At 42.9% G+C, this 231,761-nt stretch overlaps 1 protein-coding gene across 2 annotated transcripts; it reads left to right on the top strand.

Moving 5' to 3' along the window:
• The first annotated feature begins 59,268 nt into the window (after positions 1-59,268).
• Positions 59,269-226,215, top strand: Mcu (mitochondrial calcium uniporter). 2 transcript variants are annotated; one of them, XM_036168456.1, is made up of 8 exons: positions 59,269-59,456; positions 186,210-186,279; positions 207,514-207,684; positions 208,739-208,843; positions 216,993-217,153; positions 218,960-219,163; positions 222,249-222,365; positions 224,367-226,215. In XM_036168456.1, the coding sequence occupies exons 1-8, from the start codon at positions 59,310-59,312 to the stop codon at positions 224,442-224,444; spliced, it is 1,053 nt and encodes a 350-aa protein (XP_036024349.1). In that variant the 5' UTR covers positions 59,269-59,309; the 3' UTR covers positions 224,445-226,215. The 2 variants fall into 2 exon arrangements, with proteins under 2 accessions (XP_036024349.1, XP_036024350.1); XM_036168457.1 differs by lacking the exon at positions 59,269-59,456 and adding an exon at positions 178,989-179,040.
• The last annotated feature ends 5,546 nt before the right edge of the window (positions 226,216-231,761 follow it).

Here is a 231,761-nt window from a genome sequence, read left to right as displayed (position 1 = left end):
TAAAAAGAACAAAACAGAAAAGCCCGGGGTGAATGAAGATAAGGAAAGGTAGGAAATAATTGCACAGTCAAATTTCTTTTTGTGTAGTAAGCAGTCAGTGTCTTCTGTTGAAAACTGACAAATGAAGTCTTGTTTTTAGCCAGAACAGTCAACTTGACACCGTCTGGGCTCCTCTGAGGAGTCCCAATTAAGGTACTGCCCAGATCGGATTGGCTGGTGGGCACTGGGCGTGTCTTGGGGGAGGGGCTTGTCATGATAGTTGCTGTAGGAGGGCCCATGCCCCTGCAGGTGGTGCCATTCTCTGGGCGGATGGTCCTAGGCTGAGGGGACCTAGAAAAGAAAGTTAGCTGAGGGGAAGCCTGTGAGGGAGCCAACAAGCAGTATTCCTCCACGGTTTCTGCTTCAAGCCCCTGCCCCGGCTTCCCTCAACGATGGACTGTGACCTGGAAGTGTAAGCCTTTCTGCCTCTGATTTATCCACTATTTATTTCCACCAGTTGCTTTGGGTCAGTGTTTTATCACAGTAAGAAAAATCAAACTGGAACTTGAATATAAATCGAATCTCTTTATTATTTTTAATTATTTATTTTATTTCATGTGCATTGGTGTTTGCCTGTATATATGTCTGTGTGAGGGTGTCAGGAAACCAGACAGTTGTGAGCTGCCTGTGGGTGCTGGGAATTGAACCTGGGTCCTCTGGAAGAGCAGCCAGTGCTCTTAACCACTGAGCCATTTCTCCAGCCCCGAGTCTCTTTATTTTATGCCTTGTAGTACTGTTTAAAAACTTTTAGCCATGTATATTAATTTTATAATTAAAATTAAAATATATCTTAATATTTATTGTGAAATCTCAACCTCACTTTTTTAAATTTAAAAATTGATTCGTTTGTGTGTGTCTCTCTCCGTGCAGGTCATATGCATTTGGGTACTGGCAGCCGCCAGAAGAGGCTGTCAGAACCCTTGTAGCTGGAGTTCCAGTGGTTCTGAGTCTCCTGTGGGTGCTGGGAACTGAGCTTGGGTCTTCTGGAAGATCAAAAGCATTCTTTTGTTTTTTGGTTTTTTTTTTTGGTTTTTCGAGACAGGGTTTCTCTGTGTAGCTTTGCGCCTTTTCTGGAACTCACTTGGTAGCCCAGGCTGGCCTCGAACTCACAGAGATCCGCCTGCCTCTGCCTCCCGAGTGCTGGGATTAAAGGCGTGCGCCACCACCGCCCGGCCTCAAAAGCATTCTTAACCACCAAGCAATCTCTCTAGTCTTGCAACCTCAGGTTTTTAAAAATGTATGTGCATGTGTGTGTGTTTATATGCATGGGGGTGCCTGAGAATGCCAGGTGTCAAGATTTCCTGGAGCTGGAGTAACAGACAGTTTTATGAGCTGCTTGACATGGATCCTGGGAACTGAACTCTTGACTCGGAGAAGAACAGCGAGGGCTCTTAATGCCTGAGCAAGAATGGGCAAGGCACGATGATGCACATGTGAAGGTAAGAGGAATACTTTGGTTGCGCCTCTTCTACCGCGCGAGTCCCAGCGATCTAACTCAGCTCATCAGGCTTGGCAGCAGGCACCTTTCCCTACTGAGTCCTATCACTGCTCCTCAACCTCATTTTGTTTAATATGACTTTGCTAAAGCTCCGTAGTTTGAGCTTCCACTCTCCGTGGCTACACTGTGTCAGGAAGACAGCTTTCCAGGGGATACGGCTGCCGTTTAATTGCTGCTGAGAAGAAAGCCTTTGCTAGACGGGGCCGCTTTATTCATTCCTCTTTGCCATAAAGCTGAAATAAGTGGACTCTCGCTATCACATGGCGGTGAGCAGAGAGAAAAACAGAGGAAATGGAGATGGTTTGACAGCCCTTTGTCAAGAAATACTCATCACTTGGAAACGAGATATTTATGGCTCAGTAGTTAACAGCTGTCTGCTTTTGCAGAGGACCCGGGTTCAGGTCCCAGCACCCACAAGATAATTCACGCTCACTTGTAACCCCAGTGCCAGGGGATCTGATACCTTCTTCTGGCCTCCAAGGGCACCAGACACCCATGTGCACATACTGACATGCTGACAAAATACTCTCATATAAAGGAAAATACATAAATCCTAAAAAGAAATAAGCCGAGCTAGAGATGGTGGCACATGCCTTATCTTTAATCTCAGCGAGTTCTGAGGCCAACCTGATCTACATAGTGAATTCCAGGCTGGCCAATCAAGGCGACATAGTGAGACCTTGACCCAAAAAAAAAAAAAAAAAAAAAAAAAAAAAAAAAAAAGCCTTAAAATGAGGTCGTGGGGTTTGAAGGAGAAACTATAATGCTAATATTTGCTAGGTAGAGGGAGAGAACATTTTAACATATAAGGTGCTTAATGTGTCTAATGTTTGTTTTATTTTTGTAAAATTTCCTTTTGATGTAGTCTGGCTAGCATCCTGGGTATCCATAAACAGATTTTCCAAACATCTGGATGGGAATTTAAGCTTAGCGAAGTATGACACATCCATAAGGTATATCACAACACGGGCCCTCCTGTGATTAGGAGGTATTGCTGAAACATCTTGTGTTCCTTTATGTCTTTTATGTAACTTGCCAGTTAAGCATCCCTTATATTTATGAATAGTTGTGTTGAGCTGAAGGGAGGATGCTTTAGCACTGGGCTGTCCTCATTGGGGGTTCCCTGATTAGCGAATCTCAAGACATACAAGAGCCCAGAAGTTAATGTGGTAGAGTAGGAAAATGCAGAGTAAGACAGGGAAGGCAGACAACCAATAGAAGGTGTGGAGATGTGGTAGGTGTTGTAAGCCCTGTGGCCAGGCAGCCTTGGTGGGTTTGAGCCAAGGGGAGAAGACAGCCACGCCAGGCAGATGCCGTAGCAGTGGCTTAGCGTGGTGGAAAGTTACACCGTGCAGACAGGGAACCATCGTGGAAAGTTTTATTATTAAAGAAGGAGGGGAGAGGGAAGAGAGAGAGAGAGAGAGAGAGAGAGAGAGAGAGAGAGAGAGAGCTAGAGAAAGACAGAGACAGAGAGAGACACACATACAGAGAGAGGGAAAGAGAGAAAAGCAGAGGTGCACACAGCCTCATGGAAGGAGAAGAGAGAAGGGGAAGGGGTTTTCTCTTAAGGGGACTTTATGTAAGGTGACATCAGGATGCTGGGCAGGTCCCCAAGAGGTGGACCAGAATGCTAATAGCAGCATTCATAGACAAGACCAAAGTGCTCAGCAGCTTTCAGAGGGGTTATACATTTAATTTTATTTGAAAAATTAATGTATCGGGTTTTTTTTTTCACCCAAATTGGTTGAATGAGGTCTATACCCGTTCAGCCTCAACATCTAACTCCATACGATACTTGTTTCTATTCTAGCTCCTTTATGAACCTGTCTCAGTTTTAGGTGTACCTTTCTTGGTCAATCGCACATCCAAGGAAACTATTTGTAGTGTAATTCTTTTTGAACTTTCAGATCAAGTTTTCCTAACACATTTTCACATTATGAAATACAGCAAACACATAGAAAATTGTGTAATGGACACTTATAATTCTACCATGCAGACTTTCCCATCTCTGCTTTTTTTTTTTTTTTGTTTGTTTTTTTTGTTTTTTTTTTTTAAATACTAGACACAATGTTCTAGATAACTGAAAACCCCATCTCTTCATCTTTTCCCATTTTGTCTTATGGATTGCTATTCCCTTGAAGGTGCTATATGCTCTTTGCTCTTTATTTTTAAACTTCTAGCTCACATGCATCCATTAAGAACACAGTATTTTTTTTAAGCCAATATACCTGGTATAACGGTGCACATTTTAATTGCTTGTGTGTGTACATGTGTGCACAGGTGCTCATGCACATGCATGTGCATGCATGTGGAGGCTGGAGGGCTGCTGCAGATATCATCCACCTCCTTTGAGACAGCCTCTTATTAACCTGGACTCACAGACTGACTCACTTGTCAGCAAGTCCCTGGGATGCTCCTTTCTCTGCCTCCCTAGCTCTGGAATTTCAGATGTGTGGCATCAGCCCCAGGCATTTCATATGGGTCGCCGAGCTCAAACTCAGGTCTTCAGGCTTGGAAGACAAGCGCTTTACTCACCCAGCTACCCCTGACCAAATGCCTGCATGTTTTAACTTTTGCTTTAAAAATAAGGCATTATAAAGATTTATCTTGCCACATGGAGTGGTGCATGCCCATAATCCCAGGACTAGGGAGGCAGAGGCAGGAGGCTCACCACAAGTTCAAGGCTGGTCTGGTATATGTAGTAAGTTCTAGGCTAGCTAGGGCTATGTGGTCAGACTCTGTCTCCTGACAGTGATAGCTCAGTGGTATAGTGTTTACCTAGCATGCATGAAGCCCTGGGTTCAGTCCTCAGTACTGCAAATAAGTAATCTGTATTACATTTAGACCTGTATGGATGAAATGTTGTATGAAATGAATGGCAGTGACCGTATTCTCCTTATATAGTGTTTCTAATATTTAAACTCTTAAAAATGATGCAATGCTCACTTTTCTCTAGAATGTCAACACAGAAGCGGTTTATCTTTTTATATAGTTTATAATAATTCAGGATAGAAGGTTGTAGGTAGATGCAATGTAGTTGGGATTTATTGTTATGTATGCTGACCTAGGGGGCCTCATTTATCTTGTTTTTTAACATATGGGGAAAAAACTGAGACTTTTCCATATTAAGTTGAGACACTACAGACAGATATGTGTGTAGGAGATAAGACTGTCTTTTTAAAGACCACAGTGCCATTTTCACACATAATAAATTGATGTTCTTTCTTTGTGTTCCTTAATCCCTCATTCATGCTGAGTTTTTCCCAAATACCATTTTACAGTTGATCATTTCAAATCATGGCTCAGATGAGATCGATATGTCTCGTTGGTTGATAGATGACTTCAGTCTATTACTCCCCTTTCCCACCTCTGTCTCTCATTTAGGAAACCAAATCATTTGTAAAAGCCGCCGCATCCAGGTTCTATGGATAGAGCCACTGTGCACACGGAAGTATGAACTAGCTCAACCTTTTTGTCACGAGTGCTTTTTAAGTGGCTCGTGTGTACTTCCTGTTTAGTTACTGTGGGGGACACCAACAGGTAACACCTTTTATCAACAGACCTTATTTTATGCTGGGAATGTACGGTGGTAAAGCCCTTGTCTAATGTGGTCAAGTCATTGTGTTTACTCCCTAGCATGCATTCCTAAAAGTAATAGACTTCAGTTTTTTGATTTTTCAGAAAAAAAAATGAGCAGATAATACAGAGTTCCTGAATTACCAGGTCTTTCCTTCTCTATGACTAACATGTAGTATTAGTGTGGCATATTTGTTACAATCAATTACTGATCCATTATTATTCATTAAAGTCCACAGTTTCTTCAGTTGGTTTTATGAAATGTCTTTTTCTATTCCAAGGTATCCACCAAAATACCACAATTGTGTCACTTTGAATGGTATTAATTCTGACCAGTGGGTTCAAGTATTTTCAGGCAGATGGGCCTTTATAAAGTTCTCCATCAAAATCTTAATGTTGGGTTTTTTTTTTAAGCATCTATTGGTAGTACTGCCCTATGTGCATTATTTCATTAGGAGTTGCAAAGCCATGCTTCTTAAAAACCATTTCTTCTGCTGCAATTCTCAGCTAGAATTATCCGACACTGAATTTTCTGGTTTTCAGCTGTGTGCTTAGTGTGAAATAGTGTACAAGTCATCTTGCACAGATTTGAATGGTTCTCGGTGCTAATGATCCTATTATACATTGTGGTCAGTAGGAGAAATCCAATTTGTTTTACCTTTTAAAACCTTTTCCCGTAGCAGTACAAAGAAAAAAAAAATCTCATGTTGCCAGTCAAAAGATGAGGCGTTCCTCTGTGATATTGTGAAATAAGCATTTGGTTTTTGCCCCATTTCCTGATTTATTGCTCCTAAAATCCCTTAGAATTTCCTGGGCAACTGGAGTATTTTCTGCTATTATGTGCTATTATGATGTCAGACAGCTGAAAGCCAAAGGCAATTTCAGGATGGACTTTGATTACAGGAAAGTCTGTATCTTGATTAGGATGTTGGGACTTTTAACCACACCCTGTTAGTACCCAGGAAGAGAAGGGTAAGGGTTAAAGGCCAAGTTGATCACCAATCATTAATTATTTAAGCCGTCATATCTATGTAATAAAGGCTCCATAGACTCTTGAAAGGGAAACTTGGAGAGCTTTTAGATAGGCCAAGGAGTGGTTCCTTGAGGGTAATACATCCAGACAGGAAGTTCCCTTCCCCTCCCCTACATCTCTCATCTATGTCATCTGAAATACCCTTTACGAGAAATCAAGAACTGTAACTCAAGATTCACTGAGTCCCGTGAAACGCTCAAGAATTTAGATGAGCCCATGGGGTAGTGTAGGAGCCCTGATTTATGGCTAATTGGTCAAAAGCACAGGCAAGGAGCCAGGTGCAGTGGTGGATGCGTGCAGTCTCAGTGCTTGAAGGTGAAGGCAAGAGGATCAGGGAGGAGTTCAAAGCCATCTTCAGCTATGTCATGAGTTCAAGTCCAGCCCAACTTACATGAAACTCTGTCTCTAAAATCATGCGTGGTAAATAGCTCAAGGCTTGCAACCGGCATAGGAAGGGGAATTGAGCCTCTTAACCTGTGGGATCAGGTGTTATTTCTAAGCAGATAGTTTCAGGGCTGAATGAAATGAGAAGACGTTTAACTGCTGTCAGGTGAGAATTGTTCTGTGATGGTGGTGAAGGCAAAACCGTATATTGGGGTCACAGAAGTATCCTGTTGACTGTGCTGTTGTGAGATCAGTGTAAGGGAAACTCGTGTGTGTGTGTGTGTGTGTGTGTGTGTGTGTTGTATTCATGGTGTGGGTCTATTAGTCCCACGTAGAGCCCAGAGGTTGACACATCAGACTTTTTTTTTTTTTCAAGACAGAGTTTCTCTGTGTAGCTTTGCACCTTTCCTGGAAACTCGCTATGGAGACCAGGCTGGCCTCGAACCGCCTGCCTCTGCCTCCTGAGTGCTGGGATTACAGGCATGCACCACCACCCAGGGCCTTGTGCTTGCCAGGCAAGCGCTCTACGCTAAATCCCCAACCCCAGACTGTCTTTCTTAATCGCTCCTCCACATTATTTTTTTCCGAGGCAGGGTCTCTCTCTGAACCCAGAACTCCCAGAATAGCTAGGTTGGCTAACCACAAAGTGCCAAGATCAGTCTGTCTCTATCCTCCAGTGCTAGGGACACAGGCACACTGTCATCCACACACAAGTAGATGCTGGGGATCTGAACTCAGGTCCGCATGCCTGCCCAGTAAGCACATCATTCATGGATCTTTCCACCCCTGAGTTTTGTTTTCTACATAGTCTCCTTTTAGGAAATATGGGCCATGTATGCAGACTGCTCCAAACCATATTGTTGAAAGGCAAATTATGTTTTGAAAGGCCAATTAGTAAATTCCTTACCAAAGAAGGCTATTTGAATATTGTCATGTGAGCCAACACATTCCAAGCTCTTAACTGACATTAGCAAGCAGTCTTCACAGACTTTTAAAAGGTAAGTTACAATAAATCATTTGCATGATGTAATAGCAAGTGCTATAATAGTTTATAGCCAAGAAACCAAGAGCCAGGCAGTTCAAGGAAGTAGCCTGAGGGAGCCAAGTAATATAAATATGTTATATTAAAGAGAATTTCTGATATGAATATAAGAGAAAACAACCCTTTTCACAAACACAGAAGTGCATCCCAGCAGTTTTTCTTCTCACAAGTACAACCCATGTTTGAAGAGCAAATAGAACTTTCTAGTGGTGGTGGTGGTGGTATTGGTGGTGGTGGTGATATTTGTATAAACCATAGTCAGAAGAGAATATTTCTGAGATTTCCTAAGTTTAATTTCAAGATCCAGAGGACGAAGGGAAGGGAAAATGAGGAAAGTTTAAGCCAACATAATTCTAGTCACATTTCTGAATATATATTAAACCTAACTCAAGATCCCCAGTGGCCGAGTCTTTAGATTCCACCCATCCAAAAAGCAACAAATTTTCCTTAATGACGGCTCTCATCCAGTACAGTTTCTACAGAGGCTTCCTTGCTTACTCTACTTTGAATATCCTGCTCTATTTTGACTGAACTTTAAAGATAAGAGAAGTTGGGCATGGTAGCTTATGCCTGTAATCCTATTTTGGAGACTGAGGCAGATGGATCTCTGAGAAAGAGTTCAAGGCTAGCCTGGCCCATAGTGTTAAGTCCCTGTTTTTAAAACCTAAATAAATAACTCAGTGCAGGTAGGTTGGAAGTTTTTTGTGATAATAGGCTTCATGATAACAAGACATCTGAGTTGGCTGTCCAAATGACCTCTAATAGACTTCACGTTATATTATCATTTCATTTCCATGTTAAACAACACACTGGCCAATGCCATTAATGAGGGTTGAGAGATGCTCCAACCCTTGAGTATAGCAATCAGTCATTAGGAGTCATTTTAATACCATGCTCATTTAGAAGAATAATATTAGTTTATTCCCTAGGACCTAGGATCTACCTAGCTACAGGTTCTTAGCCCCATTAACAGTGCCAGGTATAGTTTCTATATCGTGGAGTTGGCCTTAGATTCAATCAGAAAGCTGTTACCGCCATAACACTCACACCATTATTGCACCAATGAATATGTCTTTGTTATTGTAGCTTGTGGGGATCATATCAAAGGTAAAACTGATGATTACTTTTCTCCTTGTGTAGAGTATATAGCATCTACCATGAAAGCTATCCAGTAAGGATGAAGCTTCCAAGCAAGTACTAGCTTTCTTTTTCCAAGGTTTGTGACTCAAGTATGTGGTTTTCAGCAATAGGGTCTTACTGCCATGTTCTGGAAGATAACCAAGGGTATTGGCAAAAGCCTGTAATGGTTGGTGGTCTGTGAGACACTAGCCAACCAGTCAGAAAGAGATGACTCAATAAACTTTTATTTTAGAGTTAAGTTGCTCTCAAGAGTTTTGATTTAATAATAGAAAAGAGTAAATGTGTAGCAACAAGTCAAAAAACTTGTTTCCAGTACAGTAACCTCTTGGGATCTACTTAATAAAATATTCCCCAATTTAGTGCCTAGTTTGTTCACAAATACCAATACCTCAATTGTTTAGAAAGTAAGAAATATGACCCAAAGTTTTAAATAGACATACAGGATGGCATTCTTGGCTAGAAAAAAAAAAATGATGCTGAGTTTGGAATCCAGGTTTTGACACATGCTGGGCAAGTGCTCTACCACTGAGTCACACATCCAGCCCAACCTTGAATCTCTTGCTGCTCAGAGCCATGGTATTTGACATTGTTTGGGCCTTACTATATGGATAATAAGCAGGCATAGAAAAATAAAGAGGCTACAGGTGTATTTGAGTTGTATCCCCAACCAGCATCGTTAAATTTGTATGTTGAAACCTTAATATCCAATATAGTGGCATTCAGAGATGGGGCCTTTGGGAGGTGATTCAGTTTAAATGAGGTCTTGAGGGTGGTGTCCTGGTGTAACTGGTACCCTCACAAAATGAGACATCACAGCACAAGCATGCTCTTCCTTTTTCTACCCCAGAAACCTTCCATCTGTAAGCCTGAAAGTCCCCACCAGAACCTGACAATGGCGACACCTATTTCTTAGACCTCCAAGCCTCCCAAACTGTGAAAAATATACTTCTGTTGGTCAAGCCAGCTCGTCAGCAGTATTTGTTACGGCAGCCCAAGGTAACCAACACAGACTAACTCTCACCCTTACTTCCATAGTAGTAATAGCTAGTTAGTACTTGAATGAAAAGCCGAACATGTGTGTTTTGTTATTTAATCTTCATAAAAATCCTAGGAATTGTATGTTATCATTTTAAACCAATACATAATATTTGTGCAAATTTAAGAGACACAGCATAAATTAATGCATGTTTATAAAGTGTGATCATCAAGTCAGGGCAATTAGCATTTTCATCGCTTCAAATATTTATCATTCCTGTGTGAACTTTAGACTTGCGGTTAATTTGGAGGAGTTATTGTATTCTAAGTTGTGGTAGATTATAGTTACTCTGCAGTGCGGTAGAGCAGTAGAGCCAGTTCCTCTTCTTTCACTGTGTTTTTACTTGAAGTCTTTATTGAGACAAGTCCCATAACTCAGGCTGCCCTTGGGCTTACTGCTCAGCTGAGGATGGTCTTGAACTCCTGATCCTCCCGGCCTTCACCTCCCAAGGCATGGGGTTGCAGGTGTGCACCACCATGCCTGGCTTTCTCTTACTGAATTTCAATACCCAAACTCCCCACATCACACTATATTCCCCTGTCTCCCATGACCACTGTCCACTTTCTTCTGTGAGAATGATTTGTTTTCTGGTTTCTGTCATGAGTGAGAATATGCAATAATTGCATTCTGTGCCTGCTTGTTTCACTTAAAATGATGTCTTGTAATACCATCCATTTTTGTTAAAAATTACAGGATTTGGGGCCAATGAGGTGGTTCTGTTGGTAAAGGCACTTGCCATTAAGATTGGCTGATGACTTAAGTTCATTCCCTAGGACCTGAAACCCAGTGCACATGTAAACATATAACACAACACACATATACACCAACACCCACACAGTAATAAAAACAAATAATAAATAAAAATTACAAGAGTTCATTCTTTTTATACTTTTTATACTATATTCACTGAGTATATGTTATCACATTTCTTTTTTTCTTTGTTTGTTTGTTTGTTTGTTTGTTTGTTTGTTTTTAGAGACGGAGTTTTTCTATGTAGTCTTGGCTGCCCTGGAACTATCTCTGTAGACCAGGCTGGCTTCAAACTCACAGAGATCCGCCTGCCTCTGCCTCCTGAGCGCTGGGATTAAAGGCGTGCACCACCACGACCTACATGGCTCATTTCTTTTACTCACAGATGGATGGACACTTTGCTTGATTCCACATCTTAGCTATTGTAAATGGTGCTGCAATATGGGAAAGTAGGTATCATTAATGTTCTTTCATAGCTGAAGGAATCAAAGTTTGGTGTCTTAGCCTTGAGTACCATAGCCAGTAAATGACTTTATTAATTACCTCTCTATGATAGTGATAAAATACCACGACGAAGGGTGTATGAGGAACAAAGCTGGGAAGCCATGGCACCAGGCAGGCATGACAGCTGGGTTGGCAAGCTGAGAGCTCACATCTTAACTTAAGCAGGAAGCTGAGAGAGCCTGGGGAAAGGCGTATGGCTTTGAAACCTCAAAGACTGCCACCAGTGATATAATTTTTTCAGCAAGGCCGCCTCTCCTAAGTCTTTCCAAACAGTGGCACCAAATAGGGACCAATTATTCAAACATCTGAGCCTTGGGGAGATATTCTTATTCAAACCACCCCAGTGATGGACTCAGCTCTTAGGAGACCAGACTTTTGTTTTCATTGTGCTGAAGCAATCACTACTGACATCTAGGCACCTCTAAAACTATCATTCCTGTCTGCCTCTTTAAACTGGCAGCTAAGTAGAAGCCCAAATTGGACACAAAGCCCATTCCTATGTGAGTGATCCAACAAATTAGGGCAAATTTATATAAAGATTGCTACTCAGCAATAAAATGTGCAGCAGCGTAGACTAATGCCAGAAATTACAATGCGGAGTGGGAAACAGAAACAGAGGCAGGAGAGCAGAACCAGGCATGGCACCTCACACCTGTAACTCAGCACCCCAGAGACCAAGGCAGGAATGGACGGTCAGAAGTTCAAGGCCAATGTCTTAGTTTCTTTCCTAGTTTTCCTAATAAAATACTCTTAAAAAGCAACTTAGTGGGCAAAGGGTTGATTTCAGCTCACAGCAGCGTATCACAGCAGGATGGTCAAGGCAGGAGCTTGAAGTTGCTGTCACAGCCACAATCAGGATCAAAGTGAGAAATGCCTATGCTCTGCTCTGCTCCATTTCTCATTTGCATAGTTCAGGATCCCAGCCAGGGAATGAAGCCACCCACAGTGGGTGTCTCTTCACACCTCCACTAACCTAATCAAGAAAATTCCTCGTAGGCATGCCTAGGAAACCCATTTCTTAGCTGATTCTAGATTCTATCAAGTTCATAATTAACACTAACTGTTGAAGCTAGCCTGGGCTATGTAGTTCAAGGCCAGCAGTCTGAGCTAAAGCAAGACCCTGTCTTCAAAAACAAAACAAAAATGTAAGAAAAATCATACATCCCATCTGGCCTATTTATATGAAAACCTAGAAAAAATGCAATGTGCTGTGTAGTGACTGAGAGTGAGTTACTGGTTGGCTGGGATATGACCAGATGGAGGGTTTACAAAGTGGTACAAAGAAACTTGGAACAGATGGAAATATTATGCTGATTGTGGCCATGGATGCTTGCGTCGAAAGTGATCCACTTACAGACTTTCCTCGCATGCAGTCTGATATGTCAATACATCAGTTAAAAGGGCTGGGGATATAACCTGGTGGTGGAGCACTTGCTGGGCTAGCATGCATAAAGCCCTGGGTTTAATCCTTATCATCGGTGGTAGAAAGAAAGAGGAAGGGCGGGGTTAGTGGGGGGAGAGAGAGAAGAAAGATAGCTGAGGGGGAATTCAAATTAAATAAAAAAAAATTCAACTATCTTAATTTCCTTTAGAATGATCAGGGATTCTTTCAAAGAGTGGCCATATTTTCTATAACTTGAGAGCCCATTTATCTATCTATCTATCCATCTAATGATTTTTTAAATTTTATTTTATGTGCATTGGTGTTTTGCCTGCATGTATGTCTATGTGAGGGCATCAGATCCCCTGAAACTGGAGTTACAGACAATAGTGAGCTGTCCTGTAGGTGCTGAGAATTGAACCTGGGTCCTCTGGAAGAGCAGCCAGTGCTCTGAACCTCTGAGCCATCTCTCCAGCCCTCCCTTCCCAAGCCCATTTAATTAGGTCAGTTTTATGATTTCTTTATTTTGACAGTAAGTGTTTTTCATGACTCTGGCACCTTTATTTTTAAATTTGGACACTTTACAGAAAGCTGAGGTGAGTGCTATAATTCACTCTCAGTAAGTGGCCTGCTTGTCTCGACACCTTTGCAGGATTCCTAAGAGGAACAAACCCTTCTCTTTTTCTCAGGCATTTGGATTTACAACAAGAAAACAGAGGGTTAGTTACAGACTTCTTTAACTCCAGAAACTGTTACAAAGTTACACCACGCTAAAGCGGGCTGGTGCCTCAAAGCCAAATCTTGCACATGGAGGCTCCTCCAGGAGGACCCTTCCTTCCACCTTCTCCAGGCAGCTCTCCACATCTGAACTGTTCTGTCCCCTTTCCTTATTGTTTTAGTTATTTTTAAAGCTTGCTGCGCCCAGAATATCTTCAGTATGCCCCACCAGACACACTTCAACCTTCTCCACAGCGCTTCCTGTTCCTGGATGCTTGGCCTGTGGGGAATGTATCAGCAGAATGAGGTCAGTGTATTTATTCTCCTCAGCCCCTTACCTAGACGGTGGCTCCAGGCAGTTGTAGCCCTCGACCAAGGCTCTTTCAAGACGGCTCATTCTTGAACCACCACTTTCCTCTCACGGATTCCCCCAGCCTTTCATCTATACGGTGGTAACACCTTCCTTCCTGCCCATAGTGGGTTTCTGCAGACTCTCATGTCCCCCCTACACCCAGCCACATATTTGTAATTACTTCCATTCAATTTACCTCAATTTCCACATGTCATATATTTTTTCTTAGGACCCTCAGTTAGATGATGCTCCTAACTTAATCAATCCATTGTAACATGAAATGATCATAAATTTAAAAAGTGAGTTTATCGTTGCTAGTGAGCCAAATATCATAGGTTAGTCTACCTTACATTTACTCAGAATTGCACTAGCCTAGAATGGAGAGAAATATCTACCACAAAGACTATTTTATAGTAAAGTATTGAACAGTTCATGTAACTTATTGACTACTACAGTGACAATAAAAATTAGATTGCTTGTGTGGGTATGCATTTATAACATGATGAAATAAAATTAATCACTCCAAGTAGTTTCTTCGTTTGTTTTGGTGGTGCCAGGCATGAACCCAGAGCCTCACACAGGTTGGGAATGCAGTCTGCCACTGAAGGGCACCCCCAGGTGTTGTCTGTTGTATTTGTTTTCATAGTTTATGCTTCAGATCCAACATTGACTCAACAAGGTTTCGTGTCTGCTCTATAACCTGATAATCTGGGTTGGCCATTTCCAATCTCAGTGTGAAAAAGCCTCATGAATCAGGTCATTCTGAAAGAGGGGAATAACACAGTACAATACATAGACTGCCCTGCCCTGAGCAGCTATGAGTAAGATGACTTCTCATAGAAAGTATTTTAAATATGGTAGGTACAGCAACTGACATAAAAATGTAAAGATGAATAAAATAGTTTGGCCCTTTTAACCAAGCAAGTAAGTGATAATATGAGAATATGCATCCTCCCATGACCTAAATAGATTTAAGCTTGCTTGTCCTCATCATTCTTATATTTTTGGTTGTGAGCCTAGCTTTTAATGGTTGAGCCATCTCTCCAGCCCGTCCTCATCATTCTTGATGACCCTAAGAAAGTCAACACTTGAGGCTGACTAAAACCATTGGCAGCTAGCCTCAGTTAGCCGGACTATCAGACAGAAGTTAACACAGGTCTTGGAGCCCAGTAAGTTTGTTGTTTGTTTGTTTTGTTTTTGAGACTGGTTGTTTCTGTCCATGTGACAGCTCTGGATGTCCTGAAACTTGCTTTGCTTTGGCCTCAGACTTGCTGACCCACCTGCCTCTGCCTCCTGAGTGCTGGGATTAAAGGCAAACGGCACCACTGCTTGGAGTAAATTTGTGTCAGACCCTAAAGTTGTATGTTCTTTTCTTTGCTGTGCTAAATGTCTAATTCCCTATCTGTACATTTCTGTTACATCTACCTATAAAGTTGTTATGCAGACTAATGAGAAATACCTAAGGCATCAAAGAGGAGATGCTGAGTATAACCGGTGTAGATGAATTTCTAAACAGTCTTATTAAATAAGAAACACAGAGCCAAATACAGAGTTAATAGCCAAAGAGATCAGAGCAATAGCTACAACTACCTTATCTTACCAGCAGCAGTAGCTTCCCCAGAGAGAGAGAGCTTCTTCCTGCCTGACTTGTGTTTTTTATTGTCTTTCTGTTCTGCCTTCTCATTGGCTCTAAACCCAACCGCATGTCATCCTCTTCACTGCCTGTCTATACAGACCTCCAGGTCTCTATGGTTGGTACTGGGATTAAAGTTTCATGAAACCAAGCTTGGCTGTGTCCTTGACCACACACAGAGACTCTGCCTGCCAAGTGATCGGATTAAGGGTGTGGGCTACCACCACCTGACTTACTTTTGGCTAGCTGACCTCTGATCTCCAGGCAACTTTATTTATTAACATACAAATCACATTTCAGCACAAATAAAATATCACCATAAACCAGGTAGATGGTGTGATCTTGGCTTGCTTGTTTTAGTTAAGCACTTAAAGCACAAGCTTTCCAGTTAGCTGAGCATGGTGATACATGCCTGTATTCCAGCACTCTGGACCCTGGAGCAGGGAGTGAGTTTGAGGCCAGGCTGGGCAACATAGTGAGAATCTGTCTCAAAAACAAACAAACAAATGTAAACCACAATTTAGAAAACCAGTTTAGCATAGTTTAATTTAAAAAGTGAGTGATAAGGGTGATTTTAAGAGGTAAGAAAAAAGCTACTTCTTGCTTCTTCTTCCGGCTTGCTCCGCTGAGTGGCATGTCCCTAAGATCTTCTAACTATTCCAAGGTCAGCAGTATCAAATTCTTTATTCAATCCACACCGCGGGTTATTTTAAATGCATGCCAGAACTATCCTCTAATCAGCACACATCTGAGATCGATCTTGTTCTGACACACAGATCCTGTGTGCTCACGGCACGCTTCTCCCTGGACGCTCAGGATTGACCAGTCTGTAAATTTTACCTTGACTGCTGGTTCGAATTCTGCTTTCCACCCCAAGGCCTGGAAACTTGAACCCTAGCCTGGGCGTCTGGGGGGAGGAGGAGGACTGTTTAGTCTGACCCAGTCTTTTTATCCCCAGGTGACAGTGGGGGGCTTACTCACTCTTAGCAGGACCTAAGCCAGATTCCACTTTACTTGCCTCAGAAGGTTTGAGGCAGGAGGAGTGTAAATTTGAGGCCAGCCTCAAATACAGAGAGAGTGGAACTCTATCTCAAAAACATACAAAACCAAACCAAACCCAAAGCCTGGTGTGGTCATGCATGCTCACAATCCTAGCACTCAAGAGGCTGAGACAGGAGAATTAGACATTTGAGCACTGAGCTACATGGCAAGAATTTGTCTCATAAAAATAAAACAAACATGCATCAAAAACCAAAATGATCTAGAAAGTTCCTCCTATTCTTATTTGATAGGGTCAGCCTGACAAACAGGTCCTCTACAAGGTAACAGACGTTTAGGAACACAGTGGTGCACATCTGAGATCCCAGCACTCAGGGGCAAAAGCAGAAGGATTTTTGAGTTTTAAGTCTGCCTCTATGACATAGCAAGTTCCAGGCCAGACCAAAAAAACAAAACAGAGCCAAAAAGTAGGAGGCCAGTAAGATGGCTCAGCAGGTAAGCAAAGTGCTTGTTGCCAAGCCTGACAACCTGAGTTTGATTCCAGAATCTGTGGGGTGGAAGGAAGGAACAGATGCCTGCAGATTGTTTCCTGACATCTACACTGTGGCACATCTGCCTGGTGCACACATACACACACACTCATGCACATGGTGGCATACATGTGCATGCACATACATATGCACACATAAACATATATACACACTGTGGTACATATACATGTGCCCACACATGCTCACTGTGGCACATATGCACATGCATATGTGCACACGCGTGCACACTGGCACACATGTGTGTACACAAATATACACATTAACACATGTATACTATGGCACATACATGTGCATGCACATACACACACTTGCACATTGCTACACATGCATGTACCCACGTGCACACACACACACACACACACAAATTGTAAAACAAAACAAAAACAAAGCCAAATTCCTGCAGTTTGTAGTCATTCCTCAGCATACTGTGTGTATTTTTCCTGGTAAATGAGGAAAAAAGTCAATCTGATTTTCTTTTTAGAAAGGCATGCTGTGGAGGTTAGACTTGGGAATGTGCCAACTTGTCGAAGAGAGTCCTATGCTTGATCCCCCCATTAGATCTCACGTTAGTTCCATCCATGTAAAACTGAACCCTAGGACTTGGACTGAGGCTGTTCTCATCGTGGTGGCCCTGCCAGAGGTCAGGGAACCACAGGAAGTGACCACTATCCTTCTCAAGGCTGGCCATACACGTCTATGTGTAACCTCTCCCTTCACACCCGGGGGCAGCGGCAACAACTTTTTCTGTGTTGAGTCCTGAATTGCTTCACTATCATTGGCGGTTCCCCTACAGCTCATAAATGGTCTCTCCTCAAGTCATCCTATTTTGAGTATGCCATCTGTTTCCTGTCGGTATCCTTGACTAATAGAAGCAGTTATTATGTACGAGTGCTGAGCCTCAGTCAGCAGAGGGACTCTTTCTGGGGACTCCACAGCAGCAGGTTTCACGTCACCTTGGGGTCAGGCCTGTCAACCCATCTGAATGTGTGTGAGTTTCTGGTCACTAGTCACAGTTAAGAGAATGAACCGTGCCTGCAAATGTGTCTGTGTACACTGTATAATGGGGACTCGGGGAGATCCTTGGTGCAGGAACCATTTTCGATGTGCTCAGCTGTCTCGTTTCTTCTGCAAATTTTTATTAAGAACTTAAGTACATTAGCACAGCAAGGCTCACCGCAGCGCTGTCCACAACGGCAAAGTTGCAGAACTGGCCTGGGTGATCAACAGACGAGGAACGGATAGAGAAAGTGAGGTGCGGATACACAAGGGAGATTTTTATCCACAAAGAATAAAGTTATGTCATCTGCAAGGAAACAAGTAAAACTAGATATAATGATAGTAAATAGATGAAGCCAATATCAGAAAGACAAATACTGCATGTTTTCTTTCATTTGTGGGCCCTATACCTTATAGATGCATGGAAAAAAAATATATATATATAGAAAGAGACAGAGAGAGAAGGAGGGAGAGAGAGGACATGAAAGTAGAAATGAAACTCTGAGACCAAAAGGGAGCAGTGGGAGAGAGGACGAAGGATAAGGAAGAGGCAACTAAGTGGGGGATGATAACTAATGTACTTATATACATGTGTGAGCATGGCCTTATGGGGAATGTTGTTGAGTATACTGTATACTGGTGTGAACATGGTCTTGTGGGGGATGTTGCTGAGTATACTGTATAATTGTGTGAGCATGGCCTTATGAAGGATGTTGTCTGAGTGTACTATATACATGTGTAAGCATGGCCTTGTGGGGGATGTTGTCTGAGTATACTGTATACTTGTGTGAGCATGGTCTTGTGGGAGATGTTATCTGAGTGTACTGTATACTCCTGTGAGCATGGTCTTGTGGGGGGTGTTATCTGAGTGTACTATATACTTGTGTGAGCATGGTCTTATGGGGGATGTTGTTTAATGTACTATATACACGTGTGAGCATGGCCTTATGGGGGATATTGTCTAATGTACTATATATACGTGTGAGCATGCCTTATGGGGAATGTTGTCTGAGTGTACTGTATACTCCTGTGAGCATGGTCTTGTGGGGGGTGTTGTTTAATGTACTGTATACTGGTGTGAACATGGTCTTGTGGGGGATGTTGCTGAGTATACTGTATAATTGTGTGAGCATGGCCTTATGAAGGATGTTGTCTGAGTGTACTATATACTTGTGTGAGCATGGTCTTATGGGGGATGTTGTTTAATGTACTATATACACGTGTGAGCATGGCCTTGTGGGGGATGTTGTCTGAGTATACTGTATACTTGTGTGAGCATGGCCTTATGGGGGGTGTTGTTTAATGTACTGTATACTCGTGTGAGCATGGCCTTGTGGGGGATGTTGTCTGAGTATACTGTATACTTGTGTGAGCATGGCCTTATGGGGGTTATTGTCTAATGTACTATATACTCGTGTGAACATGGCATTATATAACCTAGTATAACAAAATTTTTACAAATGAAAAAATACCTAGGGCTGAAAATATTTTAGCTCCCTGTTGCTATGCTCTGGGCATAGTATTATATCCTGGCAGGGGCCAGGGGAGGGGCTGATACACAGACAGGGAGAAGATGAATGGACCAGTTGCTCATAAACAATGACCACAAAATATAAAAAGACATTTGCAGAGGTTTTTTTGAGAAGGGCCATGAGAACACTGGGAAGAAATTATTAAATAACAAAGTTGGCTGGGCAGCGGTAGTGCACGCCTTTAATGTCAGCACTCAGGAGGCAGAACCAGGCGGATCTCTGTGAGTTCGAGGCCAGTCTGGTCTACAAAGAGAGATCCAGGACAGGCCAAAACTACACAGAGAAACCCTGTCTCGAAAAACAAAAACAAAACAAAAAACTTAAAACAAAAAAAATAACGAAGTTGTTAAAATTATTAGTCAGGTATAACAACACAGTTATAATAGAATAATTAGGTGATGGGCTTAAAAATTACCTCCTATAAGTCCTTCCTGGCAGGTCTCCCAAAGGGCGTATTCTACCTAAGTGAAAAACTAAACCAGGAAACAGTTGCGGGGAATGGGAGAGATAACCTGGAAGGAATATAAAGCAATCTCCAGGAAGTTGGTGAAGGCACATCCCAGGGCACCAGGAGACCCAGAGAGAACCAAACAGAAACAGTAGAGGGGTCCAGAAGAAATGCCATTAGAAGGATGTTGTGTATCTCAGTGGAGTGCTTGCTAAGAAACGCCCTTAGGAGACCAAAAATAAGTAAGCAAGCCAGGCATGGTGGCGCACGCCTTTGATCCCAGCACTGTGAGTTTGAAGCCAGCCTGATCTACAAAATGAGTTCTAGGACAGTTAGGGCTGTTACACAGAGAAAAACCTGTCTCAAAAAACAGGGGGGAAGGAAAAACAAACAAACAAAATCTAAACATATTGTGTGAAGGAAGAATATTCCCTTAATCACTAAACTTATGGCAATTAACAAAATGTCCTCTAAAAGTATAGAAATTGTGTTCCTATCTGGGAGACTCCACAAATTATAGATACTATAGGTGAGAGCAGAGATATGTAATAATGGTAATAAAAAGTTAAAGATACAAACTGAAAACACTCAATGTACTGACTAAATGCATTCATAAGAAGAGTCACTTTGAATGTGGGTCACTCACTGCAGTGTCTAGAGATCCATAAATGTCGGAGATGGATTCTGACTGCAGAAAAAAATGGTACCCTGTATTTATTTATTTCTATCACTTCACCCATCTGTCTGTCCCTCTGTCTGTCTATTTGTTTTCAGACAGAATCCCATGTTGTCCAGACTGGCCTTAAACTCACTACGCAGCCAGCGCTGATCCTCAACTGATCGATCCTCCTGTCTCCACCTCCCAGATGCTGGGATGGCAGGCATGCACCAACCACACCTAGAGTACTCTGTGGTTTGCTTTGAGACAAGGAGACAGGATCTTGCTAGGTAGCCCTAGATGGCCTGATATTCACTATGGAGCCCAAGCTGGTCTTGAACTTGTAGTAATGCCCCAGCCTCAGCCTCCAGAGTGCAGGGATTACTGGCACATATTATCAGGCTGGAAACGTGCTGTTTAGCAGATAAATTTCATATTAGGGAGATGGCCAAGAATTCTTTGGGATATTTACAAATTCCCCTTCACTAATCCTACCATGCTCACCAGCAACCTCATCATTCTTTTCTTTTTCTTTTTTATTAAGAGATTTTTTCTATTCATTTTACATACCAACTTGCTTTCAACTCCACAATTCCCACAAGAAGATAAAAGACAAATATAGGTTATGAGTGTAGAACCCCCAGCAGCTCTATATTTTCCATTGTCAAATAACCCAGAATTTCTATTTCCTTTTGTTTGTTTGTTTGTTTTTGTCTTAAATGGCCCTCAACTCATGACCTTCCTGTTTGAGTACTAGGATCATAGGCATACACCACCCCCATCCCCTGGCATTCTAATTTTATATGTTCACAGTGTCGGTAGTCTAGGTCAATGTCAGCGGACACTCTGAGAGTCTGAGTACCGTTTTATGGCTGACATTTCAGGCTTCTGAGCCTGCAAGAATGACAGCCAGTCTGAATTCATTGAGGTGGGGCCCACTGGGAGAAATCCGTCAATCATCTTTCATTTGACGATGTCCTGACCTTTCTCTCTAGACCACTTCTTGAATTCCTTCACTTGTAAAGAGAGATTTTAATTGTAATGCAAGACATAGACCACTGTTCTTGAACCGACCTGATTTAAGTTGTTGTTTTTTTTTTTTTTTTTTTTTTTTAGGGGCGGGGGTTTGAGACAGGGTTTCTCTGTGTAGCTTTTTGCCTGTCCTGGAACTCACTTGGTAGACCAGGCTGGCCTCAAACTCACAGATATCCGCTTGGCTCTACCTCCCGAGGGCTGGGATTAAAGGCACGCACCACCACCACGCGGCCAATTTAAAAGTTTTTAGACTTATTTATTTTTATTTTATGTCTGTGTTTTGCCTGTAGATATATATGTGCACCACATGCATGCCTGGTGCCTGTGGAGGTTAGAAGAGAACATGGGACCCCTGGGACTGGAGTTATGGATGATTGTGAACCACCATGTCCTGAAACTGGGTCCTTTGCAAGAGCAGCAAGTGCTCTTAAATGCTGAGCCCGCTCTCCAGCTCCAATCTGAGTTTTGAAAACTCAAGAGTAAGTAAAATTCTCTAGGATTGAGGCAGAAGATGAAGACAGATCTCTTTTTGAGTTCTCACAAATGCACTAGTTTGACATCTGCTGAATCCCTGCTTCTACCCATATAATCATAAGGTTAACACCACTGGTCTAGTTCTTATAATGTCTTTTTTTATCTTTCCTTCTTTTTTTGGGGGGTAGTGGTACAAGGGGAGGGTCTCACTGTGTAGCCCTGACTGGCCTTGGACTTGCTATAATATAGACCAGTCTAGCTTCCAAGTCACAGAGCTCTGCCTGTCTCTGCCTCCCAAGTGCTGGGATTAAAGGCAAGTGGCCCCCTCACCCCCACGTGCAGGCTTAGTTGCAAGTTCTTCTAAACCTTACTGTCACAAACCAAGGTGAATTCCAGTGGTAGATTAGCATCAAGTTTGCTTTTCCATCTTTTGCGCTCCTTAGGGTGGGGGGGCCTTGCCATTAGAAGGGTAATTAATGGGTCCTCAGCATTAGCAGTCCTTGGAACCTTACAAGAACTACAGCACCTCAGGCCCCGCCTCCCTCTGTCTGTCTGAATTAGTCTGCAAATGCTTTGGAAAATTTGAGAAGCAATGATCTGGGACTTGTTTTTCAAGCTGCAGTTGCAACCCATTAGAGTGGGTCATGAAATCAATGTCGTGGGACTACTGTATTTTAAATACCAAAGAACAGAAAGCATCAGCATTCATTGCATGGGAAAGAACAAGTGCATTGTGAAATCCTTGTATTAGCTATAAATATGCTTATGTTTCGTCAACCATGATGTAACATGAGTCCTGCTCAAAATTTTTGAAAGCTTCTGGTCTTAGAACAGTGTTTCTCAAAATACTATCAACATTGGAAATGCAGATGTTAGAAGAGTGTGTCTCAAAATGTCATGTGCATTCCCAAAAACATTGAAAACTTAGGCTGACACTGAGAAAGGAACAGGCATTTGTCTGTATCCTTGCAAACAAATGCTAGCGTTTCTGAACACTGATGACTGACAGTTATCTCAGAAGTTATCATGCATCATAACAAATGAGAAGGCTTTCAATCCAGAATTTTAATTCAGTAGGTCCAGAGTGGTACCCAAGGATTTCAATTCTAATCAGCTCCCAGGTGATGCTGACAATGGTCTAGTGATATCACATTACAACCATGAGGTGACTGGAATCAGGTATTTCGAGAGGAATTCCTTTTCTTATTTATGTCAAAACCCATCACTCTAGTAAACATTCTACTTAATTTCTGTATCCATTATCTGCTACGACCCAAGTGGGTCCTCCAAAGTCCACGTGTCTCCGTGCAACAGTCTTCACAGGTCAGACCTTTAATCCCCCTGGGATGGATTCCTCCTTATCACATCAGTGGTTCCTAATGACAATGCCATGCTTGTGAAGATCAAGTTCACCTCCCTCTGAGAATTCAGCCAGTGGCTACATTCCTTTTGCCATTTTTTACTTTCTCCAGAATGCACCTTCAACAGCTACCAGATGATCCTTGAACTTTACCTGATACTCTTGACCAGCTCAAATTAGAGTGTGGCCCTTGGGTGGCAGATCCCTTCTCACTTAAGAGCTTGTTAGAAATGCTCATCTTCCCAGCATCACCCCAGTCTGAATCTCCAGAGGGAGTGTGCCCTGCCAGTCTCTCCCGGTAGTTCTTAGAATATCATGAAGGGTGAGAAGCTCTATTTGGGATCACTCCCAGTTACTCGGGGGCCAGGTTAAACTGCGGTGTCTGCTTTGCACAGCCGTGGCTCAGTACGCCACTGGAGAAGCTAGCAGCAGATTCCTCTCTGGTAGTGTAGCCGTGGGTTTCCCAACACCATGACTACCGCAGGAAATACATCCCTTCAGGATTGGTAAAAAACTACCCATACGTTACTCATTAGAAATGCCCTGCATGTCTCTTTTCAGAAACTACCAGCACAAGGTGTACTGCTGAGGCTTAAGTAGCAAGTTCCCCGCCCCCCAGATTTGGTGATTTAAAAAAAAAAAAACAAAACAACTTTGTAATATGTGTGAGGAAATGATGCATTATAGAAGTAAACACATTCATGACGAGATTATGAATGGTGGCATTTAAACTAGGAAAGGGTTTTAAAATACAGAGGTTGGATGGAGAGACCTACTATGTGTGTGTATGTATGTTGTGTGTATGCATATGTATATTAACTCATTCTATTTGATGCAATGTAAAAGAGTCGCTATCGCCTAACAAACTTCATTTCTAAAATATTTCCTAACTCAACACACACATGCACGTGAACACTGGCATGCATGCATCACACATATGCTCGGCACATACACACACACCAAAACCATTTTTTCAGTTTCCTAAGACTCAGTCACTTGCCCGTCATATGACTGAAACAACCACCCCCAGTGCAGGCTCTCGGTGCAATGCATGGCGTATCCTCTTCACACTAACAAAGTTCAAGACAGCCTGCACATGGATGTGCATCTGTTGCATTTCAGAAGGAGAAAAAAAAAAAACAACAGCTTAAAACAAAACAAAAAAGACCAGGCAATGGTGGTACATGCCTTTAATCCAAGCATGGAAGGCAGAAGCAGGTGGATCTCCATGAATTCGAGGCCAGCCTGATCTACAGAGTGAGTTTCAGGACAGCCAGGATAGCACAGAGAAACTCTGTCTGAAAAACAAACAAACAAACAAACAAACAAACAAACAAACAAAGAAAAAACCCAAAATAGTAATAATAATAAAAGATTTATTTATTTGTGTATATTTATGAGTGCTCTATTTGCATGTATGTCTGCATGACAGAAGAGGGCCTCAGATCCCACTATAGATGGTTGTGAGCCATCATGTGGTTGCTGGGAATTGAACTCAGGACCTCACCTCTTAACCACTGAGCCATCTCTCCATCCCTGAAAAGACAGCTTTTTACAACCTGTGACTTGGTTTTGTATTTGTAAAGAGGAGTGACCAGTCTTGACAATAGTTTTTCTTAGTTACCATAGTCGACGTCAATGTTTGCTTTCCGTACTCAGCTAGAGGACTGTAATCCCAGAGTTTGATCTTTTTATTTGAGAGAGAAAGAGAGTGTCATTCTGTATCCTTGGCTGGACTTGGAGCTCACTGTGTAGCCCAAGCTGGACTTGAACTCACAGCACTCCTCCTGCCTCAGCCTTCTGAATGCTGGGGTTACAGATGTGGCCATCGTCTCAGGTTTTGTGCAGTGTTAGGAACTGAACTCAAGAGTATGTGCAAGTAGACAAGACCTGATTCTCAAGATACTAGCCCCATCCTGAGTCCCGATGACTCCATCAATTCTTAATTGCTTCCAAATATTGCCACTTTTCAACATACGAAGTTTCTTTTTTCCAGTAACAAAGAATCTGCACTTCCTTAGTTCTTTTTAAAGTTCAACACAAAGCAACAGGTTCCATGAAGGCATCATCAGGCATTTGTGTCATTATACTTTGTTCCTCTTTGTCCCTGTCCCCTGCTCCCATCCCCTGCCAACGTATGAATTTACAAGGGAGAAAAAAGATTCAGACATAGCACCCCCAAAACTTCGACTTACCCAGTTCTCTACATGTTGGTTCTCTTTCATTGTCCTTGGATATATCTTGATTCTTATGAGCAAACTCACACTTTATAATAATTATATAATAGTTATGATAAACATTCTTGGTTACAAGGAACTTTATGTTTTGGATAAGAATAGTCTCTTTGGAGCTACCAGCCTGATTTTGTTCTTTCATATGTATGTATATGTGTATGTGGTGGAAGTATGTGTATGTGAATCCAGGTACCTATGGAGGCCAGAAGAGAGAATCTTGTTATCTGGAGCTGCAGACTGTAGTGAGCTGCCTGATGGGGTGCTGGTCATCTTCAAGAGCAGTGCATGCTCTTAACCACTGTTTAGTCATTTTAAGACAGGGTCCAGCCATGTAGTTCAGGCTGGCCTGGAATTTACTATGTAGTCCTGGCTAGCTTTGAACTCATAAACCTGACTTAGTCTCCTGAGTGCTGGGGTTGTGCATGTGCATGCGTGCGTGCGTGCGTGTGTGTGCGTGCGTGTGTGCGTGTGTGTGTGTGTGTGTGTGTGTGTGTGTGTGTGTGTGACTACATGGGCTTCTCTATATTTTTTACCACTCCGTTGGTTGATTCTATTGAATGATGGTGTCCATCTTTCCAGGAGGGAGCTATAGTCCTTGTCTTGGGATTATCCTTAGAAGAGTTTGAGGGTTTTGTGGTTGTTATTTGTTTGTTTCTGGTGTTGGGGATTGGAACCCAGGGCCTCACACAAGTTAAGTGTGGGAGCTACCACTGAACTAAGCAACATCCCCTGCCCCTGAGGTAGTTTTCCAAAATCTTTTTTTTTTTTTTTTTTTTTTTTTGGTGCAAATGCTGGGAATTGCCCAAGGACTCAAACATGCTTAGTATGCACTAAGTTGATTCTTAGCCAACTGTGAATCTGCAACTTGAATTAAAAACAGGATGAACAGTCCAGAGGAAAGTGTTTACCATCAAATAACTCCGGCTTCTTCCTTTACCTCAACAATAACCTGATTTGGGGATTGGACAAAAGCTAAACATCTAGCTGCCATTGCTGGACTCACTGGGAAGGATTTAATAAATTCAAAGAAACAGAACATCGGAATATATTTCAAAGACACCCAAGAGTCTTAAATTAGGATAACTCTTGAAGCTGATGACATTTCAGGGTCTTTTCTTATGTGGGACCTGATTTATTGTAGGCATTTATGTTTTTTCATTTAAAATATGAGCTAGACATTTGCACAGTGACAGACAGCTACCCTGCAGTGTGGCTCAGGAAAGCATGGGAGGTCAGAAATGTTGATGTTAGCTTGACACAATACAAACTTCAACACAACTGTTCACACAATAAATCTAGTACTGGAAGATTGTGTATTTTTTTGTAGCGTTTCTAAAAAAATTTATTAATTCAAATTTACTTGGAAATCTCAGGATGGCAAATTCACATGTGCTATTAAACTTACTACCTTCCTAACACTTTTATTTTTTGATTAATTACCTAGCATACTCTCATCAAATACTTGTTCACGAGTGAAAAGACTGAATTAATGAGTGAGGAAGAGAAAATGGTAGACAGAAAGAAAAGAATACAGATGTTAGATCACTTTGTTTTGAGATGAGGTCTCATGTAGCCCAGGCTAGCCTAAAACTCACTATGTAGCTGAGGCTGGCCTTGAGCTCAGCCTCCTGAGTATTGAGATTACAGGCACGTGCCCCCATGCCCAATTCTACCCCTATTTTAAAAGTGGGTAAGTGGTAAGAATTTAAGTGATTTGCTGAAGAAATTCAGGTCAACACAAACTGCCTACAGCCAAGGCTTCCAGACTCAGAGTCTCCACCTCCCTCCCTCCCTCCCTGCACCTGCCTGGGTCTTCTTTTTTAAGCAGTTATTAAATCTAGCCACATATTAAAATCATCACATTAAGTATTTATTGTGTGTGTGTGGAGGCTTTGACCTATGGTGGGCACATGCTGAGCACATACCCTGAGCTGCACCCCACTCTCTGTCCAATGCTTTTTTTTTCTTTTTCCTTTTTTGAGACAGGGTTTCTCTGCATAGTTTTGGTGCCTGTCTTGGATCTCACTCTGTAGCCCAGGCTGGCCTCGAACTCACAGAGTTCCGCCTGGCTCTGCCTCCCAAGTGCTGGGATTAAAGGCGTGCACCACGACCCCCAGGCTTGTCCAATGCTTCTTAAAGCAATGTGCAACCCCCACCTGTCTTAGCTACTTTTCTACTGCTGTGACAAGACACCATGGACAAGGCAACTTAGAAAAGGAAGCATTTAGATTGGGCCTTACAGTTTTAGGGAGTTAGAGTCCATGATGGTGGAGCAAAGGCATGATGGCAGGAACAGCTGAGAGCTCACGTCTTGATTCACGAGTTGTGGGCAGAGACACTGAAAACAGCCTGAATCTTCTGAAACCTCAAAGTCCACCCCCAGTGACACGCCTCCTTTAACAAGGCCACGCCTCCTAATCCTTCCCACACAGTTCCACCACCTGTGACCAAGTAGTCACACAGATGAGCCTATGGACCCATTCTCATTCAGACCACCCTCCTCCTGCACTCCCATGCCAGGTGTTGTGTATTGTTGTACTGTAATTCTTCTCTGTAGCCAACTGGGAGTCACCAGGTTTGGGGATCATATTGTTACGGTTTTGAAAAGATGTATTTTATTTTGAATTGAGTATGTATGTGTGTGCACACATGTGCAGAGTCCAGAAGAGGGCATTGGCTTCCCTGGCACTGGCAGTTGGGAACCACCAACTCGGGTGCTAGGGACTGAACTTGGGTCTTCTGCAAAAGCAGGACCCACTCCTAACCACTGAATCTTCTCACCGACACCCTGCTATGTTTCTTGAGCCTGGGCTGGCATCACGTTTATGATCCTCCTGTCTCAGGTTCCCAAGTGCTTGCATTACAGGTTACTCCACCATGTGTCACCACCCCCCCCACACACACAGTGCTGCCTTGCACCTGCTAGACAAGCTCTTTGTTGAGCTACATCCCCAAATATATATTGTCAGTCCTATGATCCTAGTGATTAAAAATAGCGTAAAGATCCACTAACCAAAATTTGCTCTAGCGCCTCTCTCTAAGATTTGAAACTCCACGTTAAGTATTTGCTGTGCCAAGGGCAAACACCAAGACACAAGTGAGTATCTATATGGCTTCATCTACTGGCCTGGGAGGTTCATTCAGTGCTGAGCCAACGTGAAAAAAAAAATTTTTTTTTTTGCTTGAAATTAAATATACACCAGGAGATTAGTTTTCCTTCTGTCACGGAAGGGGCAGGTTAAGGAACACAGGTTAGAGCTCAAGGATGCTGCAGAGTGCCTTGGGGTGTGTCTTCATAATGCAGCTTTCTGCAGACACCAGGCACACGAGCCTGTGATCTCTTCATTTGCTCTCTTCATGAATAGTATCTTAATAGGGCGCTCACAGACAAGTGGAACCAGTGGCGTGAAAGCGGAGTTGCGTTTTATTGAAGAAATTATTTATCATGATTCTTGTGTGTGTGGTGGAGTGGAGGCATACACCTGTGGAGGCCAGAAGACAACTTTATGGGGCCAGCTCTCTCCTTCCGCCTCCTCTATCTTTATGTGGGTTTCAGGGGTCAAGGTCAGGGGGTTGCATTCGCCTGGCAATCACCTTTACCCTTGCAGTCTTTCTTTGTATTGCTTTCCCAGCGTGTGTGTATGTACATGTGTGTATCAGGGGTGGGTGTGCTCGCCTGTGCATGTGCCTACAGAGGCCAGAGACAGGATTAGACATCTTGACCTCGGCTTTTCTCTACCTTAGTTTTGAAACAGGGTCTTTCATTGACTCTGCAGTTTACCATTTTGGCGAAACCCTGAGATCTACCTGTCTCTGTCCACCCGGAGTCTGGGTTACAGGCACTGGCTGTCATGTCCAACTTTTTAGATGGATGGTGGGGGTCCTAACTCAGGTCCCCAAGCTTGCTCAGCAAGCATTTTACTCATGGAGCCATCTCTCCAGCCCTTGGATTTTCTTTAGTTTCAAGAAAATTTCTAGCCAGAGGGCAATTTTAGATTCACCTGGTAGATTTGTTTCTGATGTTTGGTCATGTGAGATCCATAGGTTATTTTGTCTGCTCCTCAACCCAGCAGGATGTGTGCACCTGGGCACAGAGGAGACAGCTGAGAAATATTTGTTGAATGAATACATTCTGTAGTTTGGATATTGAATGGTGCCTTCCAGTTTCCAAATGCTGAAAATCCCAATGTGAACACATTTTAAAATTCATTATTCTTGGCTGGGTGGTGGTGGTGCACATCTTTAATCTTAGCACTCAGGAGGCAGAGTCAGGTGGATGTCTATGAGATCAAGGCCAGCCTGGTCTACAGAATGAGTTCCAGGACAGCCAAGGCTACACAGAGAACCTTGTCTCGAAAGACCAAAAAGGAAAAAACTCATTATTCTTACTATGAAACTCTATATAATGACTACTGTTTATCTATTGTTTCAGTGTTTTAGCATCTTTCCCTCTTCTTCAGATGATAATGCATTAGCATTTTTTCATTATAGCAGAATATCTCAGAAAATGAAATTATGTATAAGAAAGGTTTATTTGGGCTCATAGTTTGGAGATCCTGAGTCTATGACTATTAGATTTCTAAAGTGGCATAATGTTAGATTGTCAAAGGCAGTTCCCAGAGACAGGAGGCAGAAAGAGACCAGACTGATGTCAGCAGACAAGACTGTTTATTTTGATTAGCAAGAGGCAGACACAGCAAGAAAGAAGTGTCTGCCAAACGAGGAAGGAGTTCTTAAGAGTTTATATAGGGAAATTGGAGAGCTATGTGCGACCTTGCAATTTCTCCTGGAGTTGTGTGTCCATGGCCATTTTATCTTTAAAATGCCTTTCTCGGGATATCAGGATGCAGATCATATTGGGCAGCTGAGTTTGGCAATGGCAGTGTCAGGGAAGGGGCTGGAATTCCAACACAGGTCTGTCAGTTTGCTCAAGGTTTGTTCTAATAATGATCAGGTGACTTAGTTGCACATTATGGCTGGAGCAAATAACAGGGAAAAATTGCTCATCTGTACTCAAAAAATGCATGAGAGAGAGAGAGAGAGAGAGAGAGAGAGAGAGAGAGAGAGAGAGAGAGAGAGAGAGTCACTTTCCTTTAAGGGCATGCCCCAAGACTAAGATCTCCACAAGTTCCAACTATTACAGACTTTGCTTCCTCCCAGGACAGCCCCACTCTGCGGTCCTTTGAGTGACATTCAAGATCCAAATTACAGCAGAAACCAACTCAGTAGATTCTTTCTTTTCCATGACCACAGTGCCCGAGACCTGTCCCATCAGAAAGTTCCGTCCTCTGCCGGCTCCCTCTCACGTCTAACAGTATTATGGGGTCCTGATTGAAGACAATTTACTCTGGCTTTCCTGCCGGAGCTAATAAAGAAGATTGTCTCTATTTATTTGCCAGAGTTAAACATGGGTATAATTTTATTAGAATCTGGAGCCTGATGTTGTCAACTTTCCTATAATGAAGCTAGAATCTGTGTTTAGTAGCCAGGCTATCAGAGTGAAGCAGAATTCAGATACGAGAGAGAGGGAGAGGGAGAGAGGGGGAGAGGATTTTTCTCATTTAACTCACTTATTCTTTTAAATAATTTCACATGTATTATTTTTTGTGAGGGTGTTTTGATGGGTGTGCATGGGTGTGTGAATACTGGGACAAGTATGTGGAGGTCAGAGGGCAACTTTCAGGAGTCAGCTCTTTTCTATGTAGGTTCTAAGGATCAAACTCACATTCCCAGGCATGATAATAAATGCCTTTACCTGCTTAGCCATTTCTCTGACACCTCATTTATTATTATCTTACTTAAATATAATTTTGTCTGATTGTGAAAGTAATCAGAATTCATTGTAACAAAAAATCAGAAAATACAAAGGTTATCTTGAATTCAATGCCCAGATGCTAGCATTTCGATATATATCCACCAATGCATACACATAAAAACTATGTATTTTTTTCCTCCCTTACTTCAAACAAAAGTAATAATTCTTTTTGTAGTCCCCTTCCCCTTTAAAATATCTTTCCATGTTGCCATGGTTTGGATAGCGTCTCCTGTGGCGCTGTTGGGGTGTTGCAGAACATGTATGTGGGGGCGGGGGAGATGTGAGGAGAGCTGTAGATTGTAAGATGTGTGCCCTCCAAGCACCTTCCTTCTCTCTGTCACTAGCCCATAAGAAACTGACCGGTTCTGCTCTGCCTTGTGCTCCCAACATGGTGCTCACTACAGGCTCCAAACCACCACCAACCAGGGATGGGCAGAAACATCTGCATCTGTGAGCCAAGATGGAGACGAACATCTCCTCTTTGTAAGTTGATTGTCTAGGTCTTTGTGACAGTGACAGAAAACTGGCCAACACATGTCAGTGAGCACAGACTTACAGCATTGTTTTTAAAGGCTAGTATTCCATTTATACATTTACTTAACCACTCCCGCCGTTTCCAACAGTTCTTCAATGCTCTTGACTGATTTCTAAAAAGGCAATAAATCCTAACATTGACTGACTTCTTAATGCCTTCCTCCAGGAGTTCCTAACTCTAAATCTTCCCTGCACATTTTTAAGCCTTTAAATATTTGTAGGAAGGAGGAGCCAGACTTTTATACTATCAAAAAGAGAGAATGGGATGTCTTTCTTATAAAATTTGGAACTTGATAATTTCACGTCCCCATCATGTTTGGTGAATTTCTGCAGTGGTTTCCAAACTCACTAAGATCAGTGTGGCGTAAGCGCCTCTGGTGTGATGTTTTAGGGATGACTGTACTAGTTTTGAATGGCAACCAAGTCTGTAATTACCAGGGTGTGGCTCCCCAGTCACAGGAGCAAATAGAGTTCCACCCAAGTCACCGTTGATGCTTCACTAAGACAACAAGGCAAAGCAACAGGAAATCAAGTAACAGAGGGGTCTAGAAATGTACTCATCTTAAGCAAACATGACAGTCCAAAATGGGAATATAATGCTTTATCAGTGAGAGAGTGATTATAAAAAGCAAGAGGAAAAAATGGAATTCGTATCTTGGGAGGCTTGAGGGTTCTATGATAAAATGTCTTTGGTGGGGTCATGGTCTTAGTTAGGGGTTACTACTACTGTAATGAAACACCATGACCAAAAGCAGCGTGGGGAAGAAAGGGTTTATTTCGCTTGTAGGATCATATAACAAACAATTCATCATCAAAAACAGTGAGGGCAGGAACCTGGAGGCAGGAGCTGATGCAGAGGCCATGGAGCGGGGATCTTTATTGGCTTGCTCCTCATGACTTTCTCAGCCTGCTTTCTTATAGAACCCAGGACCACCAGTCTGAGCCCTTCCCCCATCAATCATTAAGAAAATGTCCTGCACCCAGACGTTAGGGAGACATTTTCTTAATAGAAGTTCCCTCCTTCCAGATACTGCTAGCTTGTATCAAGTTTACATAAAACTAGCCAGCACTATCATTTTGGAAATAAATGTAGGAATCTTGGCATGGTGACTCATGCCTGTAGTCTTGGGACTTGGGAGGCTGAGGCAGGAGAATTGCTGTGAACTGGAGGATAGTCTAGACTACAAAGTGAGATCCGTGCCAGTCTGAGCAACAAGGAGACATTCATAGACTGGAACCTCTAAGGCTGTGAGCTGAAATAAACAGTTAAAACTGCCCTTTAGGGGTTCCACTCACCTACTGTGCTTCCCTTCCAGGGACAGATTGCTACCCTGTTGTTACTGGGTAGGTAGGTCCCAGCTGGGAGCGTTAGAGCCTTTGTTCCATAATAGACTCCCACATTGTGAAGAACAATTATGAGTGAGACACCACACCTTTGCCATAGGATTCTGGGGGAAATACTTGAAATAAAAATTTTCTATTTTTTTTTTTCATGCCCGGTAGTGACAAAAAAAAAAAAAAAAGTCTACTTTTCATCTGAGACTCATATATGCTCATATATGAAAGAGGTGCTAGTTGTGATGTCCACAACCCCATCTGAAAGCCTGGAAACTTTTGTGTATGTTACAGCAGAAAGTTTTGCTTTCTGCCAAGAAATATTTGCCATAAAACGTAGAGGCTTTCAATTTTTGAAATATTTTTTTTAAAGGAAAAAAAAATCTTTTCCTTCAAGGTTCAAAGTGACTCTTAGGCAAATTAATGTATGTGAAAAATAACTTCAGTGGGACAATAGGCACAGGGGGCCGTATTGTCAATTTGTCCACAGTGCATGGCTTCAATTCTGAGAACGTTATAAAAGGTTTATTGCAAGATCTATAGCAGACTCAAGGGCACATTAAATTTCCGTTTTCAATCACTCTGGCTTTACATTCTTTATATTTATTTGCTTCAAAGAGAAATCTTTCTTTTTCCAAATCATCAAAAAGCTTTCCCAGGGAGAACTTTGTATAGATGTTTTGCTACTTTTAAATCTTAAAAAACAAATCCTCCATCAGGCTCAGAGACTTTGGCAGTGTCTCAGACAGCACTGCAGAACTCAGCAGCTTGAGTCAACTCCATGGACCTTTCCCTTACTGTTCACCTAATTAGTAATTGTTAGTGTAAGTGGCAACATTGGAGGAGTAGACATGGTCCTGTTAAAGGACAAAGGACGGTAATTAATGTCAACAACTTTGAACTAAGTACAATCATTCTAAAAATTGATCTGGGAGAACAAGATGCAAATAATGGAGGAGATTGTTTTTCCATTTCTTTATTTATTGCATGGGGTGCTTGTCTATGCCACGGGGCACATGTGGAGATCAGAGGACAACCTTCAGGAGTTCTTTCTTTCCACCATGTGGGATCTGGGGATTGAATTCGGGTCATCAGGCTTAGCAGCAAGCATCTTCACCTGTAGAGCCACCTCACTAGCTCAAAAGATCTTTTCAATTACTAAGAAAGTCTACACTGAATATAATAGTCTACTAAAACTATTATGTGGTTGGCATTTCCTTTGGGCTACCAACCAGCTCCCGAATAAAGACATAGAGACTTATTATTAATTATGACTGATCAGCCTTAAGTTAGGTTTGTTCCAATAGCTCTTTTAATTTAATTTAACCTGTTTCTAGTCATCTATGTTTTATCTCAAGGCTTTTTGCCTTTCTTTCATTCTGTATGACCTACTTTCCTGCTTCTTCCATGGCTGGCTGGCTGGCCTCTGGCATCTCTTTTTCTCCCCCACAGCCCCCTAGCCTAAATTCTTCCTCCTACTTACTCTCCCTGCCTGGAAGTCCTGCCTGTACTTCCTCCCTCTCTATTGGCCATTCAGTTTTTTATTAGACCAATTAGGTGTCTTAGGCAGGCAAGGTAAAACAGCAACACACCTTTACATAGTTAAACAAATATTCTGCAACATAAACAAATGCAACACAACTTTACATATTAAACAAATGCAACACATCATTGCATAGTTAAACAAATATTCTGTAACACTATTACATTAAAACAAAAGTACAAATAAAAAGCTAATACAGAGTAGAAATAGTACCACTATATATACAAATGCTAAATGTAGTACAATAAGGAAAGGAAGAACCATTCCAAAACTCTTATCCATTTAGGCCAGGTATGCATATAACTCCAGTACTCAGGAGGCTGAGGCAGGAGGATCCTGAGTTCAAGGCTAACTTGGGCCACATAGGGAGTTCCATACCAGCCTAGGGTACATCATAAGACCCTGTCTCAAAAATTAAACAAAGCACAATGCTTTTCAATTTGTAAAAAAGGATCTTAGATCATTCCATCATACTATAGAACAAAATTAATCTCAGCTGAATTAAAGAATAGGTATTAAGTAATGGAAAAATCAGAAGAAAATAGAGTTGACTATGCAGCAAGCCTCTTGAAGGTGATTTTTTTTCTTATACTTAGAAGCAAAGAAAATAAAATAAAGCTCCAAAACAAAACAAAGCAAAAAACCTCCAAGGAAAATAAAAGCAGATTTTTGTAAAGGCACCAAATCAGTAAGCAACTATGACTGATCACAATAGGCTCACCAACTCTTGATGAATACAAAGTCAGAAACAAGCATGGCCAAGAAAAAAAGGCATGGAGGAAGATTTGCTAGTGGTAGCAGGTAAGGAGAGCACATATGCTGTTTTAAAGCAATGCCCTCCTCAAACAAAAGAAGCATGAGGATTTTGTTCTGGGAGCCGAAACAAGCTCATTATCGAGGAAGACATAATCCTGAACAGTCTCAATTTAAGGTCATAGTTGAAGAAGGGAAGTTTTCTTGTCATGTTTTGCTCTGGGTCATGAATATTTGTTCCAGAGGTTAAAATGGTGGACAGGAACACTTGGTGCATGCACAGCTTACGTCAAAAACAGATGACAAACAGGAATGCCTTTGGGCATGTCTGAGTCACTGTTCTATTGCTGTGGAGAGACGCCATGACCAAGGCAACTCTTCGAAAGCATTTAAGTGGGAGGCTTGCTATAGTTTTAGATGTTTAGCCCGTTATCATCATGGAAGGAAGCATGGCATCATGCATGGTGCTGGAGCAGCAGCTGAGAGCTTTGCATCGATTGTGATCGACAGGAAAATACCAAAACACTGGTGCTTCAAAACCAAAAGCGAGCCAGCGAGCAAGGATGGAAGATAGAGAATGCATATGTCCAAGTAAAATGGGAAAAGTGTAGTTTTAGGAACATGTAGGAGTCAGTCAAGTGGGAAAACTTGGAGAAAATTGGACATTAAGGATGTATTTTTTCTCATCCACGTTCTTTCAACTTTTCTTTGTTTTAATCACCATGCTTGTAGGCGATACACATATTTTGTATATTTTTTGAGACATAGTCTCTCCATATAGGCCAGACTGGCTTTGAACTATCTTGTTTCAGCCTCCCATTTGCTAGAATCACAGCATATTGAGTGATATACATTTTTCAAAAAATGGGTCTCATGTAGCCCAGGGTGGCCTCAAACTCACTATGTAGCTGAAGATGACCTTGAACTTCTGATCATCCAAGTGTTAAGATTGTAGATGTGCCCACCACCCTAGTGTATATGATGCTGAGGATTGAACCTATGGCGTCATGCATGCTAGACAAGCACTCGATCAATGGAGCTACATCCTCAACTCAGATATGCATATTTTCAATCCTGCCTAGCAGTAAAATACCAGAGCACTAAAAGCTGTGCTTCCCATCGCTGTTCACTGGGCCATGGCCAGGATGTTAAGACTTCCAGTTTCTTCACACTCCAACAGAATGACTCATTCATTCCGTTTGCCTCAGTAACTCATCACTATTCTCCAGATCCCAGCTGCCTTCCTTGTAACATAAAAACAATAAACTGCACTGCTTCTCTAGCTATGTCACAGGAGTCATCGATGCCTTTAGACCTTAGATGTCTCTGTTTAAAGAGGCCTAGCATGAACGTCTCACTGGCATCAATAGCCAGCTTCTCATCTTCATCACAGTACCAAATGTACCAAGAAGCCATCCAAAGCTGCTAATCTACCCACAGCCGGCAATTTGGTCCAGGTGTAATTGAAGGTAGATGCTCATCCCTCTTAGCAATTCCTAGTTTGATTGGTATGTAGGGCATTTAGCTGTGTGTAATTCCTCGAAGGTCCTACTTGGGTTTCTTTAGTTTCCAACCCTTGCTATCTAGCAGGGAAGATCCCTTATAACCACACAGTAATACTCTGGTTATCCCTGTGCCTATTTACAAAACATGGACAGTTTGTCCATGCTCCACCCCTGCCTCAAGCTTACCATTTCTCGATTGTGTCCTAAGAACTTAACTCATGGCCAATTTAAAGCTCTGACATCATCGCTCACTGGCTTTTAGTTTTAAAGCTTCAGTCTTTTTTTTTTTTTTCCTATGATGTCCAAAGTTCAGTAAAACTTCATATCGAGCATAATTACTTGGTTTAAACATTATTTTTATTGCTCCAGAAATCAACACATTGTTGGAAGGAGAGGCATTAGGGATCACCATTATTGTGGTAAGTACTCTACCATATAAGTACATACATGCAAGTTGCCTCAAAAGCCTAGACAGAGCCAGGTGGTGGTGGTGGTGGTGGTGGCGGCAGCGCACGCCTTTAATCCCAGCACTCAGGAGGCAGAGGCAGGCGGATCTCTGTGACTTTAAGGCCAGCCTGGTCTACAGATCAAGACAGCCAGGGCTACAACAGTGAAACTCTGTCTTGAAAAACCAAGGTGGGTGGTGGGGAGCCTAGACAATAATGAAATTTAGGGAATAAGCAATGAGTTTTCACCTCTGTTTTTAATATACTTTCCCACCTGTAAATCCATATTATTTAATTTTTTTTTCCGGGGCAGGGTTTCTCTGTGTAGCTTTTCGTCTTTCCTGGAACTCACTCTGTAGTCCAGGCTGGCCTTGAACTCACAGAGATCCTCCTGGCTCTGCCTCCCAAGTGCTGGGATTAAAGGCTTGCGCTGCCGCCACCACCGCCCGGCCATATGATGTAATTCTTAAGAAATATTAAGTGTGTTACATACCTTACAATATCCTGGCTCTTGAACAAGCCATCTGTAGCACACCGCTGGTTTTAAATTTACCTCAGAGTCTGGAAAAAACCCTTAGTTTGGAAGCTGACACGTCATTCTTGTATCTAAAGCAACTCTTGACCCAAATACACAGACACTGATTTGGATGAGGTTATCAGCACACACGAAGACTGCAATGTGTCTGGCATTGTGCCAGGCATTATGCCTCAAGCAACATTAAGAATCTTCCCACTTCCTTCCCCGTTTCAATAAAAAGCATCTCCCTTTTCTAGGTTTTCAGGCCAGAATTCTTGGTTGTCATCTTTGCCTACCCCTTCCTCTCACCTCATTTCATATTGCCACACCCTGATGGCTCCACTTCCAAACACCATCCAGGTGCCCATTCCCTCTCTTCTACCAGCCATCACGAGCAGCCTGTGAGAGCTACCGTTCTTTCCTTCTGAGAATACTGCAATCCGTGCCCACAGGGTCTCGCTCACACCCTTGCACCACGAATGTAGACTCAGAAAGCAGAAGTCCAGGAGCCCTTTCAAGCTGTTTGTTGTGCTTTTCTTCTGCTCAGTCTTTTCTGACAGTCTCTTACCTCACTCCAAGATAAACTGCCTTTAATCCCAGCACTCGGGAGGCAGAGGCAGGCGGATCTCTGTGAGTTCGAGGCCAGCCTGGTCTCTACAAAGCGAGTTCCAGGAAAGGTGCAAAGCTACACAGAGAAACCCTGTCTTGAAAAACAAAAACCAAAAACAAAAACAAAAAAATAACAACAACGAAAAAGAAAAAGAAAAAAGAAAAACTAGAGTGCTCACGTGGTCCAGGGACCCAACATTACCGACATGCCTCCTTACTTTCCTGACAGCACATACTGCTCAAACATGTGTGCACGCGGCCTTCTTGGTCCCTGCTGGGAAACTTCGTACTCTGTCTAGTCTTCTTCAGAGACCTTCGGGACCCTTTCCCTCCTGCTTGGCTTTTGTTTATTTCCCCCCCCCCCCCAACTCTGAGGATGGAACTCAAAGCTAGCGAAGCATTCTACCAACTGAGTCAGCCTGCACTCCCCATTTATTACCGTCTTCCCAGAGAACATTTTCCTCCGTAGGCTTTAAAACTCTGCATCCACTTAATACCCACAGACTTCTACACTTGGATTTTTTTCCCTTTTTTTTTCTCCTTCTTTTTATTTACTCTTTGTGTCTTTCACATCCTGCATCTCCATCCAATTCATTTCCTGTCCATTTCCTGTATCCACCCTCTTCCCTTGCAACCTCCCCCCCCCTCAAATAAAATGAAATAAAATTTAAGAGAAAAAAGAAAAAAATACAAGGGGGAAAATCAGTCTGGTCACAGAAGCTGTAGTGTGACACAGTGAGTCATACAGTTTCCCTTTTATCCATATACTTGCAAGTGTTCATTGCAGAGTCACTGGTCTGGTTCAAGGCCTCTGGTTTCTGCTACACTATCACTGCTGGGCCCTCACTGGGACTCCCTTGGTCATCCTGCTGTTGCCCTGTGTCTTGGAGATCCTGCAGCTGTGGATCTGTAGGACTGGTCCCTTCACGTGCTCCAGCAGATCACAGATGGGGTGGACGCTGCGGGCGGAGGGGGGAGCAACACATAATCCTGGCTCTGGGCTGGGTAGTTGCAAGGTTGGCCAGCCTGCCAGCTTTCCCTTGTCCTCACCACCTGGCTGAGCTCTTCTGCATTGTCCTGTCCAGTTCACCCCTTGCAGCAACGAGCAAGGGGCGGGGCCAGTTCTCCTGCTTTGGAGTCCTCAGGGTGAGATCTCTCACACCTACACCTTCAGGGTCTACTGTGTTGCCCAGGTGTGGCCTAGGTGCCACTCTCCGGAGTGCTGCAGCTGATGAGGGGCAGGGCCTGCTCTCCCGCTCTTGTGACCTCGGGGCCACCTCTCCCACCTGCCTCAGGGGTTGATGGGCAGGGGTGGGATGGGGTGGTGGTAGTGGTGGGCATCTCTCCCCTGCCCATCCTACCACGTGACAGATGAGTAATGGGGACAGCTCTCCCATTCTCCTAACTTCAGGCCTGGCTCACCCACACCTCTGCCAATGGGGTTGGCTGTATTGTGCTGCCCTCTCAAGGTGCAGGGCCTGTCCACTTGAATTTTCTACCTAGACTTATTTCTATTAACTTACTGTGTGTTTTGCCCATTAATTGTCTACTCTCACCCTCACTCCCACTAGAATGTAAGCTACACAAAGCCAATAACAGCCTTTGTCTGTATTATTCACTAAGGGTTCTCCAGTGTTTAGGATATTCTCTGGTGTATTAGGTACCTAGCATATATATATATTTTTTTGAATGAAGGAATAAAAAAGTCATCAAAGAGTTTGAAAGCTGATCATGGGTACATTTGTAACCAGCATAGCTATATTTCCGGGTTTGGGACTCTGGTCTCCTGGTTACTAATCCCCAACATTGTTGCCAGGCATCTTCAGTTCTGACACACTGAGAAAGATTCCTGGCAGTTCTCGGCCCAGCCCTGGATCATCGGTCTTCCTTGGCTGGGATTTTTGTGGTTTAGATTACTTTTCAGAAACACCATTTTGTGTCTGTGTCTGAGCTTGGAATCCTTTTCCTTTTTTGAGAGAGAGAGTGAGAGGACCTCATTATATTAGACCAGGCAGGCCTTTAGGTCATGATCCCTGCGCATCAGCCTCCCAAGTGTTGGAATTACAAGTACGCACCACCATGTCTGGCTGCTGCTGTTGCTGCTCCTCCTCCTCCTCTTTCTTTTCTTCTATTTTTGTTTCCTTTTTGCTTTTAGGGCCCCTTATACATGTTAAGCTCTACCATCAAACAACATTCCTGAGTTTGATAGTACTCTTATGTGACAAAACACATTGTCATTACAATCACTAAAAATTAAAATGGAAACCAAGTGTGATAGCATATATAAAGATACAGTCCCAGCATTTGGCAGGCAGAGGCAGATTAATCACAAGTTCAAGATTAGCCTGTGCTACATAGCAAGAGCAAGGTTAGCCTGGGCTATGCAGTAAGATCCTGTCTCAAAATAAACAACCCAAAACTTAAAATTTGTGGTGGTGTGATCTGTAGTCACAGCTACTTGGGAGGCCAGTGCAGGAAGAATGCTTGAGTCCAGTTTGAGGCCAGCCTGGATAACATAAAAAGCTGTCATATTTTTAAAAATTAAAATGTTTTATTATAAGGATAACAATTCTTTCAGCCATTGCATAGCAGATTACTTATCTGTCAAGCCTTCTGCTATCTATATAAGATAAATGGAATTCCTACAAAGTTCAGGTTACACACACACACACACACACACACACACACACACACACACACAATTAAGCAGATTTAGAGGCAGCCTGTCAGCTATTGTTGGATCTCAAGATCCCTGGCTACCTACACACCTTTATTTAGCACTTTGCAAAAATCCTGTCATAGCTAGGATCAACTAAGTGGTATCTTCAGCTGTCAGCTAAGGTGTTTGCTGTCTAGACCACACAGTATAGACACTTGGAATTCTAAGCTGCCTCCCATTAGAAACAATGACGTGAATGAGAAGAATTTTCAACCACCAATGACCCTGTGGAATGATTTGGTTTCTTTAAGCATATACCCCTGAATTATTTTCTGCAGATGCTCTGTGAAGAATAGGAATATAAATGGTGATCTTTTCCAAATAGAATTGCTTCGGCCAAAACTGGGAGACCACTAAGTATCTAAAAATGCTAATAGAAATAATAAAAATGACATTTCTCTTTACATAACAGCATTCTAGAGAGGTTTAAAAGAAATCTGTTATAGAATTGATACTATTTCCCTGATCATCACTGTGTATCTGTGAGGCAACTGAGGGGAAACAGAATCAAACGCTTCTTTTATGATGCTGGAGATAGGACTCAGGTTCTCATAGAGGCTGGGCAAGGTGCTCTACCACTCAGCTTCACGCCCCTCTCAAGCAAATAATCTACCATGTTTTCTCTATAATTGTATCTCTACAGACATGTCACATTAGTCAATGTTTCATGAGAGACATATGAGCATGTTAGCTGCCAAAATTTCTGTTGCATCCCCTTATTCACTGCTTACAGTTTTTATGAAATCGTTCTGTATTGCTAGAAAAACAGAGTCTAAGTAATGATAGAAGATGAGGAGGAAAGCGGTGCTCAAGAACTAGAGTTAGACCCAAAAACAAAGTCTAAAGCTCCTTACCCTTTGTACATTGATCCTGCCATTAGGCTGCAGGATGACATCACTGCATTTCACAAAAATGCCGTCAGCCTAAAGCTATAAGAATCTATCTAATATTAGTTCAGTTAATGTTTCATTATAGGCTGGCAGAATGATTCAGTTTTTTTTTGTTTTGTTTTTTGTTTTTTAACTTACCTAAAGAAAATCTGAAATTGAAATTCTTTATGAACATTGTCGTTTCGTCTCTTTCAATATTTATTTGTGTAATATAAAAGGATCTTGGTTAGCTGAACTCACCAGGAATCAAGGGAAGAGAAAGACTCGAGAAGTTAGCACAATCACCTTTTTGCTTAGAGGTGTGAATCAGCAAGCTGGAAAGCTCAGCGCCTCGGTGGGTTGAATAGTCGGATGTGCCAGTCTCAGAGGTAATATGGTCCATTCCAAGTTCTTAAAATAGACCAGGGGAAGAGGAAAAATAGAAGAGAACGGGGTGTGGGCATTTATTGTTTTACATTTAAGACATCTGTGGCCAGCCCTGTAAGTGCGGATGCTGAGACCAGTCAAAATTCCGAAACCAAGGGGCCTCCCACCAAATGAAAAGCCCGACAGATACAACACAGAGTTGTTCTCATGACATCAGTTGACGCATGGTCCCTCCCAGGCATTCATGCACCTTCAGAGGTGTGAGCATCTTGCCCTGCTGAAAAGGGATATAAAGCTCATGCAGACTTTCTTAGTCATAATTTTTTTTTCAAGAGATGGTGCCTCAAATTTGTAATCCCAGCGTTAGAAAGGCAGAGGCAGGAGGATTGCTATGAGTCTGAGGCCTTCCTACGCTTCATAATAAGTTCTACATTAGCCTAAGCCAAAAAGTGAGATCCTGTGGGGGGTCACCGCAGCATGAGGAACTGTGTTAAAGGGTCTCAGCATTAGGAAAGTTGAAAACCATTCTTTTAACGAAAAGCTAGGCCCCAAATGAATAGAGTTAATTTCTTTGTATTTTTTCTTCTGATAACACATTCACAGGTGAAGAAACCTTTTTAATACAGCATCCATGCTTCTAATTAAGCTAATATATTTTAGGATGCCACACAGTTTGGTGTTCTTTCATCCTCTCCCTCTCTCTCTTCCTTCCTCTCCCCTCCTGTAGACGGATTTTCTTTGGGCCACCAGCTCTCTCTCTCTCTCTCTCTCTCTCTCTCTCTCTCTCTCTCTCTCTCTCTCTCTCTCTCTCTCTCTCTCTCTCTCTCTCTCTCTCTCTCTCTCTCTCACACACACACACACACACACACACACACACACAAAAACCCACAGAGATTTATTATTAACTATGAAAGCTTGGCCGATAGCTTAGACTTGTTATTAACTAGCTCTTATAACTTAAACTAATCCATTTTTATCAATCTACTTTTTGTCTTGTGGCTTTATTTCTTTTACTCTGTACTGCCCATGCTGCCTCCTCTGTTGGTCTGGCGACTCCTGGCATCTCCCTCCACTCAGGCTTCTTCTTCCCACCGTTCTTGCTGCCTCAAAAATCCTGCCTGGCTCTTGGCCCTTTAGCGTTTTTATGAAGCCATGTGACGTGTATTCATACAGTGTAAAGAATATTTCACAACACCCTCCCTCTTCCTTTTCAACAGTGGCTCTCCACCTGTGGGTCATGACCCCTTTGAGGGTCAAATGAGCCTTTCACAGGGGTCACATATCAGATATTCAGCATATCAGATATTTACATTATGATTCATAACAGTATCAAAATTGCGATTATGAAGTAGCAATGAAAATAATTTAATGGTTGTTGGTGGGAGGTCACCACAACACGAGGAACTATATTAAAGGGTCACAGCATCAGGAAAGTTAAGAGCCACTGCCTTACCACAACCTGGAGAGTTGAATTTCTCTTTTTACAGATTATGTGACCTAAGATCTTTTTGCAGATTGTGAGCCTAAGATCTCACAGATTGTAGTCTAGATCTAGGCCCAGATTCTAGGTCTAAAATCACTTCCAACACTCTTTATGGTGTGTGTGTGTGTGTGTGTGTGTGTGTGTGTGTGTGTATGTGTCACAAGAGGCTATGGTGTGTGTGTCACAGGAGACCAGGGTGTGTGTGTCACAAGAGGCTATGGTGTGTGTGTCACAAGAGACCAGGGTGTGTGTGTCACAAGAGACCAAGGTATGTGTGTCACAAGAGGCTATGGTGTGTGTGTCACAGGAGACCAGGGTGTGTGTGTCACAAGAGGCTATGGTGTGTGTGTCACAAGAGACCAGGGTGTGTGTGTCACAAGAGACCAAGGTATGTGTGTCACAAGAGGCTATGGTGTGTGTGTCACAGGAGACCAGGGTGTGTGTGTGTGTCACAAGAGGCTATGGTGTGTGTGTCACAAGAGACCAGGGTGTGTGTGTGTGTCACAAGAGGCTATGGTGTGTGTGTCACAGGAAACCAGGGTGTGTGTGTCACAAGAGGCTATGGTGTGTGTGTCACAAGAGACCAGGTGTGTGTGTCACAAGAGGCTATGGTGTGTGTCACTAAAGGCTATGGTGTGTGTGTCACAAGAGACCAGGTGTGTGTGTCACAAGAGGCTATGGTGTGTGTGTCACAAGAGACCAGGTGTGTGTGTCACAAGAGGCTATGGTGTGTGTGTCACAAGAGACCAGGGTGTGTGTGTCACAAGAGGCTATGGTGTGTGTGTCACAGGAGACCAGGGTGTGTGTGTGTGTGTCACAAGAGGCTATGGTGTGTGTGTCACAAGAGGCTATCTTGAGTGTGTCACAAGAGGCTATGGTGAGTGTGTCACAAGAGGCTATCTTGAGTGTGTCACAAGAGGCTATCTTGAGTGTGTCACAAGAGGCTATCTTGAGTGTGTCACAAGAGGCTTTGGAACTATTTCTTTTTCGCTTTGAGGGAAGTTTCTAGGTAAACTTTAGACTTCCTTTTGTTATTGTTGTTTGTTTGCTTGGGGCAGGGTTTCATTCTACAGTGAGGCTGACCTGGAACTCCCTATATAGCTGAAGCTGGCCTTGAATTTATAGCAATCCTCCTGCCTCAGCCTCTCGAGTGCTGGGTTCACAGGCAGGAACTGCCACACTGTACTTAGATTTCTTTTGAAGAAACAGACGAAGGGATGGTTTTGTTGTGTATCTATTTCCCTCACACATTTCTTCAGCAGCTTATATGCTTAAGGCAGTAGATTATTAGTCTTTTGATGGCAGTAAAGGGCAAACACATTTCTTCAAGTGTCTAGATACTATGTTCTTGTTTGGTTGAAGTTCAGCAATAAGTTGCACATAATGGTTGCCAGCAGAATCCTAAAGTTAGAACTGTGAGCTGACTATGCTTTATATCAATAATATCCTGTACTTCCCAACATAAGGAGGAAGATGCACGTGAACAAACTGAACTACAACTTTATAAAGATGTATTTTTTTAATGTATAGGAGTGTTTGTCTACGTGCATGTATGTGTGTGTAGCACATACAGTTGTACCAGTTGTGTCTGGTGCCCTCAGAGGCCAGAAGAGGGCATTGGATCCCCTCAAACTGGAACTGAAAACCTCCATGTGAGTGCTAGGGACCGAACACAACTCCTTTGCAAGTGTTCTTAACCACTGAGCCAACTCTCCAGCCCTAGGCTGCAACTTTGGATGTTAGTGAAGCCTATTGCTCTCACAGGATAGATGTTTATTATTATTAGTAGTAGTAGTATGTGAAAGCGTGCACACACATGCCATGTGCACATGTGTGTGTGGGGGGGGTCAAAGGACACCTTTCAGGAATCAGTTCTTTCCAATGTGGCTTCTGGGAACCAAACCTGATCCCCTGCAAGTTCAGTACACATTCTCACCTCATCATCAGCCATCTCTCAAGCCCCAGAGATATCATTTTCACCTGTTCATTCCTCTGGAGCCTCTGTGGGCTCAGGGTGGTTACCTCTGAGCTACTAGTATAAGGCTCTACACTCTAGCGTCTACAGAGTCAAGTCCAGGTTCACCGTGCAGCCTTCGGTGTCTGCCTGCATCCATGGATGGACTCTATTACTTAACAGTCAACAAACCTCTAGCAAATCACTCCTCAGTGCTTTATTTTTCTCATCAGTTAAAAAAAAAAATGGAGTCTGGTAGGGTAGTTTCCTCAGAGGAAAACTGTGAGGATTAAGCAAGATGTTATAATGTAATATTCACCTGACACACAGGGCAACACCTTGCTAATTGCTGGCCCCCAGTATTATCTTATCATTAACAGTGTTTCTTTCAGAGTTTAGAAAAATCACTTACCTATTTTGTGGTGTTGGAGATCAAACCCAGGGCCTTACATCTGCTGAGTAAGTACTCTGCCACACACCCTTCCTTGGCTTAGAAAACTTCTTTAAATTACAGATTTAACATTCTCACGACCTTGTCAAAGGGTCTGTTTCCATATGCTGCCTGCCAGATGGCCCACTTACAAGTGAAACACCAACCTTACATTTGATAAATTAGATCAGTGAAGGTCAATGTCTCATAGTAAAGCATAGGGGTTACCATAAATAAGAATATGGAACTATAAAGAAAAGGGAGAGGGAGGAAGAAGGAGAGAGACAGAGAACTCACAGGCCTTGGGAAGCACTTTTCTCTGAAGGGGGTGTGGTAGGGTGAGCCAGCACAGACAAAAGACCTCTTTTGATGCAGTCTGGACTTAGTTCTTTGTCTCTCAGAGTGAGCTCTTAGACATGTGTGCATCAGGGAAAGGATTTCAGCTCCTATGACCCTGATTTTTCTCACCTGTACAGTTGGGATGGTGATGTCTCATGCACTGAGGTTCCTGTGATTCCAGAGACTGTACAGAGTGGCCCTCAGTGAGCTACAGGCTACAGCCAGGCACTGAGTATGACCCTATCTCTTCTCTTCCTCTTTGACGGTCTTGGGACAAGAAGAGTGACCCTGGGCAGGGATTGGTGGCATATGCCTTTATTTTATTTGTAAAATTTTATTATTTTATGTGTATGAATATTTTGCTTGCATTTGTGCCTGGTTGCCCACCAAGGTCAGAAGACAGTATCAGAACCCCTGGAACTGGAGTTCCGGATAGTTGTGAGCCCCCATGTGGGTGCTGGGAGTTGAGCCTGGGTCCACTAAAAGGGTAACAAATGTTGCTTAACCGCTAGGCCAACTCTCCAGCTCTGGGACACACCTTTCACCCCAGCACTTAGGAGGCAGAGGTAGACATATTTCTGTTAGTTTGAGGCCAGTCAGAGCTAAATAGCAGATGCTCTCAAAATGAAAAACAAAACAAAACAAACAAATAGACAACAACAATACCAACAAAAACAGCAGCAAGAGTAAGCTTGGCAAGCAGGGCAGTCCATCATGATGGTCCTTTGGCTCAGAAGGGGACAGAAGAAGAAGAAATCTGTGTCCCATTCTGCAAGGTGCATGGAGGTGCTCCCTTATCCCCTGTTTCTCACCTACTCTTTCTTCCTTTCCATTCTTTCTGCCTTCCCAGGGTATTCCATGACTTCTTACAGCAGTGGCCCCTCCCCACCCTCCCAACCCTCCCCCTTCATCCCACACCATCTGATCCCACCAGGACAGTCTCAATAAAGGCACTCCTTAGGGACTTTCCCAGCAGAAAAGTGCTGATTCCATAAATAAAGTCCAGCAACAGTATTGGCAAGATTTCATTTAGTTAGACAGTTAGTCCATTGCTATTTTAACAGGGACTTCCCGTGCTCCAGACCAAAGGAGCAAACTATGTCAGCAAACCTTCCATGTCAAGACAGAGCTAATGCAGAGAAGTGGCTTGAAAAGACAGGGGCCTTTCCAGCCCAGCATATAGCACCTGCCTGTGTGCAGTCGGAAGGGGCCCTGAATACAGATCAGGAAGTGGAAGCCATAAGCATTTATTGCCTGAGTGACCCATCCTTCCAGGGCCACCGTGGCCACTCCGTTTGGAGTCAACAAGAACTTTGGACCCTACTCCAGTGCTCATCTGAAGGACTAGGATGTGGGAGGGGCAGATTTTGTGGTGTAGGGAAAGAGACAGGAACCGTGGCTTTCAGTCCTGCCCTTCCATTAAGCAGCCTTGTGGCCCACAGAAAGGCAGTTGTGTGCTCGGGCCTCAGTGAGTTCTCTGTGGCCAGAGAGCCCGAATGAGAGAACCTTTGAAGTCTTTTCCAGCTCAAACCTTCTATGTTGAGTTTTCCCTCCACTGTAAACTGAAATGTCCTGGGGAGCAAACAGGCTAGGATTGTGGGTGTAGCTCAGTGGGAGAGCATGTGCTTAGCATGTAAAGCAGCGGGTTCATTCCCAGGCACCGAAAAGAAGAGTATACTGCTATACTGTAGTGTGAAGAGAATTATATTGGACTGACTACGGAGAGCATGGCTTCCAGAAAGGCAGCCTGTGTTACCAATGTGGCAGCCAGGGACCTTGAGTTTGGATACTTAGTTACCTCAGTTTCTCCATCCTGAAAGAGGAATACTTGCATTCTAATGCTGGTGAGGGTGAACGAGCCAAGCCGGATATAAGCACAGAGTGCACTGTCTGTGTCCACCCAGTCTAGTTTTTTGTTTTGTTAGTTTGTTGGTTTGTTTGTTTGTTTTTTTTTTTTTTCGAGACAGGGTTTCTCTGTAGCTTTGGACCCTGTCTTGCACTAGCTCTGTAGACCAGGCTGGCCTCGAACTCACAGAGATCTGCCTGCCTCTGCCTCCCGAGTGCTGGGATTACAGGCGTGCGCCGCTGCTGCCGCCGCCGCCGCCACCACCACCACCACCCAGCCAGTCTAGTTTTCTTACTAAATTAATCCTTGTTTCTAGACAAAACATCCATGGCAGAGGGTGGTAGTGGTGGTGGTGGTGAGGAGATTCAATCAAATGACAGGTGCATTGTTTACAAGGTACTTATTACTCATATCTGTTTTTAAAGCCAATATGTGAAGTTGTACAGGTCCCATGCTCAGGAGTACTTAGTATACCCAAATTAGATGTTTTGGGTGTTCTCTCTCTCTCTCTCTCTCTCTCTCTCTCTCTCTCTCTCTCTCTCTCGTGTGTATGTGTTTATTTGTTTTTTAAGAGAAAGAACATGAAGTTGGGTGGGTAAGGAGGTGGGAGAGGATCTGGGAGGAGTTGGGAGAGGGGAAAGATTATGATCAAAATATATTATATGAAATTTTTAAAAATGAATAAAAACATTTTAAAAAGTTGTATAATTTTAATCTCAAAATCCTTACCTCTACAGTCCACTCCCAGTAACACGAGCCTGGCACACTCCCAGTCAGTTTATGCAGCGCTGGAAATGGTACCCAAGGCCTCCAACATCCTAGGTAAGTACTCAACAAGCTGAGCCATGCCCCTGCCTAGCTATAAATAGCTTGTCATTGAAGAGATAGAAAGAATACTAAAGGATGCTGCCATAACTACTAGAGATAGTCAGGACTCCTAAGTCCGAGCAAACAAAGGAAATCTACTGGAATTATTAAAACCCAGAAAAGGGGGCCCCCGTTAATTCTTTATATCCTATCACCTCTGTTCAATTGATTCACATAATCTGTTTTCTGGTGTCAGTGGCTGTACCAATGTGTAACTCCTGCTGACATATGAACATTGTAATTACTCCAGGTTCTTGCCAAAACTTAGCATCTTCTCTATCTCTCTCATCTGAACCTTTTTGGTGGGCTTGAAGTGCTCCTGCACTGTGGTGTTAGTTTGTTTCTAATTGGTTGGTAATGAAGTCAAATGACCTTCCTGTTGTTCTCTGGGTAGTTAGAAGTCGTCTGTTGTAAACTATCTATCAAGATTCTTGCCCATTTTTCTTCCTGATTTGCAAGAATTCTTTGTGTGTTTTGGCCAGCTGCTCTTTGGAATCCATCATCCCAATGCTCTTAATGGTGCTTAAGCAACCTTAGTAGTTCAAAATGTACTGCTTTTGAGTAAATGGCCCCAGGAACAGAATTACTATGTGTTGTTATTGTAATACCACAACAAACAAAAAGGTTTATTAGCATTCCTGTTTTCCCTTTTGTGAGAGGATGGGAATGTGTGTGTGTGTGTGTGTGTGTGTGTGTGTGTGTGTGTGTGTGTGTGTGTGTGTGTGTCTAGGTCAACCATGGGTCCTGTTCCTCAGGGCGACAAGAGTTTCTCAACTGACCTGGAATTTGATGATTCAGCTAGGCTAAATCAGCAAGCCCAGGGCTCCTCTTGTCTCTGCCTCTCTTCATTCACCCCGGGAAGGCTGTGATTATAAGTGTGCACCGCCATGCTCATATTTTTAAAAACATGGGTTCTGGGTATCAACCAGATGTCCTAATGCTTACCTGAAAAGCATTTCACCCTCTGAGCTATCTCATTTGGCTGAAGACCCCTGATTCAACTTCAGGAAGTTTTTTGTTTTTTGTTTTCCCCCAAGACAGGGTTTCTCTGTGTAGTTTTGGTGCCTGTCCTGGACCTTGCTCTGTAGACCAGGCTGGCTTCAAACTCACAGAGATCTACCTGATTTGGCTTCCTGAGTGCTAGAATAAAGGTGCATGCCACTCCCCCACCCCCCCCACTCCCCTACTACCTGACTTCAGAAGGACATTTTAAGAAAGCAAGATATGAAAAAAAAATCATATGGTGCTTTTTGTTGAGGTTTAAGTTTTAAGAGGCACAGTCTTTGTACAGCTCATGTTGGCTTAGAAATCACCATGTAGCTGGGCAGATCTTGAACTCTCAAGTTCAGGGACTCAAGGTAGGTGCCATCACATCAGCCACTATGTCTTATCATTTTCTGAGTCTCCATTTTAGTTTGTCTTCTGAATGGTAGAATAGTTAAAAGTTATTTTAATAGGGCCGGGCAGTGGTGGCACACACCTTTAATCCCAGCACTCGAGAGGCAGAGCCAGGAGGATCTCTGTGAGTTCGAGGCCAGCCTGGGCTACAGAGTGAGATCCAGGAAAGGCACCAAAACTACACAGAGAAACTGTCTTGAAACCTGCCCCCCCCCAAAAAAAAGTTATTTTAATAGAATTGAACTCTGTTAATATAAAACTAACAGCGAAACAAAACAACAGTGAACACACCAAGCAAAGGAAAAAAAAACTGTAATTTTTTTTAATGTCTTGAGTAATGTTGGATGGGGTGATGATTACATTAATAGTATGCTTTAAATTTATGCTGTGTTAATGCTCAAAGACCATTCTAGAGATTTTTCCATTCTCCTCTCTCTCTCTCTCTCTCTCTCTCTCTCTCTCTCTCTCTCAACAAGGAAGCTTTTAGTTTATTAGCTCTCTCCTTATAAATTGGCACCATCACAGCTGATCAAGTCACTGCAGAATCTCCACTCCCTTCACGGTAGCCTGTCTCCGCTCGCTTTCCGCCAACGCCAACACCACAGACCTTCCTCCTGTGCGTGCTTTCCTGTCTCTGTTTCTGGAGGTCTTCTTCTTGTCATAAATACTAGGTCCCAAAGAGACCCGGGACAAGGCTCACTCAGTACCGGTGGCTCCTCCCACACTTCTCACCCCGCCCCCACTCTAAACCTCTGCTGGGCTTCCCTCCCCCAGCTTCGGATTCCTATATAACCCTACCTTTTCTGCCCTGTGCTCTCTTGGCCTCTTCCTTCTCTCTCTCTCTCTCTCTCTCTCTCTCTCTCTCTCTCTCTCTCTCTCTCTCTCTGCCGCTCTTGGCTTCTGGTCCCTTCTCTTGCCCTGTCTCCTTTCTCTCTTCTTTCTCTCTCTGTCTCTGTCCTTTTCTCCCCCTCTCTCTCTCCTCCCTCTGTTCCCCCTCTCCTCCCATGGTCTGAACTCCCGCTCACATCTACAAGAAAAACCCTTCTCCTCAACCACACCTTGGAGCAGGCACAGCCTCATTTTCACGCACTAAAGGCCATGTCTTGCAAGTCTGTGTTTAGCCTCACTGTCCTTTGCATACTCCAAAGAATCATAGTTTATGTGGAAACCAGTTGTCTTGCCATGACCAAAAGAGGCTTCTGAGTCTGAATGCAAAGATGACACCTGGAGTGGTTTGATACATTTCGGCTAGCATTTCCTGAATTTCTGTCTTTGCTACTGTCGCCTTCCCAGGGTGAAGGACATCAATGACCACTCGTTTCCTCTGAAGCAGATGGCCAGTCATGAACTTCCTGGTCATTCATGATCACAGGGGTCCCCAAGCTGCCAAGGAGGAAAAGAATGAGATTTTTTTTTTTCATTCTTTTCAATGATGGATAAATGCTAGGTGGGAAAACTGGTTCAATTTCAAATTAAGGCTTAGGAGAGTTCAAGGACTATCTCAGGAAAATAAATACTTGGTATAAGGAATGAAAAATCTGTGTCCATGCCACTTCCCTATCATGTGAGCATTCAGTTGACTGCCTGGCTGGCGGGATGATGGATGATGGATGCAGCTTTCTAAGTCTTTCCCCTCCTCTCGTCTCCAAACTCTGAATTACTCGTAATTCCTCTCTGAGCCTCCTTCCAAATTTTAGGTGATTTTGCTCCCACATTTTGGCAGCTAAGAATGCCTCTTAAAGTACTTAATTAAGAATGATTTGTTAATGATTAGTATCTCTTTGAATAATTTCCTTCCTCTTTAATTCCTTTTAACTGTGAATAGTTTCTAGAGGTCAGTGTTTTTGTTCCTTAGGCTAGGTTTTTTTTTTTTTTTAATTAATTCTCTTTTTTTGTCTTTTAATAAATATGATCCCTTCTATTATCCTTTCCAAATCAGCAGTGGTTGCCGTAAGTGACGGCTGGGAGACAAGATGCCAAGGACAGTGGCTAAATTTAAAGAGCTGCCTTTGCACCTGTTGTTCAGCAATGCCCGAGCTCCCACCCACAACTTCCTCTACCTCCTGCTTCCCACCAGCTGCCCAGAGCCTTCCTGGTTCCCCTTGGAAATCAGATCAGATAATGACAGTATATCTTCTATCAAAAGTGAGGAGCAATCTAGTAGTTTGACAGTAACTTAGTTTAGATTCAGAGGAGCTGAAATTTGGGCCAAACTCAGCATAATATTAAAGATGTATCTCACCTTGAGGTAGGCAGATTCATGTGGCTAGGAACCAGCCCAAGAAGGTTCTTCTAGAATGCTCTGCTTTGTACAATTCTTTTAGATATTACCATCGGAGGTGTCTATAAATTCAAATGTGAAGAGCAGACAGTTGAAGGGACAGTTGACATTATCTGGAATTAGCTTCAGTTGACTTGCCAGATTGGCAGGTCCTAACCTGGAAGAGCACTGTACATAGGACAAACACAGTGACGTAAGTAATTCTGTGACAGAATACACTTAGAATTGTGAGGGTACTCAACTGTGAGCCAAGTTATCCTGATCAAACAGGTCTAGTGAGAGCCGGGTGTAGTGACTCCTATCAACAATGCTAGTTAAGTGTGTGGTTATCCTGGGCTACGTTAGACCCTGTGTCAAGCAAACCAAAAGGCCTAATGATGATTGCAGAATGTTATCACACTATCAGACCAGCTCAGATGCAGTACCAGCAACCAGGATGGAAAGTCAACAGTAAATTAGGGGAGCTTGCAGAAAGGATACTTATGTTCTACTTAGGCATAGAAATAGCACAGGCGGCTGCAGGGACAGCAGAAGTAACAAGGTGGAGGCAGCTGTTTTGAGGCGAGTTCAGGGTATGGGGAAGAGATCTCTGGAGAAGGGACTGTTAAGCAAGGGAGCCATTTCACCGTTAGGAATTCTGTTATAGGTCAGTCCGGTCTTTTTTATTACTCTTGATGGTGCTGGGTTTCATAAACATGTGAGCCGAATTCCTGCATACTTAGGAGGTGTGCTATATTTAAGTACAAAATTAAGGACTTGGATCACTCCAGATAGAGACAAAAGACTTCCTAGATCCAAAAGTCTGGCAAATATCAAAGACTCAGGAGGCCACAAGTCAACCCAACACAGAAAGATAGCTTAAAAATTTGCTGCTGGTCTCTTGGATCGTGAGAAACACAAAAAGGCAATCCTACCCGACTAAGACCTGCCCTTCTCAACTCAGTGTTTTCTTGGGGTTCTGCACACGAAGGAAAAGATTGCATAGTGCATGTTCCCGACAGAAAATAGTAGAGCACAGGGTCACTGAGTTATAAAATATGGAGTCAGTCGTCCTTTGGAAATCAGGGCATGCACCTCCCGATAACAGGTGTTTTTAGAGGGATGTGTAAATCTGTTTCTGACCTGGAGAGGGTCTGTGTTAGAGTTGGGGCAAGTGGGAGTATTGGAGGAAGTAGGGAGAGAAAAATAACAACAAGAACAACAAGGAGAACATGGGTGTGTGTGTGTGTGTGTGTGTGTGTGTGTGTGTGTGTAAATGAAGTGGAAATGGATACACAGAGGAAAAGATTGAACATATTACAATATATAATACTTATATAGAGATGTATGGAGGAGATGCTTTAAGAGTCATTGAGTCTTTCTCAACTATGCCGAGTAGAAATGTTTACTATGCAGATGAGCTGCCAGAGGAAGATTATGGAAAGGGGGAGCTCACAGGAACAGAGAGTGAAGCAAAAATAAAGAGCAAATAGGGCTGGGCTGTGGCTGCCTCTAAATATCGGAAGGCTACACCCTTTCCTTTTGTCCTTCTTTTAAACGTCCTCTTTCCTGTTCACTCAGATAATAATTTACATCATCAGGCAATCAGGAAACACAGCCCCCAAAGCTCCGAGGAGATTCCTTTCATGCCTGCTGGCTCGCATGGGTGTGTGCGTGCTTCACCTGTCCACCCTACCTGTTCTGGAACCCTTAGGTAAATATTCCGTTGGGTTGAGTCATGGCTGGAAGCTGACTGCAGTGTGCATTTTAGTAGGGAAACTGGTTAAAGTTTCCTGCACCAGGAAATATGCTCTGATTAGTTTTAGCTTTAAAAAAAAAAAAAAAAAGCAACCTGTTTTTAAAGGTTGGCATTGAAACAGTTGTGCAACCATGTGTTTTAATGACCATGTTCTTAAATTATAAAATTAATATGCAAGTGGGAACGATCTAAACTACTCAAAAGAGCAGGTGTCCCTCAAAACTTCCCTGAGGCAATGTGTTTTCATGATTATTCCTTTAGAATCACCTGAATTATATAACATATAATTTTACATATAATTCATTATATATAATTCATTATATTACATAATATATAATATAAATAATATAATATATAAATAAATATTACACACACACACACACACACACACACACACACACACACACACACACACACACACATTCTTTTTTGTTTTTTTGAGGCAGGATTTTGGAGCCTGTCCTGGAACTCACTCTATAGACCAGACTGGCCTTAAACTCACAGAGATCCACCTGTCTCTGCCTCTTGAGTGCTGGGCTTAAAGGCATGTGCCACCACCGCCTGGCTTATATGTATATATTTTTTAAGACAGGGTCTTACTGTGTCATCCTGGTCAGTTTGGAATCAGGACAGGTTACAGGTAGAACCAGGCTGGCCTTGAACTCACAGAGATCCTCCTGCCTCTGCCTCAAGTGCTGGCATTAAAGGTACATTGCCACCATGTGCAGTCCTGTATATGTAGTTTAAAAATGTTTTGCATATTTATTGTTATTATTATTTGTGTGTGCATGTGTGCATGCCACAGAGCATGAATGGAGGTCATATGACAACTTTTGAGAGTTAGTTCTTTCACTGTCTTTTGTGGGTTCCAGACCAAGCTCAGGTTGTCAGGCTTGTACCACAAGCATCTTTGCCTGCCGAGCCATTTCACTGGCTCCTGTATTATAGATATAATTCTTAAAATGATCATGTATACTGTAGTGTCTATAGTTTTATATTTTATATATGATTTCAGCCAAGCCAAAAGTCTGAGAAGTGCTATGTTCTCTCTCTCTCTCTCTCTCTCTCTCTCTCTCTCTCTCTCTCTCTTTCTTTTTGAGGCAGGGACACATGTAGCCCAGTCTGGCTTCAAACTCCAGATCTTAATGCCTCTACTTCACAAGCACTGAGATTATAGGTATGGACCACTATGCCCAGCTCACTTCTAATAAGTAATAAGCACATCATTTCTTGGTCTTTTGACTAAGATAAAGTGAAGTACACATAGGACAATTCTTTTTGTTTGTTGTTTATTTTTTGTATTTGAAATAGGTAAAATAGGGTTTTGTCTATGTAGCCCAGGTTGGCTTTAAACTTGGTAATCTTCCTGCCTGAGCTTTCCCAGGGTTGGATTATGGGAACAGGCAATATATATATATATATATATATATATATATATATATATATATATATATATATATATATATATTTTATTTTTTTTTGAGATAGTTTTTTACTCGGTAGCCTAGTCTGGTCCTGAACTTGTGATCCTTCTGCCTCCACCTCTCAAGTGCTGGGAAACAGGTGTGTGCCACTGTGCTTGACTCATGGATAGTTACTTTTGTAAGTGGTTGATTAATATTTTGTTAAGAGATTAATGTCTAATATACTTGACTGATTCTTCATTGGAAAATACTGAGGTCATCTTTGACGTCTTGCAAAGTGTGTGTGTCCTTCTTTATAAATATATCACCTCTAGAATGATCAGTGAGCTCCCCCCCGGGTTCTTTGGTATGAGGATTCCCTTCTGATGAGGTTAGTCAGCCTGACCAACCAGCTCACGTAGTCTTTTGCCGCTGTGGGAAGATTTATTTTGCTTTTTCCTGGGAGAAGATAACAGGGAGTTGTTTAGTGCTATTGCTAGACCTATATTATACGGACCTGGTTGAGTCGGTAGACCCTCTGACTATGCAGCTTGACTTAGGGCATCAACGATGTAGTTTTCAAGGATATAAGAGGATGCAGTTTGGAAAATAGATTTGGAACTCTTGGCAATGTCTGTAGCTTAAGATTTGGACATTAAAAAGAGTGTGGCTGAGTGTGGTGGCATATGCTTTAAATCCCAGCACTTGGGAGGCAGAGGCAGGTGAATCTCTGTGAGTTTGGGGCCAGCCTGGTCTACAAAGTGAGTTCCAGGACAGCCGAAGGTATTACACAAAAGAAACCCTGTCTCAAAAGACAAACAAACAAACAAACAAACAAACAAATAAAAGGAGTATGACGTTTTTCCATTTTATTTTAGTTGTTTCTGTCTTTCCCCAAAACATCTAGCTTTGTAACCCAGGTTGGCCTCATACTCACAGTAGTCTTCCTGCCTCAGCTTCCCCAGTTATGTGATTACAGGTGTATGCTACCATGCCAGGCTTAATCTGGTTCATTTTTCAGTGCCCAGAACTAAATCTTAGTACTGCAGGATAGATATTTAACTTCCAGACTTGGAAAAAACAGCAGCAAGGCAATTCCAGTAAGAGTTCCCAAAATGTGACATAGAGATGCAGACGGAACCCTCTTGGCACACCCCCAGGTTTGGCAAAGGAAAAACAAAAAGAAAATAACAATTAAAATCCATGGTGAGTGGACTAAAAAGGCCCAGAGGAGTGGGAGAGGAAGGGAAATGTGCAGTATGGATAAATACATGACATGCTGTTGGGATAAATATAGACGGGCAGAAGCCAATTGTGAATGAAGACGTTCCAGCAACGGCCTGAATTCCACATGGCGGGCTGGCTATTCCATGCAGCTGTTGAGCTGGAGTGCATTCCCCGGCTCCCTGGCTCCATGCGTTGGGAAATGGAGCTCTTCTGGGTGAGTGAGCAGCATGGCCATCTCACCTGGAGAAATCCATCAGCCTACGGTTATGGGCCTAAGAATTAACCCAGAATCTTCACTTCATTGTTTGGCCAAGAAAGCAATTTTAGTCAGACTTGAAAAAATATTATTAGAACAAGTAATACAACTTTTAAAAATTTCATATAAGGCTATATAAACTACAAGAATACTTACTAGAATTAAAAAAAAAAAATGTTTCCCCACCCCCAAGATTTTATAAGGAGCTGAAAGAATCGAGCGGCTCATAAGAACAGCTAGGAAGTCTTCTAAGAAAATCTAGGACCCCTCGCTGTGGACTTGTTCCTTGTGCAGTGGTTCTCAACCTTCCTAATGCTGTTACCCTCTTGTACAGTTCCTCATGTTGTGGGGACCCCCCCCACACACACACCATAAAAGCATTTCTGTTGCTATTTCATAACGGTGATTTTGCTACTGTTATGAACCGTTATGTAAATATCTGTGTTTTCTGATGGTCTTAGGCAACCCCTGAGAAAAGGACATTTGACCCTTTAGAGGGGTCACGACCCACAGGTTGAGAACCCAGTCCCTGTGGCAAGCCAAAGTGAATGAATGAGTGTCAGCCTAAGGCAGGCATGATGGGTAGTGCCTGTAATCATAGCACTCGGGAAGCTGAGGCAGGATGATTGGGAATTGAAGCCCAAGCCTGAGTTACATAGTGAGACTTCATCTCAAACAAAACTCAGAAGAAGAAACCAACACAAGAAGAGTTATACATACTCCTTGCTGGGTGTGTGATGGTATCTGCCTACCATCCCAGTACTGGGGATGGTGCGGTCCGAGGTGAGTTTGAGGTCATCCTGGGCTATGTAGTGTATTGCAGGCCAGCCTGGGCTGAGCACAATGAGATACCCCCCCTCCCCCTTGCAAAAGTTACTCTGAAGTGCATTCTAATTGCTGTTTTAGCAAAACGATGAAACTTGATTCATCTCTACATGGTTTTATTACTTGCCAACTTTTTCTGTTTTTGAAGTTATTTAATGAAGGAACCCAAGGTCAAGTATGGTAACGAACAGCGTTGCTTTTCGACAGGAATGCCAATGTTACAAAGGTGCTGTGAAAAAGAACTGTATGTTTCGAATGTGGGTAGAGTTCTGTTCACTCAGCCCAGGGGCAGGTACTCATCCTGGAACTTCGAAGCTACAATCATTATACCTTACATTATGTTACACAGCACTGTCATTGGGTTTCTTTATGATTCAGGGTTAGTTTCGTCATATCCAGATGCTATCCGTTATGGCTGCTAACTTTAGGCATGTGGTCGAGAGTTGTAGCAACCTACTTAATTATGATCAATTGGGTGCTTGTGTGGACAACTTAGAACACTCAGAACTCAACTCCGAACAAGCTTTGCCCAGATATCTATTCCCCTAGTCCCCAGTGTCACTATGCTTGGAAAAGATTAGCCAGATCGAACTTGCCATCTCTCACTGCTCCATTCCAAGAGAGGTCTGCTCGAGTGCCAAAGACCAGTTCCCTAGAATTTGCCCGTAAGGTAACTCTGCAAGTGACAGACAGCCCGAAGCCGGGGTTCTGCCGCTTTTTGATTGGGCTTCGAACAAAGCCCCGCCTCAGAGACTTCACTCCGGGCTGCGGTTGGCCGGCTGCGGCTGAGTGGCGGGTCTTGGCCACGCCCCGGCCGTCCGCTGCGCTGCCTGGGCCAGCGCCGTTTCCAGTTGAGAGATGGCGGCCGCCGCAGGTAGATCGCTCCTGCTGCTGCTCTGCTCCCGGGGCGGCGGCGGGGGCGCCGGCGGCTGCGGGGCGCTGACTGCCGGCTGCTTTCCCGGGCTGGCCGTCAGCCGCCACCGGCAGCACCAGCAGCACCGGACGGTGAGCGAGCGCGGCTCCGGGGAGGGCGGGGCGGCGTGGGGAGCCGCGGGCAGGCCGGGGCGCCCGGCGACTTCCCTCAACTCGCGGTCGCCCCGGGGTGGCGGGCCACCGAGCCGCCGTGTCCTTCAGCGCCTGCGGCGGCGGCTGGGAAGGCAGGGCGGGCGAGCGGGCGGGAGGCAGAAGAGGAGGAGGAGGAGGAGGGGCGACAGCAGGGATGTTCCCGCAGGACTAGGGACGCCAGGGCGGGGAAGGCACGGGACTTGAACCTCTCCCTGACCCGCCTCTGGGCTCGGTCCCTCCCTCCGCCGTTCCTGACAGCTTTGCTCCAGTGCTCCCGAACTGAGCCGGGTGCGAGTTCTCCCCTTCTCCCCTCCACTGGGCGGCTTGGGGCGTCCTGAGTTGCCGCGGCTGCCGGTGTGTCAGGAGGGTGGCAGTGCCATGCTGCTAGGAACTGTCCCCCGGAGAGCGCCCCAGGACCCCAGGAGGCTGCTGCTGCCTCGCCCTCTCTCGGCCCCCTAGGAACGCGCAGGAAGGGAAATCAAACTTTATCCCTCTCGGAGTCCCTGCATATGTGTGTGTGTTCCGGGAACCAGTTTCCTCGAGGTGGATGCTGCATTGCTTCAGAAGGCAAGCGCGATCCCCTCGGGGTCCTTAAAAGGTCCTGGTGATCCCGTCGGAGGGCTGGCTTTCACCGCTACACTCGTGCCCAAAGGCAGGGCAGCAGGCACAAGAGAGGCAGGCAGCATGGCAAGTTGTACACAGTGGCAGAGATTTGGTAGTTCTGTTAACCAGTTCTTGCTGGGGTTCATTGCCTGGCAAAGAAAAGGAGGAAAGGAATTGCCTCGTGTGTGTGTGTGTGTGTGTGTGTGTGTGTGTGTGTGTGTGTGTGTGTGTGTGTGTAGTGGTGGGGGGCACGGGAGCTTGGCATGGAGTTTTTCACCTAACAAGTCAGCAGGTTCTCTTCCTTTGGACTTTTCGAGGCCCATATGTGTTGGTCTCTGGCCAACTCTGAGAGAGCAAGTGTAGGTGAACTTGTATAGTGTGGTGATGGGAGACTCACTGCCCAGGAGAGAGAGAGTGGTGCCTTCGGCCCATGTATCATGACCTGTCTTGTTCTGATTCCCTCTCTCTGAAGAGGGAAGGGCTGGAGGTTTGCAGAGAGGATACCCCTAGACATAGGATAACATAAGACTGTGGCAAAGCGCTATGAAAAGAACCCAGGCTCTGCAAATGCAAGATAGTATTGCTATTATTAGCCATAGTTACGGACCTGATCATGCTTCTTGTGAGAAAATTGTACTTTTTCGTATTTGGCATACTGGCATTGCTTTGCTGAATTTTTTGGGTGAGAGCCGGGTTTTTCTATAGTTCAATTCTGATTTGCATGTTTCATAGCCTCTAGTTATGTTATCCAAAAGATATAAAGGCCATCCCAAAATCAGATGGCATTCTTTTCTTTCTGAACTATTAGAAGACTTCCCGAGTTATCTTTTTCTTGGAATGAGGCATCCTCTGGTTTTGCAGTTTGTTTTTAATACTATTTGGGTGTGGTACTCGTGTGGTGTTTGACAATTTGTGCCTCATGAATTTTCTGCCATGCAAATGCACCAGTCTGTGAGTGTCTTCCTTGTAGGGCTACTTCATGACAACGTTCTTCTGTGCTATTCTGGGGTGGGTAAAAGTGGTGTGCTGAATTTGTAACTGAAAGCACAATTATAAATGAAGTGTTATTTTTGAAGGGCAGAAGTGTTGTCATGGGAATGGTGACTTGTAAATGCACTTAGGATCCTAAGCTTTGAAAAGAGATGAACCTGATGATTTAAATATGGAGAAGCAGATTTTGAATGTTTGTCCAATTGCTCGAAAACCCATCTGATTTTCTATGATTTCTCACGTGACATTCTATTTGAACGATGTCTCTTAGGGATTTAACTCTTGATTTTTTCAAGCCTGAAATTTGAGGCCCAGAAAGGAGAGAGACTTGGCCAAGAGAACATACACAGCTGGTAAGACTCCTCCTACCAGCAACCTTTTGTGTGTTCTTTTTATCGTATAATAGACCACAGTTGCCTTTACATATCTCTCCTTTTGCTTATCAAATTAATTAATGGTCTGCCCGGACATTCTGTGTATTTCAAAGCCACAGGAGTAGGAACTTTTAAGTGGATATGATTTTGAGGCACATAGAGTAGGTGAATGTGGAACAAACAACTTGTCCCAACAATAGGTGTCCTTACAATGGTCCTACCCCGTGAGACACTGGGGTTGAGTGGAGGCATCCCGTGTATGCAGCAGATGGCAGTCTGCATCGAACCTGATCACAAGCCCAATGTGTGTCACTTTTATTCAGCAGTAGTAGGGACAGAAAATCAGAGCCAAGGGTCATAGCTAATAATAACTTTTTTTTTCTTCCAGCTTGGCTCATCTGTTTTGTTTGTTTGTTTGTTTGAAACAGGGTCTCACTATGTAGCTGAGACCAAATGACCTCTCCTTTTTCTGTTTCCTCTCTCCCTGATATTGGGATTATAGGCATGTGCCACCATGCTCAGCCAAGCCAAGAGTCATTGTTTTAAAATGAGTCTAAAACAAATAGAACTTTAATAAAATGGTAACTATGTTTGCACAGTTATAAACATAACTGTTCACCACCCCCCATTAAAATATATTTCACCCTCCTCCCCAAGACACAGTGTTTGAAATCAAGTCTTACTTTGTTTCCCAGGCAGTCCTTTAACTCCTAGCCTTAAGAGATCCTCCTACTTCAGTTTCCTACCTAGCTGAGGCTACCCATTGTGTACCCATGCAATCTGACTGTAGAACATCTTTCAATGGGATAAACAGGAGCACATACATTTGCACCATGTAGTGTGATTTTTTTTTCCTTGTGTAAAGAGCCTGCTATTGTTGCCCAACTCAGGAGCACCTACAGCGAATATAAACTGTTGGTTGCATACCTTCTTCCTGTGTGACTAGCGAAGGTGGCTGCTATTTCCAAAGACGCTCTTTTGAGGGGAACTGCCTTTCGCTGTGAGCTGTGCAGTTCCTTTGCTAAGTCAAACTGCTTCATCTCTGACTGTAACAGCCTGAGTGCCGGCAGTTCCTGGTGGTCAGCATGTGTGCCAAGTTACAAAATCGTAAGCAGGCGTTACACTGTTACAATTTGTGGGCCCCCTTCTCCACACTACAGTTTCTTAGCAGTAATACTGTTGCAGTTTACCTAAGGCTACTTTGCTTGCTACATAGTCCCCCTTCCTGGGCAGGGGTGGGGTAGGGGGTGGGGTAGGTAGGTGGGTGGGTGGGTGGGTGGGTTGGGCAGTATGTAGCCCAGGCTGGCCTCAAGCTACCCAATGCAGTCAGTCCAAGCTGGTCTTGAACTTCCAGTGATCTGCCTTCATGGGATTATAGGCCTGTATGAGAATGCTAGGCTTAAACCCTACTTCTCTGAGTTTCTCCTGGTCGGAGTCTGTCTTTCCTTTGCTGGATCCATGCACAAAACTCTATTATAATTAAGCCAACTCCAGCGCTGTCCCCAAATGTCCCATCCATACCTACCATTAAACAGGTCTTGTGGCTGAATTTCAGCTGTAACTATCCCGTGCATTCCTCTTATGTCTACGGTTCATCTCAGGCTGGAGACTGACATTCCAGTCCTTTCAAGTCCCTCACTTCATAAATCTAATGAAACAGAGGGGTGACTTGTGAGGTTATATTTGTGACAAATGAGAAATTAGAGATTGAGATCATGGATATGGGTTCAAGAAATCTTAGTTTAAGGCTGGGTGGTGGTGGCGGCACATGCCTTTAATCCCAGCACTTGGGAGGTAGAGGCAGGAGGATCTCTGAGTTTGAGGCCAGCCTGGGCTACAGAGTGAGATCCAGGACAGCCAGAGCTGCACAGAGAAACCAAAAAGGCTTAGTTTATATATTTACTTTGGTGATCCCGGTCTCTTATTTTTTTCCATCCTCTAATCTGAATCCTGATAGAATTTACTGTTATCAACACACAGATTGACAGTGCACTCTGCACGTTTTACTGGCGGACTTGCTATCTCGCCAGGGAGATAAGGCCGGGATGTGTATCTTACTGTTCCTCCCCTTTCACTTTTGAGCCTGTTGTCAAGGAAGCCAAATCTGAAAAATTGCTGTAAGCTTGGTGAGGCCAGCGACGCTTTGATTGTATGTTACATTTTTTTGTGATGGATTGGTGGCAAGAGTCGGCACTACCAAGTTAGCGCTATTTGTGGTCATTAGCTTTCTATTCCTAATCAGTTAAAGTACGATAATTACCTGGATTCTTAGGAATACCTACTGCAGTCAGATTCCAAATGTGTTGTTTTTTTATTCTACTGTAGTATTAGAAGTATTGAGGGTCCTGAATAAATTGGTTTAGAATACACTTGTTTTGTTTTCAAGGAGGTAGACATCCTTTTATTCATCTTTAAAATCTTACTTATTTTGAATCCCATAAAGTATTATGAGTGAATGAACTTGGATTTATTCAACAGATTCTGATTATTTGATTTTTTAAAAAGATTTATTTATTATGTACACAGCATGTATGACCAGAAGAGGGCACCAGATCTCATTACAGATGGCTGTGAGCCACCATGTGGTTGCTGGGAATTGAACTCAGGACCTCTGGAAGAGCAGTCAGTGCTCTTAACCTCTGAGCCATCTCTCCAGCCCCCTTATTTGATTTTTTTTTAAGGCTCTGGGGACTTTATTATATGTTCTATGAAACTCTTCATAGGAGGAAAAAAAAAAGTCTAAATAAGTAGATAATGCAGCATCAAAGATGATGTAGTCAAAGACAATCCATTGATAACCAAACCGTTTTTCGTCTTTTTGGGGCTGCACCTGCCTCCTGTTAGGTCTTCTGCAATGTGATGTCATCATGTGAATAACCACTGGGATTAAGGTCAAGATTATATTTTAATATTTCAGGATATCTGCTCAGTATTTGAACCTTTTTTCTTAATTGGACTGATTAAACTAGGGCTCATGGATATATTAGAATTACGCATTATTAGAAAAATTATAACTATTGTATACAAATAATTCTAGAATAGAACTCTGAAGCCCTTAGAGCAGTGGTTCTCAACCTGTGGGTCACGACCCCATCTGTGTGTGTGTGTGAGGGGGCAGAGTCAAATGACCCTTTCACAGGAAACACCTAAGACCATTGGAAAATACAGATATTTATATTACAATTCCCAACAGTAGCAAAATTGCAGTTCTGAAGTAGCAACAAAAATAATTTTATGGTGGGGAGGGGGGCCACCACATCATGAACAACTGTTTTAAAGGATCACAGCATTAGGAAGGTTGAGAACCCCTGCCTTAGAGGAAGCAGGTGTGTGTGAGAGAGAATATGGTTTTTTTTTTGTTGTTGTTGTTGTTGTTGTTTTTCATAGTATCTGTGAATGCAGTGGTGAGAAAACCTGAACATTTCTTCATTCTCCAGTCTAGGTGTTTTCCTACTAAATTACATGGTTATGTATTTTGCTTTAAACTATTAGCACTGGTTTTAAAAGGTGAATGGGGAAAAAAGGTAATTGAGGTAGAATTCTTAGGATAAGTACATAACTTGTGACTCAGTCTTGAACAAGCGCTGTCTGATGTAGATCAAGCTTGACAACAAACGCTTAAAATCCACCTGCCAGGGCTGCGGAGATGCTCCGTGATTAAGAATGCTTACTGCTCTGGCAGAGGACCAGAGTTCGGCTCCCGGCACCCACATCAGGGAGCCGACAACCTCCTGTACCTCCGGCTCAGGGCTGTCTGATGCCTCTGGCTGTCTGTGTGAGCATCTGCACTCAAATGCATGGATCCATAGACAGAGTGAAGTTCCAGGACAGGCTCCAAAGCTACACAGAGAAGCCCTGTCTCGAAAAACCAACAAAAATCCAATAAAAATAAATCTTTAAAAAGTTATCTTCTGCAGTTTGAAAACAAAGTAGGGAATAAACCATCTATTTCTATGCGCTTTGTTAAATGCTTGCAGTGAGACGGCTGTGTAAAAATGAAGGTTGATGTCAAGCAAATTAATTTTAATAAGTTTAGTGAGCTATTGGCCCATAAACAGTATACAGCCTTGAATCTTTTATAGCCATAGAAGCATAACTTGGTAAATTCCATCACCAGCTGGATCTAACAACTTGCTAAAGCGAGCCTTGCCCTAATGCAGTTCTGCAGGAACCAGATAACAGGACATCTCAATGTCTCTTACAAATAATGACTTTTTCTAAAGGTTGTTTTTGGTGACAGTAAAAGTATTAGTACATAAGGACGTGTGGTAACCTTCTTTGCACCATTCCTAACGTTTTCTGTTTTTGCATGTTTTCTGCTATGTATCGTCCATTTGGTTGTTTGAGGAATGAATACATATGACAACCTCCAGGGAGGTGCAGGGGCGGACAGACAGACAGCAGCTCACAGTCCTATTTTAATGGGTAACGAAATTCTTGAGTTATCATGCCTCCTAAGACAGGGCTGTGTCGTGCTTCTTGTCTATTGTGAGTGATGTTACTGGGCGTTTCGATATTAATGTCTGCTTTAAACTTTGATGCAGAGGAGATTAAAGTGACTGATAAATTGTCAAATAGCAATAGAGCCAATGAGTTAGCTTGTACTAGCCGACCTCTGCAGTGTAGACAGATCTGAGATCTTGGGGCATCCGTAGCGTCCTTGAATCCCCACCATTTACCCCGTGAGAGGCATTATTCCCCTGGTTTTGTAGATTTGGACACTGAGGATGGGCTTACTTGTTTTTAAGGACTGTTTTAAGGCACAGGAACTATTTCAGTGCTAGCAGTGGACTGGAGAAAGACTTGGCTTTGAGCTGACGCTAATTCTGCCTTCTCCTTGTCTCCAGCTGCTCTCACCTCTTCCTTAAGTGTTTGCTGCCGTTTCCCTCCTAAGAGACCTCAAGGTCCTTCCTACTGTCTTCAGTCCTCAAGTCTTTCCCCATGTTCCCTTCAGGCGCTAGCTGACTGACTGGGGGTCTGAGTCAGGTGTTTGCCTGCTAGGGATCTCCAGATTTAATCTGGAATGCTGAATAGTCCCGGTCCATGTGGTAAGTGTTGAGTATTGCTTCCGTACTGGATAGTTCTGTAACGTTTCTAGCGGACTCTGTGACACAATGCTCCACCGACAAAGGTTAAATTACCCAGAATCACTTGGAAATGATGTATAGAATTCCCTTGTGAGCCACTGTGCTGAGGAAGACCGCCATCTTTGGTGGGTCCACCAAGAGTGCGTAGTCTCACCAGGGAACCAAGTACAAGGAGTGTGACGGGTTGTGTTGCTTTTCAAATGTAGTCAGTCTTTCCTTCTTTCCTTTCCTGTTATTTTTTCTTTCGAGACAGAGTCTCTCTGTGTCGCCCTGGCTGTCCTGGAACTCACCATTTAGACCAGGCTGGCTTTGAACTCACAGAGATCGGCCTGCGTCTGTCTCCGGGGTGGGTGCTGGGATTAAAGACGGGGGCACAATGCCTGGCGCTCTTTGCTTATGGAAGTTGAGTGGGAGCACGGCGAGCTACCGGTTGGAACTGGGAAGGCTTCGCTGAGGTGGCCTCACAGGAGCTAAAACGTGAAGCAATGCATGTGGGACCGGAAAGCGTGGTTGGTGTTTCAGGAGCATGGAGATGTGATGTGGCAGTATGGCAGTACGAGGGAGTTTGTTACAATCATGATATGGATAAGATCAGTTATGGAGGGCAATAGTGGTGATACCAATAATAATATTTGTGAGTTTCACCAAGTGCTTTATAGTAGTGATCTCCCTCAATTTTTGAGTTACCCCAAGACATAAGTATGGTTACTTTTCTCACTTTACAGATAGCGATATTGAGTTACCTCTTACTGGTTACGTGACTTGTCCAGGATCACAGTTGACAACACTTGTCTAGGACCACACACTAGCAACACATAGCTGGCGCATCATCTCAGAGAGCAGGGCGGCAGCCTCTGTCCCTTAACCACCTCGCTATGGGGGAGAGATCAGGCTAAGATAGTGAAATGACTTGCAAAGAAGCTGAAAGTTTATCCTCTACAGCAGCGGCCATTTGTGGACGCAACACCATCGTGGAACTGTGTGTTGTATAACGAATAACCCATTGTGTGTATATGTGTACGCCGGCGTCCAGGTTAAACTGAAGAAAAATACTTAGGAAACAGTAATTTAGCTTTGTCTGAGGTACACATAGTTTCTTTTCTGATTAAGAAGTACTCCTAGGGACTCCTTCAAGTTGATTTTGCCACCGAAAGAAGCCACAGTTTGAAAAACAAACAAAACCCCAAAGCAAACCATTGCTTGGTGCTGAAGAGATAAAGTAGGACATCACTTGATCAAGTTCATGCTTTTACGTGGATCATGCTGGTCAGTGTAAGGGCAGATAGAGAGGATGAGACCTCAGAGGTAGAGGGCAGTGGGGGGCCAACCAGTTCAGTGGATCGGGAAGAGATGGCTGGACTAGGACATTAGCTAGAGATAGTGTACACAGGACAGAGAGGTAAGTAGGGAGCAGAGCGCTTTCATAAGTAAAATTGATAGCTACGTCCGTTTGCCAAGCTCCAAGCCAGCACCGGCTTGAGGCAGTTTAATTCAAGGCCTGACTGTATTCCTCAGGCACAAAAATTATTTCTTGATCTTTGAGATTTCCCCTTTTATATGCTTATTAAATATGCTTCTTTGTGTGCTGCTAATTTTGTATTAAAATGTGTTGTGCTTTTAGTATTTCAAGCTACCTTTACATTTGTATATCAAATCAGATGCCTACCTTCCCGTGTGCCTGCCTCCCCTCCCTTCGCCATAGAATGAGGAGATTTTCTCAGCAGTATTGAGAAGGCACACACAGCATGAGGAGCACTCTGCAAAGCCCTGAACAAAGGCTGCGTACTCTGTGTTTTACTCTCCCCAAAGCTCTGCTGGCAGCCCTTTGTATTAATGCTCATCAGAGGAGGACTTTTGAGTCATTTTCTCTGACTTAGTTCTTTCTAGCTTTCCTTTTGTTGTTACATATATGTTGATACAGCGCTCTTAAGGTTTTTAATGGCCTTAAGTTTTGATTCCCTTAAGGGTCTATTGAACGTTGTGTGATAGCAGTCTCAGCATTTTATCTTCTCCTTTAATTTTTTTTTCTTGAATGGCAAATAAAAATCATACCTATACCTGTTGAAGGGGAACTGTTATGGGATGTTTTGGTTTGTGTACACAACATGTGATGTTCAAATAAGTAAACATACCTGTCTCCTTAAACATTTGTGTACACATTGGGAGACCATTCAGATTCTGCACATGGCTGTCTAGTGTCTCTGTGCAATAGAATGCCATTTCTCCTTAAGTAGGCATTCCTAAGCATGAGTGTTTTTCTTAGTAAAATTTTACCCATCTTCCTTTCTACGTTAGAAATGTAAATACAGGGGATTCCTGGTTCTTCCACTGCCCTCATTGGTCATGGAACTAAAATGAAACAAATAATCTGGAGTTGTTTATTTAGAGAACATAGACTCTCTGGTCTTCTGCGAATGTGAGCATCGATTTCCTTGGTAACTGTGAGGGTCTTGCAGAGACATTGCAGCATCTCTTCAGAAGAGGCTGTGCTGTGATGCCGCCGCTGGGACTTGAAATCTTCAGAGAAAGGATGGCTGTACCATCAGGCTATTGTTAGTTTGCTGAGATACTTAAATGAAGAGGTGATAAAAATGTGTGTATATATGTGTGTTTTCCACTAAAATTAAAGTAATTGAAGGTGCCATGTGGTATAATAGTCCGAAGTGTGAATTCTCTTTTCCATGAACTTGCGTCTGATCTTGGACAAGACATTTAACCTCTTTGGTCTTTTTTGGTCAGTTAAGTAAGACTACTCAATCAAGTGAACCTTAAGAGCTTCTTTGCTTATTATTTGTGTGTATTTGTGTGTGTGTGTGTGTGTGTGTGTGTATTTGTCTGGGTGTGTGTGTGAGAGAGAGATGGACATGCATGCTGGGATTAAGTTATAACTGTATCTAGTTGCATATTTTTTAAAGATTTTATTATTTTTATATATGTGTATGTCTATGTGAGTGTATGCCACCTGTGTATGGGTGCCCATGGAGGCCAGAAGACAGCGTCAGACCCCCTGGAGCTGGAATTACAGGTGGTTGTGAGCCTTCCGAAGCGGGTGCCGGGACCCCACTGGTCCTCTGCAAGATCAGTATGCACCACTCCCTCCTAAGCTCTTGCTGAGCCATCTCTCTTGCCTCATATTTTATTTTTATAACTCTTACAAGTAACCTTTGTTTCACTGTGTGACTTCATTAAAGTTGAACATCCAGGTTTCATTCTAATAATGAAGTCAGGAGCTTGAAGTAAGACAAACAGCCCTCTAGTTCCTCATCAGGACGGTTCCACAATTTCATCTGTTATCTTGGTCAACAATTTACCTGTAGTCATCCCCCTTAGAGAGTCATTTATGACTGTAGATGTAGTTTCATCTTTCTCCTTTGTGGTTGCCATTGGCGGCCTCCTCCTCCTCCTCCTCCTCCTCATCCTCATCCTCATCCTCATCCTCCTCCTTTTTGATCCAAACTGTTGAGAGAATAGCAGAAGAGGTACAGATGTGTTGGGGAGCCAAGGGTTGGAACATTGGGAGAAGGCATAAGCAGTCAAAGTTGGAGTGCAGTGATAGGATTGTACTAGTAAATTAATTCTAAATTGTGACATGCTATCCTGAAACAAAATGTTTCTATTTTTCTTTGTAGTTACATTAGTGGAAAGTGTAGCGGGAAGACCTTGGGAAGTGTCATGATAGTCATGTAGTGATAGCAATCATAGCATTGGTGGGCAACTAGATTCCCATGGCGTCTTCCAGTTCCATGAACAGAGCCAGAGTACAGTGTCGAGAGCCTAGATAGTCGATCACCTTTGGATGAGTGAGTCAGTGAGTTGAACAATCCCAGAGACTACTGTCTAAATCCTTTAGCTCCAGGGGAAGTGCGGCTATAGATCATCTTGTTCTCTGCCAGGACATTCCAGTGATTGAGTGACCTCTGATTCAACAGCGAATAATCTAAAGGAGTTTGCATGATGCTGAATCAGGCAGGGCTGTATAAAGGCTGTGCAGCAGTCACAGCAAGAAGAGGGTCTGGAACTCCTAGGTTAAGAGCAATTTTAAAAATTGGTGCAACCGGGCAGCCGTGATGAATACCTCTAATCCCAACACTCCAGAGGCAGAGGCAGGCAGATCTCGGTGAGTTTGAGGCCAGCCTGGTCTACATATCGATTTCCAAGACAGCCAGGGCTACACAGAGAAACACTATCTTGAAACAAACAAACAGTTGGTAAGTAGGGTGTGATAGAGTATTTGCTTAGCATGTGTGAGACCTTTGAGCTCTCTCCCCAGGATGACATAAAAAAGGAGAGAGAGAGTAGCACAGAAGTCGCTGCCTGGCCTGTGTTGGTGGAAGCTGGGCAGTGCTAGGTTCTGCAGAAGACAGGAGGGAAGTATTTGAAGAGTCACCGCCGGCTCCATGTTCCTTCGCTACGTACATTCCAAAGGTGGCAGAGTTTTGCAGGTGTTTGTTTGGGAGTTAACCTTCGGAATCTCCATTCTGCCCCCACCATTGGCACATCTTTGCACTGCCAGGACCCTGCTAGCTGCCATGGAGCAGGATGTGGCGAGTGGCCAACTGTGATACCCCCCCCCCCTTTTTTTTATTTTAAAACAGAATCCCAATAGCAGGATACTTTAAAGAGGTATATTTACAGATAGGCTGAATATAGTGGGAACAGTAGAAACCTAATGAGGACATTAAAGCTACAAAGGATTTTCACTTTCTTCCTCCTCCTCCTCCTCCTCCTCCTCCTCCTCCTCCTCCTCTTCTTCTTCACAGAAAAAAACCAATAGATCATGGTGGCCTGTTTTGGTCGGTCATTTTTCTCCTGCTCCTCTTTCATTGATATATAAGTGCTGGTGATGGAAGGGAACTTTTTTTTTTAAGGTTTATTTATTATGTATACAGTATCCTGCCTGTATGTGTCCCTGCAGGCCAGAAGAGGGCGCCAGATCTAATTGCAGGTGGTTGTGAGCCACCATGTGGTTGCTGGGAATCAAACTCAGGACCTCTGGAAGAGCAGTTGGTGCTCTTAACCGCTGAGCCATCTCTCCAGCCCAAGGAAGGAAACTTTTATGTACAGAGAATTTTCTGGTCAGAAGTGACTGCTTTAAAAAAAAAAAAAAATCCAAGGGTGTATATTCACATGCCTAATGTTTTCATTTTATCTTTAAATCCCAAAGACAGTAAAATCTTAAGTTTTCAGGTCTGTACTCTGATCTAAGTCTTAAAACAAGATGTTTTCTAAGTGCAGCTGAGGTGGTAAGGTGGAATGTCAGTGTAACACATTACAGAATTTTGGAATATTGATTTATTTAATGCAGAGCTGAACAGTGCTTTCTTTAATTTTAATATCTTATTCTGCATTGGTCTTTGATGCAGAATGAATTATAATTCTCAGCATGGCCAAATACCACAAAGTTGGGTGAGCTTGAAATATGTAATGGCTTTCTCTTTAATGATGGCTAGAGCTTGTAGTAGCAAAGGAGGAGAATGAAAGGGAACTATAATCGTTTTTTCTTTTCTTTGTTTTTTTCTTTTTCTTTTTGCCTAAGATGAGTATTTTGGTAAGATTAGATGCAGTGATGGGCTGAAGCCCTGAGTTATAGGTCAAAAGGTCACATCGCAGCCAGCAGCAGAAAATCACAGGAGAAAGAAGGAAGAAAGACAGGCTAGCTCACCAAAGAGCTCACTTGAAAAGGCCTGTCACGAGAAGGAATTTTCTAGGGGTACCCATCAAAAGGGGATTCCATCATGCTCAGTCAATCCCCTAAGAACCCCCCCCCCCTCAGTCCTGTTTCCTGTTTCTGTCCTAGAAGGAACATTCTCTGGATGGTGTTTTCCATCCATGGTTAACCTTTTGCTGTATATGTGCACGTCCTGAAACTTCGCATAGTCTTGCAAATGTGCTTTAAAACTATTTAGAAATAATTACATAAAACCATATTTAGGAGGTTTTATGCTGTGTATCTTTCTCCAGCTTATTCTCTTTGCATAACACTTTAAAAACGTTTAGCTGAGGGTCAGCAGGATGATTCAATGGGTAAGGGCGCCAGTCACCAATCCTGATCACGTGAGTTCAATCCACAGGACCCACTTGGAGGAGGGAGAGAACCAGTCCCTTAAGGTTGTCCGCTGACCTCTACCTGCACAGCCCCCTCCCCCCCCAAATATACAAAATAAAAATATGTTTAGTTAATGCGCTGTCTGGTTCACTCATTTTAATTATTTATTTTATGTGTGTGAGTATTTTGTCTTCATGTCTGTGTGCCATGTGCATGTCTTGGGACCCTTGGAGGCTCAAAGAAAGCATCTGGTCTCCTGGAACAGATGGTTGTGAGCCAAGATGTAGTGCTGGGAATCAAACCCCGCTCCTCCGGAAGATCACCTAGTGTTGCTAACTGCTGAGCCATCTCTTCGGCCCCCAGTTCATTCGGTTTTTTTAAGTGCCCTGTAGCATTTCTGTCACTGATCCACATAGATGATCATTTCCCCGTTAACCGGACTATCTCTTTCATTGACAGCTGTGAGGGACAGGAATCTCTGACACCATTTTGAAAGTCAGACTGGGAATGCTGTTTTGCTGCTGGAGCAAAGCTGATCTCCTTTTTTGGTGTGCGGTGTCCTCATTTCTCATATTCTGGGGAAAGCCCTCTGCGCTTCCCCCAGAGGAGGTGGGAGGAGTTGTCTCATCACACAGACGAACACGTCTTGTACAAAGTGCAGAGAAGCATCTGCTGTGGCAGCGAGCTCACGAGGGACTGGGCTGCTGTGGGAGAGCCTGCTTTCCTCCAGTGGAGTCTGCAGGTTCTTCCAGGGCAGAGAGGCTGTGGCTAGAAACCTGTTGGCATCAACTTGTTGTTCCTCTGTGTTTGGGATGACCTGTAGTGGGTAGACAATGCTTTATTTTGTAAAAGGATATAATGTCTTTTATGGTAAAAAAGACTTATTAAATTGTGACATGGCTTTATGGAGGAAGATGAAGACATACACATTCTCAAAAGGACAAGAGGGAGTCTCTTTTGAGATTGGCGATGTGAAATTAATATTTGTTTTCATAATCCACCTTAGGCACTAGTCCGTGTAGATTCTTTACAGTTTTTGTCTTAAGGAACAATCTCGGATACTTTCTTACCCTTTTAGTTTCATGCTTTTGTCTTCCATTTGCAAAATCCTGGCTCACAGTTTGAGCGTTTTTACAGAGTCCACAGTGTGGAGCTTCCTTCAGGCTGCCCCTCCAGATGATTTTCTGTGCAGGGCATTCACCAGAAATGCTGAGGCAGCAGGGAAACACTAATCAATGGGACGCTTTCCAGGGATGGTCGCTAAGGCAAACACAGCCAAAAATCAAGAAGAAATTGTTACTTAGGCACTCAAGATGTAGTCTGGCCAGATCTGCTATTAACAGTGAGTAGCCAATTGTAATTAAACGAATTGAGACCTGGGCAATTTGAACCACCAGATTGTCTGTTAAAAAGAGTGAGCAGTTTTAATGCATCTTAGAATTAAGGGTCGTGAAGGGTGGAAATGGTATAAATTCAGCACTCATGTGAAATCCTCACTAAATAAATACATACATTTCAAAAGCAACAGAAGGGTCATGCAAGAATAGTTGTTTGACACAAACTTAATTTAGAATGAAAAAATTGTATTTGCCTTCTGAAGAATATGCCAGTTCCAGAGGCTCAGGGATGCCTGAGCTCAGCAGCCTGTGTGTTTCTTCCATGATCTGAGAACGGGTACTGAATGGACTGCTGGTCAAGGAAGAGATCTGTCTGTCTATCTGTCTGTCTAGTTTTTCTTTTCAGGAATGATTAGTTGGAAGGAGGAGAATGACTGGCGGAAGGATTGTTTTGTGTTCTACTGTCACTGCTTTGCTGATAAACACACGTTAAAGAACCCAGGTATAGCCCAAGTGTGGGGAGAGGAATTCCTGATAAGTAAAGAGTCCTGCCAGTACTGCTCTTGGTTTTCGGGAATCTCCAGTCACCCACCCCTGCTCCAGAGAGTTTTGTGGCTAGGCCAATGACCTGCATCTGTTTTTCCAAATTTACTTATTCACCTTATGTGTGTGGGTGTTTTGTCTGTATGTGTGTCTATGCATCACACGCATGCCTGGTGCCCTGCAGAGGCCAGAAGAGTGTACCAGATCCCCTGGGACTGAAGTTCCAGATAAGCCACCATGCGAATGCTGAGAATTGAACCCAGGTCTTCCGGAAAAGCGACCCATGCTCTTAACCGCTGAGCCATCGCTCCAGCCCTGTGTTTTCAAGTATACCAGCATTTTTGAGTTTTATGAGTAAACCTGGCTTCTCTGAGGTATTTGTTGTTAGAATCCACTTTCATTAGAAACACACATTTCTTCACAGAGTTCTCTGTTTTATCCTTATATTCCGAAGCACAGAATAGAGTGAAAAGGAGTCTCCATCCTTGCAAGGGTTTCTGAAAGTATTAGTTTGGGAATCATTGCCACAGATTCCTGACTCTTCCAGCTGTGTGAGTTTTCCATGTGGTAATAGAGGAATTACTACTTTATTTCTCTGAAAGGTTTTTCCTAATCCATCTGGACTTACTCCAGGAGTACTCTCAGGAGGTCTTTGTGGACTCTTGGCATTATAGGCTGAAGTAGCCATGCTAGCCGGTCCAGGGCCTTCACGGTTGACATTGACCTTACTTTTCTCTGTTCTCTAGGTCTTTCATGGCCATCCCTTCAGTGGCTGGCAAGACCTCACGCTCCATGTTCCATGCCAGTGACATCTTAGCCGCTGGAGTGTGGAACTGGCCTCTGGGAGCTAAGTAAGAGCCTGTTTCACTATTTGCCATGGTTTTTGCGTACTTGGCAAAGCCACGTAGAGAAACTTCCTCCGATGAGTTTTTAAAAAGGCACTTGCTTGATCTCGGTGGGCCAGCTCCGCTCCAGCCCGCTACCAAACACCTGCCCGCTAACACGGGGCTGAGCTTAGTGAGGCGATCATTCCGGTTTTGCTAGGATAGACACTAAAGGAAGATGGAACTGAACTTGGCCCCCACATTCACTCTAGTGAGCAGCTCTTGTCTCATCCCCAAATAAATAAGAATGGTCAGGTCAAATAGTAATTACTCTAGCTATCTGCAAACGTAGTGGTTTATGGATGACCAAGAGTCTGCAGGTCTAAAGCAGCTGGGTTGCATAAAAACCCAATAGGTCTTCCAGGAAAGCCAGTGACCTTGGCATTTATCCTAATTACTTCACGTGTAGAAGGAATAACGGTTGACATTAATCAGGCCTGGGTTTCTGTGTTTATCGCTAAAGTTGCTAAAAACCTGGCATTTTGCTTTTGCAGGTCATCGTGTAAATTTTGCCTCTATAAATTAACACATCCCGTTCTGTCATAACAACCATGTAAGGGAGAGTGTTTTCCTGCTCTGTCTTTAGGTATTGGTGATGTGACCAGTTCACGCAGGGGAAACTTGAACATTCACAGGTATGTGAAGATCCTGATTCATAAGCATTTTCTCCCTGCAAACAAAACAGTTTGTTTTAGTGAGAACTTGTGATGTAATTTTACAAAAATCTGTCTGTCCAGTTGCTTTTCCTGCCCCACTGTGACTCTAGGAAGGAGACTGGCAAACTATAGCCTGTACTGCTGCTTGTTTTTATAAATAAAGTTTTATCTAAACACAGATCCATTCATTTCTGTCTGTATCTCCCTCTGTATAACAACAGAGTTCTTGTTGAGTTGTTACCACAGAGACTATATGAGGCCATAAAGCTTAACATATTTATTATTTGGCTTTTTAATAAGAAGCTTGTCAACTCCAGCTGTAGGAGAACCAAACTTTAAATACATAAAGTTGCTAGACCCACAACTGATTTCAGAGCTTCTAAGGGGCAAACCAAGAAAGCCTAGCCGTCTATTATGTCAAAGTCCTGCTGACCAGCAAGAGAGTATTCGCAGTACATGGAGTGGTGTGATGACTTTATCTTTGGAGGGAGATCTTCTGAGACAGGGTCTCCCGTAGCTCAGGCTGGCCTTGAACACTATGTAGCTGAGGATGACTTTGAACTTTTGATCCTCCTGCCTTTACATCCTGAGACATCACACCTGGGTTATGTAGTATTAGGGATGGCACCCACAGCTTTGTGCATGCCAGGCAAGTGCTCCTCCACCTGAGCTCATGTAGTAGTGTGGTTTCTAATACAAAGATAAGGAAACGAAAAACTACCACGGAAATCCAACTTTATCTTTTCATTGTCCAGATGTTTAGAAACTCATGTAGCGTCTTGGTCGGACCGCCACTGCTCTAAGTTGCAACATTGATGCTCTATTGTAGCACACTGAATAAGTTACTTTACTTCTTAGTAACAGTGGCACTTGACTAGTTTGTTCCTAACTTTTAGCAACACCAACTCTGAAGAACCCCGACACTTGAGTTACTTCTGTTAAGTATCCTCTGCTACAGTCGCTCCTGAAACTCCCATAAAGTAAATGCCGTCCCAAGACCAGGTGGGTCAGCTCTCCGACTTCAGTATGCTCCTCCTGCTGAGAGTACCTTTGAAGTTACACCCTCCTCTGCTCTACCCACCGAAGGGAGTCAGCACCTTTTCTGAATCATTAGTCTAACTCACATTTACTACAAAGGCTTTGAAGATTTTCTTCCCCAAACGTTCTCCAGCCACTTACCTAAGTTGAATACATGCAGACCCTATGGTGTGTCAGTTCCGCTCTTGGATTTACGCATAATAGAATTGTGTGCACATAGTCACCAAAGCAAATGGACAGAAATGTTCATGCCAAAGGATAAACCACACAGGAATTTTCCAAGTGGTTATCAATAGTAGCATAGATAAGTTGTGACATAAATGCCCAAGAAAACATTAGTGCTTTGAATAAACTGAAGCTATGTGTAAAAAGAAAGAAAGAAAAGGCATCTTACACATATACTGTTGAGTGAAGGGAACTGCTCACCAATATTATACAGTTTTATTTGCATTAGTTTCAAAAGTAGGTCAACTAATGTGTGTGTCAAAACACAGGAGGTCGATTACCCTGGGGGGGTTGGAGCAGCATTTCTATGACCGTGAAGGAGCTCCTGGGATGCTAGCAGTGTTCTGTGCGTCCTGTAGGTACTGGCTCCACAGGTGTGTCACCCTGTAAAGGACAATGAAGGGTATAGACTTTCCACGTGTGTGACGTTCTTCCAAGGAAAAGTGAACACTGTTTAAAAAGCATTAACCATTCCAACAGTACCTCCAAATTCACTGCAGATACTTGAGGGACATGTGGAGCGCAAACCGAATGACTTGCCCTTACAGCTTAGAATAAATGGGGCTGTGGTGGGTGCATCTGTATGGCTGGAGTCCATGCAATCTTATTTCCTCTTTGTATCAGAAGACAAAGCCTTTGTTTTCTCTCTTAACTCTTCCCAGGTTTGGGGGGCCCTCGGAGGAGAGCATCTTTTCGTCTTGATCTGTGTTAAGTCAGGTCACCAAGTCACAGTGCTCCTCAGCTCTTTAACACTAAAGGCTGCTAAGCCAAGTTGTCACTTGGGTCCATTAGTACATTTGTGTGGTGGTGAGCTCCCCTTCCCACTGACTGCCCTAGTTAGATGGCGAACGAGCGTGAGTCCTGCCTCTCAGCATACACACCTGTTCCTTTGACTTCACCACCTCCCTCCACACCTAACCAGAACGCCGAGCCCTCTCCACAAACGGAGCTGCTTTGTGACTTTTCTTATTGCTTCCACTGGCTTTCCAAGTTATTTGAGTTGAAATTAATCTTGGCCTTCACTTTTCCTAATAATCCTTTTAAACTGTGGTGAAATAGGGGCTGGGAGGATGGCTCAGCACCGGCTGCTCTTGCAGAGGACCCCAGTTCAGTTCCCAGCGCCTACATGGTAGCTTACAACTGTCCGTAACTCTATTCCAGGGGATCTGGTGCCCTCTGCTGACTGCTGTCGGCACCAGCCATGCAGATGGTGCACACACATAGATGCAGGCCAAAGCTCTCATCCACCTGAGTAAATTTAAAAAGAAGAAATGGTGGGAAGATACGTATAACATGGAGTTAGCATTTGCACTTCTTTTAAAAGTGTCTAGGTCCTAGATGGACTTTGCTTTCTCCACCTCGACCTTGCCTCTTGCGCTTCCTAGCAGCACCTCCTCCTTGTTTAGATTCTCCTCATGCATCTGACTTTTACTGCATAGGTCCCAACTTCAGTGTTTCCTCTGTAATTCATCCATTTTATGGCTTCCCACAGACTGGCCTCCCTAAAACTGCAGTGGTGGCCCTGGGGTAGATTCCTTCACATTACTCGCCATGCACATGGCCCTGGGGTTCCATCTTTAGCACCATAAATATAAGTAAGCAAATGAACCCGTTGAACCTTACTGCCTCATTTTTCCTCACGAAACTTTGGCTTGCTGTTGCCTATAAAACTTAATACACATTCCCCATAGCCTGAAGTTCATGGCCTTCTATAATTGAATTCCAATCTATTTTCAGCTTTAATGATAATAGTTTTGATAAGTAGTGACTAATTAGCAATTTTTACAGTAATAATTTTATTACTATGTTTTTATTCTTGGGAGTCTTTTGAAGTAGGTACTAGATTTCCATTATTGAGGAAAATGGTCAGGAGGTTTCTGGTAATTTGTCCAGGCTAGGGAATGAAGGAATTAGGAGTTCAAATACATGTTCACATAGTTCACTGTTGTAAAGTCTGTCTCCCTGTGCCCTGCCTCCTACCTTAAAAGAAAAAAGGTATCACTGTGCTGCCTACGCTGGCCACAAACTCCCCATGCTCTCTCTCAGCTGGGTTTATATGTGCATTGATTGCACCCAGCTCCTCCCCCAGTTCTGAATGCCTTGATAGGGCACTCCCTAGTACTAACTGCACCCCCCTTTCTTTATCCCTCTCTCTTTGCAGATCTACTGCCTAGTTTTTTTCTTTCTTCTTTCCAGCTCTCACTTTCCATCCTTCATAGCATAGTCTCAGTCCCGGAGGGCTAATAGTTTCTTCCTCTCATCTCTAGCTGACAGAATGCTCATTATATTAATTAATACTCATATATTATTACTCATTTATTAGTACTAATATACCAAACACTCATGGATATTTGTATTTTCATATTACTGTTATATTTGGTGCTCAAATATCGTGAGCTTGCATTGTTTTGAGTTTTTGGTTGTTGTTTCTGTTGTCTGTCTTGGGTGGATGAAGACGTTTTCATGTATATTTAAACATGATGGAGAGAGGCACTCAGAAAAGAAAAGCCGGAAGCACACAGCCAAGAGTGGGCACGGGCTTCTCAAGAGAGCCACCAAAGTGATTTTTATCCTATGTTGGGATCCAACACTGACCTTGTGCATGCCAGCAAGCGCTCATGGTGATATATTGTGTACTTTAACAAAATTTGCCTGAAGATCAGAGAACAGGACATGCCACTAGATTAAACATAGATGTCATGCAATGGTGGCACACACACCTCTAATCCTAGCACTCGGGAGGCAAAGACCCGTCTGGATCTCTGTGAGTTCAAGGCCACCCTGGACTACATGAGATTGAATCGGTCTGGGAGAGAAACAGATCCAGGCAGTGGTGGCATACACCTTTAATCCAAGCACTTGAGATTTCATGCCTTGCTACAGTACCAGGGAAGCACACACGCCTTTAATCCCAGCACTAAGATGGTTGGGCTGAGAAAGGTATATAAGGCGTAAGAAGACAGGAACTAATGGCTTCTTTCAGCCAGAGGCTTTTCAGCTGGAGCCTTTTGAGTGAGGACTCAGAGGATTTAGTCAGAGGATTTGTGGAGCTAGTGAGGTAAGACGTGGCAGCGGCTTGTTCCTTTGTCTCTCTGATCTTCAGGCAAATTTTATTAGGGTATACAACATATCACCACACTCCACCATGGAGCCTCATGCCCAGCCCTTGTGTCTTACTACGTGAACAATTGAACCTAGATTTTAGGTTGTAATCTCTTTAGGAAAGGGCTTGGCTTTGTAGAGTTCCTTGATATTCTCTGCAGGACCTTGTTGTATGAAAGCTGTTCAATAAATGAATTTAAATGATAAGAAAACCCTCCATGGCTAAAGATATAGGATGGGCATCTGTGCTGGTTAATAGTAATTGTCAGTGATTGGATTGACATTTGCCTTCCTTAGTAAAGTCTATTTCTGGATGTGTCTGTGAGGGTATGTCTAAGACAACTGGCAGGTTGGACGTCAGTTAAGGGACAAAGGCCTGGCTGGAATGTGGACAGCACCAGCTAATGAGCTGGGAATTGAGTAAGGGAGGTTGGAAGCCTCTTGCACAGCCATGCTTTCCCATGTCACGGTGAGGTGAGCAGCCTCCTCTACCGCACACCCTGCTGCCCTGACGTCCTGATCACAGGCTCAAAGTGATGGAGAGCTTGTGAACCACAAACTGAACCTCTGAAACCAAGATTCAGAGTAAATCATAACTCTTTTACTGTTTTTCTCAGCTCTTAGTCACCATGACAAGTGTCAGACCAACACCACAACACCTAAGACTTGTTCTTGTTTGAACTTAAGACTTTTGTTCTTGTTTGAACTTCTTGAAGTACTTTGACTAGTGGTCTTAATTTAGAACTCAGAAGGAAATGTTAAGGTTAGAATTAGAGACTTGTTTAAAAGTTATTTAAAATTTTATTTTATGTGTGTGAATTTTTTGTCTACATGTATGTCTATGCACCACGTGCTTGCTTGGTGCCCAGAGGGGTCAGAAGAAGGCATCAGATCTGGGACTGGAGTTAGAGATGATCGTGAGCCACCATGTGGGTGCTGGGAATGGAACCGGGGTCCTCTGGAAGAGCAGCCAGTGTTGTTAACTGCTGAGCCAGCTCTTGAGCCCCAATACTTGTTTTTTGAGCTAGGTTTCTCCTTAAGGTGCTCAGGCTAGCTTTGAAGGCCTAGGCTCAAGCAATCCTCCTGCTCTAGTCTCCCTAGAGACTGGGTATACAGGCTCATGCTGCTGCTGGGCCTGGCTAGCGATAGCTACTGATGCTTTGTGGATGGGAAGCCTGGTAAGCATCGCCACATGCTGATTCAGAACAGAGCTGTTCTCTGAACGCAGAGGTTAACTGCCTCTCACTGTCCCATAGCCGGCACTCTGGGTCAGGCTACTAACACATCCCACCTAGATTGTTTTACAACTGCCACATTAGTGGCCCTGCTTTCGTCCCTTCTTTCTGGTGGTGCAAACTCAGTGTGACAACGCCAGGCAAAAGGTCTTCTTGATCTTCCTGTATCTTCTGGTCTTAGTCATAGTAGAAGGCCCAGGTGGCCTAGAAGTGGTCACGATAAGCCAGCTCCCCAGGGAGAGCCTCTGACTTGCATCTCTTGCCTCCTTGCCCGATATAACTCCTCCCACACTGGTTAACTGGAGTTACAGAAACGTGTGACAGTCTGCTCCCCGGCACCACTGCTGAACATTTGGCTCCCGTCCTACTCCCATCTGCCGCCTTTCTTGCTCTGTTCCTGCAATCCAGACTGACCCCTTTCCGTTCCTCAAAAATGTTAGGCGCGCACCTGCCTCCCGGTTCTTCCCATTTGCACTTTTGTTTGATTGGAATGCTGGTTCGTATTTCTAGCGTCCACATAAGAAACCGGGGGTGGTGGGGGATCCTATAGTCCCCAGTGCTGGGGAGCAGAGACAAGGAGATTCCCAGGGCTGCCTGGCCAGCCAGTCTTGCTGAGCTAGGTTCAGTGACAGGTGGTCTGAAAAAATAAGGTGGAGAATGACAGAGGGCAGTATTTAATGTTGGCTTCTGGCCTCATACACATGCAAACACATGTGCACATATACACATACAGAGACACACAGATATTAAAATAGTTTGTCTTCTCATAACTAGTTGCTGCCTTATTTTTGATTTTTTCTTGATTGATTGATACACACACACACACACACACACACACACACACACACACACACACAAAGCATGATGCATGTATGGGAGATAAGTAATAATCTACACTATCCCCTTTGAACAATGAATTCCCTTGCATTGCACATACATTACGCATCTTCTGCTGATACTCACCTTGCCAAGGAGATAACAGTGTGGATTCATCATTGTTCACGGTGAATTTTAGAATGTGTTCCTAAAAAGAAAGTCATGCGAGTTGTATCTGATCAGATCTTTTCAACACCACGTGTCACCAGCGTTTGGATCTGTGACTTACGTGAAAAAGGCGTGTCAATATAAATCAAAATTGTATTTCTTGCAGGGGTCATTGCTGCTGCCTCCTCTTCCTCCTTCTTCCTCTTCTTCCTCAGCCTCTGCTGGGGATAAATCCCAGGACTTTAGCCATGCTAGGCCGGCAGTCATTTCTGAGTTGCACGGAGCCTTATGGTGTGGCTTTATATTTAGCTGATCTTGTACTAATTTTTGTTTCTCATTTTTGTAGTAGGCTACTCAGTCCATTTCTTTACATACTTTTTTCTAATGAGATAAGTAGGAGTGTGGTATGTATATATATATACACACACACACACACACATACACATATATACACACATACATATATACATATATACATATACATACATACATACAGATATACATACATACATATATACACACACACATACCTATCACTAAGAGTTTTTATAAAGGTCTCTTCTGGTTCATTTAAGATCAGAAAATTATTACATAGTTATGAGATTTGCTTTTTTTTTTTTTTTTTTTTTTTAGACAGGGTCTCCTAGTAACCTCAGCTAACTTTTAAATTTGTTATGTATCTGAGAAGGACTTTGAACCTCTGGTCCTCCTGCCTCTATCTCTCAAATGTTGGTATTTTGGAGGTGAGCTACCATACCATAACACTTGGGATTGAACCGAGGATGTCATGAATGGCAAGCCGGCTCTTCACTAATTTAGATACACCTCCAGCCCAGATTTGCTGTACTTCTAAAAGAATCTATCTAAAAAGCTCTATTATAAAACTGACCATCTCTTTGTTTTCAGCATAGCTGTATGATTCTAACACAAAATCTCATCCAAGGCTCTTAGTTTAATACTTGGAAGCAGTGCAAGATTTTAATAGATTTGAAGATAAATGGAGCCGGGAAATTTTAATACTTGAGTTTGTAGATAGGGTTTGAGAAACAAAGGCCATTTTGGTAATGGATTTTTATTTTTAAATTGGATATTTGCTTGGTTGCAAGAGGATTAATTATAAGACTCTCCTTCCCTTATAGTCTCTCAGCTTGAACAGATAAATATAGAGCACCAGTGTTTGGAGAGGGAACTCTGGAGAAAATGTGTGGGTAGCTGTTGTAGTTTTACACAGAAGATAACATCTCGAATAAAGAACAGATGAAAATACTCATTGAGGATTAGTGTTCTTAAGACATCATCCAATGCAGCATTCCCAGGCCTCGAATTTAGAGCCATTCAGAATCTTGCTCATTTTGTGTGCCTGATGATACACTCACTGAGCTCAGCGCTTGTTTCCCTAATCAAATGTTTCTCCATGTTTGCTACATTCACTCCTGGTGCCAACTGTTCCTCATCCTTTGGAAGTCATGGATCTCCCTTTCCCCCCCCCCCCCCCCATTAAAGACTATCTTTTCAATGTTCTACATATGTATTTTCTTCTTCGTAAAGCCCCGGTGACTTCTCTGGTCCACATTGATTCTAATTTTTAGGGTTCGACTCCTGTAGCACTGATACTTTGAATTTCTTTCAAGTGGGTCATGAGTATTTGCATTGTTGTAGAAAGGTTTTGGGGTGTGTGTGTGTGTGTGTGTGTGTGTGTGTGTGTGTGTGTTCCCTTGAGGGCCTCGTGTATGTAAAGCACTGTTCTAAATACTGGGCTTATGGAAATGAGCAGCATACACACTATCTCTGTCTTCATGAAGCATACAGGCAGAGACAGCCAATAACTAATAAACCCTTCATCACTTGTACTACATGAAAAAAAAATGTGTGAAGGATGGATCAGAGTTCTTAGTTGTAAATGGCAGAACCCACTCTACTAAGGCTAACCAGGAAAAAGATATTTTAAAAAGTGTATTAGGTAATTCACAGAAACCAGAGAATCAGTCTTGGCATACACTTAGCCAGGAACAATGCCAAAGTTCTACCACTGTGCTAAAATCATTGGCGATCCCACTGCTTTTGCTTTAGGAACAAGTGTTAGGTCTTGCCTTGTCTTTGGTAAGTATGATCGTAGCCACGAGGACCTCTGCCATTTTCATTTCTGAAAGAAAGCTGATGCCACTCTGAAATAGGCAGAATGGATTCCACTTGGCCATCCTCATGGTATCATTTGCTTCCTAACAGAAGGACCACATGGATGTGTTTGACTGGCAGAACATAGCCACATATCTGCTACTTGTCTGCAGAGAGAAGCTGGGAAAGTCAGTTTTTGATTTTTGTCACAGGAGGCAAGCCTTCTAAGATGAGAATTTCCCCCTAACAAAAAGACTGTTTAAAAGTACTAAGTAGTTAAAAACCAAGGGGACTTTTATGTTGTAGAGAGTAATTAGAAGATCAATTTAGATTTGAGTAGTTACAGAAGGGCTCACTAGGGCTTGCTATTAAACTGGTGCTTTCATGACAGGGAGAAGTCCTTGGGAGGTCACAGGTGAGCAGAATTCCAGCAGAGAGAACAAGTGAAAAGTCCTTGGCCTGCAACTTGGGGCAACTGGAGGTGGCCTGGATATTGTATAGGCTTCCAATGGGAGGAAAAGCTGGTTGGCTGATGTGGTTGGAGTTTATAAACGAGAAGAAGTATGTTATGAAGTAACCTGGGAGAGATGTTTTTAATAAAAGTTTAAGGTGTCTTACCTAATCTCCTTTTCCTCTTCTGAGATGTCCTGTAGAGAAGGGGGATGTAACTATGTGTGAATACAAGGAAGGCACGTCTGTGTAACTGAAACTCTAGGAGCTGTTAGCTGTCATGTGACTAAGGTTATCCATGTGCTGTTCAGGAGGAGAATAGTACGAGGGATCTAGCAAAGACAGGAAATATTAGAATGACCGTGTCTAGTTCAGGGGATGAGGCTTCTGTTTTGATGTCAGTGTCCCGTTCTGGTGGGCCTTGAAACAAATTACCTCTTTCTTCTCTGTGCCTTGCTAGCCTTGAAGATCATGGTTACAGTTACTTGCTAGATCTCCTGACCGCTTCAGTATAACCAAGCCTGCAGTCTCAAAGGTGAGCTGGGAGTCTTGCCGGCTTGCGTTATGAACTGGGTGTGATGGTGCGTGCCTTTAACTCCCAGCACTGGGGAGGTGGGGACAGGAGGAGTGAGAGTTCAAGACTAGCCTGAAGATATACCTCAGTGGTAGATCACTTCCCAAGCATGTGTGAGACCCTGGGTTCGATCCCCAGCACCACCAGCATGGACAAAGGAATATGGCATTATATAGTGAAGTGATAGGAAACTGCCTTTATAATAGAAAGCGATCATACAAGTGAGATGAATCTGCCTTTTCATGTGTGTGTGTGTGTGTGTGTGTACCTGTGTGTGTGCGTACCTGCCTTGGTGTATATGTGGAGGTCAGAATACAGCCTGTGAGAGTTGGTTCTCTCCTGCTATTATTATTGCCCATATTGTCAGCCCTGTCAGGGTGGCAAGCACCTTTACCCGCTGAGCTACTGTGCCAACTGGAATTTGCCTTTGGAATCCAGAATCTCAACACTCTGAATAAAGTAGACCCTGTTTCCTGCTGAGTCTTTTCCATTTGTAAAACTTGGCTCCTAAAGTGAGAACACAATCCAGATTTATCTAGTACTCTCATACTTCAGAATGGCATTTGGACTTTAGGTGAGTGAACAGAAGTGTGGGAGGTTATACTCCGTTACTCCACCTCACACCACTGCTGTTCTGAGTGAGCTAATCCTTTGTGGCCAGACACCTCTCCTATGCAACTGCATCCTTGGCCCCTACCCAGCAGGTGCAGGTAGCATGCCCCCTCTCAGCTGTGATAATCCAGAATAGCTTTGGGCATTGCCAGAGACCATTTCTGTTTGAAGTCTGTTGCTCTATTTCTCTTTGGCTGTCTTTTAAAACTGATTTGTGGTTTTTGATGCCTGGTGACCATACCCCAAGAAAGTTTTGTCTTGGTAACAAGGTCTCAATATGTGCCCAGGATGGCCTTGAACCCTTGGGATGAAGCTGTTGAAGCTGTTGAAGCTGTCTTGCAACCTCAGCCTCCTAGGTAGCTGAGATTGTACGTGTGCACCCTCACACTTTTCTCCAGGAAACATACAAGTTTTAAAATGAGAAGACAACACTCTATTCGTGTCATGTGTATACCATTTAGATTGTTTCCAGTCCTGCTTCTGTAAAATCAAATAAGACAGTGGGTGTGGGGGGTGATGTGGGTACTGTGGCTCATTCCGGAACAACCGTTGAGATTCCTCCATCCTACAGCCGCAGAATGGTTTTTCCATTTCACCCTTCCCTCAAGTGTGAGCTCTGATTAGGTGAGCCAGTTATTTTGAGGTTGATGGACACAGCCTATTAAAGGGTCATAGAAAAGCAGCACAAAGACATCCGGTTGCATTCGGCATAGTCAGCATCAGTATTCTCTCACAAATACTGGTGTCACTTCTCTGCCTTTGTGTGAACTGAGTCTTAGAACCTTCAGTTATGCATGATGGCACAACAGCATTTTGTAACTGACCAACCTCCTATACAATAAGGGTTACATAACGTTATAAGGACATTGCACTCATTGGTAACTTAGTTTGAGTTGATATTTGCACAAGGATGGACTTGCCTAATAATGCATTTGGAATGTCTTTCCATCTTTATTGCCAGGCATGACTCTTTGGAGTTTTTATTTGTTTGCTTTGAGATTTACCATACACACACACACACACACACACACACACACACACACACACACACATATATATAATACATATACACATATAATATATATACACACACATACACATACATATTTTGTTTATGCATTATCTCTTGATGGCTATTTGGGTGTTTTTTTCAATATAAGAATTTTATTTCAAAATAAGAATTTTAACTCTAAGTATTCTTTTGCTTTTTTTTCTTTTTTTTTTTTTTTTTTTTGAGATAGGGTTTTTCTGTGTAATTTTTTGGTCTTGGATCTTGCTCTGTAGACCAGGCTGGTCTTGAACTCACAGAGATCCTCCTGGCTCTGCCTCCTGAGTGCGGCAACTCTATGTATTCTTGTCAGTGAACACTGTGAAATGGCTATTGGAAGGCTCCTACTGTTCTGTGGCAAAGGAGGATACTCTGTCTCCCTTTCTCTCTAACAGCAGCTTTATTGGGGACTAATTTGCATAGGGTAAAATTTACACATGTAAAATATGTAACTCAGTGGTTTTAAAGATACACAGAGTTCTCTAACATCATCATTTTTTTTTAGTTCCAGGAAACTTTCAGTAGTCAATCTCTAGTATCTCTTATACCCAGATGCTGGTAAAATCCCACTTTTCTTATTTATTTTTCAGTTTTTGAAAATTTATTTTATCTGTGTGTGTGTGTGTGTGTGTGTGTGTTGGTGTTGAGGAAGTCAGAAGAGGACATCAAATCCTTTGGAGCTAGAGTTATATGAGCTATTGGACACGGGTCCTTTGGAATAGCAGTGTTTTTAACCAGGGAGCCATCTCTCCAGCTCATTTTTCTCATTTTTATGGATCTTCTCTGAATACTTCTTTGAATGGACTCATATAGTATATGCTTTTTGTAATTGGTCTCTTTCACTTAACCATGCTTTTAGGATTGATTTGTTTGAACAGAATGCATTAGCCCGCCCTTCTTGCTTATTAATCATCTCATCGTATGAATATACATATTTTGTTTATGCATTCATCTCTTCATGGCTGTTTGCATGTTTTTTCATTTTTCGTTTGTTTGGTATGAATAATGTTGCTGAGCACATACATGTGCAATTGTTTTGTAGACATGTGTTTTCACTTCTCTAGGAGTGGGATTGCTGAGTCACAGGATTGCTCTGTGCATAGCTTTGCGGAAAACTTCTGAACTGTTTTCCAAAGTGTCTGAACCGTTTTTTAAAATTCTCCAGCACAGTATGAGGGTTCTAGCACCTACCCTTGTCTTTGTTTTAGACCTCCTGGCAAATATCAAGTGGTGTCTCACTGGCTTTTTCGTTTATTTGTTTGTGCTGGGGGTTGTTGAATCCGGTCTTTTGTTGTTGTTGTTGTTTGGAGACAATGTTTCTCTGTACAGCTCTGGCTGTCCTGGAACCCACTCTGTGACCAGGCTGGTCTTGAACTTACAGACAGCCACCTGCCTTGCCTACTGAGTGCTGGGACTAAAGGCATGCGCCCACCACCACTGGGAGGAATCCAGCTCTTTGTATTTGTTAATAAGCATTTCTTCCCCCACTTAGCTACTCTTCCAGGTCTTCAGTGTGGATTTGATTTGCATTTCCGTAATGACCATGTTGAACATACTTTCATGTGCTTATTAGCTATTTGTAGCTAATGAAAAATGTTTAAAAATTTAGCCCATTTTTTAAAAGTATTTTTTGAGATGTATTTATTTTATGTGTGTGGCTGCTTTTGTCTGTGTACAACATGTACGCAGTACTAGAAGGAGGTTTCAGATTCCCCTGGCACTGAGTTACAATGGTTGGCACACACAGTTGTAAGATGCCATGTGGGTGCTAGGAATTGAATCCAGGTCCTCTGGAAGAACAGTCTTCACACTGCGCCATCTCTCCAGCCCCCCCAAATTTAGCCCATTTTTTAAAATTTAGTTACTTTGTATTTATTGTTAGGTTATAAGAATAAGGGTCTTTTTCCAAAAATCTTACTTCATTATGAATCTAGCGCTCATTCATTTATTTGAATCGATAACTTACAGCATCTCTTTACAAAGAAGGCAGTTATGTTCTTTCAGTGCCATTCAGAGCTTTTGGATGCTATCACCCAGAGATTGCCATAATTAAAACAGTTGAAATGGAGATTATTGATGTGCAAAGACGGACAAGTGGGAGACACCGAAAGCTCTGGTAATAGAGAGCAGGCATGATAAGATCTGGTGAGCTGAATTTTAACCCGTGGGGTTCCCATGGAGTCTGATATTTGAGGGCTGTTGTTTTCTGGCATGCTCCTCAAGCACAGCGCCTTAGCAGGCACACACAGAACACATCTGTCTAGTATGGCAAGGTCTTGTATGTGCTACCTGGACTGCATGCTTGTTTTCCTTCCCTCATTAGGAATGTGGATGTTTAAAGAACTCATAACTAGTTTAACTAGATCCCGAAGGTGATTTACATCTCTAGCATATGCTTCATCCCTTGTCGGCAAAGGGAGGCTGATTAACTTGATTAAATTATGGGAGAGAGCAACTGTGAGATCAGAGTAGCCATTTTGGGTGCCTTTTCTACACCCATTTTATCAAGTGGCCTTAATCTGGGTGTCATCTTTCAATAAGAGCTTTTGTGTCTATTCATATGAAATGGAGAAAGGACATAAGCAGAAGAGCTGTAAGAGGTGGGGAGGGATGGAGGAGAGGGCTGGAAAGAGGACAGACTCTGGTCCAGACTGGGTTTCAAGTCGTAGCCCTGCCATTTCTGCTTTGAGTGACCTTGGCCACTCGGTGTTCATCTCTGGGAAGTTCGTCTTCTCACGTGTAGAACGCAATGGGTACAGTCTGTCTTGTTAGATTGTAAAGTGAGGCAGTGAGTGAAGAGCCTTTGGGCTAGGACTTGGCATGGCCAGGCTTGTGTGATACCAAACTTGATGATACCATCATTTAAGAATGTTTCAAAATGATGTATTTTTTTGGGAAAGAGTCAGAAAATCTTACATTGTTTAAATTGGATCATGTCAATCTCAACAAGCCTTTCTGGTAATTTAATTTTATAAAATGCACATAAAGCAAGTCTGGATTTCTTTTTTGAAGGACTTTTTTATTATGATAAAATATGCTTGTTTAAGGAGATTCAAGACATTACTTTTAAAGCTACACTTCACAGGGCTGGGGAGATGGCTGTCAGGGACGAGCTTGCTGTGTAAGCGTGAGGACCGGAGTCCATGTTCCCATTATTCATGTGCTGTCCTTTTCTTTTCTTTTTTTTTTTTCCGGTTTTTCGAGACAGGGTTTCTCTGTAGCTTTGGAGGCTGTCCTGGACTAGCTCTGTAGACCAGGCTGGCCTCGAACTCACAGAGATCCACCTGCCTCTGCCTCCCGAGTGCTGGGATTACAGGTGTGCGCCGCCACCACCACCTGGCTGTGCTGTCCTTTTTTAAATGGTTGCTGCTGTTAATCCACAGCTGTATGAATCAGCAACTGCAGCTCCATGGCTACCAGTTAGGCTGCAACCGGAGGGAAATCTGTTCCCTTGGCTCTAACTCTTGCAAAGCTATGAAGGGAACTTAATTAAACCTCTATCTCTCTAAAGAACTCAAGATTCAAAGGTTCAGGTGGAATTCTGCTCTTCAGAGAGGCTGAACAGCAAGTTGCTCACCTCTTCTCCTTGCTGGAGTCCTCCAAGAAGCCCCCCAGCTTCTCCTCGCCCCTCCTTATGAACCCTTAATCACCTGGCTCCTCCCTACCACTTCCTGTCAGCTAGTTGCTGACTCAGCCTCCTGACCGTAGGTGAATTTTATTTAATCAAACACATCTTTGCATCATTAAACAAACGTTCCAGAGCATAAACAAAAGTAACACACCTTGAAATAATATTCTCTATCATTCGTGTAATAAGCTAGTCACTGCTGTAATCCCTGTGCTGGGCAAGCAGGGCAGAGATGGGCACAGCTTGGCCAGCCATTCACATCAGAACTCCAGCTTCAATGAGAGACTCTGCCTCAAAAAAAAAAAAAAAAAAAAAAAAAAGAGAGAGAAATGTAAGAAAGATGGAGAGCAGTAAAGGATGTAATCCAGTGTCAACTTCTGACCCCTACATGAGCATGCATGTGCACGTGTACCTGTACATGTGTACAGACACAAACACATACACATGAACACACTACACATGCAAATGAAAAAATAAATTGGGGTGGACTTGGTGGCATACACATTTTATTCCAGCACTTGAGAGACAGAGGCAGTAGGATCTCTGAATTTGAGGTCAACCTGGTCTCCACAGCAAGCTCCAGGACAGTCAGGACTACTTAGAGAGACCTTGTCTCAAAATACAATAAAAACAAAATAATCAAGTAAAGAATTGTATCTGTTTCTTTGATGCTGGGGATTGAATTTTGAGCCTTGTTCATGCAAGACAAGTACTGTACCACTGTACCACAGCCCAAGGCCCTCCTTTTTTTTATGTTACTGTTATGTTTTTATTTATGTTACTATTAGCCTAGCACATGACCCACATATTTCTAATGGCAATGTTGTGCTTCATTTTTAGGTATTATACTATTAACTAAGCTATTTTTGAGAAATTTGAAAATTTAAAGTTAATGTATTCAATATCAAACCAAGATTTTAATAATTTCCTTTATAAACAAGACTTGCACTCTTAGACCTAAGTGAAGAATTTTAATAAAAGGATGGAGATGTCTAATGAGGGGAAGTTGTAGTTTTAGTAACCATGGTAACAATAGTACATGAGAAATAGTAGCAGTGGGTGAGATAGTACAATTTGCCATCTTTTATTCACTATTTTTAATAATTTTGTTTGTTTTGGGGGTAGGGTCTGTATGTAGTTTTGGCTGTCTTGGAACTCTGTGTAGACCAGGCTGACCTCAAACTCACAGAGATCTGCCCGCTTTTGCCTCTGAGTGATGGGATTAAAGGCGTTCTCCACCATGCCTGGCTTAATAATTTTTTTTAAGTTAAAAGTTTTGAGAAAATTGTAGATTTATTTAACAGTAAGAAATACTGTAGAGTGATCTCCTGTGCTCTTACCCATCTTCTTCCAATGGCAACATTTGCCAAATCCTAGTATTATGTCACAACCAGACAGGTCAATTATATTAGTGTAGATACTCTAGTTGTGACAGCTTATACACTTTTATTTGTCCTCATCTGGGTGTGTATTTAGATACAGGCCCATGTTTATCCTAGGTGAGGTCCCTGCTTCCAGCACCATGGCCAAGATATAGAACAGTGTTGGGAATGGCGCCCAGGGGAATGCTTGCCTGGCATGCCACAAGGCCTGGGTTCAAATACAGGGTGGGAATGAGGAGGAGCAAAAAGATACAGAACCAGTTTGTCACCTGAAGCCTCCTGCCTGGGTCATTCTGTAACCACACCAGTTTCTTTCCAACTCAGACCCTTGGCAATAGCAAATCTCTTCTTCATTTTTACAGATTTGTCATTTTAACAACGCTATATAAATAGAGTCGCACGGTACATAACCTGCGAGATTACCTTCTTTCACTCAGCACGGTAACCTTGTGACTCATCCAAATTGTTGTCTATACCAGTAAGTTATTTCATTATACAGTTATTGTGGTAAAATACATGCAGTCTACATGCAGAAGTATACAGTTCAGTGCTAAGAAATTCACCATCACCACTATCTGTTCCCAAAATGTTCCCAGCATCCTCAATAAAAACTCCACTAGTCAAAAACTCCCTCCCCCTTCACCTCTTGGTAACCTTTACTTTCCATCTTTACGAATTTGCCTAGTCTTCTGGCCTATTTTTATAAAGCATAATGTGTTCAAGACCCATGGATACTGTATCATGTATCAAACTTTTATTCCCTTTTATAACCGGTAGTGTTTTGCTTTGCAGCATTTTTACTAATAACATGGATAGAATATTAATGATTTGCTTGGCAAATCCATACATGACAATGGAGTTGGCAGGGATATTAAAGTTTTCAATTTTCCAAATAGAGATTGAAAATAGTTATTGGATAGACTGAGTTCATCAAGCTGTGGGAATCACTGATGTAAAATTCCGTATGTGTTTCTCACACAGTAGTGTAACTGTAAATGAATGCGATGTAATTCAGTTGCAACATGAGAAATACCTGATAATCTTCCATGACGATGAGGCTACAGTCTGACTTGGACTCTATTAACAGAAGCTTAGTGTAACTGACCATGTGATCCAAACACTGCACTGTGTCTGTGGCTGGGTACCACCTTATTTTAAGGGTAACTATTTAAAGTGTGTGTATTTAAAATAAAAAACAGGATAATTTTATGGGAAGGTAGTAACCACTCACTATTAGATCCCAAGCTGGTATGAGGGTAGAGCTCTGCCTTGATGCAGGTCCTTGTTACATGATTTATATGAGCAGACTATGATGGGCATTTGGAGGTACATTGTTAGAATATTTTAGCACCAGAGGGGCTTGAATCTGCATAATACCTTGTGAATCCTACACATTTGAGAGTTTATAATAATAGAACACCACACAGTGTTGAGTTTGAAGTGTTCATAGTTAATGGGACTGCCAAAGACTCATTTTCTGTTCTGTATGTCTCTATGTAATTTTAGCGTTTATAGTGAATATATATTACTCTATAAAAAGCGGCTGTAAAGCAGGACTCTTGTTTTGCAAATAAATGATAATATTTTAAAAACAGCAACAACACAAATAATTTAGGTCTGAGGATGCGGCTGAGTTGACAGTATTTGCCTAGCTTGGGGCTCAGGGCCCAGCCTTGCATAAACTGGGCGTGGTGTTGCATGCTTATAATCCCAGCAGGAAATGAGATAGGGAAATCAGAAGTTCAAGGTTATCCTCAGCTGTATAGTAAGCCTGGGCTGCATGAGATTCTGTCTCAAAATATCTCCTGTGCACCACCAAGAAACACACAGCCTGTTTCCTAGTGTAAAATACAACAGCAAAACCTTAGTAAGTAAATAGAAATCTTTTTAGTTTGTATCAGCCTTTCCATATGCTCTGGCCCAGAAAACAGTATGCTAAGGTTTCTCTGATTGCCTCATGTCTTTCTCCTGTGTCTTCTCCTCCCTCAGTTATCCCAAGACAAACCAGAAACTAGAATTCATTCCTCTTCCCCAAGGGAGGTCACAGAAACCCGAACTCTTTCTTCCAAAGCCAGCCATAAAACCTAGAAGAAGTATTACCCTAATCTCCCTTCCCAGCTGTCCTACAGCTAGCTGTAAAGGTACTGTCTGACCCACCTTCTCTGATAGCAGGTCATAAGACTGATTCACAGGGGTCTCATAGGAGCCCTGGAAGGGGGAAGTGCTAGGCAGAGAGGAAGCAGCTGGACCAGCCTTGGCCAATAGCATTCCATCATACCTTTTCTTCTAGTCAGAATTCTGCATGGCTGTCTGCGCTTCATCAAACCTAAGCCTAAAAAATGTGGTCTTCTCATTTGGTCTCTGGTTCTTCAGTTCTGTAAAATTATGATCGAATAACATGTGTTCTGCCGTTTTCCTGTTGGCCTGTCTTCGAAGAATCAGCCGCCACCCTTTGTGATGGGCAGGAAGAACCATCTTTTCTGTGCCTACACACGCTTTCAGACCTGTGTGTGCACAGGGAGGTCAGACTTGGCTCTGCGGGTTTTTCTTTTGCCTTTGGCTCATTTAGAGCCCGAGAAAGTCGGGCTTTGGCAGCTCATTCTGTTCACTCGGAGTTACCTTCAGCCTCCGGGTTTGGATTATTAAGTAACTAAATAGGATATCCTGACTAATTTTTGTGATTCATTTCCTCCCCAACTGTGGCTGCCGAGAAGGGCTGTAATGTCAGAGGCTGCTAGTTCTGAAAGGAAGCGAGGGTGGGAGAAAATGGTTCTTTCTCTTGTGAAAATATTTCCTGCTAACACAGACATCTCTTGCTTCCCTCAGATGGCTTCTGTTACACCCGGCAGAGACCAAGGGTTGGTCCTTTGTGCTTACTGAGAAAGCAGGACTCTGACCCACTCTTGCCTTCTGGGATGTTTAGGGAAAGTGTTGCTAAGATACTCCAGTCAATAGGTTGTAAACGAAACCCCAAGCCACACCTCCTTCCTCCGCTGTTAATCTTAGTAAATGTTAGGTTAGGATTTGGGTTATTTAAATGGTGAGGGCTTCTTAATTTCAGTTAAAAAAAAATTTTAGGGGGCGGGGTGTTCTATCCATTTATTGACTCAGAATTTGAAAACTTCAGGCAAGCAGCAGATTGGAGTGAATATCACCAAAACCCCACAATGTGGCCAGGAGCTTTGAGTATATATAGCTCTTTTTAAAAATCATCATTAGCAGATTTTCCTGTCTGTTTAAAAGGTACAGTGTTTCTGCTTTCACTGTACAAGCACAAGCTGGGCAAGTAGACCGAAGATACTGCCACCCTCTGGAAAGTTATCCTGGATTGTAGATTTATAATTGACTTTTTCTGTTTTAGACAGGGTATCATAACATAGCCCAGGCTGACTTTGAACTCTCAATTCTCTTTGCCTTCTGAAGCTCTGGGATAACAGGGCTGTGCTGACATGCTTGGCTTCTTAAATTAGATTTTTAAGTGATACATAAAAACATCAAAGCAGCGAGTGAGGAGGGGCGTATGGGAGAAATGTGGTAATTAAATTATAATCTGAAAAAAAAAAAAAGAGACACCCCACATCAAAGCCGTGCAGCCAGGCTCTCATATACTTTTAAAATCTGCACTATTTTGTCAGCGAAGAGACTTTTTAACATGTCCTTTTGCCTTTGGTTGTTAGTCCAGACATTTAGGCAGTCCCAACAGTAAATAGTGTCGGGCATTGCTGCTTGATGCCAGCATTAAGTTGTTTGACGTCTGATACGCTGTGGTAGGAGGAGACATTGTTCTGTTGGTTTTCAATCAAAATGCTTTTTCCTGGGCTGATCATTTTCAATATTTGTAAAGTTCCTGCAAAGAACTGTTTATTTGAAAGACATTCTTCCAGCTTTTTTTTTTTAAAGTCTTGTTAGTAAAGTGTGTAGGGTATATCATTTGTGCAACTTCAGCTCTAAATGGCCATAAAGGTTTTTCTAGAATATATCTCTTTATTTGTTTCTCTAAAAACCTCTGAAACTTCTCAGTTATTACCATGGGAGCGGTTGATGATGTTGCAGTTGTAAATGACTTGAGTCCTTTGGTGTCCTGACATATGTGTGTGTTGGCAGTTGGGGTGGGTGGGGACTGATGCTCACAGTTGAATGCAGGCCTCGGATTTGCTAAGTCCCTTCTCTACCACTAACTACATTCCCAACTGTTTTTTTTTTTTTTTTTAATAGCAGCTGCTTGAGCTCTGCTTCATGTGTCTTACAATTCACCCCCTTTAAATACCGTTTGACCAAATGCTAACAGAACAGTTTCTCCTGGCACATCATGTCAAATGCCAAGCAGCTTTCTGTTGGCATCAAGTTATCTAAGATCAGCCATTACTCAATTGCTTAAGTTATGTTTTTAGTGTGATAACAGAAGGAGGATCACCACTGGGGATGTCAGATCATTATTATCACACAGGAAAGAAACCCCGTGATCATTAGTAGTTATTGCCTACCACACTAGCCCATCCCTGTCATCACGCATCTCCTTTCTGTGACTGTGTGCTCTCCTGCTCTGGGACTATTAGAAAACATTCCTACTATCTAATTACAACTGTGTAATCCCTTGATCAAATCTCCTCCCCCTTCCGGAGATATTCTTTTAAAATCCCTCTTAATGCTCTATTCACGTAACTGACATCTCCCCACTCCATTACTCCCACTAACCACCCAGCCCTCTGCTAACCACCATCCTACTTTTTACTTCTTTCTACAAGACCATGCAGGATTTGTCTTTCTGTGCCTTATTACTTTGCTTGACATATTTTCCAGGTTCATCCACAGTTAAGATTTTGTTCTTTTTTTTCTTTTCTATGACTAGACAGTATCACATGGTATATGCACTGTACATTTTTTTTTAAACCTAGTCATCTGTTGATGGATAGTTAGGTTTCCAGCCATTGTGAATAATGTTTGCAATAAATACAGGCATACAGCTGTATTTATTGCATTTCCTTTGGATATGATCACGTGTTCACAAATGTCCTTAAAACAAACAAACAAAAACCCCACAAGAAAACAAAGAATCAGAAATGTAACAGTATGAATTCTTTTAGAGCAACCCAGGAACAAAGGTGGTAATATAGAGCAGAAACTTCATTTCAAAAAGCACTTATTGAAAGCTAATATTCTGTATTTCTCTGTAAAAGGCTCACTGTTAGTCCTTGGTCTCAGAGTCCAGACACCAAGCCCAGCCTGAACTCTTCATCCTCCTGCCGTAGCCTCCTGAGTGGTGGGATTACAGATGTGCACCACCATGTCTAGGTATGGTGTTCAAAATTTAAACCTTAGAGAGAAGGAATAAAGGTAACAGCCTGTAGCCACACAGCATCCTATGTGAGTTCTTGGGAAGGGCAGCTGCCAATGTTGCCCCTTTTTGTCTTCCTGGCTTTGACCTGATGTCTGCACCAGGGCAGCAGGGTACTATCATGCCCGTGGTTACTCTGTGTTGTTCAGTTCTGGAAAGTCTGTCTTCCTGCCCCACTTTATCTAAAACAGTTGTACAAACCAGAAGAACAGGACTGTCCTAACTTTTGTTCACAGGACAAGCTAAGCCCTGCAGGTCGGCTGCACATTGCCTTGTTACACCCGATGGTCATAGCCTGGAGCCAGCAGTGGCTGACGGGCCTGCTAGTGGGTGCAGTTGTCTATGCCTCTGGGTCTCTGAGGCTTCATTAAAAGAATAAGAAAGCCCAGACTAGAACTGGGGCAGAATTATCGTTGTTATAAACGATCGGAAAAGCTGTCTCACTGTTGGTGGACTAACGCTTGTAATTATAAAATAATTTATTTCAGCTAAGTGGTAAAGAAAGCAGAGGAAACGGGTAATGAACGAAGGCCTGGGGGGCACTGAGAAATTCCTCCCACTTTCCCCTCCTTCATTATAAGTCCAGCAAATAGAGGTTAACCTCCAGGGAGTATGGAGGATAGCTGGGTGGTGGAGTGCTTGCCTGGCATGCCTGAGGCCCTGGGTTCCAGCTCAGCACCGCAGACAGGAAAGCCAGGTGGCGAGGGATACAGGCTGTTGGGGATAGTGAGGGCAGTGTGCAAGCTGACCCGCAGACCTCAGCTCCTACAGTGACCAAATACTAGAAGGGTCGCTTCCCTTTGGTTTGTGCTATCGTTTTACATAACGGTGGGTAGGAGGACAGAGACTTGCCTGGAAGTCTGTGGTAAGCAGAGAAAAATGGATCCGTAACTGTCTTGAAAGGGGAAATGGGTGCTGCCCGATAGTCACGTTCTCGTTGCCCTTGCTCTTATCTCTGTGGTGACTGCCTGGGTGGTGCACACACATGAACACACAGCTAATTGTGATCAAACGACTGAAGGAGAGGCTGTGCAGGTGTTATTTTTCTGTAACTTTTTTTTTTTCTTTTTTGGTCTTTAGTGACCGGTTGACTGTTGACCAAAAAATAAACAAAAAAATGTCAAATGACCAGTAGACACTGCAGAGATGTTTATATTCAAATGTAAGGCAGGCCTCTTTGTGCCTTTGGTGCATAAATGAATATCCTCTACATGGATTTTTCCTCTAATGAGTATGTAGTATCCTTCCCTCCTTCTGGGTAGTTTGGTTTGAAGTCTGTTTTGTCAGATATTAAAATAACTATACCTACTTGCTTCTTGGGTCCTTTTGTTTGGAGAATCTTTTTCCATCCTTTTACACTGAGGTGATGTTTACCCTTAATGGTGAGGTATGTTTCTTGGATGCAGCAGGAAGATGGATCCTGTTTTCTCATCTGGTCTATTAGTCTGTGTCTTTTTATTGGGGAATTAGGACCATTGATATTGAGAGCTGTTAATGAGCAGTGTTTATTGATTCCTGTTATTTTATTGTTATGGTATATGGCTCCTCTTGCCTTTTGAGGTATTGTTCTGAGATTGTTTATTCTTTTTGTTTTCTTGGGTGTAGTTAACTTCTTCAGACTGAAGTTGTCCTCTAGTGCCTTCTGTAGAGCTGGAATGGTAGATAGAAATTGCTTAAATTTGGTTTTATCATAGAATGATTTCCCTTTTCTGTCCATTGTGATGGTTAGTTTTGCTGGCTATAGTAGTCTGGGCTGGCCTCTGTGGTCTCTGAGATTTGTAGAGTATCCGCATCCAGACCCTTCTGGCTTCTAGAGTCTCCATCAGAAACTCAGGTGTTATTCTAGCAGATTTGTCTTTATATGTGACTTGGTCTTTTTCCCTTGTAGCTTTTAATATTCTTTCTTTGTTCTGTACATTTAGTGTTTTGATTATTGTGTCACTGGGATTTTTTTTTTCTGTTCCTATCTGGTATTCTGTATGCTTAATAGACACCTCCTTCTTTATTTGGGGGAATTTTTCTTCTATGATTTTGTTTAAAAAGTTTTCTGTGCTTTTGATCTGAGTTTCCTTCCTCCCTCCTTATTCATAGATTTGGTCTTTTCATAGTGTCCAGATTTCCTGGATATTGTGTTGGGTTTTTACTTTTTAGATTTAACATTTTCATTTCTTCTACCTGGTCTTCAGCATCTGAGATTCTCTCTCTCTTATGCGTCTTGTACTGTTGTTGAAGCTTACCTCTGAGGTATTGGTTTGACATCCCAAGTTGTTTTTTTTTTTTAATCTCCAGTTTTATCTCACTTTGGGTTTTCTTTAGCCATCCTATTTCTTTGTTAAATTCTATTTTCCTGCCTTGAAATGTTTTCATCATTTTATTCAACTTCAATTTATATTTTCATAGTTATCATTACGGCATTTATTCATATGCTTTTTAAGGTCCCTGGATACATTCAGTAACTGCTATTTTGAAGCCCTCATCTTGTGCTTCACCTAAGTTGCATTTCTCAGGGCCTGTTAGAGTCGGGTTACTGGCATCTGAAGGAGACACAGTATTTGGCTATTTGTTTGTGTTTTTGTGCTGGGATCTAGGCATCTGTAGTTATAGTGTTTGAAGTATTTCTTGGTATAGATAGCTGGCCTTGTTTTTGCTGGTCGGCTGTTCTTTGCCCACTCTAGATCCTAGGCTGTTGGGTCCCTGGTAGAGAGTTCTTCTGAGGCTTGGTGGGTGCCACATAGGAAAGGAGATGGGCTAGAAGGGAAGGCTGAGAGGGTCAGAGGGAAAGAGCTAAAGGGACCCTGGGTCAGCACTGGGGAAGAGAGGGAGGTGGGGGGAGGGGCTCCTGCAGGCTGGCTGCAGCAGGACTAAGTCTGGAGACATAGGAATGGAATTTAGCATTTTAACAACCTCCTGGAGCAGTCCATCTCTTTATGAAATAGAAAATCATTTTGCATTAAAAGAATGCTGCCTCTCATTCTCCCACCATCTGGCTTCTTGCCCCAGTGGGTTTTGCTGTGCGTGTGGGTCTGTGGTTAAGCAGCCCCTTCCCTTTGAAAGCGCGTGTGGAGTGTGGTGTTGGGCAGTGAGGAAGATTAAGCTGTCTGCTGTCCTTCCACTTCCACCCATTCAGAGATCATCTGCTGACCAGTAAGATGCCTCTGTGGGAAGGCTGAAGCCCCGAGTTCAGTCCCTAGAGCCTGTGTGAAGGTGGAGAGAGGGAACCCATGACACAAGTTGTCCCCTGACCTCCATGTGTGCGCTGTGACTTGCGGCCCTCCCCTCCCCTTGCTGGAATAACTGTTTCTTGCGTACTGTTCAATGGTCAGCCCAGAGTGCCTGCTCCCTTCTCATTGTGAGCTTTCTTCTGTTGTCCCAAGAGAACAAGTTCCTTCCCCTGTCTGTGAGTGAGGCAGCGAAATGGTAGAATATCTTCTTAGAAATGTTTTCCCAAGTCAAACATCTTATTAACCAGTCTTGAGCAATGGTGATGGGGGTGGGAGTGGGGATGACAGGGTGTACCATATTGAGATTGATCCTTGGGTTGGGGATTTAGCTCAGTGGTAGAGTGCTTGCCTAGCAAGCACAAGGCCCTGGGTTCGAGCCTCAGCTTAAAAAAAAAAAAAAAAAGCGAGATTGATCCTTGAGCTACCAACTTACCTTTTTTCCCTTTTTTTTTTTTTTTTTTTTGAGATGGCTGCTCATTAAGTTGTCTAGGTTAGTCTTGCTGTGTAGTCTGAGTAGCTGGGATTTCAAACCTGGGAAAATGGTGAGTTTAATTTGCAGGAGTTCAGTTCCCTCCTTCTATCATATGGGTTGCAGAGATCAATTTCAAGTCACCAGGCTTGGTGGCAGGTGTCTTTACCCACTGATCTATCTTATCAGCGTTTATTTAAAACTTCATTTCATTTCTTCCATTTTTGCTTCACAAAGTGGTAGAACCTTGGTGTGTGTCACACCCTTGGATATCAGACTTTCAGTACCATCAGTTTTGAAGCGATCTTTGAAAAACTGATCGTAAAGATGGAAATATGTGTGCTTGCACAGGCAAGCAGGTGCCCTCAGAGGCCGGATGAGGGTGTCAGATCCTCTGGAGTTACAGGTGAAGAGCCACCTGATGTGAGTGCTGGGAATCAAACTCAGATCCTTTGCAAGAGAAACATACACTTTGACCTACTGAGCCATCTCTCCAGCCCCCAGTCACTTAAACAAAACAAAACAAAAAACCCAAACTCCTCAACCATTAAATAAAGCTAAAAATGAGTACTTCTCTTATTACCACACCTCTCTTGTGTTTGTTGAGTGCTTGGTTGTTCACGGACCAGATTGTCTGAACAATCATACCTGGTAGCATTTATGTTGGATTCAGTGAAGGGTAAGTCGGGTTGATGTTCCGCCCCCAGATTTTCATGCATGGAGGTATGCTAGTAATGAAGAATCATTAGAATGTCTGTTTGTTTGAAGTGGGGTTCTAGTCCATTGCCCAGGCTGTCTTTAACTCCTGGACTCAAGTGACCCTCCTTCTTTGGCCTCCCAAGGAGCTTGGACTTTCTGGTGCATTCTGCCATCACTATGTCCTTCTACAGAGTCATTAATCTTAAAAGAATCTGCTGTTCTCAAGCAGGGTGTAGATTATAGACAAATTACACCAGAGGAGACAGAAAGCTTCTGAGATCCAGGTAGGAGAGTCTGTTTCCTGAAGAGGGCAGTTTTCTCTTTGTATAACCACTGAGGTGCCCCCACCCCACATATAAAGCTGTAAACACCTCTAGGGATTTAAGTCAAGGTAGTCAGAGATTGGGGGACATGAAGCCCTGTATTGGGTTTAGGTGTCCAGTGGGTGTATTTCAGATTGTATATGCATACATATGTGTGACGCTTGACCTCTGCATTGCAATGCCCCATGATTAGCTATTTAGGTGAGGGATTTTAGAGTACCTTTCATACAGCCGTCTTTATGAAGGGGACGTGGTAATTTTATGATAATTAATTCCTGTATCAATTCAGCAAATACTTTAGTATCTATTGTATGTCAGCTATTGCTTCAATTATCAGAAGCATTTTTGTTCTTGAATTGTTCACTTAAGGTGGGTGCTAGTTATGTCTCTATCTCTAGAGTCTTGCAATGTAATCTTTATTATGTAAATAAATGTTAGACTTTGGACTTAAAATAAGTGGATAAAACTTCAATCTAAATTCATTTTGCATTGTTACCTGGAGTTGAAGACACTTTCATCTGAAGAATGGCCGTGAAGGAATCCTGAATGATTTAGGATTGCACGATGGAATTTGAGACTAATTAGGCCTGAAAATCACCTTAGCTCTGTGTAGCAACTTTCCTTCTACTTGCGTTAGTGCCTGATGGACTCTGATTCTGGGAGGCTGAGCAATGGACTGTGTTATGGTACACTATTGAGAGCTTGCAGGTTTCCCAGACATCCAGCCATTTGGTATTTGTAGATGTAGCTGTAGCTTCGGGTCTTCATTTCTCCTCCAGGATTGTGCATGTCCATGCATGCACGCACACGCACACACACACACACACACACACACACACACACACACACACACACTCCTCACTGTGTGTTACCCAAGCTGTCCTCCAAGTCTAATGCTCCTGCTGGGATCATAGGCATGTGTTCCCACTCCTGGTTCAAACCACTTTTTATTATAGGAAACATTTTCTCTTGACTTCATTTTTTCCATCCTAGATCCGAAGCAGCATTTTAAAAAAGAGCAAGAGAAGGACAGAGAAGAAAGAAGGTATTTGGTTGGTTGCCCCTCAGAGGACTTCAGCAGGAATAGCTCCTGCTAAGAACAGACTAAGCGCGGCCTTGAACAGTGGCTCGTTTCTTTCTTTGTTTTTTTCTTTTTTTCTTTTCTTTTTTTGCCAATAATTTCCTTAAATATAGAAGGGTTTGGAGAAGAGAAGAAAATGAGTTTTTAGAACAGAACAGCAAGGGAGGGCTGATGTCATTTTGCCATCTAGTTCCTTTAGTTCAAGAATTAGGCAGACATTTTGGCTAAGCAGTCACAGCTTTGGCACAGAACAGCAGCTCTGGGGTTCTTTGCAGAGTTAGGATCATTCTCCTTTCTCAGAATCCTGGGGCTCCATCAGTTTTTTCTGAGGGTCACAGACTTCTTACTGCCTGACTGGTGTCTGCATTTGTTGGAAAACATCACAGGAATGCTTAGGTAGGCTTCTTGTAGCTGACAACCAACCTTCTTGTCACCCACTGAGATTTCATACTTCCTTTCTACCTTGAGTGTTAATGCAAAGAATTGCCCTTTGAAAAATGACCTTTCATATCAATTCTTTTCATATAGGATGAGATGGACACAGGAGGATTTTTTTTAACCTATTTGTAAAACTGGAAGGCACATGAATATACTAGCACACAAGGGATCCAGCACTGGGAGCTGAAGCTGGAGGATGGATAGAAGCTTGAGCCATCTGGTCTACCCAGCAAGTTTCAGGCCAGACAGAGCCAGAGTGAGACCTTGTCTCAGTAAACCAACCCATCAACCAACCAAACCAAGCAATCTAAACCAAACCCAAAGCAAATAATAATAAAAGCATGCAGGCCAGTAATGTGGAGCGCATTCACATGGCAATAGTCCATCATCATCGCATTCCCAGAACTGCTCTGTCGTCACACTGATAGCTCTTCTTTAAAAAAAAAAAATTATTAATTCCTTGAGAATTTCATACATTCCTGCAATGTATTTTGAGCACATTCACCCCTTACTCTACCCCTTAACTCTTCCAAGATCCACCCCCTCCCAGCTTTACGTCCTCCTTTTGAAATTATTTATTTTTTATAACCTACCAAGTCCAATTAATGCTGCTCATGTGTGCATGGTGTGGGGCCATCAAGGTTGACCTACCAGGGGCCATGCTCTTGAAGAAAACTGACTCTCCCTTCCTTAGCAGCCATCACCTGTCAGTAGCTCTTCCACTGGAGATCGGGGCTCACAAGGCCCTCCTCCCTCCATGTTGCAATGGTGCCTGGCTGGGTCTTGTGCAGGCAACCATAACTGCTGTGAGTTCATGAGTGAAGTGACCCTGTGTGTCCGAAAGACACCATTTTATGTTAGTCTTCCCTGACCTCTGGCTCCCACAGTCTTGCCTCTCTCTTTTTTGTCATGTCTCCTGGGTCTTGTGGGGAGGGTGTGTGGCATAGATACTCCATTTATGGTTCAGTATTCCTTGGTGTATTATTACTTTTTTGTTGTGATGGAAATAGTACCCAAGGAAAGCATTTTAAAGAAGGCAAGTTTACTTTGTGTTTCAGTTTGGGGGTGCAGTCCATCATTGTGGGAGGAAGCCCTGGAGACAGGCAGGTGAGGCAACTGCTTACATCGCATGCAGAGATAGTCAGGGAGCAGAGGAGTAAATGCTGATGCTCCGTAAACAATCTTACTTTTACTCCACCCCGGGACCTAGTCCATGAGATAGTGCCACCCACATTCAGGCTGCGTCTTCCCTCTTCAGTAAAATCTTTCTGGAAACACCCAGACATGTGTTTCCATGGTGATTCTAAACCCTGCCAAGTTGAAAATCAAGATTTGATGTAGGGCATCCTGCTTGGTTGTACCTATATTCTCTTTCCTTGAACCCAGTTTTTCTCCACGGTCTGGTAGTGATAGATAGACTTCCTTCCTCTCATCCATCCACTCAGCAAATGTTTGTGGGATGCCTGCTGTGTTTACAGGAAGGCCTGGAATCTGCAGTGATAACATGGGGCCAGTACCAGTCACACTGGCCTGGTTGTAGTTTTTCAAACACCAGAAGGAAGAAGCCTCAATAAAGTGTTTGAATTGTGTCATAAAGGGAAACAAATAGGTGATTAGAAGTTTCCAGTGATACCACAAATTCAGAGAAAAGATCCCCCCCCCCCCATTGCTTAAGAAAACAAAACAAAGCTTTTATACTAACATTCCTGGATACTTAAAGTACCAAGGAAACATAAATGTTACTGGTGTCTATAGAAATATCTCCCTTTCAGACTGGCCAAATCCATCTCTACATAGATACAAAATCTAAATTGTCTGTAGGAGCACTGTCTGTCCTAAGCATTCTGTGAGAGGTCCATTATTCTAAGGCTCCTATTAGTGCTAAAATATGTATCAAGACTTAGCATGTGCTACGTATTGTCGGTTGGTCAGTGGTGGGTTGCATATACGATAGTGGTTCCATAAACCTGCATTTGGTAATGTCACTGCATCTCAGTCTGCGTAAGTGCTCTGTGTGTTTGCACAAAGTGAAGTCAGTTCTCTCCTTCCAGCCTGGGGGGGGGGGGGGGGGCGCTGGGGAGCAAACTGAGGTTGTCGGGCTTGTTAGCAGATAACCTGTCTTGGTTGCCGTGACAAAAACACCATGACCAAGGTAACTTATAAAAGACAGCATTTAATTTGGGGCCTTGAGGTTTTGGAGGATGAGTCCGTTTATGACCGTCATGGCGGACAGCATAGCAGCACACAGTCAGGCGTGGTGCTGGAACAGTAGCTGGAAGCGTACATCTTGGTCTGCAAACATGAGGCAGAGAGATCTAACTGGAAATAGTGCTGGCTTTTGAAAGCCTGTCTCCAGCGACATAGCTTCAACAAGACTGCACTGCCTAATGCTTCCCAAACAGTTCTACCAACTGGGGACCAAGCATTCCAACGTAGGAGCCTGTGGGGGCCGTGCTCATTCAAGCCACACAGTACCCTTACCCTCTGAGCCATCTTGCCAGCTCTTGAGCTGCCCTTGTGTTTATGGCTTTTTCCTCACCCGATTTTAAAGCCAAGGTTCAAGGCGATGTTTGGTTTATGGCATGTCTCATATTTAAAGAATACTCTGGCAAATGATTTAATGCGTGTTAAGTGAAAGAATTTCTCCGTCAAATGCGGTAAGAGCACATTAGCAGTAGACATTCTGTATTACGTCCAGTGGCAGCCCTGCACGTCTGTTTGGCCATGACATAGACAGCCTGTCTTTGACAGAATGTTTTGCTAGATGTCTGGCATTTCCTTCCCAGGCACTGCCGCTTGAGTCACGTGAGTCTGGGCTTGGCTTTAATGGAGGTCAGTTTATATGTCATTTGTGGAGTTGCCAAGTAAAAACCAAAGTTTCACAAAGTTGATTTCTTACCGTTTCTTAGGCGATGAACGTTTTGTGTCTTAGGCTCTGTTGCACAGCGTTCTGACACAGGTAGTGTTTTCATTTATGAATTCCATATGCTTTGGTAGCTCTACAGGCTTTTTTTAATGTATTAAATGGAGGTCATATTTCTTGTTCCTGGTTCCTCATTTATGCCCTTGCATAAGGAGTAGTGTCTCATGCCTAAAATGTTCTTCAACAAGCCAGAGTAGCAAGGATTGCCAAACAGATACTATTACCGAGGATCATTCTATCAACAATGCACACTTGCAGCCATTTCCAAATCCTGGTTACTTTTTGATTGAACCATTTGTGCTTATTGCCTCTGTGATAATAGTGCTGTAATAAGATTCTAGAGGAATAAAAAAAAAAAAAAAGACACAGTGAATAAGGCTTTGCATTTGTAAAATGTTTCCATCCTCGCAAACAGTGCAGTAAAGTAAAGCTGGGCATGATGATGTATAGCTTACTTGGGAAGCTGAACTAGGAGGATCTGTTGTTTGAGGCCAGCTTGTCAACATAGTTCCCCTAAAAAACAAATCATAAAGTGCATTAAAGTTTTGTGTTTATTTGTATGGCATGTCAACTTGTTCCATATATAAATGACCTTACAATGAGAAAAATCTTTTTTTTTTTTTTTTAGGTGCAGTATCTCAGAGAAAACCTGAGGGGTTAAATGCTATGTTAAGTCCCTAGCACTATTTAGAGTGGCTGGGAGTACAGGTCTTCCCAGTGGTAGGCCAGCCCAGGCTTCCCTACTGAGCCAGCGCCAGCTATTTAGTGACAGGTCCCGATTTGAATCCAAAGCTTTTTGGTGGTCAAGTGATTCTTAAATGGACAAAAGAGTCCACAGTAAATGTAAGAATGTGCCCTATGCCTCCGTGCTAGGAAGATTCAGACATTGATAAAGCCAAGAGAACGTTTTTAACATAATAGTCCATCCACAAATGCATAGTTCACTTTCTGCTGTTGGAAATAAATGTGAATAGCTATTCAAATCCAAATCTGTGCACACATCTGGAAGGCCCAGAGAGCTTAAGGGAATGCAAGAGTTGACACAGGTCTTAGCTGTTTGGGTCCTGCCTGCTGCTGGGTCACAGTGAGCTCCATTCATTTACACAGCCCGGGGCCTATTCAATCTTCGGGTCTGCGGGCTTGTGGTAAATGTGTGTTTCTTGCAGCTGATTTATGGCTGCTATGAGACCGTCAGCTTGGAATTTATGGCAACAGAAGTTTTAAATATCCCAAACATTGCAGTATGGACAGAAGGAGCTCTTTCTTAAAAGGGGGTAGGGCCAGACATCTATTCTGAGGTCGGAATGAATCAACAGTCAGGTTCTGAAGAAAGCCGCATCTAGAGAAAATGGATGGAGGCCACTCTGTGCAAGTCTGGTGGTTTGTGCGTCCCTGGGACTATAAAGCGATTGTCTCGTCTGCTGGGAGGCTCTGGTTCTTTCTTTCCCTGGACTGAGACCCCATAGGCTTGTTTCCAGCCTTTCCAGCAAGATCATTTTTCTTTCACCATATAAAATGATCCAAGAGAGGACTAGGGGTATGTAACTCACCAGGAAAGCACGTGCCAACATGCATGAGGTTCTGGATTCCATCCCCGGATTGAAAAAGAAAGCAGCAGAATGACACATGAGCATGATTGTCTCCCTTAAAATAAGATGTACCCAGACAAGAATATGTGATGTGAAAATTCTAAATGAGCTGTTGGCAGCTGGCAGCAGCATTATTATTTTAACATCCATTATATATGCATTTATTTCAGGTTTATATATATAGTGTTTTGCCTGCCAGTTGCATGGTGCCCGTGGAGGAGGTCAGATCTCCTGGAACTGGAGTTACAGATGGTTATCAGCCACCATGTGCAGGCTGAGAATCAAACCCCAGTCTGCTGCAGAAGGAGCGGAACATGATCTCAACTACTAAGCCATCTCTGCAGCCCTGCACATAACATTTATCAACTGCTAGGTTCTAAGAACATTTTGTGTTTACTAATTATCACACTGTAGGCCATGGTATGTAAAAATGCTTGCCCACTCTCAGTAAGTTTAATTCAATGGCCTTGGAATGCCTTTGGGCGCTTGGTTTGATTTCTTTCTACAGTGCTAACCCAGTATCCAACCAAGGTCTCTGTGCATGGTGGGAAAATACTCTGCCACCTAGCTGCATTCCTAGCTATGAAAAAAAAAAAAAAAAAAAACAACTTGGTGACATGGATGGATGGTGGCTTGGCTAGTTTTATGTCAACTTGACACAAGCTATAGTCATCTGAGACGAGGAAACATCAATTGAGAAAATACCTCCAGCTGGAGAGATGGCTCAGTGGTTAAGAGCACTGGTTATTCTTCCACAGGACCTGGGTTCAATACCCAGCACCCACATGGCGGCATCTTACAACTATCCATAATTCCAGTTCTAGGGGAACTAAATACCTTCATACCAATGCACATAAAATAAAGTTAAATAAATTAAGAAAAAAAAAAAAAAAAGGAGCCGGGTAGTGGCAGCGGTGGTGGCACACGCTTTTAATCCCAGCACTTGGAAGGCAGAGCCAGGTGGATCTCTGTGAGTTTGAGGCCAGCCTGGTCTACAGAGTGAGATCCAGGACAGGCACCAAAACTACACAGAGAAACCCTGTCTCAAAAAAATAAAAAAGAAAAAAAAAAGAAAAAGAAAAAAAAGAGAAAATGTCTCCATAAAATGGGACTGTAGGCAAGCCTATTGGGCATTTTCTTAATCAGTGAATGATGGGGGAGGGTCTAGACCATTGTGGGTGGTGCCATCCTGGACTGGTGGTCCTGGGTTCTATAAGAAAGCAGACTAAACAAGCCATGAGGAGCAAGCCAACAAACAGCACCTTCTTATGGCCTCTGCATCAGCTCCTGTCTCCAGGTTCCTGCCCTGTTGGAGTTCCTGTCCTGACTTCCTTCAGTGATGAAAAGCAATACTGCAGTGTAAGCCGAATAAACCCTTTCCTCCCCAGGTTACTTTTGGTCATGGTGTTTCGTCTTAGCAGTGGTAACTAACCCTAAGACAGATGGTGTTCGTTCTAGCAGATTGTGACACGTTATTTATTGTATACTTATTAAGTGCTTGGCACTGTCATGAACTCTAACTTGCATCATTTGATGCAACCCTCAAAAACCACACTAAGGCAAGCACTGTTTTTAACCATACTTTGCAGATTGAGGAAACTGAGGTCTGGAATGGTTAAGTAACTCACCATCGGTTACAAAGGCCATGCAGCAAGCAGGCAGAGTCACCCGTCACTAGGAACCGGTTTTGTTTGAACTGGAAGAAGGTTCCCCCTTTGGCAAGCCACTGAGGAGGCTGACTTCCTTTTGCTGTCCCTTCTTCTAGCACGAGAGCCCCCCCTTTCTCCAGGGTGTCGCATTCAGGGCGAAACTGCGTGGCTCCAGCCGATGGTCTTAAAGCCAGGGTCCATGCAGGTCTCACTCCAGGGCTGTATTTTTACTTAGTGAATGTTCAATGAATGGAGAGTGGGGAGTTCAATGTGAGTCCTTCTGAACGTAATCTCCTCATGCTCTTTTGCATGGTGCATACGGGTCAGATTACAAATGCCATCGGAGCCCTGTGTTATCCTTTCCTACGCTCTGTGTCTGTGCAGGTCATTTCATTTTGTTTTCGTATTTGTTTGTTTTTGACGGTGATGCTAAAGTCCTTAGGGCTTAATAGTAGGGTGAACAATTGTGTTCTTCGCTAACTGTGGCTCAACAGCTGTCTATGTTCTTGGTTTTACCTTCTACTTAGCTGTGTAACTTTGACTAAGTTAGGGAGTGTTGCCTAGTGTGGTTAAGAGAATAAACTTCACTCCCTGGGACTGGATTATAGCTGTGAGCCTAGGCAGTTACTTGGTGTCTTTCAGCCTGCTGTATGTTAAAGGAGGCATCATAGTTCTGTCCCAGTGAATCGTGTATCTAAAACACTGCTTGATGAAAAGCCCATTTTTCTATTTGACCCTTAGAAAAATGTGGCTCTTAGGATAGCAATTACTACATTAGTGTTATTAACCTCCAATCATTATGAGTTTATGTACACAGCCTATAACAAAAGGCAGTTTGAATTTCTGAAATGCAAAGGTCATCTATACCCTAGGGAAGTATTTCTTGCAACATGTGTGCATGAACCCATGTTTGCACCCAACAAGAGTTTGCAAAGCTTACATCAGAGTGTCCCTGGTTGAAGGACAGTCCGTCCACTGGAACCAGTTCTTTATCTTTATCCTTTGGCAGTACAGGGGCCTGCACATGCTATGTAAATGATCTACCACTGAGTTATCTCCCTAGTTCTGTGAAACCAATTCCTAGACGAGGCTGCCACAACCATATGGTGTTTTCCGTTCATTGAGGAGATAGTGTTTGTTTGCTGTCGTACGTCAGTCTATGTTTGGATGGTTAGTATTCAAAGAGCTGCATTTTCAACACATTGCTCCAGGTTATAGCCACTAACAATTATTTACACATCAAATTTTCCTTGTGGGTCCTCAGTCCATTCGAAGAGCTTCTGTGGAGAAGCAGCAGGTACTTCATTGGATGAACAGGAGTCTTGTGGAGGCTTTCCTACCACAGTTGCTGCTTCTGTGCTCAAAGGCAGGATCCCTTCCGTGCTGTTCCTAAAGTACTCCTGTCATAGTCGGAGCCACCCCGTCCGAGACTTGTTGATTTGAATGCACACTGGTAAAGCTAGCATGGTACCCAAGTGGCTCTGGCCATCTCCTTCATCCTCTGATCTTCCATGCCTTTGTATTTTCTTTCTTTCTTTTCTTCAATCCTTGTACTCAGGTTAGCATGTGCCTCGAAAAGTCAGAGTTTTGATTTCAATCCTTGATCTAAAAGTTTTGCTTTTTTTTGAAAGAACCATATGAAAGCAAGGTAACCGTATGAAAAAGCAAATTATCACATCAAGTAAGTGGTTTTTATTAGGGTCTCGCCAGGAAGAGAATCCATTTTTGGCATTTACAGCAGAAGGGAATTGCTATAGGAAAATTCTAACACAGGCTCTGAAGGAGCCAAGTAGGATGCGGTGAGGTATGGTAGAGGTTAGCAGCAGGAAGTCGCCCCCTTCACCTCTTCCAGCTGGAGACACACAGGAAGGCACAATGTTATTGCACAGTAAGTCCAGATATTTCAGGAAGGAAAGAAGTTATTGAATTGGGTAAGGACAATTCCCCCCACTACCTCCCCCCCAAGTACAGAAAACTCTGTAAAAATTGCTATTTTTGAATATAAGTTCGGCACATTTTAGTTGAGGTGCCAGCCTGCATGTCGCTGCTGAAGCATAAAAGTAGGGAGGAAAATACACATAAAAGTTAGAATAACGACACAGTGCTCTGTCTTCTCTCCCTCTCCTCCCTCTCCCTTTCTCTCCCTCTCCCTCTCTCCCTCCCTCCCTCCGTTTCTCTCTCTCTCTCTCTCTCTCTCTCTCTCTCTCTCTCTCCTGCGCCTGAAAAGAATTTATGCCTTGTTCATAAAAGCAGTACAAAGACATCATTTGAAAAGATTTAGTAATGCCTAGCAAATGCAAACCGGTGTTTTCCCTGGTAAAGCAGCACCCTCTTTCCCCTTGGGAATATTCCTTAAGGAGACTCTCTTCATGCCGTGTCCACAGACGTGGCCGTCCACCAGCCCACAAAGAGATGACACACAAAGTCGCTGCTACCTGGTGAAACTGAACCATCTTTGTGAAAGCCACCTATTCCAGTCGGTCTGTGGCTGGGTGAGGCTCACTGACTGATAAGCGCTGGCCGAGAAATAGGCTGGCAGCTTTGTTATGAGCACCCGTGGCTTCTCCTGTGTTGGCTTGCTTGCTTGAACACTGCAAAGGAAGTGATGCTCGGCTTTCAAAGCTCCCTGTTTTCTTGGCCTTGAGAAATGGTTTTTCTTGGAGGAACGAGCAAGTTGAGACAGAACCTCACTTTGTAGCCCAAGCTGGCCTTGGTCTCAGCAATTCTTCCTCTCTCTTCACTTCCTACTGTTAGTACAGGCACCGGCTACCATACTTGACTTGATTCTTACTGATTCTTATGCTTGTTTTGTTTTTCGAGACAGGGTCTCTCTGTGTAGCCCTGGCTGTCCGGGAACTTGCTCTGTAGACCAGGCTGGCCTTGAACTAGTAGATCCGACTCCCAAATGCTGGGATCAGAGGAATGCACCACCACTGGTGATTCTCACTGCTTTGACACCCTTTTCCATAATAATATTTAAACTTTCTACGGAAATCAGAGTTTTAAGGTAGATTAAGAAATCATGTGAGAGATGACAGTGATAAATAATACATTTAGAAAAAGTGTTTTATTTTGTTTTGTTTTAAATGCAACATTTAATAGAATGAGCTTCCGGGGCTCCAAATCTGTAGCCTTGTGCACGCTCGGTTGTTCCCTATCAGGTATGTTTCTGTCTGCTTCCCAAGTCTGCATGTAGGATAATAGTTCTGCTCATCTTCGCAACTTAGCATGAAGTTTTAATGATCTTGCACATTGTTGCCTTAAAACAAAACAAAAACCAAAGAGACAAACAAAAAAGCTCAGCACAGAGATGAGATGATGCTCTGCTGTGGGCTGAAGGTCTCTACCCTCCTTGGGTTTCGCAATGAAGCTCTAATCTTCATTGTAGCTGTTGGCAGACAAGACTTGTAAGTAGTTGATAAAGGTTAAAAGAGACCCTAAGAGTGAGGCCTGCATGATAGACCTGGTGTCTTTTCACAGAAAGACACACAAGAGCTCCTTCAGCCCAAAAGGACATGGCTGGAAGGCAGCTGTCTGTCTGTCTGTCAGCTGAGAGCCTGCTGAGCCCTGACCTGAGACAATTAATTAGCCTCCAGAGGAGTAAGAAAACCTATTCCTGTTGTTTAATCCGCCACTCCATGATGTTTTGTTACTGCATCCTAAGACACTTTTAGTACTTCATTAAGTTAAAATCCTAAAAAGCTTTGACATCCTTCTTTAAGAAATGGCTCTCAGAAGACAGCATGCAATGATGCTTAGAAGACACGCTTTAAGAGAAGGACTATGCAATGAGACTTGTTGAGTGAAGCCGCTGTTTTAGATGCTTGTGTGTGTGTGTGTGTGTGTGTGTGTGTGTGTGTGTGTGTGTACTAGGAGTCAATCCCAGGGCCTCGTCTGTGCATGCGAAGTGTACACCTTATCATTGATGCATAGCTCCTCCCCCATGTTCTAGATGGATTTTTGCAATTCAGACCTCACAAAAAAGTCTAGACAACAGACATTTCTATCCAGCTTTGGAGATAAGGCCCCCAAGGCTTAGCCAGGCCCCCAAGGCTTAGCCCAACTTTCATAGATGGTATGCAATAGGGCTAAGGTTCAGGCATAGACCTTTAAGCACTTTTTAATTATGCTCCGTTTCTTTCTATTCATCTACTGGTGAATGCCGGGCAGAAGACAAAGATCATTGCCAATTTAGGATGCTAGAATTAGGGAAGGATTTTAGGCTTCAGTTAATCCAACTTTCTTGTCTTACACATGAGAGAAGGCTCGATACGAGAGAGTTAATGAACTCACTTAAGATGACCTAGTAATTAGTGATGTGTGAAGATCAATACCACTAATGTTTTGTAGTTCAAATTTAAACCTGTTTAAACGCTAACTATTAATAATGAGAAACATCAGAAGTTGTTGGACAGAGGTGAGAGCATGGGGTTATTCCCGCTCTGTCCTTGGATGGTTTGCTGAAGTGAATGGACAGTGGATCATGAATAGCAGGGAAAGCATACCAATGTACTAATGTATGTGAGGCTTATCCACATTACCATATTACCTAATAATCCAATGAGATTAGAAATCTGCATAGCCTATTTGTAAGGAAGAAGGAGGTGGGGAGTGTGGGCAGTCTGAGGGGAGCTATAGATGGTTTTCAGGGGATTCGAAAGGCTAAAGAACAGCCTGGTTTGTAAAGGATTCTATGTGGAGGCTAAATGCCAGAAGCGGATGTCAAAGTCACACTTGACATGATGATGATCCTCTCTCATGATAAACAAGTAATCTTCTCTGCCTGGTGGATCCCGAGGAGAGGGTTGAAGACCGTTGTACCTTTTTTTTTACCCCCTCTTGGATCTAACCTTTAGGTTGATATGTGTTGGGTGAGCTTTTCTTGGTGCTATATAAACAAATGTCTGTTCACCCCAGAAAGGGCACCAGTGACAGACCAATGGCAAATTCTGCCCAAGTCCAACCAGTGACTCGGTTGAACTTGTTCCTGGTGTCCAAAGTCTGGGCTGTGTATTTCTAGGCTTAGGGCCTCTTATTCGAAGAGGTGAAATAATGTCTCACATAGAGTGCAAAAGTAGCAGTGAAATTTTGTTCAAAGAGAAGCAATTATAGATTAGAGGGGAATACACTGTCAAGAGCAACAGCAGACCACATGAGCTAACATACTCAAGGGCTGCATTGTCTGGGGCTTCTTTTCATGGGACTATAATTAGGAGCAGTTTGGTTCCTAGGGACATAGTTTGGGTGATTCTCTATTGATAGATTGTATTATATAACCGTTTCTCTACTGTGAATGCCCTTTCCCATAATGCATCCGACTTTAATCACATGCGTGCCCAATCATGCATGGGCATGAGACAGTAAATGTGGGATTTTTCCTAAAACTTCCCTCATAGGGCACAGTTTACTTATTGCTCATGTACCCCAAACTAGTTTGGGCTAGACTGACCTTCCTGTTTTCATAACTGACTATAACTAGTCTGTCTCAAATCTGGTGTTCATATAGGAAAGAGAAACTTACCGCTTTGTTTAAAGAGGGGCATATTTACATTACCTACAGGTAAGGCCCTTGGGCTACCAAATGCAGGGTTAGAGAAGAAGTGTGTGCCTAACCCTAACCAAGTGGAGTCACTGAACTATTTCTGACGCTTGCCAGCTCCAAGCTTACTTGCAGGAGTGTGGATGACTGGATCACTGGAAAGTCCCACCCAGCATAGATAGGACTTCCTTAAAGTTACACAGAGCCCTCTCTCGGTTAACCTTCCATATACTGTGATCCAAGACTGCACGAAGCCGAGCAGAATTATGTATAATGTTGTGGGGGGAGGAGAGGGAAGCGGGAGGGAGGGAGTAGCGGGAGTCTTGGGTGAAGTTCTGATGACCCTCCCCATACCTTCTTTCTGGGGGGAAACATCAACAGGCCTGGTAATCACAGCTGCTCTGATTAATATGGCAGGACCAGGAAGAAGGAATTCCACACTCCTGGAATTTCTGAGAAAAGTCTCTTCTTGTACCTGCTGGTCTCCAAGGGTTTTTCATGTAAAGCAATCAGCATATCAGGGCATCCTTTCCTGGGTTGACTTTCCCTAACGGGCTCCAAGTTCAATGGAGTCTAAAGTTAGAACCTCTCTGTGTCCTAAAGAATGGGAGAGGTAGTTGACGGGAAAGACATCCAGGACAGGCATGGCTTACAGACCTGTCTTCGTCTTGGAAAATGCATGGTACTAAGAAAGTGGAGCCATTTATGGCCAGAATACCTTGTCTCACTTTGTAACACAGCACCACTTTTTGGTTTGTTTTATGTTGGTTTACTGTCAGGGATTGAACTCGGCCCCTTACACATGCTGTGCAAATGCTCTATCGCAGAGCTACATCCCCAGGGCACTTTGGATATTATAGAGTAACTGTTGTCATTGACCCTGCAAGTTCTTTGTCGACTGGGAAGGCTGGCTTTTCCCCAAATCCATTTTTGGTTAGGTGAAAAGGTATGTAACTGTTGGTTTGTGCAATTTACTTTTTACTAATGAGCCATCTTTAGAATTCCCAGCTCTATTACTTATAAACTGTGTAAATTAATCTGAAGCAGGATACTAATGCTTCTGAATCTCCATTCTTCCCAGTGCAATTTAAGGGGTAGTAACTATATAGAATCAACCTCACAAGTCGTTACAGGTTCTTTAATGCGTGTATAGACTTAATTAGCAGAGCAATGGGCACATGGTGTACCCTTCCACACACACACCCAGCTGGGAATTGATACAATGTGAACCATAGTTATTGACGCTGCCTATAAAAACAGGGAAACAATGTCAATTTTAGAGAGTTATCAGGTGGCATGACTTCTGAATTAATTGGTTTTATTTGATGCTTAGGAGACGTAAGCTCAAAGCCCTGTGGATTAATAAGGTAGTTCTTGCTGTTTCTTACAAGTAACAGAACTCAAAATATGTTCCTGTGACAATGTGTGATATCAACACATATCTGATATGAAGCAAGAGAATGCAGATTTAATTTTTTTTTTACATTTACTTATTTAATTTTTGTGGGGGTGAGGGTGATTACACACACATGTGCCACAGCACACATATGGAGGTCAGGGGAAAATTTGAGAGACTCAGTTCTCTCCTTCCCACGTGAGTCCCAGGAATCAAGCTCTGTGGCAGGAACCTTTACCTGCTCAGCCATGCCACTAGTCTGAGAATGTGGGTTTGGTTTTGTTTTGGTTTTTAACTATTTCCATAGACACACTGGGTCGAAGTGAGAACCTGCCCGGATAACAAAAGGGGGACAAGTCAGAAGTGGACCAGCACCAATATGTGTTTCTAGGATGGCTGACTATTGAGAGAAATTCACGTTGCTGATTTTGAAGAGAAAACATTTTAATCACAGTGATAGCATCTTTGGAGTTAAAACAGGAGCTGGTATCAGTTCTGAAGTCCTGCTGAGCTCTGTACAAAGGAACTATGCTGTCCCGAGACTGATTTTATGTAAGGTCACATTTGTCCTCAGAGCAATAGGATGTGTTAGCTAGAGAGGAGCCAGCAATGGTGTGACTGTCCCCAAGTGTAAGAAGCTTGGTTTGTTTAAACAGAATCTCATGTACCCCAGGCTGGCCTCCAACTCACTTAGTAGCCAAGGATGACCTTGATCCTTTTGCCTCTACCACCTAGGTGCTTGATTACAGGCATGCACCACTATGCCCAGGTTATAAAGTGCTGGGCATGGAACCCAGGGCTCTGTGCATGCTAGGCAAGCACTCTGCCAACTAACCCAACCCTTGTGACCTTTTCTGTCTGTTTCTGTTTATGCCCGTGTAACAAATCATCATAGGCATAGTGGCTTAACAACACATTTATTATCTTGCAGGTCTGTAGGGCAGAAGCTTGCCTGGGATCTTATCAGACCAAAAAGAAAGAGTCAGTCTGGCAATGTTCTCTGCCCACTCTTTAGGACAGATATTTCTTTTGCCTTTTCTGATTTCTATATGATACTGTGTTTACTGGCCTGGGCGCCCTTAAACACTAAAGAGGAGGGCCAGCTTCTCTCAGGCTGCCAGCTCTCTGATTCTCTATAACTGAGAAAGGTTTTCTGGTTTTATGTGGTTAGATTAAATTGAATCCATCCTGGATGAGGATGTATCAGTGTTTGTAGTCTCTTACCGCAAACAGGATAGCATGGTCACAGGCTTTGAAGATTGGGGATGTGGACACATTTGAGAGCCTTTATTTTGTTTAGCACACCAAGGAAACAAGGGAAATGTTGGTACCACTTAATTTAGGGGGCTAAAGATACTTTTAGGAGGAGATGAGTTGAACCTTGAATTGTATGAAGAGGTAGAGCAAAGGCTGCTGGATTGATAGACCAAGATCAGTGTAGGACAAACATTTGAGTTCAGGCGACTCTATGAGCATATGTGAAAGTGTGCACAGAATGGCATACATTTGTCTATTTTCTTGCTCATTTCCTATTTGTGTATTATAGGCGTGTGCCACTCTACTTGACTCTAAGTTTATGTTCTGAGGAACTGGAAAGAAGTTCAGTATGTAATGATGTGGTGGAGTCGAGACAGAGAAATGGAAACAGAGGTTCGCTTGTGGTTGGGCTCTATGTCTGAGTCTCTGTTCATCCTATGGACAAATAGTTGTGTGACACTGAAGTGTGAAACTGGGGAGTGACGTGATCAGATTTCACTTTGGATAGTGGGAGAACAAGGCTGGAGGCAGAGTGTAAATGCTGTTACCATTCAGGTGTCTTTATAAATAATTCATTTGATTGTGTTCTTGGCTTGGGTTGCTGGGCTGTACCAAGTGCAGTAGGAGAGTGCAGGAAAGTTTGATGCATATGATATATTCTCGTTTACACACACCCAAAGAAAGCTCTACATACAGACGCTAACATACATTCTTTATCTTCTCTTTAAAATGTAGCGTGTAAGGACATCTAGGTTGAACTGTGAGATTTTTCTATTCTGAAATAAAAGCTTTTTCCCTTTGGCATCCACACCCCCCTGTTGAGTGACCACATAGTTTACTTTTCCCCTGGCCTGTGGCTTTCAGCCCTACTCAATGATTTAAGGAATCAGGGCACTATGGAGATCTGCTTCAATTTGCTCTCTCTCCCTTTGTTGGGCGGTGGTGGTTGAGCCAGTTTCTGGCTTGCCAAGGAGTCCATTATTCAGGGTAATGGACAGTATGATTTGGGCTGCTGAAGTACATCATACTTGAAGGTAACAACAACCACCAAGTGAGGGGAAATGGGTGCTGGTGTGGAGTGGAATGGCATGGAGGCATGCTAATTTCCCCTATAGTTACACAGCATTTTAACCCATTGTTTCACAGCTAATACAACACAAGATGTGGTTTGTTTGTGCACATATTTTCTATTTTCTAGCCCAACTAAGAGTTTTTACATGCTCTGGCTTCACTTTGGGATATGCAAAGGTGGCTATACCTTGTCTGTCTGTCTGTCTTTACTTTTTCTTTTTATTAAGATATTATACTTTTATTTTCTTTGTTTGTTTAATTATTTAATTTTACATCCTGACCACAGTTTCCCCTCCTTTTTCTCCTCCCATTCCCTTTCTCCCTGACACCCCACCACTACCATCTCCTCCCCTGTTTCTATTCTGAAAGGGGCAGGCTTCTCGTGGGTACCAGCAAAGCATGGCATGTCAAGTTGCAGTCAGACTAAGCACCTCTCCTTGTATTCAGGCTGGACAAGGCAATCCAGTATGAGGAATAGGTTCCCAAGACCCAGCCAAAGCATTAGGGACAGCCCTGCTCCCCTTGTTAGGAACACAATGGTGTTTCATTAGGAATTTTCTACAGTGAGAATACAGGTCAATTGAATTAAAGAGTTGTGTTCTCCTGAAAAGATTGGGAGTTTGCTTTGAATATTCCCAAGTGAGATATGAGCCCCTGTCTATGAACAGAAACTAAGAAATCTAATTGCCACAAAGGTCTAAGGAGGTTTGATGTGATTCTTTGACCATATGAAAAGAACGAGGTTTATCAGGGAGATGGTCTGTTTCTGTAACATTAATTCACTGTTTATAAGAAAAAGCTGTTACATAGATTTCTTAATAATCACAAATTGGAAGAAAGGAAAAATGTGATGATTGGTAAGGTTTCATTACATTCAGAACAAGGTTTTTGGGGTTTTTTTAAAGTTGTTTTTTTTTTTTTTTAATTATGTGTGTATCTGTGTGGTTATATATACATGTGAGTGCAGGTGCCCATAGAGTCCAGAAGAGGGTACTGGATCCCCTGCAGCTGGGATTTGTGTATCGCCATGGGTGCTGGGAACTGAACTTTGGTCCTCTGCAGAGCGATGTGCCCTCAGACCAAGTGTCTTAGTGGAAACATTGTGTTTTACCCTGCACCCCCATCTACAAGAACTCGGCCATTGAAGGCATAGTAAATTTATGAATGTTTAGAGATAGAATAATTAACATAATTCCGTCTATAAAATGTCACAAAATCTGCCAATTTGTTTCATTGGAGGTTCTATAGAAATAGGAGGTAATGAAAGAGATTAATGTATAGGAGAGAGAGAGTCATCAGCTTTTTGTTCTGTTATGCCACCAGCCCCTGTAAACTTGTTATTTCCTGGGATGTGTCTTTTCCTTCAAAGATGAATTTTTTAAAATACCTGTTGCATAAGCTATTAAGGCCTTATCTCTATTAATAGAAAGGAATCCCTTTTCTCACCACGTTTACAGTTCTTTTAAAACTGCCCAGAGTAAACAGAACTCATCCCGCTCTTACTGTTTCTTGAAGTTTATACTTAATGAAGGACAATGAATAGAAGGTTGGAAACCTAAAATTCCTTTTATAGACTGTTTCCCTTTGTCCTTTTATATTTTGTAGAAAAAGTGTGGCAAGACTAGATTTCTTCTAGTCTCATTAAATCTAACCTTGGCCATTCAGTTTGTGTTAGAAGCTCTTAGTGAAATCAGGGCTTGCTGCATTCCCTTAGGTGACCTCTTTTTTTTTTTTTTTTGTATGTGGAGCTGAGGATCGAACTCAGGGCCTTACGCTTGCTAGGCAATTGCTCTACCACTGAGCTAAATCCCCAACCCTTAGGTGACCTCTTATACTGCAGTGTAGGGAGGAATATGCGAAGTTTTTGTTTATTTTCTACATTTAGATATTGGGGTAATTATTATTATTAGATAATAATTAGATTATTGAGATAACTAGCAGACTATGCTGTGGGACTGGACGGACTCACAGAAACTGTCTAGCTCTAGGAACTATTTTCAGTTTTATGTTTAAATAATTTAAAAATAATTCTTTTCTTATATGGACTTTAAGAATATTGCAGACTCTTACAATTAGGGTATTGATACTGAATATGAGATCATAGTCTATTTTCTGATATTTCTGTTTCTCTTTAAAATTGGTCCTTATTTGCTATTTGATCCTACATTTTAGATATTTATTACTCTGTTATAATTAGAAACCAGATTTAATACTCGATGGGTCTTCAAAGGAACTTAAAAGATTAACAATTATTTCTTTCTGATTCAATGTCAGATGTGGTGATATGTGCCTATAATCTTAGCATTTGGGAGGTAGAGGGAGGGGAGGTCAGGAGTTCAAGTCCAGCCTCTGCTACATAGTTATAGGTCAGACCGGATTATTTGAGACCCTGTCTCAAAGACCCCCCCAAAGAAATGAATGGATAAATAAATAAATGATATTGGTAACAAAATAAAATCCATTAAACACCTTCCCCCCAACTATTTGGTCTGAAAGTTACAATCCAGTGAAGCTGTTTTTATAGGAAAGATTTCATGGAACCTGGTTTTGATTTTGTATCTTTTGATTCATTTAAAATCATCTTTATTGAGGTATAATTTACCATGTAATGAACCAAACCTGTTTTGCATGTACAAGTAACAAATTTGACAAGTGTACATATCCATGTAATCACCACCAGAATCAAATAGATGAGCGTTCCCACAGCCCCAGAAGGTCCCTCATAGCCTTTGCAATCAGCTTCCACTGGCCGCTGTCTGTCGGTAGAGATTAGTTTTAGAGTCTCTGTATAAAAGTATTATTTCGAGCCAGGATGGTTTTATATCCTTTTATTATCTTAATGGATTACTCTGGTTTATGATTTTAAGGTTCCCACTATCCACGGCCCTTCTGTTGTGGGCAATGATGTTATCTCTGAGGCTGCCTTTGGAAAGCATTACCTACAATCCACTGTTAAGCCTGGCACAGAGACAACAGGCTCAGCCCTCGCCCAGGACTGGGGGATCCTTGCTTTTGCAAATGGAGTTCAGGAAGAATTGGAAGGGCCTGGGAATATTTTGATTTGGCCATACCTGTGAGTTTTGATATTAAATTGGTTCAGCTCTCCTGTCTTCGTCTTATTAGGTGCTGGTGAATTTAAAAGGGAATACGTGAATAGACAGAGGTTCGTTTCAGTTTGGAGAGATTGAACTAGCTGTTTCGTCCTCATCCTCTCAGGTCCTTGGCTTTTCATTTAGGTAGATGTTACATGGTCAGATCAACTTCAAACAATAATCTCTAAGGGAACCTAGAAAGTGTCAAGATTCTTAAAATGACTCACACCAACCAGCTCTTTGGAGCGAAGCATTTCCAAGAAGTAAAAGGAGAATTGAAAAATAAAGACCACTTAACTTTGAACTAGAGAAGAAAGGCAAAAAATAAAATTTAATAAAATTAAAGTCACATCTATTTACATTTTTTTCCTGCGTCGAATTACCATGGGATCTTCGATCTCTGAAGTCTTTGAATGCTCTTGGGTAAAATTACCTCACTATAAAGTTAATTTCATTTCATATATGAGGCAGCGTTTTGCTGTGTAGCCCAGGATGACCTTGAACTCCTTATGTAGCTCCCAGGGGTAGGGGGCTGACCTCAGTGTGATCCTCCTGCCTCAGCCTCTGAGTGCTCAGATCATAAGTGTGCCCCACCATGCTCGGCACTGTTTCTTAACTAATTACCGTTTCTTGTCCAGGTTGTAAGATGGTTATATATTCTTTCAAAAAACAAAGTCTCAGTTACTAACACTAAGATCCTGAAGTGTTCTGGTAATTTGCTACTTTTTTTTTTTTAAGTTTTATACTAGCTCAATGAATTTGGGGGTTACTTCTCATGTTAGAATCTTGCAAATTAGAAGCGGTCTTAACACTGTGCCATCACACCCCTTTTGTGATATTGTGTATGCTGTGTTAAGGTACTGTACACAGTGATTGCCATACAGGCCCAGACTGTTGCATGGAGTTAGGGCACAGGGAGGAGTTTCAGTTTCTTCAGCAAGGAGAGGAGTCTACTTACATTTCATTACCAGCATTTCAGAGCCCTTTTGGGGTCAAGGTTTTGAAAAGAGCTTGTTTCGTTAATTAAGTACAAGAGTGAGGCCCGGAGGGCTACAAGAGAGGTGACAGACAGCCTTTGACAGTGCAAGTCCCTTGGGGCTGTCCTTCCTCTGCTGCAGAAGCCACCCTGCCTGGCAGACGCAGTGACATCAGCTCTGAGGCAGACAAACAGGCCTGGAGGTCTCTTAGGTAGCACTTCTTCCCTGGGTCATTGCCAACACATGTACCATCCTTCTATAAAGCAATAAGAAAAATTATCATTAAAACATCATATACGCATCATGAAATTTTTAGCATTGTGCTTATTAAAAATAAGCCAGATTAAAAATGATATATCCAGGGGCTAGTGATAGCTGAGCAGTTAGGAGTTCTCTCTGTTCTTGTTGACAGTTGGGCTATGGTTCCTAGCATCCACATCATGGCATATAACTGTCTGTAACTCCAGTTCCAGGGGATACAGTGCTCTTTTCTGGCCTTCTTGAGCACCAGACACACACATGGTACACTTACATACATGTAGGCAAAACACTCATACACATCTTTTTAAAAAGATTTATTTTCATTTTATCTATATGTATGTGCTTGTGTAAACAGATGCCGTGTGCGTAGGTATCTTAGAAGCCAAAGAGAGCTTTGGGTCCCCCGGAATTAAAGGTGGTTGTAAGTCACCTGGTGTGGATGCTGGGACGTATGTAATACATGTCTTCAGCTCCCAAATGAACAAATCTTTACACCAGTGGAAGAACCCGGTTTAGCAGGCATGAGGTCAGTTGAGTTCAGTCTCAACACTGCACCAAAACAAACAAAATTCGTTTACCCTCTCTTAGATACACACAGGGCAGGAAAATACAAATGAAATACATTGGTTTCTTTGACCCTAAAAACCTCATCAGATTCTGAGTCCAGGTCTAAGGCTCTTTTTTTTTTTTTAATGAAAAGTTCGGCTGCTTGTGTTTCTCCATACAGCATGATCTGTTGTCTTCAGAAAATATGCTGCTATGCCAAGAGCTTTGTTGTAAGCTGCTGACACGTGTCCTGTGATGCTGACATGTGTTCTGCACTTTTTGATGCTGGCATGTTCTTGATCCCAGTGTCAGGGGGCATGTCCAGAGAACAAACAAGGCTGCATTTCCTGCTAAAAGGAACAGTGCGTGACTTGCTGAAGGAAATGAAAGGGTTGTAGTTGACCAGTTCTCCAGAAAGAACAGAGCCACGGTCCCGCTCTCACAGGCATTGATTGACAGCTGTCACAAGTGCTCCCTGGTGTCAGAGTCTTTTCCTGAATGTACACGTGCTTGATTTTAAAGATGAGAAGATGTTGGTAGGGAAAAGATCTTGATAATGTTCATTGACCTATTTTTTAGTACCATGTTGATTTTAACAGCTCCATTGAGATGTAAGCACAATCCATACAATTCACCCATTTAAAGTACAATTTAATATAGCCACTGAGTTTTATAGCCATCACTACAGTTGGTTTTAAAACATTTCAGTGACTCCGTAAAGAAGCCTTGTACCTGTTAGTGGTCACCTCACATATTCCTCCAATCCTTCTACCACTGGGCCGCCACTAATGTAATTCCTGCTTGTGGGTTTACCCACTCTGGAGACTTCTACAGCAGAATTGGGGACAAGCTGATCTTCAAGTGGAAGTTGAGGCTGTTAATTTGAGACATTTTTTGAGATCGGCATTACAAGGTGTTTTCCAATTTCCATTTGATTTCTGGTTTGCTCTGCCTGCTGTTAGGAATGTGCTAATTCCTACACAGTTGAGGACTTCCCAGAGTTCCTTCTGTGTAATTTCCAGTTCTGTTCCATGGTGCTCAGAGAGCACACTGAGGGTGAGTCCGCTTCTCACCCTACTGACCCTGCTCTTCAAGCACTTAATTTATTTTCTTTCTAATGCTTGAGTCTGGGGCTCTCAGTGTATGTTACCTTACTAAGATATACTTCAGATTTATAGTAACTTAATCCAAATGAAGTATTGAAACACTATTATTACTTAGTTCTGATTCCGTCTCCCTCTTTGTGTTTAGAATATACAGCGTAGTTCTGTATGTTGCACACTTAATGCATATAAACCTAATTTTATAGGTGTTGACCTTTTATAAAACTGTTATAGTTTCAGACCTTTTAAGGAAGCAGAGAGGACAGAGGCCTTCCAGTTCTTTCCCTGTAGTGCTTTGTTTCTGTTTGTTCTTTAGTCTCTGTACTCTTCCAGCCCAGTCTCTTCCCATCCGTATATTATTCCACTTGCTAATTCTGTCCTGTTTTAGTTGATACATGTGATTTAATCCTCTCTAATGCATTTTTAATTTTAGACATTGTACTTCTTAACTCCACACTTAATTTTTTATTTTGAGGTATAGTGTCCTGTAGCCTAGGCCAGACTCAAACTGTCTATGTAGCCAGAAAGGGCCTTGAACTCCAGATTCTTCTGTGTCTGGCTCCCCAATGCTAGGATTAAAGATGTGCGGCACTGTACCCAGCCAGAACTTCCATTTTAAACAGTAGTTTCCAAATTTTACAGTCTGTTGGATAAGAAAGTCGTCATAGCTTCTGTTCCTCTTCCCTTTGGGAGTGTCACTGAGGAGGAAGCTCCCCAGCCCCCACCTCTCCTCCCTCTCCCAAGCATTGCTTCTTTCCATTCTTTGAACGTATTTATATCATTGCTTGGAGTGTTTTCTTGTTAAGTTCGCCATCTGGGCTCTCTCAAAGGTAGTTTCCCTTGCTTGCTTTTCCTCCTGCTTTGGGTTAATACTTTCCCTGTTTATTTTTTGTTGAAAGCCTGCTGTGTGGCTAACAGGGTGGCAAAGGAGGATATAGGTTCCACTCTTGGCCTCCTCACTCCGCTGGCTGTTGCTGTTTGCTTATGTGTTCAGTGTCCTGTTCAGTGGCAGGATCCTTTCGGGGACGCCCCTTGTGTGTAGCCACTGATGTCCTGGGCATGCCAGTCACCCTGGGATGGAGGTGATTTCAGCAGGGCATGCTTTTGGCTGTCACTTTCCTGGTTCTGTCTCTTAGGCTGCTTGCTCTATAGGTTGCACACCCATGTAGAAAGAAGCCTCCTAGTGGTCAACCAGTTGCTTGGTTGTTATGAATGGGATCTGTGGGATTAATTCTGCCACTTTCATGTGGTTCAGTTTGGCTTCGCTGCAGGAATTTCAGGCCAGCCTGTGAAGCTTGTTCTAAGTTTTAGCTCTTTCTTTCTTGTTTCTCTTTAGTCAAGTTCTAGTAGTTCATCAGTGGCCTGTAACTCTAATAATGCTTTCCCCATGCAAATCCCTTATTTTGTATAGTCCCGCCATGCTTAATTTTCTCCACTCGGTTTTCCTCATTGCAAAGAGACTTGGCACTCCTCTTATTAGGGTCTGCTTTCCCTGGCTCCACACCCCTGCCCCTGCTCTGAAACCGGAGGGGAGGGTGACACCCTGAGAAGCACCTCTATTCAGCCTTCTGGGCCTCGTTCATTGTCCAGTATTCACCTCATGGATAAGCTGGTGGGTGCAAGGACAGCTGGGCTTCAGTATCATTGTCCTGCCTGCCCAGTAGACGTCTGTCTTAGTAGTCTGTCTAGAAGAAGGACACTCCAGATGTTTCGGCAACTCTTGCCTGTTGTCACAAGTTCAACAACACTGTGAGGGAGTATGAGAAATATGGGTGGCCTGTCCCTCTTGAGAAGATACCATGGTCATCCACTGGAATTGTGGGGGAAAGATGCCCTGTTGTATGGACTTGGCAGAGTGGAGTTTATGTCATGCTGAACTGGACGGCAGGGACCAGACAAGGAGCAGGCTGTGGCTCAGATATTATAGATTTCTGGTGTTCTTGGAGAGATTTAGGAGATTTTCTTGAATATTTTTTCATTTGCTTGCTATATGCTTTTAGGACAACTTCCAGACTTCAAATGACTGTGGCTACTTTTCCATTACAGTTGTTTGATAGAGTAGATGGTTTACAGGGTGTCCCATATCGCCATTCTAGAACTCATTACTTATCTTCCCAACTTACTTCATGCTTTCGAATTACTGTTTTTATATTTTGAGTTTTTAATTAGCACATATTAATTACACGTAGAATTGGGTTTCATTATGACCTTTCCATGAACTCCTACTGCCCTCTCTTTTTTTCATTTTTTTTATTTAAAACATTTGTCAAACATTTTGATCATGTTTCCCCCTCCTCCAGGCCCTCCCAGAACCTTCTCACCTCCCTGCTCACCCAACCTCATCATGTCTTCATGTTTTCTCCCCCTCCTCCCAAATGAAAACCAATTAAGATATAAAAAAAAAAAAAAAAAAGCCAAGGCAAAGCTGCTGTCTCCTCTTCCCTCCCACTATTCTCCATCTCCTTCCCAACCAGCCCCTCTATCCTCACGCCCTTTGCTGTATGTGTGTGAACCCATGAGGTTAACTGAGGATGCTTACAGGAACATGGGTGAAGGGTTATTTATGTGAGCACGGAAACCTTACTGGTAGCTACCATATGAAAGAGCTGCCCCCCCCAAACCATCAACTGCCTATAAATGGGTGGCCCCCACCCCATGACAAGTAGTGAAATGCAGAGTGTCTCAGCCTTTTACGGAGTAAAAACTACTGTCTTACCTGTAAGTGTTGAGATGGCACTCTCTTTTTGCCTCTCCCACAAGAGTGTATAGCAACACAAAAATCATGTAAAATGGAGAAAGTCTCAATAATACTATGTTTAATTAACATAATTAAATATTATATTTAAGTTTTAAAATTAATTTTATTATGTTTATTTAAAGTCTTTTTAATATGTTAGGCATTGGTGAAAAATACATATAGCAAATAACCAGATAGCAATAATTGTTCACGGTTTCTTACTCTGTTTTAATAATTGAAAATACAGGAAGTATATGAACCACTTATCCTCAGGCCTCAATACATGTGGAATGAAGAAGCTTGAGGATTCAGGTCATCTGCAATTAGCATCAATCAAGAAGGTTCCCCTTTGCTGCTACTACTTTTTATCAGATAGAAAAGGCTGTTAGGCATAAGCCATGGGAAGGAAGGTGAACCCCAGCTTCTCACCCTTGGAGCTTCTATAGCAGTGTGTGGATACTTGCTGAGTCTCAAGCCTTTGCTGCTCTTAAAGTACTGCCAACTACTTTCTCCAAGACACCAAAGCAACCAAACGGTAGGATGGATGCACTGCTTTCTTTATAGATAAGTCTTTTTCTTTCTTTGGTTTTCCCAATTCTCATGGCAGAAAATAAATGAAAAAAAAAAAAAAAACTTGGAATTTGAATATCTGAAATCTGTGTGGTGATTGATAAGTATTTTGAATACCCGGTCGTGGGTTTCTCCACTGATGCAGTAAGCCAGAGCAAACCGAATTAATAAGATCAGGTTTAATCTGAGCCAAGCACTCCTGGGTGATCTCTGGGGAAGAGGAGAAATCACAGGGCAGGTCTGTGGATCAGAGCTTAAATACCCTGTAGGCTCTGTCTTGAGCAGCTCCAGGGAGGAGCTGCAGCTTGGTGGGCTTTCTGAGGGGCAGGATTTGGAGGGAGGGGTACTGAGGTGGAGCTTCCAATGGAACATTGATGATCAAAACCATTTTAATTTTCCAGCCACTGTGAGCTGAACAGTGGGTTCCCCAAAGATGCTCAGGTCTTGATCCCCAGAACCTATGGGTGTTAACTTTAGCCACAGGACCCAGGTCTTTCCTATGGACATTACTTGCTATAGCATAAGGCTTTGGTCTTTGTGTTGATCTGCTCCAGACTGAAGCTTTCTATGGGCTCTTAGGTCCAAATTATTTTATACCAAGACATCACCCTGGACATTCTCAGAGTTTTAGGAGCTGTGTGCCAGAAAGCAGGGACAAAGAACAAATGTATGTTCTTTTTGTGATTTGTTTTTGCTGGCACCGGGGACCAAACCCTGGGCTATGTATTTGCCCTGCACTTAGCACTCTACCACGGAGCTAAATCTCCAGGTCTGCAAGTATGTCTCTTATATTCTCATACCACCCTGAAAAAATAAATATAAGCGAGGGCGCAGGTTTATAAGAAAAATGCTCTTCTGTGTGAAATCCCCCGTTTGAAGAGGGCAGAGAAGAATATGCTCTTTGCTAAGGATTCACTCTGAGAAATGCTGAGACTTCAGTCCTGCCTTGGCCCACTTAACGAAAAGAAAATCAGTTAGGGCCATTTCTCCCCCTTCTCAGCATGCAAGACTTGCCTAGTCATTATGTAGATGAGGATTTGTTACCTGGTGGGAGCTAAAGGTGTGAGGTAGTTTGAAATAAACCACAGGGTAAGCATGAGGGTGGTCTCCAATCTCCTGTTTGCTCTGCCTACTTCCTTTTATTCCTTAGAGGCCCAGTGATATTTAATTTGCGTTGGTGTTCGAAGGTCAAGATGTGGGGAGTGCAGCTTCATATTTGTCTGGTTCTGTGTGCCCCTATATTGGTTGAAATATTAAGGCCACTCCACGTAGTTAAAAGGGAGGTTTATTTTGTAGGATAACTTACAAGTGAAGGAATAGGTTACAGGGTCTGGGAAAGGTAAAGCGCAGTTCAGTGGTGTTCTCTGGAGAACTCTGCTTGATCTACCTCCAGCATCCAGGATCCAGGAACCAAGAGAGCCTGTGCATCCGGATCTCAGGTCTTAAGCACTCCTGTCTTGGCCCCTCCTCAGAGGCGTGACAGTTACCAGAAGCCTCAATGGGGGTAGTATTTCTAGGACAAAGCTGGAACAGCTACCCACTACACCCCCAAGTCTCCTTTCTCAGGGAGTCTTGTTCTACTGTGGACATGCACTTGCATGGTGGAAGAGTAGTTTAGAATTGGTCTTAGGAAACTTTCAAATGTTATCTTGTTAAGGTTTCTTGTATTCACAAATTAGATTTCTCTTTCAGCTGTGATGTGTTGAGCCTGTACCTTGCACAGCTAGGTGAGTACTCTACTGGAGTGACAACCTTAGTCCCTGGACTTTCTTTATATAGTTGAAAACAGTAAAGCAATGATACCCACTGGGAAAAACATGGAGGAAATGTCTTCTGAATAGGAGTAATTCACTTTCTTCAAAGTTCATTTTCCAGTTGCTAATGACTCTTAGAATTGTATGCTTTTTAGTTTTTAATATTTTCAGAGACAAAAAGACAAATTAATGTACCCTAAAACTAATATAGGACATACTAACAAAAGATCATTTACCAACCCAAAGAATTTAGACATTTAAAACATAATAATCAATAATACAATATATAAATAATAACAAATAAGGAGCACCATAGAAAACTTTGAACTGACTGAGTTCATATGCTAAAATAGATAAAACTTTAGAAAGAAAAGTAGGAAAATTAGAAGACAACTTCATGAGGTCCAGTAACCAAAGGAGGCTCAAAAGTAATAGGAACTCCAGAAAACACAGGAATTCCAGAAAATACAGGAAAAAAGAAATGGAGAAGATGGTATCAAACACGTGAAGAAAACTTTCTGTAACCTAAGACAGATTGCAAAACCGAGATGGTCCACCAAGTGCCAAGCACAAGACTCAAATGAAAGAATACCTTTGTGAGATTTTATAAAACAGATAAAATGATACCAAAGATTAAAAACCAGAGCTTCCATGTCAGTGCAACGTAGTAGGCATTGGAGAGGTGACCTCTAAATTTTGAAGGAAAGCGCACCTCTATACCAACTCAGGATTGCACATTAGGTAAGTCAGCTACTTCCCACCCCCAAATACATTTTAATCTAGGATTCTATGCTCAGCCAGTCTCTGGGATAAGGATATTATGTGGCTTTTCCATGGGACATGTTAATAAATTCATTACTGATGGGACACCAAAAACAGACTAAAGAAATAATTCTACTCAAGTCTAGCTTGGTAAACCAGTGAGTTTATTTAGATAACTTACAGGAGTATGGGTGATGGGTTAATTACAGCAGCATGGATATCCAAAAGGTATCTACATCAGCATAAGGCCCACCCACTATAGGTGAGAACTCAAGGAAGCTGTAACTCTGAAGCTCCCTGCAGGACTTATAGACAGCTAAGCTTGTTAGAGTTTCCTCTTTTTAGTGGCCTGAACTACATAGTGAGTTCCAGGCCAGCCAGCAGATAAACCAGGTGTGGTAGCACACCATGCCTCTAATCTCAGCACTTTAGGTGGAGGCTTATGTAATTTAGGGGGCAGGGCCTTGTGAGACTAAGTTTCAGGAACTTCCTGAGACTTGTTAGTTGTTTTGCTTCCTGAATCTGGAAAGTTTTTGTTTGTTTGTTTGTTTGGTTTTTGTGGTTGTTGTTTTCTTTTCTCTTTCTGATTCTTAATTGAACTTTCCTCCAGGATGGAATGTTTCAATTAGGAGGAAATTGTTATACAAGGAAGGGTAAAAAGATTATAGACATGTACAGCCTACCATTTTCCTCTTAAGCACTTGTTTTCAGAAAGCTGTTGGTGCTACAAAACTGGGAATGTACATGTAGAAGGAAATGGTCTTGGGAACTAGGACCTTATAGGGGAAGGAAACTCAAGATTTTGGCATTCTCAAGAGCAGTCCATAAAGAAGAAGTTCAAAAAGGTTCTGGAGATTTTTCTTGAAGAAGGATTGGTAGATATTTGGATGTATGAGAGATTTCTGTAAGTAGAAGAAGGGTTGGAATTGGATTGATGGCTTACATGTAAACTAAACCAAATGTTGCAGAAACTAGTTGTGCAGGAAAGAAAGCCAATGACAGTTCACTACGTAGGTAAGCTGCAATCGCCTTTACATACTGTGATGCAAACAAAATTACAGCATAGCTAGTGAGGTACCTAGAGAGGGGATGTGTACATGTGCATGAGAGCTAACTTAGTTCCTTATAGTAAAAAGTCAGCAGATAAGCCAGGTGTGGTGGCCCGCACCTATAATCGCAGCACTTGAGATAGAGGCAGGAGGATTACCACAAGTTTGTGGCTATCCTGCATTACATACTGAGTGCCAGGCCAGCCAGGGATACATAGAAAAAAAACAAGTCAGTAAATAGTACACACAGTCAAAATGCCAAAAAGCAAAATGGTATTAGAGATGTAAAACATACACCAAAACCATCAACTCAAAGTGATTCCTCGGCACAGCAAAAATAAGCCCCAATAATTACCTGTTAGCTTGACAGGTTACATGATGCTGTATGTGAATATTCAGTCAATGAAGGTGAAAAATGAAAGAGAATAAGTCAGTATATAAATACCTATGCTATGTTTAGAATGTAGCTTGGTGGTAGAACATTTGCTTAGCATGCACAAGGCCCTTGGTCCCACCTGAGCACTGCGGGAACCTCTCTAAACACAGCGAGGACTATTACATACCTGTTAATAAATGAGTTTTAGTCCTATGGTGTCTCTGTGACTAAAATAACTACAGAGTGGATGAAAGAGGTGTTATGCACGCTGAACACTGCCAGACACAGATACCGAGAGCAAGAAAGCCCCAAAGGTTACACGTTCTTTCATGTTCATAGATCAGAAGATTACTGTTAAGGTGACAATACTTCAGGTCATTCTGCATATTCAACATGACTGCTATCAGCATTCCCACTCCATCTTTGCACACACTGATAACTGTTATTAAAACTCACGTGAGAATAGCTAAAAGAATCTTGAGAGAGAACGAAGTTTGAGAACTCGTGCTTCTGATTTTCAAAACTTACTAGGAGGTAGAATTGATAGAAACAACACGGAACTAGCATAAAGATGAACAGCCAAATAGAGACGAGGACCCAGAAATGAATCAGCACATCCGTGGTCATTGTCTTCTTTCCTTTTGGGTGCTGGAGTCTGAATGAGGACTTAGGGGACACTCAACACACACTTAACCACTACACTACAACCACAGCCCACGATGATTGATTTTTGATGAGGGTGCCAAGATGAATCAGTGGTAGAAGGAATAGGTTTTTTTTTTTTTTTTTTTTTTTTTTTTTGAAGGAATTATGTTAAGGCAGTTAATTGTATATAACCCATAAAAGACCAATTCTCATACCACAGAGAAAATATGACTCAAAATGAATTAAAGGTCTAAATGTTTAGCAATTATAACTCTTAGTTGGAAAAATGGGTCCAAATCTTTCAGGGATTGTACCCTCCTCCCCCTCTTTTTCCGTCTATTCTTCATGACCTGAAATTAGTTACATGATCTTTTGGCTGTAACATCAGAGCCATGAGGGGAGAGAGAGAGAGAGAGAGAGAGAGAGAGAGAGAGAGAGAGAGAGAGAGAAAGTAACTAGACTTCATCAAAATAATGTTATCAACACTGGGTATGGTGATGCTTGCCTTTAATCCCAGCACTTGGGAGGCAATGGCATCCTGATTTCTAAGACTTTGAGGCCAGCCTGGTCTACATAGTGAGTTCCAGACCAGCCAGGGCTACCTAGTGAGCCTCTGTCTGAAAATAAATGAACAATAATAATACCATCAAAATTAAAATTAAAAGCAGACCCCAAAATGGGAGAAATGCTTATGTGTCCTGTATGTGATCAAGGACTTGCACTTAAAATATTTATTTTTAGAACTCTCACAATTCAATAATAAAAATATAACAACTCCATTTAAAAATAGGAATGATTTGAATGACATTTCTCCAGAGGAGACATACAAATAAATGGCCAGTTATCAAGTGAAGAGATGCTCACCATCGATAGTCATTTAGGAAACGAAAATGAAAAATACAGTAAGATTCCTCTTCATACTCACTAGGATGGCTGTATTGATAGTAAAAGATAAAAAATAACAAGTGTTGGTCAGGATGTGAGAAGACTGGAACCCTCCACTGCTGTTGGGCGTGTAAAGTGGTGTGACTTAGTCCACAAAACAGTCTAACAGTTCCTCAGAATGTTTAATGTGCATTTCACTTTTGACTTAGCAGTTTTACTTCTAGATGTCTACACAAAAGAAATAAAAGCATATGTCCACACATAAACATGTGCATCTGTTCATAGCAGCAGCATTCAGAATAGCCCCAAAGTGGAAAAAAACCAACTGGTCCATTAGCTGACTATGGAATGTGGTTGAGCTATACAGCATAGTCATCTTCACCCACAAGAAGAGAGAAATCATGTCAAGTGCTGCAATGTGAGTGACCCTTGAGGACAAGCTAATTGTCCAATTGCATTTGTATGACGAGTCCAGAATAGGTGGATTCATAGAGACAGAAAGTAGATTAGTGGTTACCAGAAGCCAGAGAAAACAGAAAAGATGAGTGCGTACTAATGAGTATGGGATTTCTCTTTGCAGTAATAAAAACCCTCTGAAATGGCATAGTGGTTATGGTTATATAAATACAGATGTAGCAAAACCACTGACGTGTATACTTTAAAATGTGACTTTTATGAAATATAGATTACATATCAAATGTATGTTTGCAAAGTCTCAGGGAGAAGAAAGTGGGAAATTGAATCTGCCAGCTCTTGTGATGTTTGTCTAGTATAGATTTATGTGTGAGTCTGGGTCAGTGTGTGTCTGTGTGTGCATGTGAGTCTGGCGTGAATGAGTTAGGAAGAGAGTGGGCAAGATCCTGTTGTCATAACTTGTTAAATACACTTTCCATAATCTTGTGCGTGGAGCAGGAGCATTGGAGCTACGTGATGAGACCACACACATTTATTGTGCTTCGTCCGCTAAGTGTCCCATTATCCGGAAAGGTCTAGGAGAGACTTGGAATAGCATTGCCTGGATTCTGCTATGTCCACTGCATCCTGGTTGCCCTCCCTGTAAATATCCTCCATACACTCACAGAGTTATTATGAGAGTCAAATCAAATTTTAGACGGGCCCCGTGGAGATGGCTAAACTGGTAAAGGCAGTTGCCAGGCTAATCTGCTGGTCTGAGTTTAGTCCCATAAAAGGGGAGGAAGAAGCTGCTCCATGGACTTGTCCTTTTCTGACCTCCATGCTTGGATGCTGCAGGGGAGTCCACACACTCATGCCGTGTGCATGTGCACACTATCACTACTACTACCACTAAACTTTTTAAATTAAGAAACACATTTTTAGATGGGAAAAGAAGCCTTAAAGGATTAAGCACAGCCTATAACTATAACACAAATACTTGAAATACAGGATGGGGTTTTCTGATATGTAGAGACAGTAACTGGTTAATATTTATTTGGAGATTTTTTTTTTTTTTTTTTATTAAAGAAGTGGAGTACTGGGGTGGGAGGAATGAGATGGAATTGTGGGGAACTCAGAGAGGAAGGATTTTCATGCAGGGCCTGGGCTCCTGTTACTAGCGATCAGGAGAATTTGGAATTAAACTTGTCAGGTTAGGGAGTCTGGGGAGAAGAACTTGTCAAGGTGGAGGCATCTTGAAGCCACCAGGGACCTCTTTGTTTAGATATGGAAACTAATCGCGTTTCAGCCTGGCTGCAGACATTCGGAATTTCCCAATGGCTTATTTTGCCTCTGACTGCTTTTTGGATACAACTCCTCCGTTTCTTAGGTTTTAAATGAACCACTGTGGAGTTAACATCTACTTAAGCTTTGTTGGATAATAGGTGGTGTGGATTCCCCCCAAAACAAAACAATCAGTGCCAGAGATCATCTACTTACCCCATTTTTGGGGCTAAAACCAACCTTTGGGACTCAGGTCTTGGATGGCCCTATAGCTGTACATAGGCAGATTTGTTTTCCTAGGATTCGAAGACTTCACCCAAGAACAAGCTCATTCCCAACATTCCTTAGAGAAATAGGAACATGCTTTCATGTCAGTTCACACACACACACACACACACACACACACACACACACACACACACCGATTTCCTGGGTGGCTGTGATACATTTATGGTCTTTTCAGATCAGCCATAAGGATAATGATCCTGGAGTCGGTTTAATGTCAAGCTCTCTATAGAAGATCCCAACAGAGCAAAGGCTGGCTTAGCTCCATCATCGGGCAATAGCCGCAGGGGAAGGAAGCACCCTCCCATCTTCATCAGATATCTGGGATCCCTTCCATGAGAGAAACTCTGACTGCTGCCAGGACTCTGCAGACTGCTTTCTCACTCCAGAGTTCCTGGATCAAGAGTCTCTGCATTGTGTTCCGGAATCTTCCATCACTATTGCTGATTAGGAAAAGAAGAAGAAAAAAAAAAAAGCCAGCCACTCTTCGGGAATGAGGAACACAGAATGGCAGTAGATGACGTGGGGTGCTCATGTAGTATGGGGTGCTTAGATGTGTCCATACATCCCTACCTTCACAGTGCTTCCTTTCCTCATGCCCTCTTGTTGCTTTGCCTTTACAGATCCTACCTAGCCCAGCTCTCTTAAGGCTGAAGTGGGAGGATTGGGCCAGCTTTGGCAACAGGAATTCTTTGCCTCAAAAACAAACGAACCAAAAAAACCTTTTCTATGGAGTTCATTTTAATTTTTGTTTGTTTGTTTTTTTTCTCTTCATCTGAATGTGCATTTAGCTGTTTCTCTTTACTAGGATTTTAATTTCTTCTGTATGGGTTAGCTCTCAAGCTAGGGAACAGCAGAGGTTACCCTGAGTAGTACAGCTGGCTATCCTTGAACTTAGCGCAGAACTAGCCAAAGAATTGAGCCTGGCGATGTCTACAGTCTGCAGTTCTGTGGGGCGTGTGAAGGGAGTTCCCAGTCATCAAAAGGGAAACAGTAACTCAAATGACTTGAAGTTTTGCAGAATGCACTTTAAGCATAATCGATACCTACCTTAAGTACTTCATTAAATTGTCTGATTGAAGCCACTGCATCACACATCCTCCATGCCGGCTAGAAATATAATTGTGTAGACCGCTTTCAAATTGAACCTTATCATCACTCCATATGGGTATACTGTCTGCTTAGATTTCTAGTCCGTTTTTTTTTTTTTTTTCCTGTGGGAAAAGTACTGTCCAGTTAAACCCTACAGGGTAAAGAGAGATGTGGAGGAGGATTGTTGTAAAGTGTTAATATAGTGCACGTACAATTTGTTTTACTCAAAAGAGGAAAGAGCAGAGAGTGTGCCAAGAAAAATACACAGGTTAGGGGGAAGTAGGGAAGAAGATGTGATCCATCCCTGAAATGATGCCTGTGGAGGAAGGCTCTTGCAGGGTTACCTCCATGCTAGGGGTGCAGGGGGAGGCAAAATGTTCAGGTACCTCTCCCCTCTCTCTTGTCTTTCTTAGAAGATCTTTTACATTGTCCTCAACTCTTCAGTTCCAACAGCAAGTTAAGGAAAAGCTTATTAGAAAGTCTGAGGCCATAGGCGTTAAAGAAATTACCAACCCCCAAAAGTCAATATCCAATTACTGTACCTTTTTGGCTGTTCCACATAATTAACCCTGCTGCAGAGTCCCAGGGAAGCCAGGGGAGACCCACAGTGCTGGGTGGTGTCGATTCTGACATAGCCCTTCCTGTTGGGGGGGAGACCAGCACTGCTGGGTGGTGTTACTTCTGGCATAGCCCTTCCTGTTGGGGGGAGCCCAGCACTGCTGGGTGGTGTTACTTCTGGCATAGCCCTTCCTGTTGTGGGGAGACCAGCACTGCTGGGTGGTGTGGCTTCTGGCTTACCCCATCATGTTGTGCTGCAGGGCTGGGTAGCCCAGGGGCCTGGATCTCTGAGGTGGTGGCATTTTCCAAAAGGCTTTATTCTCCTTTGCCTTGAGAACTAACGTGAATAATATGCAGATGGGGAACCATGATTTAATTAGATTGAAAGGGGATCTTGAAGACTTTCATTTTCTTTTCTTTTCTTTTTGTTTTATTTTTCTGTTCTTATCACATCAATACCGCCCTATCTGGAGAATGCTGCTCAGTTTTGCCAGATCTCCTGGAAGAAATGTGTTCTCAGTGCAGATAGCAACTGCAGTTTTTAAGCAAACTAATACGAATGTGACCTCATTAACTTCAAATCAAGCCACCTCGTAGTTAGGCCTGATTTTCCCAAATTTTGTTGGAAGTAAAATGGAATATTTTCAGTGGGCTACATTTAGCTGTAGGAGCGGCTGAAGACCTGGCAGCAAGATTGCTGGAAAGTCCCAGAAAGCAGTTGTCTGCAGGGATTAAATCTCTGACTGTCCTTGTCTGTCAGGAAAAGCCCTCTGGTTGTGGGCAGCTCCCATCAATGCTAATGTGGTGCTGTCCAGAGAGGCCAAGCGGCAGCCTGCTCATTACAGAGCAGGCTGCTGGGAAAGCCTGGCCCTAGGTGTGCGTGGGCGAGAGCTGGGTGCACTCCGGCTGAAGTGTGCTGCACAGCAGCCCTGTCTCGCCACGGGGATCCCTCCTACCCAGAGCAATTTGGGTAATTCCTAAATGCTGATGCATTTCAGCACCACCGTGACAGTGCCCTTGTTGGAGTGAGGAGCAGAAGGCATCAGTTTGCAGAGAATGTATCTTTTACTTGCTTGATGAAGCTGTTCCAGCAGGATCTTGCCTTTGTCAAAGCAGTTGCGATTGCACAGCAAACAGGGGTGGGGTGGTTCTTGTTTTCCCTTACCCAGGGCTTTCCTGCCTCTAGAGCAGCGGTTCTCAACCTTCCTAATGCTGCGGCCCTTTGCTACAGTTCCTCATGTGATGGTGACCCCCAACCATAAAATTCTTTTTGCTGCTACTTCGTAACTGTAATTTGGCTACTGTCATGAATCATAATGTAGGTATTTTTGAAGCTAGGGGGTTGTCAAAGGGGTCGTGAGTCACATGTCGAGAACCACTGCTCTAGATGGTTAGCATGCTGATGCCCTTTCATGATCTGGCAGGAGAATCTCCCCAGTTCCCACATATCACATGATGAGCTGACCGGGGGTGGGGGGGTGCGGGGGGGGGGCACCTCTCCCGCCTGAGCTGCTACCAGCACTTCCCCATAACCTTGGCACTTCTGCTGCAAGGTTAGTGGTTGTTTACCAAGCCTCAGCCGCCTCTGCCTTCACTGGCCATCCCAGCTCCTCCTCAACAGCTCCTCCCACTGGGGGGGTCAGTAAACTTGCGGGTGACATGCAGAGACCACAGGTGACATTTTAAAAACACTTCCGAGTTTAAAAAAAAAAAAAAAACAATGGGCATGATAGAAACCCCAGTGTCCAAAAAAACATTCTGTGACTGTCACACCGTCACAGTTAGTGGCAGATGAAGGGAACTGAATAGGGAACAGCCAAATGTCTTCTAGGAAGGCATGCTTGTTGAGTAGGCATTATCCAAGGTTGAAATGAGCTGCTTTTGTGTGGTGGTATGTAGTTGAGAATCACAATTTTGTTCACTTTTCGGTGTCTTATGTACAATTCTCCAACTGGGAGTGGAAGCCCTCTCTATCTCCAAGTGTTCCTGACCCAGTCTGCTGCAAGGCCTTACAAAGCGGTGCTTTTCATCTTGTTTTAATTTGTAAGAAAAGTGCTTAACGTACGTGTAGCCACTTACTTTAATCTGGTGTCATTTGTCAGTGTAACAATGGAAATGAGTGAAGAGACTCCTGTTGGAAAGGGGTTTTTATAGAAATCAAAGGAGTGTTGCTCAGCAACACTTAATTAATAGTTGTTTACTGATGTATAGTATGGGGCTATGTGGAGCAGTTTGGAGGTCCTGAAGAAGAACAGCATCCTTCTCTTCAAGCTGCTTCTCACCAGTTGGAGAGGAGCAGCAAGCGAACAAGACTCTTAAGTAAGGCAGTTCGCTGCAGTGAACGTTCGAGTTGATGACACAGAGCCAGTGTGGTGGCGCACGCCCTTGATCCCAGCACCGGGGAGACAGAGGCAGACCGTTCTCGGTGAGTCCAAGGCCAGCCTGCTCTACAGAGTGAGTTCCAGATAGCCAGAGCTACATAGAGAAACCCTATCTCAAAAAAAAAAAAAAAAAAAAAAAGAAAAAAGCCCAATGACACATTAGTCCACTGATCTGCCAAGAGCTCATTTCAGCAGATATGAACTGAATGTTCAGAGGTGGCACAGTCTGTAGTTCCAGCTGGTTGTGGAATTTTGGCCGGGTTGGTTCCATAGCTAGCCTGCTTGGCCTTGTATTGGAACAGCATGGAGTAAGCAGCCATTGTTTCGCTCTCCCTAAATGAGTCACATAGTGGAAGAAGGTGTATTTAGAATCATGGGTCTGCTTTCAGAACATGGGCTGACTCTCCGCTCTGCTCTCTGTGCGTTGGTGTTTATTGAAAAGGTGGGAATGATGGTTACTAAGTCACAGAGCCGCTCGATTAAATTACACTGAAGCACACGCATGCGTACACGGTGTCCCCAGCTTTCTGACTAAATGCAGCCTTCCTGGAAACACTCCATTGTGGGTAGAGAAGTCTGAAGCATTAGTCTTTCCCATCCTACCTGCTCTTGTCCACACCTCTAAGTTCATGTTTTCAGACTTTCTTTTGTAAGTCGCCATGTCCTAAACTTCACATAGCCAAACAAAAGAACAATTATGTAGGTACTGTTCAAAGACCATACTTTAGTCTTAAGCTTAAGATAAACTTTCTCCAAGTTTTATTAATTTATTGGTTTTGCAAAACATGGTTTCCAGGTTTTGGCTATCCTAGAACTCCCTTTATAGACGGAGCTGGCCTTGAACTCACAGAGATCCACCTGCCTCTGCCTCCTTAGTGCTGGGATTAAAGGCACGCGCCACTAGGCCTGGTTTCCAAGTTTAAGAATATAAATTATCTTTACATCAAGTTGAAGAAACTATAATTCAAAAGACAGCTCTGCTGACCTTGCACTTCTGGGCACATAAAGCTTTCAGGGCCTGGCTGAGGTGCTATGGGAGGAAGCCTTCTTTGGCCATTCCAGCCCACAATAGTCTTTCGTTACTGGAAAATTTCATTTCTCTTGGTTGTAGAGATTGGACTGAACTGGCCTCCCACTTTAGTATTGTTCTAATCCGAAGCATACCCTGCCTTGCCAATGAGATCATAGCCCCTTAGCAGTCACTGCTCTTGGGTTTAAATCTTTTATTTTCCTCATAGTTAGTTCTTCTGTACATAATAGGCACTTGAATTGATCATACCTTGTCCTCGAGGGTAGTGATTATAGTTGTAAGGAAGGAAGATCAAATTCTGTTGTGTATTCTAGTCCAGGGAGAGACACTCCTACCTAGTCACTCAGTAAGTATCCGGCGCCTTTCTAAACAAATAGCAGTTGAATCTGAGTGTATATCGCTAGTTGGTTAAACATAGCATTGAAATGACAAGATTATGGCAAACATACATAGACAGGAGGCTGGTCCACGTACAGACTAGCAATGGATAAACTTTGGTGTATTTGGAAATTCTGACCTTGCCCATGTTGCTAGGAGGCAGCAGAGAAGAACGTGTTTAAAAACTCCTTTTGGTTGAGTGTGGTAGCCTATAATCTAAGTATTAGGGTTCCTGAAGCAGAAGAATTATGAGTTACCAGCCAGCTGGGAATGGAGTGTGATGTCTTAGAGCTACTTGTGATGTTTTTGCGAATCTCTTACAACTGAAAACCACTATACCTATGAGTTCTGACACTGGTTCCTTTGTGCTTTCTGGAATAAACATTGGATTAGTTCTTTGAGACTTGTAAGGGATAGGTTTGGAGTGTTCAATAAGCAAAGTAGGGACTAGTTTTAATTACTTTTCTATTGCCATGACAAAATGCTATGACCAATGTGACTTATAAAAGGAAGAGTTTAATTGGGTTTATGGTTCCAGAGGGTTGGAGTCTATGGTGGTGGAATGAAGGGTAAATCACTGAGAGCTCACATCGTGATCCACAAACAGGAGGCAGAGTTTGCTGAGAATGGCCTGAGTCGTTTTAAGACCTCAAAGCCTGCTCCCAATGACACACCTCCTCCAAGAAGGCCACACCTCTTAATCCTTCCCAAACAGTTCCATCAACTGGGACCAAGTTTTCACGCATATGAGTCTATGGGGGCCATTCTCATTCAAACTACCACAGCCTTATAACTTTTCTCTCAGTCATTTGACTAAATCTAGAAAGGAACTTGGAGGACTGGAGACTTTGCAAACAGCTTAGAAATGTAAAACTGTATAATCTTAACATAATAGGTTATAAGATAGTGTAGATCTAAATATTAAGTACTTCATGCTTTTGTCTTGGTAGTAGACTAACCTGTCGGTGACCAACAGAGTCAAATGGCTTGAATTTGTGCTGTTATTATTACATATTATAGGGTTTCTTAAAATGTGTGTGTCTTCTGTGAGGTTTTTAGAGCTGTGATAGTTCTAGCTTCATGTCAGGTAAGAGCTTGTAAGAACTTATATTGCTAATTTTGAGTCTTGTTATAGTCCACTCATATTTTGAGCTGTCAGTTTTTATGTGGAGCTATTCCGTTTTTCCTACTATATCCAGAGCAAACAAAATTTAACTGCATTTGACACACAGTATGAACTCTTTTAACCCCTTCCCCTCAATAGTCTCTTTGGTGAATTTTGTTCCTAGGGTTCTTACTTTTCCCTTTCTGCTGCCCATCAATTCTTGTTAAGACCTGCCCTTTTGTTATTCTCCATCATATCAGTATCCAGTAGGATTATCAATATGTCAATGTTTATAAAGTTCCTGGGCTTCTGAAATTAGATTTTTTTTTTATTTCTAATCATAGCAGGAAAATTATTGTCCTCTTTATTATTTCAGATTGAACCACACTGTGTAAATAAAATAACTAACCGTATAAATGTAATATAAAGCACTGGGAAAAACACAGGAAACCCACCCAGCATGATCAGCGATCTTAAAGGGACATCTGTTTCTCTTTTATTCCAGGGCCCATCAGATGCCCACCAGCCATCTTTGGTTGTACTACTGGCTTTAGCTCTGCTTTGAAAGTGGCCCGATGCCACAGACTTTATGGAACCTGTTCTGGGCCATGCACATCATAGACCACTTAAATTATACCTGAAGTTCCTAATTCTGAACTCGTGTAGATTATTCTTATGTATACTCTTTGTCTTTCATGTTGCAAAATCCAGCAACATAGGAGAAAAAGATAACCCCCGACCTGTATCCAGGGACAGTTAGCCTTATCCAGGGAGAAACTACTTAGGAAGTTGTGTGTGATAGACTCCTCCCAGCATCCTAATCACCACATATAGATCATGAAGTAAGTGAGAGCAGGGTTGACTCATACACACTTAGAAATCTTACTATGAAGAAGATTCTCTAAGATAACTCTAGTGTATTTTCTATTTAAATTGTTATTTTGTGGATGAGGATATCGGGTCTACAGGTGAAATTCATAGCTCCTATTAACTGGAACCTCTGTCGGCTTGATAAAATAACTCTGGGTATTCCTAGGACTCCCTGGTGCTTACTTATTTATAAGTCCGTATCTAGGGAGTGCTGCAGCAGCATACAAAAAGCTATGAGGCATGCTGTATGCCACTATGCTTGGAAAGCTTTGATTGCAGAAGTTTTCCTGTGAATAAGAGCATTTCAGTCGAACTGTAGTCTCCTAGGATCTTAAAGCCAGTGTATATTTTAGCTTATAATAATGCTTTTCATTTTGAATATAGAGAACATGAAACCAAAAGACTTGCTGTGGTTTCACAAAGATAAGACAGGGCAGATATTTTGGAGGCTCTTCAAAGTCTTGAGAGCCTTGCCCTGTTGGCGTCCACTCAGTGGATGCTCTTCAGGGCCATTGATTCTCCCCAGAAAGTGATACATGTCGGATCTAATATTAGCAAGTGGGAGGAGTGGGGCGCCGGAAATGATCCTTCTCATTGGCACTGAGAGGTTGTTGCCCTACCTGTCGCCAGCATTTTCAGAAGATCATTTTAGAGCCTATAAATTGCAGAATGATTATGATGCCTTAGAATTAGGTCGCTAAGTATCAGCTGTTGTCTCTTACCATAGTTAGAAAAGTGTATAAAATGGGCAAGAGAGGGATCTAACTCAATGTCACAGACGGGCTCTAAATCTTATAAATCACTAGTGAATATTATTCCTCTTCTTTCCTTTAAAATTAAAAAAAAAAATCTTTTAAAGCTGGGCAGTGGTGGCTCATGCTTTTAATCCCAGCACTCAGGAGGCAGAGCCAGGAGGATCTCTGTGAGTTTGAGGCTAGCCTGGTCTACAGAGCAAATTCCAGGATAGCCAGGACTGTTTCATAGAGAAACCTTGTCTTGAAAAAAACAAAACAAACAAACAAAAAAAAAACACAAATTTTTAAAATTATTTATTCTATTTTTAAGATTATAATACAATTATATCATTTTCCCCTTCCCTTCCCTTCCTCCTTGCCCTTGTTGCTCTCTGCGTATGTGTATGTGCAGATAGATATATTCCTAAACAGACCCTGCTCGGTCTGTACAGTGGTACTCAGTTATGTGTTCTCAAGGCTGACCATTTGGTCTTGGGTATCCAACATTCATCTTCTTTGGAGTTTTCTCTCTATTTTTTCTCATGGTTCTTGAGGTACAGTTGATTTGAATAAATACTATCTGAATGTAGGTATATTGATAGAAGAATCCTCTCTTTATTCTTCTATAAGAATATGAAGAGTCGGGCATGGTGGCGCACGCCATTAATCCCAGCACTTGGAAGGCAGAGGCAGGTGGAATCTCGGTGCCTTTGAGGCCAACCTAGACTACAGGAGGAGTTCCAGGACAGCCAGAGCTACATAGTGAGACCCTGCCTTGAAAACAGACAAACAGACGGACAGACTGAATACGAAAGACAGGAACTTATTTTCAATTTCTCCTTCTTGATGGTTGTTTTCTATTTCTCTAGAAGAGATTGCTGTCTCAGTTCCCATCATCAAAAAGCCATAAATACAGTAGTGATAGAGTCAAGCTTTTGAAGTCAAATTTGAACCCGATTGAAACATTTCCAGAAGTTTGACTTTGAAACTCACTCAGTTATCTCTACATGAGCATAAGAATGATTACAATGCCCCCTGGAGAGTTGTTTTTGTAGGTTAAATGACAGCAGTGCACACTAAGGGACAGGGTATGTCATAGCTTGGTCTTCAGTAGATATGGGTGCTGGGGTGATTCTGTTGATTTTCAAGTCCTTACTGCAATAATACACCCGGGTACCTAGCAATAATGATTGTCACAGAGATGAGGCAGAGCTTGCCCCAGGCCTTCCCATAGGGAAAGCAAAGCAACAGACGGTGAGCCAGATGTTGCAATCACTTAAAAAAAAAAAAAAAAAAGCAAAAAAAAAAAAACAGTGATTGGCACCCAAAAAAAAGATGGGGAACAATGACAGTGCTTTCTCGAAGCTCAGTGACCCACTTACTATGCTATCTACCTCTGTGGACATGAGGAAACCCTGTGTTGAAACCAAGGTAGAAGGCATGTGTGGTGCACACTGCAATCTCAGGACTCAAGAGGTAGAGGCACAGGGCATCCTGGGCTGCAGGATGAGACCATGATGCACTGAAAGCAAAGCCCAAAACAGAATGGACACATTGGCATGTGGCTGTCCATTGCTGTGTGACCAATCAAAATTAGTGACTTAGACAGATCTTTTTGTTTGTTTTTTTGAGGCAGGATCTCTTTATGTAACCCTAGTTGTCCTTGACCTCGATATGTAGACCAAGTCAACCTGGAACCCACAGAGATCTCCTTGCCTCTGCCTCCCACAAGCCCAGCTTGAAAACAGTCATCCTGTCATTGTTAGGCATAGTGTTTTGCATTTATTGGGCCCAGGAAAGCAGAGTATTCTGAGGTCTTTTCTAACACAAGGTCTTGCTCACCACCTAAATCCTAGTACTTGTGAAGTGGAAACAGAAAGTTCAGGAGTTAAATTAAGGCCATCCTTACCTACATAGTGCATTTTAGGCCAGCCTGGGCTACATGAAGCCCTATTTCTAAACACTAAAACAAACAACAAAACTGGAAGAAAAAAACAAAACAACAACAAAAAAAACCCAGGATCAGTTCTTGCTGTGTCCTATTTGCTAGTTCAGACTAGTCTTGAACTTAGCATTCTCCTGCCTTAACTCTTAAGTGTGTTGCAATGGCAGAGTCAACAAGGTAGCTTCTTTTGTGGGTTGGTGTTTGGTTCTTTGTAGCACAAATCTTAAATGGTCTTATTAATAAAAACAAACCTGAAGCCAGGTATTGGGGTGAACGCTGTAAGATCAGAGAAGCAGAACAAGCCACAGCCTCCTCACCTCACCAATTCCTCAGCTGATCCTGTTCCCTCAGACTGTAAGCCTCTCTGTATCCTCATCTGAATGGATCTCAGCTGAACTGCTGCTGAAAGCCTAAAAGCCTAACCAGGCAAAAGCTTAACCAGCTCTAGTTCCTGGTCCTCATGCCTTAAATACCTTTCTGCCATCACTTCCTGGGATTAAAGGCATGAGTCACCATGCCTGGCTGTTTCCAGTGTGGCTTTGAACTCACAGAGATCTGGATGGATCTCTGCCTCTGGAATGCTAGGATTAAAGTCATGTGCTACCACTCTCTAACCTCTATGTTTAATATTATGGCTGTTCTGTTCTCTGACCCTAGATAAGTTTATTGGGGTGCATAATATATCAATCACAGTTCTTTTGGCATGGTTTATCTTACATGGTAGCTGACAAATTGAGACCACTGCTGGTGGCATAGGCAACGGTGTATCTACATCTGGTCTCTGTGTGTGACTTAACTGTGTGTGACTTAATTTCTTAACTACATGATAGCTAGATTCCACAAGTGATCATCCCAAAAGCGCCAAGTGGAAACTATTACCTCTTATGACCTAGTCTTAGAAATCATACATCATTACTTTTCCCGTCTCGGTAGGCCTATCCAGATTCAGAGTCATTGACCCATCACCTCTTGAAAGGAATATGTGCTTCATCATATTGTGAGAACAGTACACAGGACAAGACAGTCTGTGGACCCCAACCTGCCAGTCTGACTTTTGCCCATCAGAACTCACATTCCTCTGCCTACTTATGCCCTCTGTGGGTAAAGGACTTAGCATTTAAGCCCAGCGACCTGAGTTCTTTTCCTGGAACCTGTGTGGGAGTGGAAGGAGAGAATCGACTTCACAGAGTTGTCCTCTGACCTCTTGACTCCTGTGACACATGTATGCCCATTCTCTCTCTCTCTCTCTCTCTCTCTCTCTCTCTCTCTCTCTCTCTCACACACACACACACACACACACACACACACACACACACACAGAAATTGTTTTCAAAAGAATTCACATCCCTTCCATAGATCAAACACTTTCAGCCCTTCTGCCCAGACTCCCAAATCACATTTCATTGCAATATCCACTTCAAGTCTATCATCTTACTACCTAAATCGAGTCTATGTGTGGATGGGGCTCCTCAGGCTCATTCCTTGCACCCACTCTTTGAGGCCCATGTCTTGATTGGAAGACCTATTACTAAAGGGTTACATCACCGGCCCCACAAACACACAGCATATAAAGGTGAACTGACCACTTTAAATCATGTTAACTTTTAAGAGGGAAATGAAGGGATCCAAACCATTTCTGGAATTCAGCCAAGCATGTTCCTTGCCTGTTCTTCTTTAGAGGCCATCTTTCCGACTGTGGGGTGTCTAAGGGTCTTGGCTGTACACACTGGGCTCTTCGCTCCACTGGGATCCTTACTCTTAGATGATTTTACATCTGAGTGGTTTTCTTCATCTTTCGCCTACACAGCTTTCATTGTCGACTTGTGTTACTTCAGCAGCTGTGAGTGTCAAGCCCGGAGCCTCTCACATGCTGGGCAAGAACTTCACAGCCAAGTCTCACCCAGAGTCCACCCCGCTGTGAATTTTTGGGACAGAATCTTGCTGTGAAGACCAGGCTGTTCTCAAACTCATGATTCTCCTGCCTCAGCCTCCTCAGTGCTGTCGTTATAGGCCTGGTTCTTACTGTAGAGCTTAAAGAGTTCTAAAGGCCTTCCTTAGTTCTGTTTTGCCTCTGTCTGCTTTGCAACTCCAAGCTGATAGAATTTACACACTCCAGAACCTGAGGGTAAGCCCTCTTCACTTCTAATGCCTTGTGGTATGGTATGGGATGGCATCCTCACATATTTTAGGAATGCTAGTTAGCGGTCAATGTCTGAGACACACCCTCAGCTTGTTCAGACAATCCTTCTGTTTCAAGAGGTTCATAAAGTACCACTGTGATTTGAAGGTCCTAGTAAGGTCTCAGGAAAGTCTCTTCTGGTATGATATTTGCCTAGAACCTGTTGGACAAGAGATAGACGGAGACAAACATTTGTTTTCCTACCCATCACATCCACAGTTTCTTTGAGAACAAAAAGTTTGGGTTTTGTTGTTTCTGCTGCTTCCAGCTCATCTCTTGACTTGGGTCCTCCTGTGAACAGCCGGAAGACAAGCAGAATGGTGAAACTCAGCCCCAGAGTCTCCTCCTGAAACAGTGAGTTCATCTCCTGTTTCCCAAACTCCCCCTGGGGGCAGCAGCATCTCTTCCTCCAGTCTAGCTCCCTGTAAAATTCTCTCCCTCCCCACAAAGCCTTTCTTGGCACTTCCTGAGGCCGGCTTCCACCTGCTGCTTCTTCCCAGCATCAGGACCACCACGTGCTTTCATTAGGCAGCACCTGATGTCCGAGAATGTCAACTCTGGATTAGCAAGTAGAGGCTGTTGCATATTCAGTATGCTTTATAGAAAATGAGTTAAATGGTAGAAATACTTTCATTAAGACTGCATGAAACTCAAAAATGCAGATACGTGTTTGATAATATGGTTTTGCTTTTAAAAAATCTTTTGGAAATACTGAAACCAAACACGATGGGTTCCTATCTTGATGGGTCTAAAGCCAAAACAGGTACAGCCTAGATGAATGGGGGAAGATTTATTATCTGCTGTAGAAGCAAAGTGTGGCAGTGACCTCCAAAGTGATGTTACTAGACACCTAGATCTATACATCTGCTGCCTTAGGTTCCCCGTGTTCAGAACAATTAGAAAAAAAGAAATTGGTAAAGGAAAATCACTTTATGTGTGTTTTCTTCCTTAGCTGTTTTAATGAAATTGTATTTTTTGTTACTAAATTTATTTCACAAGTGTGTATTGTACCCATACCCTTCAACCCCATGTTTTTTCTCCCCCTTCCCTGCTCCTGTTAGGCCTTGTTCCACTAGATCATTTCTCTACTTTGTGACTTTATATATGATAAAGGAACCACAGATGAGGGACGAGTTGTCTTTCTGAGAGAGGTGTAAATGCTTAATATGGTAATTTCCAGCTGGATTCATTTTCCTGCCAACGATTTAACTTCATTCTTCTTTACGGCTGAAGAAGAAGAAGCTCTTAAACACGTGCACACACCACATGCTCTTCGTCTTCCCCTCTGCTGTGATGAATAACGCTGTGACAAGCATTGCCGTGCAGTAGCTCTGTGATGTGTTGACCTGGAGCCCTGTAGGCCAGTACCCGGGAGTGATATCACAGATTCACAGGATACCTTCTTTGTAAGGATGAGGCCTTTTCTGTGGCGTTCTGATCCCGTGTTGCAGAAAGAGGTGGAAGGTGGTCAGAAAGACTTATTCCAAAGCCTTTGAACCGATCCTCCCGCCTCCACCTCTGTATGTGTCACCAAGCTGGTTTTGATGCAGTGCTGGCCACGAACCTGGGGCTTTGCACTTGTTAGACTTGTTAGCACTCTACTGGTTGCGCTAGCCAGCCCATTCCTGTTATTTTCCTCTGCTCAGGCTGTGAAGTAAAAGCCTGCTGTTGTTTTCTGATGTTTCACCTTACATTTCCTGCTATTTCTCTTATGGTGACGAGCAGTTACGCTTTGTTACTGCATCGCACTCATGACTGCCTTGACTTGTTTGCATCTGGGACCTCTGAGGGTGCTCCCTTAGAGCTCACCTTAATAGCTGTGTGACCTTGTATGTGGTCTGACCTCTGAGAGTTTCAGTGTGATGATAAAACAGTACTCTGCCCTTCTGCAAATTGAGATTCTCAATTTTTTATTCTGTTTTTTTTTTCTGGCACTAATTACAATGATAATAATAGTGACTAAAATTTATACAGCCCATAAATGCATAAAGGGAGGTACAACCTGCATGCATAAAAAGGAAAAAAAAGAGAAATATCCCCAGACTGTAAATGGAAAAGTACTCAGCCTGATATCTTTTAAGAACCAACTAATGTACCAAGCAGGAAGTGCTCGTAATTCGTGTACCCAGGGCAACCATTGCATCTGTATGTACCCTCCCAGGACTTTTTAAAATTTCTACAAATGATTTCTTATTAGGGTAGTATATGAAACTTATAAGCAAGCTTTTCAACACTCAGAAGTGCTGTAGAATAAACAGTGAAAAGGCCTCTCTTCTAGGGTAATGCCATTAGCAGTTTGATCTAGAGTCTTTTAAATTTTAAACACAAGAGAATTATATTGTATTTTAATACAAATGAAGTCAAATGATATTTTATAACAAAATTATAGCTATTTTATCTTTTATTTTTAACAACCAAGATCTTAATGATAAGCTTCCATAGATATATGTTTGGATTGAGTTCATTACTGTTTGCTTGTGGGGTTTTGTTTGGTTTTTCTTTAAGATTTAAAATTTTTTTCTGTATGTCTATATCAGTGGTTGTCAACCTTCCTAACCCTGTGATGCTTTAGTATATAGTTCCTCATGTGCTGACCCCCACCATAAGATTATTTTGTTGCTACTTAATAACTGTAATTTTGCTACTGTTATAAGTTGTAATGTAAATATCTGATATGCAGGATATCTGATTTGAGATCCTCGCCAGAGGGTCATTCAGCACATGCAATGGGGTCAGGACTCACAGGTTGAGAACCATTGGTTATGAGCATGCAGTGCCCAAAGGTGCCAGAAGAGGGTATCATGTCCTCTGGAGCTGTAGTTAGAGATGTTTATGAGCTATTCAAAGAGCGGGCTGGGACCCAAACTCAGGTTCTCTGCAAGGGTATGTGCTCTAAAATAAACACTGAGCCATCTCTGTGGCCTCCTTCTACTTTTAAAATATTTAATTTTTATTTTTGTTTGTGGTTGTCTATTTGTATTGTTTTGGGTTTTTTTTTTTGACAGGGTCTCACTATGTAGCTCAAACTGGCCTCAGATTCAGCACCTTCCTGATTCAGACTTCTGAGTACAGAAATACACGAGCATGCGTAGTCTCATTTTAAATTGTCATTCCTATTACAATTAAACATTCCCCAAGCTTCTTGCCATTTGTATTTCTCCTTTTATGAGTTATCTACCCATACCCTAAGGTTCACAAATAATAAATAAGAGTGTGGTATGTTTCTCTCGAGACCTGTTGAATATCCAACATTTGCTTGAGTTGTTTCTGTGATTATTAATTTTTTTACAACCATTATAATCAACCAAACAATGCAGAAAAGATGGAGAAGCCTGTCTTCCATGTCTAAATAACTTTAATGAGCTTGGAGCCGTTATGAAATCCTTTCTTTAAGTCACAGGCTCTGAATTCTGTTCCTATTTGCAAGGCTGGCAGCTGGAGACAAAAAAAAAAAAAGGTAAGAATACTCTAGACTCAATGAGAGACCCTTGTACTTTCCTAGACACATCCTTGAACTGAATTGTGTTTATATGATTTATGAAAATCAAGATAGAGTTGGCCATGGTAGCACATACCCAGCACTCCAGAAGCAAAGGCAGGTAGTTCTCTGAGTCAAAGGCCAGCCTAGTCTATACAGTGAGTTCTAGGTCAGCCAAGGCCACGTAGTAAGACCCTGTTTCAAAAATCAAAAATGAACAAAATAAAAAAATCAATATAGCATTTATATATCACAAAGTACATGAGTCTTGTATATTAGATTATTTTGAGTAGTTTCATTGAAAAGAGAAACTAAAAAGTTTATCATATTAGCATCAATTTGAGGGACAATTTGAGGAAAGGCCTAAAGTACAGTATAAAGTAAATATAGTAGTTGATCAGCTTCTGAGGAGACTGTGGAATTCTTTCAGTCTTGTGATGTCATGGCATGTAGTGATGTCGGTAACTTCAACTATGAACTTCAAATGATTCCATTGCCAGTTACTCCAGAGACAGCGTTATGATGTAAATCCATTTTTAATCATGCACAATCATAGTATAGAAACTTCGGGATGGAAAATGCTTGTTGGAATTTTCTAAGCACGCCCGTGAAGGTCATGTGATCCCATGTTCTATCACAAAAGGAGAAAGCAGAGTCTGGAGAAGTGAGGGCTCTGAGGGAGGCCGTAGTCTTAGCCAGTACTGGAGCTAACACTAACTGGTGCTGGTGTTCTGGCCTTAATTCTGTCTTCTTTCCATAAGTCCTTCCTCTTGAGGGGCTCGGATTGGCTATACCCTGTATGCTTTTCACCTTTGATAACCATTGGCCAGTTTGTTTTCTTTACAATTTCTGCTTTATTCTAGAGGCAGAGAATAGGAAGTGTTCTTTTAGATGAGGATTCTAGGTAGTTACTTCTGATCACTCCCCAGAACAGCGTCTGCATTCATGTGCCGTTTCCTTTTGGGACACTGGTGTGGCTTTTGAGGAATTCGGATACTGAAGTATTGAGCTCAGATATGAAACTCTTAAAGGGAAGAGGCTGGTCCCCTCTGTTCTGGAAGGCTAAGTCATTTCCTGGTGGCCTTGTGGGTCTCTTCTGCACACCTTAGGGAGACAGATGGGCTCTGGAAGCAGGCTCTTAGTGTATTGTGTTATTTGGGGGGTGGGTGAAGTACTGGGGTTGAACCTAGGAGCTCCCACATATCGAGAGCATGGAACCATCTCAATATATCCCTGCCCACCTGCTTAGCCCCTTTGCAATACTGATCTGCCATTGTCCATTAACTCCAGCATGAACACAATGTACAGACTAGACTAATTAGGCAGGTTGTTAGTCCCATATTTTCAGTCTCTAAAATAATTTTGTACTTAATCAAAATATAAATCAAACCCTGTTTGTTTTGTTTTATTTTTGTTTTTGTTTTTTACAAGAAAAGACTTATGAACAACCCAGAAATAACAGTTTTTTTGGTCAAGAGTTCTTAACCAGGTCATTAGTGAAGCTGGCTAGAATGTGAAGGTTGGTAAGCTTTACAATAAAATGAGCAACAGATTAAAGGAGAATCAGATAAAAGCAAGTACTTGAATGCCTTCCGCTTTGGATCCACCCCCACCCCCACCCCAAGCCTGCTTTCTTCAAACGCAGCGTCTACATGGCTTCACAATCTTTACTCTTCGGTTTCAACAGCAAACAAAGCATCGAATCCGGAACCTTCACTTCCTGACTTGTGTTTTATGCCCTTCCTCTGCACAGGACTATGGGAAGCGTTCTAGTCAGTCTGTTCACTCATTTACCAAGTAAACATCTCTAGCTCATCCTTAGTCTGGAAACGTTTGTGGGTCTAGAGTGACTGCCAGGCCGCTCTTCTGTATAGATCACCAGCCGGGTTTCATTCCCTGTACGACCTTCAAACCACGGCCTGAGCACAATGCATCTTATTTCATTTGTTATTCATGACTCCCTGTTCCTGTTTTCCTCACACAATAGAATAACTCTCCCCTCTTCTCCCTTCTGAGTTTGATTGAAAGCAAGATTGACTTAATCATTTCCAGGATGACAATGAAGTGGGCTTTTCCGTCTGGGTTATCCATCTTGGTTTACATTATTGTGGGGACAATTTGGCTCATAGAGTGGTTTGTTGGCAGTGTTCGCCCAGCGTGTTCTGTTTGTTTTAGAGCCCATTTCTCCACAAAACCTGTACTTCTCTGGTATTTCCCACACTGCTTTATCTAGCTGTCTCTCGTTGTCTCTCACCTTCTTGGCTGTTAAACTATCTGTCTGATAACTACTCAGTGAGCCTCAGAAGGCTGCAGAATTTAAAAATGCAGTAGTGGAAAGAAGGGCAAAACTCCCACCCAAGGGGGGGTCTGAATCTTGAACCCTAACCTGTGTTTTTTGTTCCTCAGCTGCATCCTCTGTTGGTGAATCCGTGCAAGCCGAAAGGGGCTAGAGGCTTCTCCATTCCTATATTCTGGTGTTGTTTTGTAATGACAATAAACCTCCATCCCATTTTTGTTTGTTTGTTTGTTTGTTTGTTTGTTTGTTTGTTTGTTTTTCGAGACAAGGTTTCTCTGTGTAGTGGACTCACAGAGATCCGCCTGGCTCTGCCTCCCGAGTGCTGGCATTGACTAAAGGTGTGTGCCACTGCTGCCCGGCTCCATCCCATATTTTCAATGCTTCGTTCTGAAAAGAACTATTTTAAGGGATCTCATATTTCCCATACTTCATCAGTTATGAACACAGACATTCTTAGGTTCTTTTGGGGTGGGCCGGGGGAAGGGTCCCTTGTAGCCCATACTGGATTGGAACTTGCTATATAGTTGAGAATGACCTTGAATTTTTGATGCTCACTCCTCTTCCACCTTCCAATTCCTTGAATTACATTTGCGAGCCACCAGGGCTGGGCTCACATGGACAGTCTGAGCTTCATTTTCTCCCTCCCTCATCCACTTTACACATCTACAGACATTGTGTTATTTTACACAAATTACTTATCCTGTAAATGTTTCCATAAATGCTTCACTATTTCTTTGAAATTTAAGAGATGCGAAAATGCCGTCATCAAATTAAGAATAGTAATGCTTACTTTCATAGCATCAAATATCCAACTATCATTGAAATTGTCCTGATTATCCTGCTGGTGTTTTCAATTAGTTCATTTGAAACAGAATCCATCCAAGGACCAGGAAGGGCTTTTTAGGCAGTTATGGAGAGGCTTTTTTTCATTAAATCATTCAAATACGTAGTGATTATTTGAATGGTTATGATTTTTTATGCACCAGACACAAACCTTGGTGTCAGGAATGCAGAGTGGAAGCAGTTGTAGACCTTGCACACTCATGGTGTTGTATGCTGGAGGGAAGAGAGTGGGAGCAATAAATCAGCAAGAAGGAAGTGTCACATAGTGAGAAGTTGTGTGTTCAGTTCCGCTGCTCCACCCAGCACGCAAAGACAGCATCCTTGGAGGTCAGGATGCTGAGCGAAACCTGGATGGTGAAGAAGATAGCCGTCTGAAAACAATCGAGATGAGTATTTCAGACAGAGAAAAGAAACTAAGTGAGGCCGTAAGGCCAGAACAAGGTCAAACCATTCCGTGAAAGCATTGGGCCAGGAGCTACAGAGTGGGGTAGAGGAGTTCCATAAGGAGACTGGAGAAACTCATGGCTCTTCTGTAGCTGCGACCATTTAACAAAGCCAGGGAAATCTAAATGACTATAATTTTACTTAATACCATCTTGAGAAAATTCCATGGCTAGTTTAAAGTAAGAATGCGAAGCTGAAGGCCTCTGTTTAGACTCAAGGTGAGCCTGCTTGCGTCCCTGGGATGTGAAGATCTCATCTTCTACCCTTTTCTTCTCTTTTGAAAGTATACACAAACTGTGCATTCTACCATGTCACGTGGAGCCCCTGAGCTTGCTTGCTTTGACTACGCTATAAGATGCAAACATGGAGGTGAGCTTTTGTGTCGTATAGTGGAGGTAACACAGCTTGAAAGGATGATGTTTGCTTTAGTAGTTGTGTTAGCCAGATGTTCATGGATGTGACAGAAGCAATTTTTCAAAGAAAGGATTTCTTTTGATTCATGGTTTCGGATCATGGCCTGTTTGTAAGGCTGTGGGAAGACAAGCTCGGAAGAAGTGCTGTTGACTTCTTCATGACAAAGGGACAGAGGGAGAAGGTGTATCTTTGTAGAGTATGTACCCACTGAACTGCGTCCTCCAGGCAGGGCCACTCTCTACTGCCTACACAAATGCAGCCATCAGAGTGTGAATCCATGAAAGGATTGCTCCACTGCATAGGTCAGAGCCCCCAGAATCTAACCACTTATGAAAGCCCGTGAGCCTTTAGGAGACGTCTCAAACCATAATAGTAGCAGTGTGGTTTCTTACCCCACTGAGAAGCAATAATTGTCAGAGGTCTAGGTGAGTCCAAAAGTCTGACTTGATCCATAAACAAATTCTGGAATAAAGTGGAATATCCAGCCGGGCAGTGATGGCACACACCTTTAATCCCAGCACTAGGAAGGCAGAGGTAAGCAGAGCTCTGTGAGTTCAAGGCCAGCCTGGTCTATATAGCAAGCTCCAGGACGGCCAAAACTGTAGGGAGACCCTGCCTCAGAAAACATAAATATATAAGTGGAAAGTCTGTGCAGTGCAGGGAAAAGACACCTGGATAGCAGTGTACAATAACAACACAGTATGCGTAGCCCTGCCCTGAAAAATCCAAAATCCTAAATGTCCAAAACCCAGAACAGTCTGGGTGCTGAAATGACATCCCAGGTGGAAATCCGTACCTCATCCTTTGTGATGATGGGTCACAATGAGAAGACAGAAGCAATGTAAATGCTGGGCAAAACTGTCTTGATGCCACCTGTGTAAGGGGTGTGTGAATCACAGTTTCAGTTCATGTTTGGAGCTGGTCCTGTTTCCAAGAACCTCATTATATATATATGCTAAATGTAAGACAGTAAGCGACAAAACCCTCGGTATTCGAAACGTCTCTGGTCCTAAGCAGTTCAGATAAGGACCGAACTCTCGGTTGAAGTCAAACTTCAGAGTTTGGAAGACTAAATTATCTAAGGTTAATAACGTTTTAATAGCTTTCATTGTGCCAAATGTACTTGTTCTGAACTCGTTCTTAAAAATTACCTGCCGCACTTGCCCTCAGAGCTGGTAACCTGAATGTGTTTTATGCCGAGAAAACTAATGAAATTTGCTCAAGTTCAGAGAGTTCTTTTTTATTAGACAAAGAGGTTATACATAATGATATAATCAAAGCCTACTTTTTTTGCTCTGAAGCAAATCGATTTTTATTCATTCACTGGAACAGAATCTAGGACTTTGTTCTACCTCCTTCCACTCCAGACAGACAGACACACAGACACACAAATTTCTCTTTTTTCTCTCCCTTCCTCCACATCCATAAGTGTTATGGTGGATTTCTTTAATGGGGCAGCCAGAGAAATAGCTCAGTTTGTGTGTGTACCTGGAATGAACAAGGCCATGGGTTCAGTCCTCAGTACTGCCTACTCAGGTATGGTGGTACAGACCCTGTTATCACAGCCCTCTGGAAGCAGAGACGGGAAGATCAGAAGTACAAGGTCATTCTTGGCTATATATAGTCACTTCAAGGTCAACGTGACCTACATGAGACCTGTCTGAAAAATAATAACATAAAACAAAACATGAAAACACCTGATGGACACTCCCCTCCCCAATTTTGATTACCTTACCTATTGGTAGCCAAGAAAAGATAGGGCACTAAAAATCTTTTTCTCACATGCGAGTATTGTTCATAAAATTGCATTCCATTCACATGTATTTGCAAGTTATTAGTAGGATAATCTAAGGAACTAGAAAAAAATGTGGAGACTCCTTGATCTCTGTCCAGATGACGCTTGAACATTTAATTACTTTTCTGAATCAAGGAGGCACTTAAATGCAGTCCTGCCAATAAGCAACTTGAAACAGGAAACGTTTAAGCGGTCTATTGATAAGCTTATCTTATTAAATGGTCGGCTGATTTCTTTAAGAGATGCTTGGGAAAAGACTAACTATTAGTTAAGGAATGATGACATTTCACAAGGCTGTCCTGTCGTCATGGTGCATAATCTGCTTCTTTTGCCATAGCTAGCAGCTGGTTTGCCTTTTCTTCCACCTGCCTTCTTTGAAACGAAGCCAGACCCTCCTGCCTCTGGCCTCTGGTGCAGCGCTCATTATGGACCAAAGGAGAAGAGCCTCAAATAGATCTTTACCCTGAAATGAGATGATTCCCCCATGGGCTGTTTGTTGGACAGCCATGGACTCATTCACCGTGACAAAGGCTTTCAGAACCCTGAGCCATAGTTCACAGTTTTACCTCAAAAATGAAGTTTCCAAGTGACACTATTAAAAGTTTAGGTGTTTTCTTTGTATCCACACAGCACATGATGGTTAGATGGGAAAATAAGACCCTGATAACACGTGTTGAAGGTCAGTTTTAGAAGACATCCTTTAAGTATCTCAAAGAAGTTGGACTGGAGTTTGTTTCTAGAAATTCTTAAAAAGCACAAGTTTTGGTGATTTTTTTTTTTTTTTTTTTTGTTCTTTAAATTGGCCAGGATCTAAGTCTGAGGACAGGGTATTGTCACTTGGTCTGATGGGAGGCGGCTGGTGCACTCTGGACATGCATCAGAAGGACGAAAGACCAGGGTTATTGCACTGACCGTAACAATAGTGGTTTTTAGTGTGAGGTACTCTCCTCAGGGCTTCGTGTATTGCTGCTTTGGCGTCTTTCAACATATGGATTTGTAGATGTAGAACTGAAGCTTAGAGACCTGCTTAAAAGCCACAGAGCTCAAAGTCACAAATCAAAATTAAGGGACTGGGACTCAAATATGTTTGTGACTTCAAGGCATGAGCCTTGTTGGTTTTCCTTCAGATGGATATGGAGTGTATTTTAATCATTCTTTCTAGTGATTGTGCTATTTCTATTCTTGTCTGATATCACACTAAAATTTAATATGTTCTCGGGTGGAAGAAAGGATACTTAAACAATAGATAATTATTATCTAATATTTCTGCAGGCTGAGAGCCCAAGCAAGTTCTAGGTGCAAGCATTGGTGAATAGTTAGATATTTTATTGCTCACTTCCCATTACTGTGACAAAATACCTGAGAAAAATCAACTTTAAAAGGGGAGCAGTTTTATTTTGGCTCACAGCTCTGGGGATTTCTGTCTATTGATGATTGCCATCATTGCCTTGGGTAAGGCAAGCATCATGGTGAGATTGCATGCTGAAGGGAGATTCTTGGAGGCCAGGAAGCAAAGAGCGCTGTGTTCTTAGCCAGTGGGTTACAACAGTGTTGACAGGGGAGATGTGGCGAGAGATTGATTGCCCAGTAGGAAAGGAAGGCGCTAAGACAGCCATGCAGCTGAAGCGTGAGAGGTTGACCAAAAGGTTGTGGTTACAGTTAATCAAAGTAGGGACTGCAGGAGCAGAGCAGGTTTCTGAAACACGTTTTAATCAAGGACCTGAAGGGACAACTAATAGGCTCTTGGAAATTTGCATCTGAAAATCAATACAGAAAAGACTAGCTGTAGTGTTCTCATTGAGGGTGGTAGCTTAGGAATTCTAAGAAAGCTTGCGCTCACCAACAGAATGAAGTATGGTAAGACACGGGCAAAGAATAAGCCTCATGGGATTTTGTAGGTAATTTGGAAATTAAGATTTCCTAAATCTAAGATAGCAGACAGTGTTGTATGTACAGGGTGGGTAGAGAGATGCATGTGCATTCAGAAGCAGCTACCTAGTGTAGGAAGTGTGCCCTTTGCCATCCCCGACCCAACCAGGTTCACATTTTGAGCCCAGATGGTTTAAACCCAGATCTCCTACTGCTGGGTCTTAAAGTGAAGATGCATCGATAATGTCGGAAAGATCAACAATCAAATTGTCGATTGGGTTTAAGTCCAGATCACCTTTTCAGTTTGGTTGTGTGGTTTTGTTTTTGAGAAAAAAGTTACTGCGGTTCAAGGGAACTCACATTCTGCATTCAGTGAGCCAAAACAAAATTGGTTGAGATGTCGTTGATATGTGTGTTGGATGAAGTAAGCTGACATTTTCATAAGTATTTTCCTTGTGCCTCTGGTGTGACTGCTGTTGAAGAGATCTAGTGTAACCATAGACTGGTTGTCCTGCAGCCTGATTAGCAGGATGGCAATGTAAGATCAGTGGGTCCCTTCCGGGTTATTCTTCCAATAGGAACTTAACTAGGCAGACACCAAGTTCCTCTTCTTTGCCTTTCCCTTTCACTCAACACACTAGAATTCCAGAACAAAAGGAAACTTCCTCTCGGGGTGATTTGGTAGAGGGGCCCACTGTTAATTGAAAGCTGCCACTGAACCCACTGCTTAATGACTTCCTTCTGTCTCTGTATTCAGAGACTACGTAGTAATAGCTTAAATGACTGAAAAACACATTTCTTACTAAGCATCGTGCCTTAGAAGAGAGATAGTAGTCGATTACAATAGCATTAAACCTTTTTTTAAAGAAGAATTTTGCCAAAAATCCTTCTGGCTTTTTCAGTCTTGTTTTGGCAATTATACTATTTTTTGGTTTTGTTTCGGAAGGGGTGATTGTGCTATTCTGAACTGCATCTTTTCCTTCATTGCAAATACAACCTAAAACATTCCTATGTGTTTTCCCTGCTTTTTGGGGGGTAGGGAGAATGAAACAAACAAACAAATAAATAAATAAATCTATTATTTTCCTGTACAGAACACATCAAAGACTTACTTATTCATATTGTGATGTTATTGTGCTTAAAACAAAAACTTCTGTGTCTGTGTGCACGCTTATGTGGGTGTAAAAACTTCTGTGCACGTGTACTCGTGTGCATGCACACATGTGTACCTGCTTGCACCCATGCTTCTGATCAAATCTAGGGCTCTCATACTCTGAACAGCTGCTCTCCCAGTGAGCCATGTCTCAGCCCTTCACTGCCTTTTGCATTTTATTATCAGTGAGGTGCAAACAGTGGACAGAGCAGGAGATGGAGGAGGAGGCCTCTGACTCAAGGACCAGAGAGAATGAAATTCTAGAATGAGGTTTGGAGCGTTGGATCTGAAGTGAATCAAGGGGCACAGGGATCTTCAGTGGACCTCGGTGAGAAATAGTCAGCACTTGAAATCTTTTCAGCTTAAAAATGCAATAGGAGGGGTTGGGGATTTAGCTCAGTGGTAGAGCACTTGCCTAGCAAACGCACGGCCTGGGGTTTGATCCTCAGCTCCACAAAAATAAAAAATAAATGCAATAGGAAATGAGGGGCTTTTTCTCTGACAACTTTCTTTCTGTTGTAGTTTGGATCAGTTAGTTGAAGAAGCCTATAGGAAGAAGCAAATTAATATCTTATCATATGCTCAGATCATGGTTGTCGGTTAGTGTCCCAGCCAAGCTCCGTGGAGAGGGACATTCAGCTCCTGAGTAAACCCAGATGTGCAGCTTGACATGTGTGTCATCTGTGGCTTAGAGAGTAAAGCTGTGTGTGCTCTGTCACATCTGATGCCTGGATCACTTTCTTCGCTGTCATTTCCAAGCTGTCCTAAACATTAAATAGCACAATGGGGTCACTGCTGCCAGCGTTTGGAATGCAGTCTGGTTCCTGACCCAGTGTCTCCAGCCAATATCCTGGATGTTTCATATATTGAGGCTGACTCGTGGCGGGAATCCAAATGAATTCCCTACAGGAAGCTGAAATGTGACAGCTTTGAGCAAGAGGGGTAGAGTCCGTTAGAACACAAATTCCAACAGTATGGCCAGCTGCAGATGGCCAGTGAGCTGCAGCTGACCAGCCAATTTAGAAATGAACATTAGAGTCAATGTCTTCTCATGAGCAATGGCTTCACCTGCAACATGCTGTCAAGTCCAGAGCTGTGAACAGTTCCACTGGCGGCAGATCCCAAAACCTTAAGGCTAAAAAGCAATAAGGAGTTGGCTAGAAGTATAAGCACCTATTAATTTTAATGCCATCCCTCCTACACGATCAATACTGTGATGATTCTCTTTCTGATTGTGAAATAATATATATCGTATACTGTATGATCATCCCTTGTGGAGCTATTACATGCTCTTCTAGTATGTTCCAGGGATATTTTAAACATCTAATTCATCTTCTTACCCCACAAAATATATTATAACCAACAGCATGATCTCTTAATGCCTATACTCAAAGATTTTAAACCTATCAACTACTCTAACCTCCTAAAATTATTGGGGGAGATGTTGAACCTGAATGACAGAGGATGGAAGAAAAAAGGCAATTACACACATATATGTCAGAAAATTAGGACCAGATCAAAAGGAAATGCAACACGTGACTGTGGGTGCATGTATGCTCATGGGTAGGTAGATGCACATGTGCATACATGTTGGCATACACAATTATGTGCAGAGGCCAGAGGTCAACTTCCAGTATTGTTTTTCATGAACACCCTATTTTGAGACAGGTCTCTCACTGGCCTGGAGCTCACCGTTTATACTAGGCTAGCTGCCCTGCATGCCTTAGGATCTACCTGCATCCTCTTCCCCGGCCCTGGCATTACAGACGTGCACTACCATACTCAGAAGTTTTACATGGCCTGTAGGGTTCAAGGTCAGGTCCTCATGCTTGCTTTGACAAGGATTTCACCAACTGAGTCATGTTTCCAGCCTGCCTCACAGGACGTCAATGATGATCACATGAACTGGTCATCTTAATCCTAGTACACTGGTAAACTGCAAGACGCCACAGATGTCTTTCATAACAGAACATTCTGCAGAACAACTAATCCAAAGGATCCAAGAGAGCTGGCATGGCCAACTGGACAGATCCCTGAACAAGTGCTCCCAAACAGCCTTCCCCTAAGTTCTTCCCACTGCTGGTCTTGGCTTTTATGTTTTGTCTTTAAAGATTAGCTCATCCTAAAATCTGTATAAGAAAGAGACCAGCTATCTTACTCTTCCCTACACCTTTTGAACTCACAAAAACAAGAAGACAGGAAAGTAGAGAAGATATCTATCCTGGGGGAACCAAGGCTCAAGGCTTAGGGATAGTATAAGCTGCTCTGAAATGTGACTGACTGAATATGACAACAGCTAGGCTTTGGAGAAGGCTGGACCCCTACAGGGAATCTCAGGCAATGTACCCTTTTCCCTAAAAGTAGGTATTATATTCCAGGGCTCACTAGTGAGTCTTAAGTTTGTTTGTTTGTTTGTTTTTTCTTATTTATTTATTAACTCACGAATGATTTTGTTTCATCCTGGTTTTTCAAACAAGATTTGTTTTGTTGTTCTTCTGACCTCTTTTTTTTTTTATCACCACCCCCCTGTTTAAAGTGATTTTAAAATAAGATAAATTGCCAGGCGCTGGTGGCACACCTCTTTAATCTCAGCACTCAGGAGGCAGAGGCAAACGGATCTCTGGGAGTTTGAAGCCAGCCTGGTCTACAGAGCGAGTTCCAGGATAGGTTCCAAAGCTACACAGAAAAACCCTGTCTTGAAAATCCAAACAAAACAACAAATTAAAAATATATAAATAAGTAATAAGATAAGTAAATTTATTTCTTTTGGAGAGCTAATACAATTTAGTGGAAATTATGCCTCTAGAATAAATTATAAGCTTAGGAGTTTTGTTGTTATGGAAACAATGATGACCATGTAAAGCAGGAAGAAATTTATTTTTAATAATAAATGACTAAAAACACCCTGACTGTCCAACAGAGCTAAAAATCATGCCAGCATCTTAATGTTTTTATGATCATTTTATTGCTTTAGCTCCAGAAGGGTCTTTAGGAACTGTTATGCCATGATTCAAGACTCATAACCAAGTCTTCCATTTTCCAGCAAATAATTTCTCAGATAATCCAGTGAAGACATTAAAATACTTTAAACATAGCCAGATATGGTGATACACACCCATAATCCCAGCACTTGGGACGTTGTAATAAGCTCACCTTGGCTACATAGTACATTTCAGTCCAGCCTCAACTACAAGCCCCTGTCTCAAAACTAAAAACAAAGATTTAAAATAAATATTGTACAAGCTCTCCCTGGGTAGGTATGAAGGAACACTTACCCTAGATAGGACACCAGAGAGTCAAATCAGCCTAAGTCTAGCTTGGGAAAGCAGTGAGTTCAATTGTGGTTATTTACAGGAGTGTGAGCAGCTCATTCACTGCCACCCCCCATAGGGGACGTCTCCTGTCCTGTAGCATCAGTTGTATATCCCCAGGTCCTCTGGCTGCCTCCTGAGCCCCTCATGACTCATTTCTCCCTCCGTCTGGGAATGTCAGTGAGCTCAATCTTATAAGGGTCTCATGTTAGTGATCATAGCTGCTCTGGTTCCAAGACAACTGTTGCCATGCACAGAAGATAGTGTCCCACAACAATTTAAAAAACAACAACAACAACAACTTCAAAAATAGCATGGGGGTGTGGTGTTAGTCAGTTATACAGCAGTCACTGCAGCACAGGGCGACTTCCTCTGGCTTCCTGGGGTCCGAGGCTTAAGTCTCTTCCTTTGTAGCCTGCTGGTGTGTTCTCAACAGCTCACACAGAATGAGCAAAGCTGTAACTTAGTGAGGTTACTGAACTTAATGGCCCAAGAGCTCTTTGGGCAGCCAGGAAAACCAGCATGTTTATATACACGCGAGGAGGAATGGAAACAATGTCATTGCTTAAATAGTCACAACCTAATTACTAATAAAAAGTGGTGTGCAGCCAACTTACTGCTGATATATATTTTTTTCTATTTCATTACTGGTGACTTGATAATTACTTATTGTTACTTAATAGGGTCAATGTCTTCTTATTCCTCCCCTGATGCACATTCTAGAAACACTGTAGTGTCCTGGAGGATAGACTCTGGTTCCTGCTGCTGCTGCTGCTGCTCATTCCATGATTCTTGTTGCATCAAACACACACCTCTCTAGTCCAAGCAAAAGCCTGCTAGCTAGCCATTCCAGGCAGAGTTAAGTACTCTGGCTAAGCTTCCCCTGGGGTGAGGGGGGCAGACTCTCCTGTTTCTTACCTTTGCTTCTGGAACTATTGACAGGATACCTCAGCACTACACAGTTCCACCCTGTGCATCCTTTCCTGGCAGAGTACCAGTCTGACTTGATTGAGCTCGCCAACCCCCACCCCTTTTTTCTTGCTTTTGTCCAGTTCTAGAGGTGGGATCTAGGGCCTTGTTCGTGTCAGGCACTGCTGAGCTGTATTCTAACGCCTCCCCTCTTTTTAAGCTTTATTTGTGACGAAGTTGCCCAGGCTGACCTTGAGCTTGCAGTACTGTGGCTCAGGCTGCACCACCAGGCCCAGCTCCTTACCACATTCTTAGAATCCGGACTCCGTCAGCTCGCTGTGGTGTACAAGGAGCTGTAGCTAAGGGTGTGAATCCACTCTTTAGACTTTGAGTATAGCATTATTAGTGTTTTGAATACGAGTGTCATTAAATGGTGTCTGTAAATGATTATTAGAAGAATACTATGCTGTTTGTGTTTGCAAAAGATCAACAGGTGTCTGTAAAAGCCGGAAATGTTTCATATCGCTAAAGTGATAATGATAATGAATGTCAGTGACCCAGGGGGCTCAGATTTTCGTTCCCTAGGAAATGAATTTTTAATGAGCAGCCTGGCATGTGCTGTAACACCTTAACTAAATGAAATCCGGTGCTGCTGTCACTTCCAGATGTGGAGAATATTTGGACTCGCATTGTTCTTTTAGAATTCCTAAAATGGAGAGAAGCTGTTTGAAAATATGCAAAGTCAACGCGTGTTCAGTTTCCCTCTTGGAATGGAATTAGACAATAGGAAAATAATAGGGAGCGTGGAATGCAGCGGCTGCTTGTAATTAAACCAGCACTCTGGCTATAATGGATGTGCAGAACGTGACTTAGAACAAGAAGTTCCTCTGGGCCACTGTTCGTTTCTGTGAGTCTTCAGATTGTTATGGGCTTCGAGGTGAATTGGTGTGTGGGGGGGGGGGGGGGGGGGAGATAGACCACGTGTGTGGTGCGTGGCTCTGTGGCACTCATAATGTATATAATGCTAACTTCTCCATGAATATAAAGGAGCAAATACTATTCTGAGAAGCCATTGACATTCTTTGTCCTTCTTGATTTCCATGATTTCCCTTTTAAAAATTTAAACACCCTTAACAAACCCTGATTGGAGGTGGCCAGCTTTTACTTACTGCAATTGTTAGTGAAAAAAATCAATTATTGCATTATTTAGTAGTGTTGAGTCTAAGGAGAGTGGAGATAATATTCTGACCATCCCCAAAGACCTTGTGTTGTCAAGACATAACATAAGATAGCAGAGATTCCAGGCCACTGTCTCAATGTGACACTAAACAGAATGCCCCTCGATGTGCACTGGACATCCAAGTTACTTCCAGCACTTAATGGTCTTAATCCTCCTTTTATAGAAACCTTAATCCACCAAGTAAACAGACTCCATTTTAACTTACTTATCTTCCTAGAATGTTCTCTTCTGTTGGACAAGCAGAAAATATTAAAAATGCTGGATATCGGCTGTCATTGAAGATTTTCAGAGAAGCAGTCCATGGAGTAGGAAGTTGGGGTGGCTAACCTCTCAAGATCAGTGCAGAAAGGGAGTTAGGTCATCTTTCACCTGACTACAAACAGCTGGAAGAGCTACATGGAGGGAACAGCTCTTTGTGGCAAGTTGTATACTTTGAGGAGAAGGGAAGTAGTAATGGAGACTGGAAGGAGAGGTCATTAACAGCCCACACAGGCCTTTGTGTCTTTCACGTATTTGAGGCCGTGTTGTATGTTTGCATTCTGATTAACATCACATAGGCATTGGGGATAAATGCTTTCATGTAGAAACATTCAAGGCCACCCTGTGATGGGACTGACTAAACTCCCTGAACCAATACCACCAGCAAGGAGCCCATCATGGTTCTCACAGTTCTACTAGACTCACATAAAGAAAGACTGCGTTGCCTTTCTCTCCTCTGGTTGGGTATTTTCGTGGGGTGTTTCTGGTCCTAGTGTGTCCCCGAATTGAAGAACCTGTTTTTGAGGTGCAGGGTTTAAGTAAGAATTAAGACCTCTGCCCACACATGGCTCACGCACAGTTAAGACAAATTGTTAGTCTTTCAATTAATTGTTGCTCTATGCTCTCTTTTACACCAACATACTAAATATTCACAGCTAGTAATGTCAAATGCTAGCACAGTGTGCCTTTGAAATGGGAGTCAGAGGATGTGCCACCAAGAAGCTACAATACTGTAAAGTTAGTGTGCATAGTTCCCTCACTATAGCAACTTGTCTGCCTTGCGCTTCTGGATTTTTAATGGGAACTTTCCTTCCTAAGTTTTTACTTTGAAAAAAAAAAAATTCACATTGACAAAACAGTCCAATAGACACCCAAGGTCCTGTCACCTGCGTGCACTTACTAACGTTTTGTCAGCATATCTAGCCCGTCTGTGTCCCCTCCCCCAAGCCCCGAGCTTTCCCAGAGACATCATTGACATCTCATCCACAAGACATTCAGTCTCCTATGAAGGACATTCCTCTACAGAACCAGACAGGCTGCTGAAAAAGCAAGTGAGACAGAGCTGTTGGCCTATAGAAAGTGTTTTTTTTTTTTTTTTTATGGCTTGCCTAAATGAGGAACACATTTCTTCCTTGCTGACAAGACTGAGTGGGGAATGTGTGCCTTGTACTCTGACAGTGAGTAGTCTGTATTTATGACAGGATAGGAAATGAACACTGTGCCTGAGGTAGGCAGTGTTCACCAGTGGCAATGTGTCAACAAACGTCCATTTACTTTCCACTTGTGTTTCAAAACATGGTCCCATCTGTGCCGTGCAGGTGTATAATGCATACTTACAGTGTGTGTGTGTGTGTGTGTGTGTGTGTGTGTGTGTGTGTGTGTGTGTGTGTGTGTGTGTGTGGTTTGTGCATGCTACATTGCACATATGTAGGTCAGAGGCTAGCAGTAAGCAGTTGGCTCTCCCTCCATCATGGGGTTCTGGGTATTGAACTCAAGTCTTTAGGTGTGTGTGACGAGTGTCTTTCCCTGCTGAGCCATCTCCCTGGCCCTGTGCTGTATGGTTTTGTTCCTATCACTTTGTAACATTCCGGGGGATTTTGTCTGTAAAGTGTAAGGAATTCTGTGCCACACGCCACAGGAGCTGTTTGATTTTTAATCCTTCATTTTTCAGATTCTCCTTTTAGACAAACTGCACTCACAGAGTGCCTAACTTAATTTGTGGGCAGAAATATAAATTCTGGCTGTCTCTCTTATTTTGGACCTTGTGCTTATAGCCACCAGACAGCTGTTTGGGGGACTTTTCACATTTGTCACCTGCTCCAGCCTTCCTTTAGAGAAGAAGCTTGACAGCAGTGGCCATGTTGCAGGAAATGATCCGGTAGACAGCCTTCTGGACTCTTCGTCCATCCGGGTGGAATTTGTTAGTGGGCTACAACATGAGGTAGCGGTGTTTTTTAGGTCAGTAGCTACTTCCCCAAATGGTGACATGATACTAGACTTGACACAGCAGTCAGCTCTGTCACTCAGTATTGACACCTGAGCTCAGACTCCCCACATCCAAATCTATTTCTAGATTCCATTATCTCTAACATTGCCCACCCCCCATTCTGTTAGATCATCATTGCCATCTATGAGAAGAGCTGTCTCCCTGTACTGTTGGTAACAGACTAGAAAGGGAGCAAAGATCTGTGATAAACCTTATAGGGTTTAAGGGGTTTTTTGACACTAAACATTTGGTTCCCAAAATCTGCATGAGATACAAAGATTGACACATTTCTAATGAAGTGTTCTCTTTATATAAAATGTAGTGAAGTAGTTGGCTAATTTTAAATTTCATCTAGTGTTTAAATATTTTGAATTGTATGTGAGAAACGTTTTGAATAATGTGTGTTTCTTCTAAAAGACTGGGTTAAGCTAATCATGGTAATGAATAGTTGTAATTCATCACTAGAGGGGCTGAGGAGGGAGATTGGTTGTTCAAGGCCAGCCTGGGCTACACAGCGATATCCTTTTCCAATTAAATTGGAAAAACCAGTCCGATCTTTTCATCCTGTATTAATCTTAATAAGATTAATATGCTTGTCAGGACTCTTAACATGAAATAGACCTTTGTCATAAAAGGAAACAAGCAAGGGGCTGGAGAGATGGCTTAGTAGGTAAGAGAATTCGCTGCACAAACATAAAGGATCTGGGTTCAGATCTCTAGCATTTATGTAATAAAAAACCTTAGTGGCTGGAAAGATGGCTAAATGGTTAAGAACAATTGCTGCTCTTGAAGAAGATCTGGGTTTAATTCCCAGCACTCACATAAGAAAGCTCATAACCACTTATAACTCTAGTTCCTGGGGATCCAGTGCCCTCTTCTGGTCTCTGGACACCTGCCCACAGTTGGTGCACATACATATATACTCAAGGCTCATGCACATATAATTTGTAAAGCTGTGAGTAGCCATCACCCCTGTAACTCTAACATGGGAAAGAAGGGTACTGGGACTGGAAGAACACCAGGGCTTGCTGGCTGCCAGCCTACCAAAGTACAGCAAACTCCAGGATCAGTGAGGCATGACCCAGTGCATGAGGCAGGGTGGTGAGGGTGGTACCCAGTGTCCTCCTGCTACACACACACACACACACACACACACACACACACACACACACACAGCCAACTTTCACTCATCTGCTATTAAATGCCCATGGTAATACCACATCCACCTTCCGTAGAATTCTTCCTGTTTCAAATACACATGGAATATTTTCTGAAGTTGACCTCAAGTTGGGCCAGAAAGCAAATGTTAATAAATTCCAAGGGACTGAAAGTCATATAGCATTTTCTGTAACCACAGAGGAAATCACTAGCTGGGGCAATGAATCATTTTCTCCAGGAAATCTTCCAATATTTGAAATGTATATCAAAGGAGAAGTAATAACCACACTATGAAATTAAAAGTACACATAGTTTCCCAGTATTCGAAACAGAAAAGAGGGTTATCACTACAGATCCTACAGCCACAGCCACGAAGAAGGTAGCTCAGGATGCTGCTGAGCAGGAGAGCATGGAGCCTTGGGTTTGGTACCCAGCACTGGAAAACACAACTGGTTAGAATAATTTGTTGCCAATAAACTCAAAGTTTCACTCAAAAGTCCCTAGAGTGATATGACTTAAAAACTAACATTGGACTTTTAAGAAGCAAAGCCTGATTGTAAGAACAATCAAAAGATCAGAATAGGCATTTCTCCTGTAAAGATTGCTACTCAGTGCTTGAAGTGATGCAGAGCATCATTGGTCACCTGGAAGAGGGGGATGAGATCCACACTGAGATGCTCTTGCAGTAAGGAAGACATCATAGGGAAGACGAATCGTGAAGAATATTGATGAGAATGTTAGAAAACTGGAACCCACACAGTATGTGGGAATGTAAAGTGGCACAGCCCAGAGACTTGCACGTGAATATTCATGGAAGCATTATTCCTAATAGCCAGGAAGTGAAACCAACCCCATTGTCCATCCACTGGTAGAAGAATCCTGTATCTCCATGCAGTGGAGCATTATTTGACGTTGAAAAAAAATGAAGTACCGGTGCATGATGCCATGTAGTTCTGTCTTGAAGACAGTACACACTGTAAGTAAAAGCCACTCAGAAGAAGACCACCTCCTGTGTCACCCTGCATCTATGAAATGTCAGGAACAGGTGAATCCATAAAGACAGGAAGTAGGTTAGTGGTTAGTAAGGGTTCGCAGTAGAGAAAAGCAGGAGATGGCATCTAACAGATGGCAGGTTGTGGAACACTAGGCATGTGCTTAGGCCATTGTATTAGACAGTTTTTTGACAGACTCTCACTCTAGTTCAGGCTGGCCTCCAACTCATTCTACAGTCCAGGCTTATGGCCTCGAACTTGTTCTCTTGCCTTAGCCTGCCATGTGCTGGGACTTCAGGCGTGTGCCTCCAAGTAGATAAATTACATGCTATGGTAATTATATCTAAATAATGCTGCTGTTGGTATGGGGGAAAGCACAACCCTCCCCAGGAAAAAACAGTGCTGGGACAAATACACATACATATAAATGCATACATATATACATTACACATACATATACACACACATACACATACATATACACACACATACATATATACATATACACACACATACACATACATATACACACATACACATACATATACACACATATACACATTACACACATACATTACACATACAGATTACACATACATATACACATTACACATACACATACACACATATACACATTACACACACACATTACTCACACACATTACACATACAGATTACACATACATATACACATTACACATACACATACACACATATACACATTACACATACATATACAGATTACATATACAGATTACACATACACATATACATACACATACACACACACACACACACACATATATATATATATATATATATATATATATATATGGGGCCCTGACAAAGGGCTTACTTACATCCTCATATATTAGTAACCTTGATATAAAACAAAAAAGGGAACATAGTAAAAAAAAAAAATGAGCAAGAAATTTGAAGGGACACCCACAGGAGAGGGTGTCCAAATGAGTTATAAATGTATGAAAAGGATCTTAACATCATCAGTCACTGGGAAAAGAGCCACTAGAAAATAACTACATTGCTACCCCAAGGGCCAAACTAGCCAAGCTGACAATATCAACAGTAAAAAAAAAAAAGGTGATGGGACTGGAGGGATGGCTAAGCAGTTAAGAGCACTTACTATTCTGCCAGAAGACCCAGGTTAAATTCCCAGCACCCCATCTGGAGGCTCACACGTCCTGTAATTCCAGCTCCAAGGGTTCTTCCACTCATGTACACATACCCACACACAGATGCACACACAGAACTTAAAATAATTTTTTAAAAAGTGAAGAGTCTGGAACTCTGTGTGTGTGTGTGTGTGTGTGTGTGTGTGTGTGTGTGTGTGTGTTGATGGTGGTGTGTGGGGGATGTCTCAAGATATCTGTGCCTGCCTTAGAACTCAACGTGTGGTCATGTCGTGTAGCCCCGAAGCTCATTTCCTATTTTTTCTCAAAGAGTATGCACACATCCCGACTGAAAGTGAGTGTTCACTACTGCATATTGGCCAACCTGGAACTGGCCCAGTTGTCCATTGTGAAATATTCATCTGGTGGACTGTATAACGGATGCCTACGTCTGCAGCAGTGAGAAGGAGCTACCGCTGTGCTTGCCAGGATGCTGAGTATGAGGAGCCCATGTGGGGCAGCAAACGCCCAGATAAAAATCAATAAATGCTGTCTGACTCTATTCCTATACAATCTAGGCTCTCATCAGAGAGAGCCTCCCCAGCTTTCCTCAGTGTGCACGGAGAGAATCAGGGAAGACTCTGAGAGATAGGCAATGCTTAAAAAAAAAAAAAAACAAAAAAAAAAACCCTAGAAATAGGGCTGGAGAGGTGGCTCAGTGGTTAAGAGCACTGGCTGCTCTTCCAGAGGTCCTGAGTTCAATTCCCAGCAACCACATGGTGGCTCACAACCATCAATAATGAGAACTGGTGCCCTCTTCTGGCCTACAGGCATACTTGCAGGCAGAACATGGTATACATAATAAATAAATCTTTTTTTTTTTTTTAAAGCAACTAGAAATACTTTTACAAAGGATTGTATGATAAACACCTCAATTCTCAACACCCTCAAATACTCACATTTTGCCTAGTTTGCTTCCAGTCTTTTTTTTTTTTAAGCTAAGATAATGTCTTGGTTTCTTTTCCTGTTGCTGTGATAAAATACTGAGAAAATAGCATAGGGAGGAAGGTTTACTGGGCTCACTGCTTAGGGACCATCACGGTGGGGGAGGGGCTAGTCACACTGCTGTATCCACCGTCTGGGTTTTATCTTATTGGTTTTTATCTGTTTGTTTTTGAAACAGGAAGAGAGAGAACATGAGCTGGGTGGGTAGGGAGGTGGGAAGGATCTGGAAGGAGTTGGAAAGGGGGAAAGAATATGATCAAAATATATTGTATGAAAAAAAATTAAATACAAAGCTGCAGTAGAGAGCGGTGAACGCATGCATGCTAACACAGCTTGCTTTTGCTCATTTATCCAGTCCTGAAACCCCTGCCTGGGGAGTGGTCCTACCCAGTGAAGATGGGTCTTCCCACATTAATTATTATACCCCAGATAATACTTCACAGACATTCTCAGAGACTAACCTTAATGTAACTATCCCACCATGGGTTACTGATGTCACCTCCTAGGTGACTTTAGAGTCTTGACCTTTAATACCATCACGGAAAATAAATATTACAGTATGGTCAAAGCTGACTGTGCTCGCATCCCCAATCTCCAAACCTTCCTCTCCTACTGTAAAAATGATGTACCATCTCCATAGGTCTTAATATTCATCATTTTCACAAGTTATTGTATATGTGTGTATATTTATATGCCTATGAAAGATAAAATAATAATGTATGTATTCGTATGTTAATTCATAGAGTACTATAATTTACATACTCTATGAGTTTACATTTTTACTATACATTGCCTTTGCAATTTATTCATATTTAAATCAACGGATAGTTTTGGTACTAAGTGAATATTATGAAATAGCATTCCTAACTGGAATTCTCGCAAAATGAAGACTATAGTAACATTTGTAACAAAAGTCGTTCTTAACTGAGCCTCGCTTGGTCTCAGATGGCGAAGCTGTGACTAGAGTTGTTTGCTGAGAGATTGGTCCCCACATGATGCCTAGCCAGTCAGTGGAGAGCAGCTGGCTTGAGGCAGAATGAGCGAAGGGCCGTTGTGAGTTGGGCTTTCAATTATATATGAAAACCATCCTAAATGCCCTGTCTGCCTGTCCCCTTTACAGTATGCTGTGATGATTTGTCAGACTTAATATAATAACTGCCTTTTGGCCATCACTTTAAGTAAACTATAGGAAGCTTAACTCAGCAAAATAAAAGAAATCCACTTAGAGGAAAGTCATCGAATTTGATGTGTTTTATGAGGTCTGGGTATTAAGAACAAACATCTCTCATTAATTACCGTGTGTGTGTGTGTGTGTGTATGTGTGTGTGTGTGTGTGTGTGTGTGTGTGTTCTGGTGGCATCTCAGTAGGGCAGTTACACTGGGAAGGCTGGCAACGTGTTGATTGTGTTTCTAAAGAGGTAAAATAAAGAGTAAATGGAAAGGGGGTGTTGAAGCAGAATTGCTACTGTGCCAGAACTCTCTCCCGGCGTCCTGATCTCCTGGCCCTAGAAATCTCTTCCTCTCCGCGGCCCGTGGGAGAGGGCAGACATTCTCACAGCAGCTGCTGAGTCCTTCTCTTGCGGGGAAATGAGAAAAGCCTGTGGTTTGTTCTATTTCTGAGTGGTAGCTGTATTCTTTTCCAAAATTAGCTGAAGCCAGAGCAAAAATGAAAGGCCCATCTATTTGTTGGAAATAATATTTTTAATTTTTTTAATTTTGTAGCCCCCCCTTCCCCGTGTGTACGCACACGGGTACACTCGTGTGTGTGTGTGTGTGTGTGTGTGTGTGTGTGTGTGTGTGTGTGTGTGTGTGTGTAGGCCCGAGGTTGACTTCAGGTGTCTTCCTTGTTCCCCATCACCTTATTTCTCAGTCTCTCACACAGCCTAGCTCTCCCTATTTGACTAAACTGGCTGGCCAGTGAGTCCCATGGACGCTGTCTCTACCTCCTCCAACTAGCCCGGAGCTGCCACTCCGAGCTTTTGCGTGGGTCCTGGGGATCTGAATTTGCACGTCTGTGGCAAGCACCATTGCCCCAAACCATCTCCCACCCCATGGTTGGACATCGTTCACTTCATTAAAGAAGCGTTGCAGGAATGTGAGTTATTAAAAAGTCCTACTTCCTGATTTTTTTTCCCATTCTGTTCTAGCTTTTCTGATGCTTTTTAAAGTTACCCCTCCCCCCAAAAAAAGAATCTAATACATTTTACTTGTAAAAAAAATAATAATAATAAGCTAGGCAGTGATGATGCATGATTTTAATCTCAGCACTCAGGAGGCAGAGGCAGGCAGATCTCTGAGTTCAAGGACAGCCTAGTCTATAGAGTGAGTTCCAGGACAGCCAGGGCTTCACGGAGAAACCCTGTCTTGAAAAACAAAACAAAACAAAAAACAAAACAAACAAACAAAAAAACCCAACTTATTGGAGTCAGTGGATATTTATGTTAATTTTCCCCCTAAGTTTTTTTTTATTTTGAATATTCTCAAATCTAAAGAGTACCATGTTCATGTAATCTTATACCTCTCTATTTATGTTATTAATACGTTGCTGCATTTGCATTATTTTCCCTGTATATTCACATGTACACACACGCATTAGTTTTATTTCCTCTACATATGTGCATGCACATGCACACAGGCATGTTTCATTTTCTCTACATATGTGCATGCACATGTACATATGTATATTGGTCCCCCCCCCCCCCCCCCCCCCCCCCGCCACATTCTTTACCTCTAAACATTTTAACGTGCTTTTCATAAGAACACTAACATTCTCTTGCCCTTGTGCAAGATGCAAAAGCTGCATTCATCTCTGGCACTCTTTTGTTACCTGTGTTCTTATCTGTATTCAAGAATAAAGGAAGCGGGGAGGGGTTATTAATAGCAGCCGCCCACTGCCCAAGTCATTCACCACGGTGCATCTTCCAGAATTCAATGAAAACGAAAGAGGGTGAGCCTCGATGCTGACTACATATGAAGGCCTGGAGAGGCCAGGCCCCAGTACGCTACTCAGGCCCGGTCTCTTGAACTGCTTCTCCCAACTACACAAATCCTTAAATCATTCCCCTCAACAGCTTCATCGTAGGTGGCGTGTGTCAGGAAAGAACGCGCTGCTATTTGTTTTCACAAATTCATAGCTTTCAGAGTTGCCACATCTCCCTGTGTCTGCTGTAAGAGCGATTCATTTTGCAGACAAAAAGTCTGGTTCAAGGTCATAGAGCTGGACATGAAGCAAGAATCCGTCTTCAAGCTTGCTCCGAAGCGTTATTTCTATTACACCCCGTGGCCTCTATGAAACTCAGTTGCTTCTGCCTGGGTCTTGGTAAGTGAGAGAAGTTTGGGTCTGAGAATAGCGCACCTAGATGGCAACTGCATGCCCTTGAATCTCATTTGGGTGAGCTACCCAGGACTCCTTGAGCCCCCGCCCTTATGTGCATAAGAATTTCCTAGGAACCTCATTACAATGCAGGAGGGCTGAGGTGGGACCCGGAGCCTGCATCTCTGGCAAGCTCCCGGGTGATGCTGATGCTGCAGGTGCAGGGACTTGCTGGTGGAACCAGCCCAGATTCTCACAGCCCCAGGTGTCACCAAAATAGGAAAGAGTACTTTCAAAACATTAGCCGGTACTGCACTTTTAAAACACAGAGACTAATGTAATTAACACCTGTGCAGCTGCTGGCAGTCCAAAATGAAGTACTTTCCAACATTCTTCCTGGTTTTCTAACTTTAAGCCACTTCAGAGAAAGGAGTTTTATCTCAGTATGCTAATTTGGATGCAAGCGCCTCTCAGTATCATTGCACCAGTGACTAGAGATTTCATAGACTTAAGTGGTAATGTAGAGGGGACCGCGGATCCAAGTTCCTTTGCCGAGCAGAACGGTCAAAAAGGGCAGTCCACTGCATTCCATTCTATATTCTCAATACAAGCGTTTTTTAAAACGGGGTCTGTTTATTCAGTCTAACAAGTCACATTCTGCTTTGATTCACTTTTGAATTGTATATACAGTTACCAAGTACAAATGCTAGTTGTTATGCGACAATAAATTCCATAAGCATTTTGTGGTTGGGTATTTTGTCGTCTAAAGATAATCAACAGTATAGTTATTAACCATCTCGATGCAATGTGAAATGCACCTGCAGCAGGCAAAATGAAAACAGACCTTTAATGTATAGGTGAAGAAGTACCCTAAATACTCCCCAGGTGCATGTAGACACTATCATTTCTTCTCATTTCTCCGAGTCCCTCAGCAGAAAAAAAAAAAAAAATCAGTAATAATTCCCCATGGAAAAGTGGAGAGAGTACGAAGCCAAGTTATAAAGCTTGTCAAAGAAGCTGAAATATTAAAAAAAAAAAAAAAAAAAAAAGAAGGCACTACAACTCGGTTAAATAAATATTTATGAAGTTTCTACTTTCTCCTGGCAGACTGAGAGGTACCAGTATATAAAGAGATTAACGCAATCTTCCTGGCTGATCATAATAACCCTGAAGGAGAGAGTCAGTCATTGGAACAGATAACTAGAATGCAGCATGATGAGACAAAGGGGGTGTGGACAGAATCGAGGAGCGGTGTGCACAAATTGTAAAAAAAAAAAAAAAAGAACCTACAAGATTCGGTGTCTTTAAAAATAATAACAGAAGGATTAGGGATGTGGCTTAGCTGGTAAGTGTGGTTGCCTAATGTGTACAAAGCCATGGCTTCAATGTCTAGTACCAGAAATGACTGCTGTGGTAATGCATGCCTTATACTCTCTTGCTTGGGAGATGAAGGCAGAGCAAGAAATTCAAGGCCATCCTTAGCTACTGAGAACCTAGAAGCGCTGTTCAAAACAAAAACAGCTCTGACTGCCCTCAAACTCACTACATAGTCAAAGCTAGACTTGAAGTCTAGATCCTCCAGCCTCTACCTCTCAAGTGCTGGAAACATTGTCTTGAATCACCATTCTGGCTCCAGATAAGATTTTTTTTTTAAATATTTATTATTTTTCTGTGTATGTGTGGGTCCTTGTGAGTCTATGTATATCACCTGCATGCAGGAGCCTGAGGACTCCAGAAGGGGGCACTGGATCCCCTGGAGCTGGAGTTACAAGTGGTTGTGGGCCACCAACCTGGGTCCTCTGAAAGAGCAGTGCACACTCTTAGCTGCTGCCCCAGGTCTCCAGCCCTCGTGAACAAATATTTTTAAGTCACTTCACTTGACAAATGTAATGTCTTACTTAGAAAATTGACGTTGAAAGAGTCCACAGAAGGCCTTGCTGTGGTCCTGTTTTAGAGGTGTGAAATTGCCTTGGGAATTAAAGGCATATATATCTACATTGAATCATGACTTCTTTCATGAGGTTACAATGATCTCGTGGGAGAAACATTAGTCCGTATATAATAACGTGTAATAATCATTTTAAATAACCAAAGGATGAGTAGTTTTCTGATATTAAAGCATGATGCATGCTTTAAGTCACAAATATTAATAGCCCTGACTCAGCTGTATCAGACGCTTTGTCTCCTTGTTATCGGGAGAGCAAACCATGCCGTGCAGTTCAGCGTAATGAATTGTCCTTGTCGCTGTCTGAAGAGGTACTTCTGCAGAACCTGGACTGTCTGTCTGCCTTTCCCGTGGTATGGGTTTACCTTACACAGATTTCGAGGTGCAGACTCCTGTGCTTTTGAAACTGCACTCGACTTCCCAACTGCTTTCCGTCAGAGGCCAATCCCTTAAGGAGGTGGAGAGCTGTGCGTTTGTGTTTCTGTAGAGTGTTAAAGTGCAGATACAAATTGTCACTCAAGTGTTCTCTCACACCCTCCAGTGAAGTATCAGCAGAGGTGGCCCTGGGCATTGGAACTCTGGGCCCTGGTGTGCCAACTCCAGGGTCTCCCCTCCTACCTCAAGCCTTGAGAACAGACGGCTTGGGCCGGGACATTGGCTGCAGGGAGTAAAAGTCTATTGCCGGTGTGATGCGTCAGTAGTTTTATTATGTCAGGAGAGAAAGAGAAAAGACAAACTCCAAATCGAGGACATAGTTGTTTTGCTATAAGTCAACTGCAGTGGTTTTACTCTGTTAATTACAGAATGCCCATAAACTCTGGAGGGTGTGTGTGTGTGTGTGTGTGTGTGTGTGTGTGTGTGTGTGTGTGTGAAGACAACCTTGGGTATCATTCTTCAGGCACCACCTACCTTTTTTTTTTTTCTTTTCTTTTGAGGTAGGCTCACTCCCCCGCCTGAAATTCAACAACTTGGACAGGCTGGTCAGCAAGTCCCCAGGTTCCTCCTGCACCTGCCTCCCCCAGCCCTGGGATTACAAGCACATTTCATCATGCCCGGCCTTAAAAAGTGTTCATATACATGCAATCCCATACTGGTATGTAATGCACTGTGATGACATTCACCTCCTACCCTTTCTCTTGCCTCTTGTAGTCCCACCAGCCTCCCTTCCCAGCTGGCCCTCTCCCACCCTGTGTCCTTCCTTTCTCCTCCCACCTCCCTCCCTTCCTCCCTCCCTCTGGTGAAGGGAAGGATATGCAGGCAGTCACAGCTAGCAAGGGTTCCAGGTCATAATGCTAGACAGCACCCCATCACTCTGCTTGCCCTCTTTCAGTCCCCACAGACCTCTGCCCTTCTTCATCCACCTTCCCTAGGCTTGGGCATCAGTGACAAATGTCACATTCTGTTTTCGGCCAAGCCCTGTAACTTACAAAAACAAACAAACAAACAACAACAACACAGAATGGGTTCTCAGGCTTTTACTCTGGTCCGGAAGCTCAATCTCAGGTTAAGTCCTTAGGAGCCAAGCGTTTTGTCCACTGAGCTCCCTCCCAGCAGCCTGATGAACACTCCGGTCCTAGAGTTTGACAGGTCTAGACTTGGGACACAGAAGCTTTTCCTGATGGAGTTCCAGCTGTGGACAAAAGCTCTTTGGCATCATCACTGATGTAGAATGCTTTGCTGTAGGCATCGGGCATCTGTTTCCTAGTGAAGTAAGCCTCAGACCTCCCTTACAGGGAGCTGTGCTGGCAATGGAACTCTACTGCCTCTTCTCCCCTCCTCCCTCCTTCCCCTCTTTTCTCTCCTGTCTAATTGGCTGTGACTATTTGGGCCTGTGGGCAGGTTGTTTAGATGCTAGCGTCTTCTTGACCGGCAGGTCTGCTTTCTGACTTGTGAAAGGGAAATGTAGGGGAAGTTAATTTATGTTAGCAATAAGGGACCCAAAAGGAAGCAGTAAGTTGGACTGAATAATTGGATCTGAGGTTATTAAGTGTCTATTACTGAAAGTTTTTAATTAGCTTGAGTCCTGTGACTTGAGCCCTGTAACGTTGGGGAAACAGTGTTACTGCGTTTTGTTGTCTGAGTGATGCTGCTGGGCATTCTTCTTCTGGGGTGAAGGTTAAAGGTAACCTGTCGCAGCACAGGCGGCAGGTGAGCCGTATGCATTCCTTACATTAATTACAGACCTCTACTTTTCCTTGACACTCCCAGGTAACATAAAAAATGTGGACTGCCCTTTACTAAAAACAAAAGCCTACATTTTCTTTTCAGGGGGCTGTGTCTCTTTTTTTTTAGCATTAGCGCTGCCTAGAGAGTTCTCCCTACTCTGGGTATTTTTATACCTTCTAAGTACTCCCTGCACCTTGATTTGGGTCTCTGCCTATGAAATTTAAAGATGTGAATATTTTATAGTTAAAAAAAATCTTTTTGTTGTTTGTTTGGGTGGCTGGCTGGTTGGTTGGTTGGTTGATTGGTTGGTTGGTTGGTTGGTTGGTTGGTTGATTGGTTGGTTGGTTGGTTGGTTGGTTGGTTTGCTGGGGCTTTGTTTTGTTTGCAGAACTAAGACTTGAACCCAGGGCTTCCGCATGCCAAGATTGCACTCTCTCACACCCCTAACAAGCTAATCTTTTGTTTTGTTTTTTTGTTGTTGTTGTTGTTGTTGTTTGTTTTGTTTTGTTTTGTTTAGGCAGAATCTCAGGTAGTCCAGGCTAGTCCTGAACTCGTGCCTCAATCTCCCAGGTGCTGGTATTATAGTTATACACCATCATACCTTGCTCCCAGCAAACTTCTTGATGTAGTTTTTTAAATGTTAGCATCAGCCAAACATTTATTGTATCCTTGCTACTTTAGAAGAAAAGAAAAAGACTAACAAGCTTACCATTTTCTTGTGGCATATAAGAATAAAAAGAGGGCTCAGAGGTTAAGAGCACTGACTGCTCTTCCAAAGGTCCTGAGTTCAATTCCCAACAACCACATTATGGCTCACAATCATCTGTAACGAGATCTGGTGCCCATACATGCAGACAGAACACTGTATACATAATAAATAAATCTTTAAAAGAATAAAAAGATACAGCACAGATATCTCTAATTTGGGGGCCACAGGATGGGGGTGGGGGTAATAGTAGTTCTTCTGTGGTGTTGAACATCCATTTCCTGGTTGTTATTGCTTTGCTTGTTTTGCTCTGTGTTGTTACCATATTTCAAGGAGAATTGGCTAGAACAAAACCATTTTTATTATGTTAGTCTCATTGGACTGTCAACCATGAGACAGCTTAAGGAAAAATAAGGACCTGTGTGTGTGTCGGGACTGTTTAATAAATAAGAACATGAGTATGGTGGCTGCAAGTTGCAGCTATTTGGGAGGATGAGGAAGAAGATGGCTTGTGTCCAGGAGTTTGAGGCCAACCTTTGGGACAGATTGCAACTTCTGCCCCTAAATATGTTTTTTCAGGTATGATTGTCAACGTCTCTATAGAAGTGGTATGGAAAGTTATCCCCACACCATAAATAAGCTTTGCTTATCTCAAGGGACAGCTAAGATCCTTTTTAAAGGGCTGGACTGTAGACATTTTAGATTTCGTAGAGCCTGTGGTTTTCTGTCCAAATTACTCATCTGTCTCACTACTCCTAAGCAGATGCTGAATTCTGTTGTTTAGAGAGAGTGTAGATTAAAGCCGTGGGTATGAGTGAGCCCAACTGTGTTTCGATAAAACTCTACAAAAAGAAGTGGCTGCCCTGCCAACCCCTGCTCTGTAGCATCTAGAGAAATCATCCAATCGTGTGCTGATTGATGCCCTACAAAAAAATACTGCTAAGGATAATTTGTAAAATCATAGAGGCCTTCTAGTTTTTTACAGTGTTCCAGCAAATGTCATCTGAACTATTTTCAGGTGAAGTGTTTTGATAGTTTGGATGTCTTAAGATGTTCGGGAAGGGGAGTGGGGTGAGGCATGATCGTGCATGCCTGTAATCCCAACACTTGGAAGGTAGGGAGGAAGACAAGAAGATCAGGGGTTCAGCCTCATTCTTGACTACACAGCAAGTTTGAGGCCAGCTTTAGCTACATGGGACTGTGTTTCATAAACATCAAAAGAGAGACGGAGACAGAGGAGGGGGTCTGGGGGGGGAGAAGAGAGGGAAAAGGAGAGAGACTGACTGACTCTGGGGTTAGAAGAAGGCAGATTAGGTGGGTCTAGTAAACTGAGTTGACACAACGTTGGTAACCACTGAAGCGAGTGATGGGTACATGGGATTTTCTTCCCTCTTTGCTCTCTACTTCTGGATGTTTTGGATGGTTATGGCAAAAGTCACTATGTAACAGTCATGGCCCCTTAAAATGCAACCGTCCCTCTCTTCTCACGCCACAGAACAGGAGGTGGAGTAAAAAAGCAAGTTCTAAGTTCCATCTTCAACACAACCAGGGAGCAGTCTCAGAGCACGCTCTAGAGGATGGCCCCCAGATCCGGTCAAGATTCAGTAGGTGTGTGGGAAGACCTCAGGAGGTGACGCCTGTGGCTACAGAGCCTCAGCAAAGCCAAGCAGGCACCGTTCTTCAGAGTTGGTGGCTGGCCTCCGACTCCCCAGAAGCAACATTCAGTACTTTACCAAGTCCTCCAGGAAAGATCAGTTTAGGAATTAATATGTCAGAAATTTCATCTCTCCAGGGAGAAGTTTGGTCATCTCAGCAGTAAGAGCAGAAATTGCAGCTACAGAATTGGCAGCGAGCATGGAGCCCATTATCCATAGAACTGAGATGAAAACAAATGCAGACTTTATATTTACAGAGGAGGATCTGCATCTTTAAAACCTCCACACTGTGGAGAGGAGAACCAGGGACCAAAACTGTACCAACACATGCCTTCCATACAGCCGCCAATGGTGGCCATCTAAGAAAAACCAGCAAAAGCGTCACATGATAAGGGTTGAGATGGGCAGTTGGCAGGTAGGTAATTGACCCCTGAACTAAACTGAATGGGGAAAGGACATAAAGAGCCTCAGTGCTCATAACAGAGGAAGAATTTTTGTTTTAACATAACGTGTATTTTACACAAGCTATAATTATCAAGATTTACTTAGCATTTATTTGACGAGGACTTGTAATTTCACAAGCACTATCAGTGCCTGAACCAATCAAAAGGGGTCAGAGGCTACTAGTGACAAACTAAACAATTTATTAAAAAGAATTGGACCAGCTGGGTGGTGGTGGTGCACGCCTTTAATCCCAGCACTCCGGAGGCAGAGGCAGGCGATCTCTGTGAGTTCGGGGCCAGCCTGGTCTCCAGAGTGAGTTCCAGGACAGCCAGGGCTGTTACACAGAAACTCTGTGTCGAAAAACCAATAATAATAATAATAATAATTAATAATAATAATAATAATAATAATAATAATAGGACCTTCCAAAAGCAGGGGGAAAGTTAAGTGTGTTGGATGAGGGAAACACCTGGAAGCAATCAGGAGAGGCAGATGCTGGATCAGTATTTTGCATGAGGTGTCAGAGTAGACCTTACCCAGCAATGACATCCAAAAGCTAAGGGAAGAGAGGGGCCAGCTAGTCATGAAAACCAACGTAAGCTGGAGTTTGCCATCTTCCTGTCTCAGTTTCCCAGGTTCTGGGACTGCTGTATGCATCTCCATGCTTTAGCTTACTGAGGAAACTCTTTTAAAGAAGAAAGCAGCCCGGTGGTGATGACGCACGCCTTTAATCCCAGCACTCAGGAGGCAGAGGCAGGTGGATCTCTGTGAGTTCGAGGTCAGCCTGGTCTACAGAGTGAGTTCCAGGACAGCCAAGGCTATACAAAAAGGCCCTGTCTTGAAAAACAAAACAAGGGGGTTGGGGATTTAGCTCAGTGGTAGAGCGCTTGCCTAGCAAGCACAAGGCCCTGGGTTCGATGCTCAGCTACACACACACACACACACACACACACACACACACACACACAAGGAAAGAAAGAAAAAGAAATAGAAAATTTCATTTAAAAAAAAGAAAGAAAAACAAAAAAGCAGTGATAGAGTACTTGCCTATCATGATCAAGGCCCTGGGTTTAATCCTCCATATTCACAAAGAAAAAAAAATAAAAACAACAATCAAAAACAAACAAACACAGAACTCTAAAATTGCATAGTGGAAAAGAGTAAATATATGTTTTATATAACTATAAATAAATGTAAGGAGACTGGACTGTCCTAATGAACAATTGTCAGATTAGATCACAAAGAAAACAGTTGCAGGAAAGACTATAATGAAGGGCCAATAGAGACGCAGCCAGCATACACAAACTGAAAAATACTCAGGGTGATGAGTTCAGTACTGGATACTACACCACATGAGGACAGATGCAAGATCTATGTGGAGAAGTCTGTAAAATGCTTCTCTAGTATGCAGATAAAAGATTCAAAAGGAGAGATCTACAGAATTCCTGGGTGCATCAGGTATAGTAGCACATGCCTTTAGTCCCAGCACTCAGGAGACAGAGGCAGGTGGATCTCTGTGAGTTTGAGGCTAGCCTGGTCTACATAGTGAGTTTCAGGCCAGCCAGGACTATATAGTGAGACCCTGTCTCAAAACACAAAGATTCCTGGAAATCATAGAGATGGTAGTCTCCCTATGCTAAGCCATGGAATTAACATGGTCTCAAAACAAAATGCTTAACGTTTACTGAGCCCTTACTGTATGCCAAGTGCTGTTGTAAGTGCTTTGTGTATACTACTCATTTGGTTCTCATGATGACCAGCCACACCAAACACTAAAATTTACCATAAAAATAGAATGTGGGACCAACATGGTTACCAGGGCAGGAGCAGACAGCTCATTGGACAGAGTAGAAGTTCGGAAATACTTTCAGCTTCACATAAGTGTTTGGAAAATGATGAGGATGCCATCTGAAGTAAGGCGAAGATGGGTTGTTCACTGCATTGGACAGCTGTGCTGCTATGGGAGAGAGATTAGCCACGTTTCTTTCTTAAATTCAACTGAAATTAACTCCTGTGAGTCAAAGTTTCAAACCCGAAAGGCAAAACAATCTACAAATTTCTCTCCAGTAATTTTAAATGATTTGTTTACCTTTTTCTAAATATTAGCATCTTAGTGACTTTTCTATTGCTCTGAAGAGACACTGTGACCAAGACAACTTATGAAAGAAAGCATTTCATTGGGGCTTGCTTACAGAACTCTGAGGAAGCGTGGCGGCAGGCAAGCAGGCAGGCATGGAGCTGAAGCAGTACCTGAAGCTTTGATTACTTACAAGCAGCAGACACATAGAGAGACTGGGTCTGGCTTAGACTTTTGAAACCTCAAAGCCCTCCTCCAATAACACACCTTCTTCAACAAGGGCACGCCTCCTAATCCTTCACAAACAGTTCCACCAACTAGGGACAAACATTCAAACAGAAGAGCCTATGGGGGCCATTCTCATTCTGAACCACCACAGTTAGCCTTACATTCCCTGCTGTCTTTAGGTGGAAGGAGGTGGGAATTGACGAGATTCATGTGTCCTATGTTACAACTGAATGATGGTGTGCGTTGTTTCAGAATTCTAAATGGTTTTCATTGTCTCGGCATGGGGTTTAGTTATTTAGAGCCTTCCTGTCTTCCTCCTGTCATACTTTTGGGGACTGGGGAAGGCACCAAGGACGGACTTAGTTAGCAATGTGTCCAGTACTCTTCATGAAGCCTAATTTAATTCTGAGGACTTTAGTCCTGGACTCACAGCCACGGCACTGCCCTTTGAAGAGGCGACCAAAGTGTGTGGCTGGGATTCCTTCTAATGCTCTGGGCTCAAGCACTGCAGTGACCTGTCCAGGTTTTTAATAAGGAAAGGAAACAGCAAGGAGCAGTACTTACTGAAATACTCAAGTAAATGCACGGTGTACCTTGTTCCTTGATGAAATAAAAGAAAGAGGTACCGACCTGAGGTCTAACGGGGAAGAGGTGGGGGAATTTACAACGATACTGCTTAACCAGAATTGCTTTTGAAAGTCAGGAGAAATGATTTGTCGGGCATGATTCTCAGTTGTTCAGCGTGTGAGACTGTGCCCACCTGCATGTGTGAAGATGTGTTCATTTGTGATGTTGAAACACACCCGAGTGCTTGTTGCCCATGGTTTAGGACGCCAGGGACCCCTTTTGTTGTCTCCTTGAGTTTGTATTTTCAACTTTTACGCGGAGAATCCATAAAACTCACACGCTTGAAAGCTGGTGTTATTTGGGACACACGTGTCTCGCATTGGTCTGCCCTGACAGTTGACCTGGCTTTTGTCTTGTAGGCACACCAGAGGCCGGCTTCCTGGCAGAGCATGGGGGCTGCTTATTGCAGTACGGGTGTGCCCTCTGATGGTGAGTTTTGGCAAATCCGTTTTTATGGGGTTTTTTTGTTTTTGTTTTTGTTTTTTTCCTGTTTAGCTTAGCGTCTCCAGATTTTTTTTCCTCCCTTAGTCAACACATAAACTTATTTTTAAATAATTTTATTGCACTTATTTGTTTTGGGGGGAGGGCACGTGCACACCATGGAACATGTTTGGGGTCAGAGGACAACTTGAGAGGGTCAGTTCTGTTCTTCCATCGTGTGAGTTCTAAGGATTGAACTGAGATCGTCTAGCTTTGTCAGCAAGTACCTTTACCTGCTGGACCCTCTCTCTAGCCCAACCCATTGGTTTATAAACCGTACTCCCCCACCCCCGTTCTCATGGAGATCAGAGGAAAGGGAGGATTACAGAAGGAGCGTGGAACTGGAGTGAGGGCTAGTGGATTCAGAAAGTTAACCCAAAACACCCCACCTGTCCATCAGGAGGGACTAGTGAATTCAGAGGCTTAGCCAAGGGGACTAGCCTGTCCATCAGGAGGGACTAGTGAATTCAGAGGGTTAACCAAGAGAACTAGCCTGTCCATCAAGTCTTCATAGGTCCTTGATGTTCATTCACATTTGGGAACAGGGACCGTGATTGCTCGAGCATCACAGGAATGCCTTTTGGTATTTCCTGACTCTCAGGTTTTCATATCCTGGAATCTGATCAAATGTGGCAGCCTCTTCACAGCCTCTCAGGCAGTTCTCTGCCCTGTCTCTTTCCTCATGCTCCCCCTCCCTTAAAGAGTCATTTTATTTTGTTTTCTGTGTATGCGTGTTTTGTGTACCTGAACAAACAGTCTGTGTAGTGCTTGCGTATCTGGTGCCCATGGGATCATAAAGAGGGTACTGGATCCCCTGGAACTGGAGTTATGAGTGAACAGTTGTGAGCCTCCATGTGGGTGCTGGGAATCAAGCCCAGGTCCTCTGTGAAAACAAATGCTCTTAACCGCTAAGCCACCCCTTCCGCCCCTCATACCCTTGTTTATCATGGTAGGGGTGAGCAGATGCTTGGGGCTCACATAGGATCCTTTGTAAAGGTCCACAAAGCTACAGATGGGCAACAGGACTGAACTGTTTAGTTTTACGGTCACGTGCTACTTTTACTACCATTTCTACCATAAATTTCAGTTTACAGTGTGTGGCTTAGGGGTGGACTTGTAAATGGTTTTGGATAAGGCTTGGTTTGATCTGGTTCTAAATTCAGCTCTATAAGCATTGATTCATAGACAGCATGCATTCAAAGAGCATCCTGCAAATTCACAAGGACACCAAAACCAAAGCAGCCCAAGATGAATCATGTAATCCCTGGAACCCCTGTATGTCGTCGGTATGAATGTCACAGTGTCACCAGAATATTTCCCCAGTGAGTGCCATTCGGTAATCCGAGTGCGTAAGCATGTGCTCATGTTTGGTGATTCCTCAGCCTTTGGAGGAGACCCTTTGGTGGTCACTCATTTAGTAAGCAAGAGAAAGGCTCGCTGGCATTCTTGTTGTTCGGGTGCCCCAAGACAAACAGCGGCCGGAGAAGTACTAATAAAGTAACAAACAGCACTCAGCCGGGCTGCAGCCAGATGACGAGCCTGTGTCCCCAATCAAGGCTTTAGTATCAACATGCACCAGATCCCAGAGCTTGTCACATGGCCAAGAGCCAGAGGTCCAGAACACCTCTTACTCCCTTCTCTCCGAGAGCCTCTCTAAACCAGGAGCAGTTCATTCCCCCCGACACCATCTTGTTCTCATGCACAACTACATGCAGGTTCACCTCATCTGGACCTGTGCCGCTCCTGGGTCCCATTCCTCTGCTAGACACTGTTGGCCCTTTCCAACTAAGAGATGCTCCCTTCATGTAGAAATAATTCACAGTGCTGAGTCTCTTAGCTTGTGCCAACTAAGAGTATTTCATTAAAAATGTCTAGTCTTTATAATTCATGAAGTTATTATATATTCAATATTAGTATAACTCAGTATATATTTAGAAAATACATATTTAATATCAACCAAATTGTGCTCAAAGAGGAAGCCTGGGTGCTATTGGTTGGCGTGATAGTCATTTGTGGTGATTGGTTTAAGCTAACAAGCCTGGATAGGAATTTGTACTAATTTTACCACTCACTGAATTTACTATGTATCAGTTCATATGGAAGTACTCTAACTATTTAAGAGCTATAGTTGTATGAAGGTGTGAGTGAATGTTATCTGAAACCATGAATGCTGATAAGTTATCCCTATACTCCACAAGAGGTTGAAAACTATTTGTATAAAAAAAATGAAAGCCAGGGGTAGAGAGATGGCTCAGCAGTTAAAAGCATGAACTCTTATATTTTTGATTGTGAGCCTAGCCATTAACAGCTGAGCCATTTTTTAGCCGGGTGGCCGTGGTGCATGCCTTTAATCCCAGCACTTGGGAGGCAGAGTCAGGTAGATCTCTATGAGTTCGATGCCAGCCTGGTCTACAGAGCGAGATCCAGGACAGGTACCAAAACTACACTGAGAAACCCTGTCTAAAAACAAAAACAAAAACAAAAAAAGGCATGTATTCCTCTTGCAGACCTGAGTTCAGTTCCCAGCACCCACATTGAATGGCTCACAATTGCCTGTAACTGCAGCCCCAGGGGAGCTGGTATTCATGTCTCATATTTGTATGGGCTCTCTCTCTCTCTCTCTCTCTCTCTCTCTCTCTCTCTCTCTCTCACACACACACACACACACACACACACACACACACACACACACTTTAAAAATAATTTTAAAAAATGAAACCATACAAATTTTTATGTATGCATATGTTTTTGTTGGAACTAAACCCAGCATTTGGGCATGTTAAACAAGTACTCTGCTGCTGATTTACACCCCCAGCCCAGGATACCAACTTTTCGAAAAGTGCCCCCCCCCAAATTTCTACTGATATTTTGCCCTTAAGAAACCGTTCCTGGAGCTGTCGAGAGGACTCAGCAGGTCAAAGCTCCTGCCAGCAAGTCCGATGACTTTGAGTGGGATTCCTGGAACACACATGGTAGACGGAGAGGACCAACCCCACAATATGCTCTCTGACCTCCACACATAAGCCATGGTGTGTACATATCCACAGACACTTACACACACAATCAATGTTTTTAAAAAACATAACTTATGGGTTGGGGAGTTTAGCTCAGTGGTAGAGTGCTTGCCTAGCAAGCGCAAGGCCCTGGGTTCCATCCTCAGCTAAAAAAAAAGAAATTAAATTAAATAAAAAAAAAATAAAAAACACAACTTACATTGGTTATTAAGAAATAGACACACAATATCATTTGATTTAATGTAGCTCAGTGTTCTTGCTACCTTCCAATCAGACACTTTTTTCTATCATGCCTCCACCCGTGTGTGTGTGTGTGTGTGCATGTTTGTGTGTGATGCTAGAGACTGAACCCAGAGCCTTACAAGTGCTAGGCAAACACACGACCACTAAACTATACCCTCAGGCTCTTAGTTTGCACTGCACAATTAATTTTGCCTCAGGTCACTATGTTAGTATATTAGAGTTTCTCTGCCTGATATATAAACACTCGAGTAAATAAGGTTTAGTCACCATTAACAAACATTCTTACCGTCATCCACTGTCCTGTTCATTGCTCCTAAGTCATATTCAGAATCTCATGGTGAAGTGGCCCTCAGTTTTAAAATGTATGGCCTAAAATGATGCATTATATAATTATAAATTTAAACATACTGCCTTTCAGTGATTTTATTAATTATATCTTTTGAAAGGTCTTCTAATTATGATTATATAATACCCCATATAAAACATAGATTATCTCAAACATTTAACTTCTCCAGCAAAAGCAATCTAACACATTCTTCACTTTTCTTGTGTCCCATGTTGTAAACACTTTTGAGGACCAAGTGAAAGCCCTCGACCAGCTCCATAGTAACTAACAGTCCTCAATGTACACCTCACCCCATAACCCCATTTTCCTCTCAATATTCTGCTTAAGGTCACAAGTCCGAGCTACACATGGTCCAGTTCTGCTGTGTGGCTGTATAGCCACAGTGCGTAATTCTTCAGAGAGTGCTTTCTCACCTGTACAGTGAAGACAGCTGGAGAAACCTGCCCTGGCCTTGCAGGAACAGCACTTGTTCTGTCAGCAGAGCTTGCAATGATAGCAAAGCCCCTACATCTAAGACACTGCCCTCCAGCTTCTCACTTCAATTTTCCTGGCCCCAGACCCTCAGCTGCAAATGACTAATAGTGAAACATATGGCATCTGAGTCGGACCTGCTTCAAGCCTTCAGGGCTCCCTTTCATGTTAATAAAAGCTGAGGATGAAAGCAACATGGATAGCTGGCCAAGATTTGTCACTCAACATCCTGGATATTTTTGAGAGTGAAAGAAGGTGATATTAAAAACTGAGGTCAGCTGATGTGTATGTATACACCAAAAGCATGTCTTCCTCTCTGTCCAGAGGGTGAAAGGTAAACTAGGAAAAATGGAGAAACATCGCCCATGTCAGCCCATAGTTGGCTCCTTTGTCCTGTGTCACAGTCTGCTCACTTTGCACAGCCCAAGAATTGTGATAGAAAGTGTATCTGCTTTGCACTCAACGAAAGGTCTGATCGCCCTATAAAGTCATTTGAGGACAAATAATCTTCAGAGTGACTGTCCCTGAAAATCTTGTTCGGTGGTGTACGTCATCTGTTTGGTCAGCCCAGGCATGGTATAGGTTCTTAGGCAAGGATCTGTGAATGTTGGTAGAACCAGGTATACACCAGTTTTCCCCCTTTGGTTTCTATCCTATCATTTTTTTTAATCCTAATCTTTTGTAAGACTTACATACATGAGTACTGTATTTATATCGTTTCTACCTCTCCCTCTCTCCTCTCCAGCTCCTCCCTCACCCCCATAACTTCCTATTAATTATGATTAATTATGACATACACACATGCACACACACACACATGCACACACCCTACTGAGTCCATTTAGTATGGCTTATATGTATGCACATGTGTTGGAGGATGACCACTTGGGTTGGATAACCCATCAGGGGGGTCATCCCTGGAGGAAACTGATTCTCTCAGCAACCATTCATTGCCTGTAGCTCTTCATCTTAGGCCTGGAGCCTGTGAAATTTCTCCTGTCCACGCTGGCATGTTACCAGGTGTTCTCTTACATAGGACTTGATTAACAGCCATATTGTGAAGATTTCATGGTTGCAGCTTCCCTGGTGTGTCTAGAAAGCACTATCCAGCAGTAGCTAGAGGGGGAAGTGGCATTTATGTCCTTACTATTGAGTTATAAGAATTCCATATTAGTCAGGGTTCTCTAGAAGAACAGAATGGATAGAATAAATTTATATATATATATATATTAGAAGGGGTTGTTTATTAGAGAGGTATACAGGCTGTGGCCCAGCTAGTCCAGCAATAGCTGTCTCCTGAAGGAAGGTCTAAGAATCCAATAGTCGTTCAGTCCATGAGGCTGGGGTCTCAGCTGGTCTTCAGTCTGTGTTGGAATCCTCAAGAAGTAGGTTCAAACACCAGCAGAGGAACACCTCAGCAGCAAGATGGATGAACTTACCAACAAGAGTGAGAGCAAGCAGACAAAACACAAAGCCGCCTCCCTCCATGTCCTTTTGTGTGGGCTGACAGCTGAAGGTGTGGTTCGGATTTCAGGTGGATCTTCAGAACATCTCTTGTAGGCATGCCTAGATGCTTGGGTTTCAGTTGATTCCAGATGTGGTCAAGTCAACCACCAAGATTAGTTGTTTATCTGTTTCTTGTGGGTTTTTTTGTTGTTGTTTTGTTTGTTTGTTTGTTTTTGAGACAGAGTCTTGTTATATAGCTTAGGCTGGCCTAGGCCTCAGTGAGTCCCCTGTCCCTCAGCCACCTGAGTACTAGGACTGTAGGGTTATGGCCAACACACTCACTTCCTGTCACTTCTGAAAATGGCTTAAGGGAGAGAGATTTCTTGAGTTGAGCGACGTTGTTAGTAACCACTCATGGCCAGCTGGAGTTCTCCATTGTCATTATCATATCAAGTACATATGTCACATACTGAGTACATACATCACATATAGAGTACACATGTCACATATCGAGTACATGTGTCATATATCGAGTACCTACACCACATGTTGAGTATGTATGTCATGTATCAACTATACGTACCACATATCAAGTACACATATCACACCAAGGACCCATATCACATATCGAGTACACATCTTTCATTTTAACTTTAAAAAGAGATGTGACAACAAAGAAGTGATGATAAGGAAGCGGCTTAATCACAGAGGTGACAGACAGCAGCGCCCCTGTTTTTAACACGACCGGGAACTCCCTAAATGTGAAAACGGAAGCGCTTTATATTTTCTATTTAAAAGATGTGCCTGACAATTTGGACCTCTTTTGTAAACTGGGGTTTCAGCTGTAGAATCCTTACCAATGCGTAAAGCTGGACTTGTTCCGTCACACAGCCCCTTTCTTGAAGGATTAGGGAAGCCTGGATGCTCACATGCCAGCTGAAGTCGTATAACATAATGTCTCTTAAAACAGAGTCGGGGCTGAAATGGCAGTGTGGCCAATAAGAATGCTCTCTGCTCCTGCTCTCCCTCCTCTCCCCTCCCCTCCCCTCTCCTCCTCTCCCCTCTCCTCCTCTCCCCTCCCCTCCCCTCCCCTCCCCTCCCCTTCCTCCCTCCCCTCCTCTCCCCTCTCCCTCCTCTCCCCTCTCCCTCCCTCTCCCCTCCCCTCTCCTCTCCCCTCCCCTCCCCTCCCCTCCCCTCCCCTCTCCTCCTCTCCCTCCCCTCCCCTCCCCTCCCCTCCCCTGTCCTCCTCTCCCCTCCCCTCCCCTCCTCTCCCCTCCCCTCTCCCTCCCCTCCCTCCCCTCTCCTCCCCTCCCCTCCCCTCCCCTCCCCTCCCCTCCCCTCCTGTTTCCTCTCCTCTCCTTTTCCCTCCCTATCCCTTTTCCCCTCCTTCACTCTCTCTCCCTCCCTCTTTCTTCTCTTTCCTGACTACAGAGCCCCACTCTATCGTCCATGATACCCTGGAATTCTCTATGTGGTTCAGCCTGGCCTTGCGTTGAGAGCAATCTCCCTACCTTAGACGCCTAGGTGCTGGAAGTGTAGGCAAGAACCACAGCGCCCATGGGCTCTGCTGATCTTTTCACGGGCTCTGCCATAGTTTTGCCCTTTCAACCTATCACCCAGTTGGGGCCACAGAGGCAGCCTTTGCAAGTTGACTTCCTTCACTTAGTAACATACATCGGGATGCCATCCTTTTACCAGGAAGAGTAGCACATCCCTGAGCTCCTAGTGACCCCAGAGGCTAAGGTAGGAGAATCCTTTGATTCTGAGGAGAATCCTGAGCATCATAGCAAGACCTCACCTCTAGCAAAGAATTTTCTTCCATGTCTTTTCAGGGCTTCCTAGCTCAGGTCTTTTTAAAAAGAAGACTTTGAAGGAGTAGGTTTTTTCTTAAGATTTACATATTTTTGTTTTATGTGAATGGGTGTTCTTCCTGCACATATATGTCTGTGCATTTATTTCCCACAGAAGCCAGAAGAGAGGAATGGATCCTCTGGAACTGGAATTACAGACTGTTGTGAGCCACCATGTGGGCGCTGGGAATTTGAACCTGTGTTCTCTGGAAAAGCAGCCAGTGCTTTTCACCTCTGATGCATCTCTCTAGCTCCTTCAAGGGTAGATTTCCGAGACTGGTCTCTCTTCCTTGCCTAGGTTGGCCTTGGACTTGCTGTATATGTTTTTGAATTCAAGATCCTTCTGCCTCTGCCTCCTGGGCACCTGGACTGAAGTGTGCGTCACTACACCGGGCCATAGGGTTGTTTTTGTTTTTTCTCTCAGGACCAAAGAGTAAGTAGTCTACTGCTTGGATGTGGCACAATTTTATCTGTCCACCCACCTACTGAAAGACATCTTAATTGTTTCCAGGGTTTTTGGAATCATGAGCAAAGCTACTATCTCTCTTCCGTTTCTCTGGCTGTGATGGAATACCCTGACAAACAGCAGCTTAGGGAAGAAAGGGTTAATCTTGACTCACAATTCCAGTTATAGTCATCATGAAGAAGCATCCTGTCACATCCCATCCACAGCCCAGAGCAGAGAGAAGAGAATGCATGTATGTTTTGAGTACCGACCGACCTTACTGTTCACACTCCAAGGCCCAAAGCTTGGGGAGGGTGCCATCATGTTCACATCAGGTCTTCCCACTTTAGCCAATCCAACTAAGAAACTCCATGGCAGATAGGCACACAGGCCAACCTGATCTAGACATGTCCTCTTTGAGACTTGTTTCCCAGGTGAATCTAGGCTCTGTCAAGTTGGCCATCAGACCTAACTGTGACAGTTACTATAAACACCGTGTGCAGGTTTCTGGGCAAACATAAATCTTCACCCATTTGGGGCAAATACCAGGAAGCTTGGTCAGCAAGAAAGAGAGCGTTGTTTTTGTAACAGACCACGGAACTTTGACCTACCATTTCCCATCCTGATAGCAACTCCACACTGCAGCCAGCATCAGTGCTGAGTCCAGACTCTGCCTCCTCATTATCTTCAGTGGAACAAGTCACTTTGGTTCCCGTGACACTCAAAGGGATGATTGGGAATCTGCTTAGGTGTATGTGATATAATTTAAAACCCCTGGTTTTAGGAAAAAGCAAAAGAAACTTCTAAACCAGAAATGCCATCCGTATATTTTCACTGAATCTTCTCAGCAGCCTTGAAAGACATGAGCGGAGTTGAATGATAGGTAAGGAAATGCAGGGTCGTTGTGTTCAGTGAACCTGACCATAGAGCCGTGGCGTTCCCTTCTGGTAGAGCTGGATACTACCAAAACTGAGACTCTGGTACCCGTAATTGTGCCGCTGTTCCGTCATCTGTGCTTGAGTGTGTGTTTAGCTTTCTACCCCTCAGAAATTAAAATGGGCTGAGAATCAAAGTATACTTAAGGTTGCCTTCATGACAGCACCATCAAAAAACATTATTTTAAAATAAGAAACAGAGAAAAGTTAAGATGAGCTTTCCTTTTCTTCTCAGGTATTTGTTTTTTTGTCACTGTCTCACTGTGTATGTGTGTGTGTGTGTGTGTGTGTGTGTGTGTGTGTGTGTAGCTAGGTCACTAGGTAGACCAGGCTAGCCTGGAACTCACAGAGATCCACCTGCCTCTGCCTCCTGAGTGCTAGGATTAAAAGGAATTCGTCACCACACCTGGCAGGATTTCATTTTTACAAAGCCAAAATAAAAAACTGAATCCCCTGTTTAATCTTTAGTGGAGTAGGAGAGAGGGTGGCTGTGGTGGTGGAATAAGAATGGCCCCCAGAGGCTTGTGTATATCTAATGCTTAGTCACCAGGAACTAGAACTGTTTGAGAGGATTAGAAGGGTTAGGGGCCGTGGCCTTGTTGGAGGAGGCGTGGCCTTGATGGAGGAAGTGTGTTACTCAGGGTGGACTTTGAGGTTTCAAAAGCCCAGGCCAGACTGGGTTTCTCTCTGTCTCTCTGCCTGTGAATCAGGATGTTAAGGTCTCAGCTACTGCTCCAGTGCCTGTCCCCATGCCTCCATGCTCCCAGCCGTGATGATAATGGACCAGGTCTCTGAAACTGCAAGCTAGCCCCCAGTTAAATGCTGTCTTTATAAGAGTTGCTTTGGTCATGGTGTCTGCACCGCAGTAGAACAGTGACTAAGACAATGGCCTTTACTTAACACAAAGGTGTTCTGACACTTATCATGAGCTAATTATTTTCATAAACTGATTTTAGGAGAACTATGATTAGAAGAGGGGAGGCCATGCCTCCGTCTCATCATACATTGAAGGATGCCTTTTCACTTTCATAACTTAAACCTCACAATGTCTTAATGACAATATTTTGTAAAATTCCAGAGTCAATTGTCTAATAATTCACATCAGGTACACAATAAAATACTTAGTTGATGTAATTAAAATCAACTTATATTGCTGGTAAGAAAGACTCAAATAACTGTGTTTATCAAATTATTGATATGAGTAAAATGTGGATTTTCACATCTTAATCTGGAAGGCTGGCAAGATGCCTCAGCAGGTAAAGGCACTTGTTACCAAACCTGATGACCTGAGTTTGATCCCCAAGACCCCCATGGTGGAAGGAGAGAACTGACTTCCGAAAGTTGACCTCTCAACCTATACACACACCTTATGGTATGTACACATAAACAAATAAACATAATCAAATATTAATGTGGAATGATACTTCTTTTCTTCTTTGTGTATATGTTAGAGATAAATCCAAAGCTTATATGTGCCAGCCAAGAATTCCACCACTGCACTGCCCCCCAAACCTAGTGGGTTTTTTGGTGGGGATTACATGTATTCATTTGAGGGGCCATGACACACATGTAGAGACCAGAGGACAGTCAACAGGAATTAATTCTTCTCTTCTGTCATGTGGGTCCTGGGGATCCAATCCAGGTCATCAGGTTGTCAGCAGATGCCTTTATCCCATAGGCCATCTTGTCAACTCAACACTAGGTGTTTTGAAACAGGATGTTCTTCTTAGCTTGGGCTGACCTTCAACTTGCCAGGTAGCCTAGGCTGACCTTGAATTAGCAATCTTCCTGCACCTACCTCCCAAGTACACGTATGCACCACTATGGGTAGCCTAGAGGATATTTTCTGTGTAATTATTTCTGTATGTTGGCATGGTCCAGTGTGACTTGCCCTGACTAGAACTCTTGTTGAGGCTCATTTCCTTGATGCAGCACTGTCAGTGGTGAGGCCTTCAGGAGGTGGGTAGGTCTCGGGATCACCATCCTCATTAACACTTTTCTCAGAAGACTGGATTACATGTCAAGAAACCAAGCTACATGTCTCGAGATTGGGTGGGGCTTTATAGTAGTTGGACTTTACCTGTAGAATCCCCCAGAGCAGACTGTTACAAAGCGGAGTTACCCCTTTACCCCTTATTTATCCCTTCACCCCTTCTGTATGAATCCATTTACTGGTTCACACCCATTCTTGCCGTGCCATCTGCTTGCTGGTTCACACCCGTTTTTGCTGTGTCATCTGCTTGCTGGGTCACACCCTTTATTGCCATGTCATCTGCTTGCTGGTTCACACCCGTTCTTGCCATGTCATCCCCTTGCTGGTTCACACCCATTCTTGCCATGTCATCCACTTGCTGGTTCACACCCGTTCTTGCTGTGTCATCTGCTTGCTGGTTCACACCCATTCTTGCCGTGTCATCCGCTTGCTGGTTCACACCTGTTCTTGCTGTGTCATCCGCTTGCTGGTTCACACCTGTTCTTGCTGTGTCATCTGCTTGCTGGTTCACACCCATTCTTGCCATGTCATCTGCTTGCTAGCTCACACCCATTCTTGCCATGTCATCCACTTGCTGGTTCACACCCGTTCTTGCTGTGTCATCCGCTTGCTGGTTCACACCTGTTCTTGCTGTGTCATCCGCTTGCTGGTTCACACCTGTTCTTGCTGTCATCCGCTTGCTGGTTCACACCTGTTCTTGCTGTGTCATCTGCTTGCTGGTTCACACCCATTCTTGCCATGTCATCCACTTGCTGGTTCACACCTGTACTTGCTGTGTCATCTGCTTGCTGGTTCACACCTGTTCTTGCTGTGTCATCCGCTTGCTGGTTCACACCTGTTCTTGCCATGTCGTCCACTTGCTGGTTCACACCTGTTCTTGCCATGTCATCTGCTTGCTAGCTCACACCCATTCTTGCCGTGTCATCTGCTTGCTGGTTCACACCCATTCTTGCTGTGTCATCCGCTTGCTGGTTCACACCTGTTCTTGCCATGTCATCCACTTGCTGGTTCACACCTGTTCTTGCCATGTCACCCGCTTGCTGGTTCACACCTGTTCTTGTCGTGTCATCCCCTTGCTGGTTCACACCCGTTCTTGCTGTGTCCCGCTATCCACCATGTAATGAAGCCACACAATGTCCTCAGCAGATGCTTACAGGCTGTGAGCTCAACAAATCTCTTTCCTTACAATGTAATCTCAAGTACTTTGTCACGGCGACACAAAACAATTTAAGACATGGTTATATTTGAATGAGAATGAGACAGATTTCGTATTTTAAACATCAATATATTATGACTAAAGAAATATTTTACATAAGTGACTCTTCTGAGGTTATTTGGAAGCAAGCACATTTTATTTACCTGTGTTAACTGTAGACACTCCAAGAATGTTTCTGTACAGCATATAAAGAGGCTTTCTGTCATTGCCAAAATAAGTTAGTTCATTCTACTAAAGTGATCATTTTGTGCTTAGCCTAGCATATAGTTTGACCAAAAACCATGCCCATGGGTGTAGTACTATTAAAACATCTTTTCTTTAGTATAAAACTAATAAAAATATCTGAGACACTACTGAGGAGTAAACTATCCTGCAGGACATAGGAAACAGAATGCAAAATTGTTCACATTAGTGCTTGTGAAGACTGTGGTGCTCAAATTGTTCATCTCCCCAGGGAATCTATAAACCGGGTTTAATACTAGGCAAGACCCAGCAGAGACTGATGAACTTGCTCAGAATTCCTGAGTAAGTAAAGCTGTACAGACAGCTCAGACAGATGTGGGGACGCAAACAAGGGGGTGTAGCTTACCAGGCAGATGTGGGGTGGGAGAGCAAGGGGGCACAGCTTACCTAGAGCACATGTCAATTGATATCATCCAAACAGTTGACATGTTGGCATGGGAAAGATTATTGCATCGGGTTAGAGACACCTTGTGCCGACGGAAATTTGGTATGTGATAGAATTGCTTTTATGAATGAAAGGCAGGAGAGCAGACTGTTCAGCAAATGGTGCTGTGACAATTTGCTTTCTCTATCAGAGAAGCAAGTTCCAGGTGCTTAAGGAGTAAGATGCAAAACACATAACTCCAAAAGGAAAAAGGTACCAGAAGTTAGAAGCATTGGATTGTGCTGCTCTCCCCCCCCCTCAGCATTTTATATTTATAATGAGAAAAATGCGTTTTTAGTGGATAATAGTGCCGTATTCATACAATGAAATTCTGTTATAGGTGTAAGTAATACAAGAAATAGAATTCAACCCTAATACATCTGAAAACAGAGATGAGCATAAGGCAAGTTATGAAAGGTTGGACACAACAGGACCGTTTATTTATTTAAAGTCTAAATACACACAAGACCTGCATTTAACTCTGACGAATTACTGCAGTGGAGCTTAAATCAAGGACCCTTTATTCTTGTATTTCTGTCAGTTGCAGATTCAGTTTAGTTGAGTAGGATGGAGACCCGTGAGGCTGCAAGCCCCTGTCATCTAAGGCTACAGTCATTTGGACTCATCTGGGCTGCGAATCCAATTCTCAGGCTGCTCGCTAGTGAGGGAGAAGAAGTTGGTGGTGGGAGGCGCCACTTCTTCATGTAGGCTTCTCCATAGGGCTCCAGGCTTGCCCTCGTGGGAACCAGCTTCCCCGGAGCTGGGTATCCAAGAACAAGCAGATGCAAGTCACCTATGACGTAGCCTCAGAAGTCGCACACCATTGCTCATACATTGTTAGTCCTGTCTTGGTAATGACAGAAGTACACAATTGTGTGACTACCGACAGCCAAGAGAACTGTCATAATGAGACTTCTTGGAGGCTGGCTATAATAATATATAATGCATATTATAGAGACTACTGCATGTTATACATGGACGTGTGTGTGTGTGCATTTGGACCTGCCTGTATTCATGCAGGTATATACATGTGTGTTACAGGTGAGAATAATAAACACCAACTTCCAACCTCAGAGTTGTGATTTCCTTTGGAGAAAGAAAAACCACCCTGGTTCATTGTGGATGATTGAACCCGAGCAAGACTAGAATGAAGTACTATGTCATTCATAGAAAAAAGAGATGGTAGTAACCTAGCCTAGGATGGTGGTGGCAGAGAAAACTGAATGGATTAGAGATGTTTTTAAAACAAAATGAAAAGCCATAGTTTGCTGGGCGGTGGTGGCGCACACCTTTAATCCCAGCACTCGGGAGGCAGAGCCAGGCAGATCTCTGTGAGTTCGAGGCCAGCCTGGTCTACAGAGCGAGATCCAGGAAAGGCACAAAGCTACACAGAGAAACCCTGTCTCGAACCCCCTCCCCCCCAAAAAAGAGAAAAAAAAAACGAAAAGCCATAGTTTACTTATTCTATTTTTTTTTTCTGTAAATTATTGTTTTGCTTGCATGTCTGTCTGGGGGGGGGGGGTCAGATTCCTGGGAACTGGAGTTACAGACAGTTGGGAACTACCATGTGGGTACTGAGTCGAACCTGAGTCCTCTGGAAGAGCAGTCAATGCTCGTAAGCACTAACCCATCTCTCTAGCCTAACAAAGAATGAAAAACCATGGTTGCTCGTTAGTAGGGGAGTGGCAGGTTCCAGCATGAGGGACAGTCAGATACTAGGCAGTTGACTTGCTTGGACAGAAGCTAAACAATGGTCTTAACTGAGATAGTGAATGGTCAGAGGGAACTGAATTCTGTCTGGGCTATGAGTTTGCAGTGTGCCTGTAGAAGGCTCATGTATCCCACACAACTGACAGAGGACAGCACCAGCATTTGCATAACGCTCGTATTTGGACAGATGCCTGGAGAGTATGTGGTTCGAGAGGCCTGGATTCTGAGGCAAAGCACTTAGAAACTTTTGAGGAATGAAGAGAGAATGACTAAAAGTAAGGTCTAGACCTGCAGAGGCAGGCAGATCTCAACGTTCAAGGCCACTCTGGTCTAGAGTGAGTTTCAGGCCAGACAGGGACATGTAGCAAGACCTTCTCTCAAAAAACAAAAATGAAACAAACAAACAAAAAATATAAAAATATTTAAAAACAACAACAACAGGGAAATGCAGTGCCATCAAAGCTAAAGAAAAAAATGTTTTTACCAAATGACATAGTTACATCATTGAACGTTGCTAAAATGAGCAAGTTGTGAGCTGAAATCTCCACGAGTTTTAGCAGCCCAACACTGTGTGTGATCTAAGAGAAATGATTGTTAAGTCAGACATTATAGTACATGTCTGTAATCCCAGCACTCAGAAGGCTGAAGACAGAAGGTAAAGAAATTAATTAGTCAGCTGGGTGGTGGTGGCGGCGGCGGCGGCGGCGGCGGCGGCGGCGGCGGCGGTGGTGGCGGCGCACGCCTTTAATCCCAGCACTCTGGAGGCTGAGGCAGGCGGATCTCCGTGAGTTCGAGGCCAGCCTGGGCTACCAAGTGAGTTCCAGGAAAGGTGCAAAAGCTACACAGAGAAATCCTGTCTAGAAAAGAAAAGAGAAGAGAAGAGAAGAGAAAAGAAAAGGAAAGACATGAATTAGTCAAACAATGAGAACCAGGTTGTGTTTGATCCAACTGTGACACTTCAGGAGTATTATCTGATCTTGTTAGAATTTAACTCTCTTAGCTGGAGAAGAAAAAGGTTGTTGAAGAAGAATGCATGACTCTCTGGCTTCCTGATATCAAAACCATATAATTGTGTCTCACTTTGGTGGTGCAGAGTGTTAACAAAAGTGGACAAGGTGTGAAGAGCTCATAAGCCACAGAAATCATCTGTCCCATGAAGTTCAGTGTCAGGGAGCTTTGCAGATCACACCCTACAGGCACTGCCTTGCCCACTGCTCCCTTCCACCAGGAGCCCTGGAGACACACAGTCTTGATTGCGAAGTGGCATTTGATCTATAGAGAAGATTTTACCCGCCCTTTTGAACAATAACTAAGATCTCCAATAAACCATCCTGACCTGGAACTTGCTGTCTGTGAACTGATCCTCCCTCCTCCACCTTGGAAGTTCAGGGATTCTGTACCACCACCCCAGCTAGAGAGGGTGTAAGGGAGAGGAGGGGAGGGTGTTTTATAAGCATTTGGGTTTTAAACATTTGACCAAATAATAAGCATGTGTGTTTTACCACAGACCTTCCTTCTCCCATCTTCTTCCTCCACCCCACTCCTCCCAGCCCAACGCACAGGTGTTGCTTTGCTCCCAATCTACACAGTCCGGCTGTTCAAAACTCCTGTGCTGCTGCTCCTCTTAGCCTACAGAATTCCATATGTTCTATTTTATGCTTCAAGCTCTTGTCACAGTCTGACTGGCGCTAAGTGTTTATGGTGGCAGCCCTGTGACTCCCAAGTCTCTTTGAAGCGACACTCTTGGTAAACATGCTTATTCATGCTTGTTTTACTAATATGGAAGTCCAAGCAAAGACCACTTCAAACACGCGTTTCTGGAGATCAGCAGGTGCTGCGGCCCTCCTTGTAAAGGCCTGTTGCCATGGTTGTCTTCCACCAGCCTTTTTGTTGACGTTGTTAAACTTGACAAACTTTGGTAATTTCTAGTCCTTCTAGGGTGCTAACTGAGAAGTCTACCATTTACATTGCAATCCAGTGTGTGGGAAAGGGAGACCCGGGAATTCTTTGGAAAGCAGTATTATAATGAAGGTTTGTGTATTCTGTGTGTATTCCTATTCTCTAAAGGAAGCTGGTAAGCTAGATGAAGAGGATCTTCATTCTCCCCGTTGACTCTGACTTAGTTGTTGTAAAGACAGTAACCTCTAGGCATTTAATGTTTTAATGAACTGCTCCAAGCGTTAGCTGGATAATGCTGAGAGAATCCTGTCTTTTATTTAAATTCCCCTCTACCTTCTAGAGATCTGTGGTGTTAGATTAGCTGGTGTTTTGCATAACAGAAAGAAGATAATTGCAGTAAGGATGCCAAATGAATAAGTTAATCACTTAATTTACTATGATACATCATTGCTATCTATAGCAGAGACAGGCTTGTTTATGTATCAGAGGCTCTGAACGCTGGGTTAAGGATTCTTTTTGAGAAGGAAAATGATAACCTTTTCAAGTACATTTAGATGCTGCAGATGCGTGCTGTGTGTTAAGTTGTTGACCCGTTCGTTCCCTTGGAGTGTGTCCTCAATTTCTTTTACTTCCTATGTCAAATTTCAAATGAAATGTCTGTGTTCATAAACTCGAATGGGAATGTCTGCCCTACTATAAACAGCCGCAGCATACACACCCTTTCTGTGACAACAATTTTCAGATATCTGGAGAGCGAGCAGCATAATCCTTTGATCCCAGCTAAAGGAAACCAATGGCTACAACCATTTTCTCAGTTTCTCAGCAGTAGGTAGCTTCTAGACTGTAGCACGTGGAGTAGAAGAGACAGCCAGGCTCAGGTCTGCTAGCTGAAATGAAGGAGCACACCGGCCAGGCTGAACAAGCCTTGCTAGGTGTCTGGGATTGTGTGTAGCTGGAGTTTTCCAGTCCTGCCTGGCCCACGGTCAGGACAAGTCTCTCTCACCCGCCAGTCCCACAGCCGCTCAGACCCAACCAAGTAAACACACAGAGACTCATATTACTTATAAACTGTATGGCCATGGCAGGCTTCTTGCTCTCTGTTCTTATATCATAAATTAAGCCATTTCTGTTAGTCTATAAGTTGCCAAGTAGCTCGTGGCTCACGGTATCTTAACATGTTGCTTCTCATCACGATGGCTGGCAGTGTCTCTCTGCAGCTGTTGTTCCTTTCTCATTAGCATTGAGAAAATGCAAAGTTAATAGAGCATTATGTAGTCTATTTCTGGGGGGTTTTTGTTACCCCTTTCTATTTATTTAGATATTGCTCTGTATAAATAAAATGCTGATTGGCCAGTAGCCAGGCAGGAAGTATAGGCAGGACAAACAGAGAAGAGAATTCTGGGAACAGGAAGGCTGAGTCAGAGAGACACTGCCAGCTGCTGCCATGACAAGCAAGATGTAAGGTACCGGTAAGCCACGTGGCAAGGTATAGACTAATAGAAATGGGTTAATTTAAGACATAAGAACTAGATAACAAGAAGCCTGCTGCGGCCATACAGTTTATAAGTAATATAAATCTCTGTGTGTTTACTTGGTTGGGTCTGAGCAGCTGCAGGTGAGAGAGATTTGTCCTGACTGTGGGCCAGGCAGGAAAATTCTACCTACAATCGGGTGACAGTGATCGTGTGGGCCGAGCTGGGAAGAGCCCCGTCCTCCAGCTGAAATGAAGGACAGACCAAGGCATTGTGGGACAACGGTCCTGAAGAAGGGGCTACAAAGAAAGTGTTCCTGAAATCTGCACAGGTTCCCATGAGTCTGGCCAAAGTCTAGTGCTCAAGAGTGACTAGAACAACTCCCTCGGAAATTATTTTTACCAGGAAATAGGAAATGAATGGATCTCGGTGTCCACATAAGGCCAAATGTCATTTTCTCTTCTTCCAGCCAGAATAAAGGATGTCACCTGCACCCGTAAACACTCAACAGAAATTTCCGGAAAGATCACCTCTGTTTGGAAAGAGTTATTGTTGAAAAGATAAAATTATTACATAAGAAATTTTACTCTACTCAAAAACACAGTGCTCATCAATACAAAATTGAGACTATATAACCAGTGACCAAGATTAACTAGTCATGGAGCAGCAGGAAACCATCCCTAACTCGGCCTACAGAGACCTAGAAATGACAGAGCAGAAGTCAGTAGCCAAGAATATTCAAATGGCTGTAGTAGCTATAACCCTTTCATTCAGGGGACAGGAAAAATGTGTGACAGGAAGAGGAAGCTGTAAGAATATGCAGATAAATTTCTGGAGGGTTTTGTTGTTGTTGTTGTTTTTGGTTTTTTGAGACTCTCTGTAGCTTTGGAGCCTGTCCAGGCTGGCCTCGAACTCACAGAGATCCACCTGCCTCTGCCTCCCGAGTGCTGGGATTACAGGCGCGCGCCACCACCGCTCAGCCAGAGATTATTTTTTTATATCTGAAGTTTAAAAACAGAATACAGAAGGAAAAAAACAAGATATAGGAAAATAAAGATATAAATATAAATTAAAAATAAAAATATAGAATAAAATAAAAGGACACAGAAGGAAAGAACAAGAAGATAGACCTGTGGAAGAAAAGATCTCTGACCCTGAAATACCTGGCATTTAAACTGAGAGGGGAGGGGATAGGAACCTAAAGTATATGAAGACGGGTTCAGAAGCTTTGGGACACTATCATGTGATTGAACACAGCAGAGTTAGGACTTTCAGGAAGAGGGGTGGAAGACAGAAAGAAGATCAGATGTTTGCCAAATTTGGTGGATACTCTGAATGCACAAATCTAAGAGATTCAGCCATTTCCAAGTAGACTAATCAGATTGGAAATCAAGGCGTGTCATAATCCAACCATTGAAACCCATGCTAGACCAGAAGTACAAAAAGCACATAGAGGAATAAAGAAAGATACACCATGCCCAAAATTCTTATTTTGTGGAAGACAAGGCAATTCAGTTAATTCTTCAAAAAGTGCCAAAAGTGGGGGAAAATCTGTCAACTAGATTTTCTTTTACATACTAAAAATATCTCTCTCCAAAGTCAAGGTGCAGTGACTTTTTTAGACATACAAAAACAGAAAGAACTCCTTGCCAGGGCATTTGTGCAACAGTGATATTTAAGGGGGTTCTTCGGACAGGAAGGAAAGGGTGGCCTAGAGGACTGAATGTAACATGAAGGCTCTGTAAATGGTCAGTATATTATTTAGAGAAGAATGTACATTTTGCTCAGTATAGGCACAAAGGTTTCCCAAATACCGATTTGTAGGTGACTGGATCTGCCACAGATAGACACTGGCTGTCCCCCAGAAACATTCCACACAGAGGCTTTTAAACAAGTAATCCTAGATGCTTTATTGAGAGACTAGAAATAGCTTTTCTATTTGCATGCGTGAAGATAAATTGCAGTTGGTCTGTGCATCCAAACAGTGCTGGGCAGGATGAAGGTATTAGGGTGAACCCATGTTAACCTAAAGATGTAATTTAAAAAGTACCGCTCAGTCATACAAATGAATGAACTACAATTGCATACAGCATGCATGCATCTCATAACCATGCCCAGGGAAGGATGCCACATACGAAGAATTATGAGTCATTCAGCTCCGGTAATTTACTACAGAATCAAACACAGTAGGCTCTAAAAGCAGGCACAAAGGGATTCTCAGGGGTCCAGGGAGGGAGTCTAAAGGAATAGCAGTGACATTCCCGACCTTGAGACATGTCAGAACTCATCACATGTCCATTGAAAATAAGAATTGTTGGGATTTTGCTGTTAAGACAGACAAGGAACTTGGCTGTCAGTGACAACTATGGAAAGTTCGATTCTTTCCAAATCTCTAGAACAGTTCCTCCTAATCTAATTTGGAGGGGTGTGATGTTTATGAGAATAACAGAAGGTGCCTTTTGAGTTACAAAGGGAGCTCATTATCACCTAGTGATCAGTATGTTGGGTGTTCTGAGTGGTTTGTTTTATTCCTTCCCTACAACATCTCTGAGAGTTAGGAACCCACTCTCCATGTGGGGTGGGGGGATCCCATAGACGTTATGCAATTCCCAAAGATGCTGAGCCAGGATCCAATCCCAAATTTTACTCCAAAGCCTATATTCTCCCCTCATGCTGGCACCATCTTTCAATGTTTAGCTGCTATTGTAAGGGTTTGAGCTGAAAACTTTGCTTTAAATATATATCTGGAAAGTTATTCTTAGAAAAGGTTTTCTGGGATTCATTTTACTAAGGCTCTGTGCATTGAAATTGCCAAAAAAAAGAAAAGAAGGAATGCCATCCATGCTGTGTAGCAAGTCCCTCCGTGGATGGCTAACAATGCTCCACTTCATACATTTCTCTTGTGAAATCCTCGTGAGCTTTCACTTCTGACTGAACTCAGGAGGATGTGCACACACACCCGAATGGGGCTGGTTTCTGTTTTAACACACGGCACATCGTGTTGTGTAAGTGAATGCTTAGATATAGTAAGCCTTAAGAGTCAGTGTATCATTCTGAGGAAGAACCTCAGTTATTGTTGGTAGACTTTGGGAAGAATTTCTGAAAAGTCTGGCTCCCAAGACTGACACACCCCTACAGACTGTGGTTCCTGAGTACAACCTTGCCCGACAGGACCAGGACTTGACTCGCCCACACCAGAGCTCCCAGTGTTGCATTCCACCAAAGCCTCTCCTTGGCCCACTCGGAAGACAGCTCCTTGTGCATTTTTCCATCTCAGAAAAAAATAAGTCCCTTGGTCTGTTTGATGAATCTGTTCCTAGTTTAACCCAAGAAATTCTTATTCTTACACTTTCTTTAAAAACATTTTAAGTCACGCTGAGGGGGGTCCCACCACAGGTGAGAATAATGGGGATGAGATTTCTGACTTACAGTAAAGCCTAACTGCCATGTGTTTGTTTGTGGGTCCTTTTGCTCAGATGTGACAGTGGTTTATCAAAATGGGTTACCCGTGATATCTGTGAGGCTACCGTCTCGGCGTGAACGCTGCCAATTCACACTCAAGCCTATCTCTGACTCTGTCGGTGTGTTCTTACGGCAATTGCAAGAGGAGGATCGGGGAATCGACAGGGTTGCCATCTATTCACCAGGTATAATCGCCTCCGTTTTTAATTCTCGCCACCTCTGCACGCCCCACCCCAAACAGCCCAGTCCAGGAGAACATAGCGCTGTTATCGTTAGAAAACATGTGAGGTTTTGCTTCACAAGTGTGGGAGACAGAGCCCTTTCTGTCCCAGTGGTCCTCAGGACATAACTGTTGGGTGTCAGCAGATGTGTGCCCACAGGGAGTCTCATTCAAAAGCAGCTCACATCAAATGCTGCCACAAGGACAAGCAGGCAATCACATTTCATGTTATTGCGGCCTCTTGTCATTACCGTAGGTGCAGAATATGTTTTTCGGGTAGCTGAGCCCTCAAATGTTTACCAAAATAGAGACTATACAATCAGACACTAAAAACTCATTTGAGGTAACATCTGTTTATTTAAGTGCCACACACACACACACACACACACACACACACACACACAAAATGTTCTCACTGTGACTTAGAAAATGTCTCAAACCTACAGAAAGATTGAGAGACCATTTACCCTTGGCTTGGAGTCACCAGCTAAGACAGCCACCAACTTCTGTCCTTTGGGTTTTGACCTCTGTGCTTCAAACACTCCAGACTCATCTAGTAATGTACTTGGTAGACCCATCTGGTACATTTGCTCCCCATCACATCCTTCCCTATTGAGTTAATTAGCAACTTATCGGTGGCTGGGTGGCCAAGTACCGTGTGATGAACAGCTCTGAGTCGGTTCCTCACCCGGCTTCCAGTGTAAAGGTCTTCACCTCCCCACGGTGACTCCAGATTCCAGTGGAGCCCTGTGGACTCCAGATTCCAGCAGTTAGCTCACTTGTTCCCACAACTGCAGGAAAAGCAATTATTAAATCATCACAAAGAGCATTATACAAGCCCATCTATGTTTAGCATAGGCCTGGGGGGCATGAGCAAAGGTTAGCAGAGAAATGGGGGAGAGCACTAAAAAAGCTATTTGAGATTTGGGGGGTTAGGTTGTTGCTGTTTTTTTTTTTTTTTTCTGACCATTCTTAAATAATTATGGGTTGGTGACTAGTTTCATTTAAAATCTTCACAGATGGCGTTCGAGTTGCCGCCTCCACGGGAATAGACCTCCTCCTCCTCGATGACTTTAAGCTTGTCATTAACGACTTAACATACCACGTACGGCCACCAAAGAGAGGTAAAAACAACAACAACAACAACCTTAGTAAAATTTTGTGAATGTGGGAAGGTCTTTGGAAAGACCTAAGTTTTCCATGAGTAACCCTGAGAACATGTGGTCTTCACACGTTTTGTACAGCAAGCCTGGCTATGCACTAAGCCAGGCTTCCGCCTCGATACTGAATGCATTATCACTCCATCTCACGTACCTGAATATCCTTACCATAAGCTCCTTCCTGACACAGTTTTTTCTCTCTTTAAAAATTTATTATTATTATATGTTCGTGTGTGTGGGCGTGTGTGGGCGTGTGTGCCATAGCATACTTGTGGAGGTCAGAGAACAACTTTCTTTCCCTCCATCATGAAGCCCCTCAACTTGAACTCAGGTCTCAGTCTTGGCAGCAGGCACCTTTATCCACTGAATCAACTCAGCAGCCTTTGATTTTCCATGCAGATGATTTCTTTTGGCTTACAGTTCCAAAAGAATGCATCCATCATGGCAGGGCCACATTCTTATATGTTAAACTAAGAGGAAGGAAACTTTTATGTTTAAATCAAGGTTTTCTCTGATCTGTTACACACTGTACTAGGGATCAGTCATTCTGTTTCTTCAGTGGTTTAAGTTCAGCTGTCTGAAGTCACTTGTGTGGATGAGACTTGGCTTCCAGTGCAGTTAGTAAATCCAATGGAGTTGTAAATATAAACTGTATTTGATACATCCAACTTACCAAAGATTATGTCATTTTCTTTCTTGCTTGCTTGCTTCTTTTTTTTGGTTTTTCCAAACAGGGTTTCTATGTGCAGTAGTCCTGGCTATCCTAAAACTCACTCTGTAGACCAGGCTGGCCTCTAACTCAGAGATCTGCCTGCTTCTGCCTCCCTAGTGCTGGGATTAAAGGCGTGTGCCACCACTGCCCAGCAAAGATTATGTCTTAGTTTAGTTTATCTTAAGTGTGTCCAGAACTTAAGCATGTCAAATATGACTGAACAAAATCATCTCACAAAAAAACCTGCTTAGTTATAAAACTCTGATAATCTCATGTACAATACACGACAGGATATTTTTTAGACATACTTGGATGCACACATGTAAAACACAACACCAAAAACAGAAACACTGGCAGCACACGAAGCTCACGATAGGTTAGGGGGTTGGTTATCTCCATGATCACGTGGCTGACTGGAAGCAGCAGTGGGCGCTCTCTGCCAGACGTCACTAGCATGGAAAAAGATCAGATCTCAAAATGAGGACCATGGTTCCTGTGCATAGTGCCTTCTCGCCACTACAAAAATCAAAATGTTCTGAGTCCTGGGGCCTTCTGTAGTCCTTAGAATTTCCAACATATGCATACTTTTATGTGGGGAAAAAAGTGAAGTGCCCAACTTTGGTGCACATTTTAAGAGGGCATCCAAATACTTGGTAGTCAAGGCAGTATTTTAATGGTCTCTGTTATACACACACGTACATAAAATGCATGCCACAGTATTACTGGTCTTCCTTTTCATCCCAGGCTCCAGGGCAGCCATTTTTGGACCGTTTTTCCTCTGCCCTGATTCATTGTCATTTGCCACTAATGCTCCTTCTACAGTCAGGACTCCCTCCACTAACCTCCTAGGACATCTTCTCTTAGTCCAGCTCTTAAGAATTGGATCTAAGCCAAATACAGTGATGCACGCCTTTAATCCCAGCCCTTGGGAGGCAGAGCCAGACAGGACTCTGAGTTCCAGGACAGCCAGGGCAACACAGAGAGGTCCTGTCTCAAGATAGATAGATAGATAGATAGATAGATAGATAGATAGATAGATAGATAGATAGATAAATGGATTCAATGGGCTGGCGAGATGGATCCATTAAGAGCACTTGCTGCTCTTTTTGAAGACCCAGGTTCAGTTCCCTGTCCCCACACCAGGGGGCTCACAGTTGTATGTGACTCCAGTTCCAGGGAATCCAGCACCTGTGGCCTCCACAACATAATACACACATGCATACAAATTTAAATAAATAAGTACACTTGAAAAAGAATTGGCTGTATCATAGAAACAGTTCAGAGTGAAAGCCTGAGTAACCACCCTCATAGACCCACCCATTAGCCCACGTCGGCCTTCCCACCACACACCTGCCCTACACACACACACACACACACACACACACACACACACACACACACACACACACAATGCCTGTCTCCCTGCTCCTTCCTCTCCTCCATCTTCTCATGTTAAAACCATCATGTCCGCTCATCCATGGCACCCTAAAGCATCCTATTTATTCTTTCTCTGGTTCCAAACAACCCAGAAGTGATTAACCTCTGGACTCTTGCTTACTCTTTTTCTCTGTAAATGCTCTCTAAGAGAGCAGGCACTGTGACTCAGGAGTATTCCATGTTGAAGGAATTAAATAGCTCAAACAAGGAACATTTTGATTGTTTGGAGGCCAGATTCTCTTGTCGAACAACAGAAAAATGAATGAATGCATGCATGCATGCATGAATGAATGGTAACACTTAGGAAAGGAGATGAGAGTTTCCGTATACAAGTGTACAAGCTAAGAGCTTTCATTTGAAATTATGACTAATCCAATGACTCCTCAGTGTTTTTTCAAACAGAAAGAAATGCTTTTGTTTCTTAAATAAGGCTGCTCTCAGACTGAGTTGGGAAAATTAAAATAGAAACTGATCATATGAGGGATTATATTTGAGTCACAGATGATTTTTTTTTCTTTTTCTGTGTCTCAAAACTGTGAGATACCTGCCCAACTTCCCTAGAAGTAGATTGGGATATGAAATTTTCAGGGGTTAAGTGTCTAAAATTTATGGAGATAACTATAACCCAAATGGTGGAGTTTGGCAGTATTCTTAAAGAATTTTGTGTGTTGGTTTTGGTCATTTGAGTCAGTTTCACTATAGAGCCCCAACTGGCCTCAAATTATTAATCCTACCGCCCCTCCCTACCCCCCTACTGTGTGGAGTGTACGTGTGCACCACCATGTCTGGCTTCCTATGTAGTTTAAAGAACTGTGTGTGTTGTGGTGTATTGTGGCTTGTACGAACTAAAAATACTCAAAATGTTGTGTAAACTCTGAGTTCACACGTAGCAGGCTCCAAGGACAGAGGATTCATTCATACCAAGTCCAGGATGGCCACATGCCATGTGTACATGGGACAGCAGGCTGTAGGTGTCCACAGCCTTGTGCCTAAGCCAGGGGAACAAGAGGACCTGTATCCCAGGTTGGAACAATTCTAGCTCATCTTTTTAGTGGCTATGGCTGTTTGTCATTGAAGTCTCAAACAGAAACAAGAATATAGAAAGGAGCACAAAAGCCTGGAAAGTAACTAGTTACGTTTCTCTTGTTCTTGGAAAGGAAGAAAATGTACGCTGTGTCACTAGAGGATATCATTTTGATTGGCACTACTATAGCCAGCTCCCATCTAGCCATCTACGGGAAGTGAGAGACCTTGCTTCTTCTTAGTGATGTGATTTGAGGAATGAGGTCGAAAGGCAAACTAAACTGCCTCATTAGAGACCCAGATACCAAGACCTTCTCCAATTATGTTTGTGGATGACAAGACTTCCCATGGCTCATTATATTAGCATATCTCTCTGACATTATTATTATGGGACTGATGGTGTATTCAGAGATGTTGGTAAACATTGCCATTATTTTTTTTGTGTGTGTGTGTGTGTGTGTGTGTGTGTGTGTGTGTGTGTGTGTGTGTAAACCATGCATGATTTAACCCAAAGAACTATTGCTAAGCCATTAGCAAAATTTTCATCTTCAGTGGCTTCTCAGGATCAAGGGTTGGGGTTATTATTGTCACCTGTGCCTTGACAATACCTTAGAGCCATATCATTCTTGTTAAAGCAACCTGAAAAATAAATTGTAAACTCCGAGTCCACCAAAGCTTTACCTGTACATAAGCCAAAAGATTACTTTCAGCCAGGTCTAGAATGGCACATCTCTGAGACCTATAACTTATCATTATCTGGGTTTTTTTTTTTTAATTGCTGTTAGAAGGCATTGTGGTAGCTTGTTAGTTTGTTGTTATTATTGTTTAGAATAGATAATGCATTTATAAGGTTCAGTTCCCAAAGTCTAAAATAATCTTACATAAAAATCACCTATCACCAGCCCCCCAAATAGCCTTTATTGGTACATAAGCAAATATGTATACACATTTTAGGCAAACGGTGACATAGTATCATACATACTATTTGTATAATTTGTATCATGTCTCAGTGAAGCAGAGCCACATGAATATTATAAAAAAAAAAAAAAAAAGATTTATAGTAGGGGCCTGGGAGATAGTTAATCAGTGATGTCCTTGCCTCACAGTTCTCTGAACACATGTAAAAAGAGTCTAGCATGTTGGCACATATCTGCCCAGTGCTGGGGAAGCAGAGACAGGCCAGTGAAAGACCTTGTCTCATCCACACACACATGCACACACATGTATGTCTTTGCCTGTCTCTGCCTCCCCAGCACATGCACATGCATGAGTACACAAATATACCCATAGACAGGCATGGAAATAGTCATGGGAGGAGAAAGACCTTTTACAAATTATAGCTAAGCTAGAGAAGAGGGGTCTGAAAGGGGAGCTTGGGGGACCAGAGAAAAGTCAGAAATTTTGAAGCTGTGGTACCATGGGGTAGCTTGTTAGGGAACCTGGAAATCCATGCACATTCAGATTTTAGTGGAGGCCTGCAAAGAAGTGCTTTATTGTAGGTGGAGAGATTCTTCTGTGTTGTTAAATGGAACTTTCTGGGTTTGAGTTCAGTCCCCAGGACTAAAGAAGAAAAACCTTGTGCAATGTTAAAATGTTACATTTTTGTCCTTTCGAATGTAGTAGCCTATAAGTAAATCGACCCTAACTGGAGAACTGAATTTTTCAAGTAATTTAAATTTAGCCAATGGAAAGTTACAGAACTGTCAGTCAGAAGATTAAAAACAACAACAACAGGAGTTGAATAAGTTCAAGTGGGGTGACCATCACTAATAACAATGTATTGTATTGTTGAATACCACTGAGTAGATTTTGTATTCTCTTTATTAAAAAAAAAAGTGTGTGACATAATAAATATATGTATTTGGCCATTTCACAGTGAATGAATACATATTTCAAAATAACATATGATGATAAATGTATATACTTTTTACTTGTCAGTTTAAGATAGTTAAAAATAAACAGAAGCATGTGGCTAGTGGTTCCCATATTGAACAGGCCATTTTTAGAAGTCTGCATCTGGTTCTAGGTCTAGATTTGCCATTAATCAACAAATGCTACAGAGGAGAGGTCGCCTGACACAGTGGGAGGGAGCAGATGCAGTTGGTCTATCAGCAGGCATCTCTGCATCTGCCCAGCTCCCAACCTCAGCACCCTTCAAGACATGATGCCATCTTCCTCCTTCCAAGATCTCACCTTGATTTCTCTTTTGCTTAGCCCTGACTCAGAGCCACTCAGAGGAAGGTATTCTTGGAAGCATACTATGGTCTCACACATTAACTGGGTATAAAAACTGACTAAACCGCTTTTCTTACCTTGTGGGAGGCTTTGACGACCTTACCATGCCAGTTTGTAAGGAATGCCTCCTCCTCCTCTTCCACAGTTTTGGGCTGTGTTTGTTTGGATGATTCCTCCCGCCACCTCACAGCTTGTTTTATGACTTACTGGCAGAGCGTGACAATGTCTCCATCTTTTGCCACAGTTTACGTGAAGCATTAAACGCATATCACGAAAGATGGAGATGTGCGTATGTCAGGAAAATATGTAGAACTGTTGTGATAGAGGAAGTGTGGATCTGAAGTTAAATTTTAAAGAAGAAACATTTTTTTAAAAAAAAAAAGCTTATAAGTGTACCTATGCCTGTGAAATGAGACACAGAACCTTCTAGCTGCAGCATCAACCTAGAAGAGAAAAAACAATTATGTACTGCCTCAGTGAACACAGGAAGACTGATACAAAAAATAAGTTTCGTAGGCATAGAGGTGCTTGCCTGAGCTTCCAGCTCAGGAGACAGAGGCAGGAGGATTGTGAGATGAATACACGGCCAGCCTGAGCTTCATAATGAGACACTGTCTCTTAATCAGTTAACTAAATTAATTAAATCTACACAGTGGAACCCATGGCCTGAAGGTTATTTTTCTAAACTAACACATTTTAAATGATTTTCTAATAGAAATTTCCTTTATTGTAAAACAAATGTCAACCTTATTTCCAAATGCTGTGGTAAAACACCATGACCAAGGCAACTTAGAGAAGGGTTTGTTTGGGCTTATGGTTCCAGAGGAATAAGAGTCCATGACCATCTTGGCAGGGAGCATGGCAGCAGACAGGCCAGCATGGCACTGGAGCAGCAGCTGAGAGCTCACATCTTGATCCAAAAGCAGGAGGCAGAGGGCGCACTGGGGAATGCTGGAGGCTTTTGAAGCCCCAAAGCCTCCCCCTCATGACACACCTCCTCCAACAAGGCCACACCTAATCCTTCCCAAACAGTTCCACCAGCTGCGGACCAAGCACTCAAACATGGCCTGTGGGCACCATTCTCATCCAAACCACCACAGCATAGGATACTATTTGGGAGAGAACTTCAGTAACCATGGGAAACATCAACTTCAGGATTTACCTTTTCGAAAGAGAACTGAGTTGCAGGGGGAGTGTTAGGAGGTTTCATTTTACCTCAGCTCCTGACCTCAGAGTCGGGAGCTGTGGGGTCCACCAATGTTCTAGGTGGAAGAAATGCCCTCTAGATGCATTTGTGTGGTAAAGCTACATTCCAGTGTGAGCTTGCAGCCTTGCTGCGGTAGGATCCTCTTCTCATGGATGACTTCTAGAACCCACAGTGCTCTGGTTTTTGTTGCCATTGATCCCAGACACATTTACTGAAGCTCTAGAAGATTCCATGTTGGACGTTTCACCACACCAGCCCTTCTCCAATCCACTCCCCTGCCTTCCATGGATTTCTTCATTGATTAGCTTTTTGTGATAACCATACTGAAGGCTATTGGAAATAGATTGTCCATGTTTCCCGGAGCCAAATTTTAATTTGGGAAAGGACTGATCAGGGTTTGGAATGTAGATGAGTTTTCTTTAGAGCCTCAAAGCACAGTTTAGAGTTTTGGAGACACCTGCTGCCCGTATAGAAGATAGTGAATCAAAGAATTATATCTTTCACCTTTTCGATCGTTTTCATAACCCTTTACAGCATGATACTGAGGCCCAGACAGCTATTCTGGGCCTTTGCTAAACAAGATAGAATAGCAGTTGGCTGGTATGCTGGGGGAGGTGTGTAGTGTTAAGATTACTACAGTGTTGGTGGGTTTTTATTTTATTTTATTTTTTGCCTTTACGTTTGCAAATTTGAAATGCTGTATATGTTTTTCTCAGAAGTGTCTAAGTGGGGGAAAACATCAGCAAAAAATGTCAAGGCCACAGGTAAATTACAGACCAACCGTTTAATAAAGAATCATAACGAAGCTGATCCTGACCCCCCCCCCCAACTTGCTTTGAACTTGTGTCCTAAGTTTTTTGTGTCTGTCTGTTGGTATTACTGTTTTTTAGGTCTAGGGAATCAGGCCCAGGCCCTGGTATGCTAGACAAGTCCCCCAGCCACACCCAGCACTGGGGTAACCCTTCCCATTTCCCTTGGTCCTGGCTGTATTCATACTACTTGGACTTCCAAGAATAAAATAATAGGTATTGATTTCAAAGTTTTTGAGTCACCCTCCTGTGATTTTTACTTCCTTCATTTATAGACTGATATTTTAAAAACTGTTATTCAGTTTAATGATGAAGGACTCCCATAACGGATGGACCTGCCTCATGGCCTTGCCATTGTCTCATAGATCTAGGAATAACAATTCTTCATTTAAGGTGTTCAGTTTTTATTACCTTTTTAGTTATGTAGGTGTGCACGTGCATGTACTTCGAGTTTGTGCATGTGTGCACACTTGTGCACATGTGGAGGTCAGAGGACAACTTGTGGGAGTTGGTTCTTTCCTTCCACCATGTTGTTCCCTGGGATTGAACTCAGGTCATTGGGCTTGGCGGCAGGCACCGTCACCCACTGAGCCATCTCCTGGCTAAGATGTATTTATTTTAAGGTATCTGTTTTTATTCTTCTCTCATACAGTATATTCCCCACCACAGTTCTGAACCTCTTTCTTTCAGACCTCCTAAGCCATGAAAACGCGGAAACCCTGAACGATGTGAAGACGCTGGTCCAGCAGCTCTACACCACGCTGTGCATCGAGCAGCATCAGCTCAACAAGGAGCGGGAGCTGGTAGAGAGGTTGGAGAACCTCAAGCAGCAGCTGGCCCCCCTGGAGAAGGTGCAGACCCCCTCAGGCTGCTCCCTCGATCCCCTGTGTGTCAGCCCCCTAACCCCCAACACATGGGCTTCCGTGTCTCACTTTGATAGACTTGAGTCCACTTATTCAAGTTGGTCCATTAGCTTATTGTTCTGAACCATTCAAAAAATTCCAGTCATTGCCAAACGAGGACTTAAAAGGGAGTTGTCTGGAGCCTTGGCACTAGACCAAGATGCCAGAGATCCATTTGTACCTACCCCGCTACTAAAAGACTAGAGGACGGCTGACCAGGAGAGCTGCTGAATGTAGTGCATACCAGGTCACGAATGAAGAGTGTACGGAACACGATTGTGTAAACCTAATTCACTGTAAAAATATCCGTGCTACAGAAAGTCAAAGGAGTGTCAATATGATCCAGGGTTTTATTCTATTTGTTTATTTATGTGTGACTGTGTGGGCATGCACATGCCACAGCGAGCACATGTGCAGAGCAGAGGACGATGTACAGGAGTTGGTTTTTCTCCTTCTACAGTGTGGGTCCTCGGGATTGAACTCAGGTCATCCACCATGCTGGCAAGCACCCTTACCCACTGAGCCATCTCACTGACCATTACAACCCAAGTTTTAATGTATTATTCATATATATTATTCATATGATGTATTATTCATATACCATTATTCGTATTCATGTCCATGCTTATACACAAGGACAATCAGAAGGAATATAATAACCTCATGTAGGCCCATGATTGACTTTTCTCCTTTATGCTTTTTAGAATATTGTATCGTGAACATGTTACCCTAAATCTTTATGATATTGCAGGTGCAGCCATTGCTCACTTAATGATGGGGAAACATCCTGAGAAATGTCTCTAAGAGACTCCATCGTGAGAACCTCACAGAGTGTGTTTGTGTAGACCTAGGTGCTCTAGGTCTTTGCTCAGCATGACCTCTTGATATAGTCAGAGACATGGTGACCCTACATATATGAGGCTTGTATAACCACCTCTAGAATAACAATAGAAAGTACAGTTTAGACAATACTTTCCCCAATAGTGTTGCTGTTCATTGCCGTCAAGAATCATACCACTCTCTCCTACACTAACAGTACAGTGGGCTTCCATACGCCAGCATCACCACAAACACGTGAATCATACACTGCTCTTGTGGGAGCACATCATATATGCAGTCCCTCACTGACCAAATCATGATGTGTAACATGTGACTATATTTTCATTTTAAGAGGCTGGATAATTGGGATTGAGAAAGGAAGAAGTCCTTTCAATAGTGGGCCTTTGCTGTCCTAAGGACAGTTGTTAACATGTGTTATCTACCATGTGGCATGTTCAGCCTCTAGAACTACTCAATAAGAAAGCTAATGGGACCCTGCAGATCTCATTCTGCACACGTTTGCTCAGAATCCGCAGTCTGTGCTGACTCATTCTCTTGTTCTGCTCTGGGATAAATCTGAACTAAAACTGATAACAGATAGAGTCTGACACATTAGTAAGAGGACATGGCAGCTTTTATTCACCTCTTTCAAAAGTTAGCCTTGCCATCGGATGAAGAGCTGTTGAAACTCACACTCTTACTGCCTCAAACCTCTAGGGTAAAACTTCAAGGAAGCACACAGAATTCTTAGTTGGCCCCGTAGACGTTGTGTTTGGTAAACGCTACCACTGTTATTTAGGAGGCAGGTTATGATTGCTGGAATTGACTCCAGCTTGTTGATAAGCCCTGCTCCATTTGTGGACATAGAGCAGTTTAAAAGAGTTGTGTGCTGTTTCCAAAGCAAGTGACTGAAGGTTGTCCATGTGTGCCCACTAGGTACGAATTGAAATCAGCAGGAAAGCAGAGAAGAGGACAACTCTGGTGCTATGGGGTGGCCTGGCCTACATGGCCACACAGTTTGGCATTTTGGCCCGGCTTACCTGGTGGGAATATTCCTGGGACATCATGGAGCCGGTCACCTATTTCATCACCTATGGAAGTGCCATGGCCATGTACGCATACTTTGTGATGACGCGCCAGGTAAGGATTCCTTTCCAGGTCTCTTTTTACAAACCAGGAATGGAGTTTTCAAGGCGGGTCCTCAGTTACCTGCCAGCACTGTTGTAGGTGCTAAAGATGGAGGGGGATATGGATGACACGGCCTTGGCCACTATGAATCCCACGTATAGATGCTTCTAGAATTAACATTGTAGTAAGATGAATGGGAACAGAAGAGTGTGCCACCATAAGGGATGTGTTCACCTTTTTGTTTGATATTTATTTATTTATTTATTTGTGATACTGTTTTTACAATGCTAAAGCTTAAACCCAGGGCCTCATACACACTAGCTCTCACACTGACCTACATCTCCAGCCATAATGGCTTGACTTTCTATATATTTATGTAAATATTTTTATGTATAAATATATGCCACCCAACTTTTCATTGAACTTTTAGAACGGAAATTCCTTATAATTAACTGAATGCATAAGCTAGACTCTAAGCTACTTCTGTGTATGTTCAAGGATGTTTTGATCCATAAAAGAAAGGTGAACAGTAAGAACTCAGTCACTTTATCCTCAGTCTATCTATCAACCAAGGCCACCTTAGTGAATACTAGTATCTGAACCAGCTTTTGTTGACGATGTTGGATCAAGTGTCATGGAAATCCATGGTGACATTTTGAGAAGATGGATTATGGCTTTTTTTTTTAAGTGTGGTGCCAGGGATCGAACCCAGGGCCTCTCCTATGCTAGCCCTGTCGGCACCTGTCACCATGTCTGTCATTCTGGATCTAACCTTGAATAAGCAGCATTCAGAGCAGTGGAGACACACAAGTCTCCCCACAGTCTCTTTGTGTCTAAAGCAGGCTAAAGGTTGCTTCAGGAAGTTTTACATGGCTGCTTTTGAACTAGGCATTTTCCTCCTGTTGTTAGGTCTGTGATCATGGACCTAGGCATGTGTGGGGGAACAAAAGCATGGGATTTTATGTAACCTTTCTTGGCCTCCCAAACATGCCTGGTAGAGAAGAGCGAAAGTGACGTGTCCATGTTCTCTGAATGCTCACGCAGGGTCTGCATGAGCCTGTGACTCAGCAGTCCTGAGTGAACGGAACGAGCAACCATGTCATCCTACCCAGCTGCCTCTCTGGGTGCAGCCTGCCTCAGTTTCCCTCTTCCTCCTCCCCAGCCTGGGCTTTGGTAACTGATGGCTGTCCAGCTCAGTCTCTCAGCTCAGTGTTTGCCCTGTGTTCTAGTCCCCCAAGATGCCCTCCATTGCCCCTTAGCCCATTCCTCTCCTTACAGAGTTCTTCAGTCTGGAAAGTTCTCCCTACTCCTTTCTGTCTGTCTGTCTGTCCTATTTCAAGGTTTACTTAAATCCCCACCTTTCATGAGCTTTTGATCATTTTCCTACAGCTCAGTGTCTCCCTTTCCTCTTGAATCACTGCAGTGTATTAGTCTCTCATTGTCTTGTCCTGTGCTGTCTCATAATTATTTATCCAATGTCTTTTCCTTCAAGGGAGACTATAATATCTTTATGTAGATTATTATTATTACTATTATTATTATTATTGGAAGGGTGTGGATTGTTTGCTCTGGGGACAGGCTCTCACTTTGTAATTCAGTGTGGTCTGAAGTTTGGGATCTTCCTGTCTAGGCCTTAGTGCTGAGGTTACAGGTGTGCTCCAGCACACCTGCTCAGGCAGGACACCGTTCACATTTTACTCCCTGACCCTGTGACATGGTACCTTATGTCTCAAGGACTGAATAAAAGGAACAAATGAAATCAATGAGTCATGCCTTCAAGAGTACAAAAATCTCTCCAGTTATACCTTGAATTCAGAAACTGTGATATATTCTTGCCAGTCAGTCAAATTTTTTTTAAAAAGACATTTTCCTATGGATTTTGCATCTCTTAAATTATGAAAAGATTAAGCTCCCCTTCTCACATCTGTGAAAACATCCATACACCTTTCCCCGAGGTGTATCGCGTGTCATACATTTTACATCTAATAGCATAAATATACATCCCCTCATGTATTTAGTCTCAATTCTATAAGTTTATGCATAGGTATTTCCGAAAACTAAATAATCTGGATCTAGAATAATACTAGAGGTATTGAAGAGGCTAGGAATGTGTCACATGCCTTCATTCTAGCACTTGGGTAACAGAGGCATCTGGTCTACATAGAAAACTCTAGGCCAGCTTGAGCTGGGAGGGCTGGGCTGGGGGAGGGGAGTGATTACTGTCACAGAATGCTCCTCTCTGTACAGATTCATGGGTGGTGGTGGGGGGCTCCACATTAATGCAGTGCTAGTCTGGAACACAGTGGCAGCACTTTCTACATTACCATGTAGTTGTATCTTTAGAATTGTGTTCTTCCTGTGTGTTAGGTGAGCCACTGAACTTGAACTTGTCGAATGTTGTTACTGCCCCCAAGTGACAAGTTGTGATATAGCAGTAGTAAACAATTTAGTCACGCCACTGACCAGAAGCATCAGCTAAATTAAATGCACAGAATTTCTTATGCTAAATATTGCTGTGCCTAACTACCATCTCTAATGAACACCACGAGCGACATCTAAATTCTTCTAAATTGTTACAATGATATGCTACATTTATTCTCAATCCAAAGAATCTGTACGACGGGCAAAGTCCTTGAAATAATAAAATTCAGTGAATCCAGGCCTGCTGGCCCATCTCAGCTCAGCAGTGGTAGAACAGACGCTGGACACCAGACTGTGCTCTACAGTATAATAGCACTAAGAAATGAAGAGACTCTGGTTACCCGAGAACAATCAAATCCCAGCACAGTGGCAAGGGTCTGCAGTCCCCGCTGCCGGGGAGGATGAGGCAGGGGGATAGTTTGAGCCCAGGATCTGTGCCTGCCCAGAAACATATTCCAGAGTCGTATGAGAACAAGTCCAGAACTTGATCTCAAAACACAAAAGACAAACAAATGTTTAAGAAATAACTAAATATGTACCACGGCATGTTGGTCTGTCCTTATGTATACATGTTGTGTTGAGTCTAATTAATGTTAATAATTAGCCAACAGTTAATCAATGTCTTTAGACAACTACTAGTGAGGACCAATGGACTAATTTCTCCTTTGTTTTGTAGGAATATGTTTATCCAGAAGCCAGAGACAGACAATACTTATTATTTTTCCATAAAGGAGCCAAAAAGTCACGTTTCGACCTAGAAAAATACAATCAACTCAAGGATGCAATTGCTCAGGTAAATTCTAGAAGAATTAAATGAGTGCATTCCCATCTTAAATAGTATCATTATTATCCATAATCATGGGCCTTCAAATGGGCAGCCTGCCTCTGCCTCCACTGGACCCCAAGGAGGGATTCAGCCACTGTATCCTGGGTAAAGGTGGTTAATCAAACTGTTAGCAGTGGACACTTAGCTAGAAAGTTTTTTAAGGAGATTGGTTTCTCATTATGACATTTTTCTGTTTGTTTGTTTTAAGGCAGTGTCTTCTGTAACCTAGGCTGTCCTTGAACTCAATATATAGTGGTTAGGAGGACTTGAACTTCTGGTCCTCCTGCCTCCACCTTCCAAGTGCTGGGGTTGGTTTTACATCTGGTTTATGAGATGCCTGGAATTGAGATCAGGGCCTCGAGCATGCTAGGCGAGTGCTCGGCCAGCTTAGCTACATCTCCAGCTGTTGTTTTTGTGGTTGTTGTTGTTGTTTACGAGTCATGCCTGAGTATGTGCCCTAGGCTGGCCTCCAGCTCCAGTGATCCTCTAGCTCAGTCTCTTGGGTACTGGTACTGGGTTGACACCAGTGTGACACCACCACACCACCTCTAGTTTTCATACTTGAGTGGATGAAAAGATGACACGTCCCAGCTATCCTGTTGACACAAACACTGAAATTTTTAGAGCTATTTTTTTCTTTTTTTTTTTTTTCATTTTCAATTCTTCAGAATTGCCTGCTTTCCAGTTAGAGTCATCTGGGTGTTTTTTATTTGTTTGTTTGGTGAGTTTTGTTTTCTCTTAATCGCTCTACAATAATTGATCCAAAGACTTCCCAACTAAATTGGACGGCAGCAACAGCACCAAAGGGAACAAGGAGGAGAGACCGAAAGGTCTGTGCCAGGTGTACCCTGGAGGTCATTCTAGAAGACGAGCGTATTTTCCAAGAAGCTGCACCTCTTTCAAATTCCTGCACTTCCTTCGATTTTGGCGAATGAATCCCTGTTTGTTTTCTCCATAGTCTAGTGATTTCAGAGGTTTTCAACAGTCCCCAGAAGGTCTTCCTTCCTCTGTAGTATTTAGCTACCTGGCGTGTGTGTGTGTGTGTGTGTGTGTGTGTGTGTGTGTGTGTGTGTGTGTTGATAAGGTTGTACTGTTAATAGGCATAATCCACCTTCCCACCTTGGCCTAAGCACACATTGCCTTCTGGTGCTGTATGTAGTCATTCTAAGCCAAGGGTGGTACTGGTCGGTCATCTCTGGAGCCAGTATAAATACAGGTGCATCAGCCCCGCCCACAGCTAATTAATACAATCCTTAAGATGAGACCCAAGCATGAGACACTTCGAAGAGGCTTCAGTTGACTGCACATCCTTTTAACACTGTTCTAGGTGGTGTGAAGACTCTTCGTGTCTATCATCCTAGCACTGAAAGGCAGAGGTAGGAAGGCTGCTGAGTTTGAAGCTAACCTAGGCTACAGAGTGAGATGATCTCAAAAATCAATGAAGTTGAGCAAAGCATGGTGGCACACGCTTTTAATCCTAGCACTCCAGAGGTAGAGGCAGGCTGAGCTCTTGAGTTCAAGGACGGCCTGGTCTATACAGTGAGTTCCGGGACAGCCAGAGTTAAAGGAAGGAAGGAAGGAAGGAAGGAAGGAAGGAAGGAAGGAAGGAAGGAAGGAAGGAAGGAAGGAAGGAAGGAAGAAAGGAAGAAAGAAAGAAAGAAAGAAAGAAAGAAAGAAAGAAAGAAAGAAAAGAAAATTAATTGACTGAGTAAATACTTAAATAGATATTGAATGAACAAAGTCTTAAGACTTTGGTTCCTCTTAAAGATTTATGCAGGAATGCTGTCACGGATGTCTGACATGGTCCCTGCATTCTTAGGCTGGGGTCTTCTGACTTTCAGAGTCCCTGGGAGGATGTCTTCTGACTACAGAAATGAAGGCAGGCAGGGCTGTCCCCTCTCTCAGTAGGCAGCCATGTTGCTGACAGCTTCACCGGCCACCCTTCCTCACCTGTTGTCTCTATTTTAGGCAGAAATGGACCTTAAGAGACTGAGAGACCCGTTGCAAGTACATCTGCCCCTCCGACAGATCGGAGAAAAGGATTGACCTGCGCAGAGCGTGAATCCCGGCAGAGAGCGCGCCTGTTTATAACTCATGCCTTTTTAATCAAAGCATTGCAGGTGGAAGGGGGGGCTCGTGGGGGAGAGGGTTTTTACCTTTAATTCTAAAACAGAACACAAAAGGGATCTTAGGGAAGAAAGGGATGCTCAGTTCTGAGGATCAGGCATCATGGAGTACAAGTGCTTAGTGAATCTTGTCTTAAACGTCTCCATTTCCAAACGAGCAGAACACAGTTACAGCTGAGAGGACGCAGCAAGGGGGAGGTTGGGGTGTTCGTTTCTTACATCTTTGCAAGGTCTGCAAAACACTAACACACCAGCACCCCACTCAGCTCTAGTTTTGTTTTTTTTATTTTTTTTTAATTTAAAGGTTTTTTTTTCTATTTTTGACATAGGAATAAATAACTATATAAGAAAGCAAATCCTTATGAATCGTGGTTGGCAGAGTCTGAGCCGGTGAGATCAGCCTTCATCTTAAGCTAGACCCAGTCTCTGCAAAATTACCAGGAATCTCTCCATCCTGGATCCCTTTTCTGACCAGCTACCTACTTATGTACACCCGCTGGTTACACTACTTTTAATCAATAACCACTGGAGTCAACGTATGACTGTTTGATGATTGACAATTGAATTATCTCTTCATGGTTCTCGTGTTGATCTCCCAGGACTCCGGATCGGTGTCTAGAAATCACTGGCAATACCGCATGAGGTTTTAGTTGTATTTTGTTTTGTTTGTTTGGTTCCTAATTAGTCTTCAGAGGAGGAAAAGATCCCCTCCTTTATACGCCAGTCCCATTGATGACGCCCCCTCCTCCACATCACAGGTCAGAGGGCCAGTGTTGATCTGTGTTACCAAACAAAGGAGGATGGAAGGTCTGCAGATCGGCTAAAAATCATGGCTGTGTGGCTGATTCAGACCTGCAGTGCCCTTGGTTAATCTAAGACGCACACTTCCTCACCGTTGTGAGCCCTTCCCAACCCTCCCTCTCCCGTTGCTGTAGATCAAGGGCAGATCTCAAAGGGTGCGATTCTCTTTATACAGAATACCTTTCTATGGCTTCCTTCAGCTCACCTTCTCCACCCTCCTTCTTTTCATCTTCCACTGAGAGACAGAAGAGTTAATCTTATACTCTATCAGAATGTTTTCTACTATATTCCCAGATGGCACCTGCACTCGAAAAGTCCAAGAAATCTCTGTCTGCTGTCTTGTTTTTAACTGTCCCGGGGGCAGGATGGCAAGAACGAAGCGGGGCTTGCTGCACAGCTGATGGGCTTTTGGCTTTTTTTATCCCTTCACGTGATTCATCCCTCCTCATGGGGCAAGGGGTTTCCTTTTCCTCCTCCTTTTGGGGTCATTGTGTATGGAAACAACCTCCAAATGACAAACCCAGACTCCAGGTGCCTTGCAGAGGTCGAAGGTCAGCCGGGACTGCCGCTTCCGCCACCACCCTTCACTGGCATGACAGAGTGAAAGGATGCATGTCTCAGCCCCAGCCTCCTACTTCCTTCCTGTTGTCCAACCTCTCCCCCGTTTCTTTCTGTTGTGTGGAGTATTTTTAAACCATCCATCCTGTTGGTGTGCAGGGCTCTTACGAAGGAAAGGCACAGTGCAATGAGTGAATCCTCTGGGTGGTGTGGGAGGCAAGGGGGGGGGGCAAACAAAATGTTGAACATGTGTACAATCCTGTATCATTTATGAAATATGTATAAAAAGCAATGTACCTTCTGGAACAATAAATACTTATTCAATTTTTGAATCCTAGTATCTCGTTCTTTAAAACAAAATCAGAAAGAAGCTGACTTTCCTGTGATTGCAGCTGGGAAGATTTTTCTGTCTAAAGTTATATTATATATAGACTGGGTGTGGTAGCACACACATTTAATCCCAGCATTCACTCAGGGGGCAGAGGCAGAGGCAGGTGGATCTCTATGAGTTCTAGACCAGCCAAAACTACAGAATAAAACTCTGTCTCAAAAAATAAAATAAATTTTAAAAAGTAGATTTTATAAAAAGTAGCAGTATCAAATTAAGCTTTCTTCCTAAACCTGTATGTCACTAATTCTTCCCTAACGTAGTGGACATTGTATTCCTAATTTTCCATAGCCACCAAGATGTCAAGTCATTTCTGTAGTCACTATAAAGCATCATTGAAACTGATATCCTCACCTTTTGATAACAGGGAGGGGAAAATCACTTCTATATCATTCTACCTTGATTACATAGAAAGCTGTTCAAAAATAAATCAAATTAAATAGCCATTATTTTCAGAAATTGAATCAAAATTTATGATCGCTAACTAAATAGGAAATTATCATGGGGGATAATTTTGATGCAAAGATGCATCAAAAAAAAAAAAAAAAAAAAAAAAAAAACCATGGTATCTGGTTGCTCTGTGAAGACTGAGCTCAGAGAGCCTGCAGAGTGATGGTCCATCTCCCTGCAGCTTACAGAGCCTTACTAGACACAGCTGAGGTAAGTGAAGTGTAAAGGAAGGGTGAAAATGTGTGGCCACTGTGTGCAACATTCTGTTCCACTTTGCCTGGGGGGATTTGAGACAGATGAAGAGCAAATTATGGTTGGGCTTCTCCTTGGGAAGTAGGCAAGTAGTCATTCTTTCTGAAATGCCTGTAGTATCTGTAAGGTGTGGGTGTAATTTCTACCTCGTGGGGTTTGCGTGGGAAATGAATGAGATAATGTATGAGCTCTACTATATGGAACTTCTTTAATTATCCAGTAAGAGGTAGATATTAGTTGACAGCAACAAACAGAATAACTGTGTGAATCAGCAATCCCACTTCTAGGTATGTGTCAGAAAGAATTTGAGGCTTCAAATAGTGACAGGGTTGTTCAGCTTGGCCAAAATGCAAGTGCACATCAGCACACTACTGTTCATTCAGCGGGGCAGCCAAGGTTCCAGAAACAGAAGGATGGGTGTGGCCTGTAAATACAATGGATATGGGATGCTACTCAGCCACAAAAGATGGGAATTCTGACATGCTATAACATGGATAAACTTTGATGGTAATATGATAAATAAAAAAATCATTAAGGAAAAAACACTTTGTGATTCTACTTGTGTGAACCATCTAGTCAAATTCACAGAAATAGAAGCAATACTTTTCGGGGAGATCGGAGGATGAGGAGTTATTGTTTAAGAGGCATTAAAGCATTTTCATCTGGGAAGATGAAGTTCTGGAGATAGGCGACAGTGATGGCTGCACAAAAGAATAAACTTAGGGCCACCAAACTCAACACTTAAGAACCGTTCTGTACTTAATAACTGTTCCGCTTTATGCTAGGAATTGTTAGCTATGTTATAAAGTTGTGAATTCCCAGTAGAGCCAGAGTGTGGCTGGCATTGATCTGTCATGGAGTGGGGCAATGCAGTCGGCTGAGGGAACTTGAGCTGTTGGAGCTGAGACTAACAGAGGGTCCTCAGAGATGATCTTCACCTCACGGAAACGGCTAGAAGTGCAAGACGTCTCTGTGCAGCTGGCAGTCAGTGGCCAAGAAGCACGGCTGACGATTCTGGTGAGACTGTCGACCAGATGACCATAGTTCTGGAGAAAGGACATGAAGAGACGGTGGCTCAGTCAGTCAGACGTGTGCTGTGACTCCAGTGAGGCCCAAAGTCCAACAGTGAAACAGCTGAAGGGCGGGTGAGTATGCAACTGGTGAGCAGCCTGGGGCCAGTGAAAAATCCTGTGGCCAGTGTGAAATCCTGGGGCCAGTGTGAAATCCTGGGGCCAGTGTGAAATCCTGGGGCCAGTGTGAAATCCTGGGGCCAGTGTGAAATCCTGGGGCCAGTGTGAAATCCTGGGGCCAGTGAAAAATCCTGTGGCCAGGATGTGGTGCTCAGCATGCAGAGGGGTGCTTTCAAATACAGGTGTAAAGATGCTAGATTTCAAGTCTCCCTAGGATTTCACAGAAAAGGGAAACTGTTTAGGTTTGGGGACTCACTTTCACTCCGACTCCACCCATTTTTTTATTAGTTAAATGTGTTGACGGACACGTTCACACATGCGCACAATGTCTCCTGACGGCTCACCCCCAACCCTCTCCCATCTTCCTGCTGCAACTGTTTCTCTTAACTCCTGTCTATACATTTATTTTGTAACCCACTGAATAGTTTAACCAGGGGCCATCTGTGTGACCATGGAGCCACCCACCAGAGCTTGGTGGACTCCGCAGTCTGTATGTATACTATTGAAGACAGTGACTGCCCCTTTCCCAGAATCCATCAATAGCCTATAGTTGAGCAGCAAGTAGTAGCATCTCATGAGCCCCTCCCCCACCTGTGACGTTGTTGGCGGGGCCAGTCTTGTGCAGGTCAACACGGGTAACCACGATGGTTAGTTCACGATTGGAATTGTTGTGTCAAATCTAGATGGCATTTCGAAGCCTCTAAACCCATCTTCTGGCTCTTATACACCTCCTGCCCCTCTTCTTCAGTGTTCCCTGACCTTTACAGGGGAATGATATAAATGCCATTGATTTTTTTTCAGTATCACCAATCTTTACTTCTTTCTTCTCCCAAATGAGTCATGTATAGGGTCTTCCATAAAGCACCTTCGGGTTATTTCCTTGAGAGCATACTGAGTGTAAAGTTGCCTGCTTTATAAATTCACATTTGCATATCATTGGCACATGATAACAGGACTATCTCCTTCAACCTTCTCAGCTCCTGGGACTCAGCTCTTGGATTTCCCTCCTCAAGTCCTCAGTTTCTTGGCCTTTGCAGAGTCTCCTTCCTGTGGAGACTTAACATATTTCATGTTAAGTCACGCTCCATCCTGGGGTATTCTTCCCTTGGGCAATCTCACCCATTACCCCAGCTCAGGTACCGTTATATGGTGAAAGCTGTCCCCATGCTCTGTGTCTCAGAACAGCAAACTGGTTTACTTCCTCTTGGCTGAGGTGTGGTAATTCCATGCCAATAGGGAATTTGGGGATTTAAATCTTAATAACATTAGCTATGGGAGTGGGGGAGGGAGCTAAAAGGTACAATAAAGAAGCAATCAAATCTGAAATATGGGATATTCTATAATCTGATGGCTAGGTGACTGGGCATTTTCAGCAAATAGCAAAGGAAGGAAGGACAATGTAAGAAAATTTAAGTGACACAGCAAAATGCAATCAATAGTAAAACTCTTTGTTGAATCCTGATTCAAAGTAGCTATAAAAGTGAACATTTGAAACATTAGGAAAGTTAAACATAGACAGGGCATCAGATACAGAAGAACTATTACTACTTTTCATAGCTATAATCACAACCTCATTGTTATATAAATAAGGAAGACCACATCTTAGGAATGCATAGAAGGATATGAACAAAATAAAATTAATAAAACATTAGTGAGTTTTGCAGCTGAGTGTTCAGCATTGTTCTGACTTTTGTATATATTTAAATTTTTTTAATCATTTTTTAAGGCAGGCTAACTAAAAGGGAATAAAAAGAGAGAAACATAAGGGTGAGAGAGAGAGAGAGAGGGAATCCTGCTGCCCCAGGAATTCTTGTTTGTAGAACCAAAGGGCTATCCGGTGAAAGTCCTTGACTCCAGCACTCAGTCTTGGCAACAAACCTGGCTTTATCTCATGTGCACATCCTTTGTTTTTTTTTTTTTTTTTTGGGGGGGGGGTTGTTTTGTTTTGTTTTTTGAAACACACATGAAGCACTCAAATGGCTTCTCAGGGACAGGAAACAGTGAGACTTGTTTTTTTTCTGTTGAAAGCATTGCCCTGCCATGAGAGTCCCACGGCCATCCATCACTGCCACCGCTTAAGAAGCCAACGGTCAAATTGCCTGAGTCCTGATGGTGAGAAAGTAACCAACTGCGTGTTGAGATCCACAAACTCCTTGTTTACCTGTAACTCCTGCAGGGTCCACTTTTATTTACTATCACAATCTAGTACTTAGCACCCCCAGCCCTTAGTAAGCACTAATGGTTTCTTGAAATGATACCCTTAGAAGAAAGGAGCCACAATAATTTGGAAAAAGTAAGATTAACCCAAAGCTTCTGGCTTTGGGGCTTTAGAAGTTGGATTGGGAAAGAAAATTGATTTCCTTCAGATCTGTTCAAAATCATTCTTTTTAAAAATTTATTTATTTTACATCCAGACTGCAGCACACCCCCCTCCTCACTCCCGCTCCTCGCCCCTCCTTTCCTCTGTCCCTTCCCCAATCCTCTATCTGCTTAGAAAGGGGCAGACCTCTCCTGGGCATCAGCAAAGCATGGCATATCAATCTGCCATTAGACCGAGCGCCTCCCCCTGTATTCAGGCTGGGCAAGGCAATCCAGCATGAGGAATAGGTTCCCAAGAGCCAGCCAAAGCACCAGAGACAGCCCCTGCTGCCATTGCCAGGAGTCCCACAAATAGACCAAGCTACACACCTGTCACATGTATGTAGAGGGCCTAGGTCAGCCCCATGAAGGCTCCCTGGTTGTTGGTTCAGACTCTGTGAGTTTCCATTTCATGATGTCCCTGAACCCCTGGCTCCCCCCTCCCTCTCCTTAGCAGGAGTCCCCAAGATCAGCCCAATGTTTGACCATGGGTCTCTGAATCTGCCTCTATCAGTCACTAGAAGGCTCTCTTTTGGACAACATCTGGCCCACCCCCTCTGATGCTCTCCTTTGGACTGCCTTTTATTGGACTTGCTGCTCTTGGTGCCCACAGCCTAGAATAGCAGGGACCTTCAAGCCCCCACATCTACAATTACTGCAATCAGGCCTGGTGATGTGTAGTATGTATGTGTGTGTGTGTGTGTGTGTGTGTGTGTGTGTGTGTCCTCATAGTTTCCCTCTTTGGTTAAAAGCAAAACTCTAGCTGGGTGGTAGCAGCACATGCCTTTAATCCCAGCAGTCGGGAGGCAGAGTGGGGAAAAAGTAAAACTCTAGGAAATTTTGAACTTTCCAGGATTTTGTTAATTTTTTTTTACATTTATTTATTTATTATGTATACAGTGTACTGTCTGCATATATCCCTGCACACCAGAAGAGGGCACCAGATCTCATTACAGATGGTTGTAAGCCACCATGTGGTTGCTGGGAATTGAACTCAGGACCTCTGGAAGAGCAAGCAGATCTTAACCCCTGAGCCATCTCTCCAGTTCCAGGATTTTGTTGATTTAATGGTAGTTCCTAATTTTCAGTCCCTACCCCAATTTTAGTACGAGAGTTGGTGAAACCAGTAACCTCTAACAGCTCTGCTATGTGGGGAAGAAATGCATCATGGTACCACTGCTGGGGTTGGTAATGCCTGAGTGAAGGTTTGTCTCTTTAGAAAACTTTGAGACCAAAGACC

This window comes from Onychomys torridus, chromosome 18, assembly GCF_903995425.1.
Source record: "Onychomys torridus chromosome 18, mOncTor1.1, whole genome shotgun sequence".
Lineage (NCBI taxonomy): Eukaryota > Metazoa > Chordata > Mammalia > Rodentia > Cricetidae > Onychomys > Onychomys torridus.
This window is presented reverse-complemented; position numbering and strand designations above follow the sequence as displayed.

Coding starts and splice junctions, on each gene's coding strand:
- Mcu (XM_036168456.1), top strand. CDS start 59,310: ATGGCGGCCGCCGCAGGTAGATCGCTCCTGCTGCTGCTCTGCTCCCGG. Junction 59,457..186,209: donor AGCACCAGCAGCACCGGACG/GTGAGCGAGCGC, acceptor TTTGTCTTGTAG/GCACACCAGAGGCCGGCTTC. Junction 217,154..218,959: donor AGCTGGCCCCCCTGGAGAAG/GTGCAGACCCCC, acceptor TGTGCCCACTAG/GTACGAATTGAAATCAGCAG.